Here is a 288,358-nt window from a genome sequence, read left to right as displayed (position 1 = left end):
CAGCTCTAGCGATGCCCCAGAAGAATATGATGCCTCGAGATGGGGGGACCTTTCAACACCCACGTGGGATATGTATATGACCCCCCAGAAACCTACAAAGGTAATGGCTAACAAATCAGTGAAAACTTACAAATTAGCACATTTTTTCAGTCACAGTTTATAAAGCTAGTAAGGAATGAACCAAACACTTTGTGTAGGTTAGCTTATAACAACAAATAAAAAAAATTACACCATATTTTTCATTTTAATTTAAACAACTTCCATGAATAAGTAAGGAGTTTATAGCTACAAATGTCACTCCTCTAACACAATATCTTTCGCACAGTGGCAAAACTTGAGGAACCTAAAGAAATCACAAAACATCTAGCTCCTTCCATTTCTGCTAAGTTATAAGCATCACAGAAACACACAGATAACAAACCATCCAGTGAGTGCAGCTGAAGGTTACACACCTTCAACCGGCCAACCCCTCCCTCAGCAGCACCGCCAGAGCCCATGCTATCATGCTTCCTGTTTTCCATGATGTTCTTAATATGTGAAAATGCAGAGCATGTAAACAAAAGTTTTCTTGTTTTTTGCATTAAGAAATCTGAAGAAGGAACAACTGGCCACACACGTGTTGTGACTCCGTGTTTACAAACCTCTCTAACAGGAAGCCACACAGCCCTCAGCTGCTTTTTGTTTTAAAGAAATCTGATGGCCAAAGGGGCTAATGTAAGAAAGAGCATCCAAATATTTGTCTACTACTGACATGGGTGCCCACAGAGGGTGAAAATCGGCTAAATTAGCAAATGTTTCTAATTTTGCTTTTGTCAATTCAAAGTGAGATTTATGTCCCATTGTGTATACACAGATGACGGACATTAGCTTGGCTCCATGGCTGTTGCAATGCTGCTGCAGGGGACATGGGGCTGTCTGGTTCATATGCTGACTTCATTTCCGTGGAACAGTGGGTTCATAGGGTGCATCTATTTTTAGTTTCTTCAGGAATCTCCAGGCTGTTCTCCAGAAAGGCTATACTAATTTGCATTCCCAAGAGAAGGAATGAAATCCCAGCATTTGCAGCAAAATGAGGAGAACTGGGGCACGGGGGTCATCATGTTAAGTGAAATTAGCCAGACACAGAAAGACAAATGTCTTTCCTCAGAAGTTCAAAAAAGTCCATCTGAACTGAGAACAGTGACTGCTCCAGGCTGGAGAGCAAGGCGGAAGGCGCGGCACGCGGAGCTGGAGAGGGAACCGCACCAACACATAGCCCTGGGACAGGACGGGGAGGTCTCCCAGCAGCTCACGGTCATCAATTATATGTGGCATGATGAGCTGCAAGAGAGGGACTCCTAAAAAGGAAATAAACTTAAAATGAGGAAATGGAAATGCTAATTCCTTGATCTGCTCAATTTATAATGCATGTGTGTAAAACATTACAACGCATCCCATAGAAACATACAAATGTACTACATGCTGATCAACTTCTTTGAATTAAGACTCTTTAATGAAAGCAGATTATTTTCACACAGTGACAAGCATGCAGACAGAATTTAAAAAATTCAAAGGAAGATTTACTAAATGAAACTCGACTTCAAAATGCATGTAAAGGATTTTGATTCAGTGCTAACAACACACCACACAATTTAAACAATAAATACATCACATGAATTTTATTTCAAAGCCACTAGATGGCTAACAAGTACAGATCAGTAGACTCTCAAGTGGGAACGTCACGTTCATGTTTCCTCCGTATCTTATCCGGTCTTACAAAGTGATTTTTCAAACTGTCTGCTGGAACAAATTCTTATGAACAAATGGTAAATAAAAAGTCACAACCAGCCCACAAAATTTTAGCTGGAATGTCTTAATTTGAAAAGGCAGATGTAAAAACAATAGGCTGCTATTTTCTTGTTACCAGTCAGACCCTGTTGTACACCACTTCCCGAAGCCCTTGAGCCGAAATGCGAGTGTATAATCAGGAAGCCAAACACAAAAGCAAGGAGATTGAGGATTCTTAATCCCAACTGTGATCTTAATTTTAACTTCATTTCCTCTAAATCACATATATCTTCTGTAATTCAATTTCTTCAGCTTGAAAAAGGTCATGTTAATTTTGCCAAATTGCCACTTGTGAAGATAATTTTGTCACTTCAAGTCAAAAGTATTTTAACAAAAGTCTTGAGAATGCTATGCAAAACAGGATGGATGTTACAACTAGCTCTAGGAGTTCCTTTTTACATGAAAACTTTCATTTTATATATGTTATGATAATGTACCCTTACACTGTTTCCAAAACTTTGGTCCCAGTTACTTCTTTAAGATACGAGCATGCTAAACAGCACGTGTGCCATTCCTTGCGTCCTATTTTCTGTAGAGTCTAGGACAACAGTTCACGACTCAATGCATCAAAGTGTCTGCAGTAAAAAAAAGATGTGTTATTTATTGCATAGCACTCACACCTTCCAGGTCTCTTCTTTTCAAGAATTCTGGGTTTTAGAATGTTCAGCCTAGCCTACTTACCATCTCTATACTATTATTGTTTAATCCCCATTTAATCCTCTGGGCATGCCCTGAGTGACCAGGCCCCATCTGAAGAAAAGAAAATCGAGTGGCAGAGGAAATAAGCGAGTCACCTCTACCTGGTTCCGCCATGAGATGCTTCCTGGGAAAGGGAATGGCTGGCTAGGTGGGAGACGTCAGCGTTTTCAGTCTGAGGAGAAAATCCCTCAAGCCTCCTCCCGTTGATAACTGGTTCATGGAAAGGCAGCACTCTGCCAAGGGTGGTGAAGACATGCAGGCTGCTCCTTGGCCGTTGTCCACTTGGGATTCAGTCGCTAGGAAATGACTAACCTCTTCCCAGCCAGGTGTCCCCTCCCTGTACTGAAGGGTGTACCTTCCATTCCAGGAAAATTATGATTTGTTTCAATATAGCCATTTTCTTAACAAAGTAAAGAAAACATACAATTCCTGCACAAACCCTAATAAGCAAGGCTGTCTTTGTAACAGGAATTGCAGCTAGATCTGGTGCACATCAGAAGTGCTAAGCTTGTTTAAATGGGAAGTAGGAATAGCTCTAGGGAGGGATCCATACTCTCCTTGGGAAACCCCCACCCCTTTTGGAAGGGCCTGGTTTGCGTCCTGACTCTACTTCTGTTTCAGCTTCCTGCTAATGTGCACCTTAGGCGGCAGCAGGTGACAGTGCAGATGGCAGGGCCCCTGCTAGCCATGGAGGAGGCCAGAACTAGAGTGCTGAGCTCCTGGCTTCAGCCTAGCCCTGGCTGACGTGGCCATTTGGAGAGTGAGTCAGCAGGTAGAAGACCTCTCTCTCTCTCTCTTCCCCTCCCTCTCTCTCCCTCCCTCCCTCCTTCTTTACTAAATGAAAGAAAAAAAAAAACAAACAATTGATTCTTAAAATAGCTATTCAAAAGGTTCTTACGAGGACAAATAATATTCAATAAATAACAAGCATAATAAATCCCATCTTATAAATGAATAAAACTAACGTTGAATTGGGTGACTTTTCCAAGCATCTAACCAATTGAACACTAGATATAATATTAACATTCATCTCATGGAGCACACAGAAGCGGCAGGACAATGGAGCGACTTCCTGTCATGTAACTTGCAAAGCAAGTGACCAGGCAAATGAAGCACTAAGTAACAGAACTTATCTCAATCCACATGCTATGCCCAATGAAAGCATCTGTTTTCTTCTATCAAAGCATTCTTATAAATAGAATTTCTAATATCCGTTCATATGCTAATTTATCATTGTGCACACCTCCCTCCTTAGTACTTTGGAGATTGTTGATAAAATTATCTCTAAATTTATCTCCATATGCCTTTGACTCACCAATGCATAGCATTTTTTTCATCTTTGGCTCAGAAGCAGCAATGAGTTTATGATCACAACTCCTTTGAAATTATCCAATTCTCCCTGTGATTCATCTCAAACAACCTTGTAAAAATCCATGCATCAACCAAACAACAGACAGGAGCAACAATTGAAACAACACACAAATCCAGGAACTCTGTGATTGTCACTACTCAGTTAAACTATGAGGCCATTGAGGACCTCCAAGACAGACAAGGGGATAAGTAAGAGAAGGTGCCCAGAGAAATAACTCTACCTGGTGTAGACATCAAGGAAACATCAAGGGGTCAGTGCTCTTAATCAATGGTTCTTGGCCCTGACTACTGAACAGAATCACCTGGGAGCTTCTAAAACAGTCCAGCACTCATGCTACCTGCATATGAAATAAACCCAAGTATCTCTGAGTGAAACCAAGCATCTGTAGGTGGTAAACCTCCCTGGGTGATTCCCACTGATGAGCCAAATTCAAGAACCCTTACTCTAAATCAGATGGAAAACAGACTTGACCACAACCCGTGTTTTGTGTTGGTAGAGTTCAGGATGCTCAGAGCCAACCAGATGGCAATAAAATGGAACATACGACTTTGGAGACTGGGACTTTGTGTGATTGAGCAGATTGTCAAGCGTCCACACAGGCTGTTTGTTGGCCTTGGAGTCCTGCCTCAGAGGAAAAAAAAATCTCAAGTGCCCACCAGGAAAGCAAGACAGAAAACTGCCCAATGCCCAAGCAGATGTGGTGCCCACTAGCAGGATGAAGGGAGACTGTTCAGGCAGCACATGGCAAACCAGAAACTCCATGTTAGTCATACCCAGATCATTGTTGGAAGTGCTTGAGATAGCTCACACACCAACTCGCTGGAGAGGGAGGCTTCCTGACTGCCTTGTGAGACTCAGTATTGTTTGTGGTTAAACTTCTAGACAGAGGACCTGATTTCAGGGTGCAGGGAGTTTCTGTGCTGCCCGTAACACCAGCATCCCATTGGAATGCTGGCTGCAATCCCAGCTCCCTCACTTCCAGTCGAGCTTCTATCAATGTTCCAGGGAAAATGGGGGAATATGGCCCAAACGCTTAGATTCCCCACCACCCATGTGGGAGATCCAAATGGACTTCAGGCTTCTGGCTTCAGCCTGGCCCAGCCATGCTTTTGTGGCCATTGAACCAACAGATGAAAGATATTCTCTCTCTATGTAACTTTGCCTTTGAAAAAATAAATACATCACTTAAAATGTATATAAACTTCAAAATGGGGCCATCAGGCCTACAGTTGGATTTGGGGGAGAATATATTTTTGCTTAAAGAGATGTGGTTAAAATTGCTCAACAATACAAAATGCTCAGAGTGGTATAAATAAATATGCTTGCTATTCTAAGCCAATACTTTATACACTATACCACATCTCCAAACATCAAGGATGTCAGAGCTAACTGATAGTGGCAAATAGAAGTTCCCCTCCCATATTTTGTGCAATGAATGTTCTAGAAGTTGTGGAGACCAGTTCGATCTCTGTATTTCCCCACTGAATGGAGCACCACGTCCAGGTTTCCGGAATGTGCAAGTGTGGTTTTACGAAGGAAGAGGAATAGACACAAGCCCCGCCACAGCCTGCAGGTCTGAACCCAGCCACACACTAATGCGCCTCATCACTGCTGGAGCTGTCTGTGAACAAGTGCATCCTGCAGGGAGGGCAATGTGCCTGCTCTAGGAAGGGACCCAAAGTAAAATCTCAGTGTGGGGAGGACAGTTCCCATTCTGGGTACTCGTTACAGAATGATAATCTGAAATGGCTTACCCTTGAGTGCTTGTTCACCTAAAGCTTTTCATTTCCTCCTTTAATTTTTAGTCAAATGGTGATGAGACAGAACTTTGAGTAATTAATGTCTGATTTTTAATGTGAATAATTGAAATAGTTGTGAAAATGTGTCTCCTTTGTAAGTGAGGAGTCTTAAGAGATACGCCGTGGGTTACATAAATCTGAGGAAAACCATGTGAATCTAACTTTAAATTCTAGGATTGTAACTCATTTATACTTTCCCACCTGTTGTTTGAAACTGTGATGACTGTTAGAATATATCTTGTATGGACCCGGTACAACGGTTCAATTGGCTAATCTTGCCCCTTCAGGCACCAGCATCCCATGTGAGTGCCAGTTCGTGTCCCAGCTGCTCCACTTCCCATCCAGCTCCCTGCCTGTGGCCTGGGAAAGCAGCAGAGGATGGCCCAAAGCCATGGGACCCTGCAGCCACATAGGAGCTACAGAGGAGGCTCCTGTATCTAAATCAACTCAGCTCAGCTCTGGCCTTTGAAGACACTAGAGAAGTGAACCAGCAGATGGAAGATCTTTCTGTCTCCTCATCTCTCTGTATATCTGCCTTTCCAATAAAAATAAATAAATCTTTTTTTAAAAGAATCTACCTTGTATGATGCCAACTCAATGATTACTAATGTATCAGAAAATAAACTTTAAATGTACATTTAAAATATAGTGCATAAAATATTGCAACATAAAAAATAAATATCTTAAAAATAACAATTGCTATCCTTCATCATTTTATATCTATGAAAAATATAGGCTATGAGTAGTTGAGTAATTTTTTTAAGTTAACAGATTTCATAAGGTTGGCAATTTTCCACAGTGAAGATTTATACTGAAAGGTACACTGGTCTTATTCTTCAAGGGAATAAAAATGATTAATCAAGCAAGCAATCATCCTTCTAGTAGAACATCTGGTATACCATAAATATAGTAAACAGTACAAGTAGCTGGGCTGCTGTGAGTGTTGATAAATCATTTTGAGACACAAAGAAAGGGTCTTTTCTAAAAACAAAATTTAACAAAAAAGACTTTACCATATGGTTCTAGACTAACACTGCTATACATACCATTCATGTACACTATTCCCAAGCCAAAGCAATTCTTCATCAAATGGTAGACTCAACTCTTATCTAGTGCGTCATAATTAACTCACTGGAATGGAGGTGCTACAGAGAACACAGAAACATTACTTAGGAAGGGTCTTACTCAGAGCCAAGCGAAGGGATAAAACTTCTCCAAGCTTTGTTGTTGTAAGGCTTTGCAATGGCTAACTGAATGAAATATTCCAGAGACAAGATTCACATCAACGTTTATTAGCTCTTATATAGAATAGTAATATATCATCCACTTAATAGTCTAGAATGTGTTTTTAGCTACTATAATTAGATATTAAATAAAGCTTGCTCATGCATTAAATTTGGCTAATTTAACACCGAGTATTTTAAAAATTACATAATCTCAGACTAATGAGGCATTGTTAACTTTTTAAAATTTAAACACAGGATTTCCTAAAATATCAATGAGTGAATTGATTTTTAAATTATAAAATATATGTTTTGCTTTCTGAAATAATTTTTGTCCTATTTAAAAACTAGCTTGCCTACACCAGTTACAAAATTCAAAATGTAAATGCATATTATACTAACAATGAAAGTGCTCCAGACTTAATTACTTACATTTTAGTTCCTGTTTCTGAATTTGTGATAGTTTATCATTATTCAAAACTAATATCAATGTTAAGTTCCTGAATGAATCAAGCAAAAAGAAACACTGCCATGAATTCTTCTAAAATAGTGCTTTACAGCATTTTCATGACCTTATAACTGCATATATCTTGTGGACCCAGATGAACTTCAAGTGAACAAAATCGTCTTTTATAAAATCAAACTCTGGGTCCTGGCGTGATAGTGTAATGGTTTAGGTCCTCGCCTTGAACACAGCTTGGGATCCCATATGGGTGCCAGTTCTAATCCCGGCTGCTCCACTTCCCATCCAGCTCCCTGCTTGTGACCTGGGAAAGCAGTAGAGGATGACCCAAAATCTTAGGACCTGCACCTACGTCGGAGACCAGGAAAGAAGTTCCTGGCTCCTGGCTTCGGATCAGCACAGCACCAGCTGTTGCGGCCACTTGGGGAGTGAATAATCAACAGAAGATCTTCCTGTCTCTCCTCCTCTCTCTACATCTATCTTTCCAATAAAATAAATAAATCTTTTTAAAAAAATCAAACTCTGTCTTCAAACTACAATATAAGTGGAAGAGGGAGTCTCAGGACATATTTTCTGATTATCAAATCATCACAACGAAATGAAACATCCTAGTAGTTGACTCGATGATTCTTTCGAGGTAAGGTGCAGTTCGTCAGCACGATTTTCATCTTCAAGGTCTGTTGTTACCAGCAAGAGTTGTAAAACGAATCTAAAAATCTCTTTCAAACCATTTTGATGGGGAAATTTTCAGAGATTTTCTTATCTCTAGGTGGTACAATGAAAAGAAAATCTTCATATTTCTTTAGAAATGCAAATTCAAACTGATCAAATAAGAAATTTTAAAAATTGAAATAATTTATGGGATTAAACCTTTCTCTATGTTCTCAAGAAAACAACAGGTTTATGTTCTACTTTCTGGAGTCCTCCCTGGTGACAGGTGTTGCAGGAAGTCGGCACCTGCAGCCCCCCGCCCTCCTTACCGTGGAGAGCAGTGATCTCCCACCTCTCAGGGAGGTCAGTGAGATCCTCACCCAGTTCATGGAGAAGAAGCAACAGAGCGACAAAGCAAGCACCCAAAAATGTTCCTTATTTCCGATCCCACATCCTTCCATTCTGTGTGAGCCTGCCACTTAGAACACAATTGGGGAAATTATCTTCTAATTCAGTGGAAAATTACATACTAAAAATGCCTATTTCTTGGGATACAGAAATAGAACGCTGCTGATGAAAGAAGAGTGGCTGAAATGTTAGTGATGAGAGAAGCATCACCGCTCTGGGAAGCTAGATGGACACCTGGGAAAAAGACGAAGAAGGCCTGGAACATAACCCAGGAAAACGCTCACACACATCCACTGTAGGACAGAGAGAGAGGGGTGGGAAAACAAGGAAGGAACGATTAGGACACGTAGCCTGGATGAATGTGGTTGGTGCAAGAGGCAGATGTGAACCGTAACCCCCAGGCTCGTCAGTTATTCTCTGGACAGGTTGACTGCCTTGTATTTGACTTCAATGTACCTGTCCTTATTCACATGTACACAATGAACAAGCAATTCTCAGGGAAGGTCAGTAGATGCTCTCAAGAACACTCATTGTTTCCATTGCCAGCAAGTCCAGTGCTGCCCATGAGGGGAGATTCCCTTAAACGCTGTTCAGTCCACGTCTCTCCAGTCCAGAAGTCATGTTCAAACCCTAGCTGGTCATGTGCTTTTGCATTCCATACGTTTTTTAGAGCTTCCATCTTACGGCAGCACAGCTACTGGCTCAAGTTAATTCAGCAGGATTGTGCGAAACGCAGGCAGTGAGAATCGTCAGGACCTGTCACCCCTCGCCCTCCATTACCTGTGTTGGTCAGGATCCTCCGGAAGCCGAATTGCTGGGCATTGATATGCAGAGAGAGAGAGAGTGAGAGTTTAAGGAGTTAGCCCTCAGGGTGCAGGGACTGGTGGGCCTGAAGCAGAGACAAGAGTTCTCACAGTCTTGAACCCGAAGGCCATCCGAGAACAAATTCCCTTTCTTGGGGGACCCCAGACTCAGGGGCCCAGCCTTTTCTCTCAAAGCTTTCAGTTTGTTAAATAAGACTCACATACATTTGGACAGCATCTGCTTTCCTCAGAGTTTGCAGATTTTCTGAAAAAGATCTCCGTGCCCTAACCAAGGTGACAAATAACAATGACTACCAACAGCATTCTCGAGCTACCAACTTATTGAAATCCCTTTCCTTTAATTCAAAGGCAAATTATTAGTCAGCCATAGATTTAATTATGATTCCCTTGGCTTTTTAGCAAGCCAGAACAAAAACAGTAACTTGGTACTCTGCATTCTTTCCGGTCTAAGACTATAGATGTCAAGTTAGACTTGTCAGAACAAATTCATATTGGTGTTTCTGTTTAATAAGTTCTTCAGGAATCTTTTAAAGTGACATCTACAACCAAAAAATACATTTTTGAACCATGTTATTTTAAATAATTTTGTAAAAAATTAGAAAGAATGGCAATTGTGACATTATTTCTTCTTTTAATGTTTAGTTTTACTCCAGAAGGAATTAAACAACTGGCTAAAGCACATTTATATTTTAACTAATGTTTTTTTTAATATTCATTTATTCATTAATTACATTGCATTACTATTTTAACTAATGTTTAAGAAACTCTCCGGCTGCTATGGGGGACAATCTGTTATGAGGCAAGCACCTTGCTGGGTTTGAGCAGCCTGCAGCCTCTTTAGGGTGCGGAGATCAAGATAACATTTACTCCCATCCACATGGAAAGAGGAGCTGAGATTTTGTTTCAAACATATAGCACTCTCATGCCTTTTTTTAGTCATTTATATTTAAGATTAATATTTTAAAGTTTTTATATCAAGTGGTAAATGCAAAAAATGGATGTGTCATTAAAAACTCAAAATGTAGTCAGCACTGCAAATCAGAGCGTCAAGCTGGAAGCGTCAAGTGACAGATCGCACACATCGCACTCGTCTCTAAGCACTGCTAATAAACTCAGGCAGAGAGAATAAGCCCGTGACAAAAACCAACGGAAAAGAGCTATCTGGAAGAAAATACAAGTGTTGCTCCAGATGTAAATGGTCTTCACACATACCAAAACAAGAACTGCGTGAGAAAAACATTCTAACAATGTTGGCTCAAAACAATTAAAGCTTCATAATGTAAATTTGTAGCTCTGTCACCATATCAATGTGCTTTCTATGGCCATATGTGCAATATGTAACATACTATTATTTATTTTTTCATTGTTTGTAGCTATTCATCATCACTTCTATGTGAGGCGTCGCAGTAGGCACTTGAGATGGAGCTTGAACAGCCAGCACTTGCATTTTTCTGTGGGTTAACGATACAATGAGACAAGGCTAATAAGAGGATAAACTACGAGGTGCCAGCATGTGGCACTGAAAGTTAGGCCACCACTTGGGTTCCAGTCCCAACTGCTCTACTTCCAGTCCAGCTACCTACTAATGTGCTTGGGAAACCAGCAAATGATATTCCAAACCATTGGGCCCCTCCCTGCACCTCTGTGGCAGAGCAGGATGGAATCCTGGTTCCCAGCTTCAGCCTGGTCCAGTTCACACCATTGGGGCCATTTGGGAAGTAAGCCTCTGTCTCTCTGTCTCCCCGTTTCTCTCCGGCACCTCACCTTTCAAACAAATAAATATGATTTTTTTTTAAAAAAAATGAATGAACTAGGTAAAATGTGTCGTACATTATTGGAAACGGCTATGGCATTGGCCTCTACTCTAGGCTCCAGTTGACCAGATCCAGCGGAAACAAAGCTGCTTTCATGAAACTCCGCAAGAAACAGAAACGTCAAGGACACAGAATGGTGTCAAATCGACCACTTTTTCCTGAAATCAGGAGGTTGCTCTCTACTTGAGCCAAAACAATAAGGAAATACCTTCTGGTTTAACCCCTAGAAGGCAAGAGACCTGGCCTGACACCATCCCATCAACTTCCCTCCACTATTCACTTCGCTTATTCCCACCTTCAGGAAACCCACTTTTCCGTGGTTGCCATGTGGTTGCTGTCACGCTATTCTGCAGGATAGAGACTGCTCTGATGTACGAACTGTGAGGAAAAGTCAATTTGATCTGTAGCTAAAGTTGTTGTCAAGCAGACTTTTGACAGATGGTGATCAGGAAGAGGGTCAGAAAAAAATGGGAGGAAAGCAGAGTTTCCAAGGGGGCTCAGAGTGGCCAGTCCTCTTCAACAAGAACACAGGAGAACCTGGAAGATACTGCCGGGATGAAGCTCCTGCGGTCAGGAGTTGTAGCAGGAGCAGCCTTAGCAGAAGAAGCGAAGGGACCAACAGAGATGGGATGGGAGCCAGGCAGGTGCTGCAGGGGAAGCAGAGAGCAGGGGAAACTGGGCCAAAATGGGAGACGGAGCTTTGCGCAAAGGACAGGCTGCAGTAGGAGAGACACAAGTGGCTATTGTCTGGGAAGAGCGAAGAGCCAGAGGTGACTCCAAGCTTCCTTTGGATCTGAGCAGAAGAGAGCTCAGGATACTCCATCTCACTCTGCATGTCTGTTGCTTATGGCTCATCTCACTCTGAAAGAACCTAGTAGGGATCCTAAGTTATGTGGATGAGCTGTTGTCACTGGAATTAGGGCTAACACCAGGCAGCAAAATGCTGAGGGCCACTGCAATTCAGTTTTGGGAAATCTTGAGTTTGATTGAGTTGAGCAAGTGGCTCAAGTCACATGTTATCTGATTTTGGACTCAAAAAGTAGGCACGACATTTTAAGCTAAGAGATGATTGTAGGTTTTCAAAACACCGAAATACAAACGGAAGGAAAGAGGGTCAAGAAGCGTGTCTGGCGAAAGGGTGAGTGACCAGCAAAGAAATGGCCAACCGGGAAACAGATTGAGCAGCCAGTGAGGTGGGAGGAAACCCAGGAAAATGGGGCTTTCCTCGGATAAAGGGATGAGACCAGAGCAAGAGGAGGCATGTTGTTTCAGGCATCTGCTGCTGCGGGTCGCATCAACTTGAAATCCAGCCAGCTACAGCCACACTTGCTTTAGATAGGTCCCAGTGTCTGGCTCACGAATTCAGCCAAGGCCTGGCTGCGTGATTATTCTGCTCTGTGTAAAAGTGACCAAGGCCCTCAGCAGTGCTCACCTGGTGGCGTTGCAGCTCAGCTACAGAGCCCAGCACAGTCTGATCATGGGTTTCATTTCTCAGCAGGCCCTTCTGGAGGGCTGAGCCCAGCAGGGAGAGGGCCGCAGCATCATCAGCCCATCTTGCAACACGAGGCTCTCCGTATGCTGGCTTAGCTTGCCCAGAAGGAATGTGCTACAGGTAAGACATGATAACTGCCTATGCCTTAAAGTGCAAGTCCAGAAACTGGCACTGTGACCCTCCCATGGACAGCAGGCGACACAGACCACTGCGCTCATGGAGAAAACTAAATAAATGAATAAACCCACAGTCGGTACTTGTTCATTGTGGCCAACAGCCAAATGCCCTGCGGACTGAGAATTGCCAGGTTTCAGAACATAAAGACCATGAGTTTCTTTCATACAAGTTTGATGGCACAGTGACGGTAAAATACAGATGAGAACACCACACAGTCGGTGATGTCCTGAGTGAGCTGAGAAGCAGTCTTCTGCCTTACGCCCGTCTGCACGTCCCCCCAGTATGAATGGTTAGGCCTGCCAGAGGTCAACACTGACCCTGACGCCTGAATCAAACCCCCAGCAGCATTCAGGGAACCGTTCTGCACTCGCCGTTCGCTGCCTCACAGTGTTGCACTGTCAGAGCCCGCAGCGCGCACTAACCGCGCGTGCCTCTAAGGAAGCCTTGCTGGCGCGTTCTCACACCGCAGCAGAACACAGCCCAAACCTACCACCCCAGCGGAAGACGACCGGAGCAGCAGCCACCCCCTTACTAATCCAACTGAAACAGAAACAGTGATGTTTTGTCTTAAAGCTGGTATTAACTTTATAATTTTAAAATATCTGAATGTACTTGATTTCACAGTTTTTAGATAATTTCAATTTCCTTAGAAGCGTAAGACTCAAAATTCTCTGGGAATTGGATTTAAAATGTCTGTTTTGAGTAAAAACTCATGACATCAGAACCATGGTGTCTTCAATTCTCTTTGAGTATTTCAATTTGCTCAGACATTGCAGTGTGATCAAATGCTTTAATTTCAAAGAACTGCAGCACCATGTTGTGGAACATTGCTTGCAAATTTGTGCCATAAATGTTTAATACTAAGCATGAATATTTAATCAGTTAAATTTCCAATGATAACATTTAGAAGCTAATGGATTTTTAACTGACAACAAAATGTTTTAATTGGTGGAATTAGTATCAATATTTAGATGTATGAAGAAAGTTTGGTAAAATGTACAATTTAAATAATGCATGGGGCCCGGCGGCGTGGCCTAGCGGCTAAAGTCCTCACTTTGAAAGCCCCGGGATCCCATATGGGCGCCGGTTCTAATCCCAGCAGCTCCACTTCCCATCCAGCTCCCTGCTTGTGGCCTGGGAAAGCAGTTGAGGACGGCCCAATGCATTGGGACCCTGCACCCATGTGGGAGACCTGGAAGAGGTTCCAGGTTCCCGGCTTCGGATCGGCGCGCATCGGCCCGTTGCGGCTCACTTGGGGAGTGAATCATCGGACGGAGGATCTTCCTCTCTGTCGCTCCTCCTCTCTGTATATCTGGCTGTAATAAAATGAATAAATCTTTAAAAAAATAATGCATGATGATGAAATAAGATATTTCTAAGGGCCAGAGAAATTTGTTTCTATACATTTCAGGTGCTGTAATTTATATGGATTGTGGAGGCAGCCTACATGGCATTTTCTTCAGCTCTTTATTTTTGCTACTTTCCCATAAATAATTCATACCTTCAAACTATCACCACATGTGTTGGTTAAAAGATGTTAGCAACCAGGTTTAAATACAGCTGGGCAGCTCATTTACTACTAACTAATGAAATGTCACAGAGAATAACATGAGAGTGCCTTATAGCTGGAAGGAATCTCATAAATATTCATTTCAAATGGAAAATTTCTAGAAGAAATATGTATATCTAAAAAATGAGCATTTGTGAGAACCACATAACCAAGCACAAGTAACTTCTGAAAATTGCCACTTTCACTCACCTATGCAAGAAAGTTGAAGACCGTATAACATACGGGTTTTGTGCTTGGAAGATCTGTGAATCAACATTAATTCTGCAGAACTGACACTGGCAAAAATGTTGACAGAAGCCAGGCTATCTCAGGTCTGGAACTGCTCTTGTCATCATCTTTCTTGCCAACACCCCATCCCCTCTGCTGCCAGGAATTGGGACTCCACCCCAAGTACTCCTGCCCTCAGTGCTCCTCCAGCTCGCCTGCTTGGAGCAGGCCTCTGCCTGTACTGCCCAGGTTGCCTGTGACATATTTGATAATCTGCTCCACTTGGCCAAGTCCCCTTGGTTGATGGCAGGCCCGTATCCTTAAAGTTTTGGGAGTTGGCAACTATTTCTTCGTTAGGAACTCGCATCACCCAAGATGATTATGCTACTCAATGCAGGAAATGCAAGTCTTTGTCTCTCCATTTCGTGTACCTGTATTGGTCTGGGAAGGAATGCTTCCCTTCTGTTAAAACCACCACATCAAGGCTTAGCTTCTGGTGCACACAACCTCCTCTCGTTCACGCACCAATGGCCTCCATTGTGCAACCCCAAGCCTCTGAACTTGTCACAGCCAGCCCCTGAGAAGTGGTGGCCACAGTCGCTCCCTCTCCCTCTGTAACCACCTCTGCCTTGTGACTTTGGGTGCAGCCATCCTCTGCTACCCACACCATGGCTCAAGCATCTCTCCCGGTGGCTTGAGGCTTCGCTGTACTGGGCAGGCAGCCAACCTGGGCGGTGGAGCACAAGGGGCTAACTCTACAAGTACAGGGTACTCCAGCAGTAGAGACAAAGATACAAAAAGTTGCCTCAGGGAGAACTCAGGTCCCAGCAGGCATTTCACATTGGTACTAGTTCATGGTCTAGCTTCTCCATTTCTGCTCCAGTTCCCTGCTAATGTCCTGGGAAAATCAGCAGAAGATGGACCAGGAAGGTCCTGATTCCTGGCTTTCACCTAGCTCAGTTCTGGTCATTGGAGCCATTGGGGAAGTGGGCCGGCAGATGAAAGATCTCTCTCTGTGTATGTATGTAACTCTGCCTTTCCAATAAAAATTAAAGATAAGGAAATCCTTTTAAAATTCTTTAAGATTTTTAAATGCTTTAAAAAGATATCATCAGTTAGATCAGTTAACACCAATCTGAAAATTTAAATACAAAATGCCTGAATAGCACTGCATGTGTTTTTAATGTCTTAGCTGTGTATTTGCTCTGGAATTAGCTTTCTCTGAACTAATCCTCATTCAACCAGCATTTATAAGTATCTGTTATATGCATGCTTAGAGCTAGGTGCTATAAATATAACTGGAATAGAATACAGTCACTGTCCAGGAAATTATAAAGCAAGAAAAAAGGCACATTTAAATAATAAATGCAGCAAGTTAAAAAAAATGGCATTTGAAGTAAGTCAAATGTATTAGTAGGAGCTTCATATTGATAAGAAAAAAATTTTGCAGGCTGAGCCAAATGAATAAGCAAAGAGCAAAAATGTTGGCAGTAAAAAAAACTTTTCTTAAATATATTTTAATCTAAATTACGTATGTATTAATCTTAAGATATACACACTACAAAGTGCTTTCTTATACTATAACTGTATGCATGCACACCTAAAAGTGTATAAAGCCTCTGTAAATGCACATATGTACTTACAGGCATGCATGCATGAACACATATTACATTGTTACATAACATATTGCGTTATTAAAAAATATCACAGCAGTTCCTTTTTGTCTCATGTAGCTATAAATGCAGATTTTAAAGTGAGATATTATTGTGTTTAACATTTCAGAGGATTTTTTAATAGTATCACCTCGTTACAGTTTCAAGATAAAAACATAAATATAAAAATAGGAATGGTGGGCCCGGTGGCGTGGCCTAGCGGCTAAAGTCCTCGCCTTGAAAGCCCCGGGATCCCATATGGGCACCAGTTCTAATCCCAGCAGCTCCACTTCCCATCCAGCTCCCTGCTTGTGGCCTGGGAAAGCAGTCAAGGATGGTCCAAAGCTTTGAGACCCTGCATGCACATGGAAGACCCAGAAGAAGCTCTGGGCTCTGGGCTTCAGATTGGCTCAGCTCCAGCCGTTGTGGCCTCTTGGGGAGTGAACCATTGGACAGAAGACCTTCATCTCTGTCTCTCCTCCTCTCTGTGTATTTGCCTTTCCAATAAAAATAAATAAAGCTTAAAAAAAAGTAATAGGAATGGATTATTGCTTCGAAGGAAGTCTTCTGAACTCCTGTAATCGTGCTGGACCCAGAAGACAGCACGTACATGCATTATGCATGTCCAAGCTGCTCCCACAAGGGACTGGTGTTTACTAAGCAATTACTTGGAACATCCACATTCCATCTCAGAGTGCGTGGGTTCAAGTCTTCACTCTGCCTCCACTCTCAGGCATGCACTGATAAGCACCCTGAGAGCCACATCATGGCTCAAGCACCAGCCACCATGGGAGGAAACCAGACTCCTGGCTCCTGGCCTCAGCCTGCTCCAGCCCCAGCAGCTGCCGCAATGAGGGGAGAAGAAAAACATGGAAGGTGTGTGCGTGTGTGTGTCCCTCCCTAAAAGATCAAAAGAAGACCATAATACTTACTTATTTAAATAAAATTATCTTATTTGAAACTTCAAGTTTACAAGACTATAACTTGATTATTCTTTAAAGCTCATTCTCAATGAGTAACATAATAGGAAGATGCTGATGAAATAACAAATATTTTAGGCAGGTGTTTATTGTTGTAACCTAAGAATTTTAAACTTTTTTCTCAAATTATCTCTTACTTATCAAATGGAAAAATAAGCTCTTTAAGGTTGACTTTCTTTCTGAAAATCCCAGATTGTTTCTGAAGAGTGAGGATGAATCAGCCGAAGATTTTGAGGGTTGGAAGTCCCTGTCTGGGCGAACATGGGACTTTCACAACATCCTTGGAAACTGTTGTGGCTTTCTCAGTTTACCTGGTGGAATCATCCTGCTTAGGCACAGAATATGATAAATTGTCCAGTGATTTTCCTTTGAAATATTAATAACACAACATAGCACATCCTCCAGTGGCCAATTATTCAAAGAGAAATTCAGAAGATCAACGCTCCATCTGAAGCAGTTTCTTGTGTTTGTACAGCTTGGCATACTGCACAAATGCACAGACACACAGGAATGAGTGCGTGTGTTCCTAGCCAGGAAAGCAAGCACAGATCAGGGGAGAGAGAGAATCGCATCCACCACCTCCTCACAGCAGTCTTCGTGTAAATCCGTCAGTCCTCTTCTGGGGACAGAGCGGGACACATAGCTAAAAACGTCGCATGCGTCATCAGCTGGTCGTTACTGTCTCACCTGCTAAGGAAGGCAAGGATATCACCCATGTTATAGAAAGGAAAGAGAACCCTTGGGACTCAGGAAGGTTCCAAAGGCAGTGTTAATTCTGCAGACAAATCAAATAACAAAGAAGAGTCCATAAAATGGAAAAGAAGTAAGAGCAAATCATTCACTTCACACAGTATTTTTCTTCAGGAAGCTAAAAATTGTCTTAGTGTAAAATCACACCAGAATGGGGCTTCAACGTCAGTTCAACTGTGTGATTAGCTTTGACTTTCTGCAATAAACTCTTAAATAGCACAGCTTATTGTAATTAGGCATGGTGGCAGCTCGATATTCTTGCTGGTTTTCTAAACTTCTTTGTCATTAGTTTGGAAGTGCTGAAAATGTATTTCTAAATGATGTGATTATAGCCATTTCAGCAAGACCTGCTTATCTGAATAAAGCCATCTGCCTTGCAGAGCTCAATAGTGGGTCTGCCCCAGTAATGAAGAAGCTGGAGCGACGGTCATGTTACAGAAAGCTCCAGATTCAGCCTTCCGGAGTGTCAGCTGGGCTGTGAGACACCTGCGTGGCACCAGGTGACCTGCAGAGGAAAGCCTAGTGCCCTGGCGCCGTTAATCATGCAAGAACGTGCGCCGAGTAACCACTTCATCACCTCAAGTTTAGCTCTCCATATTCTTTTCTGCTCCTTTCCTGGAAAAACTGAAGGCTTAAAGTTCTGAGTAGAGCTTAGGAAAACGCAATACAATCTTGCAAATATGGCTCATTTAAAGATGCTCTAATGACAGTGGGGGTGTGAGGTTTTCATGTCATTTGTTCCCAAAAGGTCTCTGTCAAATGTTCTTGTTCAGAAGTCTCAGATTTGCTCTTCACCTGCCTAACCCTTCCCTCCCTTCCTTCCCTCCTCCCTTTCTTCCTCCCCCAACACCCTTGCTTCCTTCTCTCTTGAGCACACACTCTTCTTCCCTTGCAGCTTCTGCCAGTGGACAATGCAATAGAAAGGCCCTCACCAGAGCCTCGTTTGTAGGCATGGCAACCTCTGGGATTGGGAGCCACGCAGGCTTCTGCTCCTTGCAAATTACCCAGTCTAGAGCAACACAAAACCGAGTTAGGTATGGTGAGAAGAAATCCCAGCGGCGCTGCTAAGACCAGAGGCAGGCGCGGCGGCACAGGATGGAGGGCAGAAGTGCAAGATGGCAGGGCACAGGTGCTGAGCTCCTCACGCTGTAGGGAGAAGCAGATTCCACCTATCTCCCTGGCGGCGGCGGCTTGACTGAGCTTCATGTCCGCTGGCTTCCAGAAAGTCTCCCAATCTCTATCTTCCTCTGCCTTCTCCTTGTGGGGGCCTGTCTTTTCTCTGTTGTTCCTCTATCAGCACACCGGTTACCCACCCAACCTCTCCACTGCATCTGAGCTTAATGACCCCTGTGAGGACCCTGCTCCCAGAAGGGGATAGACAATGAGGCACTGGTGGCACCGTCAGCTCACAATGCGTATTGTCTTTGAATGGAAGACCTTGTTTAAAATCAAAACTAAGTGAATGTGCAAACTTCACAAAAGAAATCCCCATGCCGTTGTCCATGTAGATCCTGCGAATTAGACCAGGGCTTAACCACATCACAGCTCACTAGAATTTTATACTAGTAAAAGAGTTTTCTTAGGAGAGCTTTTTTAGTTTTTAAAATCTCTGATTTTCTCACTCACCGGAATGACAGTCCCCCTTTGGATGTGCGCTTCACCTAGCATGCTTAGTTACAATCACATTGAAGTCACACACTTGAGCAGAAGCCTCCTACCCACCATCAGACCTTCAATTCCACCTTCTTGGTGTGAACTGGCCACTTGGCCCACACCATGCACTCTGCCTATATGGATCCACATTTAAAAATCATTTTAAAACATACATAAGAGTGTGTTCTCCAAACATCCTTTCCCTTCTCAGACACTCACTTCAAGGTGACATTATTTGAAGTCCGGGGCAACTTAGTAGCCATTTCAGCTAAGCTTTTCACGGCTCTTCCATGTCTCAGTTTTCCTTCTGTAGCTGCTGCCTGTTTCTCTGCAGTACGAGCTCTGTTCAGCTACTCACATTTTAATAGCTTTGTTGTTATTTATTTGGGAATATGTGATTTTTATCTCACAATTATGTTTTCAAAATGTTTACCCTTTGAAATGATGATGCTAATTATCCACTATATATGTTTTAAACCTGTTCTACGGCTTAGAGAAGCAAACAGGCAACGTGAGAAATGCTATAATCCATCTAACAGCCACACCAAGGAATCTGACTTTTACTCCTCTGTGAAGCAATTCTATTTTCTCCGGAATTACACAGAAACAAATCCCATCACAAGCACATTACTAGGAATGTTTCCTGTTGGTATTAAAACCATTACAGCTAATCATTAGAGACCCTGAGAATGCTGATTTGCATCTGCAGCCCCCTCCCGACATCAGCTCTTGCCATTATAAGTCAATCAAAAATCAAGTTAAGCCTCTTGACATAATTGGAAGTTTCGTAGTGATCTGCAGAACACCATTTTCTATTACATATGTCAAAGTGAGATGAGAAAAACGCCACAGGAGCAGAAAGGTCAAGGGCTAATCCACTCCAAAGTCATTAGAGAGCGCATTTACATGACTTTGGAAAGAGCTTAAAGACCTTGGCAGATTCCCTACCAGAGCAAGGTGCCTCCAGCAAGCAAGCTGCTCTCCGGGGAGGGAAGCAGGGTCATTTGTTCTGTCCCTCTGGAAACAGCCCGGTTTTCAAAGCTTATTTTGTTGTTCATACATAGGTCTTCAACTTAGCTTTTTAGTCACAACTTTATTCTGTTATAACAGATTTTTTTAAAATGCAGCCGTCTACACTGCATTTGATAGCACAATATCTGTAATACTGACTGGAGCAGTTTGCACAATGTCCCATGACGTCTTGATGGCAAAGAGTCTCCCTAAACATCTAGACAAAAAGATCTAGAACATCTAAATGCTTTTCTTGAAAATGAAGGCTACAATCAGAGTGTGCTTCCAGTAAGTCATCAAGGTAAAATAATTACTTTTTCTGACTTCATTTTGACACTGAAATTCAGTCGAGCACAACCGTGAAAACCAAACACTGTTGGATCGACACACAGACCTCACAGCCACAACTCCACAAATCAAGTGTGGCACAAAATAGCATGTAAACTGAAGGAAATGCTCATTATCCACATTAGGCAGCTATTACATTAAAAAATGAATTAGAGCTGTGAAAAATCAGCCTGAAAAGTAGCTATGATAACAGGTGTGGTATATTGTCATTTTACAAAAACAGGGTATGTATACCTATAGTGTAAAAACAAGATGTATGGTACCTAACCTTTATTTTTAAGTTAAATAATGTATAAAAGAGCTACGCATCCAGGTTAATTTAATACTTTGCACTGTTACCATATAAGTACTTAATGTTTCAGACAGGAGAAAGACAGAAGTAAATTACCCACTTAGTGATTTCTTAAAAAAAGAGAAACAAATTCTAAAATAGAAATAGATAACAATAAGTGCTTCCTAAAATTCAAATATCCCATTCTTATATAGAGAGATGTATACTTCTCTCCAATAGCCTCTAATTAGAAGACATACAGTCTAAAACATATGTACAAAGGCACTTCAAAAAGTTTGTAGGAAGATGTGGATAAAGGATTATTTATTTTGATGCAAAAAATTGAAATCTATGCATATATAAAGGTCTTCAAAAATTTGGGAAGGGGCCAGCACAGTGGCTCAACTGGCTAATCCTCTGCCTTGCAGTGCCAGCATCCCATATGGGTGCCAGTTTGTGTCCTGGCTGCTCTACTTCCCATCCAGCTCTCTGCTAATGACCGGGGAAACTAGCAGAAGGTGGCCCAACGTCTTGGAACCCTGCATTTGCATGAGAGACCCAGAAGAAGCTCTTGGCTCCTGGCTTCAGATCAGCTCAGCTCCAGCTGTTGTGGCCGTTTGGTGAGTAAACCAGCGGATGGTGGATCTCCCTGTGCTTCTCCTGATCAATCTGCCTTTTCAATAAAAGTAACAAATATTTTTTTTAAAAAGTGTGAGGGAAATGAATACTATTAGTATTATGGATAAATGAATATTATGATAGATTCCAAAAATGTACCGATAAATTTTTGTCTTACCTTTCTCTTTGGCTCTTTGAAGTGCCCGCATATAGCTGGTTCACTTGCATTACCAGCTCCTGCCCTCATCACTGATGCTTAAGATCTCTGTCTGCCTTAGAACAAATCATCCATGGCCTGGATGAGTTAGGCTAATTTATGACAACTAGTAAGTACATGTCACCTCACCCTTCTAATACAAGACACATTCTAATATGCATTTGCTGCACTTTCTAGATACAAATTGAGCTGTTGGTTCCCTTACCTGAGATTTTCATTCCCTCCTTTTACTAAACAAAAGGGAACTGCATTATGCTTTCCCCAAAATTCTTGCATCAGGTTCTAACCTTCATGTGACTGTGTTTGGATAAGGAGTCTGAAGGAAGCAATTAGGGTTAACAGTAACTGTACATGCAGGTCCCTAATTCTGCAAGATTGATGTCTTTATAAAAGAGAGGGAGCCAGGGAATTTGTGCTGTGAGAAGAAAGGCCATATGAGAACACAACGACAAGGCAGCTCTATCTGGGCCAAGGAGAAAAGACTCTGGAGAAATCAAACCCAGAGACCCCTTGATCTTGGTCTTGATCAAGTCAATAAAACCACATGATATTAAGGTAGAAATTCTTACCCTTCCAGACAGGTAAGACTACATAGAATTTGGAAATCCAAGTTGAGAAAGAGGCCAATGACATACACACTTTTTCTATATTCCCTTCCTTTCCTGTCTCCAACCTCTTCTGCCACCCACATGTGGTGTGAGTGGAGGAAACACTTGCTGCCAGTGATGGCCGATCTACCCTCCAGGAAAAATTTTAATGTGTAACAGGAGGCTACATCATTTAACCAGCTGTTCCTGGAGCATGTTTTATTGCCAAGAGTTAAGCTATGATGATACAAAACCATGTAGTGTGTCCCAGAAACCCCCAAGAAAAACAAAGACTGGCTTCAGTGTTCATGAATCATGCACACTAATAAGGAACTTAGATGCTTTAGACAATTCACTGGCAAATTCTCACTGAGTATAGGTATAAAGAAAAAAAAATCACATCATAAGATAGGATCTGTGACAGGGATTTGTGACAGATCACATTCCGTAAAGAAATATTTCTAGACAGCCATGAGTGAGAGGGCATGGGTGTGTGAGGAGACGAGTACACAGAGATACCTCTAGATCTGGGGTGCTGATGGCACCAACATCACCCTCAAGGCAGCAACATGGATGGTCCCATCCATTTCCATGAGGTGGCATATCAGCAGTGCTGTGATGCCAGCTGGTGAGGTACAGTAATCAGGAATTCTCTGTGTGCAGAGGTGTCCCGGGGAGACAAAGGAAACCAAGTTGAAAAACTCTGCTGTGGGTCCACAGTAACATGGATCCTCAAAGACGTAGAACCCAAAATAGGCACGCCTACTACTCCCAGCTCCTTGGAACACAAAGAAACAGCTTAGACTCCATCAACTCACAGCCCACCCAAGCTGCAACCTCAGAGGCCCAATGCACTAATGCACTCCCCTACCCGTTCTTGGAACTGACAGGAGTCTGACACCTTTTTCACTGAGTTCCCTCTGCTCCTGAGACCATCCTTTCTGTCTCCATTCATCCCCCACAGCAACCAAATTGTGCAAGAGTCACTTCCTAACAGCCCATGTGACAGTAACCACGTTTACTCTGGACTGGACATGATAGGCTCACAGGCAGTGGGCAGCACGTCTCATCAGAGCCCCATCTGGCACGCATGCTCTGCAAGCTGCGGTCAGCTGACCTGGAGCTTGGCTCATGTCTCAAGCCCTCTATGACGCAGCTCTAGGCCTGGCCCTCCAATCTTTCTTCTCCTTTGACTCTCCCCAATGCCCTACCTGCCCTGTCTCAAATACACATGACTCCTCCTTGGTCACGAAATTCAGATGTCTGTTTTAGAATCCTGGAAATTAACTTCTTGAACTCATAATTTTAAGATTTTTCACTCCTGGCCCAATGTTGCTCATGCCAAAATGAGTTCTGCTATCACCTAGGGCAGCTTTAATGCCCACCCAGATCTTATACTCAGTTTCCTGGCTTCTGAGTCAGGTTCCTCCCCTCCTGTAATATCTTCCACCATTCCACCTCATTCTCTCAATTCCACTGACATGATGTAGATTTGTTTCACTGTCAGCAGCTCTATAGTTTCCATAGTCAAGCATTTCCAACTTCTGCTTGCTATCTCTGTCAAGTTCTGTCTTAATATCCAGACTGCAAAAATACTGGCATCTTCAGTAAAGTGAAATCATCATCCTCTATTTAAAAAATAAATAATAAAAATAGGAGCGTTATTTTTATAATAAAACACAAATACACATCATACTCTCTATAGCCAACAAAGTCTGTGGGAATTCTGAATGAGTGTTAGCTACTCCTTGTTACAGTAGAACATCAACATTAATAGTGTTCAATCATTCAACCAACATTCATGAGTTCACACACTATAGATACACATGCATATGTGTGTGCACACACACATGACTTGGGAACAGTTATGAGAACACAGATGAGAAAGTGTTCCCATAGATGGTAGCAGGCAGTAAAGATAGGGAGTACAAAAGCAAACAAAAAATCATATATTTACTAGTCAAACAGGTAAAAGTCCTCAGAAGAAAAAGAAAGCAAAAGAGGAAAATAAAGACTTTAAGGATAGGGAGAAAGTGGTAGAAGATACACCTGCAAATGCAGTTGTCGGGGTATGAGTGTTCTGGCCTGTGGGTTAAGGCACCTGCAATCCCACAGTGCCTGGGTGTGACTCCCGTCTCCTGCTGTTGTGTACCTTGGGAAGCAGCAATGACAGTAACCTTAGGAGCTTTTAGGTTCCTAATTCCCATGGCGAAGACCTGGATTGAGTTCTGGCTCCTGGCATTGGCCTAGCCCAGCTCCAGCCATTGCAGGCATTTAGGAAAGGAATTAGCAAAAGAGAGACTTCTCTCTCGCTCTATTAAATTAAGAAAATATAATACTGAAAGGAAGCCTCAATAAGCTGAACTTTGATGGGTTGAATGAACGTTACATTGCTTATCCTTCCACAACTTTTCGAAATTTGCATTACTACAACTTATGTATTTTATAGATGAGACAAAAGGCATCTTTAATCTTACAACATTACAACAGCAAGTGGGAGACATATTAGTCCCCAGGGCTCTCTGCGTTTTCCCAAAAGCCAAGAGGCCGTGTTTCTCCGGGGCTGACCCGGCACTCGTTCTTCTGTTCATCACTGCATTCCTCGCTCTGAGCCCTCTGAGGCCACTGCACTCTGGAATTTGTGTGTTTTTCTGGTTTTGTCCAATGACATAGAGCCATGGTTTCTACAAAGCTGCTGGGAAGAACAGAAGAACAATGTTCTACTGAGGCTGAACATAGACCAGGCTGATTTTTCAAAGCATCAGCCTCAAAGTCAGAGAATCAGGTCATGATGTTGGAAGGAGGATAGAGAGGGAAAGGAAGACTAAAGAAACCAACAAAGAACAAGAACTACACACACTAAACGGCCCACGATTCCACCCACCCCTCCCAGCAAGCCTCAGACGACAACCAGCAGCATCTAACACACCCTGCGGGGTTCACGCACAGAAAGGCTGAAAGCAGACATGCTGCTTCCCTTCCAAAACCTGAAAACTCTGTGGATTCAGTCTGTAAGTGCTGTGAGAGCAGAGAAGTGCAGCGGGGAGTTGACAGGTCAGCACCAAACACAGCACAACAACAAACCAGAGCTGCAAAATAACAGACAGTGCTGATCACCCAACAGTGGACATCCCTCCCCAGCTGGGGAGGGCAGCCTGCCAGTGCAGCACAAGACACTAACCAGAAGTAAGGCCGAAGCTGAGCAATTGTTCTGCTCCTGAGCCTGTAACAGGATGTCATTCCTGGGCCCTGGAGGCTAATCCCGCAAGAGCAAGTCAAGAAGCCATCAGCAGAGCCAAGCAGAGGGGGAGTGAAGCAGCGGCAGCAACTCTTGGTAAACAAATCCTGAAACTTGCTGTTGAGATCATCTCTTGGGACCCACATTCCAAGCACTAGAGGTATTTCATGACAGTGATATGCTAAACCTGTTCATGCGAGTGACACTGAACGTGTGTCTTGAGCTGTAAAAATTGGAAACAAACTCCTAATAGTCGCGAGAAAGGGAAAGGGTGTCCATTTCTTTTCCTGTGTGTAATGAAAAGACACCTAAGGCCTGGGACCCCTTGGGGTGTCCAACAGGAATTAGATAACATCCGCCCAATGGGCTGACCTGGTTGCATTCACAAGTCAATCTGGTGAGTAGGTACTGTTTCCTGCTGGCTCACTTGCCTTTGGCTTAAGCAAAAAACTACTTCATCCCGTAGATCACACAATTTTGAACCAAGAAACCCACACTTAGCCAATTTTTATGAGCCTTTTCATTTCTAAGGTTTTGAAACAGGCAGTCTTCCTTTGTTTTTTCAAGTTAAAAAATAATAAAGTCATCTCTTTAAACTACTAATCATGTTAAGAAAGCTCCTGACTTTGTTTGTCTAGGAGAAGATGAAAGCTCGGGCGCTGCAGGCGGGCAACGCTGTCGACAGACTTTTCAGCACTCCTGCTAATGTATGGCTGTGTGCTGGGAACCGAGAATACTCAGGTGGCTGCCGAGACATCCCGCTGTTCACTCACTGTGTCGGCTCCCCGCCAGCCAGGCCCATTCCACTGGCAGCCTCTTGGAAACCAGGGCTCCCCACCAGTTTCAGAGTTTGTCGCCAAGAGAACAAACTGACTTCTCTGAATTGTATCATATTTAGCCAGGTAATTATTAAAAGGGGTGGGGAGAGAGATTGATAAGAGAAAAAATAACTACAAGAATGTTGGCCCTTAGGATGAATAAAATCCTATAGCACACTTTCATTGATTTCAGGAGTGACCATGCATGGTCAGTATCTGGAAGCATAGCCCGAGGGGCTTGATACTTGTTTTTAGGAAAGATGACAGTAGAGAATTCCAGTAACTGCTTTTTTATATTGCTTCCAGGGAATGCAAGAAGATCATGAAAGTGCTACAAGGGCATGAGCTACCACAGGAGTGCTTGACCCTAGCATGCACACCATCTCACAATCACCAACTCTCTGTGAGGGCTCTTCTCCTCGAGGCTTCCTCCAAGTGCCCCCAATTCTGTTGGTCTCTGTGATCACACGATCCGTGCTCCCAGCTCCCCTCCCAGTCATCCCACACCATTTTTCACACCAGCCAGGCAGCACCCTCTCAGCCTCTCCACTCCTGAGCCCCTCATCTTCCCTTCACATACGTGAATACTGAATTTGTTTCCTTCCAGTGAACAAAAGGTCATCTGTAAGACAGCATCGCAGGAAAGCAAGTAGAGAATTACAAACAACACTTTTCGTAACATAGGCAATATTTACTTCCACTCATGTCATTTTCATAAATATCTATCATCATCCAGTAATTTGGTAACATTGAAAGAAAAATTGAATATATGAATACGTTAGAATTTAGTAGTTTAGTATAGTAATTTAGTGTAGGAACTGGAAATGACCTGTTAAGGCTATGTAGTACCTAAAAATCATGATTGTAATCTTAACTTTCAAGTATCTATACATAAAAATGCATGAATAGATACTCTATAGCCAGGCCTTGACAAAAACTAAAAGAAAACCATGAGTTCATCCATATTTGTACAAATTTCATTCACTAAATAGTGTAGTAGTAATGCATAGCATTTTTATGCAGAACAAGAGGCTAATACTACAAACTGGAAAGAAATACCAGTCATTTTTATAAAAATTCTAGAGCTTTTCAACTCAGGAAAAAGTGAGAATTTGGACTATTTAGCTAGATATTGTAAAGAACTCAATTGTCTTTCATTCAGATTATCTTTTTTTTTAATTGTTCACTTTACACACTTTTTTTCTTTCTCTACACTGGAACATAAAACCACGCAGCTGCTCTCACTCTCACTCTCAGCATCTGAGTTCCCATCGCCTTCGTGCCTTTGTCTTCAGATCTGAGTTACTCTGCTCCTGAGACTATCTGAACAAACATCCAAACTGGGTACCCCTTTGTAGAGTCACTGTGTCTCCATGTACCTGTCTTGCCCTGCTTGGGTACCACTCACTGGTACGCAATGGGCTGGAAGCAGTAAGCAGAGAACACCAAACCGAGTCCCAGTAAAGACAGACTGGGACTGTTCCAACACTGTTTTCCACTAGTATGAAGATGTAACTCCTTTCCCCTCATAACTGGGGTCCCTGCCTCACAGACAGAAGTAACCATGACAGGGGTCAGCTGCCACGGTGGTAATGGGGACCACCAGGAATCAGTTCACAGGAAGGGGTAGGACACGCTTCTTGTTTACAATTTTCAGAGGTTGAAAAGCTTTAAAAATCTATCAGTCAAGCACACACAAGAAAATAGCTTTTCAAATGCAAACCTGTACTCCTTATTCAAACTCTGTTTTACCTGCTAATGTAAAGTAACCTATGTAAAATCAGTCTTGAGGGATCCAGTGCAATGGCTCAGTGGCTAAATCTTCACCTTGCCAGGATCCCATATGGGTAAAAAAAAAAAATAGTGTCAGCATCATACTAAATAGGGAAATCCTGGAAACTTTTCCGTTAAGATCTGGAACTAGACAAGGATGTCCACTTTCATCATTGTTATTCAATATAGTATTGGAAGTCCTTGCCAGAGCTATTAAGCAAGAAAAGCAAATTAAAAGAATTCAAATCAGAAATGAAGAATTAAAATTATCCCTGTTTGCAAATGACATGATTCTCTATTTAGGAGAACCAAAAGACTCGACCAAGAGACTATGGGAACTCATGAAAGAATTTGGCAGGATAGCAAGATACAAAATTAATTAACATAAACCAACGGCACTAGTATACACAAGTAACTCCGTGGCTGAGAAAGAAATTGTAAGTAGAGTCCCCTTTAAAATAGTGGATAGCAATGTTAAATACCTTGGAATTAACCTAGCCAAAGATGTGGAAGACCTCTATGATGAAAACTATAAAACATTTTTAAAAAGAAATAGAAGACATTAAAGATGGAGAAACTTCACCATGTTCCTGGATCAACAGGATCAGCATCATCAAAATGTCTGTAATAACAAAAGTAATACACAGCTTCAGTGTGATCCCAATCAAAACCCCAGCACCATTCTTCTCAAAAATAGAGAAGACGATACAAAACTTCATCTGGAAACACAAGAGACCACAAATAGCCAAAGCTATCCTGAAGAATAAGCAATCAAGCTGAAGAATCACAGTTCCAGACCTCAAAACATACTACAGAGCAGTGGTCATCAAAACAGTCTTGTACTGGTACGGAAACAGAAGAAGATCAATGAAACAGAATATAAGCCCCAGAGAGGAGCCCACACACATGCAGGCAACTAATCTTCAACAAGAGAACTGGAAATAACCCCCAGAGAAAAAGCCTGTTCAACAAATGATGTTAGGACAGTTAGATAGCAACCCACAGAGATAAGAAGCAAGACCTCTACCTCATACAAAAATCAGCTATAAATAGATAAAGGACCTAAATCTGCAACCAGAAACAAACTATTAGAGGAAAACATAGGAAGAACTCTCAAAGATGTAGGAATTGGAAATACTTCTTAGAAAAGTCATCAAAAACACAGGTAGTCAAAGCCAAAATAAGCTATTGAGACTACATCAAACTAAAAAGTCCATCAAAAGAGGAGTGGATAAAGAAACTGGTACATCTACTCCATGGAATATTACTCAGTCATTAAAGATGAAATTCTACCATTTGCAACCAATGGTCTCTAAATCTCCACTTCCAAATCAAAGACAGACTCCCAATGAAACTTTTAAATATATCTTGACAACAGGATACTGGACTCTCTCCATAACCTCAATATCAGGATAAACTTGAATAGCAGATTGATGGACTTAGAACTATTTATGAAGGACTATCCTATTCTAAAAATATAGGATAAATCAGTAGGGGGAATTTGGGAAAGGGGTTAGGGAAATACCAGAGCCTATGGAACTGTACCATAAAACAATTTTTAAAAACTTTAAAAATAAAAATAGAAAATAGATGTGCACATATAAAAAAGAAGACAAGAGCCTTCTACATGTGTCTGTCTGTGAGGTGTAAGGTCAAGTCCCAACCCCAGCAGGTGTGGTTGTCGAGTTAGCTCAATCACCACTGCCAAGTTAGGCCAATAGCATAACAGGTATCCTTTAAGTAGCAAAAGTGACAGTCCCTGGATTCAAGTGATAGATGAGGGGGTCTTACTCTGAAAAACCAGAAACCAACAAAACCAAGACTTCAAACTTGCAACATGCACCAGCTACATTCAGTTCAAATAAATGTTTACTGAGAAGCCACATGTATTCTACAATGCAAGGACATCATTGTGAACCAAGCAAACCCCTTGTTTGCCAAGAATTTGACACTAAAATAATTATCAGAAAAGCAAAATTAGAAATATCAAAGTCAACTTCTAGATGGAAATGGTTCTACACAGAACAGTTTTACAATAACATGCATGCTCACCAAAGTGACATGGAAGCTTTGGAGGGGCTCATCCAAGCAGCCTAATTGAGGCTGGTGCATCAAGATCAGACTTCATTCTGGGTCCTGAATGACAAGCAACCAGTGGTTAAATTTTTCCTGATGGGAATGAAAGTGAGATCATATGCAAAGGCTTGCACAGAGAGAGAAATACTGAGCTGCACAGATGGAAAGAAACTCACCATGGCTGCAGTAAAGAGTGGGAGAAAATGCATGTGTGGAAGATCCTGAGGAGAGAGGCAGAAGATGCAGAAATGGCAGTGTTGCACACTTCGCCAGGAGTGCAGCTGGAGACTCTCAGCAAAGCGTCACAGCAGAGCGCTGAGCGGCGCAGCATGGAGGTCAGGTGAACGCAGTTAACAACAGCTCTGAATATATGGGGAGGCCTGCAGGACTGCGGAGGGCCAGGTAGGGAGGCCCACTGGGCAGCCAAGGCAGTGGTTTAATTCGACTTTTGTGTCTTAGGTGATAACTGTCGGCATAGAGAGACTCAGAAGAGAATAGGTATGTGGTACACCTCCCTGGGAGCTGCAGAAATGCAATCACAGGAGGAGAGGCCAGGAATTTTCAGGCTCAGGAATGCTGGACTTGAGATTCTGAAAAATGTTCTACAGGCGTAGAAGGCATGGCCAGAAGCTTGGGCAGGGACCCTGGGCCTGAGACAGACTCACTTGAGATCAGTGTCCCAGAGATGGTCATGGAAGCCACTGGAACGAGGAATGAGTAGAATACAGAGCCATAAGGGACACTGCTAAAGGAAGATTAATACAAGAGGAAAAGCTAGGAAAGGAGAGTGAGAGAGAGGCAAGAGGAAAACCACACTTAGGATGCCATGCAAGTCCCAGGGGAGGTAAATCCAGGAGGAGCACACCGTTGGCCATTGTCCAGCACGGTATTGAATTGCTTGGCCCACTTATACTCAGGCTTTCTTATTTTTGGTGATTGGTGACAATTCAAAATCAAAATATGATATTTGTCTTCTGGTAACAGGCCTGGCTTATTTTGTTAAGATCTGTAGCTGTATCCTTCTTGCTGTTACAGGATTTTGTTCTTTTTATGACTGAGTGGTGTTCCCTCATGTATGTACTCCACCATTTCTTTATCCGCTCTTCCCCTGAGAGACAGCTGGGTTGATTTCCTAGCTTATCTGTTCTGAATTGGGCCGCTATAAACATAGGATTACAGATAGCTCTTTCATATGCTGACTGCATGTTTTTTGGGTAAATTCCCAGAAGCAGAATGGCTGGATCATCCAGTAGGTCTATTTTCAGATTACTAAGGAATTGCCATATTGTCTTCCATAATGGTTGTACTGGTTTGCATTCCCACCATTTTTCACATCTTCATTTTTTGTTTGCTTGACTTTTAGATGGTAGTCCTCCTAACTTGGGTGATGTGAAACCTTGTGATGTTTTTTCATTTGCATTTTCCTGATGGCTGGTGAGCCTGAGGGTCATGTCATGTCATGTGTGTGGTAGCCATTTGTATTTCATCCTTTGAAAACTATCTGTTTATATCCTTAGCCCGTTTCTTTGGATTGCCCGTTTTGTTATTCTTGACTTTGTTGATCACTTTATGTCCTGGGTATTAATCCTTTCTCAGATGTAATTTCTAATTCTGTCTTTCTGTCTGCATGATTCATTTTCAGGATTTGTGGTTAGTGACACAGACAGCTGTGTTACCTTCAGCACTGCATAGCAGGGGGTGAAGGAGGACTCAGGGCTGGCAGGGTCAGCTGCAGGTACAGATCAGAGACAAGTAACACAGCTTTCACTCTGAAGTCGATGAGACAACACAGGAAAAGGCTAGTCTGGAAATTACCAAGCAGCAAAGGTCTGGATGCCATTCACCTACAGGTAGTGGGAAAGATCGCGAGTGAATGAGAGATCTCACAAGAGCCCATTTGAGAAGGGCAGAGTCCAAGGCCCTGGAAATGTAACACCTAGGTTCCCGGAGCCCAGATTATGAAAGAAGAAAGAGGTTACATTCTAGATGTCCCAGAGCAATCCTGGAATCAAGTTGTTTATACATATAGAATGAAAAGGCTACTCTGGAAAACTCTAGACAGACGATGACAAAGATGAACCATCAAAATAACAGGGACACATTTAGGAACCTGCTCTCCACCTGCCAGTCCAAAACACCTGTCTCTCGCCCAACTTATAACTCTACTTTGATACTGAGTCTCCAATGACAGTGAGAACATTTTCTGCAACATTCATTTTCAGAATTCACACCCTGGGCCCAGTGCTAAAGTCCTTGCCTTGCACGCACCAGGATCATATATGGGCACTGGTTCATATTCCAGCTGCTCCACTTCCCAACCAGCTCCCTATTTGTGACCTGGGAAAGCAGTTGAGCATGGCCCAAAGCCTTGAGACTGTGTGCCCACGTGGGAGACCCAGACGGGGCTCCCAGCTCCTGGCTTCAGATTGGCTCAGTTCTGCCATGCAACCACTTGGGGAGTGAATCACGAAACGGAAGATCTCTGTCTCTCCTCCTTTCTGTTTATCTCACTTTCCAATAAAAAGATAAATAAATCTTTAAAAACATTCATACCCATAACCGACCCTTGGAGTCCCAAGAATGCATCGTGTTTTCGATACCCACAAAGAATAATCATGATGCTTTGTTCCCAGCTTGGGAGTTGCACACTTTAGTCTAACCAAGGAAGGGAGGTTTTAATCATAAATTCAAACTCATGTGGAAATATGCTTCTTCTCAACATCTTGGAAAATTGGCTCTGCCAGTTGGAATATTAAAATAACATTTCCCCATGTTTTTCTCTGCTTCACATCTGTGATATTTGCACAGAACTTCAAACATAATGCATTTCTGAAATCCAGTTTATAATGGGACTGCAGGAATTCATTGATAGTCCCACCTGACTCGTAAGAAAAAGGAAACGAAATATTGTCACAATGTGCTTTGTTTTGAACATGTTAACTAAACATTACAAGAGCAGATTAGAAAAGCAATCACTTTATTTAGTTGAGTAATTGCCACTCAAACCCCTAAAGATCAGTTATTATAACACAAGCTAGAAGATTTCCACAAAGAGTCTTAAATAAGTCAATAAAAGGTCATGTTTATATAAGTTACAAACACTTGAAAGAAAAATATTAACGTTGACTCCCAGGCCATGCCCACACTGCCCCCGTGAACCATATTTCAACAACAGTATACTTGTAAATGGGCAGCAGGTGGGACCATTGGAAACCACTTTCAGTACATTTTGTTAGTAAAATTAAAGAGAAGTTAGTGTTAAACCCATTACTGTAGAAGTAGATCTCATTTAATGTCAAGTTGTTGATATTGGCTATTCAACCCACTGATGTAAAACAACATCCAAGTCTCAGAACCACCATGATACTCTTGCACCATTCTTTTGGTGTTGTTATTGATTCTGGCAAAGTAGATATTAACAAAAGGAGTTTCTCACCATTCTTGTCAGTCTTATCTTTGCAAATTGGTTGAATTTACAAAATCACTCTGCACTTGGCTAATATGAAAGAATAAGAAGCTTTATTTCAGTTGGAAAAGTCTAGATCACTCACTATATTATGATGTCCAATAAAAAAGATTTAAAAGTTTTCATAATCTCAAAATACAGGTCTTAGTTGCCTACTCTGTAAAATGATGTAGTAAAATTTTTGATGAGTTAAGTTATATCGTAAGTGGAAATAAAAAAGAAAAACAGGACCGCTGTTTAAACTATAATTTAAAAGCATCTCTGACTTTCTAATTTTGAAAAAAATCTAAACCTTATATATAAAAATTCAAAGTGACTGCATGGTTTTCATAAATCCAGGTTGGTTTAGTTTGTCTTTTTTAATATTAGAAGAGAATTTTACTTACATGAACTTACTTTGATAGTTTTACCCTTGTCTTTTAAAAGAAACTGAATCATGAAATTCTTTCATTTGTAACTATTTTGAGGGAATGATCTTCCAGGATTTAGGAAGTAAGATTAAACCATCATCTTCAAGCCAAGAATACATTTTCACTATAGCTCCCAGTTCTTTGGAAAATGTTTTTAGATGTGTATGTACATGTTAGTGTTCATGCGTACTCTCCTAGGCATTATTAAAATGGAATCCTCAGGATTCTTAGACTCCTCAGGACTTGAGTTATGGATGACACTAAAGTTAAAACTGCTAAATTGGTGAAAAGTTTGTGTCTGAAGCTAGATTACCCCAATTAAGGCCAAAAACAATTTCAAAACTGGGAGTCCATAGATTGAAGGCATCTAAAAACTCTCTTGTAACATCATCAAAATATAAATTACTTTTTCCATCAGTCCCCAGAAGTCAAGTCTGACACAGTCTTTGGGGAGAGAAATGTGAACTGTGCAACCATGGCTATGTTATTCCAGATTCTTAGCAAATAACACCCGAGGAGGCCGGATCCTTGGGTACCTGTCTGGAGTCTTGCAAATCATCGAGAGCTGCTGGTATAGAGCAACTGCCTTGAGAAAATTGAGAAATTCTCAAGAATTCCATTTCAGGGCCCAAAACCTAGAGCCTTGAGTGGTGGCCAGAAAACACAAGAGCTGAAGCATATGGGCAGGGTGGCAGCTGGGGTGATGTCTGACTCCCAGTCCTGAACATCCTTACGGCTCTGCAGCAAAGTAGATTGGCTCTCCAGTTAAGAGGATCTACACTGCCTGCAGGGGCCCTTGACTGTCTTAGGCAAGTGACAAGGATTCAAAGTTTCAAATGTATAATTAGCAACTCATCCTGCAGCTTTTCCCGAACCTCAGTCTGGTGTGGGTGGGATTATCCCATCAACCATTACCAAAGCTTCCCTCAGATTCCCCAAAAGCCTGGGGTCTGCGTGTGGTCCAGCTCTGGCTTTAGTTCTGGCCAGTCTGGGTCATTGGTAATCATTACAACCATAAATTATTTCTTCCCTTACTAAGGAAAAAGACTGCCCTCCCACAGGTGTGCTTTGCCCCTCGAATTTTCTCACCTAGAAACAATGCACACTCACAGAAGTGGTCCTTCGATGCAAGGGAATTAATTAAGCAACAAATGATCTACATGATGATGGACTCAGAGAGGAGTGGAAAGAAACGAAGGTTCATGTCACTTGGAGAAACAGAAGTTATTTTGACACTTGATCTTAGCCAAAAAGCCAAGAAGCAATTCAGCAGTTATTTTTAGGAGATTGAAAGTGAATAATATTATTTCAGTGGTACTGTGCCCGGGGGAGGGGGAGCAAGTGCTTCAATTAAATGATCATTAACAAGTGTTTTCCACATTATATACTGTGGTAATTTTTGCTATTTTTGCAAATAACAGTAAGGCTGTGCTGTACTACCTGGCTGATTACTAAACTCTTCCCAGAACCACAGAGTAACTGCATTCTTGCAGCTACATGGAGTTCCCTTTCCCTGCCTCTGGGCCAGAAGAGGAGGACAGCCACTCAGGGTCATTGTGGCCTGTCTAAGGAGTCCCTTTTTGACCTCTTTAGGAATTTCAGAGTTCAACGTTCAAGATTGCAAAATGCAAAGGGGCTGCATCCTTGCCTTCTTGAAGGTAGGCAACCTCCTGTCTCATGCGTTGAGGTTGCCACAGCCAAGGACCATGGGCTGGGTCGCTTTTAAACGACAGAGTTGCTTCTTGCAGTGTTGGGTGCTGGAGCCTGAGCCCAGAGTGCTAGCATCTGCAGGTGATGGCCAGGGCCCTGGTCCAGACGGCAGAGGCCTCACATCACCTTCATCCTCATCCAATGGAAAGAGTGGACGAGCTCTTTGAACTCTTCTCTAAAGAGCAATTAGAGCTTCACTCTTAGGGTGCAATAATCTCCCACAGGTCTCATCCATAAATCCCAGCACACGGGGAGTTAGGAGTCAAAACCATGCATTTGATGACGGAAATATAGACACATAATTGAAACAAATGTCCAGAGACCATCTCAATGGGCTTCAGACTTACCGAGCAAGAAATAAACCTTTGTTGTTACTCAGCTGCTGAGACTCCATGCTTTATTTGTAATGACACATGACTTAGCTTATCCTATTTCACAAATAGACTTTACATGATGGCTACAGCTATTAACAAAGACTTGAATTGTGAGCTATACGTTTAGTTATCAAGAAAAGGACAGTTTAAAACTGACACTGAAACTTAGAAAGATGGTGACCACAGTGTGCAAGGCCCAATATTGGATCAACTATCGCCGTATGAGGATTTGATACCAAAGGTTGTGCTCATTCATCTGCTAAACTCGAGGGGACATGGCTGGAAAAAGTAGTAGTACTAATAGTATGTATTTTTAGCAGTTATTTTTAATAGTATTGGCTATTTTAACAACATATTAGCATCAGAAAGGAACACAGGAATAAACTGGACATTTTGCAAGCAAAATTAAAAAGAAATAGGATTCTGAAATTCTGTGTCTTTCAGAGGAAAACTCTAGCTGCTTACAGTCACCAAGCAGTTGACGATGGAATCTTTAAAAGAATTGGACAACAAAAATTCAGTAAGATACCCCAAATGAATACAATAAATCAAAGCTAACATCAGTGAAAGTCTAGTTGGTCTTCGCATTCATTGTATTAAAAAATTAGCTACCATTAGATAAAGAGAGAGGCCAGTCAGTGAAAAGTAATGTGATATAGAAATTTGAAAATTACATCTGAAAAAGAACTTCAGGCATGTGATTACTGGCAAATATAAAATTAGAATAAAGCAAATCAACAGCCTACTGAGTTGAGAGAATTTTTTTCCAAGAAATAAGAGATTGGAACTAAAAGAGACTTCAACTATTTCAGTCTTAAGTAAATGAAAATTAGAAATTTTTAAAATTCTAAGATCAGAGTTTAACCCAACTCTTAATACACCCACAGTCCACATGGAGAGTAGCTGAGTTTGATCCCAGCTTCCTGCTACAGCAGGTCTTGGGGAACAATGGTAAGGACCCAGCTGGAGGAGTCTATGCCAGGCGGGTGGGAAACCTGGTCTGGGTTCCTGGTTCTCAGCTTTGGCTCCAGCTGTTTAATGCATAGGGAAATATATCACAGGTGGGAATTATCAATCATCTATCAACCGATCGATCGATCTGTCATCCATCTGGAGTTCTGTATCTCTCAGTGTGTGTCTGGATCACTTTGTCTCTCAAACAGAAAAATTAAAAATAAAAACCCTTGAGATCCCAACTTCCTATCAATTTAAGGGAGACTCGCTAAAGCCCCTAGGAAGGTATTTTCTCTGAAACTCACAACTGACATGGTCAAGAATAAATGGCTAACATGTGTTTACAAACGGTAGAGTTGGTGAGTCATGGAGGAAAAAGAATAAAGTAACTCCTTCAAGTTATATATAGCAGAGCAGGACTGGCGTTGTGGCATGGCCGGTTAAGCCACTACCTACAGGGCTGGTATTCCATATGACAGCCACAGTTTAGGTTACAGTCCCATCTGTTCCACTTCCAGTTCATCTCTTTGAAAATGTGCCTGAGAAGGGATAAGAGATGGTACATGCGCTTATCACTTCCACTCACATGGAGACCAGGATATGGTTCCAGAATCCTGAGTTGAGCCTCGTCCAACCCCGGCTTTTGTGACCGTTTAGGGAGTGAAGCAATGGTTGTAAGTTTCTCTCTCTCTCTCTCTCTCTCTCTCTCTCTCTCTCCCTCTCTCTCTCTCTCTCTCTTTCTCCCTTTGTCTCTCTCCTCTTTCCTTTCTCTCTCTCTGTCTCCCCTTTGCCCTCTCTGTCTCCTCTCTCTCTCTCCCTCTCTTGTTCTCTATCTGGCTCTCTGGCCCTCTCTCACAATGCCCTTCAAATAAATAAATCTTTTTCTAAAAATATGCTTCACGTTTTAACGCAGGTTCACCCTTCCTCTCATACTCAGCTGGAGCTCCTCACCATATCTTCTCCGTGGAGTTTGAGAATTGCACTGGGCAGTTATCTAATGCGTGTCTTCTCTTTCTGAATAAAAATTTCTGTTCTTTCTGTGTTCCACTGTTAAGCAAATTATGTGTATGTGTGTATGTACACATTTGTGTATACAAGTATATTTCAAAAATTTCATGGAAATGAAATTGAAAGTCCATTGGTAAGTGCTGAAAATGTTGATTACCCTTAGACACATAGAACACATTTTATGTATAGACTCATTGTTAATAGAGGACAAGATTAGTAATCACAACAACATTCAACATCAAATCACATCATTAACTTTATAGAAGACATTAGGCTTAGAGCTATGAACCCATGTCTATTTCTGTCTTATTGAATATTGAAAATTGACTCCTCATTAGATTTTTAAATGTTTTAAATTAGGCTGTAAAAATTAACTTCTACATGCTTCTCATTAATGCAATGTGATCAAAAACATTTATAAATCCCGGCTTTGCCAGCAAGTGATAGCTCTAAGACTCCATCAAGAAAGAAACTGAAAATAAGTTCATTTTCCAACTCAGCTGAATTTCATAATGAGGCATTGCTCTTTGGAAAGCAGACATGACTGGACGCTAACACCACATTGACTTCCTTGGCAATGGCAAGGAGACTTTCCTGGAGCATTTGATGACATAGCTCAGGATTCATGGCAGTGACAGCTAAAGTCTAAGTTTCCCTTCATATTTCCCTTAATTTCTAAGATATTTTGCCACCAAACACATTTAAAGATTCTCCATGATGAATCAACACATACAAACTGCGACCCTAAAACACAAGACAATGTGCCAACAGCTTACAGGAAACAAGGAGCTATCATTCAGCACCATCCAGTCACCATTCTGAAATTTCTCATTTCATTAAGAAGTCAGCAAAGAAACAAGGTGTCCGCTGATTGACACTAACAGACTGAGTTGTTCATGAAGGTTCTTTGCTTTCACATATATTGCTTTTGATTAACATTCCACAAGGTCTGGAGAGCTTCATTCCTGTTTGAGTTCAATCTAGGAGTGTATCTCCATCACCCAGTGCCTTGGTTGTACTTGAGTAGGAAGGTGGGAGACAGGTTTTCCTTTCCGTATCCCTGAGACTGCACTGTACGAACGTCCTAAAGATGGGACTGCCCTGAAACAACATAATGATGGGCCACATAAGAGTAAAGTTAGCAAGAACTAGGTAAAGTTGGGCAATGAAACTAGAGTTGAAAAGAAGTGCCTTGTGCTCTAAGGTGAGCAACGTGCAAGCAGCAGGGGACAGCTGATGCTCTCTCAATACCAGTAGGAAGAACAGCATTGCGTACCGCAGCATGAGAAGGTGGAGTGCTAACCCACTGGCTACCACAGTCCCCACAATGCCCCTGGTGCTGGTCAGAGGGCAGGACCCACTTCCAGGTGTACCTTGGGTACCTCTGTGTCCTCTATACCTGACCTCTGCTGTTACCAGACTCCATCAACATCTCTCCGAGTGACATACTTACTCCCACATGACATGTCGCTCGCTCTGTTTAGCACTTCACATGTTCCATACTAATCCTAAAACCAGAGTCACCACCTCAAAACTTGACTGTTGTGTCAGCCTTCCTTGGTTGAGGTCCCTGCTCCTCAGCCTTCCCACAACACAAACCTGATGCCATTTCCTCAGATGCCAAGTGAACACAGACCTGCACCTTTCTGACATCCTCCCCAACACCGTACACATCACCAGGAACACCAGCCACCCTGGCTACATCCGAAGCAGGAGGACCTGCTCCCCTTGTGGTGAGGGCAGTGGCTGAGAACCACGGTGCTGGATCTCATTTTCATCCTGAAGTCTAGGAATCTAACGTACTTATCTTCCACCTTAGTAAAAGTGATTGAATGTCTTCTGCATCAAGTCAGGATCTGGTGGGCCTGAACTCAGATGTTAGTTCAGTTTTTCTCTCAAAACTTGATTACATTAAAATTTCAATGGCTTCAGGTAAGTTTTTGTTTGTTTTTTGAAGGAATCACTTGACTAACACTGAAATAACAACATAACCATGGGAAAGAAAACAACAGCAATGCATGGAATGCTGGGTGCTTGCCACAGGGAGCAGCGGCTGAAGGTGCTTGGTGGCACTTGGTGAATGTAACCTGCCTAGGCTGCTAACAATGTCAACCAACCTTAATTTAGCAACATCCAGGAAAACAACTCAAACTTTGTCCTCCTTCAGGGACATTCAAGGACTAACATTTTCTATCATCACAACTGTATCTGAAGACCATTATTCAGTAATTATTTAGAAAAAAAGAAAAATACACAAAACTATGTGTACTGCAAAACAGGTTGAAAATTGATTATTGAGTTATGCCACATTATGAAGATGTCTCAGCTTTCTAGAAATGAAGGAAAAATGGTTTCAAGGCTCCAGAATTTAAAAAAAAAAAAAAAAAAACATGTCCTGGGATTATCAGACTCAGTTCTGAAAAAGAGAATGGAAGAAAATTTACTTGATAGAAAACAAAGTAGATTTCACTTTAATTTTAAGGAAAATATTCCTCTCCAATAGATTTCTTTTTTTGACATCCACTGAAAACTCTATGTGCATCTGTTAATATTTTTTACTTCTTTATTTTTCTCAGTTCATTGACTATGCTGAGACTGAACTGTCATCTGCCAAAATTAACAAAACAAATTTATGCAGAATGAACTGCTACAATAGTACTTATATAATTTTATGGGCTTATGAATTAATACTTTCATAATAGCCATTAGTGTAATTTACATTTGCCTCTTGACATACTAAAAAAATTGGTGACTTGGCACTTGCCCTGTGGGTACCCAATAATACACACAGCCTACATCACATAATGTATGTGTTTCATTAAAACATATGTGATCTCAGTATTTTGAGGGCCAGAACATTAATTATATTTCAGTAACACCTCATAACTTCATAAGCTGAAACATTCTATAACCCAGATGCTTTCTTTCAAAACTGAAGAACTCTACTGACAACACCTTTCTCTTACCATGCATCCTTTAAGAATTTTGCCTTTTTATTTTGAAGGTCAGAGAGAGAAAGCTCCTATCCACTTCCAAATGCCAAAGTCAGGAACCAGGAACCAGGAACTCAATCAAAGCCTCCCACGTGGGTGGCAGAAACCAGACCAACTAAGCTGCCAGCACTGCCTCCCAGGGTTCTTAGCAACAGGGAGCTGGAGTCAGGGACCAAGGCCAGACATTGACCCCAGATGCCACAATACATGATGCAGGCATCTTAATTGTTAGGCCCAAAACGTGCCCATCTTTGAAACTATGGTGATGCAGCCTCTCTGAAAGTATATCTAAGATGATTCACTAATGACATGCACTTTTTTATTTGAACCTAAGAAAATCTTTAGAAAATACTTCTGGGGGAAAAAATCAAAATAAAATTGGAGACAAGTACTCATTCTCTAAAATGTCATTGAAATATAATACAGACAAAGCAAATGCTAAAGAAAAAGTCCGTATTTAATTTGCCCCACCGATTACTAATCATGTATTATTGATACGTGTGTTTGATATTTTCATCAATATGAATATTCACATGTTTTCATAATTTCCAAAGGGTAAAAAAATAGCATTTTAGTGGAATAAATTATGTTTTATATAAATTTATATTTTAAGAAAAAACTGCCCTTAAAAGTTTGATGAGTTCATGCAAGGTTACTTTGTAAACATATAAATAATTCAAAATCCCTTGAGCAGGGTTTTGTCTCTATATTCTCATTCAATTATAGCAACGTAAATTTTATATTCTCAATGAAAAATGCTTCAGCATGTTGTTAACTTCAAATTCTTTCATTATCGGTGTATGCTATTTTCCATTTATTTACAGAGGTTTTCCATCTTCTCATAACCAGTAGGAATGCAAGTGGAACAAACCAACTTGTCAGCAGGAAGGTTTGGCTTGACGACCAGCATTTTGCAAACTTTATTGCGTGAACTTTGATTTTAAATTCTGGCCCTAAAAATCATCTGATTGATGGTGTTCAATTTACTGAACCAAAACAAACACACTTGATTTCAGTCATAAACCCTGCACGATCCTATCCAAAGCAGCAGAGGCACTTCATCCTCGCAGCCTTAGCTGGCCTTGTGGAAGAATCATTGAACCGTAAATCCCAAGTGATCATTTAACAAAAGCTAGGATTAAAATTTTTTCCCGAAAAACAAGACAAACCCACAATCTTATTTTCTTACCCTACAAATTTCCTAAATTTGCTTAAAACCCCAAACCACTAAGCTTGTATAGTGTATTTATCTCTAGCCACTCTATAAAACATAGATTTTATTATCTTTTTCCCTAATCAACTATGGCCTTCAAAATAACAAGCGCATTTCCACAAAATAATATACATTCATTTATCACCTGTCAGTATCTGTTGCGAAACATTTAGCTAGACTTGGCAAACTCTTTGCTATTCTATGAACGTGTTTCTTGTGATACTATAATTTTTTCAAAGACTATGTCAGGTGCCACCGTCAGCACAGAGAGGCTCAGTCCACATCTCCTTTCAAAGAGGAGCTGCAGCAAGTGCTGCCTGTGCCCTGTCCAGCAGCCAGCTCCCCTAGCTTTGCTTCATCTGTGGTGGGACGTTTGACCCAGGGCATGCTCCTTCTATGGCTGTCCACATCCAATGACTGATGACACAGGATAGAAAAACTTTGCCATCTTAGCCCATCGTGGACCAACTCATGGGCTGCTGTAGCTGCAGAGGTCCTCATGGAACCAACCTCTCTTCTCTTGTCAGCTCAGCTGCCTCCCTGCAGTGTCCCTCGGACTAAATGCTTCCACACCTGCCTTTGGAGAAACACACTCCAAGACAAGCTTTGATTATCTTCTTAGCACATATGGTGGGAAGAAGAAACCAAACATTCTAAATGTCTACAGGTGAATATTCACAGTCAGCATGAAAAGGATCACAGAAAATGAGACATTATCTTGCTTTCCATGGACCACATCTGAGGCTGTGGTGTGAGAATTACCAAACGCTTTTTGTTTCATTTAACTCCAGGTATTCTTTAGCCTCCCCTGTTGATTGTATCTTTGGCTAACTTTGTGTTGATGAACAATTGCTGCAGTGGTCCACAGACTAAGGTTTGACAAAGGACCGGGTCTTACACTGACGGTGGACATGTTTTAATATTCTAATGGCATTGGCTTTATGAACTCATGAGACGACCAGGAAGAATTGTGCTCAACATTTTGCCGAGAGCTCTCAGCGGTTCCGTTATTTCTATTAATGGCCGCAACACTGCGGTGCTATAAGCACTTCATTTGAATCCCAAATGGAGTATAAGACAAAGTGTGTGTTTTTGTTCAGGAGAACACAATATAAACTTGCACTATTTCACAAATATCCAATCAAATTAAAGACTATAAATATTCTATTTTGCTTTATGTTCTTTCAATTTCCATAAAATTGTCATTTTCAAGTATTTCTTTTTTATTGTGATTGGCATGATTTCTCAGGAATTTTCCAACCAAAATTCATGGCTACTTTTGTTTTCCAAATTAATTGCACTGTTTCTATTAATATGCTATTCTCCATAAAATATACAAAAGGGTTCTAATGCCAAGAATGCAGCGATAGAATAATATAGTAATGCCAGTTGGATATAAAATATATGGTAGGATAAAAACTTGTCAGACTGATTTAAGAACAGATATTTTGTTTATAAATTATAAGATATAAATGTGTTTAAAGATATTGATGAGTATTTATTTGTCAATGATCTCCACTGAAAGGTTAACTATGAAAAGTCCGATTTTTCACCTGCTGTGACTCCCATTTGGCTTCTGAAATAGTCAATCTGGAAATATCTGTGAGAGCTTATTCCCAATTCTAAATTCATGAGAATGAAACAAGAAATTGGCTCAACCATATATTCCATTTTGTACTACTTCAAAATTAAAATTAAATCATTACTTTTCAATTTTATAATTCAGACACACGTTTCTTCTCAGGAATAGACTATGATATATATAGTAGCATAACATTCAAATTTTACATATACTTTCATATTCTGCAAATGCATTTAATTCTATTAATTTTATATTTCCCCACACCTTATAAACAGTAATTGTTGTTTTTTGCTAATTATGAGTTTTGGAATTATGTTCATAATATTTTAGGTAAAATATTTAATGGCCTGACACATTTTAAAAATACAAGTACAGACCAACATTGTCACATAGGAGATTACATCACCTGCAATGCCAGCATCCATATCAAAGTGTGGGTTCAAGTCCCAGCTGCTCCACTTCTGATCCAGCTGCCTGCTACTGTTCCTGGGAAAGCAATGAGAGATGGATCATGTTCTTGGGCCGCTTGCACCACATGGGAGACTAGGATGGAGTTTGTAGCTCCTGGCTCCAGCTTGGCCCATTCATGATCATTGCAGCCAATTGGGGAGTAAGTAGCAGGTGGGGAATGTCTGTCTTTCTGCCTCTCCTTCTCTCTGTCACTCTGCCTTTCCTATATATATTAAATAGACCAACATACATTTAAATTGTATAAAGGAAACTAAATCAATTCCATCAATAATTCCTTAGCAAATTACTCTCATCAGCTAGTGCACCTGTCCATTAGCCCTGGGACGTGTGGGTAACACACGCAGGGAGCAGGAACTCTGAAAGCAGCACAGCAATATTTGGACCCTGGGCAAACTTCTATTTCATAGCTGTCATTGTTTTATCAAGAAAACGGGATATAGTAACAAAATAATGACAAATTTTCTAACACATGTGACTGGACAAATCAGTTTGTTTCTCCGTTCTTCTCCCTCCTGTTTTCTCTTTGGTAACATGTTGGTGACTAAGGCTGTGGGTCTCTTTGGAATATTTGCTTTCAGATAGTTCCGCCATGTAGCTGCTATTGAAACTGGCAAAATGTCTTCAATCCCTCCATTCCAGAGTTTCCTCAGCTATATGTTGTAATGATAATATCAGAACTTACTTCATAAATGTTTCTGAGTATCAAATGAATTCATGAAATAATAATAGCTGAGCTTCCAAAATTTTAGATATTCTTCATACCTATAAACAGCACGTGTTCTTTCTCAAGGACACTTAACTATTGCCTAATAGTGTGAGAATGATGTCCCGTTACACAATGAAGTGTGAACAATGTTCCTTCCTCCTGCAAGTCATGTCTACCCAGGACCGAGAATCTCATTTTCCTTGTCTATTTCCTTTGTGACCAAGGTAAAGAAAGACTTGCTCTTAGGGAGGGGTCCCCAGAGTGGAGCAGGCGGATAGGAGGAGGCTTTTATCTCAAACCTGAAGACTCCTAGATCCTCACCAAGGACTATCAGTATGAGCACCGAGGGCTACATCCCTACTGCCAAGGAGACCACGGGGAAATGGAGTGCCTTCGGAGACCAAGAAGTCTGAGGTCACCCACCCCTAATTGCATCTACCACATGGGATGGAAAAAGCCCAAGTCCTGCCTTGCAGGATCCAAGGTCATTGGAACAACAACCAGGATCCCTGAGCGGTCCGAAGAAACAGAAGAACAGTAAACTTCCTTTGGGACTAGGGAGAGGAGCTTTCTCTGGTCCTTGTCTGCTTTCAATTTTGGGTCCCCACCCCCTCTCCTAATAACCATCAGGAGCGTTCCAGAAACCCCTCAAAACAAACAAACAAACAAAACTAGAATAGATAGACAGAGAACAACAAGGAAAGCTTAGAAACAGACAGGAAACGGTCAGCGGGGATGCACTTATAACTCACTGGGTGGGACACAAAGATTAGTTACTCCTCACTGGGGTATGGAAGATTTCTCTGCACACCCCTCCTAAACATGCTCACCTAAACTGTTGACATATATCCTGTTAGAATTATAGAGTTAGACCACCTGAAAAACAGCCAGGTTCAGCGAAAACGTGCTTCAATGCTATAAACTGCTAAATACTAAAATTAAAATAGGCATGAGACAGCTGAATAGCAATCTAAGCCATTTTAAGGTGTATAGAACACGGTTGAATATAAACCAAAATTGAAATGTCTATGAAGAAGTCACAGGTTGTGGTTGAGAACCTGCATTTTCCTATTAACATATTGGTTAATCAATACCATGTCAATTAATACCACAATGTTGTAAATGGTTGGAAATATTATGTTGGGGCTTTTAATTGATTGGGATGATACTCTGCCAGCTCTACCTTCAGACCAGGGATGGTCTCACCAAGAAACCATTGAACTTACCAGGACAATAAGATGCTGGACTTTATGCTTGGTAAATACCTCCAATGAAAGAATGTCAACTGAATTTGAACTATGGAAATGCAACAAGGTGGAGCAATCCACCGTGGGGGGAGGGTGTGGAAAGGGGCAGGGGGGATCCCAGTGCATAAAAAATGCATCACATAATGCAATGTAATTAATTTAAAAAATGAAATGCAATAAAAAAAAAGACTTGCTCTTATTCAAGAATATTGGGTTAGGGCTGACACACATAGTGAACCCCAAATAAAAGCTAACACACTGATTATGTATGATATTATTTTGTCTTTGAAGTCAAAGCACCAAAAACATTTGAAATGTCCTTTGGCACGTCGAAGTCCTTTATTTACAATAGTACCCAGAAACAATCTAGGTACTCCATTTCCCCTAGGAAAGAAATACACATGAAATTTTAATGATTCTGAAGCACAAACGTGAATCCAAACCTGAATGTAAACTCTATTATTTTAATATTTTGCATTGTTTCAGAAACGTAGTGTTGAAAACTTCACAGATATATTTTTTTTGCAACTATACTTTTAACATCCATAATATTCCAAGTATTACAAGAGATTTTTCAAGGGAAAGAATAAAATGTCTTAAAGTAGATGAAATTAATTGGAATAAATTTCTCAGTGGTCGTTGCATTTAATGGGAAATTAGAACTGGGACATGTTAAAATTGTGTCAATTAGTCTTCATCTCAATTATAGTGCATTAGGAAGGGAATTCAAAAACCATGTGGACAGCTGGCTTTTAATCCTAGACATGCGGATGTATTTTAGAGATTGATTGATGTCTTCACATGTGCTGCTTTTGCTCATTTAATTATTTATTTGACATGTAATTAATACACCATAAGATTCTTCAAAAATGTAAATAGAATATATCAAACTATAGCACTTTATAACTGAGCCTCTTCGTCATCACTACGCTGCTCCAGACAACGGCTATTTGCAAGTTAATCCTAAACAGAAGTGATACCCATTGAAATGGACTGTGTGAAAATTACTTCCTGATAACTAAACAAAGCATAACATTCCATAAATAAGTTTTAAAATCTAAAGCATGCCCTGTTGGTGAGTTTCTGGCCTGGCGGTCAACACACAGATCCCAGGACCTGGTGCCTCACTTGACCACAGCTTCCTGTTATGGCAAACCCTGTCAAGCAAGCATTATGGCTCAAGTGATTGGGCTCCTGACACCTACATGCCAGACTTCAACTGAGTTATGGTACTTGGCTTCCGTCGGACCCAGTCCAGGCTGGTGCAAGGGTGCAAGTGGGGGGGGGTGAAGTGGTGGATAGGAGTGCTCTGTCAAATAAATAGAAAGTTTTAAATATGTATAACCTAACAAAACTTCAAAGAACATGAAAGTTTAAAATGGCTCAGTAAAATGTAACCTTTTCACCATATCATCCTAGACTGACTTGTTTAAATTATGGGTCATCACAGTGCAGAAAGCTCCAAGTAGATAAGCCCAAAACCAAGTGATAATCCACCAAGAGGTTCTACTGCACATTTAAGAAAATAGACTGAAGTTGGATGGGGTGACTTTGGTGACATAAACCCAAAAATAGACTTTATGAAAGAACCATTGTATTCTGTCTGAGAGAATGAAGAACCATAACTCTAAATACTAATCTGAAGGATATCATAATGTTAAAAATTCTGAATATAGATCAGTAAATGCTGAAAGGAATCTATGCCTGATCTCTTTGGCACTTTTCTTTTTATCATAAAGGCTCTTTGACTAAAAACATTCTTTAATTTACAAGTCCATATGTTGAGCTTAAATATAGTAGTTGAAGTGAGAGTGGATTTTTGCCTGTAACAGCTGCAAATGATTAACTTACCCACAGCTCATGATTAATAAATGAAACAGTAACCATGTATATTAATACCTATTTCTGAAATGATTGCATCTAATAACATCCACTTAAACTTATATTGTGTTTTCTTCAGTCTACTTCTTAACATATTTCAGTATGAAATAGCAAGGAAAAAGCATCACAGTGTTTAAATGTGATGCATGCATTTGTGTTCCATGTGAAAAAAGTTACTATTTCTCAGTTAGTTGTTTTATTCACTTACATCTTTACACATCCTAATATAGTACTCTAAAAATTAGATGAAATCTTAAAAATAATGTGCTATATTTATGTGACTTTTTCAATGAACAAGCCCAGAAACCAGTGTTACCTAGTGCTCTAGAGATAAACGCCCAAAGATTTCATCTGGGTTCTGTCACGTGATTACCATTCTGTGTGTGAAGCCTCAAACTGAAGGCAGCACAGGGAGCCTTCCCATAGGATGACTGAGCACTGGGCAGGCAGGAAAATCTCCAGCCAGACCCCCACTGTGTGGTAGCACATCTGACTTAGAGATCGTCCCTCAGTCTTCAGTCATCTGATCCCACACGGCTCCTGGACTCTTGCGGTCTGCCACCTGCGGGGCGACCACTGTGGGGCAGCAAGCCCAGTAGGACATCATAGTCCTTCTTAACCAAGGTCCTCTCCTTTTCCTTACCCAGCATGCCACTTCTTCATCCAAGTCCTTTCTCTTTCCCTATTTAAGGTTTGAACACCTGAAGGTATGCTTTCATCCTGTCCTATAAGCAGGATATTTGGTGGTACATTGGAAAAGCTATTTGAACCCTTTCCACAACAATTGCCAATGGTTTGCCCTGGCCAAAAGATCAGAAATATCAGTCAACAGAGAGGAAATGGCCAACCTCCTCTCCCTGAGGGAAATAAGAAATTCCCTCTATCCCTGTATTCCTGTCTAGGGACTTGCTTCCTAAGTTGCTTTTTCTGACCATTGGAAGTGCAGGTGCAAGACCCTGTAGGTGCACACATGTCTACATCAGGTTTTGATTTTTTTTTCCCAGGGGAAGTCTCCCTGGCTAAAGAGGCCCTGTTTCTGCACATAAAGCTCCTTAACTCTGTAATACTGAACTGAAAATTCGTTTAACCTCTTGCCAAATTCTTAACACCATGGGCTCTTTATCCCTCACCCTCACCCATCTGGAAAATCTTCAATTCATGACCAACCCAATCCCAGATCTGTGAAGGCTCCTTGCTAGAAGTCCAGGGATTCCAACCCAAGCTATGACCTCAGCTCTGTCCAGAAATGCTGCTGTGAATGCAAGACAGCTCCTTCTTCCATTGTCCATAATAACCAGGTCCGGGTTCCACGCCTTTCCCAAGACCATCACTGTCTGTGCTTGCTCTGCTCTCTGGTCAGCCATCTTGAGCTGCTTGGTCACTAAGAAGAGCAGCAACCCTCCCTGTTGCTCACTCTGCTGCAGCCGCATGGACTACTTTTCTGCTCTACCGTCTTGACACTGTGTGGACTCAGACGTACTTCTCAACAAGGCTTCATGATGACTATTCTCTCTAAAATCACAAGTGCCTTTACTCTGGGTCTCAATCCCCTTCCTCAACCTACAGCTCTCTGTAGCACACATCAGCTTACATACTAGGTAACTGACTTAATTCTGATATGCATTCTTTGTTTCAATTCTTTCCACTTGAGTGTAAGCATTGTGAGACTGCTATTTGTCTGCTTAATGCAACACCTACCCTAATTCTAGAATATAATAAACACCAAGTAAATATTTACTAAATAATTTTACAATCCATTGCACAAGTTCTGCTGAGAAATTTTTAGTTAAAAATAAAACTATGTATTCCAAAATATTTATTTTTAAAATAACCAAGAAAAGTTGCACCCCAGGATTGTGGAAGTTTACTCAATAAAAATTAGAGTGAAACCTGTCATTTTTAAGAGTATATGTCAGAAAACATAAAATTCAAAACAAATAAAATAAAACATCTTAGGTATTCTAACCAGACATTGAGTGGGAATGAAAGTGTTAGAATCACAGAAATAAGAAAAAAGATTATTTTAAATGGCAAAAAGGAACATGGGTAAATGACAAAAGAATAAAAAAAGAAAATTTAAATATATTCACATATGGTAAGAACAAGTTAAAACAAATTAAAAAGAGAGATGGTCAAAAGATGTAAACTAAACAGCAATGGAGACACTATTCCACTTACTAGGGATTAATAATCAAACAGGAACACAAGATTCTAATAAATTCAATAATCTAATACTATCGATAAAATCCTGTAAAACATAAATTCCAATTTTATGATACTAGAAGAAACTGGAAATTCCAGTAAATGAATAGCTTTTCAAGAAACTGAAGGTGAAAACTACATCTGCCTAAAAAAATAAATAAAAATAAAACTATTCAACCCATTTTAGTCTCATTTAATTCTGATTCAAAGACCATGAAAACAAGGCAAGAAATGATGGATCTCTTTAATTTTGGAATGTAGATGCAGAAATAAATCTTAAATAAAATAATAAGTAGATCTTAAATAAAATAAAATAAAATAAGTCTTAAATATTACCTAATTATATTCAACCATATATTAAAATAATGCATTATCTTCAAGTAAACTCATTCCATATATAAAAATAGTTTCAATATGATTTTTAAGGCTTAAGACTGAGTAAACGTTAATACCTATTCATGTTTAAAGACCATTTGAGAAAAATGCAAGGCAAGGCAATTGCCTCAACTTGCGGCAACGTTCACATTTAATGCAGGAGACTTAGTCATTCTCACTAAATTAAGGGACAGAATAAATGTGTTACCATTTTCAATGGTATTGGATTTCTCATAAATATTACAAGACAGGAAAATGGCAGTCTTGTGGATTGAAAGAGAGAAATAAGATCACAATTAATAGTGCATGATCACCCACACAGAAAATAATCCCCCATAAATAAGTGTCCAGAGGTGCTAACCAACGCCAACAACCCCACGGCTGGGCCACAAGCGACTGTGTCCTGCTCTTACCCTCGACCATGCTATCAGTGCCTAAAAGGCCAAGGAGCAGAGATACTTCAGGTGTGACTTTAACCACAGTTGTCCTCCTGGTCATTTGGCTCATTCTGCCACTCCAGGCAAACCACTCTGTCCTGAAGCCTCCTCTGCTCAAAGCCTCAAGTGCAAAGCCATCGTCTCTGGGAAACATGTGGTGGTCTCTGCCTCAGGTTCCAGATCCGTCTCCTCCCACACGAACTACAAGCATCCTCTGCCTTCCCCGGTGCACCAGGGAAGAAGAGTCCCCGTGGCAGGCACAAGTGTGAGAAACAACTGCCATTGGCCCAGTGCAGGTCAGAAATGCACATGGTGAACACATGGAGAACTTAGCACAGCAACAAAACGCGCGAGATTCCACACCAAGCTTTGTGTCGTTAAGTTAAGGCTCCGTTACCTTAGGGGAGCTGAAAGCAACCCAGGAGACTTGCAAGTAAAAGACACATGCTGTGGAGTAATGCTGCCCAAGGAACTAAACACAGGACAACAACATCACTGTATCTCAAAAGTAAAACATTTATGTAAACTTCTTAAAATCCTGATATTTAAGGGCATTTAGAGAACATAAAGAAAATGTCAAAGCAGGAAACGACATAAGGGGTGTAAGGGGAAGGAGGTAATGTGAAGCAGGGAAGCCGTTTCACACTCATTGATCAGGACAGTTGTGTGAACTGAACTGCTAGCTGACCTCAACTCTCAGCATGACAAAGTGCAGATACATACAAATTCACAAGGAATGCTTCAGCAACCTAGCACTATGCATCAGGAGGCCAAATTCACTCACAGCAGAGAGGAAAACACCTTAAATAGATGTAGTAGATCTAATCTAGCAATTACGTGTGCAACCCTGTGAAGTGCAATGTTATCTAACAGTCTTCCTTTAGGAAAATAGGATAAGAGTACAGCTTAGGTTGCCAAACAGTCCCTGCTACAATTTCTGTGTTGGGCAGCACTCTCAGGATTTTACCCCACTAACAATGATGCAGCCTACACTGGGTGGTTCTTACTCATTCAGGTTTTGTTTGAGTTGCATTCTTTAGTTTTCTCAAATGACCAATAGGTCCTCACAGTGTGGGCTGGCTGCTGGCTGACTATGGAAAGCTGACTTGCCTCTAGAATGAAAAGCTGGCATTCCTGATTGGGTTGAGGTCCCCAGTGGAAGATCCAAATACAGTGCACATCACTTGTTTGAACACCAGACAGCTTGGTGTCTGAACAAGGGTCGGAACAGCCGTGGGAGCCTGAGATTGCAGATGGAGGTGGGGACAACAGATTCCTCCCAAATCGGGCCATTTCATGCTGCTGTCACAGAACGCTATGGGCTGGGTCACTGATAAAGAGCGAAAGTCCAAAATTAAATGACTCATTCCAACAGAGAGCCCTGCAGAGGAGCCGAGACGGTGACCTCACATGGCCCCAGAGCTGAGGTGAGCGAGCCTGGGAGAGCAAGCCAGTCCTGCAACACCTTCTACAGCTCATTGATCCATTCCTGAGGCCCAGACTCCTGGCAGCACTGTAACCAGGGAGAAAATTTCCAACCCTGGACACTTCGGGGTCCCGTGCAGACAATGCTCAGACTCCCATCCAATATGCGGTGTCTGTGTTCCCATGGGGTTCCTTAGCATGAAACAGTGTCCTTGAAACAGCAGAGACCATTCTTTGTCTATTAAACTAGATTGTTTCTGCAGGATAAATGTATTGCTTGATTCTGTAAGATTAATATCTGCTTGAGGCTATGTTATGATGAGTGAAAAATCCACTGAGACATTACCTGTGATAAATTTAAGGATAATAACATTATTTTATTTCACTGGGGCTTTAATTTAAGCAACACCTTTGGCGGTTTGAGAATATTTTAGCTTCATTCCTCCCTAGCCAGATGCTACTCGATGTACCCAGTGCCTTTGGATTAAGTTCCACAAATAGACTGAGGTCGAAAGACTTCCAGGATGTACAGTCAAAGGGAAACAAATCATATTTAACATGGTATTGATTATATGTTTGGTGTGAAAAGGGAGAGGTTAAAACTCATATGCATGCATATTTGTGTATACTGAAAGAAACTCAGGAAACATACAGACTTAAGTATTTCACAGCAGAAATGAAAGAGAAGTTCCTGTGAAAGCTGAGGGGATCATGTTTAGATGCGATTAGGAGTGAATGGTGAAGACTGTGCCACCCACCTCTTTTACAGCTTAGTATTTCTGAGCTCTGTGAATACATCACCTTGTAAAAAAGGTTGCTTATTTTCTGAAAGCTGTCGTACAAAAATCCCCCATTTTCCAAGCAAACTGCATCAACTACTATAAGTATCAAAAACACATCCCTGAAGAAAACACACAATTCTGTAGGGAAACTTGTCTTTTAAACCTTGTATTTTGATCTGTCTTCTCCTGTCCCAGATTCCTAAGAAGTTTCTTTTATTGACCACCTGATAGAGGCACATCCTGTAAATTTACCAGTGACGTGGACGTCCCGCGTGACAATGTGCATGCCTTCAGAGGTCTGACCCAAGAAATGGCAGCTGTTTTCTGAGCAGGAAAGACCAGGTGCACCATTCTCTAAAAACAGAAAGCCCGAGTTGACTTCTAAACAAAATGACTCACTGCCCACGGCTGTTTACGTGCTCCTGAGTCATTTGGATGACCCAGACAACGAGATCAAAGTTGACCACGCAGTGTTGTCAATTTCCTAAACTGGAGCAGGATGGAATCCAACACACAAGCACAGGAATTCCCTCAGTCCCACACACATGCAGGCACATCCCCACACAATGACATTCATGATGACACATGGTAAGATAGTCATACTGATGGGACTAAATGACATACACACACACACGCATGCAGGCACATCCCCAATGACACTCATGATGGCACATCGTAAGACAGTCATATTGATGGAACTAAATAACACACACATACACACTGCTCCAGCAGATTGTAAAACATTTCCATCAGCTATTTTCAGATGGGGACCTCACCAAAATGAATGTAGATTAGCTTGCTGTGCTAACATGGATTGCGATTATAAAACAAACAGAAATCAAGTAAAACAAAAGCAAAGTAACCTGAAAAAGGAGTGTAGACTTTCCTAGATGTCCATCATAGACCTAAGAAAATCAAATAATTGGTATTGTTCCCTAACTTCAAACAGCTCTAAATCAGATTAAAGGGCTCGCTGAGAATACCAGCATCGGCATCATGACATATACAGTTTGAGAAGTTACGTGACTTTCATCAAATTTCGGATATTTTCCTACGTCAAGTACTTCAAATTCAAGTAACAGGAATGAGTTAATAGTAATTTGTATACTTCTTTCAACCTTCAAAGTTGGGAATTACTCTGCCATAAAATCAGCTTTTTATTTCCTAAGAAAATTTCTGACTATGACACTATTCCCATACTCTGGACATGAAAACATATAATAGAAAGAAAATATTGTTGAGGACTGTGGTCTTACTACTAAAAGAAGAATCTCCTGTTCCTTTTCCGGCTTGTATTACAACTATAGAGAATAGCCAAAATCAATGAACCTCAAGTTTCAAACAGCAGAACATATAGCTCTGTTCCTACATAACAGAACATACAGTAGTATCATAAAGTGACCCACATATATCTAGATGGAATAAATTAATCAAATTTTCCTTTTTTTAATTAAAATAGTCCATTTAATTATAAACAAATTCTAACAAAGAAGTCCTCTGAAACATTGCTTGTTAAATCCAAAGATGGAACAATGCTTAGAGATATGCAAAAGTAGGATGCTCTTTAGACAAGTTACCATTAACTGGTGTTCTACTAACAGTTCACTGGTTTGTAACAGACATCTGCAGGAAAGAGAGACACTTTGTTCTTTCAAAGCTATCATTTATTTCACCCAAGGACATACAGAGATAAGTGCCCAAGCCTATTCTATGCTCAGAAAGCCAAGCCCCTAAAAGTCATCCTTACAGAGAAAAATCAGATATCTATTTTATGAGAAAACCATTCTTAAAGGAAGTGAGGATTACTTAATAGTGCTTGAAACCAATAATACATAAACTTTCTTTGCAAACTGCTATCCTTTTCCATGCCTTTGGTGTCTCCTTTCCCAACTCAAAAAGCTATATTTCAAAACTAAAGAACTTTGTAAAGGCATTTGGCACAGGAATCAAGATGTCATTTCTGATACTTGCATCCCATTTAGGCATACTTAGGTTTGTGTCTCAGCTCCACCCCTGATGGCAGCTTTCTGCCATTGGCACCCTAACAGGCATCTACTCCAAGCTGTGAGCTAGCATCTGCATGCCTTTGGATGCATAATACAACCCAAACTTAAATACATACTTTGGGTCCCAGATGCACATATGAAACACTCTAAGAAATACAGTCACTCAACTATCAGGTATCTAAAATGAAGTGTGGTCAAAATGGAGCAGGTTTTCCTGGGAAATTCAACTTATGAAAAGGGTGCTTCACCTGAATAAAAGAGGGAATCCCAATGAAATTTATCTCAACAATAGGATGTGGGCTTTATATCATTGTGCATACCTACAATGTCATGGAAGGACTGTTGCTGAATGACTAGGCTATTATGATATGAGGGAACACAGAGGAGGGAAAGAAGAGGAACGAGGAGCAGAGGGGAAATCCCTGAGCCTATGGAACTGCATCACTAAAAAAGAGAGACTTAAAGAAAATAAGTAAGCAGGGGGGAAATGAGATAAAATCAGCAAGCAATGAACAACTCTTCCATCTTATTTCATACCGTGCTGTTCACTGCCCAACGTGGCTCCAATCTGACACAGTGCCCCCATTGCTTGTCTGCAGCGCCTGCACCGCTCTGTCCCTGCCTCAGCTGCACAACAGTCATTCCTGCTCATCAGCTGGGCCAAACACTCTACTGCTATGGAGAGAGTTCTTCAATAAATCTGGGGCATCAAGAAATTCTGATATCAAATCGACTCAACACCAATTCACAAACGAAATTAGTGGTAGTATAATCCCTTTAATACAATGGTTTTTATATTGAAATTTTTTTTCAACACAAATTATTCAATTGTTCCTAGGCTCGTGCTGTGGCTTGGGAGTCCCTGAGCACAGGATGTATTTGCTGTTGGGTGGGTGTCTGGCCTCTCCGTTCTGACATCCAAGTCCTCCATCAGAGGACCTGGATCGTACTGTAGGCACTGGCTCCTGGTTTCAGCCTCCACTCAAGACAGACTCTGGCACACACCAATCCATCCCCCACCACATGAGACACATGGATTGAGTCCCCAAATCCTGGTTTTGGCCCTGACCCAGCCCCAAGCATTATGGGCATTTGTTGAGTGAACCAACAGTCAGGAATCTGTCTCTCTCTCTCTCTCTGCCTCTCAAATTTAGAAAACTACTTATAAAAAGCATATTATTAAAAAGTGTATTGAATGATTAACCATTTGAACAAATTTCTACACCTGAAGAGGAAAAAGAAAAATCATCTCTTTTCCAGAATGGGGCATGAGAAAGTCTCTAGAATGTCTTGTGCTGGTGAGTATAAAATTCGACATTAGAACTTGTGTCCTAGATCGTGTGAAAGTCTTGCTCGCACAAACAAGTCCCACCATGTGCCTAGCAATCCATCCCCTGATCTATTTCCCTCTGTGATAGGAGGCAGAGTTCCATAAATAAATCCCTCCGGCTCTAAATCCACGCCTACAGTGATTGTCCCCACCGCCCGCCTCTCCCCACCGGCTTCCGTTTCCTGCTCTCTGGTGCAGGGGAGGGGTTGCGCTGGGCACTTTTATAGCCTTGCTCACTTCTGATCTGCCCTGATTATAGACCCAGCATAATCCCCTCTGGCTGCGGTTAAAGCCTCCTCTTTCCTTTTCTAACCTCAGGGCTCAGGGAAAGCACAGGCCCTGGGTGCCTGAAAATCATTACCTAATTTATCTTTCCAGACCCCCAGGCAACCTGAGCTTTCTTCCTTGTCCCGCACTACCCCTCTAGCTAGAGAGCTGGAGGTGTATATGGCGATTTAAGAAGTTAGAAATCTTATCATGATGGTCAGCAGGGGTGAATCCTGGATGCTGCATGCATTCATGCACTGCTGGGTGGGTTGGGTACAGCAGAGAGATCATTACTGTGAGAGCAGTCCCCCACCCGGGCGCAGTTCCCACAAAAGCAGTTTGGGCTATCTCCTTTTATACTCAAAATCTATCACAATGATTCTAAATTTGCATTGTGAAATGTCTCACTTAACATAAATTTTAAAAGGATGGTGGGGGAATTCACATTTACATGCGCACAAGTGTGTCCTGTGTTTCTTCCCGTTATTGTTTTTGAAAAGTGTGTGCAAAATGCCACACAAAGAATACTGTGGCATGGTCCAATGACTTTTGGTTTTGAAAAACAAGCAATCAAAAAACCGTAGGGAATAATCGCCATGGACGTTTGATTAATTCACAAGGGCGGGGAAGGGGAGATAATAGCTCCAGGCTAAAGCTTTCCTCACTACCCCCTTAGGAAATCATCCCTCTTTTAGAAGTGATGATTGAAGAATATTATTTGTTTATGTTTAAGGTTTTGAACAAAAGCTCTTAGAACTCAGCAATAAGGTCTCAAAGTAGGAAGGTAATTAATCGAACTGCAACTCATTTAGAAATACCGGCTGCATCAAACGACAAGAGCATCCCAACAGGGTGAGGAGGAGGTGCGCTGTAGTTGAACAACTCAGGGTTGTCATATTTGAGATCTATGGAGGCAGAACCAACATTCCTATTTATGAATCCCAAGAGATCAAATATTCCTCCTGTTGCTCCAGGGTTGTTTTCCTTGCATGATCCTCTCCTTCTGCCATTTGTTTACAGAAACACAACCACTGACAAAGGGATCTGAATTCCTCCCTCAGGCATCCCACCTAGATCAGAGGAGAAGGCCACGGTTAAGAAAAAAAAGTAAATGAGTTCCAGGCAGAAAGGTGATGGCACAAACCAGCTGGATGCCTCTGCCCATGACACGTTACAAATATTCTCCCAACAAGCCTTTGGACCCTGCATCCCAAGCCCTGTGCCCCCCTGCACGCTCAACAGTTCTGTTATTTAACACCCTTGCCATCTCTAGCACACATACACTGCACACACACACACACAACACATACATACAACATATACTCAGATAGGGTCCCCAAGAAGTTCATGTAAAATGCATGTGATGAAAAAATGATGCATGGATTTCAAAATGCTGGGGCCTACAATAAAATCACCTCTTTATTCTTCATAAACTTCTAGAAGCCACCTTTTGAGCATACATATGGGGGGGAAAGGAGGGAAGGAATTTTAAAATCATTACTGTAGACTCCCTTTTCCACATTTTAAAAATAGGAAAAATGTTCGTGTAAATCTTAGGCAACTTTGGGGATAAGTAACAGATCCTATGTAAAGCAGAGTGACTCTTAACCCCCAGAACTGTCTTGATCCTTGCTATAAAGTTGCCCAGTGTGTGCCCTGCGTTTTTCCTGAGGAAGGCATTGGTGAACATGCAACAGGTACCACCTGATTCCAATGGTGATGACATTCCCCACGCTTAAGGAGTCTTTGTCCAGCACAGGATCATAGACACGCACACACATGCACACATACACACAAGCACACACACACACACACAAGGTAGTGGTGCTACACAGGGAATTGACAACCTCATGGAATATTACACGAGTCCCACGTGGGCACACTCACATTCCCAGCTTGAACTTATTTTAGTCAGTGAAAAGTCCGTTTTTGGAGCCCTGTAATCATCGTTCTCTTGCATCTTTTTCTGTTTCCTGTGAACCCAAACTGGCAAAGCTGCTGGAGTTCATGAGGTAGACACAACATGACCTGCACCCTGACTAAACCAGGGGGAACAGTCGCAGCAACAGGAGAGGACAGGTACCAGGGACAGGAAGCTCTGCTATCAAAAGCACATGCAGGTGCAGTGCCCTCGGCCAAGCAGGAAGCCTCATTGTGCTCTTTTTCTGAAAGAGACACAGCTGGGGCACAGAGGGTTGTTTTTTCAATGAGGCGGTAGTGCTTTCATTGATGTTGCAGGTTTTCAAGCTTCAGTTGCTTCTCAGGTGTTTTTCTTGTTCCATGGCCAGGAAGACGTTAGGCCCCAGAATTAGTTAAAATGAGTATTTCCCACAACCTTGGCAACTGCACGAGCACTTGGTGTTGTCCCCAGGAGGTGCCCTGAGCGTGGGCTGTCTTCCTCCATGGGTAGACCCATTCCAAACCCTGCCAGGCACTGCTGAGGCAGGCACTCCGTATATGCTTCCTAATGGAACAGATGAGAACTGGCGAGAAGTGGGCGTGAGATCCAGACGGCTGAATTTGTAACATGTTCTCCAGGTAATCTTGATGTTTGCCAACCTTAGTTGTGAGTGCTAGATTCACACTGTGAACCCACCACCTCTTTGATGCGTTCGAAGGCTTCAATGTGAAGAACAGTCACGAGTGACAGAAACTCCCTCACCTAGACTTTTAGGGATGAAAATGTAAACAAAATTCACTTTAAAGATGTCTTTATAATCCCAATTAAAACTCTCCCAATTAAATAAGGAATCCATGTGTATACAGATCCTATTCTACTTCATAATAAAGAGATTTAGCTGTGAAAATAGTAGTAACAAAAGCAAAATCCACATGCATTAAGTCTTTAAAACAAATTAATCCTTGGAGTAGAATATCATTCAGGCCGGTAAGCACTTTGAGCAATGTCAGAGGTAAGAGACTATCTCTGAGCCGCATTTCCTTTAATGGATTTTGATGGAAAGCCATAAACCGGAGTAATTCTAGTTCATATTTAATCCCCAAATGACATAGAAAACCCAGAGAGTTATTTAGTTAAGTGGAAATCACTCTAACATTATTTTAGAAATTGAAACTAATAAGATATCGAAATGTGGATCTCCATTTGAAAGATCTGTCTAAATGGCTCACCCATTAAATAACACATGAATTTGCTATTAGTTTCCTAAATATCAAATACCAACTTGATTTTGAAGGCCACTGTACATTTCTAAAGATATGCACATATGTACAAATGTATTTCAACAAGCTTGTGGAAAATGGAATTACAAGACAGTTTAATTTGGTACAAAAGCTTTTGAAAATCAGCCATGATTTTTGTCTCTTATGTACCTGTAAATTAGCCATTTACTTGGATATGCTGCCTTGTATTTCAAAAACGCTTTTTGGGTAAATTATTGTGATGGTGTGGTATGGTATGGTATGGTATGGTATGGTATGGTATGGTATGGTATGGTATGGTATGGTGTTAAACTCATGATACCCAGTTTGGCAATGTTCCATATCAAAACCATTGACCTTAGGACTAACGTCTTAGCTTGGCAGCTAACACCAATGCCTGAAATACTGGGGTTCTACATAGACCCCAGTTTGTGTCCCTGCTACACCACTTATAATTCAGCTCGCTGCCAATTGCCTAGGAAAAGCAACGAAAGATGGCCCTTGTACTTGGCACCCTGTCACTCACAATCACAGGGAGACACGGAGGAAGCTCCTGGCTTCCAGCTTCAGCCCAGCCCTTGCTGAGGCCATCTCGGGAGTGAAATAGCAGATACCAGCAGAAGACTGCCATCCTCTCCCTGTGCCTCTGGCTTTCCAAATACATCAGTACTTCTTAAGCCATCAGTCCAATTTGTCAGCATCCATACTATTGAATCCTACAAGTGAATTCTGGTTCTAGGGTTGAAATGTAAACTATTTGCAGAAAGGACCCAAATAGTTTTCTATTTTCATTACATTGGTTTTAGGCAAGTGTGCCACAGAAACACACCTGAAGGTATTTCTGAGCACACTGACTGTGAAAAACAGGCAACATCACACTTGCAGCATGTTTTGGTGAAAGACAGAAAGACATCAAAACTGGTCACCTCACACTTTAAATATTCTTGTTTTAATTATGAAATAGTTCAAAGCCAGAAGCTATAAAAATACAACATGAAATGCCTGTGGCATCATCCCGCCACCTTAAAACGTGTGGATAGCTTTGCCACATTTGATTCAAATAGTTGCTAAAAATAAATATTTAATATTCAGTTGAAAACTTTCTCCCATTCCTTTTTTAATGCATTGATTTTATTCCTTTGAAAAGCAGAGAAGGAGACACAGGTAGGGATCTCCCTCATGCTGGTCCTCTCCCCCAATGCCCTAAATTGCCAGGACTGGGCCAGGCCAAAGCCCGAAGCCAGCAACTCAGCCCTGGTCTCCACATGGGCAGCAGGGACCACCTGCTTAACCCGCCACCTGCTGCCCCCAGGGGTCTGCATTAGCAGGAAACTGGCCCTGGAAGGGGAGCCTGGGCTCCACTGTAAACACTCTGACAAGGGCTGTCAGCCCCAGCTCAGCAGGTCCCCTGCTGCAGAAAGTCACCATGCTGAATGTGTATAGATCCTTCCTTTTTGTGCTTTATCTTCAATGAAAATGTGTTTGTTCATTCATATATTTTAGGGTGTTTTACATTGTTAGGTAAGCACATTTTCACAATCTGCTTTTTTCACTGAATATTTTATTTTTCAGATCTGCCCACAAATATGTGCTGAGATTTCATTCATTCTTATTTCCTATAGTAAGCAACTACTCGCTGCTGTTTGTCACATCCCTACTAAAAAGAATACATTTTTTATAATAAAATTCAGCTCTAAGCAGTCCTGAGATTCGCCTCTGTGTTACTGGGAGGTCTCTAAAAGAAAGTATGTACAGCTTAGATATATTTTGCTAATGGTTAATGATTTAGATAATAAGGAAATATTTTTCTTATTGTTCACAAAACACTAAGTCATACTAACTAGCCAGTGTGTTCCTAATAGCCTTAGAATTCTATATTTGTACAACGTCCTTTTACCAGCTACATTTTTAAATTTACAAAATTTTTTCTCTTACCAAAAGATGCTACATGCTGATAATTAACTTCAGTTAGTTCAATACTACATGGAGAAAGTATAAAACGTTTTCTTCTACTCTGGTTATTAATGCAAACAGTGACCTTATATAAAGAGAGTTGGGATAATTAATGTTTGTCAGTTAGCTACAGAAAAGAAAAGCTTACTTTATAAAATATTTAATTATAGTTTCCAAAAATTCAGTTATATTAGCAACTGTGTAAATACAACCAACCACATGAAAGGTGGATTAGTATTGCACCTACACAACCTCAGAGTCTGCATGACCCTTTTATAAGCTAACATTGAAAAAACAACTCCATATTTAGCTAAAATCTTATTCTACTTATCAATTCTTTGTTTATCAAATCACAAATCATCTACTTCACTTTAAATGAGGACAAAAATGTCAAATGAAGGCTTTCAGGGGCCCATCCATGTCAGCAGACCTGCAGAATGGCTTCAAGGTCGCAGCGAGAAGCTTTGAGGTCGCTGATCTCACACGTCATAAACATTCGGATTTCTGTTAACTTTTTCTGTTAATGTGATATATCCACTGGACTGTTGCTTTAAGACATCTCCAGCCTCCATTGAGGACTGCTGGCTTCCCTGCTTGCAACTCTGTTTTCCTAAATTGGGAACAACATGAAGCTAGGGCTTGGCTTGGTTGTGTTTAGTCTGTACATATTCACTGTCGTCCTTTAGTTTTATACAGAGTCAACAGAGAAAGAAAGAAGGACAGATAGAGATCTTCCGTGGTTCACTCCTCAGCCAGAAGTGGATTAGGCCAAAGCCAGGGGCCTGGAGCTCACTCAGGCTCTCCCTCACTGATGGTAGGAACCCAAGAATAAGCCATCATTGCTGCCTCCTAGGAAGCTGAAATGGGAAGATAAGCCAGGTCTCAAACCTAGGCTAGTCCATATAGGATGCAGGCAACCCCAGCAGCATCCTAATCACTGTGCCCAACAACCACCCTCATTTTATTCCATTTTTATCCATTGTGACATTGAATGTTACTAAATATAGAAAACTGTTTCTTTAAATTCAACGCAGCCACATGGAATTAACACAGAAGAGGATTACCTTCAAGTTTCTGTTCATTGTTAATCATCTTTGAAACATGCAAGGTGATCCATAACGAATCTCTGGACAGTCTCAATCCCTCAGGGGACTTAGCACTTCTTCTAGACTGAAAATAAGTAAAATCTCATGAATTGGTAATGTGTGTTGTAACATCTCTCCAAAAATACACATCACAATTTAGAAACTAGGTGGAGGTGATGGCTGTGCAACTGTGTATATGCTTTAAAACCATAGAATTATACACTTTCACTTTTTCGAATGTATCTGAGAGACAGACCAGAGGGAGGAGGGACTCCTACCCACTTGTTCACCCTCGAAACGTTCACAAAGGCTGGGCTGGAGCAGGTGGACGCGGGGCTCAGTCTCCCGTGTCTATGTCAGCAGGATGCTGATGCAGGAGGGGAGTCAGGTGTTGGTTTCAGCATGGTCTTAGCCTAGACTGAATGCCTGTGTCTGAACTGTACACCCCAGGGGAGTAAACGGGGAAGTCTGGGTTATGTCCCACCAAAGTGGTTTAGCGTTTTTCCTTACATCTGTGACTCTCCTGCCAACCTGCCTGGAGCCCGTGCTAGTCCACACCTCCACAGTGTCTGTTGGTTCCCGCCTACCTCAGACTCCTCCATCTTGTGTGCACCTGTTTCAGAAACAGCCATGTAGACTTCATATAATCACCTGTCTGATACATCTTCCCTACCAAAGTGAATGTGAGCATTTAAGAGTACGTCTTACGGTTTATTTTTAGAACTTATGCTTTGTTGTTATGTTTTAAATGCTTTGCATGGGTCTGATACATATACTTCTTTAACAAATTAAAACTCAACAAAATACATAGAATTCAACAGAAAATGCCAATTTCTATTGAATAGGTCTTAGATTAGAAATATAAATTTATAAATGTGTTGTTAAACCAAACTAAATCTGGTGTGTGAAAGCTGCTGCAGCTCCTTGCTTACTGAGTTGTGAACTAACTCAGTGGTAAACTGAAAACCCACCTTAGAGATGTGCCTTTGTGAACATGTGGCCATGTCTCAGCCAATGAGAGCAGCCGAGCCTCAGTCCATCACAGCCAGCCAACTACTCAAACCTCCAACAAATCAGGCCGACTGTCTTTCACAATCCTGCAGATGCCTACACCCAGTGTTCACCCTTCCTGGCCACTTGAGCCACTCCTGCGTTATAGTGCTCCAGGCCTTCTGAGTACAATGCCACAAAGGATGTTCTGGAACATTCTCTGAGAAACAAACTCAAGAAAGTCCAGATTCTCTGCCTGTGATCCAGTGCTGTCCTTTTACCCAATCCTACACTCTCAGTGACGATCCATCTTTTAGTGTCCCACTGTCCTCCTGTCCCAGGGTTACTCAAAAATTCAGCATCAGTTTTCTGCAGAATGCCTGTTTTGCTATAGTTAAAATGGGGATGGGGGCAGAGGTGAGGGAGTAATCAAAATTACATCTGGAACCCTGCCTACTTAGAGTTTTCTTCATGAGAAGCTCTCCGGGGTTATATCAATAACATGCAATGTCACTCAGTGACTGGACTAAATGTTAGCCAGTAACATACACATGCAAGTCTACGTCAGAAGAGAATTATTGAGGCTGGAAAACAGAGCAAGTGAGCTAGCAGCTGCATGAAAAACACTTTCTTATATTGTGGGATGTACTAAGGTTTCTGATGTAGATTTTATTTGATATGCTATTGAGTAGTTATGATATTTGTGTTTGTAAATTTCACCAAAATATATCAACATGACAGGTAAAGTTGAATTCCTTTGAAAGAAAATGCATTTACCTTTTAAATGTGTTCTCTTTCCTCTTAATCGTTATTTTGGACTACCACAATTTCGGAAATTTTTTAAATGGTAATTTTTCCAAATGGTAAATTTGTATGTGTCCTTAGATAAACAATCACCTAGATGCCAATGTGTCTCCCAGTGCCTTCCATCTCTTTAGTAAGAAATGAAAAATGGCATCGCTTCTCGGCCTTTTGGCTAAGATCAAGTGTAGAAATGAAAAATGGAACCTCAGGGCAACATGGTTGTGAAACGATGGAACCCAATGGTGTAATTCCTTAGAAGGCAAGTTCAGTCCATAGGCCAAATATTACACAAAATGTTAAGTGGATTAAAGTCTGCTCTGACATGACCATTCTATGAGATGACTGAGTCACCTTTCTATGAGATGATTGCCCAATGACAAACAACTCAGCTTCTACATAAAGCCTTAAACCAAGTGACATCTAAGTTTATCTTTTCAGAAATCAACTGTTAAGTTTTTAACTACCCCAGGTTGAACAGAATCCACATGGCAAGCCTTGACTTGCAGTATTACTGTGTGGCTTGGGTTTGGTAATTAAGCTCACACTGTAACACATCACTATCACATTTGTTCTGGTGTCACCACACAGCATCCATGCTTTCCTAACAGCGAGCAAAAAGAATTGTCCTTCAAATATTCACTAACATTTCCATTTACCAGTTGGTTTCTGACTGATGAAAAAAAATTGTAACTAACATGTATTCCATATTAAGTGTTACTACTTAAAATGTCACCCTGGATCATTTTCAATAGAAACCCCAGCATGGAACTTAACATAACCTTTTCCATTTTATCAGTAAGAAAGAAATTCTCAGCAAGTGCTTGGCTTGGCAGGTGCTAACTAGCAAAAGAGAAGGTCCCTTGCAATAAACACCTTTCTCCGCACAGAAATCAAGTCCTTTGAAGTACATTGGCTGTTCAACAAGTGGGCCTTTCATACTAACAAACGCTTAGCTTTACATCAGCATTAGACAATATTATTTGTAATACTGAGTAGGTGGTAAGTTTCACTGGCTTAGATTAGTGATTAGTTTTACTACTTAGACCCCAAAAAGCAGGGGAGGTTATCTCAACAGTTCACTATTTTCAGCAGTTAGAAGTTCTGGTTGGGCAAACACCACTCCCACTCAACTGCAATGGGACCCAAGACACAGATTTGCATTTACTAGGCAGTGAAAAATGCACCTTGTATGGAATTACACGGCTCTAATTTCATTGAAAGTTTCTGTGATGTCACAAACCAAAGAATCTTTAAAACTCTGATACAAGGGTCCTGCGCTGTGGCCTAAAGGTTAAAAGTCCTCGCCTTGAACACGTCAGCATTCCATATGGGTGCCGGTTCTAATCCCGGCCACTCCACTTCCCATCCAGCTTCTTGCCTGTGACCTGGGAAAGCAGTCAAGGACAGCCCAAAGCCTTGGGACCCTGCACCCGCATGGGAGACCTGGAAGAGCTTTTGACTCCTGGTTTAGGATTGGCTCAGCTCTAGCTGTTGCAATCACTTGGGGAGTGAATCATCGGACAAAAGATCTTCCTCTCTGTCTCTCTTCCTCTCTGTATATCTGCCTTTCCAATAAGAATAAAATAAATCTTTAAAAAAACAACTCTGTTACAAAAAGTTGAATACTTGTTTTTCCTAAATGCATTTGGCCATCCAATCTGTAAACTACTTGTTTCTTAAATGATCTATTTCCTATTCCTGTACCACAATTTGAAAATAGTAAGTCATTTCACTTTAAGAGTTGGTAACAACCAATTTTAAAAAGTATTCCAGTGGAGAATTAACTATTTTCTCACACTGGTAATAAAATGAAATCATATTAAAATTACAGTGATAACATTTGTTAAAATGTATATGTAATTTGGAACAATTCAATTGGGGTCTATCTTTCTCAAAATGTTGGCAGCCCTTCCAGCAATAAATCTCAAATCACTCCAAGGTGACAAGCACATCTCTGTTCAGAGCTATCAATGCTGCTATGCAGCCCAGGGTGCTTCAAGGAGCCTTGGTTAGTGCTTCCTTCAAGCTGGGTTCTGTACAAGGTAGCTCCAGGAGTTTGATTTTTACCAGCGACATATGTGTAAGGAGGGCAGCCTTCATCTCTGGACCATGTGACTCCAGGACATACTAAAACTCCCAAAGATAGGGTAACAAAATTCATAGCAGCTTCATCCTAATCCAAGTTTCTCAGCCGTTGTACATATGTGCTCAGGGTAAAGGCATCATAAATAAAAGTTTCAACAGTGATTTTCCGACAAACTTGCGGAAGCATAACATGACGGCAGTGAGAGGCCCAGCCTCCTGCATGTGCAGAGCCTACACTGAGGCTTCAGCTTAGGCCATCCCTCCTGGCACACAAGAGCACAGACTCCAGCATTCGTGCCCTGCCTGAACTGGGCGCCTCAGGGTGTTCATAAGCACTCCGTTTAAGGAGCACCACATGGTAGCCTTTTAGGGCAATGGAATCCAAGGCCCCAGGCAGCTGGCACCATCGTGGCAAGAGCAGAGCGCTGCCACCCAGCTACATGGAGCGGCGGGCACAGTTAGTGAGTACCTGCTCTAATTCTGCATGCATAACATGTCCCATAGGGCCACTTGTTCCAAAATGGAGTTTTGAAGGGATCAGAGCCCTCTCTGGGCGAGCAGACTGCAGAAAACTTGTTTATCATTCGTCATTTCATAGTCAGCTAGTGGGGCCTGGGCAAGAGCACAGAATTATGAAAAACCCCTGGAATGGATGGAAAAGCAGGACCTATCCCATGGGACTTTTTTTCTTTAATGAATTATCCGAAAGAAAAAGAGAGAAGGAGAACTCCTGTCTGCTGACTCACTCCTCCAACACCTACAGCTGTTGGGACTGGGCCAGGCCAGAGCTGGGAGCCAAGAACCTGATCCAGCTCTCCCACGTGAGTGGCAGGAACCCGACTCCCTGCGCCGTCACTGCTGCCCCAGGTCTATATTCAGAGGGGAGAGTCAGGAACCCAACGCTTAGGTGTCTGAACTGCTAGGCTACAGGCCACTCCCAAGGATACTTTCAGTGACTGTCAGTGCAGGCCACTGACTCACCTGAACCACAAGGTTTCCTTCTGTTATCGCTGAAGCATGAATGGCTAAGCTGCACATCATGCTCTCCATGCCGCTCTTCCAAGTGCTTCACATGCTATAATTACTAAATCTCACAATGGGGGCCAGCAACGGTTCAGTTGGCTAATCCTCCCCTTGCAAGCACCAGGATCCCAGATGGCCCAGAGCATTCCATTCTTCCTAACAAGGTCTGCTCTCAGGTGGAACTGCTTGGGGTCATCACAACCTAACTGATTCAGGGAAAAGAAGATATCCCACCATGGCCAGCTGCAGCTGCCCTGTTCCACTGGCAGTGAGAGATGCAGGTGTGAGAAGCACCTGTGAAATTCAAGTCCAAGTACTGGCATCGTTAAGTGAAGCCTCTCATAGAGGTACCACTTCCAGTCCTGGATGCTCCACTTCCAATCCAGCTGCCTGCTAATGAGCCTGGGAAACTCAGTGGAAGATGGCTCAAGTGTTTGAGCTCCTGACACCCATAGGGAGACTCACAAGAAACTACTGGCTTTGGCCTGGCCCAACACTGGCCATTGTGGCCATCCAGAAAACCAGAGGATGAAAGAACCAACTCTCTCTCTTTCTGCAACTATAACTTTAAAAATAGACAATCAAAAAAAGAAAAAGAAAGAGGAAGGGGAAGGAAGGGAGAGAGAAAGAAGAAAGGAAGGAAGGAAGGAAGAAAGAATATCTAGTTGAGAGGCACAAGTTCACTCAGTGACTAAGATCTGATGGCCAGAATACAGAATGCTTCTCCCCCTACCACACCCAACCATGTTCACAAAAGCTTGTTTGCACCAGCTCCCTTCATCCATCACGCCATGTCCATTCATCAAGAAAAACAATAGTGAGGCATACTGAGACACAGAAAGCACAGTTTGAAGAGTCTGCATCAAAGCTAGACACACCAGAGATGTCAATGTTGTCACACTGAAAATCTGTAAAACTATCAGGAACCTGCTAAGAACTCTCTTCAACAAAGCAGACAGCATGCAAGGACAGAACGGCATGTTAGCAGGGATGGAAAACCCTAAGGGAAACAAACAAAGGCAACACTAAAGATCAAAAACACTTTCACCAAAATGAAAAATACCTTTGATGGGTCTGTTCTTAGTGGATGGGATAAGACTGAAAAAAAAAAAAAAGGACGCCTCACCGCTCATGCACATCAATACAAAGTTCTAAAAGCAAAAAGCAGACAGTAAACACTAACAAAAAGCACCATGACAATCTAGATGCCCATATGCCACATCAGAGTACGAGCTCTGGATGGAGCTTGGCTTTCACCCGTTCCCTGCTCATCCCAGGTGGCAGTGGCAGACGACGGCCATGCCCAGGTCTCTGCCTCCCACCGGGGCATTCCAACCGAGTCCCAGTTTCAGGCTCAGCCTGGCCCAGCCCTGGCTGTTGCGGACATTTGGGAAATAAACCAGCAGATGGGAGAGCTCTCTCTCACACTCTCTCTCTCCCTCTCTCTCACTCTCTCTCTCACTCTCTCTCTCACTCTCTCTCTGCCTTTCAAATACATGAATCTAAAAACACTGAAGAACTCTGGTTATTGCAAAGGATTGTATTTGATGATCTTATTGTCATGATGACAAAATACCTAAAATTTTCTTAAAATAAAAATTTTACTGGGGCCAGAGTTGTGGTACAGTGATTTAAACCACTGCTTTCGATACCAGTATCTCATATGAGCCCAGACTCAGGGACTGGCTGTTCTACTTCTGATCCAGCTCCCTATTCATGCAGCTGGTAAGCAGAAAATATCCCCAAGTACTTAGCCTCCTGCCACCAGGGGGAGGCCCAGATGGAGTTCCAGGCTCACCGCTTTGGCTTGAGTGAGCCAAGGTCTTTTCAGTCATTTGGGGAGCAAATCAACAGATCAAAGTTTCCTCTCCCTCTCTCTCTCTCTCTCTCTCTCTCTCTCTCTCTCTCTCTCTCCCCCTCAGCCCCCTCTGTTTCTTCTCATCTCTCTGTAACTCTGACTTTTAAATAAGCAAATCCTTAAAAATTTTTACTAAGCGAAAGTAGTAATTAAAATGTAAAGCATGACCTAGAACACATGTATTTCTCTTACATTTCACACTATTAAAAGATAAACTAACATTTTCTCGTGAGCTCCTTCTTCCCTAAATACACATTTTCTACAGATAACTCAAATAGCATTCTGCTGTCTTTGAGCTCCCATAAAATAGGAATTTTCAGCTATGAATCACTGAATTGAGACAGTGAACATGAGAAATTCAGGCTTTGAACTGAAAAGGTCAAGTTGCAACATGTTCAGTCCCCTTATTTCAACAAAAGTCTATTGAGCAGTGTGCAGAGTCACAGATGATGTAAAACGTGTGCAGAATACAGTAACTCCTCACCCCCTTAGTCCAGTCCCGACATACCCTTCTGCCGAGGCACCCTGCTAAGGAGCCTATTCCCTAGTTCACACCCCTTTGAGGCTTTGCAGCTGCTACAGAGAAGTATTATCCGGCGTATCATTGACCCAAGAGCTCCAATTTCTTCGGAAATATTAATTATCCTGTCAGTCGGCAGTGCACTGAAGTGAGAAAACTCAAGATAGGATGATTTCACACAAACAGAAGCAGAATGTAGGTGAAGCAATGCAGATTGGCCTGGAGCCTTAGGCGTATGTGCAACAAACTGGCATACTGTCAGGTGAAAAGACATTGACTTCAGGGAGCCTGGCGCATGGGTCGGGCTGGGCCTGCCTGCGCCATCCTCCCTGGCTTCTTGCTCTTCTAAAGGTCTTCTCAGACGCGCAGTTGCTTGTGCCTGCGTCCCCTGGGGTGCCATCCGCCATCTTTCCTGTTCTCCCTAGGATGCAGTCTTTCTGGGTATATCCTTAATAGCTGACCACAGCTTGTTTATTGAATTTAAGACAGGACCCAAAGACATAAAATACAGGTAGGAATACCTTCTCCTTTTACGAATCCAAATTTCTGAATGCTATAAACGAACATATTTTAGTACATTTGCATAAACAGAACACAAAAATAACCTATATAGTCATATTGCTATATTTTATATGTAGTTTTATAGTGCTCTATAAATATAATTTATATGTGAAATCATTAGATTATATGTGAGTACAAGAGATCCTCAAAAAGTTCATGGAAAGTAGATATACCATGTAGAAACTAGGCATACATAGACTTCAACTTTTTACACCAAAATGCACTGAGTTTTTAAAGATATATTATCCTCAAACTTTGTGAAGTATCCCGATAGGTATAAATGGGCACAGAAGGCAAATGAATACATAAACTATTTTAAATATGAGTCAACTAATAGTATTTATACTCCAGGGAAACATTTATTGCAAAATAATAATTTAAAAAAAAAACAGAACATACAACAGCCATTACAAACAATAAGGAGGACCCAGCACGATGGCTCAGTGGCTAAATCCTCACCTTTAACACACCGGGATCCCATGTGTGCACTGGTTCCTGTCTGGCTGCTCCACTTCCATGCTGCTCCCTGCCTGTAACCTTTCTCAGGAGTAGAGGATGGGCCAAAGCCTTAAGACCCTGCATCCATGTGGGAGGCCTGGAGGAAGCTCCTGGCTCCTGGTTTTGGACCAGCTTAGCTCTGGCCATTGTGGCCGCTTGGGGAGTGAACTCGTCAGCAGGAGGAGGAGACACTTTTGGCTACTAGATTCCTTTTTAGCTCTGTTAAATAAATCAAGCATTGGTAGTACTTTTTTCTGCAACAGTATTTTGAATGTTTAAGTTTTGAGAAGACAGTGTTTGTATTTATTTATCTACATCATTTCCAAGTACCATTCCTTGAAAAAGAAAGTCAAACATTAAAAAGCAACTTGCAATAATGTTTAAATGGAAGTACAGCTGACTGAATGGAGATCTGGTCAGTTCATAGCTATCTGTCTGTGTCATCACAGAAGTTAGAGTATTGTGCTAAAACTGCAACTTACGAAACAGAGAAGATTCTAATTTTTCCACATCATTGCTGATCCTTGTCATTGCCTGTATTTTTATTGTAGTTGTTGGAGCAGAGGTGGAGAGGTGTCTCCTGGAGGTTTGGGAGGTGAAGAGGTGTCTCCTGGGGGGTCTTAGCTGTGTTTCCCAACCCACCGATAGCAACCAGCCTTTGTGCTCATCAACCACTAGTTTGTCTTCCTCGGACACAAGTTACTCTGATCCTGTCATAAAATGGTGCAGCCTTCTGGGGAGCAGCCTAGCATTTCTTCAAAAAGTTTAGCATAGAATTGTTTTCTATTCCAACAATTCCACTCCCTACTGCTACACACATGCACAACCAAGAGAAATGAAAATAAGAGAAGCTTGAAGACAAATGCTTATGGCAACATCATTCATAATGGCCCAAGATAAAAGTAACCTGAATGTCATCTCATGAACGATGGATGAAACGTGGCCCAGCCATTTAAATGGAACATATTTAGCCCCAAGAGGTCATGAATTGATGATCCATACTATAGATACACATGAAGCTCAGAAATATACTACAGGAAGGCAACCAATCACAACAGATGACACATTTCATGATTCTGCTTACAAGAAAGGGCCAGAATGAGCAAATCCATAGAGACTAGGTTGTTCTGCAGGGTGGAGAAACAGGAGGAAATTGGAACAAGAAGTTTAGTGGGTGGAAGATCTCCCTGGGCGGTGATGAGTATCTTAAAACAAAGACAGTTAGAGGTCTAGCTCAAAATACTGAAATCCATTGAATTACACTTTGAATGAGTGGGTGATGCAGTGTGTGAACTGTAGGTGAATAAAGCTGTCTTGTGGAAACAGGGAAGAGAGAATCCATTGTCTTTAACTTTGCAGACCCTCTGTATTTCTGAATCAGTCATGTTTCTTTTGTTCTGGAAGACTGCTGAGCACCGAGCACGCAAGCAAGCAGCCATTATCATATATGAATCTTCATGTTCTCTCGCGCCTTGATGTATTTGTTCAACAAACATCTCCTAGGTTCTTACCATAGCATAACAAATAATCAGCAGGACGCGGGACATGAAGATCAAAGATGAAGTCTCCTCTTGTGGTGGAGAGAGGCAAGCCCAATGCTGGCTGAGTGCTGCTAGAGGCTATAAATGTACCCCCACCTGTGGGGGCAGGAGGACTCAAGCAGAAAAGCTGACACCCAAATGAGGCCTGGATGGTTTCCTAGCAAGCCAGCCAAGGCTTGGTCCTAGGAGGCTCCTGAAAGCTGCCCGTCCCTCCCCACACCCTGGCCAGCGATTGCCCTTGACAGGCATCTTGTTGTTATTATTATGGCCTCTCTGCTGCCTGTCATGGACCAGCCCATAAATAAATCACTCCACCCAGACTGTTCCAGATGTTCCCTCCTAGGGACTGGGAACTTGGACTTGCCAGTGTTGGAGTATAGCCTGAACTGATGTAAATGCAAGAGTCCTGGGTCTGCCATTGCCTCTCATCTGCATGTGGAGGCTGAGAAAGCAGGGCTAGGACGATGGATGAGACAGACTGGTGCCACATAGAGGAGAAACGAGAAGCAATGATTAGCAGGCGCTTTCGTCCTATCCGAGGAGTCAGTGTGTTCAGAGCACGGAAGGGTGAATCTTGGCCAGTATGCCATTTATTCAGTGCAGTTCCATAATACTTACATCTTTTTGCATTACTAATTTGCTAAACTCTTGGAGTTCTGACTCCAATGTGTTCTCCTTAGAGAAAAATCTGACAGAATCACTTGATCTTTAATAATGTCTTTACCATATGTACCAATGACTATAATGAGAAGCCATTGCATAGAAATACTTTATCACCATGATAGTTCTCATTTCTCTCTTTTTCACATTGAAAATCACAGAAACAGAAGAATCAAGACAGATGGACAAAGAGAGATCTCCCATCCTCTGTTCACTCCCAAATGACTGCAGCGGTGGGGTCTAGGGCAAGCCCAAGAACACAACACGGGTCTCCCACGTGGGTGGCAGAACCCCAGTCACTGGAGCCATCACCACTGCCTCCCAGGCCCACAGGTGCAGAAAGTTGGGGTCAGAAGCAGGAATTGAGTATTAAACCCAAGTTCAGCAATGTGAAATGTTACCAGCACCTCACTGCAGGCAACTGCCGCCCCACTAATTCTTAGTTCCATCCCTTCTCTATAAGTTGAAGCTATTTCATGCAATAACAGTAGGTATTGTATAATTTTTGTTCTGGAATACTAACAGTGTGGCAGCTGTATCCATAATCAAAAAAATGAAAGATGATCAACAACATAATTTAATCCCCTGAGTTACAAATATAAATGAGACACATTCACGTTTGGAATGGGAGGCTTTTCCCAACATCCAGAGAATAAAATTACTTAATATTCAACTCATACACATATTAGAAATTTACATTTTAAAAGCTTCAGAAGTGAAAGCTGATAGAGACAGTCCAATTAAACACTGAAAGACTGAAGTTCAAGATATTTTTACATGGGCACATAGAGTAGTTATGCAGATTTTCAGCTCCTGAATTAAGTAATGTAAATGAAAAGAAACAGAAAATCACAATACGTGTTTTACAAGTTGTTTACCACTTTCTGTGGACTTTGAGCCAAGAACTGAAACACTTCCATTTATCTCATTTTTCTGACACTTCGTCTAACACCTCTTCGCCTGGTGAGAACAACACGTATTTCAATATTCAACAACCACTTCCTAACATCACTTGGAAGAATTTAGTAAGACACATGATTGCTTTTCGTATTACATCAGGATGGAGTTCACCAAAACTCCTGTTACAAGGCAACTTTAACTCACTGTCTACCATCCCATCGTAGCAAGTATAATTTTCAGTTAGCAGATTGCAGTAAAAAATATATGTGACATTGGCATTTAAATTCTTAAACCAAGTCATTTATGATTTACATATAAATTCACACATAATTCTGAATTATGTGTTAAAAGAAGGGTTGAATGTGTCAACCAAGTTGTGTTTCCAACTAGGAACCTTTCACGTTAAGCTGGGCTTGAGCATGCCAATGCTAAGAGCTCATTTATACTATTACAGCACTATGGTAAATAATGTTAGTGGCCTTTGCTTTTTAAATTAGCAACTCTGCCAAATATTACTTACATCCACAAGATTTTATACTCAGATGTGATTGTGTCGGAATAAGTAAAGTGGACGGCCATGATGTGGATGGCCAGAAGAACAAGCAGGACTGCGGTGGGACAGATGACCAATACTGTCAAGGCTGCACAAACACAGAGACCCCAAAGGAGGCAGCTGCCTGATGCCTCGGTCCCAAGCGAGGAAACCAGTGCGGCTGAGCAAACAAGAGGGGAACCCTAAAGATCCTCAGAAAGGGACAGAACCTGCAAGTGCTTCCAGCGGCTTGAACTTTTCTTGCTAATGCAAACCACGGATGCGGTGGGCTCTGACCAGCTAGATCTAGATTGCGGTTCCGGCTCCTGGGACTCGTGCGCTTGAGCCTGTGCTGAGGCTCTGAGGGAAAGGGTTGGAAACAGGTCAGATCTGTGAAGAGGAGCTGAGGGATCAGCACCACCAGCAAACAAAACCGGGCAGAGCGCAACCACCCGGAGAGAAAAGGTAGTGTGTGGAAGCCACGGGCGTCAAGCCCGACCGGGAGCCAGGAGACCCGGATAAAGGAGCTCTCGGGCTCCAGCCCCAAGGCAGCAGCTGTGCAACGGATTTTTCAAGACTACCTGCCACGTTCCAGATAAACTGCTTACATGCGGAGGCTTGCTTAACAACAGGTGTCTTTGCCAGGGAGTTGATGCCAGCTCCTGCCAAAAGCCCGCATAACCAGGGTCTTTATTTCAAGACACTTGGGGACTTTTATTTCTTTTAAAGCCTCCCATTGTGCCCCCACCTCCCAACCCCACCCCATCCACAAAAGCATGTGGAGCCAGGTTGCAATCCCTTACTGTCCCCAAACAAATTCTTTGTCAGAGGGAGTGGATCCTCAACCCCCCATTGGAGGGTGACGGACGCAGGACTATGAACAGGAGAAAGTACCTTCTTGAGTAAGTGATGCTCCTCATCACTCCACCAGAGCTCCGTGGGATTCCTTTCAAGGCTGGTGGCAGTAAGTAACCCGAAATGCTGACACAGACCCTTTGCAGTCTGTGACACCGAAGTTCACAGAACTAGCCTGCACTTTGGAATTTGTCATTCATGTGAGAATCAGTAACAACATGCTTTGGTCATTTGGGAAGTATTTGGCTAGATAAGTTAACCCAATTTTCCAAGGCTGAAGTGCTTTATTGTATGTGTTTGTATGTACACGCTCAATTTCTTCAGAAACAGGAAAAAACTATGTAAGTGTTAGTAAGTCTGTGGTAGCAAATGCAAGTCTTCCACAATCCTAATTTCCATTTCAAAGTTTGAATTTTATCCTTGGTAACATATAGTGTCAGTCACATTTCTTGAAAACAAAGATTCACTTTCTTCATTTGTGAGAAAATATCTGCCAAATACTCAGGTTTGGACGATGTAATTTGTCTCCGTTTTTCTTTCAAATACAAATGGTTTTCTATGGAAACAACACAGTCTTCTAGAGGCAATATCACACTTCAGTATTCAGCAGAAATTATTTGTGTGTTTCACAAAATATTAAAAAGATACTCTGGGGTTAAGAGTTAATATGAGTATTTTTACTGCTTCCTCTATGACATGAAATAAAACTCATTTTAACTTAAGCATAACCTGGTGCTCTGGGAGCATTTGGTTTTTGTAACGCACCTGAAGTGACAATTGACCAAGGAATGCTGTGTTCTCCAGCCTAACCATGTGGGTATTGGCTTGGATTAAACAGAGGGTGAGACTGCACTAGGGGTGTAGTTCTAATGAGCAAATACATGACAGGGAGATGGTCAAGGAAGTTGGGTGTACATACTAAGGAATGATATGGATTGAATCTGGAATTTAAGCCTTCTGCAATACTTCTACTTCCAGAGGCAGAACAGTGCAACCAACTAAAGACAGGAGACCTTGGAGACACCTGAAGAAGACACCTCGCTCCTTATTTCAGATGACAGTTCAGCCCATGTGGGACCACATGTGCGTAAATGATGGTGGTCTCAAACATTGTATGGTCCAGTGACATCAGAGCCATCTTAGCTTGAATAGTACACTGGTAGGGGTCACACAATGATGAAGCCACTTAATGACACAGGGCTTGGAATGCATCTCCATCATTTAGCAACACATGACTATACTTAGCACACCAAAGCGCCGTGCTGCGGGACATCCTGTGAGTGTGCTCTCTGCAGCAACACATAAACTTGAATCGGGGTATCTTTTTCAGAGCCTCAATACCAACCAATTCCAGAATTTTTTGCACTTCAAGTAATAGTAAAGGCAGACTGAAGATCAGAGAAAGAAGAGAAGGATTAGCATGAGAGAATAAGAGGGAAAGGAGGTGGAAAAGCTTTGCCCTGACAAATTCCTTAATCTTCTCCAGGGATGGAATTAGATATTGTAGCTCTTCTAATATCAGCATTCTTTTTTTACATGATGGAGGAAATACAAAGCCCTCTCCAATGCGCTAGCTAGAAAAGCAGTTTGTTACTTGCGCATCTAAGAGAGGGAGCTGCACAGTGTCACAGGGAATGGGTTGCTGTCTGGGACACGCACAGCCAGAGTGCAGGGCGCAAGAAAGGAGAGGAGGAGAGCTTTGCAGCTCAGAGCCTTCCACTGGCATCCAGGACACTTTCTCCTAGGGGAGTTTTGATTGACAGTTGTTGAGCAAATAGGCACGATCGTGTGGAGTCCTGTTGTAACCTAGAGGGGTCACTACAGCATATTTGTGCAATCCAAGGAGGTCACTGGGGCAAACCAACTGTACCTTAGAGAGGTGGCAGCCCTCTGGAAGTGGTTGGGAAGACAGCTTTCTGCTCTTGCCACTGAGAAAAATGGGAGAGTAACTTAGCTCTACTTCTGTGCAACAAAGTTCAACAGGTGGTCAGAGTAGATGCTTGTGCGCCATGAGCTGACGGGAATCCATGGTGGTGTGCGCGTATGTGAATGTGTGTGCACGTGTGTGCTGTTAGCATCTCTTGCTGCCCCGCCTCCTCTGTGACTTATCTGGTTGACTCAAGCTGACTTCTTTCCTACAGAGTGGCTTCCTTGGTAGACATGAACTGGACACAGACCAGGCAGGACCCACAAAGAGAAATCTAACGACACCTGGCCATGGAGCAAACATGTAGGTGTTAAGGTGCATATGGGCTGTCCACTGTCAGGGTCCAGGACAAAGTGCTCAGGGCAGTACTGGAATTCGCAGCCACCTTTCAAAGGGAGACTCCAAATCACAAAGAGAAAACCCCACAAGGAGTAAACATGTGTTTGATATATGAGGATATCTCTTGGGTCAGGGAGCAAGACTGCTTGCAAGTTTTAAAATACTGACTCTCCCTAACTTATTTGTGCGTGTATGTTTTCACAATTCCATGGTCAACACTATCACAGAAGAGGGTCTGGAAAGATGGAGGTCTGGAATAGATTGTGCCCAAATGAAAGAGTGTTTATTTAAGGTTATTTTATGTATTATGTGCCTTATGTATTTATGTATTCATGGAAATTTGTAAACACATTTGAAATTATTTTGTTCTTGATCTCAAGTACTTTAATGTTACTGCATCTCTGTGGGCTTTTTTTCCCCATTCAATATCCTTTTCCATATTTAGGTGACGCCTTAAAGGAGGCTAGAACTCAGAGTAAGGTTGTTTTCTCGTCTGTACAAAGTGTCATAAAACTTTCGGTAGGAATGTGCTGATACTAGATCACATTGTAAATATTTCAACCTATGACCTAATTCGATTTAAGCTTTGTGTTTCACCATTTACCTGTGTTTAGTCAGCTCTCTGGTTCTTTAGAGAGTTCTCCAGTCAGTACTGACCACAGAAAGGTATAGGAATTCAAATAGCAAATGCCATACATATTTTTGCCTTTTGATTTGTTTGGATGAGATGGTTATTTTAGATTTTCAAGCAACCCAATTATTTACTCTAATGAGGACTTGGGACGATTTTTACAAGGGAGCAAAGACTTCCCCTTTGAACCACAGTTCTGCTTAACACAAAACACACTACTCATCATCTCTCTTACTCCTGATGGTTCTCCAAACTGTTTATTTTAGGTAGAAAAAGCTTCTTAAATATTTCTGGAACTAACCATTTAAACAAAGAGTATACGTAATACACTTTGGAATGAATATTAACGGACACAGAATTGTCGTTATAACAAGCAGACAAGCACCAAAAAAGGCAAACCTAAAAAAAAAAAAAAAGAAAGAAAATTAACACCAAAGCTGAGAAGTAAGCTATCAAGAGATAGAGCACAATCAAGATGAAAAGATCAAATGGCTTACTACTCAAGGGGCTTCTAAGAGCCTTTCTCCATTTTACTTACATCACACCCTTGAACAGGATTGCATGGATGTAATTCCCTGTTTGAATCTTGTTTATCTGGGAATATTTTATGACTGAAAATGCAATATATTTCAAGATCAGCCACACACTCTTCGAATTATCTGCCTTTGGTAAAAGCAAAGCCGTTTGTTCTGTACATTATGCAGCTTCAGTCTGCTGATTAACTTAAAGGTTTTGCAGATTTCTTTTCAAAAAGCACTCCCTTATTTTTTTTTTAAGCTGGTTTCAACTGAACATGCAATTCTATAGCTGGTTTGCTAAATGACTTTGAAGTAGTCATGTAATACCCGGCTTGTTTTTCTCAATTATGAACAGAGGGAGGAAGAACTTATAGAATTAGATAAACAGATTCAACAAGGAAAGAATTTTAATACATGAATGTCTTGTATTAAATAAAAACATATAATCTTATTTATAGACTCCAAAAATTCTTCATTAGCTGTCAGGAAAAAAACTTGATATTGATCAATAACAAAATTGAGATATGCTTTGGTTTTTAGCATAAAGGACTTACATATTAAGTAATGAGTGATCAAGAAAATCCCATGGGTCCAGCACAGTAGCCTAGTGGCTAAAGTCCTCACCTTGCAAGCACTAGGGATCCTGTATGGGCACCGGTTTGTGTCCCAGCGGCCACACTTTCCATCCAGCACCTTGTCTATGTCCTGGAAAAGTAATTGAGGACCCATGTGGGAGACCCAGAAGAAGCTCCTGGATCCTGGCCTCGGATTGACTCAGCTCCTGCCAGGGAGGCCATTTGGAGAATGAATCATCAGACAGAAAATCTTCCTCTCTGTCTTTTCTCCTCTCTGTATATGTAACTTTGCAATAAAAATAAATGTCTTTAAAAATAAAAAGAAAAGAAAAAAGAAAGAAAGAAAAGAAGCGGTAGAACCAGTGTAAGAAGTTTAGCAAGGTAAGTCTTACACCTGGGGTGTGCAGGGGAGGAGGCCCGAATAGAATTTGCCCCACACCTTAGGTTTTTAAGATAGGAATGGATGAGACATCACAAACATTTTGAGACAAAAGAGGTATGAGGTGGGAACTGTACTCAGTCACTTGGGGCAAGTGGTGGCCTTCAGATGATCCTTATTCTGAAATGCATGTATGATGCTCTCCAAACTTTCTATAAATAAAACATGAAGGGGGGAGGGGACGGCACCATGAATTAGCAGGCTAATCCTCCACGGTCGCCGGTCGCCAGTTCATGTCCTGACTGCTCTACTTCTGATTTAGCTTCCATCTTTTGGCCTGGGTCACCAAAGCCTTGGGACCCTGAACTCATACGAAGACCCAGAAAAAGTTTCTAGGTTGGTATTCATCAGAATTATAGAAAACAATTACATTGATTCTGAAGTCTTTCTAGTATCACCACTCACAGGATGTGAAAAAGGGGGGAAAGGAAATTCATTTGGACCCAGACAGATAGCCACCCAGGCTCTTATGCCACCCCTGCCAGGCCTGGAAGTCACATACCCGTGCCTGGCCCTGCACGGTGCCTGGCTCTGGTCCCACTGCGTGAGAAGCCCAGGGTGGCTTTGGCACTTAATACCCTCTACAGACCTGTTTGGAAGAATGATAAACATACCATTACTTTCAGAATATAGTCTTGTATATATATTCAATGTCAGCAATATTAAATATACATATCATTTTAAAAATCACTTACTAGATGTTCAACAAAGTGTTAAGTAAAAATTATGACTAATCATTGCTTTGTGTATTTAATAAAATTTTTATGTGTTGCTTGATTAAAAAAATAATAGTTACCATATTAAAAGCACATACCTTCCCTTTGATATAACAGTTCTAGTTCTTGGAAGTTGTCTAAGGGGAATATTCCAAGAAGTGCATAAGCATATGTAAGTATGCTGCTGGAGTATTATAAATAATTGCAGAAAATAGAAATAACTTAAATATTCATGTTATATATGTCACTGGACCTTGTGAGTAGCTATAAATAGATAATGTTCATCAACATTAGTATGATTCTTAAATAAATCATGGTATGCACAAAACACACATGCAGAAAATATGTAATTATTATTAGTAGAATTACTGTGGTCAGAGGCATTATGTTTGATAGGTGTTATGATGGTGGTAAGGGAGGTCAAGGACTCGGGCTGAATACAGGTACCAGTTCGAACCCCACTGCTATCATCTCCCTGCTAATACGCCGGGAAAGTGGCGGAATAAGACCCAAGTACTCGGGCTACTGCCAGCCGTGTGGGAGACCCAGATGGTGCTCCAGGCCCCTGACTGTAGCCTGCCCCAACCCTGGCTGTTAATTTGGGGACTGAACCAGTGTATGGAAGATCTCTCTCTCTCTCTTTCTCTCTCTCTCTCTTCCTCTCTTTCTATAATTCTCCCTTTCAAAGAGATAAATTTTAAAAATATATATTTCATATATTTTAAGACCAAACTGGATAATATATAGTATGAGAGACAATATCAATTTAATATATGTGTTGTAAGAAATGTATACTTGCACCTGTAAAAATGTCCGTTGTAGTTTCATATGGTTCTGCTTATAGATATTCTTAATATGTAACATAGTTCTCTAATTTTTTTTAAATTGGACATCAATGAGTTTATACTTACACAATTAGAAAGTAAAAATTAAAATGACAACTTGGGAATTGCACAATTTAAAACAAAACTATCCTTATGATTTTAAAATCAACAAATTGAGAAAAATTTTGAACATCTGGTACTACCTCTTTTTTTTATAGAAAGAAACCAAAGCTCTGAGGGGTGAAACCACCCATGCCCCTTGCCCCACTCGCACAGCTCCTCGTCAGCTACCGGAAGCACACAGGTTCTCGGATTCTTTGTGTTGGAATTTTTCATCCCAGATCTTATAGCTCGATGCTAAGGCCAGCTACCTTCAGGGTTACCACATCCTGTGCTCCAGCACAGCCCCAGCACCTGCTCTGGCCCGTGCACATCTACAGACGGGTCTCCAGAGAGCACTCTTTCACCTCCTCCTGGATGCACCAGGATGCGTTGTTTGCTCTGGTTCCTTTTCAGAAGATATGTTGAACTAATGCCAATTGTCAATGCAATCACCAAAGTATAGATAATGCCCAGATTACGGGGAAACGAAGTCCCTGCTGTTTCAAAGCCAGTGCAGAGTGGAGAATCCACATTCCATCCATTCCTCATCCGTGGTGGGTCAGGCCCTTACTGCAAAGCCCAGCTGCTAGAGCACAGCAGGGACTCCTCCTGCCCTGGACCTGAGGCTCTCCCAGGTGTGCTCCTAGGACCATACCTGGGCACCTGCTGCTTTCTGAGAATCTGAGGGAAGTCCAGGGTGCTGTCACCATTCCACACAGTCTCTTAAACAGACACATGATCCCCCACCCTGCTTATTTCACTTAGGTCAAACCGGAATCTGAGCTTTGAGGTAGTAGCACTGGAGTCATAAACAGGCTAGAATGGACAGTTCCCTGCAGCTCGGACAGAAGTCCTCGAGATTTTATCAAGAGAGCTGCGCACTCACACCTGGTGGAAACCAGACAGAATTCTCAACAAGCTGCCAGCCAGAATCAGCTTTGTTCTTGAGGAGCTATCCAGGGACTAGCGTTGTGGTGCAGAGGGTCAAGCCACCTCTTGGGCTAGCTGCATCCCATGTCCCAGTGCCACCGGCTGCCCCACTTCCAGTCCTGCTTCCTGCTAATGCATTGTGAGAGGGAGCAGGAAAACGCTCAACTTCCTGCCACCCATGTGGAAGATGCAAATGGAACCACAGGCTCCTGACATTGACCTCATCCTGCTCTGGGTGCTGTAGGCTCTTGGAGCCTGGACCAATGACTGACAGATCTGTGTGTGTTTGTGTGTGTGTGAGAGAGAGAGATACTCTGCTTTTCAAATAGATAAAAATTAAGACGCATTCGGGGAAAAGCATGAGGTCCATTGGGTCCTGAGCCTTTCACGCCCTCTCTGAGTAGCTGTGATCTGCCTTCAGTGTCCACCGAGGATTACTGCTGCAGTTCGAAAACCACAGATCCCCGAAGGCCTCAGCCAAAGGCTCCCCCGTTATGCCACTTGTGACGTTGCAATCTAGTTCTCTCCTGAGATGGCTCTTCCCCCGCCCTCTGGTTTATCGCTTCTTTGTTCCTCCAAAGTTCTTCTTCCATGTTATTCTTTTCCTGATTCCTTTCCCCTACCAACAGATATCCTTGCATTCTTCACTGCTAAGCATTCAAGTCCATTGTCACAGCCTCAACCTCCCATTCCAAGTGGAAGTCAGACACAGGTGACTGTCAATCCACATCTCCAACCCGCCGTCCCCTGACTCATTCCTGCACCTGTCACGGTCACTGTGTGCTCTTGGGGACCTTGTGCAGCATATCATGCACCCTCTAGCCCTCTGTGGCTGCCAGTAGGTACCGTACCACTCAGCCTTTCTGACCAGGAGGCAGCGCCACCCTCTGTTCATCAGGAGTGATCAGAAACTGGCAATTTACCCCTTGTTCTTGCCCATCACAATGCCCACTTCTGCCAGAACCATATTCTTTCTTCTTTTTTTAAGATTTATATATTTTATTGGAAAGGCAGATACACAGAGAGGAGAGACAGAGAGAAAGATCTTTCATCCCTTGGTTCACTGCCCAAGTGGCTGCCACAGCCGGAGCTGAGTCAATTCGAAGCCAGGAGCCAGGAGCTTCTTCTGGGTCTCACTTGTTTGTACAGAGTCCCAAGATCTTGGGCCATCCTCGACTGCCTTCCCATGCCACAGGCAGGGAGCTGGAGGGGACGTGGGGGCAACCAGGACATGAACCAACACCCATATGGGTTTAGCCAATACGTTATTGTACGGGGCCCCTAGAACCATATTTATTTTTCCCTAATCTTTGGAGCAACCTTTGATGACACATTTTGCTTCTCAGAAACATGCTCCTCAAAGCCTTCAGAGTGTATTACATAAAACACAAATCCATACTCCCCATGGCCTGCTTCAGACCAAGAGCCTCCTTGGGCACCACGACAGCAGCTGAGCCCTCCAGCCGACCATCCAAGTTCCCTGCTCCCCCAGTCCCCTCCAGCCTCTTCTCCGCACTCACCTTCTTCCCTTCCCCTTCCTCTCAGCCCCTGCCTTCTCCGCTCCCCTCCACACACACGCTGCCCCAGCCTCCAGTCTGGTGTCTTTTGTAAGATCCCTATTTGCCTTTGCCTTTCAAGTTCAGTACTAGTCTTGTTGGCACTTCTAAGTTTCTCCTCCTCTGTCTCTCAGTTCAATCTCCACCCCTCCCCACACACACCTCCCTTCCCAGCAGGACTGTTACTCTTGGTGGCCAGTAAAATTTAATGTCACCCATCATTACGTCAAAATTCACTATCCGCATTTTCAGATTCATTTTCCAGTTCAAGTCTTAACCCACTGAAATCTGTCATTTCTTCTTCCATTCCCCTGCATGTAGGAAGAAGCCACACGGCAGCTTTTGTCCTTTTGCAGGTGGGTGTTTAGGGCGTGTGATCTCGCTAGCAGTACCACAGTGTGTGTGTCACACGAGAGTACCAGCCTAGCCTGTCCTTCAGCCTGCAAGCCTCAGCAGTCACGGAGGGGCTAACCCATGGAAACTGCTTAGAAAGTGCTCAACTGCTTATCATTATTAGACCGGAGATATATAATAAATGCAGGTAGATACATAAAATTTTACCAACATCTTGAAAACTTCACCTAGATTTATTTAGCACTGAGGAAGAAAATACATTCATGCTTGAGTGTAGGTCACCCCACATGAAGAAATACTGAGCCAGACTTGCAGAGAGAGAGGAGCCATCTGGGAATTTTATGGCATTTCCACATGGAATTTAATGTCCATATAACCATGGGGTTTCCGTCTTCTTGGTCCCAGGTGAGACAGGAGACACAAGTGCATCCTGGGAAAGTGGGCATCTTTGATTATCAGGGAAAGTAGATGACAAAGCTTGCAGGGACTCGAGCTCACTTAGACTTAACAGGCTGCCCACCTAGCCATACCACATCAAGAAACATGATAGCTAGTTTATATGTTTCACACTGAAACATTCCTAGAAACTAAATCATGGAACAGAAGGTAAAATATAGAGGCTATACACTGATGTTCAAATACGCTCCCATCACAGCTACATCAGTAAGATGGTGATAAATAAAATCAGTTTGGATTAAACAAGAATAATAAAAGTACAAAATATAAGGGCAAATAATAAGCAGCAGCAATTGCCTTAAAAGTGAATACTGGCCATACAAATTTAGCTTTATGATGAATCACAGTGTACATATGCATAGAGATGGGCCATCCCTCCTCAGTAAGGATGCCCCCCACCTAGCTGGCACCGCCTAGAGCTTCAGAGTTGTCATAGACTTCCTAATAAAGTCAGAACACCAGCAGGGCTGGAAAGATGCATTGCTAAAGCAGACCTAGAGGTATGTTGAGACCCCTCTCCCCAGGGATGAAATCCTTCCCCCTGCACCGCCCTGCACCCTGGCCTGGGGCCCACCTAAGAACATTGCAGCCCTGCTGTGTTCACACGGCGCTCCCTTCCTGCTCACGTCTCCTGCTTCTTTTCTCACTTCGGAAGAAATTACAGGTTGCACTATCACCCAGACAAAAATCTACTGATATTTCCCCAAAAGCTTCGAAATTGAGCATTCAAAACACTCACAGGAAATAAAAATCTACTTGGTGCGCAAGACTACTATCAAGCATTTTCCCAAATCTACAAGGAATCATAGTAAATCTCAAAGCATAATAATCTAGTGTGCAGCAAGTGTATGCAGACTGGCAGGGCCCCATTTACTTATAAGACATCTGGAAATAAAATAATTATTTGTAGGACCTAAATATCATCTCTTCATATTCCTCCATTAAAAAAAAATACTTTAGGAAAATATGCTGTCACCATAATCTACTTTGTAAGATTTAAGTGGTGTTTGTAAAACAGCTCTGTGAAAGATTGTCAGCCTTTGGATTAAGATTTTAAATCATAAATTTATTATAAAATTATAAAAATAATGAGGGGAAATAATAACTAACCTTTCCATCTGTATACTAAAAGAGCTTATGTCATGTTTAAATCTTTTTATAATTCAATGACTCATGACCTGAAGATACACTTTGACTGCTAACAGGGGACAGTTTATTTCAGTATATCCCAAACAGCTTAACATTGCCCTAGGAGAAGTCAATAAGTGTTGAAGACTCTAATTTATGGATAATTAAAAGGCCGTTCTGTCTGTAAACTAATGATTTCAGAAAATCTGTGTCTATCTGAAGCCAAGATTGAACTTGTATTTCCCAGGCTCAGGAAATGTCCTCTGTTCAGATTTCTGCCAACATGTTCGAACAAGGTCTGATTTGAGAGAGCCAGAGCTCATGTTGGTTGAATGACTCGGCCTGTAGACAGAGTCCAAAACCCTGCTGCCTTGGTGAGCCCTGTGGTTCCACTGTCCATCCCTCCCAGGCTCCATCCCTCTGACCCCACACTCAGTCCTGACCAGCAGCATGGGCTCAGCTCCCTGCCTCTGTTTCCCTATCATATTTGCTCTATCAGAATAGCTAGGCCAGCCACGCCCAACTCACTCCATGTCTCAACAATCAATCTCCATTCTTTCAGATGCCTGGGCCTGGCTCAGTTATTTACCCTAAAGCCCATTCTCAATCAATGAACAAAATCATCTCCACCTAGCAGACTATCCAGAATCCAAACCACTGCCCCTTGCTTTCAATTCTCAATCTCTCTCTCTCTCTCTCTCTCTCTTTCTCCCTCTCCATTCCTTCCCTTCCTTTCTTTCTCTCTATCTCTCCCTTTCAAAAAAAAAAAAAAAAAAAAAAAAACTCATCTTTCCCCTTGAATTCTATCAAGCTTCCCAACAGGCCTCATAGGTTCCCCCTCCCTTCCAGTCCCTCCACCCCAGTCTATTTTCAGAACAAAATCCAAAGTTAGCCCTTCAAAGGAGTTAGCTTTGTCTGTGCTTTGAGCAGAGGCCCTTGGAGTGCCCTCTGAGTGGGTGCTGCCCTTACCTGCCTCCCTGGTATTCACATCTGCTGCCTCCCACTCCACCTCACACTCCCCTCTCCTCTAGCAAAGTTCCTAATGTCCCCAAACCTTTGAACTTGTCCTCCTGCCTTGGAAATAAACGGTGAGTTGAGCTCAGGATAGAAAGAAGCCCCGTTTCTCACCTCTTTCTGGTCTTGGTATGATTATCACCTTCTTGGAGACATCATTTCTGGTTGCAAGATTTAAAGCTTCTCATCTTGATAACCCATTTTTTTCCTCATTTTTGTTTGTTCTATTGAATTTACACAATATCATTTACTTCCCTCATTGGTTTTATTGATTGTCTTTCCCCTTTTTGTGAGAATACTAGCTCCACAATACCATTTGTCAGATTTCCTCACTGTTGAACTCTTGGGAACTAGAAGAGTGTCTGAGTGCAGCTTTGGTTTCAAATGTTTGTTAAAATATGATGCACCCTCTATGGGTGGGGGAGCGGAACAATTTGCTTGCGAACATTGTAGCTTGGAGCAAGAGCTTTGGCTCTAAAGCCACATTCCCAGTTCTGAGCTGCCTGAACCTGGAGATAAGAACAAGATCCATGTCTCAGATCACTTGGGATGAGGTCAGGAATGAGCTCAAGCCTGGGGCTGGCACAGTGTTCCTGGCCTGAGTCAACATTGCTGCTGATGGGCCATTGTTTTCCTTGAAGTGGTTTCACTCAGGAGCTTTGCAAGGATGGGGGAGTGTGTTCTACAAGCTTGCTATCCCTGCTGTGCCACACGTCTGCTTACCTGTATGTTTCACGTCAATTCTGTCCCTCTGGGGTCTCTGGAAAGATCTGGATTCCTGCAGACATAAGGTAGGAATGGCTGGGTAGATGTTTTCTCTGAGGTTGTGTGGTGTCTGGTGTTTCTGGAGCCATCTCATCCTGCAGGTGCTCATATACACCAGGAATTACCAGCAACATAAACACACACTGTATTTGGGTGAACATCTGGCCTAGCAGTTGAGAAACTGTTTGAGTTGCCTGTATCCCATACTGAAGTACCCAAGTTCAAGTCCAAGCCCTGCTGCCAGTCCCAGATACCTGCTAATGCATACCCCAGGAGGCAACAGGGATGGCTCCAGTGTTTCAGTACCTGTTACCCACAAGGCAGATACAGCCGAGGTTCTGGCTCCCGCCTTTGGTTTGACCAAGATGCAACTACCACAGGAGGTTAAGGAACACACCAACACATGAGCTTTTGCTTTTCCAATAACTGATTACTTAAAAATAATGCCATAGATTATGAAGAAAAGGATGGGGAACCAAAGGAAAGTTCAAGAGGAGCTAGAGATTCTGTGGAAGCCCTGGGAGGTCCAGAGAGAGTGCAGATCCGAGGGGATTCCAGGCTCTGTGGATCCCTGGGCCTGAGGGGTGTGCAGTTTCCCCAGGGTGTGGGCCTGTGGTTCAGGCTGAGTCATTGCCACTGAGATGATCCAGATGTTTCCATTTCCGGAGTGTGAGAACCTGCGGGGTCTCCAGGTTGTCAAAGCAGTCATTGAAATTCTCTTTAAATTCTTGCAGTAACTTCTGCCTTAGGAAAACAACAGGTAATTTTTACCCTGTGTTTAGATGTGTGAATCACCTCGGGAGCACAACCCTTCACGGCAGACAGTGGAAAACGTTGACTCTATCTCTCCATCGGGAAGCCACCCTCGCACTTGGGCACTTGGGCACTTGGGCTCTCTGGAGTTCTAACTCTGTGGGGGACAAAAATAAACATTAAATACAATGAAATGATCATTTTTAAAAAGAGCCTTTGTTCACAATTTATGGGTTGAAAAGGGGGGAATTTAAATTTTCTAAATGCCAGAACATGATTCTATAGGTTTGTTAATAACTGCAAATATATATGAAGGGAAATCAAGATATTTTGGAAGAATAAATTTATTACTGCTTGCAAAAAGATTTTGCAAGGCAATACGCAGTAAAGTGTTCAAAGTGCTAGAGATGAGTTAGATCAGATTCTGGCTTGTTTCCCAGAAAACACACCATTCTGCAAAGGAAAGCAGCATAATGGAGTTCTTATGCTACCCATTCAGATGTCTCACACTTAGTGAAAATTTAAACCAGATCATCCAAGCGAGATCTGAAAACATAAGTAGATCGGATACCGGCAGTAGCTGCCAGTGTTCGTGTGTGCAAGTTTATGATCTTTGTAGAATTCTTATTATAAGTAAATTGAAAGTAATAGCAACAGATTCAAGGGATTAAAAGGTATTAATTACTATTAAAAAGAGTCCTATTTTATCTCCATACATAACATAATAAAAAACTCTTATTCTGATTTCTTGACTAAACCAGATTAAAGGAATGCTTTTTGCTATCGTAGGCAGAGCAGTGTGGTGCATTGACATCAAATGAGAAGGTGAGACAAAGCAGCCGTAACATGAGTTCCTAGTGGTGTTTGTATCACCAGGGTCTCTGGGATCTTGGGAACACCATTGGCCGTTGGAGGTGACAGGATTGCCAGCCACCCTGCAACACAGTTTGGCACTAAGAAAAAACTTCATGTAGACTGTTAGAGCACCTAGCTTGAGATTCAGGCAGTCGGAATACTTAGAATTGTCTAACTCTCCTTCTATTTTACAAGTAAAACAAACCAAAAATAAAAATTACATTTGCATTTTTTAAATATACAGGATTTTGCAGGAACACACAGGATACATACAAGTGTATATATTTATGTATGTGTTTACTTGTTTTTAGGATGCTTGAATGTTATAGGAAGTCCTCTGTCCCTCTGGCTTCAGGTCTAAACTAGACTCAGGCTAAGTGGCCTTTCTCCTAATTTGGGCTCTTGGAGCAAACCTGTCTGTAGGCGAAAGGCAAGGAATCCTGAGGCAGGCAAAGGAGAACTTCTCCAGAGGCCTGGAAAAGTGGCTCTGCGAAGAAATCTCAGAAATTTCCCTGCAGGCAAAGGCCCTCCCAAGCAGAAGGAATCCGAGTCCAGCAGCCTAAGGGCAAAGCAAATGGGGGAGGCCCCAGAGAGCACACCACACAGCCCGGCTCTGACTCCTTGGTCCCTCCCTGAGACAACTCCCACATAATAGCCCACTTTGTCCCCTGCACCCTGATGACAAGCAGGGGCCTGGAGCCAAGGCTGGAGGGAGAGACAAAAATGTACCAGGGCTGCCTTTGTTTTGTTCAAATTTGTTCTGTAAAGTATCTTTGGGATAACTTTCCTTTAAAAGGGAAAGAGCTAAATAATTATAACCTAGTAATTACTGCTGATTTCATATGCATTTTTATTGCCAGTACAGTAGAGGTGGGCATTTAAGGATCTTGACTGGAACAAAACTGCTTTTATTCTTTTATTACCTGTTGAATTAACATAGTGAATATTTTATATGTGATACAACATTCAGAAATTTCACCTAAAAATTTTAATGGAATTCAAGGTTCTGTAATCACTGTTTTTATTACACGTTTCCCTGTTCTTTTTTTTTTTTTTAAGATTTATTTATTTTTATTGGAAAGCGGAGAGATAAAGAGGAAGATCTTCCCTCCACTGATTCATTCCCCAAATGGCTTCAAGGGCGGGGGCTGTGCTGATCCAAAGCCAGGAGCCTCTTCCGGGTCTTCTACGTGAGTGCAGGATCCCAAGGTTCTGGGCCACCCTCAACTGCCTTCCCAGGCCAGAAGCTGGGAGCTGGATGGGAGCAGGGCCACCGGGATTAGAACTGGCGCCCTTATGGGATCACGGCGTGTGCAAAGCAAGGACTTTAGCCACTAGGCTACCTCACCAGGCCACACTGCCCCTGTTTAAGCTGCATAGGAGGTGGGATCTGACTGGCACGCAGACACGGGATACAGGCACCCCATGCGGCAGCTTAATGCACAGCATTACAACATGCGCACCCAGCTTGCTGATTTTCAGTGAAAAGTTTATGTGAGATCACACACGCATGCGTGCACACACAGAGGAAAGCATCCTGGGAATGATAGTTTTCAAACAACCAGGCTGTTTGATCAGGTGCCTCTCCAGAGATTCCCGCGCCCCTTCCCCACCGCCCCTCGAGTGGTTCTTGGTACAGAGGCTGTGATACCCTGCGGAACTGTCTGGAATGCAGTTTCCTGCCCCAGAATCAGAATCTGCCTTTCACTGAGGGAACGAAGAGGATGGCCAAAGGTCAGCAAACCCGGCGCAAAGGGCACGTGGGACACACGCCCACTGCGGGCTTAGGGGCCTTCAAGGTCTCACCTTCCCAGCCCTGCGACTTGTAGGCGGACACTGTCCTAGATTAAATGGACCTAAGCTGCGTTCCAGTCATCATCTCTTTACGAAATTTCTTTCTTTCTAAAATTTAATTTTTGCATGCCACCGAAAATATCTTCTTTGAATTTTCAAGAGCTCCATGGAGTGCCCGCTTTGGCTGGTGTGCTGCATGCGCTTCATGGCCTCCGACCTACCTACAATGCAGTGTTAATATGTTATCTGAGAACCCAAAACTAAAAGTCCAATTAGAAAAGATTTTGCTTCAAATACCTGAAAAACATATAAAGGCAAAGGATAATAAAATGAGATCATCCTAAAAATATATTTTATTATGGATATATGTAGTATGAATATGTAAAGCATGTAATATATGCTTACTATGCAGAATACTGAAAAGTGTAAAGGGAGGATTTCAAGTCATGTAAACTGTTTTTCTTCAGAGACCCACACTGTTAGTGTTTTCTCCCCAATATATTTTTGCATGCATTAAAAACATCTGTATATATAATTTTATATTTTCCCATTTAGTACTATTTCATAAGTTTTTGTGTATTATTGAATGAGCTTCCCAAAAAAAGGTGATCTTCAATGACAGTCTAAATTTTTAGCATAAAGTGTCACATTTGATTATGCCTTGATATTTAAAGAAAAAAAAGTAGACTCCACACTGAGGACAGCTGAAAGTGAGGGGATGAGTAAGGATTAGTCATTTACAGGCTGAGCCTTAAAGAAGCGCCAGGCAGGCCTGATGGTAGAGTTGGGAAGGGGCGTCAGCTGAGGAGCCCTGCCTGGAAAGGGCGGCTTGAACGGGAACACGATTAGGAGCCTTCGTCACTGTCGCGTTAGTGGATGCCCAGGAAAGCATTTTTTAAAAGGTTTCCATTCTTTTGGCACAAGGGCACGTCAAAACATTCATGGAGAACTCATCTTATGAAAAAGCTGTGCATGCATTTCAAATTGTTTTCACTACATTACACTTATCTTCTTTCGATTCCATTTTCCATGAAACTCTTAAGTAGCCTTGTGTGTTTCTGAAATAAAGAATACAAGTCATCCATCCCGAGGTAAAGGAAAGCAATTTCAGTCTGATTGTACCCATAACAATTGAAGACAATAAGAAATTAATGAGAACAGAAAGAACGCTGCTGAGACATATGTATATTCTCTGCATGAAGAAAACCAAAAACAAGAGACCTGTTTCATGTGATCCCTCTTGCTTGAAAATAACAAAATCTATATGGAGGTGTGATGACACCTATAAAGCATTAAATTCTGTAACACTGAGGTTTGTAATTGTGTTGACTCACTGCAGAAAAAATGTACCATTTGCAACGCCGGCTTTCCTTCACTTAATGTTCTGAATGAATGAAGAAGGTGAAGTTTGTGTATTTCGTATTATTACCAAAATAATTTATTATCTTTCAATCAGAGAAGAACCTAATAGTAAAATGTTAATCCACTTAAAATTACCTCAATTCCCAAAATGTAGTTAGGTTATATTATTAAACTCAGTTGAATTCTTTTCTTCAAATTCTCTGGATTTGTTGAGAGACACGGTGTATTCTGTGCATGTTGGTGTGTGTCATTTGTTCTATTCCTTATTATAAAGTTGTTTTCGGGATTTATGCTAAGAGGATTGCCTTGCAGATGAAGCATATTTAATAAAAGGAGTTCTTAAATGACTAAACCAGCTAACATCTTACGCTGGTCTCCAATTGTGAATAATTTTGAACAAATTATGCTGAATAAATCATGAGCACATGGTGTATAATTATGAGTAATTTTATTATTAAAGAGTAACATCTTACTTGTGAAAACAGCAAATTATTAAGTCAGATGTGACAGTACCAACAATTTGGTTGGAGTACACCTATTAAAAAACAACAACTGCTTAAGCTAGATCTTATTGAAGATTTATTTGCAAATTGATTCATTTGAAAGGCAGAGCAGCAGAGGGAAGGAGGGAAGCAGTCAGAGAGCGCCCGTCTGTCCACTGCTCTCCTCCCCAGACGGCCACAACAGCCAGGCAGAACTTGAGAGCCTAGGACTCCCCTCCCCCAGATCTCCCCAGGGACTGGGACGCAGCTACTTAGGCCATCTTCTGCAGCCTTCTCAGGCGTATTAGCAAAAAGCTAGCATGCGAAGCTCAGTAGCTGTCATTTAAACCAGCTTTATGGCAAGGAAAAAGAAAAGCTGATTTTTTTAGGCAAGACTGTGACTAAATCAGTACTCATGTCAAATGCAGCTTTAAATGAACTCGTTATTTATATTTAAAACAAAACGTGATGATTTTGCATGATTTTCTTTGCAAAATTCTTTTTATTAGCCCCATATGGGCCATTATGATATGAAAGAAAGCTAAGTTGAAATAACTATGCCTAACAGCTTAATTGCATCTGCTTTATTGACACATCATCAACATAATCAAGTACACATATTTAATATGTATAATTTATCAGATATTGATACTTGAACACACTCATAAATCCAGCTCTGCGGACGAGATGGCGAGCACCCCAGCTCCCCAGTCTTCATGCCTACTAGTTCCTAATAATAATCAAGCTTAGTCTAATTTTAACTTGAAATATTCCATGCATTTCCTTTCATTCATCCTTTCTTTTCCGTTTTAGTAAATGCTTATTGCATGCTGAGACGAGTAAATGCCTAAGGTTTTCTTGATAATGTCAAGTAACCAAGAGTATAAGCTGAACAAGAATAAATATCATTTTGATAACATGTATTGATTACTTTTAGTGCTTCTTAATGAGCTTTTTTTTTGAACAAAGCAGCAAATCTTTCAGAAACAATATTTCTGTAAGACACATATTTTGTCAAAGTATTCCCCTCGGCAGATTTAATTTTCCAGCGGTTGTCAGCAGCATGTCGTATTCAGCGACACTGCCCACCGTGCGCACCAGCAGCCGAGACAGCCAGCCTCTCCGTGGGGAGGGCTTCGCTCGCCTCTGTCCCAGGAGTGCGTATTGTCTTTCTGCAAGGTCATTCTTTTCCTTAGTGGGAATGGAGAGGTGTAGGGTTGCCTGGTGCCCACCTCTAAGAACCACGCCCACAAGACAGTCTGTCTACAGGGCCACCTCTGACAACACCAAACACCAGGAGTGACACAAGAGGGAAGCTGCAGAAATCCTGGCAAACGGGTTCCACTTGCAGTGATGTTGTTTTCAGAAGTACCTGACAAGAAGCAGTTCTGCTGTTTAAGTGTGTCCTGACATACCGTCACAGACAACGCAGACACTTAAGTAGCAGAATGATGGACTTGTGACTGCTAATGTAATAATATGGGGGAAATAAGTTGGAGGAAGGAAATTTGAGAGTGGTAAAGGAAATCCCAGAGACTACAGAACTGTATAATAAAATTTAAAATTAAATAGAGGGGGAAAAAATGAAGCAGTTCTTAAGAGAGAATACTTTTCAAGTCACAATTCAAATGACAGAAATTTTTTAAAATAATGTATTTGTAGATTTTCTTATAGTTATTCACATACCCACAAAATCGAAAAATGGTAGCTTAATCATTTTAGTATACTAATGTCAATATGAAAACACTATAGAAAGAGGAAACATTTGAACATAATCGTATTAGCTTTGAGACAGTTTTCTACTTAAGCTCACCTTTTTAATGAAGGTTTGCATATTTATTCTAAAAAATGACAGAGAGGGGAAGAAACAGAAAGAGAGAAGAGAGAGCCCTCCACGCTCCACGTGGCTCCAACGCAGGGCCGGCTGGAAGCCAGTAGCCAACAGTGGCACCAGAGGTCCCATGGGGGCCCAGGTCTCAGCACTTGGATCATCCTCCACTGCTTTCCCAGACACACTAGCAGGGAGTCGGGCCAAAGGCAGAGTAGCCAGCACAGGAAACAAACGGGATGCCAGTGTTGCAGGCAGTGGCTTCACCCACTACACCACAGCACCAGCCCATGCCCACCTACTGTTAGCATCCCACCTTACAGATGATAGACAATGATGCTGTTCAGGCCACGTGTTCACAGGGACACCTGGATGCATGATACATGGGCTGTGTTACTCTAAATGCAATTCTGAGCATTGGGAGGGGACTGAAAACATCACAGTAAGAACTTGTAGATAGTTGAAATACAACAAATTGTGTTCAATATCCTAAATTATATACAGTATTTTTTAGTAATCATATCTGAACTTCTTCCTACAGATAAAAATACAGTGTTAATGCCATGAAAAGGAACAGAACTCTACAGGGAGCACTTTCTAGGCAGAGGAGGTAGCAGGTGCCCAGGTCATGGGCAGGAGGCTGTGCAGCCAGGCTGAGGATTCCTGAGAAGGTCGAGTACATGGAGTGGAGAGAGAGAGAAGGAGAAAAACAGATGGGCTGAGGACATTGCAGGGGCCTGATAGGACCTCAGAGCGCTCAGCACGATGGTTCCATGGCTAAATCCTCACCTGATAAGCACCAGGATCCCATAGAGCCATCGGTCCATGCCCCGGCTGCTCCACTCCCTGCTTGTGGCCTAGAAAAAAAGTAGAGAGAGAGAGAGAATGGCCATTCTGCCTTGGGACCCTGCACCCACATGGGAGACCTAGAAAAAGCTCCTGGCTCCTGGCATCAGATTGGCTCAGCTCTGGCCATGGTGGCCATTTGGGAAATGAACCAAGGGATAGAAGATCTTTCTCTCTCTCTTCTTTCTCTCCATTAATTTGATCTGCCTTTCCAACAGAAATAAATCACTATTTTTTAAAAGAAGAAGAAGCTTAGAGATTGCAAGGCTGAAGCTTCCGTTGTTAGGGAGCAGAGTAGCATTCACAAGAAGAGACCTGGAGACCTGCATTTACTGAGAAGAGTAAAGACTTAGCTGTTATCAGGAAGAGCCAGGGGGTTGGGAGAGATTATGGCTGGAGGCTGTGCCAGTCACAATTCTGTGCAAAAATCTGGGCCTTCAGGAGATGAATACAGATTTGTTTCAGGGATTTAAACAGATACCTTGAGGGAAGCTGGTTCATAAGCCTCTAAAGGCTGTGGTCTTCATGCCTGATGCTGGAATTGGCCAGGTACTCACACAAAAACTCTGAAGTGGTAGAGGAAGGCGCCCAGGGAGGGACCCACCCATGGTGAAGCTGGGGTCGGCTAACGCTGCCCTTGGCCTTGGGTGTGTGGCCATTGGGTGGCTGCTGACATCCTCTGTCTTGGATTGCAAGATGCATGTGTGGTCCAGGAGATACAGAAACTGAAGGTGGAACAGTTGCAGGCTTGGTGGCTGCCGTGCAAAGCGCAAACACAACTCAACTGTGTGTGTGAGTGTGTGTGTGTAACAGAGACAGCGAGTGACAGAGAGAGAGAGAATGGCCATTCTGTACCGTCCTCGGACTTCTCAGAATTTTCAAGAAATCCGGCCAGAAGCAGGTAAGTGAATTGTGAGGACGTACCTCAGTGCAGGTGTTTGGACATGTTGCAAATGCACGGGAGCAGGTGAAGGACAATGAAGAGCAGAAAAAGTTTAGGGGTTAAAACTTAGTGAGGTCAGGAGTTCAGGGGTCAGGAACTCAAAGACTTCTAGGACACAGCTGGCAGACAGAGGGCATGCCCTTCGTGACTTCTGACAGCTGCTGTCTACAAGCAAAGCGTGCAGCTGGAGGTGGGAGTGTAGAAAGGGGGCCCGTGTGACCGCAGAAGGGAAGACCATGACCATGACCTGTCAGTAATGTTCACGACCCGCAACAACCAACTCTCACGTTCCCATCATATAGGTCTCTACCCGCTGCAACCAAACAAACCGTCAACTGATCAAGTGGAGTCATGAGAAAATGAGAGGGCAGCCCGAAAGACAACATTTTTAAAGAATTTAGCTATCAGTTGAGACTCAGGCATGGGACTCCAGCCGGAGGATAAGTGAGGTTAGGGGAAGATTTATTTTCAAGTCAGGAAATGCTACATTTTTCCACAAGGCTGGAGATTAATCAACGGGAGGAACTGTTTGATCTTGTAGGAAATAATTGAATCAATACAGGGATTGTGGGGGGAAATACAGAATTCTAGGAGGAGTATTTAACTTGACTGTTAGTCAGAATAGGCAAAATTTATGTTTTAATTATTCTTGTCCCATGTCAATGTTATTGTCATTATAGTTTTTAAAACTTTAGGAGACAGGGGCTCGGCAGCGTGGCCTAGTGGCTAAGGTCCTCGCCTTGATCCCATATGGCTGCTGGTTCTAATCCCGGCAGCTCCACTTCCTCTCTATCTCTCCTCCTCTCAGTACATCTGACTTTGTAATAAAAATAAAATCTTTAAAAAAAAAAAACTTTAGGAGACAGAGCATTCTTAGAATTATTTTAATAAATTTGGATAAACTCTTACCGAGTAATAAAAAATAAATAGATGATAAGTTATGGTCTTTAAAAGGTTTATTTATTTGAAAGCATACAGAGAGATTGACAAGCAGAGAGATGGGCTGAATTGGGCTGGTCCAAAGCCAGGAGCAGGAGTTTCTTCCCACACAGGTGCTGGGGTCCAAACTTGGGCCATCTCCTACTGCTTTCCCAAGTGCTTTAGCAGGGAGCTAGGACAGAAACTGGAGTTGGGGTGCAAACATCATAGATGGTGGTTTTTACCTGCTGTGCCACAGAGCCTGCCCCCAGTATGCAATGTTTTTAATAGTAAAAAGCTTACTTCATTGGAAATAATAGATAAACTCTTTCATTTTAAAGCCCACACCAACCAGGAAATCTTTAATTTCATTTATACCTTAAAAGGCATTTTTTTTTATTATTTGGCAAGCAGAATGAGGGTGGTAATGAGGGTGGCGTTTAAAGTAGGGGCTATTTCCAGTTCATACTTATATCATTTATTTCATATTATTACATGGCCATGTTTAAATAAGGAAGATGTGTAGAAAGTATACGAGCGTTCCACAGTAACAGCAGCATGACAGAGGCCTTAGGTAGGAATCAGATTTGACTAATTGCTGGGTTCTTCAAAATATCAGCTTTCCTAAATTTTAATCAACAAATTTTCAGAAGGCCTATTTCCTTATTTAACACCTTTGTTGTTCCTGGTATATTTATGATCACCTTTTCAAAATTTGAAGCAGTTAAATGAGAACTAATAGAACTCATCGAGTTCTTCAGAACATTTCATCTTTTCCCCCTGTCACTGGCAAGACCCATTCTATCAACCAGGAAAAAGGGGCAGACTCAGCATATTGTGTTGCGTGGCCCCTCCATAAAGCACGTTTTCTTTTGCCAGAGGAAGCAAATGGTGGGCACTAGAACACCTGCTCTTGTTTCCATGGCTTTGAAAACCTGTAGTACCGGTTCTGGCCTCCACATGGAGCTAGAGTTATGTCCTGGGGCTGAATGAGCAGCGAACTCGAAAGAACTGCACAAATTACTCCGGTAATAATAAAACAGCAATTTCAAATGGAAAGACCCTGTACCTGAAATCTAGTCTCCCGCAATATCTGACTGATGTGCTACAACAGTGCTGCCAAATCATCTGTGAAAATCGCAGTAAGGCTAAACAAGGGTGACAGGAACACCCTCTGCTTCATCCTTGGCTCCAGCCTCCCATTCTGGCCTCCCTCTCTTGCATGTCAGGTTGTTTGGAGTCGTAATAAGGGAAGGAAGTTCTTGGGGCAAAGGGGCTTCGGAGGACTTCTGCCAGTTTTTTTTTCCCCTTGGTCATTGTGATTCCTTTGAACTTTAAAATTCACTTGCAAAGCCAACATGTGATTTATTTTGGATATTTTGAGTTTCTGTCATAGTCTTCACAACTTTAAGGCTGGTATTTGCTTCCATTTATTTTAATGTGAAACAGGTATGTTCACTGAGCTTGATGGCAGTTTTATGTGATGTGTAAAGTTTTATATCCATCTGCCAACTCCATGACAATTGAAGCTACTATAAAACATTACAGAAGTGTTGGCCTTTTTGCTTCATCTCCTGCCAACTGTCCAATGGATAATTGCCTTCCCTTTGTCTGAGTTCTAGCCTGTCCACAGTGGGACACAACTGCTGGCCTCACTTTGTGCTTCCATAGTGACTGTTCATCTTCTGCAGGCAAAGTGAACAATGAAAGGACTCCAAATAACTAACAGGGAGAAATTCGTATTTTTAAATCTCTAAATATCTTTAAGCACATAAAGATTGGCTTGCAAATAATATACACTCGATGAATATTGATTGAATAAATCACTCCATGCCAGCTGGTTTAGAATTGGTGTTATCAATGGAAAAGGAAAGAGTACTTACAAACTGAAAGAAAAATAAAAAAGTAATGACATGAAATTATCACCTCTCTTCCTTTGTTCTTGCTTAGTTTCCTTTTTTAAACAACTCAGAAGCTGACCTTGAAGGAATAGAAATGAGCTCACTTATTTCCAGGAAGAAAAAGGTGTGGGTGGTCTTAGAAGAGTGTGGAATGAGATGAAAGAACTCAGGACAGATGGCTCCTCCACCATTATTTACAGCCTTTCCTACTGGTCTCCTCCTGAGGCCATTTCTTAAGTGGACAGAGCATAGAAAGTTGTCCTTAGTTGTGGTACATCAGTGGCAGAATTGTTTGAAAATTATGGAATCTTTTGGACGAAATGATATAAACATCAGTAACTATTTGTAAGTGATTTATTACCCTTAAATTCTTCCTTGGAAACTTCTTTCTTCTCTTGTAACCAGAACTAGAAACATGAGAGTATCTATATTGCTCTGTGTGTGTGTGTGTGTGTGTGTGTGTGTGTGTGTACTTCCAAAAGAGTAGCCATTGTTACCTGATAGCTTTTTAAAATTATGTATTTATCATTTTCCTTACCTTAAGAATGTATCATTTTATAATTTTGTCCGGTGTTATGTCTGATCACCAAGCTAAGAAGTTTAATTGATACCCTCACAGACTAGGTTAATTGCCACGATGTATGCCGCTGGTCACTCAGTAACCTGAAATCACCTGACCAGATGTGCTGACACCTGACACTTGCTGAAATAGCACCTTTGTCTGATGCCTTCAGCCTTCAGGCTGATTGTTGGCTGTACCACCTGCCTTTGAACGGTTTTTATTTTCAAAGTGTATAACTTCTTCAAGGATTTTGATTAGAGGGACATTCCTGCTGCTAAGCTCTTCAGGAGGGCTGTTATGCAATCTTGCCTGAACAGCATTTTCAAAAAAAACAAGGGCAATGGTTGGATCACAATGGTTGGCAGTGCCAGATCTGGGTCTCCTCTCAGGCAGGCTTCCTGGCACCCTGGCACTGACATCCAGCTTCTCCTGCTCAGGTGGCATCTCCGACACAGGTGTTTTCTGGGTCTGACTGGATGATAGATAGACAAGCTCACCTAGTATCTTGCAGATAAAAAAAGCAACTATTCAAATAACAGTAACTATGAATTTTTTTTTATCCCATGAAAGTAAAATTGGCTTGAAGTGCAGTGCTAGGAATTAGGAAGCACTAGAAATGTATTGCAAAGAGTTCACCGTCAGTGCCAATCGCACTCACCAATGTAAGTCACGAAAGACATGGAAGGAATCAATTTTACTGGGGAACTTTCTGTTACATTTGAAATTCGGAGCTCTGCCTTTTTAAAGGAATTCTCCATAATCATAGAGAAAAGTGTGAAGAACTCTCCCGGGGGTCTACAAGTTAAGGTATTTTCAGGATGAATGACTCATGTAACTATTGGGAGGTCAGTCTATTAAAACCACCACATGTATTTCCACTGGTTCAAGTCCTGGATTCTCTACTTCCAATCCAGCTCCCTGCTGATGTGTCACAGAAAGCAGTGGAAGATGGCCCAAGTGCCTGGGCTCCTGCAGACCCATGTGAAGAAGCCAGGTGAAGTTCCTGGCTTCAACACAGGCCACTGAGTCAACCAGCATTTTGAAGATCTCTCTTTTCTTTGTCTCTTCCTATTGAGTAACTCTTTCAAAAACAAATTAACTTAAAAAACAGAAAAACCTAGTTCCTTGGTTCAAAATGCTGCTCCACTTCTCTTCTCTTCATTATCAGGGACCTATAGGAACAGGAGAACAAACCTGCTATCAGCAAGAAACCAAAAACTGAAAACTAAAAAAAAAAAAAAAAATTTACTCACATTTTATGAGCAGTGCTTTATGTGTGGGGTTGGGGGGGCGAGTTTGTGCATTTATTCATTTATTTCTGTTTGTTTTTACAGTTGGTGGTCAAACTAGGAAAAAAAATTCAGTTTCCTAAACTGTTAGCTACACAAATGATGACATGAAAATGGCACCTGTCAGTCTCTTTCAGGCAGGTGAGCGGGCCAGATCCTGGCACATACCCACGGGAGGGAATCCAGCCCCTAGGGCCGTCTCAGTAGCTCAGCACCGGGAGGAGGCTCATCATCCAAGTGTCCTCACCTCCTTGAATCTCTGGGTGGGAGAAACAGTCCAGAAGCCACTTCTCAGAAATCCCCTGATGCCACACATCCAAGGAGCATAACCAAGAAAAGCAGCCGCAGTCTTGGTCATGAACCCTGGCAGCCGCCACAGCTGCCAGCCCTGGTGGGATTCATGCCTGTGCTCCCAGTGGCGGACCATCACCCCAACAGGGCCGGAAGACATGCATGCAGGATCTGGGATGCCTGATGCCATGACTCCTGCATAGAAATGGTCCCTTTGGTTCCCCAGGCTCTACCAGCACTGCTCCTGCAATACTCTGACCCACGAATGGTTTCAATTACAAGGTTTTGTGATAGAGTTCTAGCTCATGAACCTATAAACAGCTTTGATTATGTCATTTTGCACCTCATGCTCAGTTGGAAGAGTAAAGAGAATTTCAACTCCATAGTCTATCTCTTACGAGACCTTCACAATTTCAGCTTTAGTGACAGGCAGGAGGGAATCTCTATAGGAAAGGCCTGGGAAAGACGGATTGCAAGTGCATATTTCACTGTCTCAGTCCAAATGGGATACATGTCACTCTGCTCATGTTGCTTTGGCCACACTTGGTCAAAAAGCTTCAACTAACTGCCCAAGGTCTGGGAAGTAGAGTCTTCCATATTCTCAGGGATGCTGTTGAAGGTGTTGGTAAATAGTGAGTTCCATAGTCAGCAGGTCTGTTTGAAGTGGTGAGGGAGAAGCTTTCACAATTTCTGTTTGGTTTCACACATACTTGAAAACTCAGCAGTGCATCAGGCCTGTGAAGTCATGTGAATGTTATGTTAATTTAAGTTGGGCTCTTCACTGCAGGTATGCTACATAACCAAAAATGGATGTTGCAAACAGATGTCTAATGTCTGGATAACGGTATCCAACTGAATCTCCACCAAACTCATAATTTAGTATGTAAGTTTTTAGGCAAATGGGGAAAAGCAGGTGGAGTAAAGGAATCCCCTCTCAACCAGTGCGGGGATTTATTAGCAGGTAGTCATGGACCAACCCGTAATAGGATTGCTCTAAAGCTAGTTGCACTTATGTTACCATCAGGAACCAGTGACAGACCCTGCAATGTGCGAGCGACCAGCACCTGATGAATACTCACGGCTGTTTCAGATGCTCTTCTTACAAGGGTGTAAGACGATTCTGGAATGAGACCCTGCACATGGCAAGCAATGCCTCCAGGATTGCCATTTCTCATCCGACCAAGTTTTCCAGGCTGGCTCCTCCCAAATCAATGAGTGCAATATCCCCGGATGTGGGTTCCAAGCGCAGGGCTTTCAGCTGGCTACAACTGCACTCGGTGCTGCTGGAAGTCAGGTTTGTGTTTCATTCCCAGTTACACGTTTCCCAAGGCATCTGGAAATGTCTGCAAAGTCGTGTCATTTCCATGGCTGATGTGACTCGTCCACATCAATCTTGGCCAGCCTGTAATTAATTGATGATGATTAATTATGATTTTACTCATAAATATGGGTGATACATTGCATGATGCCCTGGTGCTGAGATTTCTCTTGTTTCATGATGTGAATGATGAATTTGGTCTCAAAGGCTCTTTATTCCTACATGAGTCACTAAAGCCATGCAGAGGATAATTCCGGACGCTTGGTTTTCTGAGCAGTCATTTTTTAGCATCATCTTGTGTTTCCTACAGGATAGAGAGGTTCAAGGGGCAGATCCTGATGACTGACCAGTCATCAAAGCACGTTACCCTGGCCTGTCTTTCCAAATAGCATGACTATACTCTGCAGGCTGACACATGAAACCACAGTTCAGTTACATTTATAGCATTGGTCCCGACATTGACTTTTAATCCTGCCAAGTGGTGTAGCCTCTTGTTGCTCAGATGTGCCATAGAACCAGGCCAGGCGCAGCACACTCTCCGTGGAGTTTCAGTTTATGCAAGAACTATTTGTAACCACGGGGATAGGCAGCCCTCGCCGTTCCTGAAATCCCCTGTCAAGATCACGCATGATGTTACCGTGTACCTCTCCCTGTTGCAGGGCTTGTGAGAGGCCTTTGCAGGGACAGTACTTCACACTTTCTTCTGCACCTCAGTGGGTTGGCTTTTTAAAACATGCACCTTACTACAAAGACCACCCTAGGGTGAAAGTCTCTAAATACTCAGTGCTGTTTGGCCGTTTAATAGTGTTTAGGCTTTGTTATCGACTTGTGTATAGTATCCAGTGACATCACATCTCGTAAACACACTCTGCCGAACAATAATGTATCACACTGAGAAAAACAACTAAAGCATGCAAGTACATTTGACGATACATAAAATGCCAAGTACAGGGGTAACTTGCTTTCTGTCTTTGCCATGGGATTCTCAGAAGGCATCCTGAGCCATCACCAGCTAAAATGCCGGGGAGGAGATTGTGACGGGAATTGCTATCATGTGTTTACCAATAAACCCTCAACTATCAAGTGAAAACATCCATCAGGGTTTCTGGCTATCTTAGGATAACACCATTCACGCCAACAGCTCCGGAATGTTTGGCTTGGCGTTTGAGATGGAAAGGAAAGCTGAAGGGGTTAAGCCTGTTGACACAAACACACCAAGGGCGGCGGGGGGTAGGGGGGAGACCTGCCAGCTAGGGCATGACACACCCCATGTGCCCGCCTAGGGGATAACCATCCCCCTAAATTTAACTATACCTAAGTAAACTGGTGACCTGAGCCAACCGTTTCGTGCTAGTGCGTCCAGGAGACGCGCAATCGGAGCCGCGACAGTTATGTGCAAGGGGCCCTAGAAGCACTTCACCCTCCACGACCCCGTCCCCCTTCCAAAGCTGAAAAGAACGCTGCGGGCAATACAGCCAGCCCAGCTCGCGGTGGTGGGGAGGGCGAGCGGCAGGGGCGCAGTAAAAAGCCCCCACTTGGGACCGCGGGATTGGAAATAGATGACCACATTTTGGAAACCAAGTTGCCTGTCTCCAAGGAGCCAGCCTGCGGGGCGGCCATCGCTACGCCCTCCGTGGCGCCGCCCCGCGCCCCCGGCACCTTCCTCGGCTCGGGCGGGCGTCCCCGCCCTGCAAGGTGGGGCGGGCGCGGCCGGGCGGGCGGAGGCTGCAAGCGCGGCACGTGGACCGTGGCGCCTCCGGCAGGCGGCGAGGAGCGCTCCACCCCGCCTGAACTTCGCGGTGCTGCCGGGCGCTGACAGACGGCGCCCTGCCGGAGACCCGCAGCTCCACAGAGAACTGCTCAGCTCGCTTTTAATTAGCGAAGCGCGGCGGGGAAAAGGTGACTGGGAACTCGCTGGCGGGCAAGTCGGTGCAGGAGTCGGTTCCAGAGCCCCGGGAGGGCGGTGCGAGCGCACGGGCGCACGCGCGCGGGGGGCTTCTGGTCCCGGCGGCTGGAACGCACAGCTTCTTCCAGGGCCAGTCAGCACAGGACGCGGATCCTGTGGTTGCCCCTCCTGTGGAAAGTCCTTCTTCTCCCGACGGAGCAACAACTGTCCTGAGGCGGGAGCGCTTCTCAGCATCCAAGCAGCCTAGCCAGTGGCACTTGGGAACCGAGCCTTCTGGTGACGGTGCGTTCGCTTCGTGACCCAGCCTCCCGCCGCGACGCCCTCAGCCTAGTCCGGGGAGGGGAAAAGCTCGCACCTGCCCGGCCGAGCGTCTCTGCTCGGCTGGCGCGCCGGGCGGCAATGGCCCGGGCTGCGCGCATCCTCGCCTGTCTCCTGGCGGGTCACCTGCTGGGACTGTGGACCGGCGGCCACACGGCAGATACCGCGTACCCCCGGCTGCGTTTGTCACATAAAGGTCAGTGCCTTTCCAGATTCTTCTACTTAAAACATAGTGAAATCGTTTAAACCAGGTGTGTTGCAGTTATCAAAGACCTTTAAAAATACACCAGAAAAATTTGAATGCCGAAGTCTCCTAAAGATTCTTGCGTGCTTGCCTGCTCTGGAAATAGTGCAAATCGCATACTGCCTTAGAGATGTTTTTCCCCCTTTGGTCTTGTAAATGTTGATTTTATACACAGGAAGTTCTCTGCTGCTGGATGCGAGGAAAGCAGCAGGTTGCCAGCGGGGTGCCCGCACTGAGTTAGCGGTCGGTGTTTGAACAGTGACTCTGTTATTACCGAGACAAGGTGGTTGGGAGGACTTTAAAAATAGAGGTGCAGTGTGCTTGTGTTCTTGCCTTGGTTTGGTTTTCAAAGTGGGAATGCGAGGAAGAGACAGTTCCCTTTCTCCTGAGAGAACTGACTGCCTGGCCGTGATGACAATCACCACCATGTAATTAGGATGACTAATTAATATAAATTAGCTTGCCGGTTGCATGAATTATTACTTTTTTTCATGCAGAGCTTACTGGCAGTGCTCGTAAACTGACTTATCTTGATTACTGTCTTAGTGGTCTTTCACATCTGTTCTTTTTGCATGTAAATGCATGCTGCTTTACTGCAGACCTGTGTGTCATAGAGTGCTTTCAATATTTCATTCTGCTCTTACGCCTGAGAAAGCAACATCACACTCATAAATAAATAATCAAAAGAGTTTGCATCAGGAGCCATAGGAACCAGTCAGGAGTAGGTTTGGCAATTCCTCCAGGAAACAAACAAGCAAAGCCCAAGCTCAGAGAAAGTGACTTTGCTGACTTAGAAGAAAAGTGGAATAAATTATCAAGAAATCCACTTGGATTGTCACCCATCACTGAGAGAGCCAACAGGTGCAATGGTGTGGATTAGATGAGAAAAAAAATCTATTTCAGCTGTGAAAGCAGCTCAGTCATCCCTCCCCCACACCGTAGGCAGGTGTTTGGGCTTTCTAGATTATTTGGAATATTTGCCACCCAATGAAAACAGCCAGGGAGTCCCCCTGCCCTTCCCCCCAGCTCTCTGTGTTGCTACGACTTTCTTGGACAATCATCGGTCAAGACTCATTGCAGGCATTTCTCCTTTTAAGAATAAACTTGGAATACTAGTCTACAGCAGTCCCCTCCATCACAGTCCAGTGGATGACATACATGGAGGAGACACGTTGGCTCTGAACTTGCAGAATATTTGAAATACAGCACACACCATCAGCTGGGCTCTGGTTTCCAAAGATGGGCCGCAGTGTTGCAATCCGCCTGGTTCGAGGACATTAAGAGCAAATCCACCAAGATGTAAAACTTTGATATGGTGGAGTAGGAGCAAAAAGGCATGCCAGAAGAGCAAACAGCGTTATTTAATCATTTATCTCCTACAGACGAGGGGATACAGCGCCAGCGGAAACCAGCTACTGTTACGCTGTGCCTGCTGTTACTCTTTGGGGGTGCTTGGTTTCGGCGTCTCGCTGTCGCTATGATTTTCAAGGTGGCGCGGTGGAATATTTCTCAGGACAGCATATTATTTGTGGGATGGTACAAGGTGGCACCATGCCTGATAGTGCTGCTATGTGCCTGCATGATCTTACGAGTTGTGCCACTGATGCAGGAATAGAACTGCTGGCATCTCAGGATCCTGGACTGCAGGTGCCTGCATGATTTCCCTTTTGGCTTTCAGTTTAATAGAACCAACTGAAAATGCCCAACATTATGTTTTCATGGGAAGATAGCATAAACTGTTAGCTAAAATGAGAATAGCCGCGGCTGTGTGATTTACGTAGCACAGTCAGCAGAGGCCACCTGCCTCACTGTCCCGCAGGTGAGTCACAAACGAAAAGCAGTGTGAATCTAGAGGTATGCAGGCCCCCAACACGTGGCAACAGCTGTGACCTGCCTGCACCCTGGGCACAGGTGACATCTTAGGCATACTCCAAAGCAAGAAGGCACGTAGTTCTAACAATCTGCTGTCCTACGTGTCTTCAGAATTTAGAGTCCTGGGTGAATGTAGATAATTAATCCGAGAAGTGAATGTGTTGTGTTTCAGAATAAGAGGCAGCAGGTAGGGTGTGTATATGTGTGTCCATGTCTGCCCTCTGCAATGGGGCCTGCTCTCCCGGCAAAGAAATCCAGTGTGCTCCCTGGAGGTTTCATCCTGGGGTTCTGTGTCAGATGCAAGACAGGCAGTTACTTCTCTTAGGGGAGGAGGGAAGACAAAGAGCTTCCAGGCCTGCACGGGGGACATGAGCCCTTGGTGGCTGTTCCTTAGGAAACAAGCAATGTGAGTACTGTAGCCAGGGCTTGAGTGCAGCAGCAGAAGTACATACAGGAAAAAAGTGGCCAGAGACGTGTCCGTTTTCTTTCTCATCCATTCCCCTGCATTCCTGGAAATCTCATGTTTTGGACCAGGGCTAGAGAAGAAGCCATCCGTGAAAGAGAGGAGCGCAGGAGGGTGGTGCAGTGGGAAGGCGGACGAGGATGTACAGCATCTGCAGACAACTTTCCCGCTGCTGTCTTCCTTGACACCAACTCGGAATTCCACCTGCCTCTTGCTGAAGCCCCGCCCCATCCCAACACGATGATATGCTCATTTAGGGCCAACCATGTGACTCAAAAGACTAGGGCCCAGCTGATGACTCACCTTACAAGCACTGGGATCCTGTATGGGCACTGGTTGGTGTCCTGGATGCTCCACTTCACATCCAGCTCCCTGCCTGTGGCCTGGGAAAGCAGTGGGGGAAGACAAAGCTTTGGGCCCCTGCCCCTGCATGGGAGACCTGGAAGAAGTTCCTGGCTCCAGGCTTCAGATCGGCTCAGCTCTGGCCATTGCAGCCATTTGGGAAGTGAACCAGTGGACGAGAGAGCTTTCTCCTCTGTCTTTCCTTGTCTCCATAAATCTGATCTGTCTTTCAAATTAAAACAAATAAATCTTTTTTAAAATTATGTTTGTTGCAATAATACTTGTTTCATGTATTTTGCAGATACAAAATAAATTAGAGCTGCAAGTTAAAATGTAGAAAAGAGTAAAATGTCAAAATGCTAGAATTTCCCGCTCTGTAAGAATTTTCAATCAGGATTTGTGCTGAGATTAAATTTATCAGGGAAATATTTGAAAGGATATGCATGCTAATATAGATAGTTTAAAATAAAGAAAGTTATTTATCTTGTAAGAAAATTCATAAATGCCTATGGGAGCATGTTTTGCTTAGTGGTTAGGACCCTGAGTGGGAAAGCTACATCCCAAAGCAGTGTGGCCAGTTTTCAGCCTGGCTCCATTCCCAAATCTAATTAGTCTGGGAGGCCCTGGCAGTGACTCAAGCCGGTGGGTCCTTGCCACCCACTCGGGAAACCTGAATGGAGGCCCCAGCTTCCAGCTCTGGCCTGGCCCCCTGGCACAGGCCCAGCTCTTACAGGCTTTGGGGGAGTGAACCAGTGAATGAGAGTGCTTGCTCACTCGCTCTCTCCCTCCTCTCTCTTTACCTCCCCTCCCGTTCTCTTCCTTCGCCTCCCTTCTCCGTTTCTCTGTGTGCCTCTCGGATAAACTAGAGAACTGTCACCCAGGAAAGTGATGAAGGGAGGAGAGCCTGGTGGGCTGTCCCCTTCGCTCTGCTCACTGCCCTGTCATCCAGACCTTTCAGTGAGGTTCCAGGGGAGACAAACATCACCTTCCTGATCATGGAACCCGAAGGAGAAAAAGCAAGTGAGCCAAGATTCATGTCCAAGAAGAAATCAGTGAACATGGAGGGCCCCCAGTGCAGCCGAGGGAGCTGGGCAAATGGAGACGGGCTCCAGGCCCCAGCTGGGAGGGACGGAGGGAGAGAGCTGCAAAAACAAGGAGAGACCACTGGAGCCAAGGAGCTTCTCCTGGGCTATTTGGGGAGAGATGGCTCAGGAGAAGAGCATGCCTAAAATATGTTGACATTATCATTGTAGATTAAAGCATTGAATATATATCCATATAGAGTTGTGGTAGTGAGTATTAATTAGTATGCCTCTATTTAAGTATTTAATAGATGTTTGTGTAGACAACCAAATGGAACATATCTCTGCATGCACTTGGTGACCTAGAATTTTGATATTATTAATGTTTCCTGAGTCCTGCTATAAACTTAGAGTGTTGGAGGAAGTGTGTCCTCCAGAAAGAAAAGCTCCTGGAAAGGCATGAATTTAAATTGCAGTAAGTACTAGGATCACACTAGGATAGAAGACAGAAGTTGGTCATCAATAGCATAACAATGTATAGTTTATCCTGATAGACCGTATCACTCCCAAGCCTGTCTCCCATGTGACCTTTAGTTGTAACTGAGAAGACGATTACATCAGCTGTGCATGTTCCACTGGTTTTTGCTGTAAAAGTTTACATATAGCCATTTGTGACACATAGCCACCCTATAACACACATTTTAGAATTTTTCCACTTATAAGGTGAAAAAAATGAATGCTAGAAGAACGGTGCGAAATAGTAGCCACAACTGGTCGCTTTGGAAGCTGGTGGCAAATAAAACTGCTGCAGTGACTGGCCCCGTTTATCATGACCCAGCTCATGGCTTTGGTTCTTTAGCCAGTAACCAGGCGTGAATCAATGGTGCTATTAGTTACATATCCCTGTGTGCTGATAAGTTAAAACTGGCCATAAGACATGACTCATCAACGAATGCTTCAGTAGGACCCAGGAGTAAACATCAGCCCACAGGCCCGAAACCATACCAGGAAGAGCCTGTGCGAGTTCCGAGGTGGATTTCCCGACAGTCTGGATTAGAAATACGTCACTGGTTAAGATATGAGTAATGGCGATATGATTTGTTGAGGTTGACACAAAGCATGCGTTCTGTGTAGGAACTCCACATGAGGATTGTAGAGGGCCATTTCTGGTATTTCTGTGTCTCTATAGACAGGTATCGCCTCTGCTTTGCACCTGGGTGTGCAAAAACTCCTGAATGGTTCTGTGAGTTATTTACTTCTAATCTAGATGTTGCCTATTACATTACACTGGTAAATAATTATTCCCTCAGAGAGAAATAGGGCGAGGAGGAGGGCATTTGGGGGAGTGGGTCAGTTACCTCTTGGGACAGCCATGTCCCAAACCAGGGTGCTTGGGTTCAAGTCCCAGCTCTTTTTCCAATACCGGCTTCTTGCTGATGTGCACCCTGGGGGGTAGCAGGGGATGGCCCAAGCACCTGGGTTCCTGCCACCCAGGTAGGAATGAGAAGAATGTCCACACCATGTTTAAACCGATGGCTGCTGCTTCTGATGCTGAAAGAGCTTGCTATATGCAGATATGTGGCCATTCAAGAGCAGGCACCTCAGTGGAGTTGATCACGACCCTTTCCCTGGGGTGCCCAAAGGAGTGGACTGCTCAGTAAGTCTCCAGCCTGCCTCGTTCTAATGTTTTCTTCAGGAGATTCCCCTGATGTGGCCCACTGCCCTCCTAATGCTGCCTCCATCCGCATCTAGTACAGAAAAGTGAAAGGGAAATCCATCAAGTTGCCTGATTTCTCGTGCTCTGAAGTGTATTTCCACCTCTGTCCCTTTTTAGTTGAACTCAGCCATCAGCACCATCTGCCCCAGGATTGAGCTGCTTGCCTCAGCATGGCGAACCAGGGTAGCAGGGTAGGTCTGTGTATTGTCATACACTCTGCATTGTGCTGTCAGGGGCCAGAAAAGCTGGGCTTCAGTCAAGACCCACCCGACTTAGATCTGGCTCCTGTTGGGAGCAAGTCACTTCAGATGCTTCAGATGGATTTTCTCATCGCTCGTAGCATACGCTCTAGCACAGACTGTACAGAATTCTGGAAGGATCCATGAGACATGCCCGTTAAGGTGGCAGACCACTCAGCCCTCATGAGACATGCCCTTTACAGGGGCAGACCACTCAGCCCTCATCAAGCTTCACATGTTCCTGAGTGAACCCAGGCAGACTCAGTGGGACTTGGGCTGTGTGGGTTCCTTTTTTTTTTTTTTTTTTTTTAATTCTCCAAGCAGCCATGAGTTGATTATTAACTTACAACTCAAAATGTGGGAAGGCACTTCTGGAGGTTTTGAGCTTACACACAGATTTTGAAAGGGAAGATCTTTCATGAAAGCCAGCTCTTACTAGAATAGATGTCTTGAAGGGACAAAGGATGTTGGTGGCTCTCCGTTGGTGGCTTATCCTAGAATTATGTTGTTTATCACGTAAGGACAGTTGAGATTTGATCAGATGGCACCTTGGAAACAAAGGTCCAAATCTGTAAAATAAACAGTCACAGACAATGGTGATGTGGCTGGGCCTTGTGAGGCACAATGGGGCCACTGCGACCAAAACCAGACCTGCTCTGTGGCCTCCAGGCACTCCTGCTCGGCAGGTGATGTTTGCTTTGAAAGTGAAAGAAAGTTCTCTGCTGTGCCTTTCCCTGGGCCGGAGCAGGTAGCAGGCCTGGCGTCCAGACCCCAGTGAGCAGGTATTTGAATAAAACCATTACTAAGAGCTCAGAGGAGAGTTACTGACTTTCTCAGAGGAGAGTCTAATAGTGTGGGGTGAGAAGGAACACCAAGCTACTAAGGGCTTCTTTAGAAAAACATGCATGAGGAGGAGCTCTGGGGTTGCCTGTCTATTCATTTCTTGCCCCCCAGTCCTGGAGTGAGTGACGTAGTGCGGGTGAGAGATGGCTTCCTGCCCGATCAGACACATTTCCTCCCCTGAACCAGGATTCTCCTTCTGAATCTCCACTTGTGTGCACTTGCTGTTCTAGGGCTATCACCCCTCCTCTCTTTTATCATTGCTTTCACCCACTATGCCTTCACCTCACTGGAGACAGCTCCAGCTCTCCTCTCTCTTCCTTCTCCCCAACAGCTTCTCCAAACACACACTTACTTGTCCTCCATCTAGACCCAACAGTGGAAAGAAACCACAGCAGTAACAAAGCATGTGCATTTATTACCTGGTCCTCAGTTTACCTGTTCCCCGGCACAACAGCAAGAAAACATGCATTCAGAATTGGTTGAAATCCATGACTTAGGAAGTATTGATGAAACCAGACAGTGCGACCAATGCTGTCAGGCACCTCGGGACTGTGGCATCTGTGGACAGCAGTCAGGGCACTGGAGCAGCGGACCAAGTCTGTCGCTAAGCTGAAGTTAAATGTGAGCTAGGAGGTTGTGACAGAAATCAGCTCAGTCTATGCAGTTGAGGTTCATCTTCTGGGAGTTTGGAGGCACGCTCAGGGAAACCAGGATAAAAGTCAGGGAACAGAGCAAAGAGACAGCCTCCCTACGAAAGGGTCTCAGTGGTGACTTCAAGTCACAAAACCAACTGCAAAACCCAAGCAGGACAGCAGCCCTGAGAATGGGCACTGGGGCAGGGGCCAGAGGTAGGAAAGTCTGCATCTGTGCTTACCAACTCCTTCCTAGAACCCACAGGAACTGCAGGGGGTTTCGAGTTCTGGGTGAGGTTCCCTGTGGGCCTGGAGCCAGATAGAGCATGTCCTCGCAGAGCTGCGGAGAGCTGCTCCTCCCCCATTGCTCTTTTCCTAAGATGGAGTTGAAACTCTCATTGTGGCCCATTGGATGTTCCAGGTCTAGCCTAATTCTAGAAATGTAGACTTCCTTCTTTGCCTTCCTAAGGCAACCTGTGTGTTTGATTTCTTCAAAATGATTTTTGGAGTTTTGTTGCATGTTGCAGTAGAAAGATTTTGGACTTCAATTCTTGAGTTTAAATCAATTCTCAAACCCCAGGTTTGAATCTGCAGTGGACTGCACTTGATGCTTTTCTCTTCTTGTGCGGTCATGGAACTTCCTCCAGAACCTGCCTCGCTTTGCCTCCCTTCCCATGGTTATAGAGATGTGTAAACATAGTATCAGGATTGTTGTAGGAAAAAATGAAGTGTTTTACAACATAGACAAATGCCATGGTGTTGTTAATTTATGTAACTATTCTAATTTTCTTAAGATCAAGGAGTGGTTTCTTGAGGTCCCTGTGGACAGGATAAAATTAATTCTTTAGGTAATTTTTAAAAAGAATCTATTTCGATGAAAGTCAGAGAAAAGAAAGTAAGATCTTACATCTGGGGCCCGGCGGCGTGGCCTAGAGGCTAAAGTACTCACCTTGAACGCCCCGGGATCCCATATGGGCGCCAGTTCTAATCCCGGCAGCTCCACTTCCCATCCAGCTCCCTGCTTGTGGCCTGGGAAAGCAGTCGAGGATGACCCAAGGATTTGGGACCCTGCACCCGCATGGGAGACCCGGAAGAGGTTCCTGGTTCCCAGCTTCAGATCGGCGTGCACCGGCCTGTTGCGGCTCACTTGGGGAGTGAATCATCGGACGGAAGATCTTCCTCTCTGTCTCTCCTCCTCTCTGTATATCTGACTTTGTAATAAAATAAATAAATCTTTAAAAAAAAAAAAAAAAAGATCTTACATCTGTTTGTTCACTGCCCAAACAGCTGCTACAGCCAGAGCTGGACCTGTCCAACGTGTGGAACCAGAATTTTCTTCTGGGTCTTCCACATGGGTTCAGAGGCTAAGGACCTGGGCCATTCTTTATTGCTTTCTCAGGCCACAAGCAGGAAACTGAATCAGAAGTAGAGCAGCTGGGACACAAATCAACACCCAAGTGGAATGCTGGCACCACAGGTGGAGGATTAGCCAGAAATGCCATTGCCCCAACCCTCTTCCGGTAATTTCTAAGTCCTGTAACTACTGCTGGGTGTTGGCGCTCCACTGCTGTCATGTAACACTGCTGAAGTTGGTTTCCATGTGAGAGTCAGAGTGAAAAGATTACAAAGACTGTTTATTTTGGTAAGAGGCTGAGCTCTCATTCACCTGAAGGCAGACTGATTTTGCTGCAGAGGGGGTGACAATGGTATTCTTGTCTTCCGAGGTAGAGGCAGAGGAGCTGAAAACAGGGGACCTGAGGCTGGCAGCACCAGCAGCCACACTGGGAGCTGCTGAGCCAGGCCTGCAGAAGTGGAAGTGTGCCTCCGAACAAGCTGTCTAGACAGTTCAGGATGGGAGCACTGGCTGTGACAATGCCCCTCTTCACGTCATCTCCACCACTCTTGCTCCTTCAGCTCTGTCGCCTAAGCTATGTCATCTATTCACATGTCCAAATGGCAGCTTTCACTTTACATGTACTTGGACTCAGAGATATCTGACCATGACACCATTCTAATCTAGTGTCTTTCCAATTAACTATGATTTGTATGGATTATGGATATCAATTTGGCATATGTTAAATATGTTTCATAATTATTGATAGGATCAAATGTGGCATATCAATCTAGGGTTGAGCTGTGAGACCATCTAATGTGGGTCGGTTGTGGAAAAGTATTTTTGCAAGATTTAAAAAAAAAAAAAAGCTTCTAGAGGGAGGTTTTCTTGGGCTTGGTGACATGTGAGCTGTCACGCGTCCTTCACAGCCTGACTGCCCTCCTGGGTGTCTCACACCCTCCTTCCCTGTGTCACACCTTGATCCCTCCTGGATTTGGTGATGTTAGGATGTCACGTACCCTTTATCCTGTGGCTACACGCCCTGATGACCCTGGGCCTGTGACGTGGGATGTCATGCATGCTTTGTCCCTGTGTCACACAGCTTGATCCCTCCTGATCCCTTGTTAGGTCATCTCATACCGTCCTGCCCTTTGTTTCTCACCCTGAGGTCTCCCTCGGGGACTTAGGAGCTTCCTTCCGGATCTTGTTAGGACAGATTTGTAGATTGGGTCATTCACTTGTTCCAGGAGGATTTGCTGAGCTTCATCAGGGCTTGAAGTCGTGAGCATCAGGGTTGGATTTTAAGAATGAAAACCACAGTCTTGTGAAATGCAGTATGGTAGTCTAATTCAATCCTGGCATTGTGCAGGGTTCTTGGGTAAAAACAAGGATATCTGAGGTCCCAGCATGATGGCTCAATTGGCTAATCCTTCCCCTTTAAATATGAGGATCCCGTATGAGCACTGGTTCATGTCCCAGTTGCTCTCTATTTGTGACCTGGGACAGCAGCAGAGGATGGCACAAAATCTTGGGACACTGCAACCGCATGAGAGACCTAGAAGAAGTTCCTGGCTTTGGATTAGCTCAGCTCTGGCTGTTGCAGTCACTTGAGGAATGAACCAGCAGATGGAAAACCTTCCTCTCTGTCTCTCCTTCTCTCTGTAAATCTGCCTTTCCAATAAAAACAAATAAACATTAAAAAAAAGAAACTTAAAGAGATCTGGACAAACCATGGACTTTAGTTAATAATAATGTATGATTATTGGCTCATTAATGGGGAAAAATTCACCATGTTCCTAATAGGGAAAACTGGCCCTGGGAATATAGGAGCTCCCTGTAGTAATGCCACAACTTTTCTTTGTATAAATTACTATCCCAAAATGAAAACTTTAACACATGCACCTTAATCCAACCCTGTTTCCAAGAAGCATAGGCTCTAGTTGTAAAAGAAGAACATGATTCAAAACAAAGCTTTTTAGCGCGCTGCCTGTGAAGCAGGGCGCAGGGCCTGACAGGAGACGCAGAGCCTGAGACGAGTAGGAGGGCTGGAGCAGGGAGCTCTGTGCAAGCCCGCTACGTGTCTTACCCCACCCTGCACCATCCCTGCCGGGCACTGCAGTCTTCCCACCACATGGAATGCCCTGAATCTACCCAGAAACAGAATTTCCTTGGCCACCTAATTACCCTAGTGCCATTGTGATCATACGTCTGTTGCATGAACCAGGATTGCACATGGTCTTTGTACTAAATTACATAACCCCATTTCTCCACGGCTCTCAAGAATTCTCATTTTCTTTGTATGAGTAATATATGGGGACTACAAGTTTAAACGTGGACTTTGGAATTTTTGAAGGCAGTTACGTTGCATTTTATTGTCTGAATTCTTAGACGCTAATGAAATGTAAGTATGTCATGTTTTCATCTCTTGCCTTTATTGAATGTAATTACTATAGCTATTCACATTTGTATTGGCAATCCCAATTCCTTTGTTTGATACCACAACAAGTACATTCTGATGAGAGAAAGTAGAAAAATGATGGGATTAGAAGAACATTAGCAAGGCAAGAAAAAGGCAGGAAAAATGGGCCCCAGTTCAAAACATTAGGCCTTCATTTGACTGCAGGCGGGTCTTCTACTGCCAAAGTTCTGAAGGTAAACCCGGAACTGAATTAAAAGGACTCATAGGGAGGCAGAGGGTAGTGTGAACTCTGGCACGTTCCTGGATGGTGGCCACATTTGACTTGTCTGTCCTACCCGCTATGCTTCTCCAGCGCCTGGTGGAACATCTCTTCCTGTGGGGTGGAGAGAGCACAGGAGCAGGGGTCAGGCAGAAGGCAGAGCAGCAGCGGCTCACCCCGCAGCTTGGTTCATGAGGACTGCCCTCGCTGACCACAAGGATGTGCTGGGATTTTTCAGATCAGTTCTGCAACAGTGTTTTATAAGTAATCCACCATGTTGCTCTATATTCTTCCTTTTAAAAGTATAGTTGTTGGCAGTGATACAATGAGAAAAAAAAAACATGATTGTAAGTTTTAGAATTCTACTTAATTTATTTCTTTTAACTTATTTCTTAACCCAAGTTATTTGAGACAGAATTTATGAAAAGATGATCTTTTTTATTTTGTTGAATCTGTAAACTGTGTAAAAATATTTTTGCCATATATGCTCTTAATGTACCCAAATTAACCCATAATATATCTTAAGGTGCTATATCCCTAAAAGTTTTTGTGTACCAATAAATCAAATACAATCTGTCTATCATAAACCTGGCACTAACAGACATACACAGAGATGGCAAAGGCAGAACCAGAAGGAAATGCCCTCCTACCGCCAGAAGTGAGTGCTCGCGGAAGAAGCCCACGGCAGCTGTCCGGGCAAGTACATGGAGAGCAGGCTCACCTCGCTCATTCACAACAAGGAAAAAGCAGATTCTGGGGAAATAATGGAAAATTTACAAACAAAAATTGCAAGGCAAAGAGAGAGAGAGAGGAGAGAGAGAAAATCGGTGAGCTCCTCCCTACTGTCACACCCCACAGCCAGGAGAGCAACTCAGTTCAGGTCCCGCAGGGGGTGGCAGGCTGCAAGGACTTAATCCATCGCCTGCTGCCTCGCAGTCATTGCAGCACCTGCGGGGCCTGAGCAAGCGATGCCACACTCCGTGCAGTGTCGGCCAGCAGTTGAAATGCCTGCCCCAGTGAGTCCCTTTGAAAACTATTCTAAAACTGATGAAAATGAGACAGCTTGTTTTTCGTTATTTCAAGCAAAATGAAACCCAAACAACAAGAAAAAAGAAGGAAGGAAGAGGAAGTGTAGGCGTGACATTCTTACAATATGTGTTACTCACATTGCTGACAAATTCTTTACCATTGCTTCAAATGAGTTCTAGAATGCCGAGCTCACTGTCAGTTTGGAGAATGGACCCAATGAGTTAGTCGTACGGTGCAGTAAGTCAAATGTTACAATTTGGATCCTTATCTATATCATACATTCACACTCATGTGGAAAGCAAAACATTTGTTTGTTTGTTTGTTTGTTTGTTTTATCTGGAAAGGAAAGAATTAAAAGGAAAAGATGGGGCCCGGCGCCATGGCCTAGCGGCTAAAGTCCTCACCCTGAACGCGCAGGAATCCCACATGGGCGCCGATTCTAATCCCAGCAGCTCCACTTCCCATCCAGCTCCCTGCTTGTGGCCTGGGAAAGCAGTGAAGGATGGCCCAAAGCTTTGGTTGGGACCCTGCACTCGCATGGGAGACCTGGAGGAGGTTCTAGGCTCCTGGCTTCGGATCCACACAGCACCGGCCATTTCAGTCACTTGGGGAGTGAACCATCAGACAGAAGATCTTCCTCTCTGTATATCTGACTTTCCAATAAAAATAAATAAATCTTAAAAAAAAAGAAATACTGAAATGGATTTCACAGTCCACCAAAAATAAAATAACAGCCTTTGTCACGGGCAGGAGAAGCTGATGCTCACGCCTCTACCGCACGTTCATCACTCGGCCTGCCTTCCGTGTCTCCGACAGAAGATCCCCCCGTGATAATATTTAAATAACTTCAGGAGGAAGAAGGATATTATAGTTAGTTATGCTTACACTTCACACAACGGAGTTACATCTTTGTCGTCACGTTTCTCAGAAGTGAGACAAAAGTTATGTACTGGGCACTGCTTGTAACAGATTTTTTTGCCAAATGTTTTTAACTTGCTCCAAAATGTGTATGCCCAAACTGAAGTCTGATATATTTTAGGATTCTCGGAGAATTTTTCATAACTGGAGGGGGAAAAAGAACTCTCTAAGACTTAGGAATAAAACTGGAGAAAAATAAAGCAAAGCAATCAACACTGGCGAGAAGACCTACGTGCTAATTGTGTGGGAGTGGGCAATAATCAGAAACGTGGCGGATGGGCCGGACAGGCATGCCCCAGAAGATGTGAAATAAACACACACTCGTAGAGGTAGAATTTCATGAGGAGCAGTTAGGCCCAGGGACACACAGCGATGCCTCAGGGACAGCTGCCTTACTACACTACTAAACGTACAGCCACAACACTGTCTTGGTGTAGTTAGAAGAGCGGGTGTTCCTCAGTCTGCCCATTTACACCCACTGCAGAGTCAGCACAGCTCTTCGGTTCACCGCTTCACTTTGGAATGGCCAGAATACTGTGAATGGGAACAAGTGAGTATGAAATTGCCATAAGTTGGACTCCGGGTGGAAAACAGCCACCCTTGCCAACCAAGGCGCTGGGGCAGGGACCGCTGCCACCCTGCCAGGCTGCTACTCACAGCTCTGCTGCCTCACTTCCCGCTGCGAGCCACCAACACATCTCTGTCTTTGCTGGGTTTTTTTTTTTTCTCCTTAACAAACAGGCCCAGCTGCCACTGCAGCCGGTGGCCCACACTCCCCCAGACGGCTCTTGCCCAGGATGGAGCCAGAGGAAAGCGTCACAGCTGGGCCTGGCTGACGTTGGCATCTCAATAATTTGGGGTGGGCCCATTCCAAACTTTATAATTCCAGCTAATTTTTAAACTGCTGCTTCGGCTGAACACTGAGCAAAGAGATGGCCGTTTCTCTAAGCTACTTTCTGCCGCCATGACTCACTTGCACTGGCTACTCAAGACAGACAGCCTGGTTAGGTTGCACATTTTTGTCCCTGGGTTTTTAAGCCCGTTTGGAGCACAAACATGGCACAAGCCAGTGGCGACGCGTGGTCTTGAATACGTTGCTTAGTCTTTCTCTGCCTTGGTTGAATGGTAAGGAACACCTGTCTCCCTGGCTGTACTGAAGCTGAAGTGAAAGAATCGTTACAGGCATTTCGAGCCTGGTAGCTCATGATTGTAAAGTGTCTGACAGGAAGAAAGGAGCAGGAGAAGCAGGGAGCGAGACCTGCAGAAGGCTAGGGCGAGCACTCCTCGCACTTGGGCGGTTAAGACCCACGTGCTGCACGCAGCGTTGGAGGTGGCTTATTCCCACCCCAAGACCCTCTAAGGAGAGAAAGGGTGCGAGTTAGGAAAGCTCATGTGACTTTGTGCACCAAGGAGGATTTCACTGGCTGTGGGAGTCCAGGTGATTCCTGCGCACCTTGGAATACTCGTGCCCAAGGCATCCAAGCAGGTGGCTGCACACATTGATCCCTTTGAACACGTTGCATGTTTGCAGAATCACTGCCTGGCAAAGAAAGTCCCCGCTGACTTCTAACATTCCCGCAGAGAGCAAGGCTGCAAGGCTGGGGCTGGTCCCGAGTCAGACTTACTGCACCATTTTCACTTCTGTCCTGTAAGGCCACCAGGACATGAATCAGGACAGACCCCCCAGCAGGCCAGTAGGAGACTGCCAGGGCTGGGGTGGTCCTGTCGCCATGGTTGCTGTTTGCTCAAGCCCCTGCGAAGGGCAGGGCAGGTTCCAACGCCAGAGCCACCTGCCTGATCACACGACAGCCGCAGGCTGAGCTGGCTTTCACTCAATAAAGCCACCTGGGTTGACAGCAACTGGTTTGACAAACAGGCCAGCCCTGCTGTGGGCGTTGAATCGCCGTCTCCCTTCTTGTGGAAGGAAAGCCCTCTTCCATGTGTACCTGCTGCCCAACAAGGGCATGAGCTAGGGGGTGGGCATCCCTCTCAGGTCTGTTCTGCTCTCGGGATGGGTCCTTTGCTGATTAGAAATGATACAGCTTGTATTTCTTGTAGAAATTCTTGTATTTCTTTTCATCCAGAGTACACATTTTACATGCTGTCTCTGAAATGTCAGTATTAGAGGAAGCTTAACACTCATTGAAGACCAGATTTGTTGTGAGAGGATATAAAATATATGTTTTTGGCTCCCCCGGGAGATGTAAACCAATAAATAAATGTCACTGATGGTTTCCTTCAGGAATGTTATAGAATTACCTGCAGAATTATAGTAAATGCAAGATTAATGTCATGTTATTTATTGCAAAGAGACAGAACACTCTTTCTTCATAGCTAAAATAAACCGGATTTTTAAATGTCTTTGCCATTTTTCATTTAAAAAGAATCTGGAATGGTCACCACAACAGAATGGCAGAATTAAAATATCATCATAGTTGTGATTGCTTAATTTTGTAACTTTAATTTTCTGTCATTTTGTAGATTTGCCAGTCTTTCTGGGTATTTGTAGAAAGTCCGTATTTTTTTTAGGTGGCATATGATTTTCCAGAATAATTTTCCTTTTAACTCTCTGTGGACTAAATAGTAAGCTCCAGAAAAAAAAAAATGATTTCTTCTGACTCCAAAAGGAGAAGCTTGTGTTGTATGCAGAGTTCTTTGTGGTCTCTGTTTCGCTTGATTCAATGGTTACCCTCCCCACATGCTGGTGTCCTGCAGGACCAGATGGTGGGCTGCTCATACCTCTTTGAAATTTTGAGTCTGCAAAATGCAAATCTTACTTGTTTCGTTCCCCCAGGTAACTCTTTAGAGGAAAGACACATTTTATTTTTCAAGTAAAATTCTTGTTAACATGCCATCCTGGGCTTTTCAGGATCTGAGCATTGCTTACAGTTCACTTCCTGCTAGCTACCCTCCGCGTGGTGGCCACCTGCACTGCTTGCCTTCTGGAAGGTCTGGAGAAGGGTTGGGCCCTTCTTGCCTCCAGGCCTTTGTCCTTAGTGCTTCCCAGAATACCTCTTGCTTTTCGTGTCACCTTCACCTGCCCTTTTGCTTCCTGATATGGCGATGATGGGTCTTTCTCCTCTGTATCACCTCAGTCACACCTTGTGAAGCTCAGGATGCCACACCGACTCAGATTCACAAGATTCGAGTCATTAGGAGTAGGAGTGATATTTTATTCCTTGGTGCAGTGTACGTACTTCTAACCAATACCTAGTAGAGAGCAGAACCTCCATGAACACATGGTTGGCTGATCTGTGCTATGGCCACCTAGGCTTTCCAGTTGTAGGTAAGAGACACATGGGAAAAGCTCTTCTCTGCCACAACAGAACCTTTCTCTAGTGATATGGCACCTGGGCCTGGGGAGTGGATAGGCCTCAGAATGGGAGGCAACCAAGGACAGGACCTCCCGGGATGCAGCCCAGGCGCAGAGTGAAGTGGAAATCACTCCGGAGTTTGAGGGAAAGCAACGCCTTTGGAAGGGAGAATGGAATACCGCCCAGTCAGCAGGCTGCAGGCAGCTTACCACTTACTTCATTTCCAGTAGAAGCTTAGGAAACAGGGTTGAAGTTTACCAAATGAGATTTCTTACCTCTAAGGTGTTTGGAATTCCCCTTTGATCTAGAAAGAAAGGTTTTTTTCTTATGAAAAAGAAGATGTAGCATCGGCTCAGTGAGATTACTGAATGGCTAAATTCTCTCCTGGCTCAGCTGGGATCCTATATGGGCGTCGGTTCATGTCCCAGCTGCTCCATTTCCCATCCAGCTCCCTGCTTGTGACCTGGGAAAGCAGTCAAGGATGGCCCAAAGCCTTGAGACCCTGCATCCGCGCGGGAGACTGAGCAGAAGCTTCTGGTTCCTGGCTTGGAATCAGTTTAGCTCTGGCATTTGAGGCCACCTGGGGAGTGAACCAGCAGATGAAAGATCTTTCTGTCTTTCTTCTTCCCATAAATCTTAGCTTCCATTGCAGTTTAAAAAAATACATAATTTTTTTTTTAAAAGAAGAAGCACCAATTGAGTGATACCATCTGGCTTCACTTTTTTAAACAAACAAAAATATAGCATCAGTGATCATTGGCATAGCCCAGCAGTTCTTGGGATGATTCAGAGAGTTCTATATTGTTCGTGTTCACTGCCAAAGTTTGAAATGTTTTTTGTGGTACATTGACTCTTTTGCCAAAAGGTTGCAAAAATAGATTCACTGAAAATTGTCAGTGCTATTTACCCACCCCCCCCCCAACTGAACATAGTTATTGAAGTCACAAAAACAGATTTCGGAGGGACCTCAGTTCTTGGTCTAATCATTTCAAAGGGATCTACCTAACCTACTGTAACACAAGTACTTACTGAAACTTCCTTCTTTTTCTTAGTAAGCTCATTTCGCCAACTCTAAGCAGGGTCGTTCAGAATCTCTCCTGATGGAAAAATTCCATGTAGGACCAAAGACCTCTGGAGAAGCAGCTGTTCATGTTTGACCTTGGCCTGTGATTAGCAAGCACGAGTGCTTCGTGATCTTGAAGGCAGCTCCCCCACGCATCTACCACAGAGGCCCCTTCTCTCTGGGGTGCTGCGGTTCAGCCACAGCAGTGGGAGGCCCTGTTAAAGCCACTGTGACTAGATGCAGAAAGAGTGGTTAACATGAGTGTACCTTCCTCCCAACCCCCTGAGTAAAAACAGTGATGGAGCTCACAGAGTGACACTTTTAATGTTACTCCTACAACTTCCCAAGTCTCAGGCAACACTAGCCTAGAAGTCCTCTTTTCCCGAACACAGAAATACCTGGCTTGTGCTGCCAGCAGCAGGGCCTGCCACGTTCCAGGGATCCCACAGCTGCTCATCACATCTGAGCCTGTTCTTTAGTCCAGGCTGTAGACTGCATGCTTGCATTTCCCTTCTCACCTTGATGTCATTGCCACCCCTGCCTGCCAAGCAGAGGAGCTGAGAAGTAACCTCCTGCAGGCTGGAGGCTCTGCATAATCACCCCGCAGGCAGTGCATCCCTGTTTCAGAGCCACAGGTCAGAGCTGACAGTGGGGACCTTGTCAGGTTGCCCGTGAAGATGGACCAAGGTGAACAAGGCTGGGCATACGGAAAATGCTCAGCTAGCTGGAAGGAACATGGAGGTGGCGATGCTGTTGCTTAAGTACACCAGAGCAGGAGCTGTGTGTTACAGTTCTTTTTCCTTTCTTGTGGAATGCAATGTTTTGTTCTGTTTCTAGTGGGTGGCCATCAGTATGCCTTGATGCAGTAACCACCATCCTTTATTTTAGAGTGATGGCAAGGGGTTGCTTAGTCTTTTGAATTGTTGGGGAAGCAGTCCAAGCTGTTTATTAAGCTTGTAAATCACAGGGCAGTCTTGGTTGCATATTCCTGCCTCCTTTTGGAAGCGAGCACAGTTTTATGATTTGCTTTGGCTAAGTGAAGGCAGAGTTGATAGATATCACTTCAGTACAGAAGTGATGAGACCAGCAGTGGCTTGTCACATTCCCTTCTCCCACCTGAACAGTCACATGTGCCCTCATTGCTGTCACCTGTGGTCCCAGAGCTACTTGCAGAAGACACTCATGAATATACACACTGAGCTACATTTAATCGTCTGTCTTAAGTCTCTAAAATCCAGGGCATTGTCTTGTCATGTCTCTCACAATATCACCTTTCTTGTTCTTGAGTGACAACTGGTCACACATGTATTTGCAAAGACCGCATTTTTGCGACCAGCAAACTTGTTTTTTCTGTAAATGAATCAATGGTGTGAGGTGCCACTTGGCCTTGCTATGACATGCCAACTTTCTCTGCCCAAAATGTGCTGAGGATCTTGCCTTCCAAGGAAGGTAACAGAGTCTGCTGAAGAAGGCTGCTGCCGGGCTGCCTGTCCCAAGGGCTGGCCTGGAGTGGAATCTCTGCGCTGTGACCAGTGGTTCAGCTGCCCAGCGTCACTGCACCCCAAGCACCCTCCTGCTCATCTTCTACCTTAGGGGATGCAGCAGCTCAGGTAACAGTGAGAACCGTCGGGAAATAGTCATATGAGACTTTCAGGGACATGCAGAGCCTATGTTTGGGAACAGCAAAAAATACCCAAGGGTGGGGAAAAAAATGCTCCTGTCCGTTCTTTCTCTCCTGCTGGGGGTTTTTGACTTATTTGTGAGGTAAGATCTCCAGTATCCTTGCTGCCCCATTTTCCTGGGTTTTGTTTTCTTGCATGAATATCATTTTATATTTCAAGTGCCTTAAAAGATGCTACATCCTAGAAGTCATTCTTGCTGCATTTTCTCGATAAATCATTGCAAAAGAAATGGTATGTCTTAGTCTTCAGGGATTATTAGGAAGGTGAAGTGCAATAAAATAAATAGTTCTGTGGCAAGAGACATGAAAGTGCTTTACTTGGGAAGATCTGCCTAATATCCTGGCCTTAAGGACTAGAATGGCACTGTGTGGGAGACAGCCATGTCCCAGCCCAGAGCATCTGGCGTTGGCTCCTGACTTCAACTCCGGATTTGCAGGCACTGGGGAGAGAGCCAACAGATAGAAGCTTGCACTCTGTCTCTCTCTCTCTCTCTCTCTCACTCCCTCCCTCCTTCTCCCTCCCTCCCTCCTGCCCTCCCTCTACCTCACTGATGAATACATTTTCAGAAGTACTATTCCCAAACTGTCTTATTGTTTTATATTAATTTTACTATCTTGATGTTAAGGATGAAAAATTGTGATCAAAACTATTGAAATAAAGATCACAAATCACAAACTCGCAAATACAGACAAGATGCTAATGCTCTCAGTTCAGAAGCATTGTTGTTCACGTGAAGATGGCCTGATTTCTCATCCTCACATTAGAATACATTGTTTCTTTTTTAAGATTTTTTTTAAGTTTTATTTATTTTTATTGGAAAGTCAGTTTTAGAGAGAAGGAGATACAGCGAGAAAGATCTTCCATGCACCGATTCATTCCCCAGGTGGCTACAGTGGCCAGAGCTGAGCCGATCTGAAGCCAAGAGCCAGGAACTTCTTCCAAGTCTCTCACCCAGGTGTAGGGTCCCAAGGCTTTGGGCCATCCTCTATCGCTGCTTTCCCAGAACTAGGTGGGAACTGGAGCAGCCAAGACAGGAAGCAGCGCCCAAATGGCATCCTAGCACGTGCAAGGTGAGGATTGAGCCGCTGAACCATTGCATTGGGCCTGAGTAAGTCTTTTTCTTTATGCAGATGGTAAATAGATCTCCTGTTAATTCAACTTTAGGTTAAATGAGTAAAGAGGTCTTTCTAAAAACACTAGCGAGTGACGTCCAGTTTTATGGTTTATGGTGTTCCATGATTAACAGACTGGCACTGTTAAGCCAGTGTCAGGCAGTCCTAGGGTCTGACTGGCAGAGGAACTTGGACCATTCCTCCCCATGTGCCTGTGCTGTGTATGTGTGTCCTTAGCTGCTTTCTGTGTGTTCCTTTGCTGTTCATTGGAGGATGAGGAGAAAGTAGGATGAGTTAAACGGAGCCATTGAGAGGTACACAGAGCTAGAGAGAAGTCCCCATTGCACCATCCTTTAGTCCCTAGCGTGTTCCACGTTTGAGATGCACCATTCCTAATCTCCAAGTGTCTTCTCATTATTGGTGGGCTTCTCACTCACGGACTAAAAGGAGCTCAGGTGTTGAAATGTCTAGCCGGATAAAAGCTCAATGTAACAAATGATTAACTGGATTCAAGTCCACAGTCTGCCCTCTGGAGACAACCAAACACTGGACATGGTCTTCCCACCATCAGATGTATTCCCAGTGGGGAGAGTCTTCATTGTGTTTTTCTGCGTGAAAGACTCACTGTCATCAGAGGGCTCAAGATGGTATAGCAGACGCATTATACGAACGCCAGTGCCTGGTTTCCAAAGGACTAGCTCCTCAGACTGAGGATGAACCTAAAGCAGAAGGAGATGCTTATGGTGCTTACTCATCCCTGGTAACGCCAGAACACTCTGTGCTTCAAGCTCCACGGATAACATCAGACAAGGAAGCTCTGCACTGGACAAACATACAATTACCAACGTCAGTGCTCAGCATCTAGCAGGCAGACCTTCTCTTTCCCTTGTCAGCGGAAAGCAAGTTAAATGCTGGTTGTGTGACTTGGGGACTTTGCTACCTAAGACTCAATCCTTTGTCTGTGAAATGCACTCAGCTCCTGCACAGGAGTGCACTTTGGGTTCATTTAGATGTTGACGGTTGATATCCTGGTCTGGCGTGTACAGCAGCAGCATTGCAGGTCTGTGCTGAGCACGTGTGGTTAGGGAAGGGTGTGCTGTTGCTGCTGTAGCTCTGGGGACGTGCAGAGCTGAGCCAGAGCTGTTGCCTCCTGTTCAGCTTCTCCTCCAGCTGGGGAGGAGGCCGTGTGCCTTCTCACTGTTGGGCAGCATTCTGATGGAGACAGATAACAAATAAAGCAGGTCTAGGAGAACAGGGCCTGTCAAACACTCTGCTTTACAGAGGGCAGGCAGGGCCAGTGTCTCTGATAAGGTGACATTTGAGTAGGGAACTAGGCCCAGGAGAGCATGATGGACAGGGGTCAGGTGAAGACTGCAGTGTCACCTCCGTGTTCTGAGAAGTGAGTAGGAGGTGAGGAAATAGCAAAGTGGAGAACCAGTGAAAAACGTGGGCCCCAGGCTGCTGTGCAAAGAAGTGGACTGAGGTGGAGGGGTCAGAACTACCAGAGAGTTCTAGTCCAACTTGATTGAAAAGGTCGCTGACTGCTATCTGGGTGTGTGGCTGACTTTACAGCAAGGCTTCAAATAAGGAAGTGCATTTAAAAGCTCTTGTAAAGTTCTCTTCATGGTTCAGGGAGGAGGTAGGGTAAGTTATTCATTCTGACCACTGAACTATTAGAGAGGAACTGCCTGGGGAAGCTCTGGAGAGTCTCAGCCCAAGATCAGTGGCCACCTTCGGTGCCAGTGGGTGGCAGAGGGGCAATCACATGGTGCACTAGCAAGCAGGGAAAAAGGGATGTCCACCCCAATGTAGTTACTGCCCTAATGAGAACTCCTTCCCAAGGGCGAGCGGCCAACCGCTGCTCACCTGCCACTAGAGCTACCTCCAAGATGCCCTACTGGACTAAACCTCCACCCTTAACCATCACTCAATAGAATTAGTCCATTAACCATTAACATGGGACTTTGGGGGCCCTGCATGATAACCTAGTGACTCAATCCTCACCTTATGTGCACTGGGATCTCATACGGGTGCTGTGCATATCCCGGCTGCTCCATTCCCATCCAGCCCCCTGCTTGTGGCCTGGAAAGGCAGTTGAGGATGGCTCAAAGCATTGGGACCCTGCACCCATGTGGGAGATCAGGACGAAGCTCCTGGTTCCTGAATCCAGATCGACTTAGCTCCAGCTATTGTAGCCACTTAGGAAGTGAATTAGCAGATGGGAGAGCTTTCTCTCTGTATCTCCTCCTTTCTATAAATGTGCCTTTCCAATAAAAAATAAGAAAATAAAAAATTTTTTCTTTTTTTAAAAAAGGGGGACTTTGAGGCTTAAATGTCTGCCTGAGTTGGGGAACTAATATATCCAGACAATAACAAGTGGCACAGATTGAGGCAGAAGAAAAGAATATGGATATTCAAGGTAGTACTGCCAGAATTTGCTAATAAGTTATTGAAGGATGTGAGAGGAGGCCAAAGAACAAAGATGAGTCCAGATGCTTTGGCCCTGATGACTACAAAAGCAGAATTGTCTCTTCCTGGAGGGGAAGATAGCTCTTGGGGGGCATGTATGAAAATGCAGGGCAGTTTGCAGACGAGAACCAGAGCTCAGGGTGTGATGGCTCAGGGTAGCTGGAATATAACATGATTCCCTTGTGGTGGAGACCCACGAAAGAAAAGACACATTGGAAACACCATGGGGACTGAGGTCCTTGAGTTGCGTGAGAGATGGGACTTGCTGAAATGGCAGAGATGCTGAGCTGGACCCAGGGATCCAATGTAGTAGGCCCTTGATGCTGGCAGCCACATGGAATGGATGGGAGCAGGGAGGTGTGGAATCTGCCTCCTGATGACATCTTGCTTATGAAATATACAGCAAGGGCTTCCACTGTGGAAATGCAGGCAGGGAGGTGTGGTAGGTGTCTGGGACTACCTTAGCAAACACTCTAGTGACGTCAGCACATGAGGTGCCCCTTCAAAATGCTGGACTAAATTTATGCCACTCAGATTCCTGTAAGACAACACACAGGGATTTATGGCCTGCAGGCCATAGTGTCCCTGCACCCAAAAGGAAAACCAAGTCAAAACAATTCTGACATCTCATCTCAATGGCTATACTATATGGTAGAATGGATACTGTATGGTAGGAATGGGGCAATGCATATGATAAATCAAAATATGAAAACAAAGCATAGAATTATATAGGTGCTGTGGTTGAAGTGATATAAAATGTGTCTGCTGTGGAAAACACTTTTTAAAACTCAAGCAAAACAAAAGTAGTTTAAAAAAAGATGTATTGGGCCCGGTGCAATAGTGTAGTGATTAAAGTTCTTGCCTTGCACACCCGGCATCCCATATGGGCACCGGTTCTAATCCCAGCAGCCCTGTTTCCCATCCAGCTCCCTGCTTGTGGCCTGGGAAAGCAGTCGAGGACGGCCCAAGTCTTTGGGACCCTGCACCCAAGTGGGAGACCCGGAAAAACCTCCGGACTCCTGGCTTTGGATTGGCTCAGTTTCAGCTGTTGCAGCTGCTAGGGGAGTGAACCATCAGACAGAAGATCTTACTCTCTGTCTCTCCTCCTCTCTGTATATCCACCTTTCCAATAAATAAATAAATAAATAAATAAATATCTTTTAAAAAAAACCTGACTTAAAAAAAAAGATTTGTTTTGTTTTTATTTGAAAGGCCAAATAACAGAGAGGAGGAGAGAAAGAAAGAAAGATCTTCTGTCTGTTGATCCACTCCCCAAATGCCCGCAGTGGCTAAAACTGTGCCAATGCAAAGTCAGAAGCTTTTTCCCAGCCTCCCATGTAGGTGCAGGGTACCATGAAAGAAAGGAAATGTTGGCATCATCAATGGGGACTGAGGTCCCAGGCCATAAACAGGAAGCTGGATGTGAAGTGGAGTGGCTGGGGCTCCAACTGGAACCCACATGGGATGCCAGCACTACAGAGGTTTAGCCTACAGTACTGTGGCACTGATCCCTGAAACAAAAGTAGTTTTTGTAATGGTCATTGGATAATGGGCCATTTTTGTCCTTTGAAAAAAATTCCCTTCTAAAAGTAATAGAGGAATATGTATTTAAAATAAGGCAGTAATGTGAATAACTCAGAGAAGGAGATCATTGTAGCCTACACCGATGAAGTCACACGTGGCTTGGTTACTAAACAGCCATTCTTTTCTACCTTTTTTTGTTTGGTTTCTTGAATGAAATAAAAACAATCTTTTTAAAAGCCCTCTTCAGGTATCCTTCACATTTAATTAAAGTTGCTCAGTGTCTTTGCCAGCTGTTGGTATGGTCCTGGAGGGTACCTCTAGCCCTGGGGTCAGCAGCTTTCCCAGGAAAGCCTGTCCCCATAGAGGACATCACACATCCCTCTCCCGCTCTCCTCCTCTCCCTCTCGAGTGCTCATCTAGATTTTAGTTCCTGTCTTTAGGAAAGCACCTATGGAGCCTCCAGAGTGATCTCACACAGAATTCTCTCTGTTGGTTTCAAAGCTCTTTGGAGTAAATGAATTTAAAAATGAATGAGCGGTTTGTAAACCTGCAAACCAGTTTATATCTGTATAAAATATTCAGATACCTGTATGAAATATTAAAAATGTGACTAGTCCTCTAGAGAGACAGAATAGCAGGTAGGCTGCAGTTCTCTGGCTGTTTCAGTCACGGTGAGCATCCACATCCCCTTAGGAACCCCACATAAGGAAGGCCTCTTCAGAGGCCAAAGGTCAGGTGGTAATGGAGGCACCGGTACAGAGCATGCTTACAAGTGAAGAGACATTTACAGCCTTGGTGATTTATTCCTGAAGGTGGAGGCTGACATGACCCCTGGATCTCCAGTGGTGTGATGTATTCAGAAAAAGACCAAGTCAATTAAGTTGGAAGAGAAAATGAGGTGGGCTTGTTATTGGCTGTTTGGACACAAAGGCGACTGGTTGAATCTTCACTTTTTTTTTTCTGTAAAGTTATGTAAGTTCTTGGGTCAACTCCCGCCAGGGGTTCCAACAGAAACACAAATGAGCCTGGAGGGCAGGTCTTCCAGAACTCTCTGCAGTTGCATTAGGCAGAATGATGGTGCAGACGGCTCAGCTGGGCACAGCAGCAACATGCAGTGAGAGCCCAGCATGCTCTGCACTGTGGAGGGCACCGCTCCACACACACCAGGAGACAGCACTGGCCTTAGCTTTAGTAGCTTCTTGGAAGCTTCGCCATCACACATTATCAGCCACAATATTTTGGATATGAAAGATACATGGATTTCTTAAAATAATTTCTAAATGTTTTTAAATCTCACCAGGTTACCCAGATAGTGGAAAAACTGCTGAATTTTTAAGGCTAACAAGAGAGGCCACTTTGACAGCAAGAGCCCCTGACCACTTTGCTGCCCTCCTGCAGTAACCCAAGATTTCAAAGATTCTGCAGCTTTCATTGCATTCCAGATGACAGCCAGTCTCTTTCTCATCCAGTTGAGGTGCCTGAGGGTGCCAATACTGTCTGCCAAAGGGCCACAGGGAACCTGCGTTTCCAAATATTACTTGGAAGATGTGGGGTGTGAGCATTTTCATTTATCTAGATTCTCATGAATTTAAAATCCTCTGAAATATTTGAGAGTTCATCTTTAAAACCCACGCATCTCTAAAAACTAGCAGAAAGGTTTAAAGTCAAGTCAAAAACTTTGTGTCATTTCTGGATAAACTCCCCACAAAAGCCATAACATCTAAGTAAGTACTTTTGCAACTGTAGGCAGCTTACTTCAGAGACAGATAAATGGAATAAGATAAATGACAAGAAGGATTTTCTTGTTCTGTATTTGTTCATTCCTTATTCAACTAACTCTGCTTCTCCCTGAGGGAAGAGAAATTAAATCCCTCAGATCCCGTTCCCTCTCGGCATTGCAAATACATTTTATTCTAACATTTAGACAAAGAAAAGCACCTTATCGAGAACAGCTTTAGCTTTCTGGAAACGTGGTTAGGGTCAGGTTCATTAATAAGACCAGACAGCTGGGATAAGAATGTCTTCTCTCTGTTGAAGAAATTTCAGACCCTGGACACTTCGGCAGGACGGTCTCTACATACTTAACTTCCCGTTCAGTTGCTTAGCACCTAGTTTTCTTACAGCTTGTAAAAACACACTGCAAGAAGAGTAACCAAGTCCTAAGAAAAGTATGCAAGTGTTTATAGAAACACTTGTTAGAAGAACTGTTATGTTGCAATAGATAGCTCTAAAGATAAAGTGGCTGGGTTTTTAAACAGTGCTACAAGAATGCAAAAGACCACAGCAGACAAAAAAAAAATGAGTCTTTGCAGATTTGAAAGTATTTGCTTTTGTGAAAAAAAAATCACTAAATATTTGATCTTTTTCTATACACTTTAAAGAAAGCTACATCTCACTGCTGGTGTTAGAATACTTTTCTTTGCTCAATAACTGAGCTTTAACAAACGTTAGGGCCAGCGTACTCTCTCATCTCCTTAATAAAGCTTTGAGTAACATCTGGTAGCATAGTATCTTGCAGTTATCAGTGTTGGATCTTAGACCATAAAAGCGCAAAGCTTCTTCCCTTCTCGCTGGGGGTCATTTAGAGGTATTTGTACTCTGGAGATGAAGCAGAAAAGGTCTCCACAGGCTTTCGGTTTTCTTACTCCTTTTTCTCTCTTGGGTTTCACCTCCCTAACATAGCCATCGAGAGCTACAAATACTCCAGTGCTTATCTGACACACAAGCTTCAGGCTCTCTAAGGTGCTCTTGGGCCAGCAACTAGTGATATGCACATTTATAACCACATTTCCAAATGCCTCATTACTGCCAGAAGTGGGGCATTTGAACAGTGGGTCGATGGCACTTCATGGGGAAATGTCGTACTGAGATGGAGGCTTCTGGAAGAAATAGGAAGCAAGGAAAGCTGTAAACTTCAAATTATATGTTAACATGTATGAACTGAGTCCCTATTATGTGCTCACCCCGATGCTCAGCGGAGTGTACTTTGAGCTGTTAAGGAAATCACAATGTAAAGAGGGCAAGCTCTTTAGCAAAAACTAAGGCTGGGCGGGGCAAATACCAGGCCAGAACTCCACCTGACTCCCCCCTTGGGTGGCAAGGACACATGTCTGCTGCCGTGTCTGCCCAGATGCACATTAGCAGGAAGTTGGATGGGAACTGGAGGCAAGTCTCAAACATTTCCAGCAGTGGTTTAACTGCTTTGCAAGACATGGCCCCTGCTCTCATTTGCTTTATTGTGTCCCCTTATGGTTAGGCAAGGCTAGAGGCAAATGACATTGTTTCTACCCTCAAGCAGAATTAGAGACAAAATCCCCAATGTAGCCCATAGCATACAGGAGCCCTCCCCAGGATTTAGAGTGCATTGGAGGAACAGCAGGGGAGGAGAGAAAGCAGCAGGTTCTTAGTAACGGTGGCACACAGAGAAACAAAGCTGGCACCGACTAACTCCTACCACAGGACTAAAATTATGCATATATAATTACATTACCTCTTACCATTATATTATCTCTTCTAAGTATATTTGATGTCCAATTCTTTAAGCAAAAGATGACCTGTATTAAAGTAAAGTTGGTTGTTAGATAAGGGCTTGATTTCCTGACCCCAATGTAATCAGGTTTCCAAGAGGAGATTCAGAAGTGACAGAACAGTGGGGACTCAGGAGGTTCCCTCTGTCCCCCAGCTTCACAGTTCTCTGTAGTTTCAATGGCCGATTCCCCCTCCACACAACAAGCAGAAGGGGGTCTCTCTTGGACTTCAGGAGACTGGCCGAAGCTGATGGTCGTTTCTCAAGACCAGATCCAGACCACCGAGCGTTTAGCTCAGGTGTCCCAGATGGAGCACGTGAGGGACAGCTTTAGCGAGAGAGACAGATCTTGTTGTGTGAGTTCTCCTGATTAAGGGCATAGCAAGTAGCCGACAAGTTGAACTTCCGAGCAGGTTTCAGCTGAGTGTCACCCAGGGGACTTTGACTGAATTGTATTGATTCCTGTGTGAGTTTCCCCTCACTGAGTAGCAAACAAGGAAGCTTAAGGGCTTGGAGAACAGAAGCCCTAATGGGTGGCAGGTACATGTCCGCGTTCCTCCCAGGCACCAAAGGGACCATTTCCTTGCCCCTTACTGCTGTTGGGGACTCCTGGGCCAGCAGACCCTTCCTCGCCCCTGCTTTCATCATCGCATCTCCTCCCCACGGCTGGTACCTTGCCCTCTTCCTGGAAAGTGCTAGCATAGGGTCCTTCCACATCATCCAGGCTCATCCCTCCAACTGCTCAACCTGACCACACCTGAAGGGTCCTGTTCACCATCACATAGTCCCAGATTTTAAGGATTAGACATCATTGAGGAAGACATTGTGCAGCCTACCCTAAATCCCCAGACGTTGGTGGTCCACTTCTGCCTGGTATGGTGCCACAGGAATTCAGCTCATAACTTTTTGCAAAATCTCACTTTGTACCTACTGCTAGTTGTTCTCATTGCTCTCAAATGACAATATGTTTAACAAACAAAATGTAAACACCATCACATCCTTATTTCCTCTTAATACTTCTTGGTTTTGAGAACTCCCAGGATCTTCATTTCTCATGTAATCCTTCCATTATTTGAAACGAGCTTGGACATAGAGTACTGACACTGACAGAGATGGGAGCAGAGAGAGGGCATTCCATTCAGAAGGATTCCTATGTGTTTAGGCCCATATTTATGAGCTAAGACCCAGTCTTAGTGACACATGGAATGGGTAGTGGGACTAGCCTGTGGTCCAGTTTGGGGGGATATTTGATGGAGGGATGAGAGGGGAAGGTAAATGGGGAGCTGTTTTGGATCATTCAAAGGAATTCATGTTGTGCTTATGCAATTGGTGGAACAGTATTATCTCCCAGTTAAGTGTTCTAAACTGATACACAGAAATCATATTCAATATACAAATCTATTGCAGCTTGAGTATTTCTAATCCAAACTGCTTGGGACCAGAAGTGTTTCAGATTTTGGATTTTTTTCAGACTGTAGAATTTTGCATATACATAATATCTCAAGACTATTAAGTCCAAACACAAAATTTGCCTGTGCTTCGTTTACACCTTTGCACATAGCCTGAAGACCATGTTACACAGTGTTTTGCCTGCAGCCAGTTCATAGGAGGTCAGCTATGGAATCTCCACATGTGGAGTCATGTCTGTACCCAACAAGCTGCGGATGTGGGATTGGCAGATCAGATATGCTCGACCTGTACCTTTCACGAATGCTTATTGTGGCGAGGGAGGGGGAATGTCCACATAAAAATGCTTGCCATTCTTTACAGACATGTGAGTTCTGCTCTGAAATCGGGGGTGGGGGTGGAGATCTTTGTAAAAGCATTAGGATGTTTATGATTTTGAAACAGACAGACACACACACCCACAGCCCAGTTCCAGCATGTGATGAGCGAGACCTCACACAGCACAGGCGTGGGACGTGACCTGAGCACTGTACACACCTCTGAGCCAGGCTTGTTTGTTTGGCTTGTCTCACTATGTAGTTCAGATGAAGTTTTAATAGTATTGCCTCGTTTTCTCATTGTGGGCACTTTCTGCACATCAAGTGTTCGAGAGAACCCACTGGGCAGAATATACTCATTTCCATTGTATTCAAGCTGGGTTGTATTCATAAGTATTTATACTTATGTTAACAAAAAAATCCCTTTTTACAGTCATCAAGAGCCAGCTGTGACAGTATTTAATGGCTATAAACCCACTTTGGAATAAAAGCAGGTTACTTAAAATTTGAACTCAGAGAATAAATGACCTATTTTGGTATCTATTAGATTAAAATGATTAAATTGCTTCTCTTGGGTTTCATGTCCACATAGGAAGTTTTGTACTTTTGCTTAACCACAGAATGCCTTACCCTCGAGAAGGGGAAAAAAGCAGTTCCAAAAGCTTTTCATGAAAGGGACATTGTGTTATATGTAACTTAACATTTCCTCCAGACTTACTATTTTAGAAAGAGCTGGAAGTGGAAAGTATCAGGCGCTAGTAACTTACAATGACATCATTCTGTATTTAATTTTTAAAAAGTTTCTAGTACTTCATTGAGGCTCTCAAAACCATGGAGCATTATCTCATTCCATTATTTAGAATCAGACAGGCTTATAATTTTTCATATCTGACATCCGTTTCATGAAATATGTTTAAAGATAAGTACAACTCTTCAAGCAAAACTTAGAGCTGTTCTACCTATAAAGATCTTTCCTAGTAACTGCGTTTATAAAGTTAAAATCCCAGAATGTTTGCTGCTTGTTCATTTATTTAACTGACAGTTATTGAGTGCCACACACTCCGCATTTTAGAGATATAAAGATATGATACAAGGATTTTTTTCCAAAGAGAAAACTGATACTGACACAGTTCATATGTAATGGGGTAAGTCATGATAAACACACACAAATGCTACAGAAGCATCAAGCCTTGTCCCAAGCTTTTTGAAGACGGGGGATATTGTAGCAAAGTTTTAGGAACCCAGTGGACTTTGAGCATTTGGTCCCTTTAAGACACAGTTGGATTTTTCCCTGTTTGCCTGGAGCGGCAAACTGCTAGCATTACTAAGACTGCTGTCTCCAAAGAGAGGGCTCCCTCCTATAGCACAGCTTTGACTCACCGTGGATATCTCATATACATACGCTGACTGCATTATCCACAGAAGCAAAGAAAGAATGGCTGAATAAAAACCAAATTCACTTTATAAAAGCCATTATCATTCAGTTCTTTATACTATTTATTTCAATGCCTTCCGTTACCAACTTGTTGACTAGAGTTGATCAGTAGAATAAAGTGATGTCATTTACCGTGATGCAATTTTTAATAATCTTGTAAAGGAACTCTAAAGCAATTGCATTTTGATACAGTGAAAAATTGAAAAGCACAGAAACATGCCAGAGATAGGCCAGTTCCCGGATCTCATCACATTTCAATTTTGACCCAGTCTGGTCCCCAGCTGTCCACCCTGAGGCATGCCACTGCAGGTCCATCTAACCCATCTCTGCTCCCATGTTTCCAGCCAGGGGGCGGGGCACAGTCGTGACTCCTCACTGTTTCCTGAGGACAGTCTCATTTATATGAGCCTTTTGGAAGCTGTAGCTGATGCATTAATATGAGCATTTGTAATAACAGTGCAGATTTACTTGCAATGTCTTCCAAATATTCATCTTCCTCTTAATTTCTAGATATATACCACCAGCTACACCTGATCATTCTGTTAACATAAATTATTCAAACTGTTTGTATCTTACGCATATTTTTTCATCCCTAAACATATAAAATATTTGCTGTTAGAATAATTCTCTTTATGCCAAAGTGTAGAATATGAGCTCTATACAAACAGCAGGGGCAGGGATAGAGTTAGAGCTGAGTTTATGTTAGATTACACCAACTTGGCTGTCGACCACTAACAGAGTAAATTCTTCATGAATTCATATTTGCCAGAACAATAACCAAGAAATAGTTTGCTGCGCTGTTTAATATTTGTTTCCTCTGTGTTTGAATAAAAGTGAATATAAGTCCAATGAAATGTACCAGAAATTGTCAATTGGGAATGAGCAATAAATTTAAAGGTTTGCCAGGTTAGAGCAGGGGGCAGTTCATGAGAGCTGCAACCAATGAAAGCTTGTACCAAGGAAGCTGTATCAAGCAAAACACAGTCCAGGTCAAATGGAAAGACAAAAAACTGAACACCCAGCAGCAACTCGGGTCTTACACAGACTTATCTTAATCTATTCCAGTGGGGATAGCACAGCAAATACCACTGGAGATCCTTCTCAGCTGTGACACATCTGACTCAACAAAAATAATTATTATAAAGAAATCCTGATATATGGTTGGCCTAATGACCAGAGACTTCTATGATCAGGGCTTTGGTTGGGTTTCCACCATGATTTCCAATGCCTTTGTCTGGTCTTCACCTAGTATGGGTCACGGTGACCATAAGACTGTCTCAACTATGCTGTGAGTGTCAGTGCAGGCCAGGAGTACAGCAAAGTGGGTGCTCTCTGTAAAGCAACTGATAGCCCTGATGGTTCTGTAAGCTGAACAGTCATGTTCTCTCTTCATTCCATCAGTTGTTCTAGCCATCAATCCACAGAGGTGTTGAGGACAGTGTACTCAGGCCAAGCATGAAAGGGACAGGAAAAGATGGGAGCATATCAAATGACTGTTAGAAGAGAGATTACCATGGGAGAGAGGTGACTAAAGCCCTGCTCCTAGGAACCTATCATGTTCCATCAATTAGACTTTTGACTCCTCTCACACTTCTATGTGCTGAGGACAATTTTAAGGCAATGCCAAAAGGTCCAAGATGCACAGAAGGCACAGGGAAGACATAGGAGGGAGATGGGGCTGCAGTGAAAAGATCCCCCAAGTCTGGGAGGATGAGAGTGAGAAAGCGCAAGTGGACCAAGAGCAGCATTCCTGCCCGGGGACTGGAAAAGCAGATGCAGATGGTGGGCTGGAGAGCGAAACTCAGCAGTTACTCTTCGGGATTCTTAAAGATGGACGTGTGTGTGCAGCTGTTCCGTTACTGTGTTATGAGTGTTTTATGCAGCGGAGCTGAATGTCTGTGCTGATCTCTATGTCAGGTTCTGCAGAAAGGGAAATGGATATTAGGAAGGAATGAACACTGTCCAATTTCATGTTCTTTAAAATTATGCTTGTGATCTATTACCAACCAGTATTTGAATACGCAAGTAAAAAAAAAAATCCACACCCTTTTCTAAAGTCACTGTGGAGGTCGAGGCTGAAGCTGTCTACAGCCATAGGACAATGATTCTTTCCACACCAGCTGATTCCCTGGGGGCCAGCGTGTTCGCCCTTCCGCTTCCATCCTTGACTAGTGTGGCACTTTTCCACTGGTCACAGCCAGCGTCCTTGGAAATGGCTTCTTTGTTTGCATATACTTGGCATATTTCCCACCCTAAAATGATCACCTGCACCTGAAAAAACTGGCCATTTCATTTGAAGATTCAGGTGCCCTCATTAAGGAACAAAGCAGAACATAAGCTTCCGCTGTCTGAACAGATTCAGACTGTTGTCACAGAGGCACCTCACCTTCTTACACACAAAGGGATATAAGAAAAACAAAAGAGCATCTTTTGACAGAAGGTAAAAAAAAAAAAAAAAAAACTGCATGGTGTTCTCTAGGGAGGAACAATCCGTAATTGGAATGAACCAGCCAAGCTCTCTGTGTTTTGGCACCATTCACTGGGTGGAACCATCCCTGCCACAGACGGCTGTGAGTGTGGTGTGGAAGAAAAGGCACAGTGAGTTTGTGCACCTCCCCCCACACGGATCATGTTCAACAATGGCTTTTTAATGTGTGTACCTTTCTATTCATTTAAATATAGATTTCATATTACTATTGACAAGTGATTGATTATGCATGGGCATAACTTTCATTTATATTTTACCTGCTAATCTAGATGTTTGTACAGATTTTTCTTAAAATTTTTGAAATATATGGATGCATTGCTCTTGCAATAAAGACTGCTTGGACGCCCATCTGGAGGTCTGGCCTGACCTCTGGTCGTTGCTTTCCCCATGGGACCAGACAAACCTGGTTGCTCAGGTGCCTCACAGTGGCCTTCCTCTCCCGACCACCCTGGGCTGCTGGCACCTCCATCTTCATGGCAACTTCAGCCTACAGGTCCCAGGGTCATCTTTTCATTCCTTCTTGCTGCCTCTCAGCCGCCTCCTGCAGCTGCTAAGACTTCATCCAATCTGGACTTCTTGCTGTCAGGCAACAATGAATAGCTTGCTATCATGGACTAGAGATTTTTAGCTGCTGTCTGCCCTATAAAACTCCCTCTCCCCCAACACACACATGTGCAGGTACAGCTGCCAAAGGAAATTACTAATATAGATATCGGAACTTTAAAAAAGATTTATTTATTTATTTGAAAAGCAGAGTTGGAGGGAGAGAGAGAGTGAATGACAGAGATCTATCCACTAGTTCACTTGCCAAAGGGCTGTATTAGCCAGGCCCGGGCCATACTGAAGCCAGGCACCTGGAATTTCCATCCTGATATCCCACAAGGATGTAGGGCCCAAGGATTTAGGTCATCATCTACTGCTTTCCCAGGTACATTAGCAGAAAACTGGACCAGCAGTAGAGCAGCCAGGACTTGAACCAGCTCCCATGTGGGATATGGTGCCAGCTTAACCTATTACACCATGATATCAACTCCAAATGTTTGAATTCCTGATCTTGCAACTCCCTGTTTCACAATATCAGATGGCTAATAATAAAAATTTAACAGTCAAGATCCTCCTTGATTTGGCCACAAGCCACCCCAACAGTGTGCTGAACACTTCTCACATCTCGGCTTCACTTCATTCATGTCTTCTTTTTTGAAAACACTTTCTACTCTCCGCCTCCAAAATATCTTTCTCCCTGGTAAGGTTCTACTTCAGGTGTTCCATCCGCTCCGTCTTAGCTGAGATGCCTTCATGACTCCCAGGCCTAGGTGTCAATAGCCCATCTCTTCACACACCCCCTGGGCAGCACTGGGGCCAGTCACTTTCTTTTTCCCCAGTCATCGTGTCCTGCTGTGTTCCATCATCAATGTTAGCAATGCCAACTGCTAATCGTCCCTGCCACATTACAAAAAGCTCCAAGCCTCCTGCCTTCGGCTGGGTAATGGACGTTGGTGGGAGGGAGGGGGAGACAGTGAGAAAAATGTAAACTTGGGTCTGTTCTTTTAAAATTATACAAACCAAGGAATGTACTGCAAATACAGAATAGACTCAACAGCCCTTTAAGGTCTGGGAATGATTCTTATATATACTGCCAGCGAATTGTTACCCTCGAAAAATCCATTAGCATAACCTAAAGTATATGTTGATTCATCTTATCTGTCTTCTAGCCATACCTAGCATGTAATATGACTTTGATATTGAATAGTCCACTTCACTTAGTGCTGCAAAATAACTAGCACCACAAATTCATCCTCTTACAAGTAAACGATGTTGTTTGAATAAAATAATTACCATTTTCTTAGTATTTCTAAAACTAACGGCAATGATTTCTTTATTATACTCTTCATAAACTGTTAACATTAGGAATTAACATATTACATGATGCTATGTTAATATATACATTCTTATGAATACTTTTATTCCCACAATTATTACAAGAAATCATACCTGGAAGTAATGTTATGGCTTTATTTCTTGTATATTTGTATATGCAAGACAGATGTAATGTTATAACTAGATTTTTTAAATGTCTAATTTAGAACTACATAGGAAAAATTGATGTGTATTCTCAAAATCTCATGAACTCGTTACTTGAGCGCTGTGCCATTGTGTTACAGTAGGACTCTAGTTTAATTCCCTGTGCTGAGTTACATGAATAGTCAGCATTGATGTGTCCATTATTAAAAAAAGCTGTGAATATTTTAAATACCAGTTTATGTACCTGTTGAAAAGCTTTTAAATATTTATTTCCACTCAAATCATGTAAAATTGCCAATGTTTGATCACTTGTTACCAAAATGACAGTTTTATGTGGCTACTTATAATATTTGATCCTACCCCATTAAATTTGCTCAAACTGTTTTCTCAGTGTTCTATGTGTAAAAATTACACATTCAATAGAATTGTTGAAAAAATGCCTGAATTCAGTTTTGCCAAATTATAGGTAAAACTATGTTGACATCATTTCATAGGCTACAACTTTGTTGATTCACAAATGCAGTAAGTATTTAAATAGGGTGTTGTCATCACACTGGGAGATGGGACGCAGGGAGAACTCTTTCATCAGGCTGTGGACTGTCGCAGTCCAGCAGACCCAAAAGGCCGCACTTCCTCCTGGCAGCAGGCTCCGTGGACACCCCCCACACCCAGAAGAATTAAAAGTAAACAGATCTGAGGGGGTGCTTACATCTTGCTGATCTAAATTGTGTCAATTTATTTCCACTGGCAGTAAAATGAAACATTTATTTATCTATTCCTTAGAGAAATATCCTTTGGTTGTAAATAACTCTATGATAAATGACAGTGAATAGATAGCATACAGATGTAAATTAGCAGAAAATTCAAACTTCTTTCTCAAGAATATCCATTCCTTAGAGAAATCATCTTTTATTGTAGGGATTGCTAAGCTAAATTGGAATCTATGGATGACATACTGACGTAAATTAGCAGAAAATTAAAATAGCGCTCTCAATAACTGGTGGTTTTAGTTCTCAGTCCTTGATGTTTTGTGCCCATGAAGATGCCGGATCGGTACCATCCGATGCAGTGGCCACTAGCCACACGCGGCACTGGAGTCCTGAGTGTAGCCAGTGAAGTGCAGGTGTGCACTAAGTGGAAAGGCATGCTTGGTTTCAAGCAGGAGTTTTTACTTTTCAGTGAAGACATTCCATGTCCTGCTGCTTTGCTCATGCAGACCCTGGGAAGCTGTCCTAGTGGCTCCAGGAGCTGTGTTCCTACCGCCCACCTGGGAAACCAGGTCAAGTACTGGCTCTGCAGACGTTTACCAAGTGAAAGGTCATCCTCTCTGTGTCTCTCTGCCCCTCTACTACCATAATAAATCAATGTTTAAAGGCGTTGGTCACTAGTTCTGTAAGTTATTTAATATTTTTGTCGATGTTGGGTTAATAGAAATACATTTTTACATTATTTTCACCCGATTCGTAGCTTCTTGTAATGCAGCTTCTAAAGGTGTGCGTACACTTTTGGCTCTCGTTGTTTCTGTTCTGCACCAGCTCCCGGGAGAGCTGGCCGGTGAGGGCAGTGGCGCTCAGCTTACAGGAGCCCTCGGCAGCCTCCTGTAGTGGAATGTGCTAGAGCTGAAATAATGTTCAACGCGTTCAGATGGTGAAGTACCTCAGGGACAAGATTGATTTTTAATCTCACAGATAATTACCATGTAGATAGAACCTAGAAAGAGTATCTCCAGTGGGAAAGAAGTTCTGAGGAAGGAAAGAGGAGGGGTATAAACCAAGCAAGCACTTGCTCAGCTACAGAATAAAGGAACAGTGTGTTGAAAGCAACAGGAAACCCATCGCCCTTTGGCCCAGCCAAGCTGGTAAAGATATTCCTCGGTGGAGCCAGCAAGGAGCTCAGAGGCTGCCTGGATTCCGCCCAGTGGCAGAGCTGAGCATGGAAGTGGAGGGAACTCCCTGCTCACACTTCCGACCCAGCACCGAGGCTTGTTTGAGCCTCAGAGATTAGAGAAGTGAGCCAGAAGCATCATTTCTGGAAATTTCCTTCTGGCCCCACAGCAGAGGAGTGTCTCCGTGTGGGATGCTGTATTTGAGGAGCAGGGTTTTGTGGTTGAAAGACCCTGGGAGCTGCAAGATTCAGCCGTCGGAGTTTGGGGGTGAGGTTCCTGGGATGGCCATAGGGGAGCTGTGCTTGAGGTTACAGGGACTGCTAACACTACCTTTTCATGCAAATGTGATCCACAGCCGAAGTGGACAACAGCCATTTAGGGACTACATGATATGCTTTCAGTGTGGTTTGTGTGGGGAAGGCTCTCACACTCTTCAGTCTGAAGCTGTTGGGAGGACGTTGATAATGCTGGGTGCCCCTTGTGCTCGTCTTTGGAAGGCCACCACGTGGCCATGCTTTGCCGCTGAAGCCGGCAATGCAGGACTCTGACAGCACCCGCTGTGGTCCCCCCAGTCTCCAGACGGAGTGGACACCCCGACCTGCTGTTACACAGCTCCCTCATGCCCACCTGCCCCACACTCAACCCTCGAGCTTAGACAATGCATATTTTCCTTTTTCCTTCTTTGTACGTATTAAGAATCAAGTAAGTTCATCTCTCATCCTGCATAAAAATGGAGACATTTGACATGAGAAATCACCAAGTTAAAGACTATAATGTAAACATTGTTATTTTTGTACCAAATATAATTAACTTACATATATGAATATCAAACTAATAAATGAAGTATAAAAGGTTATGAAAACCTAGTTTACCACCTAATGCATTTGAATATTTTAATTACATAAAATTAAAATATTATGCAATTTACATTTCTTGCTATTGAAATCCATCTCCATTCCTTTCAAATAATCATTATTTTTAAATATTTTCATGCATACTTTCACCTTTCTACACAGTTCAATGTATTTACAAATATTCTGTTTGTAATAATGTAACCCTATTTATGCATCCACAACATAATATTTGGTAACTTGATTTTTCTGTCGGCGATGTGTCTAAGATTCTTCCATGTCAACACATCTTGGACCTACCAAATTCTTTCAAAGGACTTTTGATGAGAACAGAGTAAATAAATGAAGTAACTTGTAATAAGATTGGGGAAAGCAAATTGCTTTACCTGTGGAAGAATGCATTTTTTACTCTAGGACACATGAGCTTCTAGGGTCAGGTTTGAGGGTTCACCTTGTGTGACCACAACTCCAGCCTGCAAACCACATCCAGCAAGTGAGAGATGTGCCCAGGGTCGGGAGGACAACAGCCCCTGACTGCACCCACAGCCTTTTATTCTTATCAACCAGGTCAGAATGCATTTTGCTGAATGTTGAAAGGTATGTATTACACAAGGAGAAATTTCTGAACTGAGTATTTGCTTATGATAAAAATCATGTGAACATCTCAGTGTATGGACTATGAATTGTTACTGGTACATAAAGGAGGTAGAATCCTGAATCTTTGGGTGACCATACCAGCATGTCAGCAATAGTGGCACCTATTTACAAACAGTATTACCAGACTAACTGGCACTTTTGTGGCAAAAACATATTTTTAAAATCTTTAAAGCAGCCTGCATTTTTTATGGAAAGGATTGAGCCCAACAGTTTTGTAGAAATCTTTCATATATTAATTTATTTGAAAGTCAGAGTTAGACACTGTGAGAGGAGAGATCTTCCATCCACTGTTTCATTCGGCAGATGGCCGCTACACTTCTGAGCCAGGCCGAAGCTGGGAGCTTCTTCTGGATCGCCCACGTGGGTGACAGGGCCCTAAACACTTGGACCATCCTTCATTGCTTTTTTCCAGGCCAGTAGAGAGCTGGATCAGAAGTGGAACAGCTAGGACACAAACTGGCACCTCTGGGATACTAGCATCCCAGGTGGCAACTTTCCCCACTATGGTCACGATGCTAGCCCCTTCTACAGACACTGGAGGACACACTTCAGAACCATGCAACCTGACAGTAGAGCTAACACTTGTGTTCCTACAGCCCCTGTCACTCCTTGTCATTGAGGAGCGTCTGTGGCTGCCAGCTGGGCTCCAGGGCCTGCATTGATGCCAGGAGGGCCCGACTGAATGTGCCAGGACATCTTTGCTGCTGAGAGAGAAAGCCAGTGCAGCTGCAGCAGAGGAAACAAGAGACAAGATTTCAACGCTTGCGGAGGCAATTGAGATATTAATGTTCGTGGGAAGCTTCTGTGCAAATGAGGTCATGGGACGTAGAGGGAGGGTTGCTTTCAGCTATGTCGTCTTTTTAGAGATTTAAGAATCCTGCAGGCTGTAGGATTTAGCACCGGCAGTAGTGCTCCAACAGGTGCCCTACCCTCTACCTGTGCCCCAGCCCCATTCACAGGGCTTAACTAAAGAGTCCTGTCGGGACTCCCAGGTCCCCAGGCCCTCTGCCTCAAACTGAGATCTGCCATTGGCTTCCTGATTCTCTAGCTTGTGGATGACAGATGGCAGAATGTCTTAGCTTCTGTAATTGCCTGAGCTAGCCAACTCCCAAAATAAATCAGTCTCCCCCCACTGCCCATTTCTATAGAGAACCTTGACTATTATAGTCAGTTTCTGAATGGTAATCTCCAAATCTAGGAAATTTGTTACAATAACTTGTGCTCTTAGCATGACCTGCTATTGCCTAGATCGGCAGTTTATCCAAGATCTTTTAAAAAGCTATAGCTAAGTTTGATTTTTAGGAGATAGCGATCACTCTCCCAATATATGACGTCCAAGGTCAGTTTGATGGAGGGTTTAAGTGGGGGACTTTTATCCACATTATTTTTTTCAGAATTTTTCAAATGAGGGACACATAGTGACCTATGCTATATAAGATGAACTGTTGGACCAGACCTGTGGCCCCTTGTCCTAGTCTGTGAATGTAATCCCAGCCCCCAAGATCACAAGCCTGGCGAACACACTGAACACCACATTGGTCTTAACCTTCAAGAAGCACCAGGAGGGCCCGGCGGCGTGGCCTAGCGGCTAAAGTCCTCGCCTTGAATGTGCCGGGACCCCTTATGGGCACCAGTTCTAATCCCGGCAGCGCCACTTGCCATCCATCTCCCTTCTTGTGGCCTGGGAAAGCAGTCGAGGACGGCCCAAAGCCTTGGGACCCTGCACCCGCGTGGGAGATGCGGAAGAGCTCCTGGCTCCTGGCTTCAGATTGGCGCAGCACCAGCTGTTGTGGCTCACCTGGGGAGTGAATCATCGGACGGAAGATCTTCCTCTCTGTCTCTCCTCCTCTGTGTACATCTGACTTTGTAAGATAAATAAATAAATCTTTTAAAAGAAAAAAAGAAGCACCAGGAATAATCTATAATATACTTCTTCCAAGCCTCAGATTACCTACAATTCTGTTCACTTGAAAGAGTTTGTGAGCATGCCTAATTTCTTTACAAGAATGCTTGGCATCTGATTCAATATATCTTTGTACTGTTGACATTTTCAGCGTGTGATAAGATTCTGCAGAAAATCCTTCAGTTGCTGTTTGGTAAACTGGAGGAACAAGTAAAAGAGAAATGGGGAATTTTAAAGACTTTATAGCATTAAATCTGTCTAAGATACAAAGCTATGCTCATCTTTATTTTGTAGCCTTCAATGATCAATATGCAGAAATACAGCTGTTTGGGTAACCTGGAAGTCTCCTATGCTGAAATAAATAAGAAAATTAGGCATTTCTCATACTTTGTTTTCTCTGTGTACATCTGTGACCCCTGAACTTGAATATAGCAATTTTGGAGCTTAAGGAAACCTAGACTCGGTGTTTATACTGATGACTGCAGGATTATTTCCTTGGCTGGAGCATGGTAGGTAATAACAGAGTGAACACCAGAAAACGGAAACCTGTAGATTTTTATTATAATGTTTAGAGGAAGATAGGTTTACTTAAAACAACCTCTATTATAGTCCCTTGCTTGGTTGGCCCTTGGTCTTTAAAGAGGATCTCACTGATGAAAATAGCATGCCAGACCTCCTGGGGCAGCTTTAAAGTGACATAAACCTGCAGTGTTCTATCAGCATAACTGCCGAGAGGACCTTCAGGAGTTTCAGAACTTGAGGTTATTATTCTTTTGGCATTCCCACACCCATTTGAGACACGTTGAAAACTGTGTACATTCTCTCTTTTGACCACAAATGTGCCATTTTGCTGCTTTGGGAAAGATTCAAGCCCACCATCCCCCAGCACAGTGGCCCAAAAAGGCCAGGCGTATCAGCTTCACAGCTGGAGTCTGTCCCATAGGTAATGAAGTGAGTCAACAGGAAGTCCAAGATGAGAATGTATGAATGCACTCACTCTGTTTCCTGTATGTGTACATTTTCTAGTCTGTAAGTTGAGTTCTTAATCAAATCCTTACCTCCATTTCCTCATGGCTTTCGCCTCTTCTCTATATCTCTTATAAGGAGGGGACATTTGTCAACAGATTTAAAGTTTGCAGACATCATCTTGAGACCCTTGGTTACATCTTTAATAAATCTTTTTCTGATTAAAGTCATAAGCATACATTCCAAGATATTTACATAGGTTTGTTTTAGGGATGCCAATCAGACTACTATGTTTCCCATTTATTGTGCTGTTGTGCTCATAGGCAGTTAGTTCAGGGTCACAAGCTTGGAAGCCATGCCTTCCCCACCCACATAATCCTTTCTGCCTACCTGTGACACTCACCTGTCATCACCTGAGAGGCGGCAGTATTGCACTGTGGTATAACCACTCCCCTTACAAGACCCCATGAAGACCCATGATAGGGAGGGACTCTCTTGGTCTTGTGCTTCTGTCGCTCTGGCGCTCCGACTCCTGGCCTCCCCAGTGGCTACTTGCTCTCTGGCTTCCCAAGGACAAACTCCAAGGACAGGTAGCCCCTGAGCATGGCCCCTGTGTGTCTGTATTCCTTACCCTCTGCTCACTGCTGGGACGAGTCAGTGAAGGGTGTTGCTGCTAAGATGTTTTTTATTTCCAATTTGTGTACTATCAAGAGTTCCAGGAGAGGTGAGGCCTAGCAGTAATGGAATATGGACAGAGAAGCCAGGAAAAAGTGAATGTTACAGCTTTATAATTAACTCCAGATTTTTCCTGCATGTCTCTCAGTATAACTTGTATTGCTGGGAAAGCTGGAATATAGATCTTCAGTTTAATGGGCAGACTTCATGGTAATGACTATTTGTTCCTCTAAGGATTTTGATTAACATTGGATTGCAACATGGACTTGTGATTTGCTCATTTCTAGTGGGCTCTGTTATCACCAAGCTTAATACATTCTAGACTTGTCTGACATGATCTCTCGCATCCCGCAACAGTACCTATTGCTAGGGACAGGAAATTAAGTATATTGTTAGTTTTGGTTTTACCAAAATCCTGTGACTTCACACAGCTTTGTCAGTGGTGGATTCCCTCCTTGCTCTTTATCGTACAGATCATATGAAGAGCTTCCGTCGTTACTCCAGACAACACAAAGCAAAGTCTTCTTGGCCTTGTGATTTTGTAAGGTAGAAACTAACACGTGGCAGAGGCCAAACAATACAACATGTGGTGAAGAGATATAGAGTGTGAAGGGAGCTCAGTAGGGCTATACCCCACCATTTTGTCAGCCTGATGTCTTACTACTTCATTGGAACAAGGCTGACTACAAAGGCCTCTTGCAACCAAGCTGCTCTTTGCAGTAAGACTCTGTGTGCAGAGCTACACAATGAGTGTTCCAGTCATTCATTACCCAATATTTACATACAACACAACTATGTTACACACTCAGGATATAATGATTTTCTTAGGAAAATGAAACGCGTTCTGTCCTCATGGCTTGCACATGCTAGTGAGAAGATGGACAACAAAGAAGGAAGGACAATCCAGACACCCATTGCTTGTCTTCATGACTGCCCCGAAGCAATAGGAGGTTCCTGTAGAGAGCACTGCAGGGAACCCTACCTGAGGGAGACTGTCTGAGAGGGGTGGGGCGTAAGCACAGAAGACTTATCTACAAGACAAGACACCAGCATGCTCATCACTCCATCAGAGCATGCTCAGAACACCTGCAGAGCACTGAACATGTCACCGGTGTGGACATGCACACACTCTCAGGCCCTGAGGCCACAGATTCCTTCCCAGCGCAGGCAGGGGTGAAGAGTGTTCCCATGTGTAATGGAAAAGCAGAGCCAGCCTGAAGCAGGGAAGTGACATCACTGTGTGTGTTTGTTGCGTGATGGTGCTTGCTGTCCTGGAGGGTGGAAAGAGCCAAAGAGGAGGAACCAGGCAACAGAAGCTGGCAATGGAAAGTTATCAAGGGGTGGGTGCAGTGATGCTGCTTAGGACACCTGCATCCCATGTTGCAGTGCCTGGATTCAGGTCCATCCCCACCCCCACCCCCAATTCCAGTTTCCCAGTCATTCACACCCAGGGAGGCAGCAGGCAGATGGCTCAAGGGAAAATTTCTACCACCTGGTGGGAGACCTGAATGGAGTTCCTTGGTCCTGGATTCAACCTGGCTCAGCCATGGTTGTTTCAATTATCTTGGGAGTGAACCAGTGAATGGAAGATATTTCTCTCTCCCTCTCTCTTTCTCTGTATCTGCATATCAAGGAAATAAAAATAAGTTATACATTTTAAGTGAATAAACCTGATATGTAATGAGAGAGTTAAAGATGATGCTCAGTTCAGGAACTATGGACCTGACTACTCTGGGTGACTCACAGTAGAAGATGGGGAGGTTATGGCAGGTGCCTGCGTCCGGTTCCTCAGTTGTGTGAAGAGCTCTGTGCTGGCACTGCCACGGCTCCTGAGTCAGCCTCGAGCATACAGACTGCCTCAAAAATAACAGATGTGTTTCTGCCAATGGCATTTTCCTGAAATTTTCTTGATCATTTTAAATATCTGACAGTGAATCACTCATTTTGAAATAAACTTATAAAAAGTTGAGTTAGAAGGATCTCACCCAGTCATTTTAAGGACGTCAGGCAAAAAGGAGGGTGTGTGGGGCTTGTATCTAAGATCCTGTTTCTTTACATGCACTGGCTGGCAACGTTGGCAGGTGACTTCCTCCCATTTGTAAGATGTGACTGATAACCACGCTGAGGAAGCACAGAGGAAAAAGGATACAGCACAAATAACATGGGAGTCTTTATTTAAGATAGCACTGTTCAGAATATATCATGATGTCCTTTAATTTTAAGTTCTTTCTTTCCTTGGGTAAAAATTAAGATGCTCTTATAAGCAAATGATACCCTGAAGGATTTCAGCAAGGAAATTTTAGTTCATTTAGCAAAAACACATCGAGAGAGAGGCGGTCTGCAGCCTGCACCTCTGGGCCTGGTACCGTGAGTGCTCAGCCACGCCCACTCAGGTCTCTTCTTTCTCATTTTCCTGTCCACATCCTGGGCTCCCTGCTCAAGTCAGATTCCCGTTGGCAACACTAGGCATCCCAGCCCACCATCTGGCCATATGCCAACCCACAGCATAGAATGTGTCTTGCCCGGTTGCTCTGAATACTCAGGGACACTTCCCACAGAAACCCCTAGCAGAACTTCTTCACCATCTCATAGTCCAGAATCTCATCACATGCCAACACCCAAGCCTGAATCTTGCACAGACCAGGAAACGTGCTGGGCCTGCGTGACTCAGCGCAGCAGGGGTGTGGCGGTTGAGCTGGGGAGGGAACCCAGCGATCACCCAACAAATGGGCAGGAGGGGAAGGAGAAAGACAACAGGTAGACAGGAAGCAGCAATCTGGGGAGGGAGGCAGGAGTCCTGGGGCCTTTCCCTAAACAACCTGTAACTGAACCATGCTTACAAGTTTCCATTATTCATTAAGAGTGCAGAGTTACAGTCATGATTTTATTTTTACAAAAATACAAGTTCAGGGCCTGGCGCAATAGTGTAGCGGCTAAAGTCCTCGCCTTGAACACGCCAGGATCCCATATGGGCATCGGTTCTTATCCTGGCAGCTGTACTTCTCATCCGGCTCCCTGCTTAGGGCCTGGGAAAGCAATTGTCAAGGATGGTCCAAAGCCTTGGCGACCGGGCTCCTGGTTTTGGATTGGCTCAGCTCCAGCTGTTGTGGCCACTTGGGGAGTGAGTGAATCATCGGACGGAAGATCTTCCTCTCTGTCTCTCCTCTCTGTATATCTGCCTCTCCAATAAAAACATATAAATCTTTTTTAAACATACAAGTTCAGTTTTATCTATTTGTAATTGCATATTTCCTTTAAAAATGCATTTGTTTTTATTTGAAAGGCAGATTTTATAGAGAGGAAAAGAGAAGTGGAGAGAGAAGGTCTTCCATCTGCTAGTTCACGCCCCAAATGGCTGCAAGGGCCAGAGCTGAGTTGATCTGAAGCCCAGAACCAGGAGCTTCTTCCCAGCCTCCCGTATGGGCACACTTGGGCCATCCTCCGCTGCTTTCCCAGGCCATAAGCAGGGAGCTGTAACAGAAGTGAAGCATCTGGGACGTGAACTTGTGCCGTATGGATTGCCAGCCCCACACCGTGGAGGATTGGCCATCTGTGTCTCTGCAGTAGCCGCATGGACCATCGTGTCTATCCATGTGTTGAGCTGTGTACTTTCAGAAGGCATCCCAGACCCTGTTGCCCCCTTGTGTTTTGGTTTTGATTTTATGGGCTGACACAGAGGTATGGTAAGCTAATCCTCTCTTTGCGGTGAGAATGACTGTCAGAACTACACCCAGGGGAGTGTAACTGGAGACATTACGGTTCAACTTATTAAAACCAACTTTCAATCAAGCTTTTGTTTTAAAAAACAACTAGTTCAATTACATTATTTACTTAACATCTGCACATTGTGCACATCAATGTGTGAGTTAATTAGATGGATTCTCATTGCTGTATCTCATAGTGTTAGTTTAACTGTCCCTATATCCCTTCTTCCTGGATAAGTGAGAAACAGACTATAGGAGCAAGTGATGCTCTCTAGGATTTGGAAGCAAAAAGTGTAGGGGGGTGACCCCCTGTATTAGACCTTCCTTAAACAGAGAAGTGTATCTACTTTTTTTCACAGCACATGAACAAGAAGAATGTTAATATTTTGCAGTTAATTCTGTTATTTCCCACTTCGGAAAATTATGACAAGATTTCCTGTTGCTATGAAAAATCCCACAACCATGAGCTTTAATTGGCAGAATAAACAAAACAACTTGTGGATAAAATGGAAATATTCCCAATTCATTTCTGTGTGCATTCTGACCAACTATTCACACACAGTGATTGTTCATTTTCTTCTTCTTCTTGCAACTCCAGGAGCAGTTTACTGATGAGCTGGTCAGCTAATAGCTTCCATAAAACTCCAGCCTGAAATTGTCACCTGCAGTGGTTTGAGACTATGTTATAATTTTATAACATAATTGTTCTTTAAATTTAAGCTGCTAATGCTTGTAAAATTACTCTCTCATGGGGAGAAATTTGGTCTATTAAATTGAAGACACCAAGAAAATTGAAAATTTTATAGAAGTGCTACACTAAACATGGAACCATATGCTCAAAGCTGAAGCTAAACAGCCTTTGTAGTTACAAATCCAAGAGCATTACTGTTCATTAGGCAGGTTCTGAAGTCATGAAAATTGGTAGAGTTCACGTCCATCTTAAAAACAGAAAGTTAACTTTGACCGGAACAATAGTTCAAGGCCCATGGCTGTAAATATGACTTTGTTCAGTGCTACAACCTGTGAGAGTAGACTGTGTGTGGAACATTGTGTAGCACAGCTCCTAAGAGGGCCTGGTTTGAGTCTGGCTGCTCCATTTCCAATCCAGCTTCCTGCTAATGCACACAGAGTGATAGTCCAAGTGCGCAGGTGCCTGTCACCCGGTAGATTGCACGCTTCCACCTGGCCCAGACACTCCACTCTGTCTGTGCCTCCCTCTGGCTTCCCTCCCTCATTCTGTCTGCGTGTGTGTCTCCCTCTCTGTCACTCAGCCTTTCAAATAAATCTTTAAAAACAAGTTTGTTTCGTTAATGGTACAATAGTAGACAATAGGTAGATAACTAGGAAATACAAGTTTTACTTCTTAAATACATTTGAGAACATCAACTATGATTTGAATCTTTAGAAAGAAACAATCTTTGAAGTTCCAAGTTACAATGCAAGTTGCACACAGGTGACTTTAATATCCTGGTTTTACTTTTGAAAGATTAAGATAACAACTCAGTTTCAAAGGAAACCTGCTCAAGTCTTAATTTATGAAGCTTCAGATGACTTAAAACTAATTTATTTAGCTTTGTTTTTAAAATCCAAATTCATCACATAGGGAATATATTAAACTATGCAATAATAAATGTTTAATATTATCTTTTTGATACAATTAGTAGGTTATTTCTTTACCTTTTTTGTTTCTTTAAAATTTTTATTTTCTTAAAAATTATACCCTAAAAATTGTTCTGCCACATTATTATTCAGGCATTCATTGAAATATTCAAAGCGTTAAGTGCATTATATTTACTTGCAAGATATGTTTCAAATTAAAAGAACAGATCCTACTTTGAAAGCAAGGAGAGGGTTATGTAAAGTGACGCTTTCAGTCCAGTCACAAAAATGCTACCCTCCGGAGGATGGAAGAGGCACGGAAAAGATGTTTAGCTCATTCTGAAGCTAAGAGAAGCCTCCCAAGGCGATCCGTGAGTATTACTGATTAATGAGCTGGAATTAGCTACCTGACGGGGAGTTGAGAACCATATTCTGAACAAGTGTGGCAAGTCGCTCTACTACTGCGATACCAGAAACAGTGATGCTCTAAATGGAAGAAAAGGCAGGCTGAGTCAGGAGGCAGGGGCGCACCTGGGGGAGAGGAAGTGGGCAGAACCTGCAGGATGTGGATAGAGAAGGGAGTGGAAGGAAGGATGTATTTCAGAGCTTGTCCCTATTAATCAACATGGTCAAAAGTGCCTGTGTTAGCTATTGTAACTTCAGTAGCTGTTAACTGAATTGCTAAGCATTTCTGACTAATCCCAATCATTTTTAACTGTGTAACTTCTGTGACTTTGATTGTTCAGGAACTTTAGAAGCCCGACAAATCTGAAGGGCCAATATTTGAACAAGCCGTCTTCTGTTGCATCACGTTTAATCACATTTGGGCATAGACCTTTCTGCTGTGAGGTCTTCTGCTTTCTATTCTAGTGAGTCTTTATCTCTAAATTTCCTTTGCTTATAAATGATTTTATTAAGCAATGGAGATTGTTTTGAAAAAGTTGTGAAAGAAATATTTTCAACCTTCATTTCAAATCACCAGTCTCTTTTTCATTTGTTCTGTACATTTTTAGGTTATGTGTAAAGTCCTAAGTCCATCATTCTGCTATCTAAGTGTATCCTGACATTGTATCTAAGTGTATACAAACTCAATGGCAGAGTCCAGCATCCTATTATCTACATATATTGAGCAATTTCACTGGGAGTCCATCTTTGATTTGCAAGTAGAGATGCATATTATATTGTATCTACATATCTGGATATGATAGTCTCTATTACACAGTTATCATACATCTCCCAAAATGAAAAACCATAAAACAAAATCAACAACAGGAAGCAAAAAATGGAAAATTTACAACATCACGTTAAATAACATGCTACTGAATGAAGTTTCACTGAGAAAATGAAAAAGAAAATAAAACATCTTGAAAAAACGATGCTACCTGTAGTGTGATCTGTAAGTCAGTGAGCATAGTGGTCTCTAGTTGGGACCATTTTTCTACAAATGGCAGAATTTCATTTTTTTAGTGGCTGAGTAGTATCCTGTGGAGTAGATGTACCACAGCTTGTTTATCCATTCCTCTTTTGACGGGCCTCTGGATGGTTTCCATGTGTTTGCTTTGTAGATTGTGCTGCTGTAAAAAATTGTGGTTAGAGTCAGCTGTTCCACTTCCACTCTAGCTCCCTGCTAATGTGGCTGGGAAAACAGTGCAGGATGGCCCAAATTCTTGGGCCCTTGCACCCACTTGGGAGTCCTGGAAAAGCTACTGGCTCCTGAATTCAGCCTGGTCCAGACCTGGATGTTGCAGTCATTTGGGGAGTGAACCAACAGATGGAAGATCTCTATCTCCCCCCTATTTTGGTAACTCTGCTTTTCAAAATAAATGATCTTTATAAAAATATATTTTGAAAAAATAAATTTAAAATGAAAATGTTGAACAAAACTTGTGCAAAGAATTGAAAATGAAATTATAAATGTCACATAAAGATTAAATTTTATTTCAGGAATGCCATATGCCAGATTTTTAAGGCTAGTGTCCTTCATGTTGTGGTGTGGCTAGTATGTTGAAACAGTCTCATCAGTGTAGCAACTGTATTTTCAGCCAATGCTCCTAAGTTGGAGTAGAGTGTAACAATCCCCTCGCTCTCCTGTAATGACTAACGGTCGGCTCCGTATGTGAGGACACTTGCTCGTCTCCAATGGCCGTCACTTTAGTACTTGACTCAGTTTCTGGCTCGTATTTGCTGTGGAATATAGGCTTGCAAGAAAAACATCACAGGAGAGAGAGCATGATGCTGCTTAGAAATAAATAAAAGTGAATTTCTAGAAAAGAATAACGATGAGCTTAGAAATGATTAGAAACTCCAAGTGTTTGCTGGGAACACATAGCCAGTGCATAACTATTTAATATGTCTTGTCATTTTTTAGCCCCTCTGTATAGGTGTGTGCAGAATATGTGTATGTGGTTGATATCCACATTAGAGTATTGTTTCTGTGGAACAGACCGAGTGTCTGTGCACCAGTGTTCCTGCCCAAGGCCAAGAGCACATGGATGGTTCAGATTCGTTTGTTTGTATTGGAAGGGCAGATGTACAGAGATGAGGAGAGACAGAAAGGAAAATCTTATGTCTGTTGATTCACTCCCCAAGCAGCCGCAACGGCTGCAGCTGAGCCAATCCGAAGCCAGGAGCCAGAAACTTCTTCTGGTCTCCCACGCGGGTGCAGGGTCCCATGGCTTTGGGCCATCCTCACCTGCTTTCTCAGGCCACAGGCAGGGAGCTTTACGGAAGCAGGGCCACCAGGATATAAACCGGTGGCCATATGGGATTCCAGCACATTAAAGGCTACGACTTTAGCTGCTAGGCTACCGCACTGGGCCCTAAACATATCTTGATTATAGAATGATGAACTTAAGACTGTTTACGAAGGATTATAGTGTTGTAATGATATAGGGGTGGGGATATGGAGAGGATATAGGGAAAATCTCAGAGCCTATGGAACTGTATCATAAAAATAATAAAATAAACAAAAAAGCAAAAACAGAACTCAAACTGCCTATCCGAGAGAGAATCTTCTTCTCTCAAAAAAAAAAGAAATGGGGCTGGGGGTTTGAAAAGCGTTACAAAGCAGTGACTCTTCAGAGCAGCTGAGTTCATCCCCTGAGAGATCGTATTTTGATCCTGCATTTTATTACATTGCGCATTTTGGCTTTGCTGTAGAATCCTCGGAAGTCTGGCAGCTTTCATTTGGCACTGTCTTCATACATTATACATTGGTTGGAAATGAAGGGAGAGATGGTCAAGTTAGTTGAATCATTGTCATATTAAGTTTGAAATTGATTAATTATATTGATTTTTGGGGTGAATTTTAGGCGTCGTTTCACACAAACACTGAATAGGAAGTGATTAATGGCTTTGATTCCTGGGTACAAGAGGAAGAAGAATGTGAAAGAATTTTGTTTAGAGAAGGAAAGGCTAAATGAGGATGAGAGAATGATTTTAAACATCTGTATGGTCTATCTGTGTGCGTGTGTGTAAATAATTTGGATATCTAGGAAAATTCAAAAACTCAACGAAGTTATCAGAAAGTAGATAGAATAAGGATTCACTGACAAGTGTAGACTGATGGCCCGAGCGCTACATTGGTGTCGGCTTGGGCATGTGTCAGAACATCAGTAAAGCTCTTCAACCTTCCTGACTTAACAGGTAAGGGCAGGACTACAAACCCACTTCTCCAGTCCTTGATGCTGCACATGCTGAACCAGCAACCACACTGTAAGAGCTGCTGGCCTAGAGTGTGCTTGGTTAAGACGCAGGAGTGGGCACGGTGTGATGGGTCAATGGCTCAATCCTCACCTTGCAAGTGCTGGGATCCCACATGGGCACTTTTTCATTTCCCAGCTGCTCTGCTTTCCATCCAACTCCCTGCTTGTGGCCTGGGAAAGCAGCAGAGGACGGCCCAAAGCCTTGGAACACTATATCCACATGGGAGACCCAGAAGAAGCTCCTGGCTCCTGGCTTCAGAACAGCTTAGCACTGGCCATTGCAACCATTTGGGTGTGAACCAGTAGATGGAAGAGCTGTCTCCTCTTCTCTATAAATCTTTCTTTCCAATAAAATGAAAAAAAAATTTTTAAAGTCAAAAGGAGTGTGAAACATCCTTTCAAACAATAGCAGGCAGCACACCAAAGGTAGCGGCAAAAGAAGAAGCTGTTGGTAAAGCAGGGTGTACAAGCAAATGTCCCTCCAAAAGTTGAAATCTCAACTCCTATAAAGATTCAATGAATGTATATCAAAGAATTACCTCATTAACTGGAGAGAATAAGACATAATTAGTTCAGAGAAGAAGTCTTAAGATTGCAAATGAACAGGGAATAAGGAGCTTTGAAGCAAGTTTACAGATTGATGCAGAACCATCGCATCACACGTAGTCAAGATGCATTTCTGTGGGTAAAAATTGTCACGTTGTCAGATTTCTACATGAAAAGCAGGCAGACGGACTGGACAAGTTGCCCACTATGTCAAGATTGGCTTTCTAGAGTGGTTTTAGATTCAGAGCAATTTGAGGGGAAGCCAGCAAAATTCCCACCCCCTGTTCCCATGCTCACATAGCCTCCTGTTAGCCGTGTGCCCCTAAAGTAGTTCTACAGTCACGACAGAGCAGCCCGTTGCCAGAGCTTTACACAGGGTGCACTCTGTGGGTCTGACAAGCTGGGGGTCGACACACGGATCATGACACAGGTCTGTTACCAGAATCATGCTGAGGCCTTGCACAGCCCTGGAATTCCTTCTCCACCTGTCTATCCCTCACCTCCACCCAGCTCCTGGCAGGCAGTGATGGCCTGTTTCACCACAGTACACTGTGTCACAGCACACGGTGTCCCGCCTGTTCAGATGGACTTCTGTCACTTATCCATGTGCATGTGACGAATCTGTGTCTTGTTGTGACTCAACGGCTCCTTTTTTAGTGCTGAATATTATTCTGTTGTATGAATGTAGCACTCTTGTTTTCATCTGTTCATCTGCTGAAGGGCATCTTTGTGGCTTCCAAGTCTTGGCAGTTCTGAACAAAGCTGCTGCAAACATCAGGGAGTTAGGTGTTTGGGCACAAATTGTCAGTATCATTGGTTAGACACCAAGGAGCACAGTTGTTGAATCCTAAGTTAAAAGTATGTTCAGTTTTGTAAGAAATTGCCAAGTTGAATGGCTGTACCATTCACTTTTGCTTCTCAACAGCAATGCCCACATGTTCAACAGTGTTTTAGATGTTGCCCATTCTCACAAACATGTGGAAGCGTCTCATTTGAATGCAACGTATGATTGGAGCATCTTTTCCTATGCTTGCTTGCTCTCTGAATATCTTCTTTCATGGGATGCCTGGTGGCACTATTTTTCTTCCATTGTTAAAGAATTCCCTAACAGTGACAACACTTAGGATATAAGAAATATGGTTACAAGAAAATGAATGTGACTTTTGTTAATATTTAAGCTTGAATTTGCATTGGTGATTGATTTTTGCATTTGCTTAGTGAGAGAGCTTTTCATATGCAATGTCTTGCAATTCTAACACCGTAAAGGAAAGGCTTGCTTAGACAAGAGGTGGCGGGCTCTGGCAGTGCTGTCCTGAGGTCTCGCAGCCAGCAGCTGTCCCAGGGACAGCCTGGGTTGCTCCTTTGTTCCAGGTCCCATACTGTTTCTGCTCTGTCAGAGTTTATCGGGTTCAAGAAGAGCAGCAATTATGGGAGCTTATAATGGTGATTAAACACCACAGCAGGCTTGAGTCGTCACCTAACCAGGTCCTCAGTCAGAGTCCATCTTTGTTTCAAACGTGTGGGTTGAAATATGGAAGAATAAACATCACTTTCATTTGAGAAAGCCAACTAGAGATAATTTAAGGGGAGTAATTTTTGGAAGCCTTTATTTTATTTATTTTGTTTGAGTGTATCTTAGTTTTACTAACAATAATATTATGGACTTGTTGAAGAGAAGATTTTTACAGTGACATGACACTGTATTAGTCATTATTAGTCCTTCCTAAATAACACTAAACAGTTTTAATCTTTCATTCTGAGGTTATTAAAGTGGAAGGATTATTATCTCATTCTATTGTGGTTTGTCATTGCAGCATTGACTCTCAACCATATTTTTATTAAAATGAATTCAAATATTTGGTTCACTTCTGAAATACAGGTTATAATGTAAAAAACACATATATCTTTGTTAAAAATAGTTGCACTATTATTTTTTCCAGGTTCATAATCTGACGGTTGAGAACTGGGTAAATGTAGGTTTCTGTAACTTCCCCTCTCTAATGCCATATTTTAAGTTTTAAAGAGAAACTACTAAATAAATGCTCTTTAAACAAGTGTATGATTGTCTTTTGGAACCAAACACCCAGATTACAGAAGTAATCTTACGGAAGTCAGGTCAGTACCAGTCCCTATCAGTAAAATAATGTGAAATTGAGGCAGATCGGTTTGCACATACTTAATTACCTAAGTTACTCAAGGCGAAATGGACCAGCAGTAGCAGTCAGATGTTCCTTCAAATCTTTATTCATTTTTCAGTCTTTCCCGATCACTTACTGAATTCTATTTACTGCACTGCTTCAGCTCTGCCAGGTCGGTGAATGACCAGCATCGTGAAAACTAGCTCTAGAAATATATTTCAGAAAACAGGACACTGGTCGAGAGTCTCAATTTTCTGCTTTAATTTGGGTGCCCAGGAAAAATGGTTACCCCTGTAAACCATGTTCACCTAGAAAAGCTGTGTTACCAGGTTTTCTAGCCTTCTTGGGCAAGTGTGCAAGCAAGAAGCTGCCTATTTTGGAAACATTGTTTACGTCCTGGACCAAGTGCCAATGCCTCTTCTCACGGTAAAGCTTCTCATTGCCTCTAGCCGTAGGTCTCGGTGACCACCGAAGGACGGTGGTTTCACTCTGCAAAAACCTGGAGAAGAAAAGGAAGGCATTTCTTTTCTTCAACTCTTAGCACCTTTACTGACATAAAATTAAATAGAATTAAACTCATTGCTTTAAAATATAGGATTTTCTAAAATAATTTGTCAAATACCAATTAGCATGTTTTTAAATAACTGCTTATATCCCTTGAGACTGCCTTGCCAAGTGATATTCGTAAGAATTAATGAGTAATGCTTGATATTTTAAAATGGAAATAATAATGAGCACTGAAATGATTATAATGTGAATTAGCTGGAATTAGTTTTAAATAGTTGTGCTCCCATAATGTATACTAATTACAATAAAGCCTTAATTTATATTCTTTCTCAATTGATTACAATGTTAATATATAACATGTGCTAATACTTACAATATGTATCATAGCAATCATTTTTATTTTGTGTCCCATCTATAGCATAATATAAATTTCTTATATCTTACCTATAGAGTGAAAAATAGTAAGATTCATTTTCAGTTCAAAAGCACCTGCTTGAAAAAAACACGAATGTGGTAGTGACATGAAGTTAATAGTGTAAAGCGTATTCCCCTTCAAATGAAATGTCTTAGCACAAAACTTCATTGATCTCTAGTATATTGTGTTCCTTCCATCTGTTCTTAAATGTATTCATTTTGTAAATGAATCATCCATCCCAGTTGTAAATCTGCCTTACTGCTCGTTTCGAGATCCCCAGATAGTATGGTAGTGTGCCTGCAATTCTCATTTGCAAATACTGCCTCTGCATAAATACTGCCACTAAATAAAATACACAGTCATTGGAGGCTGCAGTCCCTTCCCTGTCCCCTCAATGTCTGAATCTTTTTTCCACTGTGGGTTTTTTCCCAGGAGAGCATGAATCATTGTCTGTTGTTCATTAATGGATTGCTATCCTTTAAAGTGTTTGGCAGTTAGTGAAGGTCTGATAAATACCTGTTGTATTGATACACAAAGCTAGTCCCAGCCACCTCTTATCAGCAGTATGAACTGAATGAGATGATCCAGGCAAAATCATTGACAATCTGGAAAGTGCATTTCCCCTCAGCTGTGTGCCAAGGCTGTCAGTAGTGGGCAGGGAGGGCGGACACAAATGAACAGAGCCAAGGTCATCGTACCTACGCCAATGTTTCCTGACATTCTGGGGAGGGAGTGGAGACAAGTGTGGCGGGTGCTGCCCTTCCTGGTAACAAGAATGTGCATTCTGGACTAATCTAGGGAGCAGAAGAAAAATCAGGAAGTCTTCAAGTTTTCAACCAGAGTGTCAGGGAAAGCACTGGTGGCAGACCTGGTCCCCGTCAGCATGGCAGAGCCTATGCAGGGTCTCACATGGGTAGCTTTAGTCCATCTCTGGGTGACCAGTGTGTAAGGGACTGACTTGCACTACTAAGCAGACACTTGCAACAAGGAAAAGGAAGAAGCTTAACAAATCTTGAAAGAAATTAGTATATTCGGGGAAGAGGGAACAATAGGAAGGTATCCTGAAGATATAAAACAGAAATCCGGTTTTTAGAGGGCTTGCGCATGGTATCACTAGGAGTCTTTAGAACAAAACTTCTAGGAGTGGATTCCTCCATGGACTTGCACTGAGACTTGGGAGCTCGGCCTCCCTGGGTGTTGTTCTGCTGTGTGCAATGACACTGCTGCTTGGAGGAAGTCGTCACAGACAAGCCGCAGAGAACAGCAGCGCTCAGGAATATGAGCACTCTAGCTGGTGAACTCTCCTTTCGTCTCTGCAGTGGGCAAAAGGCCATGACTTTCACGTGTGTGCTGTTTTTCTAGGACCATTGACGTGGAAGAAAGGGAAAAGTGTCACACTAATCCAAATTGAACTTTGTGATATAGAAAACAAACTACCTCATTTCAACACAGAATATTTTGGGGTCTGTAATGAAGGAAACCAGGGGAGTGGTGCTTTCTTCGTGGAATTTAAGGCTCCATCTGTGCTGCGGAGCGAATGGCTCCCGCCCTCGCATGGAAACCATTGAAGTTGTTTCTGTGAGAAGCCCAAGTCTTCATTTTGTGTTCTTGATCTTGTGATACAGTAAATGTTCCAGAATCACAAAGAACGACTCACAGAAGCGTTCCTCTTCTCTTGCGGCTGTTATATTTTTTAATCTGAACCTTGTTGTGGTACTAAATATTGTACACTAGCTTTAAAAATGTTCCAACGCTTTTTTTTCACACCTCAGGTTTTGAAAATATGTCTGTGGTCCCAGAATGGTCAGAAAGAGTGACTCAACTTTGTGCAGGCTTTGCAAGCATCACTGCATACGACATCACACCCAGACCCTGGAGAGACGTTGCCTGTTGTCAAACAATTTGGATTCAACTTACGACCATGGTCGCGTTTTTCCAATTATTGCTAATTAGCTGCCCGTGATTTAAGATTAGTATTGCAATCTTTTTTGAAACAGATTGGCTTTTTTAAAAAAGATTTATTTATTTTATTACAAAGTCAGATATACAGAGAGGAGGAGAGACAGAGAGGAAGATCTTCCATCCGATGATTCACTCCCCAAGTGAGCCGCAAACGGCCGGTGCTATGCCGATCCGATGCCGGGAAACTGGAACCTCCTCCAGGTCTCCCATGCGGGTGCAGTGTCCCAATGCATTGGGCCGTCCTCAACTGCTTTCCCAGGCCACAAGCAGGGAGCTGGATGGGAAGTGGAGCTGCCGGGATTAGAACTGGCGCCCATATAGGATCCCGGTGCATTCAAGGTGAGGACTTTAGCCGCTAGGCCACGCCGCCGGGCCCAGATTGGCTTTTAATCACCTATTTTTAAATACAAAGCCAACAATCATTAATTTGTTCATAAGGTTTGAACATGTGAAAATACATGTCTGAATATAATAAATATAATTTTAGGTTAAGTACATGATACAAAAAATCTGTCTTGTATTTATTTCTTAATTTCTCTTTAATATGATTACAAGAATGAATTCTTAACACATTGAAGTGTTTTGGAATTGCATAGTTAAGTATGCAAATATTCAATACTTCTAATAAGCCGATATTGAAGTAATTCAACAAAGAAAATAGTGTTTTTCAAAATAAAAATGATAGAGTCCGGCATGGTAGCCTAGCAGCTTAAAGTCTTCGCCTTGCATGTGCCTGGGATCCCATTTTTGCACCAGTTCTAATCCTGGCAGCCCCACTTCCCATCCAGTTCCCTACTCATGGCCTGGGAAAGCAGTTGAGGATGGCCCAAAGTCTTGGGACCCTGCAACTGCGTGGGAGACCCAGAAAAAGCTCCTGGCTCCTGGCTCCTGGCTCCTGGCACCTGGCTTCTGGCTTCAGATTGGCTCAGCTCTGGCCATTGTGGCCACTTGGGGAGTGAACCATTGGACCGAAGATCTTCCTCTCTGTCTCTCCTCTTCTTTGTATATCTGACTTCCCAATAAAGATAAATGTGCCTTTTTTAAAAATACAGACAATAGAACAAAATCTTGATAATCCTTAAATTTGAATGATTTAGGAATGCATAGTATTATTCTCTCAACTCATTTATGTTTGCAAATATGATAATAAAATGTAAAAAATTGATCTTCTATGAGACATGTAGTTGTACTATGAGTAGTAACTGAGGTTTTTCTGTTTAATTTGTGGATAAGGATTGGCATTTTTTGATTATATGGCAATAAACTTTCCAAGTTATGAAGAGTAAAGGTTAAAATGTTTAGAGTGTTGACCAAAACTAAAACAAGTTTTGACATTATTGTTGAATTTTAGGTATCAAATGCATAACACAACTTACTTGCTTTGAGGTTAACAAAATCCCAAAGTTCATTCGTTCAGTTATCCATCCTGACGTATCCAATGTGCATTTATTGATTATTCGCTGAAGCCAGTCGTTAAGCTATTCTGTGGTCCTATGGAGATTATTCTTAAGATCGCTAACCAGAGCAGACTAAGCGTGTGGTTGTGTGTGTGAGAGTACATGTGTGTATTCTTGTGTATGTGTGTGCAGTTGTATGCCAGTTGTTGTTCTGGTGGAAGACTGGGAAGTTACACGGAGCACAGAAGATGAAAGAGATTCTGCTTTCTGGGTCAAAATGACAGGAACGGGAATGAAGACCGGTGTTTTTCCTAACACAGGAAGGTGTATGCAAGCTATGGGCCGGGGAGAGAGGGACAGGTGTCCTACAAGGGCCTAGTGATTGTAGCCCCTCTAAGCACACATTCTGAGTCATCCTTCACATGTGAAGGTCACAAAGTTCATGGACAATGTGTACAACGAAGAAAACTCTGCATGCTTTCAAATTATTTTGCACAAAAATGAACTTAACTTTAAACTTCTTGCTTGCTGAGGGCGGCTTACTGAATGGAAGAAGGAGGCAGCCTTTCAGAGACAGATCAAGTGCCTACCCACTGATCCCCAAATGCTCGTAATGGCAGAGCCAGGCCAAGCCGAACTCAGGAGCTGGGATTCAACACGTGTCTTCCACAGGGAATGCAGGAACCCAATTATTTGAGCCATCACAGCTCCTCAGGAAGCTAGGGTTGGGAGCCAAGTTCCCCAGTGGGCATCCTAAGCCACGTATGAAGTACTACACTAAATGCCAACTGCAAGCTTATTGTTAATTCCATTTTATCCCACACACTTTTTAGAATCCATTCATATAATATGAAGACAATGTAGCAAATTTAGATCAATAAAAAGGAAAAAAGCTCCTTTAAAAATAAGTAAAATTTAAAAGCAAGACAGTGTAACAAATGTAGTATAGTATGTTCGGTATAAAATGTGTGAGAGTATGCGTAATAGTGGCAGTACTGGAGTTCGTGTTCAAGAATGGCTGCAGTAACGGTCTTATTTCTTAGGAATGACACACCAGCCATCCCTAGCAGAGCAGGCCTTAGGACAAGGAAGGAAGGAGAGCGACAATCTCAACCCCAGAGGATGTTTGCAATGACTGGAAACTCTTTCCGTTGTCGCACCTGGGAGCTTACCACTGGCATATGGTGGGCAGAGGCCAGGTATATGCTGCTAAACAGCCTCCAAGGCACAGCATGGTCCTAGACCACAGGAAAATGACCTGGACAAAGTGTCCTGAGATGACTGTCCGTCATCTCTTATAAAATGTCCCAGAAAAATGCAGCTTAAGCTCTCTGGTGTTCATCCCTATATTCCAAATGCTTTACCATGAGCATATTCTATTGTAGACTATAAAACAAACACACCTGTAAACCTTGGTGGGGAAAGAAATGTCCATTTCCACAATGGCAGATTCCCAGCAGGCCTTGGGCCCCCTTGTCTTAGGGACGGAGAGTCCATTAGGCGGAAAGCAGTTCAAGTCACCTTTCTGACTGTTATTTCCTGAAAGCTAAATGTTGAGTGTTTGTGCTTAGAGAAATCAAACCACTGCCCTAGGAGGGGAACTTGGGGCTTCTGAGAGTGTAGGGGTGGGAGAGACACTCTCCCTCATTACCCTGGATCCAGGGACCCATCATATCCAGGGAAAACGCCATGTGGTGGGCATGGAAGCCATGTCTGAGCGTGGGCAGTGTCAGATTCCTCTGGTCTGGAGTGTGAAAAATGCCAGAGGACTGACAAGCTCTCTAGACCCTGGTTAACCTGGACCCCCAGATGTGTTAGGGGTGCAGCAACAACCAGAGGATCTGCACCCTAAATTCCTGCCAGCATATGAAAGACCCAAAGGTCTCAGGACCCTGTAGACTGCTTAGCAAGGCACCGAAGTGGAACTTTCCTTGCTCCCTTGTGGAGTTTCAGGATCACGTGCCACACGGTTTAGATAACTAATGAAGTATTTCCATTTCCCAAAAGTACTGTAACATTCACAGCTGGTACTGTAAATGGTGAGTCTTGTAGGAAATGGTAAATCACAGCCCTTGAGATGTTGACCTGTTTCTGGCAAGCAAGGAAAAGTCTGAAGTACAACTGTGAGGTGTAGAAAATTTTAAGTCACTCAAGACTCTGCATCACTCACCTGCAGCTTTAGAGCATCAGTGTAGATGGGAAGCGTGATCTGGGGTTCATCCGGGTCCTTTGTTTCCTACAATCTTTTCAAATTAGATGTGACAATGCAGAAAAGGGAAGGTCTGAGGGGAGCTGTGGTTGCCAAAAGGGAGAGGTAGACAACAGTTAATCCTGGAACAAAGACAGGAAATGGAGGAGACCAAAGCTGGGTGTTGTAAGCCCACCTTGCAGCCAGGTATGGAAAAGACTGTTCCACTGTGGGCAGCAGAATGCACCCTGTCCCGCATCTGGCAGCCTCCCCTAGACTGAGCAATGTGAAATGCTACCAAGTTCTGGTTTTGTGTAGTTTATTGTCTGTTGAGAGATTGATGATGGCTCGAGCATCTGAGTGGGCAAGCCTTCTCGCAGTCTGCCCAGCTATGCCTGCTGGAGTCTGGCAGCTGAAAGGCAGGATCTACTTCTCTGAAAGAAACATTGGAGGTGGAAGAAAAATTGGCCTTGGCCCGGGTTTGCATTAGCCAACCCTCCACCAACCACAGTGTCTAGCAGCAACCAAGAGGTTTGGGCAGGCAGCCAGCTTTCTAAGGTTAAAATAAATTTAAAAAAAAAGAATTTGATAAGAATATAATAATACCATACACTCTTCTCTTTGGGGACATACAAAGAAGAATATATCCAACAATAGCAGAGCAGCCCAACCAAACTATCATGAGTTATCCGCCTTATTTAGGGCAAGCAAGGATTCCGTCCTGGAAAGAAATCATGCCCGTGGAGAAAACTGGAGTCAATAATACTGTTACATAAAGCCAGGGCTTCCTGTTCGAATTCCAGCAACAGTTTTGTAAACTGAAAAGAAAGAATAAGGGAAAGTTACAAAGTTTTATTCATGGCTGATGCTGGTGAGCTGGTCTCAGAGTGTTAGACCTGGCTTTGAGCTCACCTGTCCGTTATGTGCAGTGCCATTGGCTGATGTCCAGCTCCAGCTCAAAACTGATCACAGGTGGTCTCATGCCAAGTGAAGTTACAGTGTTCCCTAGAATACACTCAGCACCTGGCCAACTGTTCCAGTAAGGAATCCTGGCTCTTGCTGACATTAGGTGGTTTTTCAAAACTCCTGGACTCACTGAGGCCGGTGACTGAGTGTTAGGAAAGATAACTTGCTAGTCCCTTTTTAACCTTGTTGCTTATCATGGCCACTCTTGTTTTATACCCTGATATTTTGTTTGCTTAATTGCATTTTGAATGTCTTTTGTCGTGTGCATCTTGAAAACTATATTCCTCAATAAAAATTTGACCTAAGATTTGATAACATTTACTTTACCTAGTTTACTTACTGTCTTACTCTCAACTCAGCCGTGTCTTTATTATTCAGTAGGTGAATGCACACCTGACCCAGCTGTGCTATGTATCATTGATTTGTTATTGATCAGAATGTAGGTTTAGGATATGAACATGAGTTTGTTTCCTGGGATGCATTAATAAAAGGTGATTTGAAGTGCATTATAGGATATTGGTGCAAATTTAATGTTGACACTAAGGTAAAATCTAGATTAAGTGATGGAGGAAAAAATACACATAAAACCCTGTTCTGGGTAAAGTCGTGATACAGGACCTGTTGATCATTTTATTCTTGATTTTCATCTGTCCCGGTTCTGACTGTTTGCTGGGAACTGTCCTTTTGTCAGTCCTAGCTGGCTCTCATCCTCACTGCCATACCTTCCCAGTACACACACACAACCCTTACTACAGTGTATCTGTTACATAGTCCGTGAAGCTCCCAGATTCAACTAGCTAAGTTATTAAATGAGCCAGGAAGCCTAGAATTTTCCAGAATTCAGAGATTGATAGATTTTGGCGCTTTAGAGGAACTTTAGAAGAAACTAAGACAGTTAATTCTGTCAGCTCAACTTGGCTTTCTCTCTTAAAACGAAAGCCTTGTGAAAGGTAAGCAGACAGCTGATTGCATCGGGTCTCAGCCAGTGCTGATACAACACCTGTCATCTTAGAGCTCCACTAAGGTGGTGGCATCATTCCGCCTTTTCACTGCCCAGCCGCTGTGGAGGAAACGGGCATGGCTGAGTGCCCATCCCAGCTGCAAGGTCAGACTGTACAGCCCTGACCTGTCTGTTGCTTTCCCCACTATTTCTGTGTCTTGAGCAGTTTTAACAAAGAATGGCTGAAGGGCAGCCAAGGAGGGGTATCACACTGGTTATAAGACTGCAGCTTAATTGAGAGCCAGAAAGCTGCCAAGGAAAACCTGTGGACCTTTGGGGATTGGGAGATTTTTATCACTATTGAAGGGCATGATAAATATTGCTGTGGCCAGAGGGGACTGAATCCAAATAGACACGAATGGGAAGCAGGCTGTGCCAGGACCACAGGAATCTTGATTTCAGAGGTTTTCATTTTGAGATTTTGCCATCTTAGCAAATGAGCGCTGTTCCAGCTGGACTGTGCCCCCTTGGGATTTATTCAGTGATGACTCCTGCTTCTGAGCACTGCTAGCGTACAGCGGGGTATACAGTGTACAATCAGATCATATCTCCAAATGCTTCAGGTGCAGCAACTTATAACTAAGTTGATGGAGTTAGAAACATCAGCAGATCTTAGGTTTCTTTTCAATATATCTGTGTTGCTAGTTCATCAGTTGTGTCAACTAGCGGCATTTGCTAGGTGGCACCAAAGGTGTAATATTGCTATTCTTTCTATCCAGGTAGCCTAGTTATCCCTGTGAATTGGGAAAATAATTTAAAAAAATTTTTTTGCTAAGCATCTTTTATCTAAGTTGAGGAAACCATTAAATCACATAATTTTATGTGTCTTAAAAACACATGTCTAATTCAAGAGCTCTAAAGCAGTCAGATAACAGTGTAGAGGAAATGAGAACTCTACAGGGTCAGTCAACTTCAAGGTTAGCTGTGAAGTCACCTGTTTAGAAGGGGAAGGAGGGTGAAAGGGAATACCATTATATTCTTAGAATTGTATCTACAATGGGGCCAGCACAGTGACCTAACAAGCTAATCCTTTGCCTGCTAGCACAAGCATCCCATATGTCCCGCCTGTTCTGCTTCCCATCTAGCTCCCTGCTTGTGGCCTGGGAAAGCAGAAAAGGGTGATCCAAAGCCTTTGGATCCTGCATCCATATGGGGGACCTGGAAGGACCTCCTGGCTCCCCCAACTTCACATGAGTCCAACTTGGGCTGTTGCAGCCATATTGAAACTGTTAAAAACTTAAAAATACTTTAAAATGTTTAAGAAGATACACTTGTTTAGGAATCCCCATTCCACCTGCTGGTAGGTATCTTTGGGAAGATGACTTAAATCGTGCTTTAGTGTTCCCAAGCATACACCGGACGAGTGATGAACAATTAGTATCTACATGATTGGAGTGTTGTGGTAGCTACAGAAGCCCCTGCCTTTGTGTAGGACAAAGTGCACCTGTAGGGGCTTAGTGGCTGGTGCTCCTTGAATAGACAGGGCTTCAGCACACAGGACACAGAGCAGCAGGAGGCTTTTTCACTCATCGGGGAAGCTCCCAGGCCACCCCACGTGGAGCTACTGGGCTGCTACAAATCCTGCTGGTAAACAGTCATCACATGGGGCTTAGAACTGATCATTATTTGCCTGTGAAACTGTTCATATGCAGAATTAACACAAATTCTAGACAATATTGTTACTTAATATGATATGCACTGCATTTGCTCAGGCATTCTAGTTTTCAATTATCTGTAATCGGGGTTTTAAAGAAAGGATGAGGTGAGGAAGGAAACAATACAAGGAATTTGCTAGGCTCCTCTGAAACGTATTTTAACCTGCCTGCCGCTAAAGACCCATAAGGTATTATTATGTTCTACCAAGCAATTTTAGAGGTGCTTATTTCCACAAGGTCTCTGAAATCTCAGGAAATGATTTAGTTGGGACTTTGTAGATTCTTAATGTCTTTATTGTAAATAAATCTTCCCTACAAAAGGAAAAGACAGTAGCAATTTAAAAAGGATTTTTAGGGGAAAGGTTAAATAATAAATGTAATGAGAGGGCAGGCACTTGGTGCAGTGCTAAGATACTGCTCAGACGGCCTGCGTCCCATACCTGAGCTGGGTCTAGCTCTGCTTCCATTCCGGCTCCCTGCTGGTGTGCACCCTGGGGAGCAACAGAGAGGCTCGGTGACGAGTCCCTACTACCCACACAGGAAGCCCAGGGTGACTTCCAGGCTCCTGGCTTGGTGCAGACATTTGGAGAGTGAGCCAGTGGGTGAAAGATCCATTCTCTCTCTCTCTCTCTTCCCCCCCTCATTTGTCTCTCTATTTCTTCCTCTCTCTCCCTCCTTCCCTTTTCCTCTCTCTCCCCCTCTCCCTTCCAACCTTTCAAATGATGAAAATAAATAGAAATTTTTTAACTATATATATATATATAAAATGAATAAGGAAATTTTTATTGAACTGAGTTTCAAAGGTTTAAGTAAGCTGGTCATCAAGTAGGAAAGTAACACAGTGCATGCAGTGTCCTGGTGTGTTGAGTCGGAACTTGCGCATCTTCTTTTCCCATACAAAGCACGCCAGGAGTGCGCTCTTAGCCCCGGTCTCGGCATTGTTCATGGCATCATTTTATAGGCATGTAGGGCAAGGAAAATAGAGCCATTCATTGCTTATGAAAAAGCTGGATGTAACCAAGACCCTTGCCTCTTTCCAGCAATGTCAGCTCCGTCTGCCAGGAGGCACTCTCTACGCTTTTAGTTACCAAAAGCTGTCCCAGCTTGTTAGTCTTCTGCGGGCATTGTTACCACAGTCTATCGCCTGAAGTGTCTAAAGCCATTAACTCATCAACTCATCACCAGTTGAGAAGATCGTATGAGTTGGAACACTACCATGCGGGCCTATGCGTCTGGACGCATGTGCAGGTCCCTGCAGTCGCAGGAGAGATGTCTGGAGCTGCAGCCCCCAGCAAGTCTGCCTTTTCATCCAGCCAGATAAACAAAGAGGGATTCATTCCATTTTGAGTTACTGTTGTTCTTGGAAAAATGTGTGAAGCATTTCACTATATTCATGGAAACTATCTGATCTAAGACTGAAGTTGGAGAGTTATTTCGGTCCTGTTTTTGACAAAATAATTTTAGTAGTCTGTATGTATATACTTACAGACTACTGAAATATAAATATATACATATATAAGGAGTTGTGGAAATGGAATTAAAAATAATGGGAAATCATATCTGGCATTTTTACATGGCAGCTAGGCTGTGGCTTGTGTTGCTGGCATCTCATGTGAGTGTTGGCTGGAGTCTGGGCTACTCCACTCCCAGTCCAGCGCCCTGCCAGTGTGCCTGGCATCTCATGTGAGTGCTGGCTGGAGTCTGGGCCACTCCACTCCCAGTCCAGCTCCCTGCCAGTGTGCCTGGGAAGCAACAGATGATGGGCAGCTCCCTGGGTCCCTGCAACCCAGGAGACTCAGATGGGGAGTTTCAGGCTCCTGGCTTCAACCTGGTCCAACTCCTACCATTGTGGCCATGTTCAGGGTGAGCCAGCAGGTAGAAGATCTCTTTTCCTGTTGATTCTTTTGTCTGGATATTGTTCTACCTTTCAAATAAATAAAAACAAAGGCTTTTAAAATAATGCAGTATGGGATTGAGTGCCGAAAATGTTAAATCTGTTGTTTTTTTCGTAAGCCATCTTTTCAGGAGCTTTTGAAGATTCCTTGTTTTGCATAAATTCCCCAAAATTTTCCATCAAAATGAAATTATCTTGTTGTTTTCCTTTTCCACAATTTTTTTGGAATACCCACTACTCTAAAGCCTCTCTCTTTTGAACTTAAAGCACAGAAACACTCAGAATTCTTCACTATTGCTAATGATGAGTCCATGACTTCATAATTTATTACATTTTTTTGAACATCTGCTGTTTACCAGCTAGTCAATTAAAGGCAGAAATTCATCATGAAGGCAGGTAAGATTACCACCTGCCCCTGCCCCTCAGGAGTTTACGGGCTGGACAGACAGGCAGATAAGCTGATTGTAAGAACATTTAATTACAACTTACTGTAGGAAAACTCCAAAATGCCTCCTATGGTTAATTAATGCATCTTATCTCAAGTTATGCTTCCAAAAAGATCCAGTTTTTCTCCATGGGTTTAATTTTGTTCCTTCAACTATTTAAAACACCGTAAAATTCTGCCGGGCAAAATTACATGCAATACTGTATGAAATTATCCTCTGGGTTAAAATATTTTAGATTAATTTTTAGTATTTTGTAAATACAAAATGAGAGCTAACAAAGAAAACATTCTGTGTCAGTGAATGCTAACTCAATAGAAACTCCCTCGGGATCCTGTGTTGCTCTGATTCTGGCCACAAGAACTCTAACCTCATTCTTGGCTGCCTCTGAGCCACAGCCCACAGCTTGGTTCCCGAGAGCTAAATCCTGCCAAGAAGCTGCCCGAGAGGTCACGCGGGGCTCTCGGGTCAACAAACTGTCAGGATGAGCCATCTCGACCTCCAGCATGGTCCTCACGTCGGTTAGCAGTAGCCTGTCTTGAGCAGAGGAGGACTGATGGAGACAGGTTCATGGTTTGGGGTGAATCCAGTAGCACTTACGGAGCACTTTCAGTCGCTTTCTGCCAGAACCCCACATGGTCAGGTATCGTTCATTCGTTCATTCAACAAACATGTGTTGCTCCATGCTGAGTGTGAGGGCGCTGTGCTAGATGCTGCTTCGTGGTGTTGAGAATCTGTAGCAGCCCTTCACAGCGCTCCACAGAGCCCATGCAGAGTTGGGCTCCTGCGACCCCAGTTCTCACTCAACTGGTGAGTGGAGCAGGTGCCAGAACCTGCTTGCCTGCCCTGCCCTGTCCACGGAACAATTCCAGTCTCCACTGAAATGCCTTGTTTTGGCTTGTGTGTCTGAAAGTGCCAGTTCATCCTGTTACCAAGATTTTTGCAACTTGTCTCTCCTCTGTCTTGTGGCATTCCCTAGTAGTGCTCCCTGGGGAATCTGCATACAGCTCTGGCCAATTCTTCCAGAAAATTCCTGCATGTCTACAAAAGCCCTGTCATCTCCACACTTACACCTTCATGAAGACCTGAAGATGAAATTCGCTTCCTAACCTCATTGTGTTTTGATGCGATTCTCATAGTTATGGTACTTCAGCTCTTCCTGGGGAGGTACATAAAATACAGCTCTTCCCCTCCACCCCTGTGTGGAGGGGTGGCACACAGACAGCTAGTTTCCAAGAAGCGGGGGCTCACAGAGGAAGAGTTGCTCACAGTCTTTTGCAGAAGTGAGCGGGACCTCAGTCTCTGCTTGCCTTTCCCAGAGCAGATGCCTGCTGCTTCAATACTATCAGAGGAGCCAGGTCTGTAACCTCTGGGGGATGAGGCAGGGGCTTCCACTGGCGGATACCAGGCACCGCTGTGTGGGAGGATCACATCCCCCAAAAAACCTGAAGATTATGGGCAGTTCTCCTGGAGCATGTTGACATTCCAGCCGTCTTCCTCCTCCGTGTCCAGAGCCTGGCACAAGGCTGCGTCTCACATAAAAAAGGTTAAAAGCAACTTCTGTGATGGATGGGCGAGCTCAAAGGTAGAGCCAACACATCCTTGGAATGTTTCCAAAGAAATCATCCCCGGGGCCCATCGCTATGAACCCCAGTGGTCCACAGGGCTTCTCATCAGCATTTTAATGTCCCAGTCTTACAATATATGAGCAGATGGTCAAGGGTCTAACCAGGTATTTACAGAAAGCCTTTCATATAGGATGCAGATAAAATGGAAGATTCTCATTGGCTGTGAAAGAGCAAGTTGGAGAAAGGAGGCTATGAAGCAGCGATGGAATTCATCAAAAAAGGAAGGAAAACTCATTGGTGTATTCAAAAATAGGAGAGTTCATGACAGCCATGAGACAATTTTTTTAAAGGGAAAAGTGTTCCTTGCATTAAACACATGAGAGCTGCGTGCCATTGGGAGGTGAGTCAGAGAGATCTCAGTGACAGAACTCAAAGCAGATGAGGTGGACAAAGCAGAGAAGAGGAAACAGGAGGGTGGCAGCTAGAGTCCTGGCTGGAATTGAGAGGCTGGTGGAAAGGAAGCCAGGAGGTTCAAGCCAGGTCAGGTTGCAATTCAATGACAGGGAACCCCCAGCAAGAGAAGATAGCCAACAGTGCCAGAGAAGAACCTTTCATGCAAACTGTAGGGTAGCGTTGGATGCCTGAACCTGGCTCACTTTGCATCAGTAACAATTTAAATTAGAAAAAAAGACCGAAGAACAGCACAGAACTTCCCAGAGGCCGTTCCACAGGCCGGGAGACAGCCAGTTCTGAGACAAAATCATCTCCGTGAAAGGCAGCTGAACCAAACTTGGCTACTTCGCCTAGCAAATTTCATGTATGTATGCAGCTATTAAGTCAAGGATGTGTGCACCTTGGTCAGCACGGGCTCCTGTAATAAGATATGCCAACTGGGTGCCCCACACAACAGAGAGGTGTGTCTCTGTGTGTGGAGGCTGACAGGTTCTGCTCAGAGCTCCCTTCCAGCCTGGCAGGCGCTGCCCTCCTGCTAGGTCCTCCCACCAACACCACCAGCTAAAAGCCTGTCCCGTCGTACAGCCACCAGAAGCCGAGAAGCTAGCAGTCTAAGTGGGGAGTAGATGTGGTGTGGGCAACAGCCATAAATTACTTTGAATAAAATAGGAGGTAAATACTATCTATTTCCACATCATTAACTCAGCATGAAACTTATTCCTCTTCTACCAGGATGTCTCCTGTGTCCTCTCACTAGGGATGTTACTGACAGCCTTAGGAGAATAGGAATGTTTGTGTAGTTAATCTGTCTTTATGACCCACGGTGGTCTCAAATGGTAATGGTGAAGTTTGTGGTATGTCTGAGGAAAAAAACTATTGTTTTCTTTTTAATCCAATTGGGTTAGTTGATGTGGTTTTTAAATTGTTTATTTATTGTGTTCAGCTTTGAGGAGGATTGGACATTCATCTGTATCAAATTTTAAATATTCAGGTAGTAGGAATGTAGCTGGGAGGCTGCGATGTAGCCAGGGCTGGACAGGGATCAAAGCTGAGAGAGATTCGATCCCAGTGTCGCCATGGACGGCAGGAAGCTGAGAACGAGGGCTTCCGTTGCTGCCTCTCGGGCTGCGCATGAGCAGAAGGCCGGCCTCCGGAAGCAGGCTCTCTGCTGTGGGACATGCGCCCCGGGAGAAAGCCTGCTCTCTCTCACATTATGGAACGTCACGTCGTGACACATTCACCTGGTGGTCCCTGGAGGGCTTCACTCGCAGACCTGAATCCTGTTTAGGGAGTCCTCCTGCTTGATGGCAGTGTTTCACAGTGTGTCGGTTGGTCTAAGACCTCCTCCTGGTAAACTAACGGCATGGTGTTTTCCAAATGTTCAACCCATGAAAGAGAGACTCCGTTTCAAGATGTTATTTTGTCAATTCATTTAAAAAAATAAATAAGGGCCCGACGGCGTGGCCTACCGGCTAAAGTCCTCGCCTTGAAAGCCCCGGGATCCCATATGGGCACCGGTTCTAATCCCGGCAGCTCCACTTCCCATCCAGCTCCCTGCTTGTGGCCTGGGAAAGCAGTTGAGGACGGCCCAATGCACTGGGACCCTGCACCCGCGTGGGAGACCTGGAAGAGGTTCCAGGTTCCCGGCTTCGGATCGGCGCGCATCGGCCCGTTGCAGCTCACCTGGGGAGTGAATCATCGGACGGAAGATCTTCCTCTCTGTCTCTCCTCCTCTGTGTGTATCTGGCTGTAATAAAATGAATAAATCTTTTTTAAAAAATAAAATAAATAAAAACTTGGTCGAAGTGATCAAAGTGAGTGCATGTGTTTAGGCAATAACTAACCTTCGCCTTGCCATGCAGTCCTCAGACCAGCGAGCAGACACCCAAGAAGAAGGACCCGTTCATCACGGTGACGTTTTGGCTGCTCTACAAAGACAGCGGGTCGTCACCAGTGAACGAGAAGGCAGATTCAATCCAGTCATTCAGACTGTTTGGGGATGCTCGACTAATGTAATGGGTCCCCGCTTGCTTCTATTCATCTGTGTTCCTCCACCCTCTCTCTTAAGACAAAAACACTCTCTTTAGAAACCTTTGTTTTCTCTATATCTAATGCAAATATCATCATGATTTAGGACTGGTATTTGTTATAAACTGGTAGGACATCTATTTCTAAGCTAAATTCACTCTACTCCAAGTGGTGAAGATCTTTCACACCTCTTGGTAAAATCCACCTAGTAGGTAACACAGAACATGGAAATAATCAACTGACAGGTTTGTTAGAAGCATGTTTTTCTTGCTCTACCCTTTAGAATTTCAAAAACATTTAAATATGTAGTTTTAAATCGTGGCATCAGAGCAATGATTCTCAAAGTCAACGACAGACTCCTGCCTGCTGTCTTTGGAGCAGGTACAAGGAGAATCTATAGTTCAGAAGGACTCTGCTGGTGCAAGGTTCATCTGAAACAAACCGTGAGCGACAGAGAGATCGTCAGAATGAGTGTGTGCTGTGGCTGCTCGTGCAGCTTTGAAACCAATTTTTGGTCCCTTGGCCATCTTCAGTTTTGTAGACTTCTAGCTTCGTGAGTTGTCAAAACCACAGCAGGTGCAGGCAGAGAAAGCGGCTGAGGCCAAATCCTATTCCTCCCTAGAAAGTTCTAGTAGATCCAAAATATCCAAAGTTACAGAACCCTCTAATGAGACTCCTGTGGGAATCTTTCTCTGAAAATAGGAAGGTTAGCTCCAAGGGGTTCGTGGCCAAAATTAGGCCATGTTCACATTGAAAGCACTCACAGGGGAGCATCAAGCATAGGGGCCAGGAAATAAGGTGTAATTTTATCCTTGCCTATTTTCAGGGCTAACCACCCACAGTGGGGACCGCTCTGCAGAACAAAGCTCCACTTCTCTGTGACAATGATCCATTATTGCCCTCAGGGCAAAACCCAACCCCAAACTGGGAATAGCATTCTTGATTTGGATAGTGATTATTTTTCCTGCCTCATGTGTCTTCAAGGTAAACACCTATTTTTTAAAAAAACATAAAAGGTAGATTTACAGTGAGAGAAGAAAAAGCAGGTGAAGAGAGACCTTCATCCATTAGTTCACAATGACCAGGGCTGGGTCATGCTGAAGCTAAGAGCCTGCAGCTCCAGCTTCGTCTCCTACAGGAGTGGCAGGGACCCAAGAACTTGAGCCATGAGAGATACCAGTGTCACAGGTGGTAGCTTAACCCCTGTACTTCAACACTAGCCTCTAAAATACTTCAGCCAAGAAAGTTATAAGACCAGGTAATAAATAGTTTAGATCATGTGACCATACACAACTATTTAACTGCTGTTGTTACAGGAAAGTGTCCGTGCATGAGTAAATAGGTGTGGCTGTTATCACTGTAACATTATTTACCAAAAAGTTGCAAATTTGCTTCCCATGGGACATAGTTTTATTACTATTGCTATTGGCCAGTTGATCTATTAATTGTTAATTATTTAATAGACTAATCAATATTATAGGTACAACCATTTTTAAGTATTTGCTCTTATTACTACCTCACATCATTTTTAATTGCATAGTGCAATTATTATTTTTTTAAATGTTATTTATAATAAGACCATGTTCCTGAAAAAACCAAAACTCTTTAGAATGTTGGCTTCTGAATGCCAGAGAGAAGAGGTCCTTCTAGAAGCACATCCACAGACATCGCTTAGGATGGGCACTCCTCTGTTGGACAATGTTCCGTTGTCAGTACCATGGCTGGTGCCTGGCCTGGGAACAGTGAGAACAGTCCAGGGACCTTGCCCCCAGCAGTGTCAGAGCTGGCCCGTGTGGTTCCAATGGCTTGCCTCTTTCTCCCCATAGCCATTTTGACTGCTTGCATCTCCATTAAGCAGAGTAGCCAACTGTACAGAAATTCCTCTTGGAGGTTCCCCTGGTGGCACACCGTGATGGTCCCAGTTGTGGTGCAACAAGTTGGCCTCCTCAGCTCGCTGCATTGTCCCAGTCAACAGGCCCCCATGGGACTTCAGAGTCTCACTCTCTCTCCTTACTCGTGACCTTGTGTGTTTCCTTTAGACATGGAACTCATGCAGAAATCAATATTGGTGGAGGTCAAGTGAGGAGGGATGATGGAGGTGGGCATCCTTTAGGCTGCAAACCTGCAAGTGCTCTTGGTACTGTGGGAAACGCAGTCAGGCAGATGGGAGAAGGGGAAGCAAGGAGAGCCCAGGAGTGCATGGGAGCCAAGGCGGTGGGGGCGGGGACGGCCTAGATGTCCGAAGGAGAGAATTAAAACCGTCCATGCTGAATTCCATGAATTGTTAAGCAGATATTAAGGCAAGCTGATATTTAAAAACCCATGGAATCTTCAGAAAATGGATGGAAAATGTGGGCGATGAAAAACCATGCATGGTTCTGGAGATTTTGTCACCAAATATTCTTGTCTTTTAATTCCATTTTCCGTGAACTTTTTAAATTGCCATCACATGCTTTATGCCACAATAAGAAATTTTGTACAGTTACAAATTCTATATTCCCAACCAACCCTCACCCACTCTAATTTTTGCTTGTACCAGTTGGAACAGTCAGCCCAATCTGGCTTTTCCCTGATCTAGCTCACATAAGGCCCACAGGTGTTGTAGCCCTGCCTGGTCTGTTCTGCCCCCATCCCAACTCACGCTCTCCAGTGGGAATGGTTGTCCAGCAGGGGACCCCACATTCCCCAATACAGCTCACCTCACCTTGGCATTCTATAACAAGCATTGGTTTGTGTTGCATCCGAACCTGGCCCGACCCACACTCTATTCTGGTGCTCAGTTTCGCCAGTGGGTGATATGAACTGGTTCAGCATGGTCTGCCCCCGACCTATGCCAAATGTATGCCAGCGGGTATCTTTCTCTGGCCTGGTCTGGGTTGCTCCCTATTATGGTTCTTGCGCTCACCTGCAGGGACTGTGTACCGACAGAGGAATGTCCCAAGCTCCTCCATCAGAACCTCTCCCTGTGCTAGATCTTGCACGTGCTGGTGGGTCCATGAGCCAGCCCTCCTTGCTGACCTTCAGTCCATTCTAGTTCTTATTGTTGGGCTTTGCCACAGCATCAGCTGGCAGAGGCTGGCACTGGGGGCTAAGTCTGTCAAGTTAAACTCCAGAACCACCTGAAGAGTGCATAATCCGGGAGTGGGAATGGCCTAGTAGGGAAATAGTGGGCTCCTCCCTCTTGAGTTACCACTCCCACTGGTTAGCATGAAAATCAGGACTGGGGCAGGGGTGGCTAGACAGAACGGTACCCGCCAGTATATGTGTGGGCTGGATAATAGGGTTGGTTGGGTTGAACTAGGCTTCAATGTCCATTGACATGTATGAGAACTAAATGGGATGTGGGACAGACTGAACAAGTCTATGGTACATACTGGCAAGCATGGGAACTAGGGTAGGGGCAGGCCTGGTGGGCGTTGTGGGGAGTCAAACCAAACAGACTGCAGCTCCCACTGGTTTGCGTGAGGGCCAAGCATGAAGTGGGCAGAATCGGCCTGGACTGCAACACCCATCGGTTCGCATTGAAGACAGGGCTGGAAACAGAACTGACCCAGCAATTGAATGACCAGCATGTACATAAGCTGATTGGGGGTACTACGGATTATTGGGTTGTTGTTTCCTTAGAGCAGAGTGTGAGAGGGGTCGGTGAGCTCTTGGGTGATGCTCTGCAGTGGCGGTAGGTAGGAGAGAGAGAAGAAGGAATTAGCAGGGAATTCAGAGGCTGGGAGTGAGTCTTCCAGGGCTCTCACTTGCAAGCTCCTGCTAACAGGAGGCTTCAGCCTGGGCTCCAGGTCTGTGCCCAGTGATGTGGAAGCTCCAGTTCATGGAGATTTCATCTCTTCAATCCCTGCCATATTCCCAGAGACAAGGAAAATTGGCAGCACACAGTATGTGCCAAGGAATAGAACCAGAACTCAGATCTAACTGCGCATGTACATAGACTGAAAACAGGTACACATATGTAGCAATTTATAGAAGAACTTTTAGTTGTTGGTCTTATTTTTTTTTAATGTGGTTCAATTTCAAGATAACTTTTAATATGTATTTCATCACTTACTTAAAATTTCTGAATCATAAAACAGGATGCTAAAAATGCATGTCTATGTCTCTGGGCCCTCCCATCAAGTCAGAGGTCACATACAACACACACAACTGGCAGCTATGCCGCAGGTCACATTCACCACGAGTGGCTGGCAAATAGATTGTGGGTCGCATTTGACTCCTTAGAGTTGCTCATCAAGGAAGTCCCCAAACACAGAGAAGAGAAACTGGGGAGCAGCTAACCACTCACCTGCATGCCCAGTGAAGCCTGAGTTAGCCAAAACCATTGTCAGGGGTTCCCCCGGAGATACAGTGTGCCATGTACCTGTGACCTTCCACACAGGCCAAGCAGGCAGAGACCCGGGGCAATCTCCCACACTTCCTCCTCTTGCCAAGCATGCCGTCTTCCAGCCATCTGAGGGCTACTTCTCTTGGTAGTTCCAGAATTCTTGAGTTACTATTTAAAGTTGCATACCAACAATCTCTATGTGACCTCAAATACTCTACCAGGAGTGTTTTACTCTCATCTTAAGGAGAGTAAATAGAAAACTTGAGTACTTTTGGAATTTCAGACTATGAAGGAATTTGTAAAGACGTAACACTTTCATTATCTAAAAAAGTGTTGACTTCTCCACTTGAACATATTTCTTGTACAATTTAAACTTTCCATAGTGTAGTTCATTTAAAAATCTAGAAGACTATCCAAAGACAGAGAAAGCTAACAAATCCTGCATTTTGTTTGTTGTCTCCTGGTTCTCACAATATTCTCTTTCCACAAATATATTTACTGCAGAGATTTATGAAAAGGGAATTTAAGGTGCTGATCATGTTAAATAGATTCTGTTTTATAAGTCATACTTTGACAAGTGAAAATGCTGAAAACAGATTTGAACAGGATTAGATATTGTAGCAAAGTCTTAGATTTTACTTATCCAGTCTTCTCAGGTCTATATAGATAATTGAGTGTTTCATACGAAAATGAAGAGTGAGTGGAATTCACTGTGACGTTGCCTCACTGAGCCACGGAACACCTTGTTACTTCTGTCTGCCTGATTTGGTACCTGTTATCCAGTCTCACTCTTTTTGTTTCATCCTTCTCAATCTCTAGTAAATCATTAATTTCAGACTTTTTATTTTTTAAATGTTATGTTTATTTTTATTTGAAAGGCAAATATACAGGAGAATTATCTGCTGGTTCACTTCCCAAATGGCCTCAATGGCCAGAGCTGGGCCATTCTGAGGCCAGGAGCCAGGAGCTTCTTCTGGGCCTCCCATGTAGGTGCTGGGTCCCAAGGCTTTGGGCCATCCTCTACTGCCTTCCCAGGCCACAAGCAAGGAGCTACTAGGCTGTGGCACCAGGCCCATGTCCCTTTTTCTGACTTTTTCTCTTTTTTTGTAGGAGGTACTCAGGTTGGAGTGCTGGTCAATTCATCCCTATTTCTGTTTGCATCCCTTGATGGCAAGGCATGTTGACCATTTGTCCATTTCTGTTGACCACTGGTGTTTCTTCTTCTGAAAAATGTCTATTTAAATCCTTTGCTCATTTTTACCTGAACTATTTAGTTGTGTTGTTGTTCCTTTTATATTGTAGCTGTTAGTCCTCTTTTCTGCCATTCTCCTCGCTCTTCACCGTGCATTATGCTGGAGGAAGCCTCCCGAGTGATACAGTGCCATTGGTCTGTGCTGCTTTGCGGCTGTGCTTTTGGGGCCTTCTCCGAAGAAATCACGGTTCTTACGATACCTTGTACTGTGTGTTCTCTATGTCCTTTGCTACTGGTTTCACAGTTTACCAATCAACTTTCAACTTGATTTGTAATAAGGTGAGCGGTAGGCAATGTTTTGTAAGTCCTCCACACTGGCAGTTTTCCAGCACCAAGTATTAAAGAGACTGTCCTGTCTCCAGTGTGCGTTTTCAGCAGTTTCATCCATGCAGATGAATAGATTAACTTCTGGGATTTGTATTCTGTCCCATCGGTCTATGTGTCTGTTTTTATGCGACACCTTGCTGTAGTATCCCTGGAAATCTGGTAGTGCAATGTAGCCAGTTTTGTTCTTGTTGTTCAAGATTGTTTGGGCTATTCCAGCTGTTTTATGCTGTTGAGTGGGTTTTAGGATTGTTGCTTATAGTTCTGTGAAGAATGTCATTGACATTTTGGTGGGGATGTATTAAATCTGCTGATTGTTTTGGTTGTAATATAGATATTTTAATGATATTATCTTCTCAATCTGTGAACATGGGATTGTACCCACTTTGCTTTTTTTCATCAGCATTTTATAAATTTTATTGTAGAGCTCTTTTCCATCCTTAAATTTATTCTAAGATATTTTAATGTTTTGTATCTGTTGTCACTGATGCTATTATAATTTCTTTTTCAGTGAGTTTATCATTCCTCTACAAAATGTTACTGATTTTGTAGATTTTTGTGCCCTGAAACTTGACGAAGTCTATTTCTCAGCAACAATAGTCTCTTCATGTGGAATCTTTAGGTGTCTCCCTGTATACAATCATGGCATCTGTACACAAAAATTAGTTGACTTCCCCTTTCCTACTCATGTGCCTAGAGACTGTGGTTAAAATTTCCAGTACTATTTGAATCAGATTGGTGAAAGCAGACACTTTTGTCTAGATCTTTTTTTTTTTTTTTTTATTGGAAAGCCGGATATACAGAGAGGAGGAGAGACAGAGAGGAAGATCTTCCATCCGATCATTCACTCCCCAAGTGAGCCGCAACAGGCCGGTGTGCGCCAATCCAAAGCCGGGAACCAGGAACCTCTTCCGGGTCTCCCACGCAGGTGCAGAGTCCCAAAGCATTGGGCCGTCCTCAACTGCTTTCCCAGGCCACAAGCAGGGAGCTGGATGGGAAGTGGAGCTGCCAGGATTAGAACTGGCGCCCATATGGGATTCTGGCATGTTGAAGGCGAGGACTTTAGCCGCTAGGCCACGCCGCCGGGCCCACTTTTGTCTAGATCTTAAGGGAAATGCTTCCAAGCTTCCCCCCATTCAGTTTGTTAGCTGCATGTTCACCATGGATAACCTTTGTTACACTGAGATGTTTCTCTGTCTAATTTGTTTAAGGATTTTTATCATGATGAGGTTTTTTTATGGTGAGTTGTGGGTGCTATTTTCATTTTACTTATATTTAGTATATTAATTATGCTAATTCAGATGACAATGGATTTTGTCTTAACAGTGGGGAGCATTATAATAAAAATTCTGCCTAACATTATATGTAAGTATCTCTTATGTAGATTCAGTAATTAAATAGAAATAAAAGAGTCATTTTCATTATATTCACAGGCAGGAGTTATGAGTTGATTTTGCTTTGAAGGTCTTATGCCACAACTAACTTTATTTTTTTCTGGGGTTTTTCTTTTGGCTTTTATAACCACTCATGTTTTTAAGTGCTCAGTTTTATGAGCATAAAACTTAGCTCTTAAATATAATTGTGATATAAACATATTTATAATGATCACAAATGATGTAGCTTGTATCCCCCCAAATTGTAATTTCTAATGAGCAAAGATTTTTTTTAAAAAAGTACTTCAAAAAAGTTCTTGTCAAGGTAGAATTAAAAAGTCAGAGGTTTTTTATACAAAAAGTTTTTAGATAATGCATTACTTGTTCTTAATACGCATTTTCCACGGATGTTTTAAAGTAACCCTTATCTCTACAACACTCATAGAAGTCATCTGTAAATACTAAGGGTCCATCTAATTCTGAGATTAAAATTACAATAAAACCCTATCTTATCTCGTTGAAATTATTGGTCTTCACTACGAAGTGTGATTTTCAATTTCATGAGATGAACTGTGGAAAGCAAACAGCTGTTGTATCTGGGCCAGCCATGGCTTTTGATGCCAACATGCAGGTGCATCGGAACCTGTATTCCTAAGGCCTTGGCATTGGAAGGGACTGGAAGAGCAGAGATCATTGGGCAGATGTTGGCAGGGACAGGCCGGGGTCGTTGCTGTGAGGATGTGGGAGTCTGCAGCTAAGGCTTCCTGGCTGCTTCTTCCCTGTCCCTCAGGAAAGGACACAGTCCTGGGGCCAACAGCTGAGGGTTGGACTGGTCTCCATGGCCTGCCTTCTTCACAAAGCACCAGTGAACTCAAGGCCTTTCAGCCACAGGGATGTATGACCTTGCAAATCCTTGAGGCCGAGTGTCCCTGGAGCCAGGCTCCCTCTGGAAGGTGAATCCCTGGTGATTCCCGACACTTCTCGAATTCCTTGGTCTGTGGCTGCATCACTTCTGCCCAGCACAGACCGAGAGCTGCCTGGGCGTTTGCCTAAGGCGTCCAAATGCCCGTAGTCCTCCAGCCACCCACTGGATCATTCTTACCAGAGAAATATTACCGGTCTGATGTTGAGCTTTGTCCACAACGTAACCTCCCAGTTCTCTCCGTGACAAATTTCACGATTACAAGCCACAGCTATGAGCTCAGAGCTTCTGCTCTTAAGCCTCTCTTCAACGTGGGTGAACATTCTAAGAGCGCTGCAAGTAGAGGGAGGCTTCTGCATGAAACACAGACACATACAAAAAAAAAATGAATAAAGGAACCTCATGAAACACAAACCATGCAGAGAGAAAGAAATTATCTTTGTGACAATTACAGAAAGTAACACATCCATGCAACAGCACCAGCTGCTAGTTTTATCAGAAGGCAATAAAAACATGTCTTTGAATTTGAAGTTATGAGAGAAGAAATAAAGGCAAAATCCCAAAATATGTTTTGAAATTCAGGTTGATGAAATGGTCCAGAAGTAAGAAGAGAAAGAGAGAGAGAAAGAGGAAAATGATGGGGAAAAGTCACTGAGAAAACAAACAAACAAAAAAAGCAAAAAAATTGAGGCCAGCCCAGCCCAGAAGTTCAATAACTGGTCATTATAGAAAGAGAAGGCAGAGAGAGAAAACATCACTATTCATTGAAAAGCTCTTAATTGTTTTTTAAAAATGCATTGCTAGATTGAGGGGGCCAGTGAAAACGGAGGAGACAGGTTCATACCAAAGCAGATACCAAAGTTTAGAACAACAGGGAAAAATAGAGGCCTCCATCAGGTTCCAGAAGGTAACCCAGTTCCATCATGCAAGGACTAGAGCTGCTCTGCATAGCATCAAGCCTAGAATCTGAAAGACAACAGGAAACTCCTTCTAATTTCAGAAGGAAATAATTTTTATTGTAGAATTCTTTTTATAAAAAATATTTATTTAAAAGGCTGAGAGGGAGAGAGATCTTTCATCCACTGGTTCACTTACCAAATGCCATAATGTCTAGAGATGGGCCAATTCAAACCCAGGAGCCAGGAGCTTCCCTGGGTCTCCCATGGGGTATAGCAGCCCAAGGACTTGAGCCATCCTCTACTGCATCCCCAGGCTATAACCAGGGGTCTGGATCAGAAGCGGAGCAGCCGGGAACTGAACCCAGCATCCATATGGGATGCCGGTGCCATGGGCAAAGGCTGTGCCCCCAAGTCAGCTCCATTTCTCTAAATTTCTGTAACTGCATCGTAGAATCTAAGCGCATTTGTGAAGAATAAAGTAACAATTGATTTGAAAATTAAGTACTAGAACAAATTCATTTTGCATACTATATAAAATATAAAATATACTATATAACATAGTAAACTATATTAATTTCGAAGTGAAAGTTTATATTTTGTATAAAATTTAGAACAAATTAGACAATATAATGAGTCCCAACAAAAATAGATATACTGGAAGTTGCAAAGTCAAGAGCAAATGGTGGTCTAGTGTCAAGGCTTCTCAATTAGTCTGTGAATTTCAAAAGAAAATTTAAAAAGAAGTTTAGCTGGGAAAAAAAGTAAATTATGTATCCAGCCACAATATCAATTAACTCAGATCTAAAAGAGCACATTTCAGATCCGCAAGTTCTCCAAGCATTAACCTTGACGCACTAATTCTTAGAAAACTGTACATGATGGGTAGAAGACTCTGCGATGGAGTTAGATCCAGAGAGGAAGGATTCAGGGCTCGTAGGAACAAAGGAACCCCCAAAATGAGAACGACAAAGAGTCGGGACGAACGCATATCCCAACAGCAGGTAACCATCCCCTGTGCACCAGAGAGGCTGCTGACAGATTTCTTCAGGGTGATGGCGCTGATGGACAGCTACATGCAAGGGAAAGTCCCCAGCAGGTGTTCAGATGGCAGGTGGACAGCTGCGGTTGAATTAATTCATGATGGGGACAGCGAAAGCTAAGCAGAGAGCAAGGAAAGATAGAGAAAGGAATATTAAATCCAGGATTGACAGAAGACGCAGGAAGAAAGAAAACACTGTCTATATTATATCCAGTGTTGTTCAAAGACGAGCTTTCAAAAAGTCAATATTTTACTAGCCCAAGAGCCCACAGTCTCCGCCACGTACAATGACTGGTTACATTCCCAGAGCACGCCACCTGCTTCCAGGAATGTGTCCCGGCCCCTGTGCAAATGTGCTCAGGGGATTCCTAGAATTGCTGCTGCCCTCTGGGAGTCATGGGGCAGTCTAGAATTTCTGCTCCCCGTGCCTGAGGGCTCAGAGGTTCCCCACCTTTGAACCTGGAAACCCAGACTTCCTAGAGGCAGATTCAGCCCTCCTAGCTCACTGTGTAAAAATCTGTGTCTCTGTGGAGGAGGATTGGGGCCCGCCCTTTCCACTAGTGAGCCTCCAGTGGAAGTCAGAGCAGAATGAGCATCTCTGAACAACATGTAAGGAAGAAAAAGTTCCGGATGGGACGATGGAGCAAAGAACAGGGAGCTGAGTGTTGAAGTTATAGCAGAGAGACTCTCAGGAGGCATCCTTTCAAAAGATGACTACACGTAACTTAACTTTTCCTCCCTTGCGTTTGATAATGACATAGTTGTTTCTCAACTGCTGTCTCAGGAGCCCACCAGGGCCTCTAATGTGGCTGTGGGTGTGCTGAAGGGTGAAGCAGGGGGAGTCAGGGCAAGGAAGGGAGCAGGTGTGGAGAAGACAACAAAGATGTGACCTCAACCAAGGTCCCGGAGAGGGCAGCTTCTGCCTGCTGCCGGTTGTTTGTCTACAACCAACCTGGAGGTGTCCTGGTTGAGGTGAGGAACATGGGCCTTCACGTCCCTGAACCTGCCGTGTCCTGGTCAGTAGCTATGTGACAATTTAAATTCCTGGGCCCTTTTAGATTAACAGACCCTGTGAGCTGACAGCTGAAGGCTGAAGTTGGAGACAGCCACAATATAGGCTATGAAGAACAAAAGTCCTCCGGATTAGAGGAGCACATGAAAATAAGCTAAAGAAAATTGGGGAGAGTGATCTAGGAGATGTGGGTAGAGCTGTGACAAATGCCTTTGGCTAAAAAAGCATTGTTGAAGGCCACATGGAAGCATGGGAGCGACTGCACGTACAATCTCTCAAGCATCAACCGCACAACACCTGACGCCACACCTGGCACTTGTCAGCTGCCCTTCTTCTGTGTACACATCCTGGTACTGCATACAGAGAATGGTCCCCTGTTTGAGACACACCTACCAAATCCTTGTCTCTACCCTCATCATGGCATCACTCACTGCCTCAGACTACACACCGCTTACTTTCTGGGAAGGTGCTGGTCTTCCCCAGGCCCTTGTGCTGAAGATCCAAGCCCCCCAGTGCAATCACAGGGCAAGCCAGGAAATGCCTGAGGGGATAGGAGGCCATAGGTGGCGGCCGTGTCAGGCTCCATGTCCTTGGAAGGACAGATGGAAGAGGCCCACATGCTGTGCCATTGGAAGCCAGGAAGAGCCTCCTCCAAGACCCCAGTCACTTGGCAGCTGGCCCTTGGACTTACTACCTTTCTCTCGTTGAAGCCAGTCTATGGCGTAGCAGCCCAAGCACATTAATGCAGTACCGTACACCTGTAATCATCTTTACACCTTAACTTGGTTCCTTCAGGAAAATGCAAAACTGAAAGCAAGATTCAAACACAATCTCCCATCACCATCTTTTCCTGACACAGAGACAATAACTCAAGTCATCTTGTATGTGATTTTATAAAATTCATGGTCACAACTTACGTAATATTGGAAAACAACTTTTAATATTTATTTATTTTTATTCAAAAGACAAGTTTTTACAGAGTGAAGGGCAGACAAAGATTTTCGATCCACTGGTTCACTCCCCAAGTAGCCGCAATGGTCAGAGCTGAGCCAATCCAAAGCCAGGAACCAGGAGCTTCTTCTGAGTCTCCCATGCACTTGCAGGGTCCCAAGACTTTGAGCCATCCTTGACTGCTTTCCCAGACCACGAGCAGGGAGCTGAGAGTAAAATGGAGCAGAGAGGATCCAGACCAGTGCCCATATGGGATCCCAGGCGTGCAAAGCGAGAACTTTATCCACTAGACTACTGTGCCGGGCCGTGGAATGCAGTTTTGCCCTCATTTGCTCTTCAATCTTTTGTAGTTGGGCTTGTTACCTGTGTATCCTGGTGAAATCATTCTCTCGGTGTGTTCTCTGTGTCCTGGGGGAAGATGGGTTTCCTCCAGACAATACAGGACAGACTGGGAGCTGAAAAGATCTACCGTAGGAACTGCCCCACAGGTCCCTGGACCACGTCTGCATCTGGGGCATCTGCTACACGGGCCAACAACAGCTTTTGCAGGTGCTTCCTAGAGGAACCCGGGTCTCCACACAAACACAGTGCAAGTGTTCTGTGTGCAGCCACAAGACAAAAGGGGGTTAGCCAGGGGGCCGGCATCCCATTTGCCTCACAACCCAGTGCCCCATCCTTGCGGAGCCCAAAGCAGAGCAAAGCAGATCACTTTCAGGAGCTTGCAACATCCCAGCTTATTTTGCTAGGGTGGGGATAAGTAACTGCCCATTTACAAAGAACTTGAACCTGTCACCATTTGGCTTACAGTGGTCTCACCTCACATCTCTTTCAGTGGATTCAGTGGCCATTTGTGTCCTATCTGTCACTGTGTGTCAGCAGCCTCTGGGCTGGACACTCTACATGTGCATCTGTGTCTTACAAGGCAGGCCAGCATTCTCATTCTGACCACAGATAGGGTTTGCTCCAAAGCCTGCAGGCCCAGCCTGGGGCTGTGGCTCCTTGGTCCTCCCTAGCCATTTTCTCTTCCCTGACAGGACTTCTCGTGTTGTCCAATTTCCCACCGGTGAGGAGAAAGTAGTAGCAGAGGCAAGGGGTGTTGGAGAAACAAAGCGAGTTTTTGTGCTGGCCGTTAGGGGAGAGGAAAGGCCAGGAGGAAAGGAACCAAATGTTTCTCTCCAGGGTGCCTTCACAGATGCCGGGGCCTGGGCACTGACGCAGAGCAGCTGTCCAGCCAGGCCCGTTCCTGGGATTCTCTAGCCTCCTCCTGAATGGACTTGGTTAACTCTCCCAGGCATAGCAAGAAAGCAGAGTGGTAAATGGCATGCGAGAACTATTTAAATGGGCGCAGCCGCGCACAGTGGTTTTAGAGCTTGTTCTTTGGCAGAGCTGATGACAAATGGCTGTTGGGGCTGGTTTGTAGCCTAAGCCACCTCCATCCACTCATGAGCCGTGTCTCTGTGCTGCTCTCAGCGTACAGAGGAGCCTCGGAGAACTCAGGCAGCTTTGCTCACCTCTGCATCCCGCACTCTTAACACTGTGCAACCTCGACAGTCAGCCTCTTCACGTCCCAGCTTCCTCTGCTAAAATGTGGCAGTGATAGCTAAGATATGGTTCCTATGGGGCCCCTGTGCAGCCCTCAGTATAGCGTTTATTGCCACCGTCATTAGGGCCAGGCGCTATTCATTTACAAATCGAAAAGACAAAGCCTCCAAGACTCCCACCTTTGGCAGGGCTTCAGAACTATACGAAGACATGCACTCCGGTGTGAGGCTCCCACAGCAGGGGTTGCCAGGTTGAAAAGAGGGGGCTGGTTTCAAGGTTTGGTGACAGCCCTGATGATTCTACCAAGCAGACAAAAAGAAAGACCCAGGACGTGAGAACGTTAAATAACGTTGTGTATCTGCTATCACGGAGACTTTGGGTTTAGGTCGGAGAATGGTGCTGGGCTGAAAAAAACGGGTGGGGTCATGCCATGACACACACAATCTTTGCGGGACTTTCGGCAAGGCGTGTCCCAGGAAATTTGTTCGGGTGTGCTCAGGGAGATGTTGCTAACACTTGCAGGTTGATCTTGAAAGGACAATCTTGTGTCTGCATGGGTTCTCTCTTCCACAGCCACCCCTTTTGCTTTCTTATTCTCTGTTTTTGCTGATTTTGCTGTTGGGCCTTCTGCTACCCCTCTCCGAAGCCCTCCCTTCTCTCTGCATGCTGACCAGAGGGCAGCCAGCATATTGTTTGGAGAATAGAGTGTCAAAGCCACGGAGCAGAAGGCAGCGGCAGAAGCACCGAGGCCATTGCGGAAGCCCCTCCCTGGCAGTGCAGATGCTTGTAGTCCCCAAAAGGAGTCAAGGTGGCCTGCTGCAAGAGCACGCAGCACACTGAGGATGTGTGCAGCTCCTCTCCTAGTGGCACTGGGAGATGAAGTGGACATCTCCCTCCGAGGGGATGAGTTCCATCACATAGGCAACATGTCATGGAGTGTGTGTGTAGCCCTGTATGGAAGCTGGCTGTGAGTGAATGCCCTTCCTTCTGCTGTTGGAGTGTGCTGTTTCAGTTTCACCAGAAGATGCTGGTACAACCACTCCGGCGTTCCCGCAGTCGGCCTCGCCCTACAAGGAGAGCGGAGCAGGGAGTCTCTGCCAGGCCCAGGTGTGTGCACTGATGCTGAGTGTGAGACTGGGTGCTGGAAACATCAGCACGTCTTGGTTTCCAGGGTTATTATGCGTGTACCCTCCCTGGCCTAAGCATCAGCGGCATTTCACGTACTCTCTAGTTACTTAACCAAATATTATGTCAAAGTGATGTCACACCGAAGCATGGAAAGCCCTTCCTTGTTCCGATTTGCGAAGTATTCACATTCCGAAAAATTTCAAATTTGTATCATCTTTACTTGTAATAGTTTTTGCAACTGTATCAGTCTTAATATGATTTTTCCAAGTAAAATTATTAAATTAAAAAAATTAACCACAGGACCTGGCACAGTATCCTAGCAGTTAAAGTTCTCGCCTTGCACATGCCAGGATCCCATATGGGCGTCGGTTCATGTCCCAGCAACCCCGCTTCCCATCCAGCTCCCTGCCTGTGGCCTGGGAAAGGATCCAAGGACTGCCTAAAGCTTTGGAACCCTGCACCCTCATGGGAGACCTGGAAGAGGCTCCTGGCTCCTAGCTTCGGATCGGCTCAGCTCCAGCTGTTGCGGCCGCTTAGGGAGTGAATCAGTGGATAGAAGATCTTCCTCTCTGTCTCTCCTCCTCTTTGTACATCTGACTTTCCAATAAAAATAAATAAATCTTTTTAAAAAGTAAACCAAAATATCTACTTTTTCTTATCTCTGTCCAGCAATATTTAACATCTAAAGTAATTCTTCTCTTTGCCTTGGCCAAGAAACATCTCACCTTCTTTACACCTTACATGAGAGAAACTATGTAGTTAGATTATTTTGTTTATTTATATGGCCAGAAATTAATCCAGTGCTTAAATATTAATTGAGTTAAGGAGTAATACCAAGGTTAAGTCAAAAGTAATGAATTTATTTGTGACATGTCAATTTAAAAACCCAAGAGAATCACTGCGACCTGTTGCTTTGTGTAGAGACTCCATACTTAGAAAATACACGTATCCAGTGCAACTTATTTTCCTGTAGCCTGGAGACACTGCTCATTGTTCACGTGAAGTTTAGCCTGCAGACTGCTGAAGGGAATCATTGCCGGGTGAACTCTGAGCACGGAGTGCGTTGATTAGCAGTCACAGTGCAGGCCTCCTGCAAGGGAGACTGCACATCAGGAAGACCTGACCCCTCCGAGCTGGGGCGGGGGTGCGTGAGGAGGCTGTGCCACCCCTCCGAGCTGGGGCGAGGGTGCTTGAGGAGGCTGTGCCACCCCTCCGAGCTGGGGCGAGGGTGCTTGAGGAGGCTGTGCCACCCCTCCGAGCTGGGGCGAGGGTGCGTGAGGAGGCTGTGCCACCCCTCCGAGCTGGGGCGGGGGTGCGTGAGGAGGCTGTGCGACCCCTCCGAGCTGGGGCGAGGGTGCGTGAGGAGGCTGTGAGTTAAGGGAAGCAGTAACTCTGCCAGCTTCCTGGCTAATTTGTGTTGGTATTTTGGGATGACGCATAAAGCAATAGGGCAACAACTCCTCCTTGACTCTCCGTGCTTCTAGCTTCTAGCTGGAATCTAGGACATCTTTTTCTCAAAAGTGCTTTCTTATGTGTAGAACATGCTGCACAAATAAAACACCTGCTGGGCGGTTGGCTTGCTGAGAGGAGCCCACGGAGCAGTGAGAAGGAAAAGCCAGGCAGGAAGAGAAGACCTCCCGGGGCAAGGGGGCCCAGGAGCCAGCAGAGTCCCCTCTCTGCATGCTGACCAGGGCTATGGCTCTTCGCCCTGGCCAGGACGAAGCACATTTCCATCAGTTAAGCCATGTCCAGAGGGAGGAGAGACTCAGAGAGAAAAGTCATTTTTCTTCATTTTGTTCATTCCCTGTTTGCAGGAAGCCGCACATAGCTGCAGGCAGGTGCAGCTCAGCACACATGATAGGAAACTAGTGTCCGAAGGATTTCATTTGTCACTGTTCCACCTCTGAGCTCTCCTGGTTCTCTACAAACACGTGGACAGATGCAGGCGACGGGGGAGGGGCAGCTCATTGCCACTTAATGCCTCAACTTGTTACAGGAAGCCCGGCTCACAATGGCCGCAGTAAACCTAGCTTTACTCCACTCAGCTTTTTTCCCCCTTGGATCAAAGGGAAGCGTGTTTTTCTCCTGATCCTGCTGGGTAGTTTTCAAGCAAAGAGAAAAACAGTATTCCACTAGCCGATAAAATATCGCCCTTCCATTTAAAGTTGGGTAGGCATTGAGGTAGTTAGTTACATGGAACAAACAACAGATTTTGTGTTGTTTACCTTCAAGTGTTAGAGGAAAAATGGAAGAAAATAGTGATATTAGAAGCTATTCAAGTGATCCTGATTTTCAACCATGGTCAAGCTATCCTAAAAAAACCTTCAAGAGAGTTTGACAGCTTAATCAAAATAATTTGACACTTATTTGAAACACATGTAATTGGGTAATGGTATTAGAAAACCTAACTTAAAAGTTCTGAAAACACAACATAATTATTGGTTTTATATAAGTTCATATTTAAGTCACCCTGCAAAATGATCTCTCTCACTTATGAAAATGTGTGTGTGCGCATTTTAAGACCCAGCAGTGATTTTGACTTTAGTGCTAAAACACAACCTAAATATAGTCTCATACACTTTTAATTTGGCATGAGGTCACCCTCACATATAAAGAGTGCAATAGAATGTATACAATTTTAAAAAACATTTTTTGCCATTTAGCCTTGGACAATAATACTATTGCTTAAATATTAATTTTTTTAGATGATCTGTGCATTTTTTGCTTCTAATGGAAGCTTTGATGGCCCCTCAGGGCTGATTCCCCAGGGTACCCCGGGCAGAGCCTTTGGGACTGGGACAGGAAGGGGTAATTGGGCTGTCCAGAGAGTTTGTCAAGGAACAGCGCTGGGGCGATTAAAGTGAATGTGCTGATTGCAGAGGTCACAGCCTTGAGTTTGAGTCAAGACTCACTTATCAGTTTTTTAACTGAGTATGAAAACTAGAAAGCTGTGATGTGGTAGGCACCTATTACCAAGGCAGATGCATCCAACTAACTGGGAATGAGCATGCATGGGGCAGAACTTCAAACAAGGACCCGGACACCCCAACATTTCACTAAAGCAAATAGAGACCTTCAGACTATAACTGATGTGAAGTGCTCCCTTTTGTATTTCCAAAGCATAATTTCCTTGCTCACCTCATTTCAAAATATATGCATATTAGTTTAGCCTCTATTCTTGTTTTACTCTCTTTGTTAAAGCACTTTCCATTAGTGCTGGAGAACTTGGAATGGAGAGCGCCTTGGGTTTTACATATTCACGTTTTAAGATGATACTGATACTATTAACATATCATGTTATTTTTGTTGCTCTATCACAAAAAAGTTACATCACAAAAAAGTTACAAGGCAGGTGCAATATATTTTGTGTCGTATTCAAAGCAAAGAAATATCTAGGTTGTGATATTCAAAACACTCTTAATGACCTATCTGGGACAATTGCCTTTTTTCTGAAGACATTTCTTCCCTAGTATCATTCCCTTGCTTATACAAAACTCAGAAAACAAACTGCCAGTCTCAGATACTACTTCCTAAGACGAAGTTGTTAAGTGTAAAATAATTTATAGCTGCAAAGAAATCTTGCATGTATGTCAACATTTCTTGCTAAGTTCTAATTCATATCAAGCACAGCTATCTCTAAAATATTATTGCCTGAATTTTTTGTTTCATTCCTTTAGAAGTTGCAAAAATGCAGAACAAGCTGCAAAGTCTTTTGGAATGCAGTGACCAGCTCTTTGCCTTGCCCAGCGTCTAGACACACAATCAAGTGAATGTGACTAATCCACCGACGTCTCAGCTCTGAGTGATTTCAGTGTGCACACAGCTTCTTGGGAGTTGTCAGGACAAGAGACTGTTAATTATCCATCCCTCTCCAAAGACGTTTCTTTGTCTGGAGACTATTGACCTCTTCCAAGCAGAGAGTTTCCGGGGGGTAGCACAGGAGGAATTTGGGAAGGTGGAAGGAAGCAGCCCCCCAGCTGTCAGCTAGGTTACGTTCGCTGCAGGAATCAACAGGACCAACGTGCCAGTCCTTTTGGACCTAATGCAGTTCCTAGCATTCCTCCATGATTATTGTGTTTTCATTTCTTTGGCTTGAACAAATCAGCAAATCGTAACTTGCAGTTTCTCATACTGAAAGAGTGCTGATACTATGTGCACCTTTCTCAGAAAATGTCTTTCACATACTGAAACACTGGGCACATGTGATGGGCCTTGGCTTTTCTGATCTTGCTGGTAGAGAATAGAAAGGGGTCTTAACCTTGACCCAGCCTCGCTGGATGAATGGAGGTCTGACTGATGCAAACCACCATCAGCTCAGAAGCATGCGGGTGCAGCGGGCAGGAGCTCAGACCTTCAGAAAGTCATCACCCACTGAGCAGATAACTGAAGCGACTGAGAGCAGCCGTGAACGCTGCTTTCAGTAGCACACAGGGCGTTAGAATCCCCTGGCAAGTCTCTGTGCCTTATGGGCTGAAATGGCTGCTGTATAAGGCTAACCTAACAAAGGATTCACCTTCAATACTGGCAAGCACTTCATACAGTGCCTTACAGGCCTTTGATAACTGCATGAACCATGGCCTGAGGTCTTTCAGATTAGCTCGATTTCTTGTTTCAGGTCCTTACAAACCTACAGGAAAGGCTACAGGAAACAGAAAGTTCACCAAAAAATTTAATCGAGCTTGCAGAACCCAACGTGACGTCAACTTTTTAGATTATTCTACCTTTTAATGGTCATAAATCTCAATGCTTAAGTATGATCATTTAAAAATAAACTTTGCTTGAAATATTTTAAGTTTTAGATGTTCTACCTTAAATTATTCTCCTCGTGCATTGTACCACATAGGTTCATTCCATGCAGGTTGCCTTGTGGGGCAGGACAGGGCATCCCGCTGGATCTGTATCATCCACATCACGGAACCTACACAGCAATGCTGAGGAAGCACCATGGGTGCTTTGTGGCTTGCAAAGCAGTGTGGCACCTGCTGAAGACAGGCTGTGGCTTCAATAATAGAATTCCTACCTCTACTTTTGCCAGGTAGAAACCCAAGCAGTTAATAGGAAATAAGAAATCTTTATGGAGTGGAGAGAGATCCTCTTCTGCTCCAGGGAGCTGTTGGAGCCTGGGTTAGATGAGGCATTTCTTCATGGCTCACTATGGCAAAAGGAAAGATCTTCCGTTTGCTGTTTTACACCCCAAATGAGCACAACAGCTGGGTCTATGCTAGGTAGAAGCCAGGAGCTTCTTCTGGGCCTCTCATACGTGCACAGGGCCCAAACACCTGGGCCATCCTCTGCTGCTTTCCCAGGAACGTTAGCAGGGAGCTGGATCAGGAATGGAGCACCCAGGGCTTGAACCAGGACAACTCAGGCCTACAGGGAGGACTACTCAGGCCCTGGGTTTGGGACATACACAACGTTAGAAAGTCTATTGGGAGCCCAGAGCCACTAACCTGCTCATTGCTCAGTTTTCGGAGGACTCAGACATGCAATAACACATGAGGGATGCCTGAATGTTGTCACCAAATCTGCATGGTGTCAGTAAAAGTTGCTTTGCTGCTCTCAATCTGGTAGAAAAATGTGGAATTTAATGGTAAGTTCAATGTGGGGGATTTTCTTCATGCTAATTTTGTTCGTTTCAGTGTCTTCCACAATAATGTTTTGGTACATCAGTTGCACATTAGAATCCCCAAGTTATTTTTCAGAATGCCAATGCCAGGGCACAGCAGGTTAAGCCTTTGCCTTACATGCCAATATCCCGCATGGACACTGGTTCAAGCCCCTGTGGTCTAATCAGAAGAGGGAAAATGTGGAGGACCCCTGGGGGTTCTGTTATCACCTGACTTCTCCACTCGGACCCCTCTGACTTCCAGTTAACTGCTACTTTGCTCATGGCAATTTGCCAATAATGCATTGAAATTGTTTACTGAGGGAAATATGCTAATAAATAGCTAACCTAAAATTTGACTTACTATAGGCAACTTATTGCCGTGAATAATGCTGTTAGATATCATAGACACTGTGCTGTATCAATGAACGTTAAAGTTGAAAATATTGCAACTGGATTCATACAAGCAATGACTTCTGTGAGCACTTCACCAATCAATTATTTGCTTTACATGTTTATGTTCTACGAAGTATGCATGTTTTAGTTGTAAAAAAGCACCTATAAGTTACAGCAATTTAAAGTATTTATTAAAAAGTCAGAATACTGAATTCTATGACTGGTAAGCTTACAAAGGCAAGCTAAGACTTAATAACTTTAAAAGCCTTGATTCTGGGCCTGGCACAGTAGCCTAGTGGCTAAATCCTCACCTTTCATGCACTAGGATCCCATATGAGTATCAGTTCATGTCCCGGCTGCTACATTTCCCATCCAGCTCCCTGCTTGTGGCCTGGGAAAGCAGTAAAGGATGACCCAAAGCCTTGGGACCTGCACCCACATGAGAGACCGGAAGAAGCTCCTGGGTCCTGGCTTTAGATTAGGTCAGCTCTGGCCATTGCAGCCACTTGGGGAGTGAACCAGAAGATGAAAGATCTTTCTCTCTGTCTCTCCTTCTCTCTGTAAATCTGCTTGTCAATAGAAATGAACAGATCTTGAAAAAAAAACTTTGATTCTATTAATTTGCATTTTATTAATAAGGTCCATAACCAAAATGATCATTTTTATATTGTTCACATAAGCTTTAATCGCCACCTTACAAAATAAAAGATATTGATGGTATACAAATTTTTATACTGCTTACTGGCCTCTCTCTCTCCCTCCCTCCCTCCTTCCCTTTCTCTCTTTATCCCTTTCTCACACACACAGCTCTCTTCTGAGGTGTTAAGTCCTTGTCCTCACCTCCAGTGTTGGTGGGACAAGGCCACCTGGGAGTCAGGGATGTTGCTGGAAGGCAGCATCTAGTGTCTGTGGCTCTCAGCAAAAGCAGAAAAAGAAAATTGACTTCCTGTTCCCAATTTCACATGGATTTTTTTTTTTTTCCGGAGAGGGGCAATGACCTTGCCAGAAGGATCCAAGAAAGTTGGAGATGATGTTTGACTTGATTATGTATGGCCAGTTACCTGGTTACTGGCATGTGCTCCGACAAAGCTGGGGGCCAGGGGCTGGAGAGGGGGCTGCCCGTCTGTGTGTTTCACTCTTGCTGCCAGCTGCCAGCTGCCAGCTGCCAGCAATGGTATTTGCAGAAACTCAGTTGATTCACCAAGAAAATGATTGGCAGCCCATCATGCAGTCTAGACTTACCAATCTTGCTTTTGTGAGAGAACTCAGGTCTCATTCCTTAAATGTGCTCTACTAGTAGATGGCTGCCTGAAGCCAACTTCATCCTGCGACATTTATCCAAATACTCCTGCAACAGGTCTTTCATTTCTCCTGAGTTTCCATGCTTTTCCATGTCATCGTCCTCTGGTTCTCAGCATGTAGACAGGGGAGTCACATTTGCCAACTGGTTTCCTTGGCAATCACGCATTATAAAGCATGATCTAGGTTATAGTTTCTCATTGTGTTGATAAGTAAAAGATACAGATATGAAATTGAATTTATTTAATTATCATTTACTCCTTATGTTTGAAAGCTATTGAAAATCACAAGATGACAAATTAAGAAGAACAAATGTGTTTCATTTCCATACTAATAGTACAATTTTTCTGACAGCTTCACAAGAACTCAGTCAGTGGACAGTTGTATCTTTCTCCTTAATTGTATTATCAAATTCTGTAATTATTATGATTTACACAAATTAGCAAATAGAACTATTCCAGAGAACATCCTTGGAACACATCCAATTTATTTTTCCCAGCTGGAGATAACGTAGACTGTGATAGGACCTGGTTTGTGAGGCTGGAGGGATGTTACTGCGAACCTGTCTTTGCCTCTAATTCCACAAATAGAGACGTGGGTGTCCCAAGCAAGTAGGTCCCCTGTAATCGTGTATTTAGTAGTACACTGGGAATAAAACAAAAAAAAAAAGTATTTTGACTTACTTGTTTAAAAAAAAAACACTTTTTGTGTTGAAGGTATTCTTATTCAGTGGATACCAGCATAGGTTTATTTAAAATGTGTTGCAGTTGCTTCTGATCTGGGTGGTGTCGGGTCCCATGTCCCTTTCTTGTGCTTGACTGCATTGGGTCATGCAGCATAAACAAGGATGCAAACCATGACCCAAGGCTAAGGCATACATTGAAGACATGCCTGCCTCTGACAATGTCTCTGACCATCCCGTCAGTGTTATTCGGAACGTGCATGAAATCTGGGGAACAACTGATAAATTCCCTGGGGATTGACCTTACTGAGTCTTTGACACAGCTTAGTCCGTAAGTCCATGGCTTCATTCATCAAATGCCTGCATGGGGCCAAAGCCCCGTGTACAGGGCAGGAGCCCACTCACCCGGGCCCTCGCAGGATCTAGAGTCAGGAGCAAAGCTGGAGGTCGAACCCCAGCACTCACATCTGGCATCTCACCCACTAGAACAAATACCTGCTCCTATGCAAACACTTGTGTTATGGGCACTTGCAATAAGCAAAATGATGTTCAGGATCTGGAAGTGTCCATGTTCAAATGATGTCTGACCCTGGGAAGTTTTTCAGTCTGTCTTACTCAATGGGGATGATAATGCACCCACTGTCAGGGCGGTGCAGGAGGAACAACAGGGGGTGACGGCCATCTCAGAGTATCCCCCACCACCGGAGGACCTTCCAGACAACACATGGGTGATCTCCTTAGGTCCTGTTTACCTTGTGACCTGTGATAAACAGCGGGCTTTCTGGGAGGCAACTCATTGCTAATTGAGGAATGCCGGAAAAGAAAAACAGAAGAAGAATTTGCTAGTGCCTTTGTAACTAAGGCAACTTTGTCTGAAAGAAAGTCATCAGCGAATGCACACATAGCCCTGGTTTGTTTTTCCTCTTCACATCTCTCTCAGCCAATCAGAAGAGAACCCATCTACCCAGGGGGCCGAGTCCCTATTAGGAGGCATCCGGTTCACATGGCACCCACTACAGTGATTGAGGCATGTAATTGAAGAGCAAATGAGCTCTTAGCGGTTGTATAGCATTTCCAAGCCTGTCAAACAGTGGTAAAAACCACACAACCTCATTTCTATATCCAGAACATCTATCAACTCACAGTATTGTGTTCTGTCATTTATAATATGGCTGGGTAGGTTCTATTTCTATCAAATTAACAAGACATGAAAAGGTGATTAAGTTGACCTTCCCTTGACCTGGATTTGAAATCCAGTGATTATTCCATCAGGTTTGTGATTGAGGGCCAGGTTGATGTTAATAAAAGAAGTATTCAAATTCCACAGTAGTCGCTATGATAATATGTCACTCTGAAAAACCAGTTTTTTTAAAAAAAAAAATACACATGTTCAATGTGAGATTGCAAATTCCTATTACATTAGAAAACCATTTTTTCCTACCAAGACTATTTCTCAGGATTAAGTTATGTGGGTGGATGGAAGGTCTGAATTTTATAAAAATAAGAGTAAAGATCTTTACTAGAGACCAAGAGAAGAGATCAAGAGGCTATTTTGTTGTGATGTTATGAAACCACATCCAACTGTACACTTGTGTGTGTTGGTGACTCTGTCCCTGTCCTTACACAATCAAGCACTGGAAAAGCCATTAAAATCCCAAGTTTAACAGTAGTGGTACAAAATGTAAAGTTTTTTGCTGGCTATTCTGGTTGTTAGAATTTAAATTTCAAGGGAAAAGTGATGATTGTGTCATTCATTTTCAGTTGAGCTTGTAAATAATTAGATGATAAAGAAGAACATTTTCTGAGAAAATAAAGACAAGTGTTCTCTTACAGACAGATGTGAGTGTAGATGAAGAGAAGGAATAGAAAATTAACCCAAACTACTGTTGGAGTTTTAACTTAAAATACACAGACGCACACTGTGTGGCTCACAGGAATCCTATTTCTGCAGAAACCCTCGTTTCACTGCAAGCCTGGGTTTCTCCTGAGTCGTGTCTGTTGGACAGAGTGTGGCTGAGACAAGCCTAGTCCCGGAGGGTCCATATGTACACAGTGCCTTGGAGAGATTGTCCAACAACAGCCAGGAAAGGGGAAAGAAGACTGGACATGTTGACTATGCACGAGGCGCTGGGAGACACTTGCTTCTCATTCCAACCCTGTAGCTGTTATCATAACACCCACTTCACCATGAGGAAGCTGAAGGAGAAAACCCACTCATCTAACACTTCTTTATCTAGTGCCTGCTAGATAAACTGTGGCCATTGAGGATAACACGTGACAAAGACGGAAAAGTTGACCGCTCTGATGGAACATGTTTGCTGTCAGCGGAGAGGAAAACACACAAGGAATGACAAAACAAACAAGCAAACCTACAAGCACTCGTGGGCTGTGGGGTCTGAGCAGAGTGCTACAACTGGCAGGGCCTGACTGGGACCTTTAGATTCTTTAGGGAAGGAAGACCCAGCTGTGGCAGCTGAAGGCTGGCACAACCCAGGCAGAGGGCAGAGCCAGGGCCAAGCTCAAAGCCCACGTCCTGGGGCTCTGTGAGCAGAGCAGCCTCCGCGGAGGGGGCACAGAGGCAGCAGGTCTCTGCGGCTCGGGGCCAAGGCTTCCATCAGGGCTCACTGGGTGGCAGCGGGAGGGAGCATCGTGGGCCAGGCTGTGCTAGGATCACTCTGGCTCCTGTGTGGCAATAACTGATTAGCACGAGCTGGGGCAAGGCATGGAAGGTGGAAGCCAGCAGAAAGGGACCTCTCCCCAGTCCAGATCGAGACGGCCGGTGGCAGCGTGGAGGACAGTTACTACGTCGTTCCAGGCAAGGAGAGCCGAAACATAGCCTAGGTTTTTGCCAAAATCCAAAGAATTGTTTACTGAGGGAAACCTAGAAGAGAGGCAGGTTTGTCGGTGGGAAGCAAGGTCTCACTCTTCATTGGCTACATCAGAGGAGGCTGCCCCGCTCTGAGACGACAGCCAGGCGGCGCTTGACTCAGCAAGAATGGGTTTGAGGGTCAGGATACAGGATAAGTATTTGAGAATCTTGCTTTGAAGAACTTGAGAGTTCAAATATTCCCTTTGTGACTCATAAGAATTTGAGAAGACATTTTCACAAACAACAGAGTATCTGTAACTGAGTATTTTGTGTTCGGTTAACTTTAAGATGCACGTTGAATACTGAAAAAGGAGGCCAGGTCTAGTGTAAGTCCTGGGTTTAGGAAGACCTCTGAAGGCAGGTGACAGTGGATGCCTTCGGGGAGACACCCCCTGCCCTAGAACTCTTGGTCAGAGAGCTTCTCCCACCTTCCACATGAAGTGTAAGATTTAAAGGTATTTTGACAAAGTGGAGGAAATGTCCCTGTATTGCGTCCCCTGCAGGTTAGAAACAAAGGCCTTGGGAGGAAATGAGGGCATCCTCAGAGTGGCTCTTCATTGGCAGCTAATGATTAGAATGCAGCTTAGCCATAATAATTAGCTCCCTGTTCGCAGTATTTCCGGATGAACTGGGGCAGCGTGGGGGGAGCTGCCCCCCACATCACTGGTGTTATTTTTAGCGTAGAAGCCAGATGAGTGGCTCCTTGGGTCTGAGTCAGCACTGTCCCTTATTTGCTCTGCATTTTCTGCAGATTATCGGAGATTAGTGTCTCTTTTGTCGCCCTCTTCCTGGCTCTTTTCTGTTGCTTTCATCTGGGCAGCTGGAAGCACTGGAGAAGGATAAAGAAGTTAGCCTTTGCTTGGTAAACATGTCAAGTTCATAGACTGATTTGCAGATCAGCTCGCCAGCACACTGAAAGCACTGGCTTTAAAACGAGTAAGAAACAGTTCTTGAAAAGAAAGTCTTTTTTTGTTTGTTTTTAGACACACATTTTTTTTTAAAAATACATTTTGAAACTGTCACAAATTAGGTAAAACCTTTCAATTTCCTCAAAATGAAGCCATATGAAACAACAGCAAGAATTGAAAAGTCAAAGCATGAAAAACTGGTTATTTGGCAGGTAATTAAAACTGATATCCACCTGATCTTTCCTGTTAATGTTTAATCCAATACCTTGACTTACATTAATCCATATTTATGGATATCGGACAAGCTTGTTCCTTCGACCTTATTTATATCAGGTTCTGCAGAAATGCATTCAGTTTTGAACACTCCGTGAAGAGACTGCCTAGTTGCTTTTGTACAGAGTGATAGATTATGGAGGCATTTTTGTTTGTTTTGCTTTATCTGGAAGAGATTCATTAGGACTGAATGCACACAGTTGCTGAGACAGGGCTGGGACACAGGTACACAATGGAGAAACTTGACGCTTCAGAGTCTATGAGAGCAGGTGACTCTGGCCCGGAACCCAGGCCTCTGCTGCCGGCCACACCTGTCATTGCAAGCAGGGCCCTAGGTGTGAACAGGCCAACCTTGCTCCTTTCTGACTGTGGGGTGGGAACTTGGGGTGTGAGTTCATGCTGAGGACATGTCTGTCACCACAACCAACCTGCATTTTTAGTAGCAGATGTCTCCCATCAGTGTCTTGTTTAACACTAATCACAAAACCCTAACTATGAATTTCTCAAATCCTAACCAAATTTCTCAAAACTTCTCTCTTCTGCATGAAAAAAAAAAAAAGAGGAATAGAAGTCTTTTTGTGACCGTGGTCGGATGAGATAATGAACATCTAGCCTTCCGACAGTATGTGGTCTATGACAGCCCTGTGTCATCTTGCAAATACAGGCTGGAGGAAGCAACATCCAGGCCACAGGAGGGAACTGGCTTGAAAAGGTGACATCTGCTGCTCCTAGAGGGATTGGTCAGCCTCGCAGCTGGGAGTCCCTGGTTCAGTTCCTGCCTCCCGCTCCTGGGTAACTTCCTGCTAACACAGACCTGGAAGGCTAGGGCGAGAGCTCAGGAAGCTGACTTGCCGCTGCCCATGGGGAAGACCGGGGTTGTGTGTGTAGTTCTCAATTTTGACTGACTCATCCTAGCTGTTGGTGGCATTTGAGGAGTGCACTGAGATCTCTCTCTCTCTCTCCCTCTCCCCACCACCAACCTCCACCTCTCTCTTTGCATACCAATTAATATCTTAATGCCACTCACACTGATGTTTTACTAGTCATTTCTTTGAAAATGCAATATGTTCACTGTTTCACAGGACTTCTTTTGTGGATGTAGTGTCCACAGACTAGAGATGATTATCTTTTTCATATTTGAAATATTTTTCACAACCTATTAAAGGCACTTTTCCATATGCTGCATATAAGTGCTTTATCAGATTTTGTCCTAATAATTATGTTTCTGCTTTTTTTTCAAGCTTTAGCATTCTCTGGTTTATCAGATTTCTCTTTTCAAATAATGTGGACTGTCCGTTTGGAATGTTCTTTTGTACAAATAAAGCTGACTCCAGTTTCTAGAAATCCCTTACAGGTAGAGTTGATGAGCATCCCCCTGTATCAGGGGTGCTGGGAGTGGGTGCGTTCTTTTCTATGCAAATACAGGGGTTTATTTGCCAGCAGTGGGAGTGATTTCTCCCCTCCAGTTATTAGCAAAAACCATGCCTCAAGATCAGTTAATGAGAAACCCCAACTTTTCGTCTTGGCTGATACTCTCCCAAGTTCTATAACCAGAACTTCAACTTAGCCTTCTGGAAATTTAGAGTGTAATGGATGTGGCACCATCAACTTATTGGTGAATGAAGACAGACCACAAAGGTTCGAGCTTTGAGATGACTTCTCCAGTCCCATCGCTGGGAAGACCAAGCTGCTTCTCCGAAGGCTTGCACGTGTAACCCCAGCTGGATATTGGATCACAAAGGAGCGAGTCTGGAGGAATGCAGCAGCCTGTGAAGTGCGCAAGGGGCTGAGCCAGTTCTGGTCTGTCTCTTTAGCATTAGAATGGAGAGGTGCAGGAAGTGAGGTCACCCAGTGGTGGGCGGGAGCTGGAAGGTCTTTGACAGCTAGGGCCCGGGAAACACTTTCTTGACGTTGAGCAAGCCTTTGATACCAGGCAGTGCACATCTGTGACCGACAGTGATGTGTTTTTGCATGTACTACAGCAACTTTTAGTCTGAATTTTAAGAAGTTCGAGTCCAATTTGAGAATTTTATTAGCAAGTCTGTTATTAGTGATTTTCAGTGAAATTGATTCCAGATTTATTGTGTACTGCTTTTTTCCCACCCTCACAACTCTAAAATAAATATATCTGTTCAACTAACCTCAAGTTTACTTATTTGTTTGTTTATTATTTATTTGCTTGCTTGCTTATTTGAAAGGTAAAGTTACAGAGAGAGAAATAGGAAAAGATAGAGTGATGTCCTTTTCTGTTTCACTCCCCAAATGGCTACAAGAACTCGGACTAAGCCAGGCTGAAGCCAGAAGCCTGAAACTCCATCCAGGGGCCTGAACACTTGGACCTTCCTCTGCTGCCCTCCCAGGTGCATTAGCAGGGAGCTGGATGGGAAGTGGAGGAGACAGGACTCCAATTGGCACCAGGAAGGGATGCTGGCACTGCAGATGACTTCACCCACTGAAGTCATCCCCTCGGGTCCTCTTGTGAGAAAAGGCAATTTAAATAATCAAATAAACAAGAGGGAAACACACAACAAATAAACGAAGGGAAGGTTTCTGTTACAGAATGGATCCATGTCCATTCATCCAGGTGTGTGTCTGAAGCAAAGATACTTCCTTCAGAGAATGTCTTCAGCATTTCCTGGTACAAAGTCAAGGATGTCAAAGAATGATCAACCGTCAGGATGGACAGTTTGGGGACTGGGACTGATGCCTGTGGACATAAAGGCACCTGTAGCTGCTGTACTGATGGGCTCTGGGTAGTGCTGGGACTCCTGGGCAAATCTGCTGCCAACGGACCTCAGGAACTCAGCCGCCACTCTGTTATATAGTGCTGGTCGTTCCAGGCAGTTAGCTGCTCTCACAGTGCAAAAATGTTTAAAGAAATGATGATCTGGTCATTAGGTTTTATAAGCTTAAAAATGGCTGTGGGAATCCTCTGGCAAGTGTCTTTGTAGGTGAAGTGAAATGTCTTGACTGACTAACCAAGGCACGCAATGATACTGAGTTTTACGTATCCAGCCATACCTTGGCAACAATCTCCTCTGATGCAGTGTGAGTCAGTCAGACTAAATAATCTCCAAAGTTCCTTAAACAACACCAAAAAGCATTCGGTGACACCATAATCATTTAAATATGTGAAATTATAACTGAATTTTTAACAACCTCTCTTTAGACAAACTGAAATCGAGACTTGTGGTATTTGCTCTTATGTAGGAACCAGTCCCTCCTTAAAACTCGCCAAAAGATAGGCTCAGCATTGCACTTCCAGGAACTCTACAACCAATACATGCTGAGCTTGCTTATTTTTTTCACTATTTTTTCACTTCCATTTTAGAAATGCAAGTTAGTCAAATAGTGAGACTTTTAAAACTCAAAAAATGATCAACCTGTGGGGGTTCCAATATGAAGAGGTTATGAGGCTGTTCTAGGTTACCCAAGCAGTTGATGTCAAAGCTGGGCTTAGAACTGGGGTCTCCAGGTTCCCGATATGTAAGACTTTCTGCAGATATGATATGCACATCTGATACATTTTTTAAAATATTTATTTATTTGAAAGAGGAGAGAGATCTTTAATCCTCTGGTTCATTCCCCAAGTGGCCGCAAGAGCCAGGGTTGGGTCAGATTGAAGGCAAGATCCTAGAACTCCATCTGGTCTCCACATGAGGACAGGGGCTACCATGCTTGTGCCATTATCCAGCACTTTCCGAGACTGATCAGCAGGAGCTGGATTGGAAGTGGAGCAGCCAGGACTCACATAGGCACTCATGGATAACAATATTGTAAGTGGTGGCTTAACCTGCTTGAATCACAATGCCAGCCCCCTATTGTACTTTAACTGTCATGTTTAATTCTTATGGTTTGAGAAATGTTTCATTACAATTCTGTTAAGATAAACTTCCAGGCACTTGAGTTTCTCTATCAGTAACATAATGTATTCTAAACTGTCACAGTATAGTTGATTATTGCTTGACAAAAATTCATCAAATCCATTTAAAAGGCATAGTCACAAAATGTGTTGGCAGGAGGCACACTTCTGCTCTTATCATTTGCCCACCTCTACGCACCTGTGCATCTTGGTGAACTCACAGGGTAGACTAGGCTTTGGAGAGGTGGTCGAGTTGGGAAAGTTCTTTTACATATAAATAAGATTGATACGTTGATAGTTTCTATTAACAGAGAACTAATAAGTGCTACTTTTAGATTGTTTGAATCATAATGCACTCAGCCGTCATTGGTACCCTGTCCGCACTGTGAGCGCACAAGGGTAATGAAATGCTAGTGACCCCGTCAGGAATTAAGGAAGATCAACCGCTGGGTGGAATTCACTCGTGGAACGCCTGTTACTGGTGGCCGGACCACCCCTCATTCCAGTCAAACATTGTATATAAGCACGGACTACTCCATGTGTTGTTAGCACTTTGATGCTCCAGTAAACTTAGTGTCCTAAGCCATGTGCCCTGGTGTTGCAGCAACTCTGTATTCTAGTGTGAGGATCCAGTTGACATGAATGCCCTCTAGGTGACCCTGGCTGTCATCCCAAAACCCAGGGGGTAAACAAAGTCCTTCAGATAATCTTCCCAGTGCTTCTTGCTGGGTCCTGATGCCTGCAATGTCTCTTATCTGCAGCCTGGACTGTTAATATTTCTTGAAAAAGTCCAGGTACCTTCTGGTGACACAGGGCTACCTTTGTTTTTGGACACTTTGTCTTGTCTCACAGTACAGGGGTCTTCCGTCTTGCTGCCACCCAAGGCGTGCTTCTGTCCATGTGCCCCAAAAAAATCCCATTCTGTAATCCTGGATTTGTCCCCACCCCCTCCAGTGTCACAGTACTTCCCAACTTTGGTGGCTGGTGCTTTCATGCTAGGCCTTCTTGAAACACCTAGAAATCTGTTGAATCTGGCTCATGGGTAACTAGTCTATCATCACACTTCTCATCACAACGACTTCACTGTGCATAAAATTGGGATGTTTTGGCAATCCGTGGGAATAACTGGGAAACTTCTTCTGGGAACGAGTACACTTGGCAGCCCTGACACCAAATCATAAATTCTTACCGATAAAGACATAGTATAATGGCACAGACAGCTTTGATCTGTGTTTTTGTTAGGATACTGGATCCCAAAATGCACTTCTCCTGCTGTTTGTGGAATGCCTGGGGAGGAAAATGGAATGCTTCTACCTTGACAAAATTATTACATAAGAACAGCTTGTCTTCCTGGATTCAAGACTTCTAACCTCTAAATTACTCTTCCCTCCCCCCCTCGCAAATGAAGTCTCTATTATTTGTTCGTTCCACCTTCCAAGCTTGTTTTCAGATTCTTTATTTAGATGGAAAAAACATTCAGGGTCTCAAATTTTAAACTTAAAATTGATACATTATTTTAACAGTATGGCTGCTTTTAAACTGAAGTTTGAAAGTTAACCCTGGGTCCAGCATGATAGCCTAACGGCCAAAGTCCTTGCCTTGCATGCACAGGGATCCCATAAGGGTGCCGGTTCATGTCCCAGTGTCCCTGTTTCCCATTCAGCTCCCTGCTTGTGGCCTGGGAAAGCAGTTGAGGATGGCCTAAAGCTTTGGCACCCTGCACCTACGTGGGAGACCCAGAGGAGACTTCTGGCTCCTGGCTTCGGATTGGCTCAGTGCCAGCCATTGCAGCCACTTGGGGAGTGAATCATTGGATGGAAGATCTTCCTCTGTGTCTTTCCTCTTCTCTATATATCTAACGTTCAAACAAAAATAAATAAATCTTTTTTTAAAAAAAAGAGAGAGCTAACCCTACTCACAAAAGTTGGAGTGTCAACAGCTTCACAGTAAGATGGAGACAAAGAAGATAACTGTCAAGGGAAAGGAAAGCCTCTTTCATCTCTCCTCTTTTGGGTACAGAGGGTGGAAGAGTGGGCACCTGCAAAGCTTGTCAAGCTTTATACCTCTGCCTGGACTCCAGTGTCTGGGCCAGCCAGGTTCTCTGTGAGATGCTTTGCACACTGACTTGTCAGTATTTCCCAAAAGGCCTCTTCAGGAAGTCTTCAACATTCATATTCCAATATTCTCTCATTGCCAAAGGTCCTGACTTAATCATTTTCCCAAGTTGAGATACTGAACTGCCGCATGCGACTAGGTATTTCCAACAAATCAGCAAATGCACACACATACAAGAGGTTCCCTAAGTCCCACCTTCTCAAAATTCAGTGTATGTGTGTGTGACCCCACATGTGTGATTTCAGCATGGATGTGGATACACAAACACCAGACAATGTCACGGTGGCCATCACTGTTACCACTGACCCCCCTCCTCCAGCGTGTGACCCATGTACCTCACTGTGTTGATAGCGCGTGGCCAGTTTGCTTTTGCATGTGAAATTGAGCATCAGTTCCAGGTAGACAGGTGCACTGCTCCTCTGAGCTGGTGTTCCTCTGGATCTATGTGGACCCACTGTGGGATTGTTTAGCATACGTTTGGAATGTGACATTGAGAAGCTGCAAAGTGACTTCCAGAAAGCGCAGTATAATTAAAGGTCATGAAGGATGATGTTTTTCTTGATTTAAAAATAATATTTGTTTTAGGTATTAGGTTGAATTGGGGGTTTATATCCATAGATTTGTGGAGGATTTTAATTTGTGTGCATTAAAATTTCCTGCCAGTCCTTCCTGCAAACAGACTCTGAGGACAGGTAGCCCCTGAGCATGGCTCCTGTATTTCTGTATTTCTCACCCTCTGTTCACTGCTTAGGCAGAACAATAAAGATGGTAATGCTAAGATGCTTTATATTTCTAATTTGTGCACTTTTCAAGAGTTCCAGGAGAGGTAAGGCCAAGCAGTAATGGAATGAGGGCAGAAAAGCCAGGGAGAGGTGAATGTCTACAGCTTTGTAAGTGTGTCCAGGTTATTCACTGTATGTCTCTTGGGATAACATATTGCTGGAGAAGCTGGGTCATAGGTTATCAGTTTAACAGATGGGCTTCAGGGTAATGACCATTTATTTCTTGGGGTTTCGAATGTGTGTATTGCTATATGGACTTGTGATTTGCTACTTCTAGTGGGCCCTGTTGTCACCGAGTTTGGTTAATAAAGATTTCTTAATTAAAAAAAAAAGATCCTGCCAGTTGTGCTGGATCTTCGGTCCTCTGACTCCGGGTGGCCTCTGTAACCGAGAATCAACCAATGGGGGATCAAAAATACTTGAAAAAAGTGATGTCCATTAAAGAATCTTGATTGAATTTGAACTGTAATGCTGCATCAAGGTGGAGGAATCCACCAGGGGGGAGGGGAGGGGAAGGGGGAAGGGGATTCCCAAAGCCTATGAAACTGTCACATAATGCTAAATATTAATTAAAAATTAAAAAAAAATAAGCTAGGACAAGAAATAAAACAATTGTTATTAATAAAAAAAAAGTGATGTCCATTGTCATTAGGCCCTTTGCAATAAAGCATCACAGCTATGTCCATAGCATCTGCGCAGCAGGATGCATCGTAGGTCAGCTCCTGGTGACTTGATGTATGGGGGAAGATGTGCATAAGCCATTATACCAACACCAGACTGTTTTATATAAAGGACTTGTGCTCCTGTGAATTTAGGTATCTGCGAAAGAGAGGCAAGTTCTGGAACCAACTCTCAGTGTGTACTGAGGACAGCCATCCGCTCTTGTTTCTAATATTTCCAAACAATCCATGGCAAAGGCTCTGGAATTGTTGAAATGAACACTAACCGCTCGGTGGCAGTAGGGAAATAAGGAAGGTGTTTGCGCGTCTCCTGTGTTTAGTGCGCATGTCTGTTTGTATTGCAGAGCTCTTGGAGCGGAACAGAACGTCCATCTTCCTCAGCCCCTTTGGCTTTCTTGACCTGCAGACAATGCTGCTGGATGAGTATCAGGAACGGCTGTTCGTGGGCGGCAGGGACCTCCTGTACTCACTCAGCTTGGAACGGATCGCCGACGGCTACAGAGAGGTACGAAAGCATGGGAAGCAAGGCGCCGAGGCTCGGGATGGGAAGGGGTGAACTGCACGGTGTAGCTTGAGCTTTTTTTCACCTTTAAATTTTTCAGCGATTACTTCATTTAAATAAAATATTCATTCAAATGAAATTACACCATTGTGCATGAACTTGCCCAGAACCCCCAGGATGTCTGGACTTCCAGAAACCCCAACTGGTGCTTTTGACATTCTTCTTGCATGACCTTCTTGTCACCACACCCACTGTTGTGAGATACAGTTTGACACATGCTGAACAAGTAATAACTCCCCTGGGCATCATCACTCCAGCATTGAGCTTGAAGAAATACGGTTCTGTGACAGCACACAGTTCCATTGGCTATATCGTTGATGCTTTTGAACCTGGTTGATTAACCTATGCTATTAAATTATGCAAGTGCCTAATGCCTTCATGAGAAGATTGTGATAAGAAGAAAACTAGTTCTTATGGTCTCTACTGACAAGATTGAACTGATCTACATTGTTTTAGGTTTGTATCAGTCTGCATGAAACAGGCAGAAATATTTGGACCATAGTATTTCTTGGCACGAATGCATGGATTATGTAACTGCTTTCTTGATCATTTATTCTTTTGTCTAACTGAGCCTCATCAACCCTTGGTCTTAGATAGTTACCAAACCTCACAGAAAATGGTTTAAAATCTTTGGTGTTTTCTTGCTTTATATTTCTGTATTTCTGACAAGCACTCTCGTGTAGTTCTTTCTCAGTATCTTTGATTTCAGACGACAGCTGTGAGCATTAGGGAGGAGGAAGATTTAGGCTTCCTCTTTGCAGCACCATCCTTCAAGGGTCTGTGTGCCACTCCCCACTCTCCAGTCCCCTATCCTCCGAATTCCCACCAGAGTTAGAAGCAAACCTGGTTAAATCCAACCACATTAGACATTATTATAATCAGGAAAACAGCGTTCACCAGTGAGCCTCTCAGCGTAGGCTTATCAAATTTTTAAAGATTTATTTGTTTTTGTTGTAATGTCAAATTTACAAAGAGGACAGACAGATCTTCTGTCTGCTGGTTCACTCCCCAAGTGGCTGCAACAGCTGGAGCTGAGCCGATCCAAACCCAGGAACCTGGAGCTTCTTCTGGGTCACCCAGGCGGGTGCAGGTTCTTCTGGGTCTCCCAAGGCTTTGGGCCATCCTCCACTGCCTTCCCAGGCCACAAGCAGGGAGCTATGTGGGAAGTGGAGCAGCCAGGACAGGAACTGGCCCCCATATGGGATCCCTGTGCATGCAAGGTGAGGATTTAGTCACTGGGCTATCATTGCGCCAGGCCCGGCTTATCAAATCTTTATTCTTACCTCCTTCCTTTTTTGCTCTCTTCCTTTCTTTCTGCAATTTTCTTGCTTCTGCTGAAGTTAAAAATTATCACTTTTTCCATATGTTTAAGTCCTCGTTTTAATTCCACTAATTTTTCACCACCTCCTCTACCGCAGTCTTTGCCTTTCAGTGTGTGAGAGTCCATCAGTTCAGTGTTTCCTGTTTCCTAAAGTTAAATCCCTCTGCCCTGGTCCCCTGTCCTACCGGCTGCGGCTCCGTCCTCTAACTTCCCACATCACCCTTCTTTCTGTCTGGTATTTTCCTGAAGAAGTCCAAGTTTCTTGAGGAAGGATCCAAAGTAAAACACTGAATTTTGAGTGTTTATAAGTGTGTTATTCAACCTTCACACAAACTTGACAGATGATGTAAATGGTGGAATCACGGATTTGCGCCATCATGCTCCTGTCCCCACACACACACACACACACTCACACACGCACCCCCCCCCCCACACACACACACACACATTGCTTGACTGCAGTTACGTGCTTTGAATTGTCTCTTTAGGTTCCTGGTTTATGGGAATTTCTGCAGCTCTTTTGTTTCTTTTTCTCTTTCTTTTTAAGATTTATGTATTTATTTATTTTACTTGGAAGTAGGTTACACAGAGAGAGATTCTCCATCCACTGGGTCGCTATCCAAATGGCCTCAGTTATCAGAGTTGGGCCAGTCCAAGCCAGCATCCAAGAGCTTCTTCCAGGTCTCCCATGTGGGTGCTGGGGCCCAAGGACTCAGGCCGTCCTCTGGTGCCACTAGCAAGTGCCAGGTCTCCCAAGTGGGTGCTGGGGCCCAAGGACTCAGGCCGTCCTCTGGTGCCACTAGCAAGTGCCAGGTCTCCCATGTGGGTGCTGGGGCCCAAGGACTCAGGCCGTCCTCTGGTGCCACTAGCAAGTGCCAGGCCATTAGTGAGCAGCTGGAGCAGAAGTGGAACAGCCAGGACTCTACATTGGTACCAAGGTTTCTGGACACCTCTCACAATCCTGCTGAGCCATTTCCTGTACAGTGAGATGGGAGGCAGCAGCTTCCCACATTAATGGGATTTCCCTTCAGGGCACAGAAAGGGAATCCTCTGCCTATTTCCATTTATTCTTCGGGCCTGCTTGTATCGTCAGGCCTTCCAGACCACGGAGACCAGAATATGTGCAGGAAATGACTGACAAAAACCACACCAGAGCTGGAGACCCGGAGAAGCTCTGAGCTGACTCTTAGAAAATGCTGCAGAGTGGAGTCTGGTCGCTGAGCTCACCTGGGGCGTCTAGCAACGCGCCAAGGAGAGAGCAATGCAGGCTCTTCAGTGGAATGCCTTCCTGTCCTCCAGGGGAAATCCTCAAAGCTCACAAATGCTGTGCCTTCCTTGTTTTACACCAGCGCTGCCTGTCCGTCCAGCTGGAGCAGCGTGGGCCCGCCATAGGCTGCCTGCTCAGTGCAGTGACAGCCGAGTTAGCGTAAGGCCCACTTCTGGTGACACTGTCAGAGACCCTTTCGGGTGATCGCCGTGTGCATACAGTATTGTGAAATGCTGGACTACTATGTATCTCTACAGGCCCTGGGAAATTCTGGGCCTATATGTGCTGCTGAACAGTTTTGATGTAAAATCATCAGAATTTATTAGATATGCACACTTCTAGGATTGTTTTTTTTTTTCCCATGCAGTTTTGAAACAACTAAGAATCCACCATTTGATAAACTTGCTACACTGTATTAGTGCAGTAAGTATTGAGTATTAGCTTTGCTTTACAGATTGTTTATTACATTTCTGACCATGTAATTATAGCCTATCACAATAAAATCCTGTTCTGACATATGTACGTGACATAAAATGCCCTTAACCCTCATGGCAAAATAGAGCAGTTCATTCTGGCACTAAATCATCATCCTTACTCCTGAACTTCTGACTTGATAACTTCCTTTGCTTTATCTAACGTGAGCACCTTCTGTCTTCCAGAAGCTGGTGATTTTTATATTCTCTCTCAAAGTCTCTAAAATCTGCCCCACCTAACCCCAATAACGTAAGACTTCCTAGGCTAGAACTCTTGACCTCAGCTGTAACAATCTAAGAAATTTTTTGCATTTTTCTGAAGTCTTTTGGTGCAAAAACAGCATTGGCTGGACTAGAGGAAATAGTTCTGTGGGTAGAAGCCCTGGGCCCAGCATGGTAGCCTGGTGGCTAAAGTCCTCACCTTGCACATGCTGGGATCCCATATGGGCACCAGTTCTAATCCTAGCGGCCCTGCTTCCCAACCAGCTGCCAGCCTGTGGCCTGAGAAAGCCGTCGAGGATGGCCCAAAGCCTTGGGACCCTGCACCCTCATTGGAAACCCAGAGGAAGCTCCAGACTCCTGGCTTCAGATCAACTCAGCTCTAGCTGTTGCGGCCACTTGAGGAATGAATCAATGGATAAAAGATCTAAAAAAATGAAAGCCCTGTGAGATTCCCTGGTCCTGATATGAGTGTCTGAGGATGGCAGAGCAGACCAGATGGACTGAGGACTCAGAGAAAGTCAGGGTGTCCCAGGCCCCTCTCACTTGGCCACCTGTCGATTCTGCTTACATCTGTATCAAGCTCTAAGAAAACAAACAACACCAAAGCCTATTTCTCTTTTTTCTTTTTTTTATTTATTTTTTAAATTAATTACGTTGCATTATGTGACACAGTTTCATAGGTTCTGGGATTCCCCCATCCCCTCCCCGTGCCCTCCCCCATGGTGGATTCCTCCACCTAGTTGCAGTATTACAGTTCAAATTAAGTCAAGATTCTTTTGTTGCAACCATGTACCAAGCATAGAGTCCAGCATCTTATTGTCCAGATAATTTCAACAGTTTCTTGGGGAGACCTTCTCTGGTCTGAAGGTAGAGCTGGCAGAATATCATCCCATTCAATTGGAAGCCCCAGCACAACATCAACAACAATTTACAACATTATGGAATTAATTGGCATGGTATTGAGTAATCAATACGTTATAACAGTGCAAGATCTTAACCACATCTTGTGACTACTTCATTGACTCTTCAATTTTCGTTTGTGCACAGAACCGGCTGCTATATACCTTTAAGTGGCTATAGGGTACTATTCAGCTATCTCATGACTGTTTTCATTTTAGTATTTAGCAGGTTATTGTGTTTACGCATAATTTTGCTGTACTTGGTAGATTTTAGGATAGTATAAACTGGCTTATAAATCTAACAAGGCCTTTGTCAACAGTTGAGGTGCAGAACAGTTTTAGGAGGGGTGTGCAGAGAAATCTTCCATACCCTAGTGAAGAGAAACTAATCTTTGTGTCCTATCTAGTAAGGTATATGTGGATCCCCGTTGATCAGTTCTTGTTTGGTTCTAATCTTCCCTTCAATTTCTTTGACTATCTATTCTATTGGGGGGGGGGGCCCTCTGGGGCGATCCTGATGGTCATTGCAAGAGAGGGTGGGGATCCAAAGCTGGAGCTAAGCAAGGACCAGAAGAAGTTCCCCTCTCTAATCCCGAAGGAAGTTTGCTGTTCTGTTTCTGCAGATCCCTCAGGGCTCCTGCAAAGCCTGTTTCTTTTTGCTGAAACTCCAGTCTTTCAATGGGCTAGAGCTCCAGCCCCAGGCCATTGGGGCTCCTGCCCCAGGTGGTTAGGGAGGGCTCCAGCCCCAGGCCATTAGGGCTCCAGCTCCAGCTGGTTAGGACTTCAGCCCCTGGCAGTTAGGGCTCCAGCTCCAGCTGGTTAGGACTTCAGCCCCTGGCAGTTAGGGCTCCAGCTAGGTGGCTAGGGTTCCAAAGCAGGCAGTTGGGGCATCTCAGGTTTAAATTGCCTCATTGTTACTCAGTGTTTAAACTCTGCTTCAGTCTGGACAATTAAAACAGAAGTGCATGCCTCTTCTCTCCTCCTTCCTGGGCAGATGTACTCTACTGGAATTGTCAAGTCACAAGCAGCAGGGTAGAGACTGTGTTGGGCGATGGTTAGACTTTCTACTTGGCAATCTTGCAGCTTCGTGTGTAGCAGAATTATGTTCTAATTGGACAATGATGCAAAGCTGTGTGAACTTAAATCTCTGGTATAATTCAATTGATCTTAAATCCTTAGGGTCTGAATAGAGACATGTAAAATTTGTGGTTAAGTATTTTAAAGAGTTGAATCAATCTCAGAAAATGCTTGGTTGATGAGGAAGGTCTGGCCGAGGTGTCAGCTGGGACTCCTGTGGCTGTTAACAGAGGGCTTTGGTTTGAGTTCCAGCTCCATCTCCTGACTCCAGCTTCCTGTTAGTGCAGTCTCTGGGAGGCAGTGCCAGAGGGCGCGAATAGCTGCATCCCTGCCATCCCTTGGGGAGATCCCAGTTGAGTCACTGGCTCCCAGCCTGGGCCAGCCACGGCTGCAGGGACTATAGACACTTGGAGAGTGAGCTCACAGGTACGGGCTTTCTCTCTCTGCATGTTTTTCTCTCTGCGTCTCTCTCTGCCCCTCAAATAGATGAATAAAATTTTAAATATGCATAAGAAGAGCCAAAAATGATGAATAACTGAAAAAATATCCTGGTGTTTTCTTAGAGCCAATGTAGTATTCACACAACTGGAAACTCAAACGGTCGCTTTTTTTTAATGATGTGATTTTTTTAAAAAAAACTTGTCCTATGACTTTAAAACATTTTAATGTTTCATAGCATAATGATAATGCTCATTAGTAAACTAAAATTAATGTTAATAGTATCAAAAGTTAAGATCTTCCACATAGTGTACATGGTAAAGTTTTTCCATGAAGCACTAAGAATATCTTAAACACTATGTTTTTTCTTGTATTCCTTGATGAAAACTTAGATTCTTATTTATACTTAACTTTGCTATAAATAAATGTAAAGCATGGTGCATTTTTTTCTATTGCTGCACAATTCAAAAGTTCTCATTCTTTCTGATCAATATTTCATTGCTGGAATGGGGCACAATTGACAGATAACATGCTTTTTTGAAACTAGACACAAGAAGTCAATATGTTCACTTTTAAAATTCCATTCTAACTTATTATAGTTCACTTCTGTTGTAGAAGCTTTTGAAAAGGAGCAAGCGTAGAATGGCAAAGAATTACAGATTCTGGAGGCAACTGCCCAGACTCTCATCTCAAGTCTATTGCCGATCAGATATGAGCTCTCTAGCAGCTGATTTCTTCTTTAAATTTTCTAGTGTTACTATTTTCCATGATACAGGTTTGTAGATGTAGATGTGGTGGCTCTGTTTCTCCTTCTCCCCGTCTGTAAGGAGTGATAACCCCAGGACCTTTCTCTTCGCTTTTCTTTGGAAGGTCAGATGAGTGATGTGCTTAAACATTGTAAGCAGTATGTAAATGTTGTCTATCATTTTATATATATAAACTAGATAATTCTGTGCTGCCATGTCTTTTTTGTTTTTTAAGTTGAAAGGGAAGGAAGGAAAGAAAATGAGGGATCTTACAGCTACTGGCTCATTCCATAACAGCCAGGACTGGACCAGGCCAGAGCAGGAGCAAGAATCCAGCTGGGCCTCCCCCGTGGATAACAGGGACTCAAGGAGTTGTGCCATCACCTGCCGCCTCCCAGGATGCACGTTAGCGGGAGGCTGGAACTGGGAGCAGAGCTTAGGCTGGTACTCCCAAATGAGTGTATACTAAAGCTTTGGTTGGGAAAGTGGTTCCTAGAGGAGAGTATACATTTTTTGCCCATGATTACCACTTTTTGCCTATGATTACAAGATGAACGGGAACATTGTGCAAGGTCTGAAGCGGTCCCAATTACAAATGCTTTTCCCCAAGGAGTCGGTGCACCTGTTCCCAGGACATCAGTCCATTCACCAATCAGTAAGCTCTGTGAAGCTCCTGATTCAGAATTCTAATTGAAGCCTCATTGTAGAGACACAATGGATTAAACCATGGGCCATGGGACTCAGCTCATTCTGTCCCATCCCAGGAGCTGAGGGTTGGCTTTGAACATTCCAACCCCTAACCTCTAGTGCCAAGCCCCTATTCTAAAGCTATGGAGGGACCCCATGATTAACTGTCTCATCAACATGACTTGTCCATCAAGGAATTTTAGTGCTTTTTAAATAATTATCAACCACAGTAAAGATGTGATTGACTTGATATTTTATCCACAAATGAAGTGTCATCCCAACATATAAAGTAAAAGCTCTTATAAGTGTAGACAGCATTAAAAGAAATATGAATGTTGATGATTTTAACACACCACAATTTGATAAAGTTGACATAACATTGGACTTAGAGTGAGAGAGGTTTGATTGACAAGTGGGCACAGACAGAGCAAGGAGCAGAGGAAGAATGGAAGCTGTAGAACTGATGTCCTTGGCCGAAGTAGAAGGTGGGACAGGGACACATGGATGGGGCCAGGTGCACCAGGAGAGTTAGTGGTGGAATGTGACTTGGTGGTAACTTCTGCACTTTTGCAACTTCATCTTCCAAGCAATGCTGGAGTCCCTGGGGAATTCTGAATATGGGAACAACACAGAAATGATAGCCCAGTTTTTACCCATCTGTAGTATTTTGGATAAATGGAAGGAAGAGAGGGGAGTCATGAAACTCATTAAGTGGCAGTTAGAATTTAGAACCAAGTATTTTGCCTGGGAAACAAGCATTTCTACATTGACATCCCTGAGCAGCAGAATCCTGCCTACAGGAAAACATCTGTCTCCCAGTGTGTACAGGACGCCACGCCATGACTTCTGACTCCCATGGTGCTCCTGCCCATGGCATGGCTGCATCTCACCCTAGCAACGCTTGAGAACCAGTGGAGCCGTTGGTTCTGGCGGCGGTACTGGGAACCCACAGGCTGGCACAGCAGGGCCCTCAGCCACACAGCATGCGTCATCTGGCCACCATTCTGGTTTTGCAGCCCTTTGCAATCTGTACACATTTAATTAACTAATAAGAATTAATAAGACTTCCTGATAAACATATTAAAACTATCCCCTTGGATACTAGTTTGAGGTACAAATTTTTCTTTTGTTCCATTCCATGAAAACATAAAAGATCAGTATGTTTATTTAAGCCCTATTTTATGAGAAGACATAGAATGCTCCAAATTGAATAATAAGCTTTCAATTGAAGCCACTTCAGTCCACAGCTTTTCTCTAAGCTTCTAAATTTGAGCAGGTTTCACTATAATTATTCTCATCACTGTAATTTTGAGCTGACAGTCTGCTACTTAAATGGGAGAACTAGAGAAATGATAGCCCTGTTTGATAATTCTGTTTATAAAAATAGGCATACTTTTCTTATTTACTCAACTATTTTGCGTCAGAGGTGAAAATGAGCTGGTGTTTTGGAATTAAATTTTTATTGACTTAGAGAAAGGCATTAAAATGTAATTTGCATGTAAATGTAAGATGATATTTCATGCTAATGATAGCAGTTGAACACATCTCATCCATAAAGAAAGGGCATGTGCCAGACCACTAATGTTTGTGTCACTATAATATTGTTCTAGGTCAAGTGCTTTCAAAATAAGCTTGTCAAGCACCAATTTTGTCTGTCATCCAAAAGACTATAATTCAGGCCCAAAAGGTGCTTGAGTCATGTCAGCCTTTAAAAAGCACAAAGGCAGAAACACTAAGGCCAGTCAAGCGTTCAGGTTAAGACTTACACTTTATAAAGTATTAGGAATGTGTTTTATTCAAAATATATTTCATTTATTATAATGGCATATATAGTATGTAGAATTAAAATGTACCTTGGTAGACACTGGTTTTGCATGTAGATATAAAATGTGGAAAGAAAAATTCCAAATACAAGCTGATGTTTTTCATTAGAATAAGTGAAATTTAGTAATAGAGTCTTAGCCACTTAAGTACATTCTATGAAGATAGACTACATTGAATGAATCTTTATTTTTCTCCTTCAAGATGTACAAGAATAACAAGTGGTCTGCTAACCTGCAGTGGAACAATTAAATTATATTGTGGTGTACCGTGAGGAAATGGTGTGGATTTAACCTTTGTGTTTTGTACCATTTTGGGGTCCAGGGAACTTGGAAATAACACTGCACCCTGTAGCTTAACTGCCTCTAGGAAAGTTTTGTGCAGAACAAACAGCTCAATGTCATGGGCTTTGTTGATGCTAAATTCTGGAGTAGGACCAGGAGACATGCTGCCAGGACCAATGGAGAAAATCACTTCTCTCGTGAGCTTGGCAGGACTTTGCTACGTGATGGCTTTAAAAAGTCATTCTTCATTTCCAGTGACGTCTTTCTCGTCCTAATCTGTCCCCTGGGTTATGGTCTTGATGCAGTCCTGAGCTGTTAACTGTATTACACAAGCAAACAAGCAACACAACTGGAACGAGCCCTCTCCGCCACCTCCCACTCTCCCCAGGGAGGGCTCCCGTGTGTTGGGCTTTGTCTCTCTCCTTCCGTTGGCCTGCAGGATCTGCTCAGCATCCTTTTGTCTACCCTCAGAAATTTTGCCAGTCTTTCAAAGTTTAGCGTCTGCCCACTATATCCTTCCTATTGAAGCTGGACGTGGTTCCTTTTCTTAGTCTCTGGTAGAGCTTTTTCGCTCAACCTTTGTGCACTGATTCTGCGCAGAACGTGCCTAAGGGTGTTGATCCGTGGATGCAAGCCCTTCCACAGCCGCTGAATAAACAGGAGTTGTCTTTGGGACACTATTCCAGGCATGGTACAGAAATAAGCCCCCACCTTGCCCTCTGTAATTCATAGGCCAATAAGCAACCTAAAATCAAGTGCACAAATCAAAAAAGAAAAGAAGAGCCCCACATCTTAAGAAATATGCTGATAAATATCCTGAGCTGCGAGTGAGATGTTTGCTAGTCTTTTCATACCAGTCAACAAACTTGCATGCAAATCTTCCCACCGAAAGACACTCCTCAAACTCATGTTTTGTTTTCTTGAATCCACCCATATCTGTATTATGTGCACACTCAGTATGTGCCTGCCCAGAATCTAGCATGTCCATTTGAGTAGTCCAGGCAATCATGAGAAACTCACAAGTTCTAAAGTCCTCAAGCCGTGATCTGCTGCCTCCTACCAGGAGGCAGCCAAAGGCTGGATGGAAACTCGAGCCCAGCACTCCATGAGTGCACACATCCCAAACTGGAGCTCAGCTTGCTGCACCACATCACTTATCCCAACACTGAAGTGTTTACATGAACTACATGTCAGGCACTGCTGGATTCATTGCTTAAATAAACACCCACTCTAGGATTTTGTGCCTTTGGCTTCTTTTGTTGATTTTCCTCCAGATCTCTGTTTTTCTTCCCTTCATCTTTTGTTCTTGTGTTGCAACATACGAGCACTCGTGTGTTTTCATGTAAACTGTGTATGCTGTAGGAAGAGCGTAAGGGGCACCTGCTGTTCAATCAAGCTGGTGGCCAACTCTGGGGCTCATTACATCAATGTCGGCACTGCTTACTTGATATTTGAAATGCAGTCAGAGTGCTAGTCCTGTGATACTAAATTCAGTCATGTAACAAGCACAATAAAACACATCAGGAAGCTGCATGGGAAGGGAGCAGCTGAGAGTCTGTTGGCCACATATGATGCCAGCACCTCAGCATGGCCCCTGGATGTGCCTTTAACATGCTCAGCACAAAAATGAGAAAGTCTCCTAATTCTGGTCCTGGCTCCATGCCCTGTTAGTATCCCACACAAGTACCAAAAGGGGACGATCAGGTATCCATCCCTGGGAGTACAGATAAGAAAAGTCACTCAGCAAGAAGAAACAGCAGGCTCTGTGTGCCCAGGGGGCTCTGGAGGCAAAGAACCCAAATGTGTACATGAAAGAGGGAAAAAAGAGAGGTACAAGTCAATGTCAGGCGTGTGAATTAGGAGTCTGCACAGAGAGTGCATGCATTTTGTAAGCGTGTACACACATGGACAGGCATTTGGCGCATCCATGAAGTCACTGCCTGAGATGCCCCTGTCCCGTATCAGAGTAACTGGTTGGAGTCCCAGCTGTTCTGCTTCTAATTCAGCTTCCTGCTGATGCGCATGCGGGAAGGCTCGAAGTCCTGGATCCCTGCAACACACAGTGAGACTGGATTGAATTTCAGGATCCCAGCTTTGTCCTGGCCAGGTCCTATCTGTGTCAGGCAGATGGAAGATCTCTCTCCATCTCTGAGTTTCTGCCTTTCAAATACACTGAAAATAGATAATTTTTTTTGAAAAGTGATATATACCAACAAATTTAAGAGTACACAGTAATAGATGCAGTTGTTGTCTGCTGAGGGGATGAAGGCAGAGCCTACAGGAAGGAAAGACTAGGGAAATAGAAAGGACTTTTCCAGGCTAAGGATGGCAGTGACCATGGATAGTTCTGTGCAAGTGACTTTGTAATGCAAACGGAAGAAAAAATTACAGTGAGACTCAGCACCATGTCTGGCGCGTCGTATGATCAGGTCTGTAGAGGAGCAGAAGAATCCTAGAAGAAAATGGTCAAATAATAAAAAGATTACATTTTATCATCAGAAATGTAGGAGCCCAGTGAACATTGGCTACCGACACCCTCTGTGTTCCCAAGCTCTCAGAGATGACCACGAAGCACTGGGCGTTTTCTGCCTCTTCAGAGAAAAAGCCAAAACCCTTGAAATGTGATGGAAACTTCCTGGTAGCCAGTTGAAACCGATCAAAGTTAAGTGGTGTTTGAAAAAAATAATCAAATCCAAAGTGTAGTACCCTGCTGGGTGATGCACTTCAATCAGTCTTCAAGGAGTCATTCACTCTCTCCAGCGCTTCACACAGCAGATGTGATGGCCTGTCCCTCCCCAGAAGATGCATGCTGAAGATAAAAATGCAAACAGAACTCACGGTAGTGCCTAAACTGAACGGATAGAGGGTCAAGTTCAGGAGAAAGGCCAGCATGTGATTAAGAACTGACTGACTTGTGATGAGGCTTCAAAAAGATTTTTAAAATAAGGCTTAGCATGAAATAAAAGCAGCAATAAGGTTCTTAATTATGCAAATAATTAGGGGAAGGAGATAAAATCTGGTTTTTCTCTTCTCAGAAAATGGAACAAAATAGAACTGTATTAATTATAAAAGAAAATAAATGGTTCTGTAATACGGTTTATTTTTACATGTAATTGCCATAATAGCGCATTATCTTTGTTTCAGATACACTGGCCGAGCTCAGCGCTAAAAACACAAGAATGCATAATGAAAGGCAAAGATGCAGTAAGTCTTACTTCATTGTCAGTTTTTCCTCTGATCAACCACAAAAGATTAAGTAACTAAACTTTTATTTGCTGCTTTAAAAAGAGCTGAAACTTATGAGAAAAAATATGCATATTTAAAATGTATGGATAAATAAAAATTTCAATATAGAGTTAAAGGAAGCCACAGGGCCATTCAGATCTTGATTTTAATTTTGCTTATTGCATCTTAACCAACTTGAGCTTCTATGTCCCTCAAGCTAATGCTTAGTTCCTATGTATTTGGGAGAAAAATAATCAAAGGTAGTTTTTTGTTTGAGAAAAAGATAATCACATCCTTTGTGAGATTTGTATTGAGCAGTAAATGAGAAACAAATAAAAAACAAAGGGAGAGAAAACACAGAGTGACCAAAGGCCACACACGTGCATTACCTATTCCAGAATGTTCTGAGGGCCTCTCCTGCTCTAAGAAGCAATATTGTCTTCTCTGCCACGCGTGAGTGGCAGCTTCTGGACACAGCCCCTTCCACACCAAGGTGTGAGTGAGAGGACTGGCATGCTGGGAGTCGCTGACTGATCTGATGGCCCAGTGTCTGTGTGCCTTTGAAGGTGAACTGAGCCTTGTTTTCGTAAGAAAAACAAAGATGCCAAATAAAAGACCACCACACGTTGTACGGACTGGATTTTCTGTAGCAGTTGGGTCACAGCCAAGGAATGAGTGAACACATTCTTACAGCCTTAGCCCACATGCTGACTAATTGAACACACTCACTGCCCTGTCAAGCTAAGCTGCACTGAGCCAAAACGTGGTGGGATTGGTTCATGCCAGGCTGTGACGGAAACACAGGAGCAGCTATGCGAGAACAGAACGCTTCCACTGTGCCTGAATGGCAGCCCACAGAATGGCATGCCAGGAGGGTGGGAAGTCAGAGAAACCCATCTGTGTGTTCACATCAACCAGCATCGCTTTCCTCAGACTTGCTATTGTTCCAGTCACTTCCGATGACATGGGCTTGCTAGCCTGTTCATCCCAGCCCCGTGACAAGAAACTAACGGGTTGGCATCACAGTATATCCTTATAAAGCATTACCTGTACTGTTCATCTCGTGTATTGATTTCAAGATAATATTTAGCATTCAGATGCCAAATTTCATATTTCAGATGCATATTTCTTTCATAATTTATTGCTAATAAAACAGCCCCTAGCTTTCCAAGAGGGTGCTAGTTAGAATTTATGTAGCCAAAATTGGATTTTCAATAGTTTTGAACTTTTTTTATCCAGCATATTGATCCTAAAACATACTGAATCACAAGTGTATTAAACCCTGTGAAGTGTGTAGTCTCTGTTGGGCACTGGTGTAACGGGGATGCAGAGATGTGTGAAATGCTATTCTGCCCTCAAGAAGCTCAGCTGGATGGTCCCACAAGCAAGTGTGGCCATGGGTCAGTTTTTGTGCACTAAAGTTCTATCATGACACAGCCATGCACAGACAGTTGGCGTTGCCTATGACTGTGTTCATGCGAGAGCATGGAGGGAAGCCACTGCCATGGGGACCATGTGGCCCACCTAACAAAATGAATCGACAGTCTGGTCACTTTGTTGAGAAAGGCTGCTCGTCCCTGGACTATCATCTTCTAGGAACCCTACAATCCAGGGTGATTTCTGTTCTTAGCTCTCCGAGCATTCAGAGACTGGAAAACTGGCCTTCAGAATGCCCCAGTGCTGTGACACCTTCAGGTCTGTAGAAGTTTCTTCACCCAGAACAGAGCTGTTCTAATTATCAGACTCCTGGCTTCATGCTGATTCACTGTTGATATTCTGCTTAAAGAGCAGCAGGCCCAGGGGTAGCTTCACTACACGGAGGGACGTGTTGATGTTGCCTGCAGCACTGTGTGCCTGGGCTGATGTCCATGCGGTGCTTTTTAAATTCTTTAGCTGTGAACTAGAACATATGATGTAGGATACACCCCTGATAGCCGTTTGCTGAAATATGTACTGGGCACCCCAGCTGCTTCTCCCACCCCATCCCTGGGTCCCTTTCCTCTTCCACCTGCCCTTCCTGCCCGCTACATCCAAGGCTGGCTAGTGGTGAAGCTGAGAGTCCTAGGGTTATAGGAAATCAGCGTTTTTCTACTAGGGCCAAGTGCTTTGGATGACATTAACCAACTTGCTCCCTTTTGTTCCTACTTCAGAGTGAATGTGCAAACTACGTGAGGGTTTTGCACCACTATAACAGGACACACCTTCTGACCTGCGGCACCGGAGCCTTTGACCCCCTGTGCGCCTTCGTCAGGGTTGGGTACCATTTGGAGGTAAGGCCACGGCACAGCCGATGCTTCAGACAGCTTTCTTTCTAAGGGAAGAAGGGTGATGCAACTCCTGGGAAGGACACCAGTGTTGGTTAGGTGCTCTGCACTTCTGAGACAGGACAGACTCCTTGCTGGGCCTCCTGTGAATCCTGCTCACTGTAAAATCCATGCATCCGGTACTTCTCTCACTATTCCTTCTCTGAATAATGTTGTGGGTTCAGTTGACCAACTTCAAACACATGTGTTATAATCAAGCTGTGTGCTCTGTAGTGTTCCTATGTCCTTCATTAGTTTTGCCATTGGAACTGGCACTGTGGCATAGCTAGCAAAGCCATCGCCTGCAGTGCTGACATCCCATATGGGTACCAATTCAAGTCCCAGCTGCTCCACTTCCTGTCCAGCTCCCATCTCCTGGCAAATGTATGTAGAAAAGCAGCTAAGGATGACCCAAATGCTTAGACCCCTGCACCCGCATAGGAGATCCAGAATAAGCTCCTGGCCCCTGCCTTCAACCTAGCCCAACCCTGGTCCCTGCAGCCATTTGGGGAGTGAAGTATCAGATAAAAGATGCCTCTCCAATACTCCTTTTCTCTGTAATTCTGCCTTTCAAATACATAAATCTTTTTTAAAATTAATAAGAATAATTTCACCACCAAATATATAATTATGTAAATAAGCCAATACACATTATGTCTTATCAAGGCCACACAAGGACGTTTTGAATGTGTAGTTACTTTTTCCGAGTCAGGTGAGGTGGGAATGCGGAGTGGGAATATGTCCAAGGGATTAAAGGTAAATCACCATATGGGGGCTCTCTGTCTCCTTCCCTGAGAGCCCCCCACAAGGGGCGTGTGCCCTGAAAGCTGATCCCAGCAGAATTCTGTACACAAACACTCTTCACCAGTAGTAGGCTGGGAGGCCAGTCATGGAGGCTGGGCCCACACAGTAGGGAGCTCTAAAGGCTCACTGTCTCACCTGCCTGCTAAGGCACATTATCTCCCATCCTCACACTGGAGCTCCGAGATAACACTCTGATGTCAAGATGCCTGATCTTTTGATCTTTCCTTTAGATCTGAAATCTGAATCCTGCGTTAAAGTGGGACACACATCAATGAGGGCACAGTGCTAACTCATCTTGGTTCTTACACCCCATTTACTAAAGGATAGCAGAGGCTCTATTTCTAGCCACCAGATATAAAGAATATAAAGATATAAAGAATATAATTAAAAATATTTCTGATATTCCTTCCTCTAGTTAACACTCAGGTGTATTATAATTAGCAATATTTGAAATGATTAGTAGCAGTATTAAAAAGTACCCTTGAGTGAGGTACATTAGCTGTCGACTAGCTTGACAAGGAGTTGTCATTAGTGTATTTTATGTTTATATAAAAAAAGTGTCTCTGTGTATTTGAAAGGCAGACCTACGGAGGAGAGAATAAGAGTGAGATCTCCCACCCACTAGTTCACTCTCCAGATGGCCACAGTGGCGAGGACTGGGCTAGGCCAATGCCTTGAAGCTGGAAATCCACCCAGGCCCCCCAGGTGGGCAATGGGCACTCAAGCACATGGGTCATCTCCCGCTGCTTTCTGAGGCGAATCACAGGGAACCGGAGTGGAAGTGGAGCAACTGGAAGTGGAACAGTGTTCCTATAGGACATAGGCCTCACAGGCAGCGACTTGGCCCATTGCACCGCAACACCAGTCCCTCCAAGCATATTGTAAAGGGCAGTCGTGTCCAGTTGTAGATTAAAGGAAGGTAACATGCACAGATATGAGTACATCACAGAGTGTTTTTATTGAGCCGTCTTAAAGAAACAGTGCAGATGGTATAGTAGAACATTGGTGTTTGGGAAGGCAGATCAGGCCAATGAGAAGTCAGAAGACACACGTGTATGCAGATGCACAGGGGGCACCTGCGTGTTCATGTATTTGTCTGAGTGCATCTTATGGTACACATCTGCTGGTAACAAACTCAGTTTTCATTGATCTGAAAATGCCTCATTTCCCCTTCATGTTGGAGCTATTTTTCCTGCTACTGAGTTGGCAGCAACTGTTGAGGCTTAGCAGTTTTTTATTTTCCTTTAGGAGTTCCCTGTTTTCCTGTAACTTCTCTCCAAAGTGCTGTTTTATTCTTACGGCTCTTACCCGATTTGCCCTTTCCTCGCCTTTCACGATGTTGTCTCTGTTTTTGGGAGCGACATCTCCGTCCCTTGCCCTGGAGTCTGCAGAACTGGTGGTGGAGGTGGGTGGCTCTGCCTGTGAGGAACCGGAAATTGCTGGAGACGTAAGTTCGTCTTTTGCATCTAACTGGGCAAAGTTGTGGTCGTTCTTCATTTGTGTCACGGACAGACTTTGCTCTGTCCTTGTTGCACTTTTCCAGGGATTGGACTTCTAAGGACGGTCCCACAGGTCACTGAGACACGTCTGTATTCCGTCTCTTTACTCTTTAGATGGAATGAATACTGTCACTCATCGCAATGCTCTGACTATACTCACCCAATCAGTGTTTCGCACAGATTTCAGATTCTTTTTTACCCTGGAATTTTCCACTTCTAGGATGAGCATTCTGACCCTATTTTTACTCACAGGACTCCATTTTACTTTAAGTCCTTGAAGTCCCTTGAGTCTTTAACAGTTGTCTTAAATCCCTTCCTTGCTTATTTGAACACCTGCCTCTCAAGGCCAGTTTGCCCTGACTATTCTTTCTGTTAATTCTGTGTCACAGTTTTTGATTTTTTGTATGTCAAGTCATTTTTACTGTGTACTGGACATTATATATTTTTCTTCAAGATTCTGGTTTCTGCGCTCTTTTTAAAGAAGGTTTATTTTTGTCCGCAAAGACAGCTCACTTGGCTGTACTCAAACTCATGCTTCCAGCAAGTCACAGCAGCCAGCTTCGTCACCCTTGCTGCATGCTGTTAGTGGTCCACTTGCACACGTAGCTCAGTTATCAGACAAGGATTCAGATAAGAAGCAAGCGAATTGCAAAGCATTCACCCCATTTCTGTGCATCTGCCCTCGCTTTTCAACTGATCTGGGAGTTTAAATCTCTACTGTTTGATTCCCCAAGCTAGTTCATCTTTAGCTTTTTGGTTGTCCTTTTCCAATCATTCCTCTCTAAAGTCTTTGGAGAAGAAATATTTAGGGAAATTCCTCAAGCGAAAAATTCCAGTTGCTTTCCATTGTTGTCAGATGGTTGTGTTTTAAGTGTGATCAAGTTGTCACTGTTGTCTCTGGAAGCATTGTCCACATTATCCGCAGAAAAAGGACGTTGTGTAACTCAGCTTCATCTGTAGCATTTTTTGTGTGTCACATCAGTTATTCATGTATTAAGGATTGAAATCCTTGAGTCAAAATGGGACCTCTGAGTACAAGATACCTTATTCATAATCATTGAATATGATTAAACAGTATCTTAATTATGTGAATATCAAATGACATTTTAAGAAAAAAATCTGCTTGTGTCATAAGAGGCACTTATGGCCATATGATAGAGCAATAAGAGATGTATGCCCAAGCACCACTGGGAGACCTCAAGCCATTTTCTATGAGGAAATGAAACGTTTCCAGTCACTGCAGGAAAAAAAAATGCCTTGAGCAAAAAAACACAGAGGCAATCATTGGCCTGGTTGGTTAGGGAACAGCGGGAAAGAGAGCTGGGACAATCGGTGGAGAGTCCTCACTAACACTGCACAATGACATTCTGCAGCATTCCTCAAAACAGCGTGGATACCAGGAAGAGGGTAGGAACAGAACGTGTGATTGATGTGACATTAGTAGCATTTAGAATTGATTCTGCGCAGGACATGATGGCCGTTCTGAGCACTGTGTTGCCACAGCAAGGGCTAGGGAGTATGGGACCAGGCAGATGGAGAAGCTTCACAGTGGGAGCCCTGAGGGCACAGGGTTTCAGCAGGTGCTGCAAGCGGCAGGGAATTCAAAAGGATCTCCTGGGTTATTCAAAGTGCAGTCTTCAACAGCAAGAGGGAGCTGTGGGAACATAGTGGAATTTTCTGCCACTCTAACAGTGGCTCGTATTTCCCACTTTTAGCTTGTTCATTTCCACTTACAGTTACTGGAAAGGTTGAGGCCAGAGCCAGGAGAGTTTTTCTCAAATTAGATTGAAAGATTGAATTATGGGACCCTGAGGGGATATGGGGGTAGCCTCCTCTGAAGGAGTCTCCGTTCTCTCATCACACCCAACCTTTTCCTCTCCCTCTCCCCTCCTACCCGTCCTCCTCTCCCCTTCTTCCCTCTCTCCCTATCGTACCATCCCTTCTCATTGAACCAAAGAGCTGGGAAATGCCATGATCCAGCTGAGCATAGAGTGTGTGAACCGAGTCGGTACAATCAGATTGGTACATATAGTAGGCAATGTTAGCAGAGCTCCAAAGAAGACAGTTTTGATGTGGGGTGAGGTGACTGAACGGTGACAAAGTAAAGGCAGTGGTGCTGTTTAACCAAGAGTAGGATAGCGAAAGAGAAGAAATGAGTGGCGGGCCCGGCGCGATAGCCTAATGGTTAAGGTTCTCACCTTGAACATGCCGGGATCCCATATGGGCGCCGGTTCTAATCCCGGCAGCTCCACTTCCCATCCAGCTCCCTGCTTGTGGCCTGGGAAAGCAGTTGAGGACAGCCCAAAGCTTTGGGACCCTGCACCCATGTGAGAGACCTGGAAGAGGTTCCTGGCTCCTGGCTTCAGATCGGCACAGCACCGACCATTGCAGTCACTTGGGGAGTGAATCATTAGACGGAGGATCTTGCTCTCTGTCTTTCCTCCTCTCTGTGTATCTGACTTTGCAATAACAATAAATAAATCTTTAAAGAAAAAGAAAGAAAAAGAAAGCCTAGTTCTCGGGAGGAAGGCTTGAACTGGAAATGCAGATTTGAGTTAGCCGTGAATCTGTGGGAAACTAAAACCTTCCGACTTGGTGCCGTATGTGTCTTTTGAAATTATTTTTTTTATTTCAAAGCCTTTCTTTGAGTTGTCATCTCCAAGTTTTTCTAACTTTGATTTAGTTTGTTCCTTTATCATTTTCTTCAGATATTTTACGTTTTATTAAAATTCTGAGAAGTGGTTCTTAAAGACATAGTGGCATGTCTTCTGGTGAGCTGTCACTTTATACGTCAGTTTCTTGGTCTTCTATTCATGTAATGTACTGAATAGACTGAATTCAACTGGGATCTTTCTGTCAGTTACTTTTTAATATAAAATTCATTTTCCGGAACTCTTGGAGGGAGGAGAAGGTGGACCAGTGTAGACCTCTGGTTTCATATTCTAGAACTCACTGCTCTTGGTATCTTGAAGTGTTAAAAATGAGGAGATAAATATGGAAAATACCAAGAGACTTTCCACCAGCTGTGGCTCCTCTGGGTTACTTTTTGAAACATTGAAAGCAGACTTTAAATGTGAAAGAGGAAATTGTGTAGCTTCACATAGCAGCTATCTGATAGACAGCATGTCAATCTTTCTTTTGAAAAGGCAGCAGGCCCTTCCCTTGAGGAAATGGAGAAGGCTTCCTCAGATACCACACCGAGGCAAGGCTGCTTTTGTAGCATGGAGCCTCGGGAGCCTTCCAGAGTAGCTGGACTGTGAAGTAAATCCCACAGCTTGTCCGCTCAGACACCTGCCATTGTCTGTTGTTAGTGCTTCTTTTCACTTGAAATCCAAGACTGTTTTTCAGTGCAACTGGTAGAAACTGTGGTGAGCCCTGGGGCTGCGGAAGGTGGCCTGGCGCTTTCTCCAGGGGCTAGCCGTCTGTTATTTCAGCGGGTTTTTCTAAATCCCCAGGGTTGCTCAGAAATATCTCAGAATCGAGAGCTTGTTCCTGCAGGCCTTGCTCCCCTGTCAGTTCTCCTGAGCGGAAGCTGGCTAAATGGTTTTCTGGTGGGAAGAAAACAGGACTCCATGTGCCCACCTTGGTCAGGGGAGTTGTGCAGAGAGACTGGGGAAGGCAGCCTGCTCGCCCAGGCATGTAAGCAGCCACCCTGTCCAGCACCCACGGGACTGTGAGCACCGCCACAGCCCAGAAGTAGCAGGGCAAGGCCAGTGCTGCAGGACTGCCTTCCCCAGGGGCCACCAGGAGCGAAGGACCCCCAGAGGCTGACGTTGAACCAGAACTACAACTCATTGAAGAACCAGCAGGTTAAACCCACAGGGAGCAAAGAGTTCTGCCACCAAGGCTTGCCCCCACTTGCAAATAAAGATAGTAGAAGTGCTCCCATGCCAGCTTCTACCCACCTTTTCTCTAGCATTCCCAACCCTGATTTTCACTGCTCCTCATTTGTTTGAATAACCACATAGCGTTTCACAGCAAGAACAAGTTGTGGCGTGCCCAGTGTGGGCACTGGAGCCCCGGGGAGGGTGTATAAAGGGCACCCTGAGGGCACTGCCCCTGCTGAGGCCCAGCAGGCATTCCGCCACTCTGCACCAGTGCCAGATGCCCAGGTTAGCCCACGGGCATGCCTCATTTGTGGCAGACACTGTTTCTCATTTGTGTTCTCTTCAAAAGCTTGTATATCAACACCAGTTGGTTTCCCATATGAACTGTGACTCCACATGGACAGACCCAAGGGTGTTGGATGTTGGGTGCTAGGTGCTGGATGCTGGTGCGTGGTGCTAGGTGCTGGTGCTGGGTGCTGGTGCTGGGAATTAGGTGCTAGATGCTGGTACTGGTGCTGGGTGCTAGGTGCTGGTCCTGGGTGCTGGTACTGGATGCTGGGTGCTAGGTACTGAATTCTGGGTGCTGGTGTTAGGTGCTGAGCGGCTGCTGCCCCACTCTCAGATGGGGGCAGATGTTCAGAGGTGCTCTTCAGCCCCCATGGCTTGCCTGCCCAGCACATGCTAACACTCAGCCTCTGTCAGCTGCACCTGACTTGGGCACAGATTAGCTATGTGTTCCTCTGGTCAAGGAAGGCTTGGTTCTCCAGATCCAACCTTCCTACTTATTCTTACTTTTTAAAGATTTATTCATTTATTTGAAAGCATTTCCGGGAAGGCAAGACAGAGATTTGCATCTGCTGGGCCAGGAACTCCATCTCGGTCTCCAACATGAGTGGCAGGTGCAAAAGCATTCAGCCCATCTTCCACTGCTTTTCCAGGCCTGTTAGCAGGGAGCCGCATCAGAAGTGGAGCAGCCAGGACTCAACCCTGTGCTCAGAGACAGCGTCACAGATGGTGGCCACAGCACCAGTCCAACCTTCCTTCTTCCAAGAAGTTTGCTGCTTGGGTTGTGTGTGTTCCCAGGCATATTCTGTCTGAAATACTCACAGGCCTGCAAGCCGTACTGATGGGTCCGTTTGTGGCATCCACTTGTCCATTTCATGAAATTCTGGCCACGTGGACAAGGCGTGGTCTTCCCCTAGCTCAGCGTCCCCAGGAAAGATTGCTTTCCTCTTTAATCCCTCATTCTCTCACTTGCAAAATGAAGTAAAACCACATCTTCTAAATCTAAAAGCATCTGCAATTGAAATTGTTATCTCATAGTCCTGTTATTATAAGAATCAAATTATTCCAGTAATGAGAGCCTTGGTAAATTTCACTAGCCGATGTTGACAACATCCCATGTGCCAGATGTTTTTGCTCATTTATCTGCAGCTTTCAACCTCCCCATGGGAGAAATTGTTATCCCTGTTTAGTAAACGTGGCAAGTGGGAAGAAGTTAAGGACCTTCTTCAGCTGCATAGGGAGTGTACCAACTTGGGCTTCGTGCTCCGAGGCCGAGTCCTTTTCATCGTGCTGTGCTGCTTTCACAGATAAGACCACCTGAAGACATTCTGCCAAACTGTGAAGCATAGAAAGAATTGCAGAAGGATGGTGTAACTCTCTGCGTGGATCTGTGCCTGCCAGTACATTCCAAGCATTTTTTTAAGGTTTATCTATTGGAAAAGTAGAGTTACAGAGAAAGAGGGAGAGACAGACAGACAGGTCCCAAGTGGCCACGAACGCCATCGCTGAGCAAGGCTGATACCAGGAGCCTGGAACTTCATCCGGGTCTCCCCTGCGGGGGTAGGGGCCCAAGGCCTTGGACCATGGTCCACTGCTTTCCAGGCCACAGTAAGAGGCTGAATTACAAGAGGAGCAGCCAGCATCCCAGGCAGCAGCTGCACCTGCTGCCACCGTGCCAGCCCATGGTTTTCAAGTCAGCTTGATCTTCATCCAGTCTGCAGAAATCTCCCTGTTCCCTCAGTCTTCAGTCCTTCCATCTCTCACTCCCTTCCTGACACAAGGCTGATGTTCCTGTGTTTATATTCACAAGGCACCACCCCCAAGCTAATTTGCTGTGTGTGTTTCCACATTTATAATTGAGTAAATTTGGTTTACTGGCAGCTGTAGGATTGACCCATGGACAGGTGTCTATCCTTTTAGTCCTCAGTGAGCATATAGGCACTGTCCCAAGTCACTATTATTCTGGAGGTACTTTGGACTAGATTAATATAGTAGAAAGTAAAGGAGCTTTGGACTGCACAGATAAAATTTGAAATCTAGATCCTGCCACCCACTGCCTGGGTGACTGTGGGTCAGTATTCAACCTCATCTATAAATTGGAATCTCTGTATCTTAGTGCCCAGCTTGGCAGAGCTGCATGGAAATTCTAAGATCAGACATGCAATGCAGCTTCCTCAGGGACTGGGACATAGCAAGTGCACACAAGCTATTAAGTTGGTTTTTCCTCGCAAAGTCTACAATGCTGATGTCATGGTTGATAGAAATGTCTTCCTGTTTAGAAAAAGCAGGGTGCATGTTTGTCCTGAATCTAATGCACACCCTGGATGCTGACTCCAGATTCCTGCTGATTCAGGCCGAGAAAGGCAGTGTGGGTCCTTGCTGGCATTCCCAGCTCCAGCTCCAGCCCAGGCCTTGCCACGGCGGGCTCGTAGGGGGTGAGATAGTGGTTAGGAGCGAGCTTTCTCTGTCTCTCTGTCCTTCTCCCTCCCTCCACCACTTCTCAACTTTTAAAATTAAAAGTGGAAAACCAAATAAAGACCATAAATAAAGACACTAGCACCCCCTCTTTCCTTTCCCCTTGACCACCTGTTGCCTCTCTTACTGGGTTCAGAGGGAGCCCTCACTCTGCCCTCTGAGGTGTTGTCTGCCATCGGTGTCCTCAGACACAGCTCTGCCGCCCCTGCTAGTGGCCCAATACCCTTTCCTCTCATTCCACCCCGCAGACACAAGTTGGCTTCTTACTTCTAAAGTAAAATTACAGAACACCTCAAAATTCTGCTTCAGTTCTGTGGAGCCTGCATACGTACCTGCCCCAGCCCACCAATCCCACACTCCCCAGCCTTCCCTGTAATGGCCCAAGAGATTGGGCTATGAGCAACAACTCATGCCCAGCCCCGTTTCCCCTGCAGTCAGGCCACATCAGACCCGTGCTGCAGGGCGCCAGGGTTTGTAGCCTGCAACCTTGCACTTCCAAGTCTCTTTCACTCAACTTCCCCCCACTCACCCTCTCCCCTTGGGGATGAAGTTTTGCTCTTCCCATTTGCTAAAAAAACATTCTGAACAGTCTGCTTTTCTAAAGTTAGAGGGCTTTTTGTTGGCTTTGTTTTGGTTGTTTTGTTTTGTTTTGACAGGCAGAGTGAGAGAAAGAGAAGTCACAGAGAATCTTCTGTTCACTGGCTCACCCCCTTCAAATGGCAACAAGGAGCCAAGCCAAAGCTAGGTCCCTGGAAACTCCTGGGTCTCCGCTGTGGGTACAGGGAGCCAAGGACGTGGGCCATCTTCCACTGTTTCCCCAGTAGCATTAGCAGGGCACTGGATCAGAAGTGGAGTAGCAGTGATTCCAGCCAGCTCTCTTGTGGGATGCTAACATCATGGACCGCATATGCCGCACCGCAATACCAACCCCGGATTTTAGACACGGATGTGCCAGAATCCTAATCAGCCCTATTCTCCTGCACCACATGCTCTGTCTGCATGACTGTGCCCACTGGCTGTTTGCTGACTCACATCTTCGTGGGTTCTTGGTCTGCATTCAGGATTTGGCCTGCTCCTTTCCCTCCTGGCCTTTTGTCCAGTCCCTGGAGTCCCTCTAAGTAAGTCCCTAGAGTCCTTCTAAGTCAGGTCTGGAGATACTGTCAGCTACCGCTTCCTCTGATCATAAGCACACAAAGGCACAGGCTCCCAGGGAGGGATGGTCTCGAGGGGCGGAAGGGGACCGGAAACCTTCATTACCATCAGGAACCTTTGCCTGGGAGACCAAGGAGATCCCGAGATCTGAGGCCGGGTCTTGCACACCTCACTGTGTTGGGGCTTGGTGCTCCAGGTCCTTTCTCTGGGAAGCTCTTGGTCCCAGCTTGGAACAACCTAACTCATCTTTCAGGATTTTGATCATACACCATCCACTCCAGGAGGCTGGACTCAGCTTCCCTCGGGTGAAGTTTATTACCTTTTCTCTGGATTTTAATTGTACTTAGGATGAATCTTAATTATTAGTTACTATTTCCTATGCATACCAGAGCCTGTCTAGGGAAGGAACTGTCATTTTTGTCTTCTTGTCTCTTTGGTCCCACACAATCCTAACCGATAATGAGCATCTATTATATTTCACTCATCATTTGATTGGCCTACTTATTTGTAATCCCTAATTTACCTCACTTTCAACTTGTTGAATTAAAATGGTCTATATAAGATATATGCAAATAAAATTGTGTATTGAGCTGACTTTAATTCAAGATTAGGAATGACCAAACAGTTAAACATTCTTTCATTGTTTGCTGAATTTTTAAATCAATATTTCTTGAAAATTTAGAGGGATGGGCACCGTGGTGCAGTAGACTAGCCTTTGCCTTTGGTGGCAGCATCCCAAGGTGCCAGTTTAAGTCCTGGATGCTCCAATTCCGATCCAGCTACCTGTGTGCAGCCTAGGAAAGCAGCAGAGAATGGCCCAAGTACTGATGCTATTGCACCCACATGGGAGACCCAGGAGAGGCTCCTGGCTCCTGGCTTCAGACGGGCCCAGCTCCAGCCATTATGGCCATTTGGGGAGTGAACCAGCAGATGGAAGATCTCTCTCTCTCTCTCTCTCTCTCTCTCTTTCTATCTCTGTAACTCTGCCTTTCAAATAAGAATAATTCTTAAACAGAAAATGTACAAGAGTGAAGGTTGTCACATACATATGAAGTATGTAGTCGTCCATGCTCATCTAGTGCGTCTGCATGTCTGACGTCTCCAGCTCTCTGAGCTGCCTGCTGCTTGACCGCATTGCTGAGTTACACGCCAGTCATGGTTTATATGATTACCTCTTCCATGCTCTCCTTGGTGAGCTGCTTTGAGGGCAGCATCACTAAGCTTCAGGTCCCAGGCTCAGTGAGGACGTGGCTGTGTTCAGCTCACATCTGGTTGGCTTCCTCCCACCTGGGCCTGATCAGACACGTGCCCTGTGTAGGTCCTTTCCCTGTCAGAGGTGAACCCCCAGGACTCTTCAGTGATCTGAGGGTTTGGATTTTCATCATGAACTTGACTGCAGCCCTTAGGATCCTGCCTCTGGAGCTGGCCCCTGTCTCTGACCCGCTCTGCTCCATGTCAGCAGGTGTCCGGCTCACAGTGCACTGCCCTGGTCACTCCCTGAACTTAGCCCTGCTGTGGATGCTGACCTGATGCCTGCCTGCCATATTGCTCTCACTCTGCTGCTTGACTTGTCTGACTTCTCCCGATTTTACCATCCTATACCTGGCTGGGTATCTGCTCTGACAGCCTCACCCTTTCTCTCTCTCTCTCTCCCCCTGATTTCCTCCATGTGCCACATCTATACCCTAAATTCCATGGAGTGTCTATAAATCACTTAAAATACAGCAAGAATGTAAATAATCAGAGGATATCAATACAAGTTTACAAAAAAACAGAATATATGTACAAGTTCATTATGATAAAACAAATACAAAATAGAATCATTTTCGTCTCGGAAGATAACAAAAGATGTTCAGTCAATTGCAATGATCTGGAGTCAGGATCTCTTCACCTTTCTTTGTGATATTGTTTTCTTCTATTTTTAATTTTCATTCATTTTATATCAGGAGAAGTAACTTGTGTTGAGTTCATTATCCCCTGGACTCCTGCCCATGCATACATTCTGGTAGCCGCCGCTAGAGGGTTGGCAGTCAGTGAGGGCAGCCGCACGTGGACACTGCCACCCTGATCATCAAGCTTCCCGAGGCAGCCAGCCCGTTGCTTGTCACCACTGAATCATGTTCCACAGCACGATCGTGTCCTACTTTCCTTACCCATTCACCTGCAGAGGGACATTTGGGTCATTTCTTGTTTTCAATAGTGGGCAAAAATGAAGCTTTCTGCGGAACCAATTCTAAAACGCCCACCGGGGTCCAGCCCTTGCATGACTCCTTCCCCCCGTGAGGGACTGTGTGGGTGCCTGTCTAGGGCATGCCCCATCTTCCTCTGTGCACAGCCCCAACTCTCTGGGCACCCAGAGAGGCTTTCACCCCCTCTCCCAGCCCTTTACGTCACGTTTGTCCTTCCTCAGCGCCTGCTGGTCTTTGTGTGTACTCGGCTAGCATCCCCCAATCATGTACAGTACACACACCCTGAGCAACTCAATGTATTGTGGTTATCGGGACTGACTCCAGACTGATAACCCACTCCCCTTGCGTCTAAGGGCGCCCTCTTGAGGATCCTCCATTGAAATGACTCATATTTTGTCAGCTGGAAGACCATGCATTAGGGTAATCAGTCACTGACAGGGTCTGTAAGGTCCAGGGGCTTCTGCAGCTAGGATGCCACTTGACAGAGCATTGACTCCTCATGACAAAGTAGAAGCTTCTGGCAAGCTCTCAGAACCCTGCCAGGAAATCAGGAAGGCACACTGCAGTACAAGGTGCGCAGGCTGGGCTCAGTCATAAAACAAATCACACCACCACCACCAACGACGACAAAAAACCAGACTGCCCTACAGCAGCTTTAGCAAGCACGGGAAGGAAGGAGAAAAATCACGATTCTTAGCCCTGTTCTGGCGGTGCTTTGCCAAAGCCAGGTTCTGAAGGCAGTTTTCTTTGGGAACTTTCCGTCGGCTGCCCATCATTCATTCCTGAGACCGTATAAATTGACATAGGCTAAATACCTGGGGAGACAAAAGTGAAGGACCCCAGTGTGTGGTGAGCTAGTTAACTGGAGAAATGCTCACCTCATTTCCAGACAAAACTGGGCCCGGTGAGACACCTCATTCCAGAGGTATCTAAAAATAAATCCGCAAACGCCAGGCCTAAAGAAAGCTGCTGCACCTAAAATGTGATCATATTAGGGACAGAAGAAGGATCAAAAGTGCTTATGAAAGAAATACAAAGACCACACCATATCATTTGTTTGGCGTCCATATAAAGGCTGTGTGTACTAACTGAACTTCCCTAGCCCGAGCCCAAAAAGGCACTCTCCACCCTGAGATGTTCTTCAGAGGGTCACTGTGGTTTAAATACTTACAGTCAGGACTGGAGATGAGCAGTAGGAGAGACTGCTTAGGAAAAGGAGGCTCAGGTTTGCGAAGTGCTCTGCAGACACCACAGTCGCTCACCATGCCGACGTCAACAGTGAATTGGAGAAACGATCTCGTGTAGGGCCGGGCATTTGCTCTGTGTTTAGGACGCCTATGCTGCACGGCAGAGTCCCCGTTTCTTCCCGATGCAGACCCTGGGGGAAGCAAGTGCTGGCTCCAGTAGTTGGCTCCCCGCTGTCCACATGGGAGACCCGGACCGAGGGCCCACTGCGGCCCACTGCAGCCCACTGCCACCTTCAGCCCCGCTCAGTTCTACGTGCTGTGGACATTCTGTGGGTAAACCAGTGGGTCTGAGCTGCCTTTCTCTGCCTCCCAAGTAGGCACCGTGTTGGCTCTGTGTTCTTTTCCCATTGGTCGAGAGATTCTTGGGAAGCATGTCAATAGCCTGTCTCTAAATTTAATAGATGAGGGAACTTCCAATGTTCATGTGAAAATGGAACTAAATGATAAAAATTAGAAGGAGCAGGTGCTTAGGCTATTGGCTAAAAGGCCCACATCCCTCATCAGAGGGCCCTGGGTTCAAGCCCAAGCTCCAGCTCCTGGTTCAAAGCTTCCTATTAATAACACACTGCGGTGACAGTGGGTAGCAGGCCATGGTGACAGTGCAGGTGACAGGCTGTGGTGACTTGGGTAGCAGGCCGTGGTGACAGTGGGTAGCAGGCCGTGGTGACAGTGCAGGTGACAGGCTGTGGTGACTTGGGTAGCAGGCCGTGGTGACAGTGGGTAGCAGGCCGTGGTGACAGTGCAGGTGACAGGCTGTGGTGACTTGGGTAGCAGGCCGTGGTGACAGTGGGTAGCAGGCTGTGGTGACAGTGGGTAGCAGACTGTGGTGACAGTAGGATAGCAGGCCGTGGTGACAGTGCAGGTGACAGTGGGTAGCAGGCTGTGGTGACAGTGGGATAGCAGGCCCTGGTGACAGTGGGTAGCAGGCTGTGGTGACAGTGGGTAGCAGGCCATGGTGACAGTGCAGGTGACAGTGGGTAGCAGGCCCTGGTGACAGTGCAGGTGACAGGCCCTGGTGACAGTGCAGGTGACAGGCTGTGGCGAGGTCTCTACCACCTACATGCTTGCGATTCCCGCTCCTGGCAAGAGCCCCAGCTATTGCCTGCATTCGGATAGTGAACCCACAGGTGAAGGTTCACATTCTGTCTCTAGTGTCTCTAGTCTGTGAGTCTCTGTGCCTAGTCTGTCAGGTGTAGTCACTTAAACTTCACTGTCTCACTTACCAACAATAACAAGATTGATAATAGAACTGATTGAGAGTTGTGTTAGCCTTTCACTAATGTAAATGCCCCAGAGCAACGACTTAGGAACAAACAAGGGTGTTTTTGTTCATGGTTTAGCACATCGGGGCTTGGGCAGCCCTGGTAGCCTGGGGAGGGTGGAGGCATCTGGGGAGGGTGGAGGCTGGTAGTGGCAGAGTGGCTGTGGAGGGACAATCAGCTGGTGAGCCAGAAAGCAGAGTCCCAAGGCATGCTCAACCCTCCCCCAGGTCCATGTGTCTCTCTTTACAAAGCCAGGAGTCACCCTGGGCTTCCCCTCCAGCCGTCTAATCCAATCCAAATGACTTCCAAAGGTCCCACCTCCAGACATCGTAACAGCCTACAACCTTCATCCATCAATTATTTGTAGAAGACTTTGGAGTTCAAATGTCTGCACAACTTGGGGGCCAAATTGTGTTCCCCTCTTCTTTGAAGCCGACATTGCTGCTGTCTGCAGCTGATCCGGCACAGCGCTCAGCACCTGTTGAGCAGGGCGTGTGCTCAGCCCTAACCTTCCACTCAGCATTATGCAAGCTGAGCTGGTTGAGATGTCCATGACCCTGTTTCTGCTGTAATAGCCCTCTCTAATGAGAGCAGGAACAAGATTACTTTTTCCTTAGAAATGAATGTGGGTAGTCTGTCCCTACGAGCTTCACCTTCAACGTCATCTCGTTCCTTCTCAAGACAAGTGATGAGAACCAGCATTGTGGTATGGTGCTAGAGCTACCACTGCAATGCTGGTAGGCCATTTACATGCTGGCTTGTGTGCCAGCTGCTCCACTTCTCCCAGCTCCTCATGGCCTAGGGAAAGCAGCAGAAAATAGACTGGCTCCTAATACCTGCTTAGGAGACCCAGAGAAAAGATCCTGGTTCCCGCCTTGGCCAGCACTGCCTGTTGTCATATGGGGAGTGCTAAAAGATACCTGTCTGTCTGTCTGTCTGTCTGTCTCTCTCTCTCTCTCTCTGTAGCTCTGAATTTCAAAATAAATAAATAAATCTCTTTTTTTAGTGAATTATCCATGCATAAACTGCTGGCTCTTTGGGGCCCTTGTCCCCGTGAATGTCCCATAAGGCATCGGCCTCGCTGTGAGCTGGATGTTTGTTCTTGATTCCATGGAGCAGGATCCGTGTTGCTCTGCTAGAATCCCGCTTCCAGTTGATGTCACACTCTTTCTGTTCAGATACAGCAACATTGGGGAACACAGGTTTATTTTGCTACAAAGATTTGAGGTCCATGCTTTGTTTTTTCACAACAGGAAGTTTCTATGAACTGTTGAGGTTCCCTCATTATAGTATAGATCTGAAAATACAGCCCAGAATTAATTCTAAAACACAAAGCAATGAAATGCACCAATAATATTTTCATACTCCCCTTACAAGGGGTGTCTGTCTTACGTTTTGGCTTAATCAAGTGAATTGGAAATAAGAAATAAGGTGAGAAGTTCACCCCTACTCCCAAGATCAGGTCTTGGAGCAGTGTCCCATTTCAGTGACCTGGAAATCATAAAATCAGAAAGAATTATCTAATTGTTATCATCTCTGAAAAGAATGTAATATTCTTCTCTAATAGTAAAAGAATAAGATTCTGCACTAGACATACACTCCCTCATTCACCTGTTTCTTCTTAGCTCTTAACCCAGACTCCTCTGTTGATCGCGAAAGACTTGTGCATCAACCCTGTTTTCCAGAATGGTTTTTTTGTTGTTGTTAACTTCCAATGCCCAGTGCAGCCAGAGCTGAATGACAGACACATGGGCGATTGGAGCAAGCACTGTTTCCATGCAGCTGTCGGCTCTCACCGGGCAGACGGTGGGTTGCTTTTTCCTTTTCACAACAACCCCTTCTCTTCACACGGGACTATGATTCTTTATGGTTGTACATGACTCAGCCAGCAAGGGGAGCACTCCCAAGGCCGGGGAGGGGGTCCGTGTATGTCCAAGTAATGGGCAACAAGGAATTGAAAATGGCAGGATTGTTCCAAAGACATCTGCCTACAAAAGAAGGACTGTGACTTCCTTCACATGGAGAGTAGATATTCACGGTGTTACAAAAAGCATCTTTATCCTAGAAAGGAGTTTGGATTCTGGCTCCTTTCTGTATGGTCAGGATAACAATAAGGCGGCCAAACTCAGAAAAGGTAGAAAGAAACACAGAGCAGGGCTGAAAACAGGGGTCTTGATGCTAAGAGGCCCAAACGCTGGCTCCTTCTCGCCATGCGTGGGTGTCTGAGCCAGGATATCCGCCTTCAGGGGAACTTTTGAAAGCACAGTGGCATTCATCTTTCTTTCTAGCATTGTCCTAAAATACACAGCCATGCATTTTTTAGTATCTTATGCATGTATACAATCATTTTATGGTATAATTTAATCTATGAAATAAAGAAGAGTTTAGCTGCATTGCTGATCGCCATTTTATCATACACTGCATTCAACAAGAATATCAGAATTTACACAGTTTACCTTGAACAAATATTTACTATTCCTGTTGTTTTTATAAAAATGTAAAAAAAATACAGTGACAGTAAGTTTATAACTGTTCAGAAAATAACCAGTCATAATCACATTCATTAGAGTTTTAGTATTTTATTAAGTAGCTCAAACTGTGAAATCTAGACCATGCTGCTAATTATTACAAGACTTAGTTTTCTTCTGCCTCCTAATAGATGAAAGTGTTTTGAATATTGTGTAATGTATTTATGTAAAAAGAGTCCAAGTAAGCTACTTAGGTTAACTTACTATGGAATGCTGGTTTTGTTTTTTTTATGAATTATAAACTTAAAGTCAGATTAGACAAGCAGCCCAGGGAGGCTGACCAGCCATATGTGATGGATTTGGTATCACAATAAATTTGACTTTTTCCAAAAATCAAACACAGATGATCACAGGGTGAATGTTTCAGTCAAGGCTGGTGTTGGAACCATGGCAGAAGTGCCTGTGCTGGCCTTCCGGTTCGGTAAAGCATGGCATTTCCTGTCCCAACCCCAGAACTAGACATTGAATCACAGCAGTGCTCTCCAGGGGGGCACTAGGGTATTTTCTGCAAGCTTTGGCAGTGAGGCTACCGTTTGCCATCTTGGACTTGTTGAGACGTTTACCAATGAAACTTGGTCAGCATTTGCTCCGTTCTCACCCAGCAGGGGACTCTTTTTTTATTATTATTTTATTTTTCATGATGTTTACATAGTTGATCAGGGTAGAAAGGGTCGAGGATCAGGGGATAGTATGAGAAACCATTGTTTACACATTTTCTTTTTCTTCTTTTATATGGGGAGAGGGAGGTACAAGGAAAAACCATCAGGGATTGGGAAACCGCCACCCGATGTCATCCCAGGGTCCCCATTGTAGAGCATTTTCTGAGGGTTCTGTTCATGCGGTTTTGATAGTTCTGAGATCCTGCTGATACCTCTGCTCCATGGATGAGAAAATCTTTCCAACGTTCATTGGTTGTCAGAGTCCACCTCTGAGTCTTCATCAGCCCAGACATTTGCTGTCAAGTTTGTTCTGCCCTCCATTCTCAACGATCTAATGGGTGCTGCTGCCCAGCCCTGCCCTGCCCTGCCCAACACACGGAGCTGCAGCCCAGTCAGAGCAACCCCCGGTAAGCTTCAGTGGATCGGTCCCCAGCTCTGGTTCCTGAGCCTGCCAGCATGAGTAGTGGACTGGTCTGGTCTGTTCCACATCCTATTTAGCTCTCATTGGGCATTGAAGCCTAACTCAACTCAACTGACTCCACCCTCCAGCACACACTCATGCCAACAGGTGTCACTGCCTGTCCAGTCAAGCCTGTCCCCAGTCCTGGTTCTCATGCTCACCAGTGGGAGTTGCAGCCCATCAGAGAGGAACCCACAGCCTCCCCTTGGACCCACTCCCTGCCACACATATTGCACTCTCCAAGTGGCTCTGCAGTTTAGCTCCACAGAACTTGTCCCCAGTTCCAGCACTTGCCAGCTGATGCTGCAGCAGAGCTCAACCCACCTGCCCTTATTCTGGCTCATGCCTGTACCAGTGGATGTAGTTGGATACCCCAGCCTGGCTCACATCCTAACCCAGTTCACATGTAGGCCAACAGGTGTTGTACCCCTACCCAGCTCGTCTGTCCCCAGTTCCAGCTCTCACGCTTGCCAGCCTGAGCAGTGACCAAGCAGGAGAGTCCCATTACTCCCCCACCAGGCTTACTCCTCCGCCCTGATCTCACATGTGCTGGTGGCAACAGTCCAGTCTAACTGCCGCCCAACTGGTGCGGTCAGCTCCCAGTCCCAGCCCTAATGTGAACTGGCAGGTGACGCAGCCAGACAGCCTGTCCCGCATCCCATCACGGTTCTCAGATCCCAACAGGTGCCTATTGAAGTAAGCATCCCAATCTTTGAAACCCCAACAATTTAGACATTTTCCTCACTTTCTAGGATGGAAAGCTATTCTAAGCTCGTCTTGTACTTCATGGCGTCACAGCAGCCGTGTTTCCAAAGGATACTGATCTACTTAAACAGGAGATGTGTAATGGCAGACTGCAGGCAGATGCCACTGTTCCTTGGCTGAAATCCGCAGTCCACGTTGCGACCGGGCAGCTCCTTCCCACGTCAGGGTCGCTTGAGGATGCTTCTCTCTACACTCTTCTTTTCCTTTGTTCACTTTAAAAAGTTGAACTTTTATTGATTTGCAGGATAAAAGAAAGTCTGTTTTTATTTAAATCAGAAAATGTTTATGGCTCGCTTTTCATTTAGAATTTTTCTTCAATTTTAAAGTCATAAATTTTTTTTATCAGTTTTCTTTCATCTTCTGAATTTTGTGTCTTATTTTTAGAGGCACTGCCCATATCTACACTTGTAGACAATTTTTTTCTGCCTTTTGGTGTTGCTTTTATCATTCCATTTCTTACGTTTAAACTGTTGGTCAGTCTGGAATTTAGCTGCAGGACCACAGGACATGCGGGAATAATCAAACTTCGTTTTTCTCCAGATGGCAAGCCAGTTGTCCAAACACCATTTATGGAATGATCCATCATTTTTCAATCGTGCTTTGAAATAGCATCCTATTAAAATGAATTCTTCTACCATGTTGATTTCGTATAAAAACTGTTCAAAACTAATTATACAAAAACAAAATAATGATGAGTAAAATCAGTACTATAATGAATTTTGCCAAAAAAAATAATCTGGCTGACACCCCTGGATTTCTGAGCGATCTCTGCTATTTGCATTCCTGATCATGTTGTGACCTCACGTTCTAGTCGTAGACCTTCTATTCCTCCTCCTGATTCCCACAGCAGCCAGGAGAGAGGACGCCAGAGAAATGCACTTCTTTCTTCTTGACCTTTTCCAAGTGATGAAACTGAAAGAGATTATGAAATCTGAACAAAACGAAGCCAGAGCATTTTTTACCTTCACTTTAAGAAGCTCTGTAAGAACACCCTGGTTCTAATTCTTACTCCTGCCTCTGTATTTATTCTCCTTCTTTATCAGCCTCCTTCTCTTCTAAACAGTTTCTAAGATAGCAGAAGATTTTTATTTTCTTTACCTGGACAATATTCTTAATTAATTTATACTATATACATCACACCCATATTATATGTGTGTGTGCACATAACACACATTAGAAAATCACCTTAAATATAATGCTTGCCTTTTGAATAACAATGCGCATCATGTAGAAATCAAACATTTTATCTTAAAAATTTGAGATGAAAAACTGTAGCACTGTTGCTGTGATCCACACATAGAATACTGAATCATAAGATAGGTGGACAACTTCATGTCAACATAACATATACAAAGAAGGTCTACAACATGAATCTGTAGACAACTTCAAAGGGGAAGAGTTATTTTGTGACACCCAGGAAACATACATTTATAGAACAGCAACACTTTTTGCTTAATAACTAATTAAAATGTACATAAATGTTGCTTCCTGGAATTGTGGCCTATTAATTACAGGAAGAATTTAGGTGAAGGCTAAAAGTAATGTGTAGAAATTAAACTTGCATATTAGTCATGTGATGTGTGTCACTGGCCAGGTGGCACAGTTAGCACCTGCTGTGTCCTGATTCCCACCCGTCAGTGCCAGGGCTCCGTGGGTCCCCTCTGCATCCACAGAGGACACCTGCCCTGCAAGATGTGCCCTGAATGCATGAGACGCATTTTGCTGATACCACACGGGACTGGGCAGCCTGCTTCCATCAAGCCCAGAAGGAAGGCCCCACTGGAAATTTCTCCCTATCACACTAAAACAGCAAGTGCAGCCTCCAGGCTCATGCCAGCACTACCTTGAAATTTAAACCACACCACGCAGGCACAAGCTGCAGCTGTTAAAGCACGGCTCATAGGAAGCCAGTGTGAGCAGCGAGCAGTGCTTAAGGCAGAGTTCAACACCAACATCACACGTTGCTTATAGCACAGAGGAGACTGCTGAGGGGCACTGACAGTGTCACCAAGCCTTGAGGTCACTGGGGGATTTGGAGCAGAATTCCACTTCAGGGATGAAAACAATATTACTTGCTTTTTAGTATTTTATTGGATTGTGGATTAGATTCACCAGCGCATTTAAAGCCACTGTGAGCTCCTGATTATAAGAGATCTTGTTGCTAAGTGGACAGTGAATCCTGAGACCTGTTTACTAGAAGCAAGTAAAACAGTGACCTAGTGGAAATTATCTACTTTGCATCATCCAGTCCCATGGCAATATATTTTTTTATTCTTTAAACATATACATATTTTAATTTAATGAAATTGCCAAAATGTGCTGAAGAATTAGGATGAATTCAATGAATGTATCTTGTCGTTTATAGTTTCACAAGAAAAGAAGAGCGAAGGGCCCAACACAGTAGCCTAGTGCTAAAGTCCTCGCCTTGCATTCGTGGGGATCCCATACAGATGCCAGTTCATGTCCTGGCTGCTCCACTTCCCTTCCACCTCCCTGCTTTGGCCTGGAAAAGCAGTGGAGGATGACCCAAAGCCTTGGGAACCTGCACCCACGTGGGAGACCCAGAGAAGGCTCTTGGCTCCTGGCTTTGAATTGGCTCAGCTCTGGCCGTCACAGCCACTTGGGGAATAAGTCAGCAGATGGAAGATCTTCGTCCCTGTCTCTCCTTCTCTTTGTAAATCTGACTTTCCAACAAAAATAAATAAATTTTTAAAAATGAAAGAAAAGAAAAAGAAACAGCGCTACTCTAAAACCACAGAGCAGAAGACCAATCCTAAATTCCTAATTTCAACAACTGTCAAGGTGGTTTGGGAATACAAACAGAACCAGGACCTCACTCTCAGTTCAGGACTCAAGTTTCATGACCACACATTCCAGGACACAGACTCATACAGCAACAAGAATCAGCCTTTTGGAAAAAAAGGAAATTTTAATTAACAAATGACTGTCCCTCCATAGCACACTTCTTCTGCACCTTCAGATTGTACGCTGTCATTAGCAGGGTTGGATGACCAAAGAAATCCTCTTTATAAGCCTTCAGTCTTTGATTTTACATTTTAATAATTGCCACAAAATACTAATTTATGGTTCTGAGCATCTGAAATTGTGTTAATACTGAGAAGATTCCATCATAAATTATAAAAGTGTTTATAAAAATATATGATGCCCATTGAGTGGGGGAAGTCAAGAATGCATCTGTTTTTCCTTTATTTGTTTTAGTAACCTGATGCTTTGTACTAAAGTCAAGGGCATCAAAATTTAGGAAAAATAGAATCATAACGTTGCTGTGTAGACAGACCTCGCAAACCTCAGAACGCATTCTCAGCGTGGCATGGCAGTTTGTACAGATGGTCTAGTTTCAGTTCAGCACAGCTGTCCAAGCAATGCTCTGGGGCTGGGGTCGGGCCTGTCAGAGTCAAAGGTTATCCAGGAAAGAGAAAGAAACATCCACTTCAGTGAAGGTGCTATTGTTGACCCAGCAGTTTGCACAGGTAGGCTTTTTCTGGTTCATATCTTCTATTTGGTGCATGAGACTCCAAGGCGGACAGCACGTGGACAGTTTCTCCCAAGAGACCTCAGGAGTCCGTTGGGAAGAGAGAGGCAGATGATCAGAGCCTGGGATGGCCAGCAGTGTTAAGGAAGACATCACAGGTGCTGTGTGAGGACCCAGAAAGGGGATGTCCTGGGACAGGCATCGGGGCTTGAGCAGAATTTCCGGGATGGAGTCTGACCCTACACGTGTGCACATACTTGAGCCCATTGATGAGCCCACGCCGGTGGTTCCACTTGGCCGCTGCATGGACCTCACGGGCAGGATGGGAGATATAAAGGAGTATCTGAGAATGAAGCCCTCTGGTAAGATCCTGAGGACTTTGGACTGTACTCTGAGGTGTTGGGTAGCCAGCACAGGCCTCTGAGCAGGGACATGATCAAAGGGAACTTGCATCCTGAACTCTTTCGCAGTAGAAAAATGACCGCTGAGACCGAAGAAAATGCTAAACAGGCTGGCGTTAAGCAAGAGGGTAGAGTAATAGCGACACAGGAGTGCCAGGGCACCAGACAGCAGTACCAAGCACTGCCGAAAGGGGCAGCGAGTGGGAAAGATGTGTGTGTTGGGTGGTTTTGTGAAAGCTACAGAGTGATGGCTTGGGGACCATGATTTGCATTTTCCTGCCTTTACAGTTCCAACTTGAAGACCCGGTGCACAGAAAACATTGCACTTTTTAACAATGGCATAAATAATGGCGATCTGTTAAACTAAAATAAACAGGTGATCCCGTTAAACTCAAAGGATGAGATTGCCTGCTGTATGTGATCACAGGCGTTGGTTAGCAGGGTGTTCTAAGGAACTAGGAAGAAACAAAGGAAAACACACCAACTGGCCATTTCAGGGGCTGAAATCACTGCTTCTTGGTGATTGCTTTGTAAGTTTTCATGTGTTTATTTTCCTAATTGGCATATAACAACTGTCTGTTGTGCAGTTCTGACAGCACACATTGTATCATGTTCAGAGAACACACCTGTCCCCTCAGTTACTTTGTTAAATTATTTGTTGAGCCTGGCACAGTAGCCTAGCAGCTAACGTCCTCACCTTGCATGCGCCAGGATCCCATATGGGCGCCGGTTCTAATCCCGGCTACCCCACTTCCCATCCAGCTCCCTGCTTGTGGCCTGGGAAAGCAGTCAAGGATGGCCCAAAGCTTTGGGACCCTTCACCTGCGTGGGAGACCTGGAAGAGGTTCCTAGCTCCTGGCTTCAGATCGGCACAGCACCAGCCATTGTGGTCACTTGGAGAGTGAATCATTGGACGGAAGATCTTCCTCTCTGTCTCTCCTCCTCTCTGTGTATCTGACTTTGCAATAAAAATAAATAAATCTTAAAAAAAAAAAAATAACAGGAACCAGCATTGTGGCATAGTGGGTAAAGCCATCACCGGTATCCCCTGTGGGCACTGGTTCAAGTCCTGAATGCTCTGCTTCTGATGCACCTGGGAAAGCAACAGAGGATGGCTCGAACGCTTGGACCCCTACACCCACGTGGGCAGCCCTGAAGAAGCGCCTGGCCTCTGGCTTCAACTGAATCTAGCCCCAGCCTTTGGTGCCATGTGGGGAATAACCCAGTGGATACAAGATCTCTGCTTCCCTCTTTCTGTGTAACTCTGCCTTGCAGCCTTCCAAATCAATAAATCCTTAGGAATAAATAAATAAATAACCAAACAGAACAGATAACATGAAGTCACTGCGGAGGCCTCCGAGCCATCTCTGCCCCCTCAGGGGTCGCTTAGACCAGCAGGTTGGAGTGTGGGCTTCAGAGCCAAGGGCGAGGCTGTTCACACAGGCCTGGGTGGTGAGCAGCCAGCATTCTGCTGCAAGGTCCTGTTTTCCCGCAGAATTCTCAGTACTGGCTGTTGTTGCTACTTCTCTACATGGACTGTTATTTACCCGAAATACTTACAGCACCCTTAATGGAGGTAATTAAAAGGAACCATTCGTGAGAATGTTGATATTTGCAAACACTCAGGAAAACTTCTGTAGCTGAGTGCTAAAATAGCCAATCAAGTAATCATCTTTTATTTCTAGTCTTTTATATTTGTGAAGCCAGATACTAAAACTAAAATAGCATTCACATGGCATTTATTAATAAACAGATAGCACAGCAATTATGTACTAATATTTCTCTCAATGAGTCAATATTTGGATGTTTATAAAAGGAATGTGATGAAGAGTCAAAAGTATTGAAAATGCGTATTTCAAATTGTTGCTAGCAAACATGATCATTATTATTTTCCAGACTAGTACAAAGAGATCCACCCTGGCATTTCTAAACGAAAAGCCCAGGTCTACTGTTATCATCCCATCTCCTCTGAGCCAACCCCTGTTTGGCAAGTCCCGGTTCCTGTGGAACGTTTAGCTGATACATCTCTGCGTAGCCAGCACCGCCTATGGAGTGATAAAAGCTGCTGGCTCCCCTCGCCATCACCTGCTCAGTCTGAGGGGAGGAAGGATCTCTGCAGGTGTGCAACACCAGCCGCTCGTCTACAAAAGTCAGTGCAAGCACCTAAATCATAGCAGGACATTGTCAGGCCCCGCTCAGGGCACAACCTTTGTGATAATCATGGTGTAGGGGGTGGTGTCTGGACAGCTGGATCCATATACAGTTGGCGCATCTCCAACGGCTTTTCTGGTTTCCTTTCAAGGACACCCGGTTTCACCTGGAGTCGCACCGCTTTGAACGAGGAAGGGGCAGGTGCCCCTATGATCCCGGCTCCTCCTTCACCTCCACTCTCATTGGTAATTATCTTACTGCAGACCTCGGGCAGTTGGGGGATTTCAGAACTTATGCTTTTACCCCTTTGTTTTCATTCCTTTGGCATCTCCCATCCTTTGCCTTGTCCTGCCTATTGACTGGTGCCAGGAGCAATGATGTTAAGTTTCAAGCCATGCTCCTTTGTATTTGGAGCAGCTGGACTCTGAAATAAGAACAGGTACTCTGAAGTATGTGTTTTTCATTCTGGAAAAACAAACCGTCACTTCATAGCTGTTGTAAGACATTTACTTGCATAAAATGTACATGGGGAGCTAAGCCCTCCTAACACGTCACTCATGTATGTGTCAGTATTTATGTGTCTTGGGGAGAGGGAGTGTTTGCTATTCTTTTCTTTGGGTACCTTCCTCTGCTATTGGTAGAATTCAGTCAGAAAGACATCACAGTTGAGAACTCGGAAGTTATTTTATCTAAATTCTTATTCATCTAGAATGTACACTGAGGGAGCTAACCGGTTCAAACTGGTCCCTAACATGTTGACATAAGCAAACGGGTAGAAAATGGTACCTCAAAACTTCACTTCAAGTGCAGAGTTATTTCCTGTCTCTGTTATATCATCATGGTTTGACAATGGCTTCCTTATCCAACTACTGCAGCACCTCACGTTGACAGACCAGCAAGCGGAGAGCCCCCCAATGTAAGGCTCCATAGCACGGTCCCTGGCACCTGACGCAGGCACCAACAGGAATGCAACTGTTGTCTAGGTGTTAAGAGGTTTGGACCTAGGCATGGTTGAGCTGTCTTCACAGTGGCAGCATGTAGAGTTACTCATGTTGGATCAGCTCTGCAGCAAATTAGTGTAAAATAAAGAGGCTTCTTGAATGAACTGTCAAATCTCAGCCCTCCCCCTCTGAATAACCAGTCGCTACTCTCCCTGCTGATTAACCAATCACTGTTCTCCCTGCTGGTTAACCAATAGCTGCTCTCCCTACTGATTAACCAATAGCTGCTCTCCCTGTTGATTAACCAATCACTGCTCTCCCTGCTGATAAACCAATAGCTGCTCTCCCTGCTGATTAACCAATCACTGCTCTCCCTGCTGGTTAGCCAGTCGCTGCTCTACTGGATTTAGAGCTGGAAAAGCCACTACTGCAACCTCCTCCCACGCACACCCCAGCCCCATCAGAAATAAAGTTTCTTAAAAATTTATTTAAAAGCAAAAACTCTCAGATAACCCTAGTAATGGGGAAAGTTAGGCTTCATCATAATTTGAAAAACCTGTAAAATGAGAATGTCACATAGTTCCTCAGGTCTTGGAGAAAGAGGTGTGTAGTCTTTTTAAATAATGCTTAAAGAAAAATGGTAAGGGCCTGTGCCGTGGTCTAGCAAGTTAAGTTCCTGCCTACTGTGCTGACATCCCCTGTGGGCACCAGTTCATGTTGCAGCTGCTCCATTTCTGATCCAGCTCCCTGAAATTGCACCAGCAGAAGCAGCGGAAGATGGCCCAAGTGCTTGGGCTCCTACACCCACATGGAAGGCCTTGACTGAGCTTCAGGCTACTGGCTTTGGCCTGGCCCAGCCCTGGCTGTTGAGGCCATTGGGGGAGTGAGCCAGCAGATGGAAAATCAATCAATCTCTCTCTCTCTATCTCTATCCTTCCCTCCCTTCCTCCGTCCCTCTCTCTAACTCTGCCTTTCAAATAGATAACCCTTTTTAAAAACTGTAAACGACATTATTTTAATATATTGTGGGTTCTTTTATGCACCCCTTTGTGCATGCACATGGCAGGGTGGGGTATGTGTAAGTGGAACTGAAGGATCAGCCACCTTAAATATTGGAATTGAATCGTTCACATCCATTTAGGCTCAGTAGGAATCAAAACCATAGGCATGCCACATCCGTAAGTGCTAGAAATGCCAAAGAAGTCGGCAGGCTCTACGTCACAACACAGGAGTTTGACAGACTTGTGCATTTTCCTAACTCTAGCAATCTGTGTGAGTTCGCTTTGCTTGCCGTGTGCTCGTGGAGTGCCTGAGCCAGACTCCGTCTCCTGCGAGCGCTCAGAGGACTCCTGACTAATGCAGCCACTCCCCAAAAAGCAAATGCTGAAAGCTCTGTCACTAGAATCACAGAAGGGTGTTGGCATTTGAAACTCACCCAGGAGCCCCTGTTTCTGGGTGACACCCTGAAAGGTTAGCACCTTGGAGGGTGGTGTCCACTAAGTCAAGCTGAATGCTTTGGAGGGACGGTTCCAGTGGAGTGGCCTTGACCTTCAAAATTGAATTGCACCACAGTGCAAGGTGAAGGGCCTACACCTGGCTGACTGCTTCCCTGGTTCACAGGAGAAGGCAAATCAAAGGCGCCCTCCTGGTTGAACACCAAAGCTACGGCAAAATCCCTCCAAAGAGAAGCAACAAGGCGAAGCCATGACATCTGCCCCCACGCTTTCATCCCCGAGCTCGGGGAGCGATCATTTACTCGCTGTGGAAAGGCAGCAGCCACTGGCTGGAAACCCGAGAACCCACCAAGGGCCAGAAAAGGGGAAGTCAAAACAGTGCGCCAATTGGGAAAGCGGCAGGAATGTGGGCTGGCATGCGCAGCCTCCTGCCTTGGCATCGGGCTTGCCCGGACGCCAGGGACAAACGGATGTGAGTTCTGCTGCTGATGGCGGGGCAGGACTCCCTGGAGAAGACAGGCACCTCGCGCCCCTGCCCTGTTGGCTTCTCTGCACCCTGTGTGCCACACGTTAACATCTGCTCACACAAAGACAGTTTCCGTGATAAAACACCCAAGCGGGCAACAGCACTCACAAACCTCCAAGCCTCAAGGGGCAATCAAAGGCGCTTTTAGATCAGAATCTTGCCTATACATGTGATTTCTTGTACAATTTTAGTGTCAGTTCACTTAGGTTCAGTCAAGTCAAAATGGCATGAAGTAAAAAGTTACTGAACACTGAATAAAGCCTTCAGGATTGTTTAGCAGGTGGAAGACAAGTTAATAAGTACATTGTTACTAAATTTACAATGTAATTTAGGAACCCACTGCGGCCTGGTGGGTTAAGCCTCCACCTGCTGTACTGGCATCTCCTAAGGTTTGTATAATGGCCTCTCCAGTTCCCATCCAGCTCCGTGCTTATGGCCTGGGAAAGCAGTAGAGGATGGCTCCTGGTTTTAAATCGGCCCAGCTCTGGTCATTCGGCCATTTGGGAAGTGAGCCAACAGCTGGAAGAGCTCTGCCTTTGTCAGGAACGAAAAAAAAGAAGTTAATTCTAATGTAATTAGAAATGAAATGTTAATAACCTGTAAGGATTAGATTTTAAAAATTGAAGAAATAGGGCCCGGCGGCGTGGCCTAGCGGCTGAAGTCCTCGCCTTGAACTCCCCAGAATCCCATATGAGCGCCGGTTCTAATCCCGGCAGCTCCACTTCCCATCCAGCTCCCTGCTTGTGGCCTGGGAAAGCAGTCGAGGACGGCCCAATGCATTGGGACCCTGCACTCGTGTGGGAGACCCATAAGAGGTTCCTGGTTCCCGGCTTCGGATTGGTGCGCACCGGCCATTGCGGCTCACTTGGGGAGTGAATCATCGGACGGAAGATCTTCCTCTCTGTCTCTCCTCCTCTCTGTATATCTGACTTTGTAATAAAATAAATAAATCTTTAAAACAAAAATAAAAATTGAAGAAATAAACTAGTCTCTTTGTGGAGCTGTGGTCTGCACGGTCAGAACCCACTCTCCATAAAGCCCGGCTTGTGCTCAAATGCCGCTCTGTAGTAACATAATTCACCTTAATGGCATATAAGCTCATTTATCAGATAACGTATTTCTCCATCGTAGTCTGTTGCTCCCAAGTGTGACCACTAACACAGTATTTTAAACTGCTTTAATCATCTAAAAAATACAAATCGTTACAACCTAGTGTTTTATTTATTTATTTATTTATTTATTTATTTATTTATTTATTTATAATTCATCTATCTACTTGAAAGGCAGATCTACAGAGAGGGAGGGAGAAGGGGAAGGCAGAAAGATCTTGCATCTGCTGGCTCACTCCCCAAAATAGCCACAAAGGCCAGAACCACGCCAATCCAAGGCAGGAACCAGGAGTTGCTTGCACATGGGTGCAAGGGCCCAAGTGATTGAGCCGTCCTCCACTGCTTTCCAAGGTGCATTAGCGGGGAGCCAGATTGGAAGTGGAGCAGCTGGGCCTGGGACCTGGGACCTGAACCAGTGCCCGTATGGGATACTGACACTGCTGGCCACAGCTTCACTCACTACGCCACAGTGCCAGCCCCATTACAGCCTAGTTTTTTAAAAGTTGATTGAAACAATGAATGTTTCATCAAAATGAATTGTTATATTACTTGTCTATCCTTTTCAAATTATTCAGACACTTAGTACTTATCTTGCTGCTAATTTAGGATGTTTGGTAATTGACCACATAAAATCTAGGAAATATTTTCTCTATGTCATGTATCGTTGGGCCAGGAAAGATGTACTATTCCTTAGTTGTATTTGATGTAATATTGCATTATTCTCATTAAATGGATAAAACCTCCGAAACTTTAGGGTTCCTCATATTCTCTGACTCCACCTCCTGGCTTTCATATACTTCATTCTGACCCCCAAATTACATTACCAGCTTGAGGTGTAATTTAATCTTGCCATGCCTACAGTACCAAAGGTACACTAAAAGGACACTCTGCTTTAAAGGTGCTAAAAGCTGAAACTCTAGGGATACCTAAAATTAAAAACATTATCAGTTTCCATCAGACACCAGTTCGATAACAATGAGAAATCACATATGGCATAAAATCAAGTGGCTTATTCATATTCAGAATATTAAAATACATTATATGCTAGTTAAGTTCATGGCTAAAACAATGCATTCATTAAATATTATCTCCATAGATATAGAAACCTAATCCTTGGGGAATTCTTCTCTTGTTATAAAAACTCAAGACTTTCAAGCCAGCTCCATGACTTGAGCCTCCGTCTGCAGTGCCAGCATCTCATATGGGCGCCAGTTCGAGTCCCAGCTGCTCTGTTTCTGATCCAGCTTCCTCCTAATGGCTTAGGAAAGCAGCAGAGGATGGCCCAAGTACTCGGGCCCCTACACCCACATGGAAGACTTGGAAAAAGCTCTTGTTTTTGGACCGGCCTAGTTCCGGCCATTGCATCCATTTGGGGAGTGAATCAGCAGATGGAAAATCTCTCTCTATCTCTCCTTCTCTCTCTCTGTAACTCTTGTCTTTCAAATAAATAAATCTTTTTAAATGCAACAAGTTTTTTTAAAACTCACAACATGTTATTCCTCATATGAAATTTATTTTTTTCTTCCATGAAAATACTTTTCCTAGGTGTTATTTTGTACTCTTTAAAATACCAAACTATTGAGTCACAAATTTTTTGCTAGTAATATCAGTCATACTTTTAAAGTAAAGTGTTCCATTGGAGACTGAGAACTGCTTAGAAACACAGTCAGGCCTAGGAAGAACACTGAATGTTTCTGCCCATTTAATTGCTATTCCATAGTATTTCTACCCACAGTTCTATTTTGTCATTTTTATTAAGGTATTATTTTTCTATTTCTCCTAGGACAGTATTGTGAAAGACTGATTTCCTACCTGTTATAACATGAATTTATTTCTTTTTTTTTTCACACAACTGGTAACACATGAAAAGAAAATCTGCCTTCTAAGGAAAAGCTGACATATTCCAGAGAAACACATTTATCTCCATTTACGCACTGATACATTTTTAACACCTGCCTAGCTTAAGTCATACAGTTCACACTGTGTTATTTGAATTGTCTTACTATTTTATTATCTTTCTTGTCTAAGTGCAAGAAGGGAAATTGGCTGAGATGGGAAGTAGATCATCTTTTGTGCAGATAACCTGCCTGCAAACAGTATTATTTGATATCGTAGGGTTGCCATCTAGTGGCTCCTAGGACACGTATGGGTCAATTTATATCACTGATTAAAACAAGAGAACTTTGAAGCAATGTTCCAAAATGAGACAAATGCATGTTGACTGATGTAAAAATTACTTTCCCATGACAAGGTATCTAAAACACCTTAAGTAAAATATTTAAAAATAGCAAATGGGAAATTCATCATCTTTAAGAAATCTTGATTATACAAATTATGTGTTCAGCCCAGTCCCCCCTTCAAAAATACATTTAAACTAATTTTCCAAAATGGTCTCTATCTGTATGTGGCAGTTTTGCCAGCCTGAACAGGTTTTCCAACCACCGGTTGTCTCTGTGCCGGGAACCTGAGCTGGGTAGCCAGGACTGGGCTCCAGCCCCACTGATGGCGGCACGCCCGCTGTCCTTGGTGCTGCTGAGGACAAAGCAGCCACATCCTGCGCTTGGGAGGTGTTGGTCATTCTGGGGTACAGTTGTACCCCTACCTGGTTTTATTCCTTTAGCGAGGATTGTGGTGTTTTTCTGTTCTCTTGAACTATTTTATGTCGTTTTGGTTCTAAAGAATGCATTGTGCTCTCCTGAGACTGCACAGCTTTGCGCAGTTCTTCGGGTTTTTAAGTCTCAAGCCTCGCTACGTGTTACACCTCGCTCCAGTCCTCCAGCGACTGAGTCAGTGCTGAGCTCTCGCTCCTTGCTCACCTAGCACTGAGCCGCAGACCTACAAGTTAAAGACCAAGAGGTTACAGACAGCGACGACAGATCTTTAAGTCCCCACATTCAGTGTCCATGAGTGCGATTTCTTATTACAAGAAGGATGCGAATTAGCTGGCCACATGTAGATGAGACCAAGTTACTTGGTACAAGTAGACCTCAGTGTTTGCTGCTCTTCTTGAACTTCCTCACCAACTGTTCTTCCTGCTCCCGCTCTGAATGGGGAGGTTGAGGCACGGAGACGGTACGCACCTTGCTTCCATGCAGCAGAGTTGGCATGACAACCCTCAACCCTGGGACCTGACTATACCCCTCCACGCCCTGCCCTAATGTCACACGACTGCAGGCCTGTCCACTCTGGACGTGTTCCAAGTGCTTGCACCCCAACTCCTCAGACCCGGAGCAGAGGGCTGATTTGTGTCTCCCCGGTGCTCCCTGCAGGCAGTGAGCTGTTCACAGGGCTCTACAGTGACTACTGGGGCAGAGACGCTGCCATCTTCCGGAGCCTCAGCCGGTTGGGCCCCCTCCGCACGGAGCACGATGATGAGCACCTGCTGAAGGGTGAGTTGAGGGGAGAGGATTTCCGGTGGCAAGCAGTGTGGACGGGCTGGGGACAGCCAGACGATCCTGCCATGCTGGCAGAAGGAGTACCGTGAGTGGGGCTCACAGTTTTTACACATCTCACAATGCTTCTCCAATTGAAATATTCCCTATGATATGCATGTCATTTTATGTCAACACAGATTGTCCCAGTTATAGAATCAATTGGCCTTCCAGCAATACTTAGAAATCAGGGTTTAAATAAGGAAGACCAAGCAAATGTATGAAAGGTGGAGGGAAATAAGGTGCTTTATCTACTCTTACCACTTACCAATTTATATAATTTTTAAGATTTTTTATTTTATTTATCTGAAAGGCAGAGTTGCAGAAAGAGAGAGTGTGAGACTAATCCAGCCACGGATTCACTCTCCATATAGCCACACAAGCCAGAAGCAAGGAGCTTCATCCAGGGCTCCATGAGGACCCAAGCGCTCAGACCGTTCCCTACTGCTTGCCCAGGTCCATCGGTAGAGAGCTGGTAGAGAACTGGGTGGATGCGGAGAACATAGCGCTTATACTGCTGGTGACTGTATCTGCCATGCCAGGATGCCAGCCCCCTTTTGTTAATTTCAATAGGATCACTTTACACTTTGGAGAAAAACTGTGTCACTGTGTGTTCTTTGGTAAAGGATTCTTTGTAAGAAATAATTCTGATATCTTGACACACTGGTAAATCTAGGAACTAGAACATCAGTTTGTGATGCGCCTCTTCACCATTATTATTAACCTCCTAATCAGTTTTGGTGGCATGTTATCATTAAATATTTCACATACCATTAAGTGAGTACACTGCATTTGGCCTTACAGTGACCACACCAGCTGAGACACCTACATCCCTTGTCTGAGTACCTGGGTTCAAGTTTCAGGCTCCACTCTCCCTCTGCACCCCAGCTTCCTCTGGTACACACACTGGGAGGCAGCAGGCAATGAGCTGTGTAGCTAGGTTCCTGCCATCCGTGTAGGAGATCGGCATAGAGTTCCAAGCTTCTGGCTTCAGCCTGTCCCAGCCCTCATGGGTGTAGGCATTTGGAGAGGGACCCGGTGGTTGGGAGCTTGCTGGTATGTTTGCATGCGTACTCTCTTCCACCTCTCCCCCTCAAATTAATTCAATTTTTTAAATTTTTGTAGACCATGTTAGTCAAAAGTCACTTATTCTCATCGCTTAGACTACAAACACAGACCTCCTAAAGTCAGATTTCTATTGCAAAACTACAGCTGGAGCAGGCGTGCAGCCTGCATCCCACACTGGCATTCCTGGGAAAGGCTCCTGACTCCAGCTTGCGTCCAAGGCAGGCGCTGCCAGCAGCGGTGAGGACTAACGTTACCGAGTTCCTGCCACCCACAAGGGTTGCTTCCAGTCCTGGCTCTGGCCCAACCCAGCCCTAGCTCCGGCAGGCACCTGGGGACTAAACCAACAGATGGGAGCACTCATTCTCTCTTCTACCACCTCCCTCTCAAATAAAAAAAATAAAAAGAAAGCTAAAATGATCTTCCATGTGTTAGCCTGGGAGACAGGTCACATACGAATTTTTTTTTAACTGATCAACTACTTCAATACTGCTTTACTACATTTCCACTCACCTTGTTGGACCTTATTCAAATGCATTCTAAGTTTGCCATCTCAGAATTGTGTTTTCTCTCCCAGACTTTCAATTTCCAATGAAATGTCTTCAGATTAATTTTCCTGAATGTTCACTGATGTATAAATGCAATGGAGATATTATGTGGTTTTTAATGCTTAGTTAAAATTTTCAAGGAGAATTCTATTTCTTCACAAGGCAATGAGAGTTGGAGTCAAGCAATCAGATAAGCACCTCATTTCTTAGACAATGTATTAGGTTGTGGTGCCTACTTGTTTTCTTCCTCTTGTAGAACCAAAATTTGTGGGTTCATACATGGTCCCTGACAATGAAGATCGCGACGACAACAAGGTCTATTTCTTCTTCACTGAGAAGGCCCTGGAAGCAGAAAACAGCGGCCACGCGGTCTACGCCAGGGTGGGACGGCTCTGCGCGGTGAGGACCGCATTTCTCGCTCCCTGAGCCCGCGCGCCTCGCAGCTTGTGTGCCAGCCAGGGCGTTGCTAATGCCATAGCAGGTTATCCTGCAAAGTGTGTCCTGGTGTTCTGTGGACTGCCTGGCAGCCCTGCGTACTGTGCCCGTCTTCACACTGTGCTTCTAGGAACGCTTCTCACCTAGCAGAAGTCTTCTCTTAGAAGACGTTTGCATTTGAAGGCCTTTCTCCATTTGAAAAAATAGTAGTCTGTGCTGCTTCTCACCCAGAGCTCTGAGCTCTGCTTTTTAATAAATCGAACCAAAATTCTTGTTGTTTCATCCCACAGTGTAAATGATTTACATGGTAGTGGACAGTTTAGTTGATTGTTTCTACAGGAGAAAAAATCTGTAGTTTGTTGAAGTTTTCAGATGGGTTATTTTGGAATATTCAAAATAATTTGAAATACCTACATATGTCAAGAGAATGTTAATAACATTACATATGTAAGGTTGTCTCGGCATGTAAGAAGATATTTAAAATGAAATTTCGGGTTTGATTTTTAATGATTATATGAAAGGTCTTCAAATGGTTCATGAAAAATGAAGCATGGATTTCAAATTTGGTTCGCACACAAATAGACCCCTACTAGCTTGTGACTGTCTGGACAGGATCTGGTTTGGGACGTTGAGATGGGTAAGAAATCAATGCTTAAAGAGTTTCTGTCAAAGCAACGTGAATTCTAAAACTGAACCAAGAAAAAGCGTCAAGTTGATAGTGAAGGTTGAGTGGGAGAATGGTGAAATCATGGCTGCTTTATAAAAGGTTAACGAGAGAAAGTCCCCAGAGAAATCAGCAGTGCACAAATGGGTGACTCGTTTGAAGAAGGAACAAGATCCAAGAGCGAGCTGGAGAGGCAGCCCGCCACAGCAGCCCGCCCACATGCTCTGCCAGAAGACGCAAGTCTGGCCCAGGCCCAGCTGCCGGACTGCTCTGCAGCAGCAGGAGCAGCGCCAGTGCCATGGACGCCTAACCGGCTCAGCGCCACCATGCTGGCTGAAACCTTGAAATTGGAGAGACTGCTCAGTGGGTACCAACACACTTGTGCCCAGATCAGCTGCACACAAGAGCAGAGAATTTTCAATGGAAACTCAAACAATGGCAGCAAGATCCTGTAGCATTTCCTGCAGGAAGCAGAGCTGGAGATGCAGGCAGGCTTTACGCCTGTGACCCAAAAGAGGAAGCACAATCAACACAATGGCTTCCAAGAGGCTGAAGTGATTCAATCAGAGCAGAGGCAGGCCAGTCAGGTGGCCCAATCAGAGCAGAGGCAGGCCAGTCAGGTGGCCCAATCAGAGCAGAGGTGAGCCAGTCAGGTGGTCCAATCAGAGTAGAGGTGAGCCAGCCAAGTGAGATGATCACACTACAACTTTGGGAGGATGTTCAAGGGACTTTGCTTCCTGGCCTTCTGGAAGACCGAAGAGCTGTGACAGCCAGTTGTTGGGAGAGTCTTGAGAAAGTTAACCAAAGCTGGAGCCGAGAAGTTCAAGAAACTTCAAGAAGTTCAAGTTGCTCGCCGCAGTCCTCACAGTGCCCCAGGGCAGTCTTACAAACGCTGCGCTGGCTGGTTAGTAGATCCACTTTACAGTCCTGGTTTGGCTCCTTCTGACATGCTGTTTCCCAAACTTAGCAAAGTCAGAAGGCACCCATTTCCCTTTGGGTTAGTCATGTGAAGCACATCCTAGACATGGTGAATGCCCGGGGCTCAGTTCCTTGTAAGATGGACGGGCTGCTATCACCCCTTACTGAAGCCTGTGGAAGTCACTGGAGCTTAAATTTTATACTTTTATTCTATTTTGCGTGAACTCTTTGAAGACGATAGACAAATAGAAGACAGGCAGATGATAGGTACATACATAGATGTATTCACGTATGTAATGTACATATAACACATGTAGGCATGTGCTGGAGGGCTGATGCACGTGTTTATATGTAACATGTATACCACATGTGTATCTCTGTGTGTTTCAAGCTTTTTTACTGAATGGGGAATTCCGTCGTTCTAGCCTGGGCACATTGTCTACTAATAAAAGAATAAAGCCACTGTATGCTGGAAGGCACAGCTTTGTTTTGGGGAGACTATCCTGTCACTATCGTTTGACACCTGGAAAATGTATTGCACGCCCCACGGTGAAATGCCCTGATGAGACAGCATGCACAGAAGTGGGAAGCGGCCTCCTCGGGTTGTTTGGGGATTACCATGGACTAGCCTGAGTGCGGGGGCAGGCGCGTGCATGTTAAGCTACTGGGAGGCTGCTGGTGGCGGAGGCTCCTGGGTGCTCACCGGCTGCGTTCTGTTTTCGCAGAACGACGTGGGCGGGCAGAGAATCCTGGTGAACAAGTGGAGCACTCTGCTCAAGGCGAGGCTGGTGTGCTCGGTGCCGGGCGCGAATGGAATTGACACGTACTTTGATGAACTCGGTGAGTGCTGTTGAGGAAGTCAGTATGGCGCTCCGGTGGGCGGGGCCGTCGGTAGCACTCAGGGTTTGGGCCAGGTCACCCTGGGGGTGGGAGATGCAGAGCACCCCAGCTCACAGCTTGGAGCTGGTGCCTTTGGCTTCCTCCTGTGCTTCAGCTCACGGTCACACCAAACAACCAGGTGAACTACTCGGTCACACTTGGGTCGTGCTTGAATTACGGTATATGGAAATTTCTGTCTTACACTCTACAGCAGTTCTGAACCATTTTGCGTGAATGTCTTTTTTGTATGCAAAGAGCTAAAAATACTAAGCGATGGAATGACCTTTACTTTTTCAGAGGATGTGTTCTTGCTACACACCAGAGATCATAAAAACCCAGTGATATTTGGACTCTTTAACACCACCAGGTGAGACATTAATTTAGTGAATAGAAACTGTAGCCAACAAAAAAATATCTCACCATCTTCATGGTGCGTGTAATTTGGAAGCGACTGCTGACCACTGGGCATTCTCTTCCACGTTTGATGAGTCACCCGTTTCTCTTTGTTTCCATGTGTTTGCGATGCTCTTTTATCTTCTAAGTCACAGCCTCACTCCAGGTGCTTGTCTTTGGTTGTCTGTGATTGCCTACAATCCTCTCATCCCTCTAATCTATGACAGAATGATCATCTGCCCACAGCTTTTAACATGTATGTACAAACAACTGAGTTTAGGATCATTTTTAAGAATGACTGAGGTTGGTGTGAGCAGTTTATCACACACTGTCCTGACAAGACGTGAGATCTTCCTGAGAAATCCAAACCATGATTGTCTTCCCTGACATCACATCACTTGTGAGTGTTCAGCTTGAGGTTTCCAGGACTGGAAGGTTGGTATTGGTAGAGTAGAGATCAAAGGGTGGCCGTCACATTAGTTGAGAGACTAGCCCTGGTTTTCCCAGTGTCCCAGGCATTTCCAGTTGCTTCAAGGTTTGTTTTAAAATATGTGAATTAACGCCCTAAGACAGAAACAGAACTGCTGGGCCACACGTTATGTTTACATAGAATCTTGTATTTTACAAAACATTTTGACAGATACTATGTATTTGACTCCCATAGTCGGGGGTTGTTATTTTAAATTTTTAAAAAATATCATTTTGCGGAGCCCAACATGTTAGCCTACCAGCTAAAGTCCTTGACTTGTATACGCCAGGATCCCATATGAGCACTGGTTCTATTCCCGGCGGCCCCACTTCCCATCCAGCTCCCTGTTGTGGCCTGGGAAGGCAGTTGAGGATGGCCCAAAGCCTTGGGACCCTGCACCCGCGTGGGGGACCTGGAAGAGGCTCTGGGCTCCTGGCTCTTGGCTTCAGATCAGCGTAGCACCAGCCATTGCAGCGAACAGAAGATCTTCCTCTCTCTCCTCCTCTCTGTATATTTGACTTTCCAATAAAAATGAAATAAATCTTTAAAAAAATAGATATATCCTTTTGCATAGTCCAATTAAAAATACTACCCGTAGTAGTCAGCTACTATCTTCATCCTCTAAAAATTGAACTCTTATTAACAAAAGCGTTTTAGTTGCTCCTAGTTCTGCAAGTGAGAGCTCTGAGCTTTATAAATTTTAAATAATTTTTCAAGTTTAGCCTATCTGTCAGTACTCTTTCCACTGTAGCCGTTTTCATTAACGTAGAGGAAAGAATTCAATGTGTTCCTGTTTGTGTGATTTCATGCTAACAAAATGGAACTCCTAAATTTCTATAAGATTTTAAACTCTTCCTTTGATTGTACTCACTGAGAAATCTCAGAAGGCTGTACCACAAGTTGTAACAGCTTTGCTGTGATGATTAAGAGAACACTGTTCACTTTGAAGGCGGAACTACATAAATGGAGATAGACCTCAAGGTGACAAATTTAACTTTGCTAATCAATGACAAAATACAGTGCAGGGTTTGACGATAACAAAGTGAAGCGACACAACCACTTTTTTCTACCAATGTAAATTTCAAGCGTAATAAATGATAAATTAGAAGAGCAGGAGAGCTTAATATTTAGTGAGTTGTGATGGATAATATTTCTAGAATATCCTGTGGGGAAATTATCACTGGTTTCCCTAGGAGAATTGGTTTTAGTGTGTGTGTGCCGAAGTGTTTGATAAGGGGACCTGCTAGTAGATCCCAGCAAGATAATCATCTCCCTTTTCTATGATTTGTAGTAACATCTTCAGAGGGCACGCCATATGCGTCTACCACATGTCCAGCATCCGGGCAGCCTTCAACGGGCCGTACGCGCATAAAGAAGGACCTGAGTACCACTGGTCCCTCTACGAGGGACGGGTTCCGTATCCCAGACCTGGCTCTGTGAGTCTCGCACGTAACCCAGGCTTCCCAACATGTGCATGCTCTCTTGCTAATACCTGGCTTACTCTGTCATGTGCCTTACAATTAAACAACTAAGGGATCATGTACCTAAAATACTGGGTGACTTGCATGGCAAAAACTCATATCAAGTTGTGTGCTCATTAATTTGAAACAAGAACAGCCCATAATGAATGTATTTTAGCAGCGCTACCAAGTGCCTGTCAGCGTGAGAGGGGCCAAGTAGCTCCCACTAAGAGTTTAAGGGTACTAATGAACACAGAAACCTCCCCTAAAATGAACCTCAAGTTCCCCACAGCCTAGTGAGAATTAGCACCACATGTGATCCGAATTTTATGTTCTAATGTTGGACCAGCCTTCAGGTTGCCCAGGCCTAGCACCTCACTCACTTACCCCCTGTGGCGGGTCAGAAGGGAGCTCTTGCTCTGCCCCTCCAAGCATTCAGCACCTGGCTCACATCATGTTGGATCTCCTAGAAGATGAGGGGCCATACAGAAGGGTCACCAGACAACAGGAGGTTCTACCACTCGCCTTGAAGTTGATGCTGTATACTTCCCTACTGCCTGTCCAATCCTGATGGTGATGACAGCAGTGACTTTGGGTCCTGTGTCCAGATGCTTTGGGAAATTGTTAGATCATCACATGTGCCCGGTGATGACAATAGAAATGGCCCTTGAGTCAACATGAAGCCTTTCATGAACAGCTGGTGAAACCCTACCACCTTACCGACTCCATACATACTTCCAGGTCCAGCAGAAATCGAGTTTTTTATAGAGTTAAAACCCACAGTGGAAGCAAGCCTTGCCTCCACGGATAGGGTAAGGCTTTGCTGGTGCCAACGTGTGCATGCCCTCAATTGCTCTATCTCACTTTCACGGGCCTGGAATCACAACTTTCAGGAAGACAGAAGTGTATTTTATTTCTCTCTGCTGATGGGAACTGCAGCTCACACGGAGCACACCCACCCATGTTGCTCCAAGGAGGGGCTCCTAGGAACCGCAAGAATGTCCCCAGGGCCTAGAGGCAGGGAGTCAGCTGGAACCTGCAGCAGTAGCAGGACAGCTGCCTAAGTCCCAGTTCTGAATTCTGGGTGAAGCTCCAGCACATGGGATGGATTTCTTGTTCTATGGAATGCAGTCTTTACCTTCAAATTTTAATCCAGAGTGCTGAAAAGCAAATAAGTGGGGTACTTATAATATTAGACATTTTTACACCCCTCTAACTGTCGTGGTATTAAATACAATCCACTTTTCCAGGGTTTCACCAGCATCCTGTGTCTTTCTCATACAGCATGTTTGAAATCAGTTAGTCTCCCTTTGCAATTTATAATGCAAGGTCCACTTAGTTAATAACTGGTTGTTAAATATTTCTAAATGCATATGGAATTAGGCATATACAGTTTTTGTAACTTCTTGTAATTGATCATAAAAGTTCCTCCTTAAGGCAGGAGTTCTCTAATCCACTTGTATTTCAGTGTGCCAGCCAAGTGAACGGAGGACGGTACAGAACCACGAAAGACTACCCCGATGACGCCATCCGGTTTGCCAGAAGCCACCCTCTAATGTACCAGCCCATAAAGCCTGCCCACAAAAAGCCAATTCTGGTGAGAACAGACGGGAAGTACAACCTGAAGCAGATAGCAGTGGACCGAGTGGAAGCTGAGGACGGCCAGTATGATGTCTTATTTATTGGGACAGGTAAAATCACGACACAGTGCCTGACTCTGTGAACTCACAAAGGACTGATCCAATAGACACTGAAAAGGCAATAGTGCTGACCAGCAATAGGAAGAGTACTTGGCAGAGAAGGTTGGAGCAGGGTTGATGGACAGCTGCCACGTAGAGTTAGATGGGAGAAGGGCATTCGGGCAGGTTATTGCACAGCAAGGTGGCTGGAGATGATAGGAGCGTACTGCATATTTTTCTAAGAAATAAAAAGCTGGATGAAGGGATTTTTAAATTACTATTTTGCCATAAAGAAATAATAAATGTTTGAGGAGATTGATATATTGACCCTAATTTGCATATTATGTGAGTGTGTATATACACATTGAAATATCACATGATACTTCATAAATATGTCCAACTTGTATATGTCAGTTCAAGGTAAATTGACCCTTAAAACTGATAACTGGGATAACTCTTTTTTGAAGAGTCATCCATACGTCACCTCTGGTTTATCAGCCTATTTGCATACTGCTAGCCAAAATGGGAGCCTAGACTCCTGCTGGGATGGCAGTCATGAGAGCTGATGCCAGCTACCAGGCAACAGTACCATCACCACTTGCCACTGCCAGAAGTGTTGTAGGTTAGACGGTAGATTACATGGCCTTCCTTGTGTTAGAGTTGAGAATGGTTGAAGTAGTTAAAGAATGTGAGGCTTTTAGGGCACGTTATTTCTGAGTCAACATACCAGTATACTCAGAGAGGTGAAGAACCAATGCCCACGCAGTGTTGGCCCCAAAAGGAGCTTCTCCTTGTGGGGGCAGGGCAACGCAGCCAGGAGGCCTCAGCCGTCCCATCCCCCAGACCCATCTGCGGCTTTGTTTACTCAGACCTCAAGACTTTACAGACTTGGGGTGACGACTTCACTTGACTCTAATCACAGAAATATTTACAGACCCAGCAGAAGTACCCACTTGTTCCAAGAAGGCCAAACACTGTCTACAGTGTAGGCCAGCTGCTATGGAAAACTCTAACAAAATCACGAACTCTGAGCATATTCAAAAGTGAAATTTTCAAATTTTTCCTTTTAGTTGGTCTCATGCACTAGATGTAGCTTGTGAAAGAAAACACGACTCTTTCCAGGACAATGAAAGAATGTAGCTAGCCCTTCAGCTAGCCCTTCAGCGTCCATGCTCTGTCTTTGCAGCCCCAGCTCCTCTCTTCCAGTTCTTTCGAGGCAGTCTATGATGCAGTACCAAGGAGTACTGGGTGGAGTGAGGGACTTCCTTTCAAACGAAGTTTCGCAGTGGGGGTTGGATAAAAGGGACCAAAACCCAGTCAAAAGGAAGTGACACGTGCTGGACAGCCACACACTGTGGGGTGACTGTCATGCACAGCTTTGCTTTTTGTTTGACGTAAAATGTGTAATATTTAATATGTGTGGTTAGTTTTCAGCATAAAGATTTAAATTTCTTTTAGTTAGTGTGAAATACAACTCATTATTATTTATTCAATTGTAGTCTGATTTTATTAACCCAACTGCAAGATCTGTGTGATCGTTGTCAACCAACTGCTCACACACCACGGAAACACTTGCTCTCACTACTTTCCAAGTACTCAGCTTTTTCTGAGCTGTCGATTCTAGCTCTACACCAAGATATTGATGTAGCAACTGTTGTCTTATTGAGTACTTATTAGAAGGAGCAAGCTTAGAATATCAGGGATAAAGATAGATGTTTAAAATATGAACATAAATTTACAAAATAGTTGATAATCATGGAAGTTAAATCATTGGTTTAGGAGGAGCCATATGCTTCTTGAAATGGTGCCTACTTGATTTTTCCTCATTGAAAGCGTATGTGTATGAGTATATGCATGTATATATATGTGTGTGTGTATATATGATTTCCATGATATGTTTCTTAGAATATTCCCTAAAGACACATGTAGAATTTTTTTAATCTTGAAGCAGATTTATGTGAAAAGTATTCTTGCATCATATATCCAGAAAGAACTATAATAATATGGTGGCTTTCTCCTATTTCAGAAGATATCTTATTTTCTGAACATATAATTGTATTTGAGGACAGAATTATTTGTAAATATATGGATATAAATGCTAATTGATCTAAATCATTGGTTAAACACCTTTTTTTGTTCATTGAAAAATACAGATCTATAAGTAGTCATATGATTTTTTATTGACAAAAACATTTTATGCAGCTGGGTTGCAAGTCTTGCTGGAATTCAGAGTCTTCATTTCACATTACTTTTTCATTGTTTAAAAGCAGTGTGTGCATAGCTTTCAGTTTCCCTGCTTTCTTACAGACAATGGAATTGTGCTGAAAGTCATCACAATTTACAACCAAGAAACAGAGTCCATGGAAGAAGTAATTCTGGAAGAACTTCAGATATTCAAGGTGCTTTTTGTCAAAAATACAACCCCACTGTGTGTGCCAAGGTGAATGTGGATGGACCGTGTGCACCCACTGTGTGTGCCAAGGTGAATGTGGATGGACCGTGTGCACCCACTGTGTGTGCCAAGGTGAATGTGGATGGACCGTGTGCACCCACTGTGTGTGCCAAGGTGAATGTGGATGGACCGTGTGCACCCACTGTGTGTGCCAAGGTCAATGTGGATGGATCGTGTGCACCCACTGTGTGTGCCAAGGTCAATGTGGATGGACCGTGTGCACCCACTGTGTGTGCCAAGGTCAATGTGGACCGTGTGCACCCACTGTGTGTGCCAAGATCAATGTGGATGGACCGTGTGCACCCATTGTGTCAGTGTTTCCTGGCGGGGATGTTGGTCCACCGCGGCTTTGTTACTTGTCAGCGCCATTGCACTGGAATCTCTTGAAAGCTGTAGTATAACTCACATATCTCATTAGATTTCAGGTAACTTACAGTTATACTAAGGTAAATAATCTTCTATTTCCTTTTTTTAAAAGGCAACTGTTCTTTTATTTTCAGGATCCAGTTCCTATTATCTCTATGGAGATCTCCTCAAAGAGAGTAAGCTGTGTGTGTGTGTATGTGTGTGTGTGTGCGCGTGTGTATGTGTGTATGTGTGTGCGCGTGCATGTGTGTGTGCGTGTGTGCACGTGTGCACGTACATGCTCCACCTGTGAGTTAGGGGCCATGGAGGTAAGAACAGTGCTAGTTCATGTGATCAGATATAAACTAGTTGTGGTTTCCTCATCCTCCGCCTCACCAGGCCCGTTAGCAGGAAGCTGGCGTGGGAGTGGGGCAGCCAGGACACAAACTGACACTCCAGCATGGCATGCCACGTTTGGAAGCAGCAGTTAACCCACTGCACCACAGCCCTTGCCCCTAATGTTTTAATTTTGTTTTTCCATGAGTGTTTTGAGCTGTCCTCCTGTATCCCTGACCGGTTCTCAGAAAAGTATACAGTGATTTAGACTTAGCAGATGTCTTCCCCTTCCATTTCTAGGGGAAACAAAGAACGGCCGTCGTGTGAGTCCTACAGACATGACGGGACAGGACTCCGGGGTGGCTGTCCCGGCTTGGGCAGAGAGAAACCGAGAGGGTGTAGGGAGCCGTGTGCCTCAGTGCCTGCTCCACTTCACCCACAGCTGCTGCACACATGGTCTCAGATACACCTGGGAATCACTGCTCATGTTTAAGCAACGCGAGCAGGATGTTAAACTCTGCCACTTGACCTGTTTGCTTAGTACATCGCAGCTTATACCACATCTTTATATCTACATAAAGCAAGTGCCTGACCCATATAACTAAAGAATATATATATGCCCAGGTAGTCTTCTCAGTTTTCATAACAATATTGAAAGATCTCTTATTTATTCAAACTCTGTTTGGATGGTCCCTTGACTTTTAAGGAAAGATCTAGAAGGCTAGCAGGTGCCAGAGTCTTTCTGCCTAGATAATGAACAGAAGCTTAGACAGTTTTTATGTGCTTGTTGGGCTCAGCCTAACAACTCTGGCGCTCTTGCATTTGAGTCTGTGAAAGTATTTGAAGTGTTGAAGAACCCGAGGCAGGAGTTCGACCTTATCCAGCATGAGCAGTAGTGTGCCTGGGTGAGGGCCTGGGTGAGGGCCAGGGTGAGGGCCTGGGTGAGGGCCTGGGTGAGGGCCAGGGTGAGGGCCTGGGTGAGGGCCAGGGTGAGGGCCAGGGTGAGGGCCTGGGTGAGGGCCTGGGTGAGGGCCAGGGTGAGGGCCTGGGTGAGGGCCAGGGTGAGGGCCTGGGTGAGGGCCTGGGTGAGGGCCAGGGTGAGGGCCTGGGTGAGGGAGAGGGGGAGGGCCAGGGTGAGGGCCAGGGTGAGGGCCAGGGTGAGGGCCTGGGTGAGGGCCAGGGTGAGGGCCTGGGTGAGGGCCTGGGTGAGGGCCAGGGTGAGGGCCAGGGTGAGGGCCAGGGTGAGGGCCTGGGTGAGGGCCTGGGTGAGGGCCAGGGTGAGGGCCAGGGTGAGGGCCTGGGTGAGGGCCAGGGTGAGGGCCTGGGTGAGGGCCTGGGTGAGGGCCAGGGTGAGGGCCTGGGTGAGGGAGAGGGGGAGGGCCAGGGTGAGGGCCAGGGTGAGGGCCAGGGTGAGGGCCTGGGTGAGGGCCTGGGTGAGGGCCAGGGTGAGGGCCTGGGTGAGGGCCAGGGTGAGGGCCTGGGTGAGGGCCTGGGTGAGGGCCAGGGTGAGGGCCAGGGTGAGGGCCAGGGTGAGGGCCCACGCAGAGGATTGCGGAACATCGAGGTGTCTGTCTGCCCTCTGCAGCAACAGCTGTACGTCGGAGCCTCGTCGGCCGTGGCGCAGGTCCGATTCCACCACTGCGACATGTACGGCAGCGCCTGCGCCGACTGCTGCCTCGCCCGGGACCCGTACTGTGCCTGGGACGGCATAGCCTGCTCCCGCTACTACCCGTCGGGCACACACGCGAAAAGGTGAGACGCATCCGCAGCCACAGGTCTGCCATCTGTACGTGTGTCTTTTGCCTTTTGCACCCATTCCATGAAATCAACCCTGCTTTTTTATTATTTATAAACGAGTCACCGCACTCATATTTTATGCATGGTAGAAACTTGGAAAACTGACCATTTTCCCAAACGTAAACTGGTGCTAACTGTTGCGGACGGAGGCCGGAGCCAACGTGCTGGTGGGCTGTCCTCCCACCCAGGTTTGAATCAACGCTTCCCTCTTCTGAAATTTCTGCTGCAAGACATGAAACAAGTTTAGACAAGCTGGAAATGTGGGAATCGCAAGCCCCGCTTGTGAAGGGCTGAGGGCTGAAAAGGAAAATAAACAGACTCTGCAGTCCTTCCTGGACGCGCCCGCCTCCTCGCCTCCACCTGTTCTTCGTTTGCTTCGTTTACATGATCAGCTGCTAGGAGGCTGCACGACCTGTGATCCGTGAAACGTGCGCTAAGGCAGCTCACGTGGATCAGGCGGGGAGGTCGTTGGCATTTGACGCGAGGCACACCCTGGGACTGCGTGCGCAGGGGGCAGCGGGGCAGAGCCGAGGAGACAGTGTCCGCCTTGGGGAGGGAAGCAGGGGGAGGCAGGTGGTGGGTCTAGATTTCTCATAATAAAGTGACCTGCAACAAAGTAAGCCAAACGTAAAAGTGTAACGACCTGCCCTGCTGAAAAGCAGTTTGTGTTCATTTCTGTTATTCTTACTGTTTCCCTTGCAGTTGCCTTCCTTAAGTTTTGCAGAATCCTTTTTTTTTTTTTGCCAGTTTAGTGTATCTGCTGGGGTTTTTTTTTTTAAGATTTATTTTTATTTGAAGGGCAGAATTACAGAGAGAGAGAGAGAGAGATCTCTGCTCCTAGTTCGTTCCCCAGTGGCCGCAATGGCGAGAGCTGAGTCGATCCAAAGCCAGGAGCCAAGAGCGTCCATCCAGGCTCCCACTTGGGTACATGGGACTTCAGGCCATCCTTTGCTGCTTTCTCAGGCCATAAGCAGGGAGCTGAATCAGAAGTGGAGCAGCCAGGACTTGAACCAGTGCCCATACGGGATGCCGACCCTGCAGGCAGAGGCCTAAACTAGTACTCCAAGGCACTGGGCCCTGTAGCTGCTGTTTTTGTAAGTTCACATATATAGTAGAATCTCAGTGGAAAACAACTTCAATAACTCAGCGTTTTGAGTAACCTGAGCTGGGATAAAGGAACATTTCAGTGACTGCTGAAAGAAAGGATATGGTAAACCAATAGCAAGCCTTCGAGAAGCCATTTCAGACAGAACTGAACTATTGACACTGACTTTAATACAAATGTTTGTTGCTATTCAAAAACAATTCTCAAAGAATGAAACTGTAAGTTGCTTTGAAAATAGCATGTAGTGACTCACTCAGCTGTTCAGCTGGTGGCTGCCTTGTGTTCACGAATAAGGACAGCCCCATGTCTGCAGGTCAGAAGCCCATGGAGAGAGTGGCATTGTGATGGTAATGGTGGCACCTCACTGCTGCGTGATTACCACGCACACGGTACTGGACTGAGTACCTCACACTTGACGGCTGATTTCTATCGTATATGAGTACAGGCTGAAGGTCAAGGGGCCAGTTTGGGACCAGCAGGTTAAGCCCCCGCCTGCAACACCTTCATCCCACATGAGCACCAAGCAGTCATGTGTCCCGGCTGCTCTGCTTTGGGTCCAGCTCCCTGCTGACGCCCCTCCACCCACACAAGAGACCCAGATTAAGTTCCAGACTCCTGGCTTTGGGCTGGCTCTCATGAGCATGTGGAAACTGAACCAGTGGATAAAAATCAATCTCTTTCAAATAAACAAATAAAATCTCATTTTTTTGAAGTAAGATTTTAAAAACTGAGGGCAGAGACCTAAGGAAATTCCAGTGAAAGGGAAATACAACTTTGCTCAAACTTTTTGAACTCGTTTCTAAACCTTGAAGTATAGGACAGCTACTTGGGGGAGTGCCCCATGGCCCAAGACCTCGCCAGACGATGTGACATTTTTCCTTTTTTTTGTAATGCTAAGGGAAATGAGCCAATCCCAAAAGGTTAGATACCACATGTTTGCCTTAATTTAAGAGGACATGATGTTATGTAAAACATGTTATTTTATGAATATTATGTTATATGTTATGCATAAACTAAAATTGAAATGTCAATGAGGTGGTCACAAAATGTGGTTAAGAACCCGCATTTATTTTTAACATATTGGTTACTCATTGCTATGTCAATTAATTCCATAGCGATGTAAATTTTTGCTGATGCTATATTGGAAGGGTCTCCCTAAGAAGCCGTTGAACTAGGCTGGACAGTAAGATGCTGGACTGTATGTTTGGTATATGCTTGCAGTGAGGGAATCTCAACTGAACTTAACCTGTGGTCATGTAACAGAGTGGAGCAATCCACCATGGGGGGAGGGTGTGAGGAAGGGTGGGGGAAATCCCAGTACCTATGAAACTAATACAATGTAATTAATGAATAATAAAAAAAAGCATAATTCTGTAAAAAAAAAAAAAAAGATTTATTTTGTTTTTATTGCAAAGTCAGATATACAGAGAGAAGGAGAGACAGAGAGGAAGATCTTCAGTCCGATGATTCACTCCCAAAGTGACCACAACGGCCAGTGCTGCGCCAATCCAAAGCCAGGAGCAAGGAACTTCCTCCAGGTCTCCCACATGGGTGCATGGTCCCAAATCTTTGGGCCGTCCTCGACTGCTTTCCCAAGCCACAAGCAGGGAGCTGGATGGGAAGTGGAGTTTCTGGGATTAGAACCGGTGCCCATATGGGATCCCGGCACGTTCAAGGCGAGGGCTTTAGCCGCTAGGCCACCATGCCAGACCCGAACATCTTTCTTTTTAAAGGCATTTTTCCAATGAGTTGGAACACATGTTTGCACTCTTGTTCACACTTCCCTTCAAGAGCTGTCCTGGGCCTGTGTGACTGCGTGGGACACCTTCCCTGCGCGTGGGAAGAATTTACCATCTCACCCGTTATTTGTGGAGGCTTTAGAGTCCTGGCAGTGACGCATTGCACCAGGAAGCAGAGCTCATAGCAGTGTGGATATTTCATTGGTTGGTATATGCAGCTGTTAACACTGGCCTGAAACAATACAGAAGCTTGTGACTTTATTGCTGCCTTCACTACAAGTTCTACTTTCAATCCAGTCTGCAGGATGATCCACGTGGTAGTTTTAACCTTACTTTTCTAGAATCCTGGGCCTTGGGATAAGATTTTCTAATCAGCAGTTTCTATTTCAAAGGAAACATGCTTTTGTACCTAGGTAATAGTGATTCTGTAAACCTGATTGGAAACGTTTATGTCTTCCCTTGGCTTGTTGACGTGTATTGTGTGGCTTCACTTGATCACGGCCTGGAGACGGAAGGGCAGCCAGGACTGGGAGCTAAATCAGACCAGACAAGATGCTCAGTGTCACTTAGACAACTCCCCAGCAGCCATGAGGGAGGGGAGACGTGGGGTTCACGTGGAATGCTAGCGGCCACTCTGGGGGCGAGTCTCATGTGACAGCACCTCACCCCCATGTGACGGCACCTCACCCTCGTGACTGCACCTCGCCCCATGTGGCAGCACCTCGCCCCATGTGGCGGCACCTCGCCCCCGGGTGACGGCTCCGCCTCACCTGCCACTTCCCCACCCCTAGGCGTGAGCAGAGGCCGGGACTGAGAGAAGCAAGTGGTGTTTTCCACCTCTGTGTGACACCTTGACTGTCGTCTCTGGCCTTGATTTTACAGTTGCAGTCCTAATTTCTGAGAATTATAGGGAATTAGAATAGGACACGCAGTCAGCAGGCTGTGGTCGTGGGTACAGATTATTGTCCTGTTTAGTTACACGTATCTGAACTATAGAGAGCGTGAAAATGGGCTGGAAGTGATCCTGGTTCTAATGGGCAGATTGAAGGGCAAGAACAACTTGTTGAGTCTCGTTTGGCGTGAGTCGTGCGCTGCTGGACAAGGCAGCACCCCGTCCCGCTCTGTGTCTGGGTCAAAGAACGGACTCAGGGCATTTGACTTGATCTCCTTTAATTAGAAACTGTTTTGTACTGATGGTCACGATGGCTATAGAAAAAAACTCAAATTCAAATACCTTTTTCACATATGCTTTATTAAATAAACTTTATCATTTCTATACTCTAATATTCTGTCTCAAATCCATTGTCTTTATCTACATACATTTCTGGCCCAAGACACTCATTTCAATCCAGGAGACTTCTTACTAAACTTTGAAATGAAACGTGAAGAAAAATCCTTGAAATATTAAGTGAGCTAGGATTCAAACTTGGGCAAGCATTTAAAGACCAATTGTTCTATACAACTTTTTTTTAAAGATTTATTCGTATTTATTTCAAAGCCAGAGTTACAGAGGCAGAGTGAGAGACAGATTGAGCGAGCTTCCATGTACTGGTTCACTCTGCAAATGGCCACAATGGCCCATGCTGAGCCAGGGGTTCATCTGGCTCTCCTGTGTTGGAGCACAGGCTCAAGCAGTTGGGCTGTCCTCTGCTGCTTTCCCAGGCACGTTAGCAGGGAGCTGGATGGGAAGTGGAATAGCTGGGACTCAAACTGGTGCCTCTATGGGTTGCCTGCTGCCAGCAGAGACCCAACGTGCTACCCCACTGCACAAGGTGCAGTTAGAGACCTGTTCCTGTTGGAGAGCAGCTGTGGAAACACAGGAGACTACTTGGATTTTTCTGGTAGAGCAGGCCCAAATCGCTACTGGAAGGGCCATCCTCTGGGGTCAGGGAGAAGGGTGCTAACCACGTCCTCTGCTTCCCGTGTTACAGGCGGTTCCGCAGGCAGGACGTGCGACATGGCAACGCAGCTCAGCAGTGCTTCGGCCAGCAGTTTGTGGGTGAGTGCTGGGGTTACTCAACACACAGAAGACTAGCCACATTTGGGAAGCAGAGCCCATGGTTGCCTGTGGCTCGTGCACGCAGTGACAGGTTCAGCGGAAGTCGTCTGCCCCTTGCATGCAACGTTCTGTGACTTTGATAAGTCATCTCTATGTAGTTGGGAAAATTGCCTCCACCCAGCCTGCTGGTAACCCTCAAAGCAAGGACTTGTGGAGCAAGAATGCCACGCACTGCAGGGGCCCACAGGACCCTCAGGCAGGCACGTGTGACGGAACTTGTGGCCATTCAGAAGATGCGGCGGACAGGGGGCATTTTCCCTGTTGTTCTGGAGGAGGGCAAGCCGAGGTTCAAAGACGCTGGCAGACAGGCAGTCTGATGCGGAAGGGCTGGAGGGGCATCCCAGTGAGACGCAAACAGGAACTGGACCCCAGCAAACGCCAGGCAAGGCCTTACCTTGGGGAGGAGGGAGCTCAGCCTGGGAGATGAGGAGGACTCAGGGATACGGACGGGCAATCCTCAAGGGGATTAAAACAAACCAAAAAAAGGATCAAGCCACTGGTGTGTATTGGCTCGCTGTGTCCAGGGATACTTGTATGTAAGCAAGTTTGAATTCAAGTCCATTGAGATCCCTTCTGGACCCAGACATAGATGGCAATTAGCAGAAAGCTCTGGTTCACACCGCCGTTAATTCCATCCACAGTGCTCTCCTTAGCTGCAGCAGCCCACACCTGGCAGGTGCAATCCCGTGTCAAGAGTTCAGTCACCTGCCTCCCTGCTGGCTGCTGGGACCCATGACCTTGAATGTGGTCCTGTGCCTGGTGTGACCGTGACATTCAGCAACCCTTCCCACTCCATCAGTCAGCATGGCCAGTGGCTGCTGCACGAGGCCAGCACTGCTATGCATTCTCTCTGTCCTCACCGAGCGGCGCTCCGAGCCCAGCTTCCCCCCGTCTACCCCTGGCCTGCTGTAGAGCCTGCTAGTCCTTGTACGCCCACCTCTGGGTAGGCCATTCGCTCTGGGTAATTCCCTTAATCAGCCTGCATACAAATTAGCAGCTAGTCAACAAGGGTTGTTAATGTTGCTGCAGGAATCTGGGTAAGGAAAGTTTGGAAAATAAAATCACGTCCCATGGAAGGAGATTCCTGGAGACTGATGTCCGTGTGCCCTTTGCAGGGGACGCACTGGACCAGACGGAAGAGCGCCTGGCCTACAGCATAGAGAGCAACAGCACGTTGCTGGAATGCACGCCGCGGTCCCTGCAGGCCAAGGTCGTCTGGTTCGTACAGAGAGGACACGAAACAAGAAAGGAGGAGGTAATTCCTGACCGCACGCCCCCACCCGGGTGTTTGATGTTGACAGATGCTGAGCACATCTGTAATGCGTTCAGTGTGACAGCCGGCCCAACCACTCGGGTCTTACTACAGACGGTTACCGCATGAGGGCGCTCTGGTCGGCCACTGGCCTAGACACGGGCAGTGCTGCCGAGAACACCTGAGCCATCACGCCTAGGGGCGTCATGACCTCCGAGCAAGTGACATGCTACCTGCTTACCTGACTGGTGTCCCCACGCCCGCTGCACTGCCGGGTGTGTCAGCACCGACAGGCACCTTCCGCGGTAACACTTGTGATGACAAATGATGCGGATTGGTGTCTTTGCGGTAGCTTTGATCTTAGGAGAGAGCTAGCTGTGCGCTCACAGTCGGTCGCCTCGTTTTCCCTTGTGCTTCATCCTGTTCCCTGCGGTGGCCTTCGTCCAGGCGTGGGAGCACCGGGCTGGCCAGCGTGGGTGGGTAGCAGGTCACGCCATGTAGGTTTATGTATGAATGGGCCATGATGCTCACACAACCACGGAGCAATGCAATTCCGAGCGTTTCTATGTCCTTACAAACTCAGGCACCTTCGCCTGACAGAAAGAGTAGGAGCTAATGCGTCATGCAATCCAGAGAGGGGCATTCCCCTGAATGTGTCTGATGCTGTTAGAATAAACATGCTGAGGGCCCGGCACAGTAGCCTGGCAGCTAGGGTCCTCACCTTGCGCTAGGATCCCATATGGGCACTGGTTCTGATCCTGGCAGCCCCGCTTCCCACCCAGCTCCCTGCTTGTGGCCTGGGAGAGCAGTGGAGGGCGGCCCAAGGCCTTGGGACCCTGTGCTCGTGGGGGGACCTGGAAGAGGCTGCTTTAACCTTCTCAGCTGTCACTGAGTTGCTCTCCTAGGAAGTAAGGCAGAACATAGCCATGTGTGCCCACAGACACCCACTTAGTAAGTGGCCGGGCCAGTTCCTGACGCCACCTTGGTGTGGACCAATCAGATGCCAGCTAGCATAACTGCGAAGGAGACCCCAGCCACTGGCAGCCTTGTTTCTCTGTGTAGAAACACCGTGAATCGTTCACCACACCGAGAGCGTGTGCACACTGCAGGCACCAGCCAGGCTAGTCCTGGGCTCCACTCGGGCAGAATCAGGACCTAGCTTGCTTATTTGGACTCTCTGCCTGTGGAAATCTTACTGAAATGTCACTAATGCCGGCTGAATTCACTAGCGGGTGGCTGATGCGACGAGAACAGAGCAGGGAGAAGCCAAGGGCTGTGCCCGCAAGGTGCCCTGGCATGGAGCTCAGCCTGTCCACTGAGCAACAGGTGTGAAAAGCAGCTGTGGCGAGCTTGGCTGCACCCCAGCTCGGAGTGGGAGGGCGCACGGCATCTTTGTACGGAATTCATCAGGGAGAAAGCTCCTTCACTTTGCTCTTTGCAAAACCAACATTGAAAACCTCAAGGTCATGGATATGACATGCCTCCAATGTCAGTAAGTCCTGGGAGCACACAACACATACATGCATGCACATACATGTAACATGCAAAATACGCTGCGACACTACACGCTCACATACAGGCAACATACACAGCACACAGCATGCACATATACTCAACACAAAGAACACACGTGTATACAACATATGCACAAGTATGTGCTTGCGTGCATGCAACATACACATAGACTCGGATGCTACACACTCACCTATCAGTGCACATACATGTAACATGCAAACGCGCATGCAACACATCCATAGCATGCTACAACATACGCATGCACTGTGGCACAGCTCACCCTGTCTCACACAGCTGACTGACTGCCCAGCATCTTCGTGCCCACATTGCAGGGTGTCAAATGGCACTGCTTAACAGTGACGCGTCCGGCCTATGGCCGAGACCCCGTGTAGAATCTGTTCTTATCAGTTCATCTCTGATACCCGAGGACAATACAGTAAATGGATTTTTGGAGTTAGGACTTGGAAAAGAGCTTGCTCCGTCCACTCCACGCATCGACCTGGTATTGCAGTGCCTCCAAGTGAGAGGCACTCCCTCAGGGGAAGAAAGGAGAAAAGCCAGGGCGGCACAGCAGGTGGCGACGTGGCTCCGCCCCCAGTGATGGCCTCTCTGTCCTTGCAGGTGAAGACGGACGACAGAGTGGTCAAGATGGAGCTCGGCCTGCTCTTCCTGCGCGTGCGCAAGTCGGACGCGGGCACCTACTTCTGCCAGGCGGTGGAGCACGGCTTCGTGCACACGGTGCGCAGGCTGGTGCTGCAGGTGGTGGACGAGCCGCGCGTGCAGAGCATGTTCCGCAGAGAGCGCGAGGGGCCCGCGCCTGCCCGCACGCTGTGCCCCGCGCACGCCGCGGGAGGCGGCGCGCACGGAACCTCGCCCTGGTACAAGGAGTTTCTGCAGCTGATCGGCTACAGCAACTTCCAGCGAGTGGAAGAATACTGCGAGAAAGTGTGGTGCAGTGACCGAAAGCGGAAAAAGCTGAAGGCGGCCTCCAGGTGGAAGCAGGCGCACCCCCAGGACAAGGCGCTGCGCCTCGGCGCCGAGCACTACCGCCTGCCCAGGCACGCGCGGGGCTCCTGACTTGGGGCGTCCCTGCGTGTGCAACCTTGAAAACACTTACAGAGAGGAACCCCCAGCTTCTCTGCATCACTCAGATCTCTGTCCTGCAGACAGGACTGTGAGGGCGTTAAGTTATTCAGCATACTCCTTCGCCTGGACAACCCGCACCTTAAATCCGCCTGCTTCCTTGAACGTCTGCTTTACTTCATGGTTTCATATTCTATTTATCAAAAAACAAAAAAAAAAAGACCATAGCTGTAGTTGTTAAGTACTTGGCTGCTTTCCCATGGCAATTATTAGTCTATCCTTGGAAGAGTATTAGAACTTCAAAGATTAGAGAATTTCATAACCATAGAAAATATATTTAAAAATAAGTCTATTTTCATCTTTCTGCCTCCACTGTGCTAGAAGACGGGTGGAGTGCCAGGTTGCAGTGACATTCCGGCGGGACTCTGCCCTCTGCGCGGGAGGCGAGCGTGGCAGGTGTGCGCATTCAGTGTTGTCACTTCCGTCACGTTTCATTCCCGTGTGGCAGGAGCGATCCGGAGTGGCCATCGAAGGTAGCCAGCGAACCCAGCGTGGAGGCGGTGAGCACTCGGCCTCGGAGTTGGCTGCTGCCCTGCTGGCAGAGAAAGCTTGCACCTGCCTAGGACAGATGTGACGGGCACTGTTCAGCCCCTTTGCAGGAACAAGTAACTGGCTTACAGAGAGTTCCAGCATGGAGGCTGAGTGTTTATCAAGAACGTATTGCCTTGCAAGGCGGAGAAGAGGCCGTGGCAGCACTGAAGTGTATGGAAGCTAAGGTTTTCAGTTTTCTGAAGCTCAGAAAATACCCCAATTCTTGGAGCAGGGAGCATTTTGGTCTCAGATATCAAATTTTCCTCTTTATTTTCCACTAGCAAACAGGAAGCTTGTTTCGTGTGTTCCTTTAGCTCCTCAGAGATTCAGGGCCTTTCCGATTTTCTCATGAATGTCACCGGATGTTATGGTTTAAACATGTCTGTTTCTGGAAGCCTCTCCTGATTAAGCATTTACCCAGTTGCCTCTGTAGAATATGGAATTTTTATAAGATGTTTTCCTTTAAATAAAAAGTGGAGGTCAGTGGATTGCACATGGGAACAATGAGAAATATTTATGTAGATGTTAATTTTAAATAATTTATCAATTTCCAAGTTATCTCTGTAAAGCTATACACTTAATGGAAGTTAAAGTGTTGATATTTATAGTGGCTTTTACTTTTGTTCTAAAATATTAAGTACATACATTTTTTAAGTACAGATAGGTTCCCAAGTTCCCAAGGACCCAATAAACGCGAATACATTGAAAACCAGCATCTTATGAAAAGCCCACCTGCTGTTAGCCTGCGATTCCACCAGAGGTCGCTGCTGTCCGCCAGTGGCGAGGGGAAACCGCTCGGATTGGGTTACACAGAGGGGGAAAAGACCGTTTTAGCAAAAAAAAAAAAAAAAAAATCTGTCCGACTTGGAGAGGCAGATCTATCCGCACGGGTCACAGTGCCTTTCCAGCGCCCGTGCGTGCAGGACCCAACGTGAACAGATAAATCCATGAAGCGGGAGCCATGCCAGCGCCTGCTGCTGATCGCCCTGCATTGCGGTGCACCGTGAGGTGTGCGGGGCGGGGCCGGCGGGTTGAGAAGCAGCCCTGTCCTGGGCATCATGTGCGCCTGCACAGGAGGAACACGGTGCACGGGTGAGGCTGGGAGGGGCAGGCCCGCCCGGAGAAGGCCTTGCAGAGGCAGGTCGGGGTCAGCACACACTCGGGAGCCTGACTTGTGGACGCCTGAGGCCTCGTCCTGCCTGCAGTGTCAGCCTGTGTGTCCTTGCGTGCTCGTTACTGAATATTTCAATGCAAACTTATCACCTTGGAGAGACAGGGATTGACAAATGCAAATAAAAGCTAACGAGTCACGGGGGAAGGGAAGCGGATGTCTGCGCGTGGAGCAGATGCTAAGTTCACATATGTAAATAATTGATTTTTTTTCCTTTCCATAATTGGCCACCAAGCGAGACTGCTGTTCCTGACATACTAGGAGTGCTGCTCGTTTGCTACAGAACAGGGTTTTAGTCTGTGGAATCTGTCAGAAAGGAACCCCTGCAGTAACAGTGACCGGAGTGCACCCTGTTGGAGGGGCGGCCTGGACCGCGCCCTGTCGGAGGGCTGGCCTGGCCGGGCGGCCTGGAGGGGAGGCCTGGATGGAAGGCCTGAACGGGAGGCCTGGACCCTGCCCTGTTGGACGGGCGGACTAGACCGCGCCCTGTCGGAGGGGAGGCCTGGACGGGCGGCCTGGACCGCGCCCTGTTGGAGGGGAGGCCTGGACCACGCTCTGTTGCACAGGTGGCTAAGCTGCTTTGCCGGCTGGCCTGGAAGGAGCCTGGTCTACCCCGGAAGACCAGGCCACAGCAGTAATGGGGCTTGGAGCCTGCAGCGTGAGCGGCGCGTCCTCCGAGAAGGACTCTCTCTTCCCGTCAGCAGGTGCTGCGTTGGAACCGGGAGCCCAGGACAGACCTCCCCAGGCCGTCGGGGGGAGGCCTGCGAGCTCCGGTCAGTCCTTCCTGGGAGCAGTGGCTTCCTGCTGGGACGGTGCGTCACTTGGCAGGAATCTCGCCCACGCAGCTTCCCTCTCTTCACCCGGCGGGTCCACGCCACCAGAGCCCACACGCCAGTGCTGGACAGCCTTGTCCGCAGGCAGGAAAGCTGCGGGATGGACGGCCTGGGGGCGGGGCTGCACGGGGCGGAGCCTTCTGTCATGGGGCGTGGCCTACCAGTCACCTGGGCGGGGCTGGTGCCGTGGGTGGGGTCTGTTGGGCTGGCCCACTACAGGCTCCGGTTCAACACTCAGATGGAAAACAAACAGCTGTTGGATCCCCAAGGGCTTTCTAGATTGCGTTGCTGCCTTTTACCCGTTTTCTGTCCCAGTGCCAGTGCATACCACACAAGCCCTGCCCGCTTTCCTTAGGTGTGGGACACGTCCATGACCTTGCAGAAACTGGCGGCTTTTTTCTCGGAGCCAAAAAGCCTTGGGAAGCAGCAGCAACCAGGGGTGCTGCCCCGCTGCCACCCAGCCCATGACCTTGCAGCATGAAATTTTTGTAACTAGAATTGTTTAATTTCATTTGTGGATTCCTCATCATGAATGTACAAAAATACAAACAGATTTTTGTCTATTTTTTTAATTTAAAAGAGTTCAGCCTTCTGTTGGTCCACCCCTGAATGGCCACAACAGCCGAGGCTGAACCAAGCCACACCCAATAGTCCAGGTCTCCCGCGTGGCTGGCAGGAACCCAGGGACTTGCGCCTCCCAGGCTGGGTGTCAGCAGCATGCTAGAAGCAGGCACCCTGGTGTGGGTGTGGGCGGCAGCCTGCCAGCTGTGAGCCTCCTGCCCTGGCAGCTCAGACACAGGGCCTCGGTGCACCGGGGCGGACCGCGGCCCCTCGGCTGCCCCATTCCCTCCCCATCTCCGTCTACGGCAGCTCCAGCTCTAGGCCAGCGGGCACGGCCCTAAATGTACTTGTAGACCACCTTGGCGGGCACAGTCTGCAGGTGCAGCCGCACGGGACACTTGTAAAAGTACGACAGCAGAGTCTCGCTGTAGCCCACCAGGAAGTAGAACTTGTGCGCGGGCAGCTGCCTCAGGACCAGGGCACAGATCTCCACCTGGTTGGCGCGGCGCTTCAGGACCAGCTGGTCGGCCAGGCAGCCGGGGAAGGTGCCCAGCATGAACTTGCGCAGGAAAACGTCCTCCACTGTGCGCTCGGCCGTGTGCTCCTCGCCGTCCAGGTTCCCTGAGAAGACACGTCAAAACTCACACCGTGCAGTCCTCAGTGTGCTGGCCTGGCCCATCTTAGCAAGGGCACTCTGAGGCCTGAGCGGCCACACCACCCTCGGGGGCACCTCCATTTTCCCTCTTCCCAAAACAGAGGCGGCCTGCGCGGCTCCACGGGACGGGGCTCCAGGCACGCCGCCCACGGGCACCCCTTGGCCCCTGTCCTCTGTCCCGGTTACCGGACACTGTGCGGTGGCCGCTCACCTGTGTGCAGCGACAGCCAGCCCTTCCGGTGGGCGATGTAGTGCGGCGCGTGCGCCTCCTCGTAGCTCACCGGCTTGTCCCCCTTGCTCACGCGGACTCTGGCCGCCCGGTTCTAGGGGCAGAGAATCGGCGCTCGGCGCGCGCCCCCGACCCCCGACCCCTGACCGCCGTCTTGGAGCCCACAGCCGACCCCGATTCCGACCCAGCCGCGCTCACCTTGGCGCAGACCGCGGAGGTGTGCACAGAGCGCCAAATGCAAGGCAGTTCCCGGCCCCAGGACCGCACCTGTAGAGAGAGGGCACGAGTCGCACACCGGAACCCGCCCCGTCCCCGGACCCGCGGGCGCCGCGCTGTCCACGCACCTGCGGCCCCAGCGACAAGCCGCGCACTGCCGCCATCTTGAGCCAGGCCGCCTCGCAGGGGCGCACCGCGCGCGTCACCGGAGGGGCGGGGCCGGGCTGAGCGGAGCCAATGGGGTGCGAGCCTCACGTCAGGGGCCAGGCGGGGACTTCGGCGGGGTACGCGGTGGGAGTGACGTAAGGAGTGGGCGTGGCGGGAAGACGGGGCGGAGCCTGGGATGAGCGGAGCCAATGGGGCGCGGGGCCTTCGGCAGGGGCGGGACCGCGTGGCACCGAGGCGTCCACCTGCTGCCCGGTGGTCCCACCTGCTCCCCGGCGGTCCCGCCAGCCGCGGCCGTGGGAGCTGCCCTGAGGGCCCGAATCCTGTCAGGTTTCAGATTCGGGAACGAGAGGACGCGGACTGTAAGGTTTCGCCCTCAGGGATCGTGCGCTGGAGCAGGTGACGGGCTCCAAGGAGGCGCTGTGAGGGGACTCGCGTCCATCCCAGGTCCCACCACGCTGGGGCGACCCTGGCCCCGCTGGCTTCCTCCGGCTGAGACCCAAACTCGTCGGAAAACGGCCTTCAGTATCGCACTGCTGCTATTCCTTTCCCGTAACTGTTTTCAGTCCGGTTCCTGCTGTGTTTGTGGGGAGCTTATATCTGTCAGTGAGTTAATAGCACTTCATTTTATTTAAAGTAGTGGAGTTGTGCCCAGTGCCTGGTTTGGAGCCCCACCTCCACTTTCTACCCAGCTCCTTGCTAGTGTGATGGCCGAGGATGTGGACCCGGACTCCATCGTGGTTAAGCCCCAGCCAACGTAGACGCTTAGGTGGTAAGCCAGTGGAAGGGAGATATAGTCCATCTCACGTACTCAGAGAGCATTTCAAAGTAATCCTTTACAGTAGTCTAAAACAAAGAAATCATTATTCCCCTGACAGTGGGAGGAAGTGAGATCCACCATTACTGGTGCTGCTCAGGCTCCGGGCTGTGTGAGGACTCCCAGCTCAGGCCCTTGGGGACCTGTTCGAGTCTTGGCTTGCTACTGTGCTTCTATTTACTTATTGTAACTTAAAAAGCAGATTTACAGAGAGAGAGATTCCATTCGCTGGTTCACGCCCCACAAGGCTACACTGGGGAGTGATGGCAAGCCAGGAGTATCTTCCAGGTCTCTCATGTGAGTGAGGAGGCCAAGGACTTGAGCCATGCTGCATTGCTTTCCCAGGCCATTAAGCAGGGAGCTGGATCGACATGCAGCATGGAAAGGAAGCGGGGCCCGTGTAGCATGCTGAGGCTAGTTTTATCATTCTCCAGGGAGACTATCCATGCCCTGGGATGCTGGAGGCTCTCTGAACGGTGAGCTGCCCTCAGCCGTGCTGGGAGAGGCAGGCAGTGACCCCACCCAGTCCTGGCGGCATGTTCTCTAGTGCACGACTTGCTTTGAGTCCTCCGGGTACCAACAGTACAAGAAGGAGCCTCGGGGCCTGCTTCTGCAGGAAGTCCTCATGTCCCAGACAAGCCAAAAGGCTGGAATGAGGTGTTCTCCAGGCCACTTCCAGCTTTTTGGAAAGAATTCTTTCCAAGAAAAAATGTGGGCTCTGGCTTCCAAAGAACAGGGGTCTGACCTCCAGCCCTATTTCCCATGTCACGTGGAGTGGGGTGAACCTCCCTGGGCCCGGCAGAGTGGCAAGCAGGGGAACGGCAGAGTGAGAACTGCTGTTCCCCTAAAAGGCAAACCTTGACAGAGGGAAGGGACAGGGCACAGGCCAGAGCCTTGAGTCCTGAGTCACACACAGGCAGAGAGGACCAGGCGGGGACTCCGGGCACCAGCAGGGTTCGCATTTCGCCTTGTGGCAGCCGGCCAGGAATGAGGCTATAGGCTGCCAGTCTGTGTCGAGGCCACCCGCCCCTGAGTGCCTGGGCTTTGGGCCCAAGACCAGGCAGATCCTTACTGCAATGAGTCAGGGAACCATAAGCACTCTGTGGTTTGTACCTCCCTTACCCTGATGGTGAGAAGTGCACACCCACCAGCGCCCCTCCCGCATCCTCGGGGCCACAGGAGACGGCCACCTGTGTGCATGGCTGACACACACACTACACCCAGCAGTAGCCACACGCCACCGAAGGCCACGTGTATCCACGGCCCTCAGCTGCTTCTACGAGTTCACAGACAATGGCCCACGGTCAAGCCGTTGCATTCCAGGCTGGTGGGCACTGGTCACCATGGGGGAGGATGTGGGGGCAGGGACAAAAGGAGCAGGAACTTGGGGACTTCAGCTCCCCAAGTTCACCTCCCCAACCCCTTCCTTTTGTTTATATGGAAAGAGAATCACTTCTCAAGGCCTTTTGGCTAACAGCATTTATACTGTTTAAGTATAAGAGTGTTTATACTGCTGGCTGGGGCGGCAGGGCCGGGAGGCGGGAGGGAGGTGCTGCTGTGTTGGGCTAGGCCCGCGAGCCAGCTTCTTTGTGCCATGGTACTTGATCTGAGCAAGAAGTCTGTCCTCTGGGGGGTACGTTTCATGTGTTGTCTGTGAGTCGTGATTGGAACAGTCACCTGGCTAGCCAATCAAAATCATCCTCTGGGCCCCGTTCCAAGAACGTCCCCTTGTTTAGGCCAAACCATCAGCCTCGAGGTGGCACCTTCCTCTAGGGAACCCTCCTGCTGCTCCTGGGGGTTTTGCTCTTTCGGCTGGAACTGAACCAATCTGAAGCCAGGAGCCAGAAACTTGTTCCGGGTCTCCCACATGGGTGCAGGGTCCCAA

The 288,358-nt window shown here is 44.5% G+C and overlaps 2 protein-coding genes and 1 pseudogene across 2 annotated transcripts; 2 read left to right on the top strand and 1 right to left on the bottom strand.

Annotated features, from left to right (window-relative positions):
* Positions 1-106,004: 106,004 nt before the first annotated feature.
* On the top strand, positions 106,005-281,746 carry SEMA3E (semaphorin 3E). Its single transcript, XM_004582505.2, has 17 exons — positions 106,005-106,217; positions 211,404-211,564; positions 224,001-224,060; positions 226,232-226,351; positions 251,733-251,826; positions 258,881-259,000; positions 260,912-261,054; positions 263,398-263,512; positions 263,849-263,918; positions 265,705-265,849; positions 267,342-267,564; positions 269,860-269,951; positions 270,505-270,546; positions 272,271-272,437; positions 277,258-277,325; positions 278,501-278,640; positions 280,774-281,746. Exons 1-17 carry the CDS (start codon positions 106,103-106,105, stop codon positions 281,227-281,229), a joined length of 2,331 nt encoding a protein of 776 aa, XP_004582562.2. The 5' UTR covers positions 106,005-106,102; the 3' UTR covers positions 281,230-281,746.
* LOC118758177 (U2 spliceosomal RNA) lies at positions 280,511-280,688 on the top strand (annotated as a pseudogene).
* A 2,706-nt stretch (positions 281,747-284,452) lies between the features above and the next one.
* MRPS24 (mitochondrial ribosomal protein S24) lies at positions 284,453-285,708 on the bottom strand. The gene is made up of 4 exons (XM_004582504.4): positions 285,620-285,708; positions 285,474-285,542; positions 285,258-285,369; positions 284,453-285,012 (listed from the first exon to the last, which is right to left on the bottom strand). Exons 1-4 carry the CDS (start codon positions 285,653-285,655, stop codon positions 284,729-284,731), a joined length of 501 nt encoding a protein of 166 aa, XP_004582561.3. The 5' UTR covers positions 285,656-285,708; the 3' UTR covers positions 284,453-284,728.
* Between the last annotated feature and the right edge of the window lie 2,650 nt (positions 285,709-288,358).

The sequence above is a fragment of the Ochotona princeps genome, chromosome 20 (genome assembly GCF_030435755.1).
Source record: "Ochotona princeps isolate mOchPri1 chromosome 20, mOchPri1.hap1, whole genome shotgun sequence".
NCBI lineage: Eukaryota > Metazoa > Chordata > Mammalia > Lagomorpha > Ochotonidae > Ochotona > Ochotona princeps.
Note: the sequence above shows the minus strand (reverse complement) of the source record. Positions and strands in the feature narration are given on the sequence as shown.

What these genes read in the sequence shown, in the direction of transcription:
- SEMA3E (XM_004582505.2), top strand. Translation starts at nt 106,103, where the DNA reads ATGGCCCGGGCTGCGCGCATCCTCGCCTGTCTCCTGGCGGGTCACCTG. An exon ending in GGGTGGGACGGCTCTGCGCG is followed by an intron (nt 261,055 to 263,397) that starts GTGAGGACCGCA and finishes CTGTTTTCGCAG; the next exon opens with AACGACGTGGGCGGGCAGAG. An exon ending in CTTCGGCCAGCAGTTTGTGG is followed by an intron (nt 277,326 to 278,500) that starts GTGAGTGCTGGG and finishes TGCCCTTTGCAG; the next exon opens with GGGACGCACTGGACCAGACG.
- MRPS24 (XM_004582504.4), bottom strand. Translation starts at nt 285,655, where the DNA reads ATGGCGGCAGTGCGCGGCTTGTCGCTGGGGCCGCAG. An exon ending in GCTTGTCGCTGGGGCCGCAG is followed by an intron (nt 285,543 to 285,619) that starts GTGCGTGGACAG and finishes CTCTCTCTACAG; the next exon opens with GTGCGGTCCTGGGGCCGGGA. An exon ending in CTGGCTGTCGCTGCACACAG is followed by an intron (nt 285,013 to 285,257) that starts GTGAGCGGCCAC and finishes GTGTCTTCTCAG; the next exon opens with GGAACCTGGACGGCGAGGAG.